Source organism: Triplophysa rosa, linkage group LG1 (genome assembly GCF_024868665.1).
Source record: "Triplophysa rosa linkage group LG1, Trosa_1v2, whole genome shotgun sequence".
Classification (NCBI taxonomy): domain Eukaryota; kingdom Metazoa; phylum Chordata; class Actinopteri; order Cypriniformes; family Nemacheilidae; genus Triplophysa; species Triplophysa rosa.
This window is the reverse complement of record NC_079890.1, coordinates 35,112,292-35,400,649: the sequence shown is the minus strand read 5'-3', so window position 1 is coordinate 35,400,649 and position 288,358 is coordinate 35,112,292. Positions and strand designations below refer to the sequence as shown.

General features: G+C 38.2%; 6 protein-coding genes across 17 annotated transcripts; 4 read left to right on the top strand and 2 right to left on the bottom strand.

Annotated features, from left to right (window-relative positions):
* Positions 1-12,821: 12,821 nt before the first annotated feature.
* LOC130555513 (cytosolic beta-glucosidase) lies at positions 12,822-17,605 on the bottom strand. Of its 2 annotated transcripts, none has more exons than XM_057335800.1 (5): positions 17,471-17,605; positions 15,878-16,102; positions 14,671-15,473; positions 14,451-14,574; positions 12,822-14,290 (listed from the first exon to the last, which is right to left on the bottom strand). In XM_057335800.1, the coding sequence occupies exons 1-5, from the start codon at positions 17,529-17,531 to the stop codon at positions 14,079-14,081; spliced, it is 1,425 nt and encodes a 474-aa protein (XP_057191783.1). In that variant the 5' UTR covers positions 17,532-17,605; the 3' UTR covers positions 12,822-14,078. The 2 variants fall into 2 exon arrangements, with proteins under 2 accessions (XP_057191783.1, XP_057191774.1); XM_057335791.1 differs by lacking the exon at positions 17,471-17,605 and adding an exon at positions 16,979-17,416.
* Positions 17,606-18,055: 450 nt separating this feature from the next.
* On the top strand, positions 18,056-58,814 carry adgra3 (adhesion G protein-coupled receptor A3). The gene is made up of 19 exons (XM_057335778.1): positions 18,056-19,766; positions 27,622-27,693; positions 32,750-32,821; positions 34,567-34,638; positions 36,542-36,613; positions 37,440-37,600; positions 39,795-40,008; positions 40,343-40,507; positions 41,486-41,687; positions 41,842-41,991; positions 44,180-44,341; positions 45,232-45,432; positions 45,659-45,866; positions 46,790-46,998; positions 48,610-48,734; positions 49,452-49,575; positions 49,752-49,897; positions 50,760-50,855; positions 52,800-58,814. Exons 1-19 carry the CDS (start codon positions 19,552-19,554, stop codon positions 54,217-54,219), a joined length of 4,086 nt encoding a protein of 1,361 aa, XP_057191761.1. The 5' UTR covers positions 18,056-19,551; the 3' UTR covers positions 54,220-58,814.
* A 1,747-nt stretch (positions 58,815-60,561) lies between these two features.
* kcnip4a (potassium voltage-gated channel interacting protein 4a) lies at positions 60,562-226,216 on the top strand. 8 transcript variants are annotated; one of them, XM_057342393.1, is made up of 9 exons: positions 60,562-60,847; positions 208,202-208,303; positions 210,927-211,051; positions 221,433-221,502; positions 221,877-221,947; positions 222,648-222,755; positions 222,842-222,946; positions 223,805-223,867; positions 224,066-226,216. In XM_057342393.1, the coding sequence occupies exons 1-9, from the start codon at positions 60,562-60,564 to the stop codon at positions 224,111-224,113; spliced, it is 978 nt and encodes a 325-aa protein (XP_057198376.1). In that variant the 3' UTR covers positions 224,114-226,216. The 8 variants fall into 8 exon arrangements, with proteins under 8 accessions (XP_057198376.1, XP_057198367.1, XP_057198392.1 ...); XM_057342384.1 differs by having other exon boundaries at positions 60,562-60,859; XM_057342424.1 differs by lacking the exons at positions 60,562-60,847; positions 208,202-208,303 and adding exons at positions 73,371-73,542; positions 73,981-74,137 and having other exon boundaries at positions 224,066-226,213.
* Positions 226,217-227,373: 1,157 nt separating this feature from the next.
* sec24d (SEC24 homolog D, COPII coat complex component) lies at positions 227,374-246,218 on the bottom strand. Of its 2 annotated transcripts, XM_057342364.1 has the most exons (24): positions 246,090-246,205; positions 245,035-245,088; positions 244,597-244,791; positions 244,123-244,216; positions 243,835-244,031; positions 243,525-243,752; positions 243,282-243,421; positions 242,234-242,345; positions 242,016-242,143; positions 240,994-241,132; positions 240,481-240,596; positions 237,883-238,007; positions 234,522-234,713; positions 234,312-234,405; positions 233,548-233,664; positions 233,105-233,275; positions 232,918-233,014; positions 232,413-232,558; positions 232,155-232,293; positions 230,072-230,190; positions 229,675-229,854; positions 229,405-229,596; positions 227,781-227,873; positions 227,374-227,594 (listed from the first exon to the last, which is right to left on the bottom strand). In XM_057342364.1, exons 3-24 carry the CDS (start codon positions 244,748-244,750, stop codon positions 227,454-227,456), a joined length of 3,114 nt encoding a protein of 1,037 aa, XP_057198347.1. In that variant the 5' UTR covers positions 244,751-244,791; positions 245,035-245,088; positions 246,090-246,205; the 3' UTR covers positions 227,374-227,453. The 2 variants fall into 2 exon arrangements, with proteins under 2 accessions (XP_057198347.1, XP_057198355.1); XM_057342372.1 differs by lacking the exon at positions 245,035-245,088 and having other exon boundaries at positions 246,090-246,218.
* A 1,971-nt stretch (positions 246,219-248,189) lies between these two features.
* LOC130558934 (synaptopodin-2) lies at positions 248,190-265,217 on the top strand. The gene is made up of 4 exons (XM_057341677.1): positions 248,190-248,330; positions 257,333-257,484; positions 258,483-259,180; positions 260,605-265,217. Exons 1-4 carry the CDS (start codon positions 248,223-248,225, stop codon positions 264,312-264,314), a joined length of 4,668 nt encoding a protein of 1,555 aa, XP_057197660.1. The 5' UTR covers positions 248,190-248,222; the 3' UTR covers positions 264,315-265,217.
* Positions 265,218-270,032: 4,815 nt separating this feature from the next.
* Positions 270,033-281,534, top strand: myoz2a (myozenin 2a). Of its 3 annotated transcripts, none has more exons than XM_057351927.1 (6): positions 270,033-270,147; positions 271,097-271,183; positions 272,495-272,661; positions 273,053-273,164; positions 280,668-280,851; positions 280,939-281,534. In XM_057351927.1, exons 2-6 carry the CDS (start codon positions 271,102-271,104, stop codon positions 281,171-281,173), a joined length of 780 nt encoding a protein of 259 aa, XP_057207910.1. In that variant the 5' UTR covers positions 270,033-270,147; positions 271,097-271,101; the 3' UTR covers positions 281,174-281,534. The 3 variants fall into 3 exon arrangements, with proteins under 3 accessions (XP_057207910.1, XP_057207146.1, XP_057206330.1); XM_057350347.1 differs by lacking the exon at positions 270,033-270,147 and adding an exon at positions 270,641-270,954; XM_057351163.1 differs by lacking the exon at positions 271,097-271,183.
* Positions 281,535-288,358: the final 6,824 nt, after the last annotated feature.

Genomic DNA, 288,358 nt, shown 5'->3' with positions numbered 1-288,358 from the left:
AGTCAGAAATTGTATATTGTACATTGTCTGGTTTGGTTTTTTTAATAGCAGCTGTTTATCACATTGTGGTACATAAACCAGTGAACTGAAGAATAACACAGAAATCCAGAATTTCATTGTAAAGTGATTTTGTTTGACGACTGGAGAGCTTGTGCTAGGATTTGATTCAAGATCTTTGTTCATGTGTAGTGACTTGTTGCAAAGCTATTTGTCGACTGTCTGCTGCTTGTGAAGAACCCTCAGTCAATTCCATTCATAGTAAAGAAATGTATGCCCAATTTAAAACCATTGAAATAAAATTGTTTCCTTTTGAAGTGACAAGAGAAGCAACAATTGAAAACCCTGCTTTTCTATTTACTGATTCAAAGAACTAAGCAACTGCTATATGTGCTATATGTTAAAGGAGAAATGGGGAGATTTTAGCACCATCCATTGGTGAGGTTGTGAATTGCAACTAACGGCTCAGTCCACCACTCACCCCTCCCTTTAGAAGCACTACGGTGGCTGACACAGGACTAAGATTTCATCACGTTTTCGCTTCTTTGCTGAAGGAGATAATGTATTTACGAAACACGCTCTGTAGAGCAGTTTGTCCGTTTAGGGCTACTGTAGAAGCAACATGGCGAATTCCATGTAAGGGGACCCACGGTGTATGTAGATAGAAATAGCTCATTCTAAGCTAATTAAAACATAATGCTTCATTTTGAAAGGTCATTATACACCTCCGAAGACAGTTATGTATATTATATTGCATTTCTGTCAATAGATCCTCCAAAAAATTACACACTGGACCTTTAAGGAACATCATTTTTATTTAGCTATATAACTCACATAAAATAAAAAGGCTTTTTGTTAAGCAGGATCTCATACCATTTTGTTCCCAGTCGACTGGTAGGATCAAAATCAGCTGAAAAAATAAATTAGACTGACATCAGGTCCCAAACAGATAAGGTGGATGTGTGTCACAAGCCTAATTATGCCACTTCTAATGGGGCTTGGGAAATTCATTTTAAATCTCTTAGCATTGTCACATCTATTTATAGAAATGTCACAATGTGATGAATGCAAAATTGCTGAACACAACATTACATTCTTTTCAGAAATATGCAAAGAGTAATGCGTTTTCGTGTCTCCATTAAACACAGATTATTTTTATTGTAGCCAAATAAAAACTAGTTTTAAAGATGCAAGTTATAATGAGTTATATTTGACCACAATACCACATAAGAAATTAAATGTTTTTACGCTTTTTTCATTTTTATGAGGATTTTATGGGCAATGCATTCTGTTAATTTTCTTGCCATTAAATAAACAATTAAGTTATACAACTCATGAAGTTTAAGTGCCTGAGATAGACCAGAGCATATTACTATAAGGATTTATTGTGAGGTCACTTACAAACTTCAATACAGAATTGTTATGGGTACTAAACCAGCTGACATTCAATTAAGGTAAGCTGCCCCAAATTTAACTCATCTCTAAATTTAAGCTAACCAAAGAAAAAGAGTGATGGCCTTTGTACATTTCAGGGGTTACCTTTTGAGGACAGGCCTGATCTAGAGAGACTTTACATTACTGTAGAACACCTTGTATGCCACACTGTATTGTATTGAAATGAATCGCAAGAAGCCAGGTTTTGAATCCAAATGCAGTTTTATTAAAGTAAAAAACCGGAATTTTCTGGCAGCTGGGCGGCAGAAGTATTCAGTAAAAATTTTCCTGTAAAGTTACACTTTCCCCTGTGTTTCTTGTAAATTTGCAGTCTTTTTCTGTAATGACCGTATTTCAAAAATACACAAAAATCTGTCAAAAACAACAAAATTTAGTAAAATTACAGTTTTTTGGACATATACTGTACGTTAAAGGGGTCATATAGCGTGTGTGACGAGGGAGGCGTGACGAGAGCCGTGGGAGGAGGAAGCGAGGCCGGGACGCGATTGATAATGAGTGTCAGCTGGGCGTCATTCCGGCCTCGTATCTCTCACGGAGGAGATCGGAAGCATAAAAGGACGAACTGCAGGAGAATACGGCGAGAGAGGACCGGGCCCGGAAGTGTTAAGTTTTGTTTATGTTCGTGTGGCCGGCTGTCGTCCGTGAGGGGCTGCCGGCCTTTTTACTTCTGTATTATTGTTTGTTTATTTTTCATTAAAGTTTGTTAAATGTTCGCCGGTTCCTGCCTCCTTCCTTCCCTTCTATTGAACTATATTACAGCGTGAAAACGTGTTTTTCTGTGTCTTTGATGTGTTAGGGTTAGGGTTAGTTGCCCATGCATGTATTAGACACGTAACATTGCAAAAATTTAAGTGTCGGAACAAAAGATGCATTCTATCTCAAAGCGAATGCTCACCCAGACCTGCCTGAAACGCCTCGTGTAACCACACCCCCACAAATCCACGTCAGTTCGTGGTATGATTTGACTAAGACCGCACCAAATGTATACGCAAGTAAGGTGGGTGCACCTGTCAGTACAACCTGATGTTCCAAATATGGTAAGAGGCGTTACATTTCCCTCAACTCAACTTTATTTATATAGCGCTTTTACAATTTTCATTGTTACAAAGCAGCTGCACATGAGACACATTGACTACAAGCAAAACAATCAAAGTTGTACCTGCAAAAACAAGAAAAGGTTGAAACACAGAAGACAGACACACCCACACACAAAACACGCACACGCACCAACACACAGAGACACACACACACACGTACGTACACAGACAAGTACGCACACACACACACGCTCAGTGAGAGCACACATTTAGGATGTGTGCTCACACGCTTGCAGTATTCGACCAATCACTACGCACTGGTTAACTGGGCAATCATAGCACACCTCGCTTTTCAGAGCGATGAGCTTTGAAAAAATCTGCACGTTTCAGCAACCCGTTCTCACTCCCGACTCGTCACATATTTACGCTCGGTCAGCGCCCCTCGGCATCACTTTTGAACGCGAAGGGTACCCCTTTGGCGACGTTTTTTGACGAACAGGGAACTGCGTTGCTGTTAGCTAAATGCTCCAGACTGAGATGTGTGCAATTCTTAGCATTTAATAATTATTTATGGTTTAAATATTTTTTATCACCTAACTCCAACCCCACCCTCACCCTAACCACTTCTCAACCATATGAAACACAACACGCGAATAAAAGTACAGTCACAGGTTTTATTGCACAAACTGACCAAAAGCATTACAAACAACTCATTTCGAAGACCTTTTTGTACCGAAGCCATACGATAACTTTACATGAAGATGCCGTGCGTGTCCGTGAATGCATGAGGTCGGCTCCCATTCAAAATATAAACCGGAACAGCTAGATACAGTCGGTCGCGGGAGCCAATACCGTTTAACGTTCAAAGCCAACGAAATGACGCGATCGGTCACGAGACACGGGAGAGCCAATGGAATCGAAGCTGATGTAACTTCCTCTGGCAACAATTTTTGAATGTCGTTGTTCACCGGATCTGAGATTTACGGCGGACGGTGATCGATTTCGCATCTGTTCCTCATAAAAATCAACTGTTTGGTGTTGGTACCCTTGGAATATCTGTAATTTTGAATGACATGGTGACTGCTTGTATCTTGTGTTTTATATTACGATAAATAAACTGTTTAAATTACTGTGTAAATTATTTGCTCAAACTGCCTGAATAGCGTCATGGAAACGTAATTATCCTGGCCATTAAACTTAAATGAAACCCCGAAACATCATTGCAAATTACATCTAATATACATTTTCACAATGATGGTAAAATTTGCGTTCCCTTCACGTCGAAAAACGACGCCAAAGGGGTACCCTGCGCGTTCAAAAGTGACGCCGAAGGGCGCTGACCGGCGTAAATATGTGACGAGTCGGGAGTGACAATGTGTTGTTTCAGAGAGGCGGGGCAAAGAGGAGATACAAACATGCACGGTATGTGGAAAATACAGCGTTTTTAAACCTTAAATCGTGTATACACATTGTATTACATCTAAAACAAACGATAATATTAGTTTAAAAATCTGTAAAAAAAAAGGTAATTGTAAAATTACGTTTTTTACAGTGAACCTAATGTGCAGGAAACAAAGAACATATTAAGTTTCACAGACAAAATAAGTCCTCACGCCAATACTGTAAGAACAAAAGCCCCAACAATTCCTAACATTTCTGGGGGGAAAGATGGGGATACAACAGCAAACAGGCACTACAAACTAAAAGTCCACATAATAAAAGTACAAAACTAACAGACATGTTTCATATAAAAACATACACATATTTATCATATATAAAAAGAACTTTGCCCCTGGACAGCTTGGCTTGAATTTGTTATCTGCGGTCATTTATTGTGACGAATTATTGGGCTATGATGGTATAAAACAGAGCTATAATCCACTGATAAAAACCTGGCAGAAGTCAGTGGAGTGTCAAGGATCTGAAGAATTTACTTGAAGCAAAAACTGACAGGATCATGCTTTGACTTTGTAGTCTTTTGCATTCTGTTTGCTGCTCGCTGATGGACAAGATAGAGATCAAACTTGGTGCCATAAGCCTGTAGCCTTTCAAATATTGTATCATTTTTACATTTGATCACGAGAAATATCCACCGATACAACACAAGATACAACAGGCATTTATGATATTAGATTTTTTAAAGGTCCAGTGTGTGACTCTTTGAAGGATCTATTGACAGAAATGCAATATAATATACATAACTATGTCTTCAGAGGTGTATAGAGACCTTACATAATAATGCGTTATGTTTTTATTATCTTAGAATGAGCTATTTCTATCTACATACACCGCGGGTCCCCTAGATGGAATTCGCCATGTAGTTTCTACAGTAGCCCTTAAAGGACAAACTGCTACAGAGCGCGTTTCATAAATGCGATATCTCCTTCGGCAAAGAAGCGAAAATGTGACGACATGTTAGTTCTGTGTCAGCCACCGTAGTGCCTCGAAAAGGAGGGGTGGAGTGAGCCGTTGGTTGCAATTCACAACCTCACCGCTAGATGCTGGTAAATTTCTGGACATATGCAATAATGCAAATATTTATAAAACAATTGATTTAGTTCATTTTAAAGCATGCCGTCATTTGCTGCATGGGAATGGGACTATATATTTTTTAAGTTATTACTCAGCGTTCTCTTTGTGCCGCTGTCTGAGCCCAAACCTTTTTTGTAAAGATTATATTTAGCCTTTGTATAGACGTTCATATTTTTTAACTCTGAAAGTCCTTTTTTGTTAAACCCCTAATCTCTGAGTTGAATCTGGGTTTATCACAGTTGCATTTAATATTTCTTGTAAAATGGTTTTTTGAATCCAGGAGACATTGAAGTGATGCCGCTGTGTCCGTGTATTCGGATTTAAAAATATATAATATATAAAAATATCGTTGATCCTCTCAAAGACAGTCTTCCTCTTCACTCAACTTCTAATAGGCATGATAAATTGAGCTTTTGCATGAATCAGGGGATTGGGTGGACCATTACATGATCCAAGTTTCTTAGTAGGGTTTATGTTGTGGTGCCGAGTGTCCTTTAAATTGCCTTCTTTCTAGTCTTGACAGAAATTAAATTAACAGTTAATATTCAGTCAGACACTTGAGTTTGAGTGGTAAAAACCTCCTAAAATGATAACTTTAGTTCAAGTTTACTCACCAGGTATGAAGGTTTTTTTTACTTACTTACATTAATCTCATACCATGCTTTTTCTGTCGCTTTTCGTGAGTCTATTTACTTTAAACATTCTAATTTGTTCCTCTGTGTTGTCTGAGTCAGCCCTTCGTGTACTTGCTAGATAAGCTTCTTCAAAAAGCAGGAACACTTTGTTAAAAATATACACGAGCAACGCACTTTGGTGAATCATAAGTGTCATGAGCACAAACAATCTCAGACACTTTCCTTTCTAATTATAATAGCAAAGAAATATCCTCAGAAATGACTTACGATTGCGTTAGATTGAAATCATTCACAATGAAATAAATGCAATATAAGCAACAGAACGTTCACAGAAGCCCGTGGCTTTAAAGAACACAGATCAGCACTTATAAACCCAAAACAAAGACTTTTTAAATTGATGTTGACAGAAAAACGAACAGATGTAGTACCGCAGGATAAATGAACTTTGAATCCTCAAGCGGTATAGCGAGCGGGGCAGCAACATATTCAAAAATAGCCTCTCAGCTGGAGGAGCGAGAGCGAGATTTTGAAGATATTGTCCTCAAAGGCGAGCATTAGCTTTGAGTGAGATAGAGAGAGAGCGCGCGGTTCACTGGTAAAATATGAAAGGCCTGCACTTTGTGACAGCCCATGGCTTTTCTCCACAGCGCGAACACCAACTGACTGGAATGATCCATGGCTGCTTTGTGGAGATAAATGCTGAGGGCGAGATGCTGAAGATCCAAGTCCCCCCGCACTCGCCAATCTCTCTTCTTTTGCCGGGCGGCGCCGTGTCGCACGGGGGAATTTGTTATGTGTTCTCTCGTCCTGCCATTTCCGGGCGGGCTGCAACGCGGCTTCCCGCTCGTCCTTGTGCCTTTTTCAGTTTGACAAGCGAGTAGCCTTGGGGACTTTGGAGTCCATTTTCAAATTGACCATTTGTAATCAGTTTTCTAAGGAGGGAAGGGGTTGAGGGAGCAGGAAAGAACGTGAGGGAGAAAAATGGAAATGAAGGTTGTTTTGGTGAAGAGAACCTATGAGAGACGGGCAACGTTGATCAAGTAAGAGTCGTGGGTGAGAGTGCGCGTACATGCGAAATGACTCGTGAGAGTAGAGCATTTATGCCAACCTCTATATGTAAAGCATTGCCTCTATATCGCCATCTCAGTTTGAAACAAAATTGCAGGTTACTTCACGCACTCATTCTTGTGTGTTCAAAACATTTTCGTGCAAAATTGACAGCTGAAAATTTAAGTCATTATTATGAGCTTACCGTTGTGAATCGTGGTACAAGGTAACTCTATTATTTTGAACACAGATTTTATATGTAATTGCTCGATAAACAATTTTTGTTTATTTTGAACCAAAAGGTATGTGGCTTTAAAAGAGCTTTATTCTATTTTTTGAAATCTTACAGAAGGACATTCATCGCTCTGCGACGCAAATGTTAGAGAGTGCATCCGTGGACACAAGGTCAGGCGGTCTGGAGCGCTCGGCGACCGCCTTTGGTCACGCTGGCTGCTCTTGGCTCTTTGACATGGCTGACATTTTCACCGGATAGCTGCCTTTATGTGCTGAGAGAGAGAGAGGGGAACTCATTTTCTGGATGTCTGCTTCACACCTGAAGCCACACTTGTTTCCATCAGCACGTTGTGCTGCTTATGCAAAATGGCACGGTGGTAATAGGGAGACAATCAATGCTGTCCGCTGCTTACTTTTCGACAGGCTGCGTCTGCAGGGCGGAACGACCCTGTGTACCCTCCAAGCTGTGTCCTTTTTTCTAAATGAATGCCAATTTAACAGAGATGAGATGTGATAACAGATATTCATGAAGTCTGAACCAGATGCAAGACCCTCACCGATACAACCGGATAAAGATGGCGCCGCAGATGGCTGCCTCGGTGTGGAGCTCTCCGGTTGTTTTAGTGTTTTTGTTAGTTTGTCCTGTTTTATGTTTTTCCCATACAATCAGTTTCATCCGTGTACTATATTCTACTGTGTTATGGTCTCTGTGTTCTGGATGCTCCTGTCACCAAAAGAAATTCCTTGTATGTGCAAACATACTTGGCAATAAAGCTCTTTCTGATTCCGATTCTAAACTGTGAGCTGACAAAAAAACACGACTGTTCATTAAGGTTATTTTTAGAACATGATTTGGTGTTTTTGTTTCACTTTGAAATCTCATGAGTTATGAAAGAGCAACCTTGGGTTTACACCATCAAACAATGCAACAGCAACCCCTCTCGTAATTCAAAAGCTCTGACATGTTTACAAGCTCCTCCCATCTCACAACGCCGGAAAACCATGATGCTTTCAAGAGGCCCGTAAAATAAAATGGGGTTGCCCTCGATTTGCAATCACTGTCCTTAAAGCGTCCCCACTGCAGGTGTCCCCCGCCCCACATCTTTCCATATCTTTAAAATGGCATCAATCATTTTCAAGCATACCTACACGTGAGGTCTTTCATTACATTAAAAGGAATGGCTGGGGTGTCCCTAGGCGGGGTGGAGGGGTTGGCCTTAAAGATTTGGAAGGAGGGAAGTTAATTAGGATAACACGGAGGGTCCGCACATATTCAGCTCTGGAGCTTTCATGTTTCAATAAAGTAAATCGATCCCCACCACATTCTACGCTGCATCCGTGGCCCCTCCCAACCTGTTTATTACAGAAGACACAACTTCCATGTGCAATGATTTTGGAGATCCTTGTTACATATATGGGTGGCGATAGGGGTGGGTGTAACCTTTCAAAATGTACACAAAAGTAAAATACACATGAATAATATAAAACACTGACAGTGTGTGGGACGTGTCACGTGGCTGGCGGGTGAGCGTTCATGGATTATAAAGTGGTAGCTGCCAGCCAAAGGCAAAAGAGGATGTGAAGGACGAGGACAGAATGATGATTACACACTGTCTCCAGGGTATCTATCTCCTTACTTTAGCACCCACCCTGCCCCCCCACCCCCCATAGAGGTGACTCAACAGAGTACGGTCATATAAGATACGTTACACATCATGCTTATTTGGCACATGCAAATAGGATGGGAGAGCTACATACTGTATCTCATATATTTATTGCATCTCCCACATTAACATTTATGCATTTGGCAAATGCTTTTATCCCAAGTAACATAGATCCGTATGTGTGTTTTATGGGGTCAAACCCATAACCAAATGCAGTTCTCTAGAAGAGCTACAGAAACCCATATAGGTTCATTTACAGCTCTTAAAGGGATAGTTCACTCCAAAACAAATCTGGTGAACTGTCCCTTTAATTGACTCCTATAAAGCCTTGTGATGTGCTTATATCTATTTAGATATTGACAGTGTCACTGTTTTTCATCCATGACCAAGAATGCCAAACGGGTACATCATGTGGCTTGCAACACCAAGGTGAAGGGTTTAATTCCTAGGGAATGCATGTCATAAAATGTTTAGACAAAACGTATAAAATGAACTGTATGTTTCTTTGAATAAGTGTGTCTGGCAAATGCCAGATGAATGGAAGAAATGGTCACTGGTTACAGCAAAAAATATATATATAGTATATATAAAATAAATAGAATGTTGGTAACCAAAAACCGTTGGTCCCAATTGCCTTCTTTTTGTATGGGCACAAAACCAATGTAAGTCAATGGGGACCCACGGTTTTCGTTTACCAACATTCTTCAAAATATCTCCTTTTGTGTTCCGCAGAAGAAAGAGTCATACAGGTTTGAAATGACAAGAGGGTGAGAAAACGATGACAGAATTAAATTTTTTGGGTCAACTATCCCTTTAATATCTACTGAGAACATAAAATGATCTTTCAAAAGTGACTTTGCATTTTGATCAAAGTGCAAAGCCAATAAAAAGGATAATTAATGATGGTGCCAGGTCTAAACTTCTTTTAAACCTTAAAAACTAAATTCGGTGCAGAGCACAGAACAAAAGATGTGTGATTGTGATGCCAAAAAAGAAACGCCAAATAATTTAAAAGGTAAATTAGCAATATCTTTAACAAAAACTCATCGACTCATCAGACACTCTGTCAGACGCCACATGTTGTCCTTGCCAACGTACCAAACAGCAGCAGCTGGCGTTCTCAACGGCTCCATCAGTGTCCCGTCCACCGATTCATCACTTTTGAAGACGAGAAGCTGTAATTCACACTCTACCCAATATCTATTTTTAAAGTTTAGCCACACAGTCTCCCATCTACCACAGAGTTCCCAAACCCGTGCGGTATCCATTTCTTATCTGCCATGGAGGGGGGCCGTAGGACAACCTCTTCCGGCATGGCATCAGTCCCGGTGTCCCACTTACTGCCATCAGTCACTGTCTGAGCTGATAGCTCCATGTGTCAGCCGTATGGATGACTGTCGCTTACCTGTACAGACCTGCATGCCAATAGAGTTAAAGCGAATAGACAAAGTGTGAGACTTCTGCCGTGATGGGACATTAGAATAAGTATCTAAGAGGGTGAATGAGAGAATTTGAGTGCTCAGAAAGAAAAAAAATAAGTAAAAAAAGTTAGAATGGGGCCAATATTAATCAAATTCCAAAGTGGGATTTGCCAAGTCCATTAATTGCGACGTATGAGGATTGTTCTATGAAAACAATTGGTTGGTGCAATAATCTTTGCGGCCTTTTGGTTTAAAGCTGATGGGGGGGTTTAGTGTTACAAAAAAACAGATCATGTACAAACAATTGAGAATATAATCCTATCATTATTTGGACCCCAGGGAGACCTTTTTCAGCCACTTAGTTGATGACAGTTCTCAGTGAGTGGCTATTATTCAGGACTAAATGGAACTGAAAATGTACACGCCACGATGAAGCGGCTGCTGAAAGTACAGTCATCTTGCCAGCAGAAGTGGCAAATCCCTTGTAATTGTGCCATTAGGGTTCCCATTCACTTCATCCCAAATAGGCCGCAGTCACTTGATTGAATGTCACGCGGCAGAAGACAAGTTACTTTCTTTGCTATCTCTTATACAGCCTTATCTTTTATTTATTCTTGAACGTATCTTTCTATGCTGTGTGCTGGCCCTCAATTTACCTCAGAATACTGAAATAATTCATACGGCAATTTCGAAGGTTTTAGCAGAGGGTTATGCTCCAGATCCACCGAGGCGCTTTTAGGGGCGATTCACATTTCGCATCTAATACCGCGCAGAAAACACAAGCCGCACTGCTTTCTCATGCGGTGCCTGTGTGGCATTCTGAAAACTATTTTCATCTCGATGTGGTGCCGGCGCGCCAAGAAAAACGGGAGCGTCGCACCGCATGCGCATTGCGACCGTGTCGCTCCCTATTTGCACGCGCCTGGCTGAAAACGCTGGTTGCTTCAAGCGGAGGCGCGTTGGTTACTACGATACGGCGAGTATGAAAAGACGCTGAGCGCCGGCGCTGAGCCTGCGGAAAAGAACATTTCGAAAAACGCAGCGTTTCTGTTGGAAACAATGTACAAATTATTTTGCAAAAAAAGGGACACAGCCCCTTAAGGCAGATGTACAAAACAGCAAAGTACACGGATAAAGAAAATGCACACAATCACTGGAAATAAATAGTAAAACTAATCTTAGTGAATGCTTACTGACCAAAGATTTAAAACGTTAGCTTCTATGTAACACAATTGTATTTATTTATATAGCACTTCTCATGATACTTATTGTTTGAATGTAGCTTTACAGGGCTGGTACACCCAAATAGAGTTAAATAGAGGCTAGAGTTCACCCAAATATCTAAATCATGTCGTCATCTATTACATTCATGCTGTTTAAAACATGTACAGTATGTGACTGTTTTTTCTGTGAACACAAAAGAAGATATTCTGAGAAATGTCTCAGTGCTTTTGTATCTATACAGTGAAAGTCAGTAAGAGCCAATGTTGTTAAGTTGTTTGGTAACCAACGTTCTTTAAAATATCTTCGTTTTGTAAATGTAGAGAAGTTTATTATAATTGTATGTCATTTTTAATGTTTACAATATTTATATTTTTTGTTAAATACTATAAATATTATTAAACCATGCAGCATATATTGGGGATCCAGCTGGTGCATGACAGATACAATGAAAATGCAAAACAGTGTTAAGAGGCAGAAATAAACAACATATGCCTGAATATTTCATTAAAATGTTCTAAATTCATATTCATCAACAGACATTTCAGAAGCAACAAAAGCTCTTTGTTCGTTTTGTATAGAAACCGGTGAATTCATGACCCTATTAACCTGTTTAATCCACCGACTGTGCACACTTGATAAGGTTTGCTAAAGGACACATGCTGCCAGAGTGCTTGTTGCGATTTAGAATCATTTATGACTATTTCATGGTCTCGACATAACTAAACATTACAGAAATTCTTTTGAACGTCTATTCAGAATTAATGTTCATTTGAAAATGTAATCCAAAAAATCGGATTATTATTTTATCAAAAGCATTTAGCCACCAATGAGCACTTTTTTGGTGAGATCAAAACCTTTTGGAGATTTGTAGACTTGCTAAGATATACAGCCGTGGAAAAAACAGACCATTTTCGTTTTTTTTTTTATTTACTATTTATAGGTATGTGTTTGGGTAAAATGAGTATTTTTGTGAAAACTGGAGAAACCGGTCAAAATAACAGAAAAGATGCTCAGCATTTTTTTCAGACCTCAAATACTGCAAAGAAAACAAGTTTATATTTACTATGATGCAATACAACAGTTATATTTCTATGTGTATTTAGGAAAAGATGAAAATTTATAAATCTTGATTTTTATCACAGTTTTCATGTCTTGTCAAGCTGTCAGTCTTTCACATTGCTGTTGGATGACTTTATGTCACTCCTGAGGTTTGATTGTGTTGAAGTTCAACAGACACTGGACTGAAATGGCCACAATACATATAGAAAAGATTAAATGAAAATTTGGAATGGTCTCTTCATTTTTTCCACGGCCGTATGTATTATTATCCGGCTATCTATTAAAATGGCACTTTAAAAGTGAATACAATAGCATTAATGTACCATAAAAGTAACGCTCAAGTCAATTTCTGAACGCCAAATTACACAATTACGTTAAGGAGAAAATCTATACATTAAGCCTTATCTCTGATATCTCTTTTCATACCCTGCTGGGCTTCTTCCCCTAATACTGGAGCCATATCAATCATCACATACTTCCACAGACAATGAGAACTGCAGGATGTTCGACTAGGACAAAGTTCTGACTTTTGAATATAATTCATTTGGAAATAGTTAATTAGCAGCTAAATTATTCAGTTAATTTATATTAGGCTAATGAGTTCCCTCGCTGCTGAATATTTCATAAGGTCTGTCAAAATGTAACAAGTGAAGTTTTTTCGAACGAAAATGTGCCTCTATTAATTTGTCATCTGTACAATTGTCCATCATTGAATGTGATGGGATGTTAATATAAATTAGACTAATTCGCAGTCAGAAGCAACTTTCTGCATAACATCATTTATTTTCAAAACTGACTGGAACATGCGGTTGGTCTTCCCGTGCTCCTTAATAAATCATGTTCTGAACAATTGAACAATTAAAACTGAAAACACCACTCATATGCCCTTTGAAAAATCCACAAGATAATAATAACTGAAACGTTAACGTTTCAATACTACAACCAGAACACTATAAACAAGATTACGAGCCCCCTTCTCCTCTAAAGTGTCTCTTTTTAAAGATTTGTGGCCTTATATTTCACTTTATGAATTTAGAGAGGCCAATAATGATTTATGTGGTATTGAACTTTAGCGGTAGAACACAAGCAGGTGAAAATGACAGTAAAACACACTCTCATATCTTCATTCATGTCCTCTCATGGCTTCCATTAGGTTCGGCTAACCTCAATCTCAAAAGAGTTTACATGTGCAAGTGACTTAAAGTGTAATTCTGCATGAATATTACATTGGCTGATGTGAGATTATAATATATTTACATCCACATTTTCATGTGCATCTAAAAATAAGTCTCAGTAATGCCTACAGACACTGTAGGAGTCATGTTTTGCATTTCTTTGCAGTTATACATTTCCAAAAAATATACAAGCCATTATAAAACTTCTGGTCCAGCTATACAGTTTTTGGCCACATAGGGGCAGTATAGACCAACAAAATACATTGAGACACTACTCTCTACCTGTGACATTCTTCTGTGATGATGGAAAAGAAGTCCATCTACAACAATTGTATTTATGTTTCCATTGTTATTGATCTACTCAAAATCTGAAGATATTTCCTTAAACATTTCTCCTTTTTACAATACAACGAAAAATCATAATGAAAGATTCTTATTAAAAAAAAATATGTAAATGACTGATCTGCATTTTTTTTTTGGCAAACTATCCCTTTAAATTTAAGAATGCAGTGATTTGCTTTTCACATCAATATGATTGCCTAACAATGACAGCATCGTCAGGTGATAAAACAATGATTTGTTTTTTAAAAAAAACCCACTAAACCGTCTTTGATTTGGTCTGGGTGCGATGTTTGGATATCACAGCAGCATACTCTCTACCAGAACGGTATATTGTCCGCTTCAGTTCAGGTGTGGAGAAATCCACGTGAAACAGACCAAAGCGCACACTGAAGCCATCTGCCCACTCAAAGTTATCCAATAGAGACCAGGCAAAATATCCCTTTACATTCACTCCATCTTGACTGACAGCTGGAAAACAGGCACAAAACTCAGACTGGAGCTCCTTGCTATTATTTGAATACCATACTATATGCACTTCTATTTGTTTATTTCTATTTATTTATGTATCAAAGCCGCAAAATCTACATGCCACGCTACCTATGAACCCTACACAAATTGTCAGTGTTACCTTTTCCTACTTCTTGCAGTGTCTTCTGATAAAAATGGCACCGGTCATCATCTTCTATTTGAACCGGCCCTATCTGCGAAAAGCCACTTTCTGTGATATAGATGGGCAGACTGGTGTAAGTGTCCTAAAGAATAAGCAAACGTGTTGGTTAGGTTGGCAACACCATGTTTTAACAAAAAATGTATTTATAGTGTCAAAACTTTGAAACGGAAGTACTTACATTTATATGTTTTAACAGCTTTCGCAATCCATCAGGCACAACAGCCAACCAATGGACCCCACTTATGGGCCACGAGGGATCTATAACCGCTTCTGCACTTTGGTCTCTAATAAAACTGAGCTCGCCGCTCTTACAAGCACCCTTCAGATCTTTCACTTTTCGAGTTGTGTAGTAGTTCAGTGCGAAGAAATCAGCTGTGCCCAGAGGGGACGGCTCATCCTTCGAGAACCGAGGTAGCCGTGGGCCGTATCCCAATTCCAAGCTCCCCGCTTCGATCTTGGCCCTCATGGATTCTGGGTAATCCCCTGTGCAAAACACAGGACAAGCAAACCATCCCAAAGAGAATGCCATGTATCTCTCCGTGGCTGCAACATCTTGAAGACAGCCAGGGTCCAACGGTTCTGCCCAATCGGTGTTTAGGTTGAGGGATACTTTCCCTCCTTGCAAATGTCTGAAATGCGAGTTATAGCAATGCCAGGCCTTGGTGTGAGCCCGCAGCATGTTATGGCCAGCCAAGTAGGCTGATGTTCCTGGCTCTTTGATCCCAGGAGCAAAGATGCCATCCTCATGGCCTAGCTTGGCACAAATATAGGGCTCATTCAAAGTGGTCCAAAGCTTCACTCTGTCACCGTAAGTCTGAAAGCAAAACCTGGCATAACTTTCAAAGATGTCTGCGATCTCCGTTGATTTCCACCCACCACAGTCCTGTAGGGCCTGAGGTAAGTCGAAGTGGTACAACGTGACCATGGGGGTAACATTACAAGCAATCAAGTCATCGATCACTTTGTTGTAATACTCCACACCTGAAAGTAAAAAAATAAAGTGAGATGCATTTTTAGAAAATATAATTTTATATTTAATTTAACAGAGGTCAGAAGAGCGTTCACTTCCACAGCACTTTCTTATTTGTAATCTTACCGTCAATATTATTTTCTGTATCACTTTTCATACCTCTGTAATTAAGTTAATAAAGCTTTACTTATTATTTACATAATTACTCGCATCATCTTTTTATTAGTCACTTATGTGGCTCATAAGTTACTAGTTCTGAGGGTTTTCCGTTAATACTGAATTTTACATCAAGTGTTTGCAAGTATATTTCCCTTATACATATACAAATACATTTCTTATGATTCTCTCATTTCTTATCTTTGCCAACGAAAGTACTGGAGACATTCCAACTACTAGACCTTTTTGAATCTCACACCTTTCAGATTCACGTGACTTGTGGTTCCGTCAGGAAGAAGCCGTGACCAGGACATGGACAGGCGATGATGGGAAAGTCCAAGCCGTTGGACACATTTCAGGTCCTCTTGCCAGAGCTGATAGCTGTTGCAGGCTACATCTCCAGTCTGGTCTTCAAACACCTTTCCTTTAGCATGACAGAACGTGTCCCATATGCTCGGCCCTTTACCTTCCATATTCCAACCACCTGCAAGATCGGTTAGGAAAGTAAATGCAGGTTTATGGAAAGTGTTGGCTTTGGGAATTTAAAGGGATACTTCACCCAAAAACGAATCTGTCATCATTTACTCACCTTCGAGTTGTTCCAAATGTGTCTACAGTATATTTCTTTCTTCTGATGAACACAGAGAAAGATATTTGGAATAATGCACCAAACAGATCTCAACCCCCATTGACTCCCATAGTAGGAAAAATTACTTAATCGTTTTTTTTTTGTTCTGTTGAACACAAAAGAAGACATTTTGAAGAATGTTGGACAGCAAACAGTTCTGGGGCAGTTTTGACTACCATTGTTTTTTCTCTACTATGGGAGTCAATGGGGGACAAGATATGTCTGGTTCTAAGCATAATTCCAGAACAAAGACATTTATACACATTTGGAACAACTCGAAGGTGATTAAATGATGACAGAATTTTCATTTTTGGTTGAATTATCCCTTTAAGTAATACTGCAACAACAGCAAATAAAATCTTTAAAAAAAACTAACAGTGGTTTTATTATAGTAAAAGTGTGGTAACCATGTTTTTTCGGCAGATTGATTGCCATTCATGGTTAAACACCGGTTATTGTGGTGGAACTAAACCATGGTACAGTGATGAAACACTATGATATGGTTCAAAGTGCAATGAATATTAATCACATATTTATGTACAAACTTGCAATATGCATTCGCCTACAATGGTGCTACAAATAAATTGTAGTAACTTGTGTCAATATCACGGTACTTGGTGTAAGTTAGCTGTTTTACTCCTATTATTTGCACTAAGCGTAAATGTGACGTCTGAAACGCTACATTAAAGCATATTTATCTTAATCTCTTGCGTAAATGTTACTGTAATTTACCTTCAATCTGATAAGCAGCTGTCGCAGCTCCCCACGCAAAGTCGCGTGGAAATGCGCTGACATCTAAAGCAGACATGTTTTAAAGCACGTAAGGAAAGCTTCGCAGCATTCACGAACTAGTAAAGCTTGCGAGTAATTTATGTTCTCTTATTCCCTGCTTTTACTTTCGAATAGCACCGCCTCAAATTCCGAATTGTACGCCTGGCACGTCCTGCGTGTGACGTCATCGCGCAAGCTTGACAGCTATGCGCAGACTCGAGTGCTACTCGCTGCAGACTCGCCACATGGGCGTAACTTAACTATTTGAGGATGATTTTTAAGCGAGTTACAGAAAATCTGATGGTTTTGCACATGGTAACAAAGTTTCGTGTTCATTGGTGACATATTTCTTTTGTTTTAATAAGAAAGATGTGTTTTAGGTAAATCAATGTTAACTCTTTTTTTTGTAAGGCTCATATTGTTAATAGAAAATAAAAACCAAGGTGAAAATACCTTTGACTTGCATCAGTCTGAGAAAGCCTGATGTTCCTTTAAAAAACAAAAACATCCCCATTAGAGTTCACAACACGTGTTGTAGCCTATTGTTCTTTGAAGGAGGCCGTCTATACCTTTTTTTACTACTGCCAACCAGTCATAACTTGTTTGTAGTGCTGTGTGAAGAGTCCCTTTTGTGAGGGCCACAAAAAACAAATCTGCACCTTACACAATGGCTTAAGGATCTATTGTGCTCCGTATTGTTCTACAATTTTGTAATTGGAGCCATGAACCTAAAGGAAACTTTTAATGTAGAAATAGAGAAATGGGCCAAATAAGAAACTTTTTAAAAAGTTCACTGTTCACGAAAAAAAGTTTCATTATTTTCCTGTTGTTTTGAACTCCCTTAAATAGTCATGCAATGCGACAAATGCATGTGTTAAAAGAACAATATATAATGTCGTTTATTTGTATGTAATAAAAACCCTGTTGAAGTCAGGATATGTGAATTAGAAAATGTTGAAGTTTTATTTCAAGATGTTTAATAAAATTAGAAAATGTTTTTAAGTGTTTTCGTGCCAAAGGGTGACTTATTAACTGCCTTTTTTATTGACTTGACATTATTATAAAGTTATTTTACACACTTAAGGTCACCTTAATGATGTCCCATAGGACTCTTTTTTAAAACGAGTCTGAAAGTTTTCATGGTGAGATCATTTCTTTGAAATCATAATACGCCTGGATTTTATAGGCATCGTTAATTTAACACTCTCAAAGTGTGGATTATATAAACACTGTTAGAGTTAATTTGGCCCTTTTTAACACTGGCGATTTTGCTGTGTATAATTATAAAGTTGTCTTTTTATACATCAGTTGATGATAATTTACCACAGTTTCTTTTAGTTCACTTTACTAACATAATTTCAACTAAGACAAGTGCAAGCAAGGATTTTCTCTTAACCTAAAAATGCTTACTGAAAAATGTAAAAGTAAAAACATCCCAAGAAAAGGCAACTGTAAGAATATGTGTACATTTAGATATATTTCCTGCATTAAAAAAAAACGCACAACAAAAGATAATTTCATTAAAAAAAAACAGGGCCTCCGGTACTAACGTTCAAGTGAAACTCAAACTCGTCGAAGACAAGAGCAGCTGCATGTATCATTTTATGGACTGGAATCCCTGGAGCGGCAGGCACTCGCGTTCAGACCAACCAGCGATGACGTCACTGGAGGAAATGGAACCTGGAGCCCCGGGCGCAGGGAACACACAACACTTCTCAATGGACTGAATATATTTGCGGATTTATCGTCTCACCGACTTCCAGGACCGCACTTTTCGCCTCTGGATTACAAACTTTCAGCCTGTATTATTCGAATAGCGCGTTCACCGTCACGATCAGTGGCTGCATTAAAGCCTATTAGGAGCAACCACAAGTTTTAAAAGCAACTTTGCCTTCAGTTTCTCAGATGTGGTTGTATCGTTCGGCATGCAGACATATCATCACGATCCGTTTTAGAGAATCGTAGGATAACTAACATATCTAAACCTTTTCGCTTTCCTCCGGAGCTCGCTGTAGCGAGTCAAACGCGCACAGAAAAGTTGTGTTGATCGGATTTCCAGGAGTTCGCTGTTATGTCGGGATGGCTGCAGCTGTCTCGAGTGGACAGGCGAGATCTACACGCCGACTGGTAACAAAGAAAATGTAACGAGTTTGTGCGACATCATATCACTGGCGCCGATTCCCGCGAAACGCTTAAAAAACTTGCCGTGCACTCGACGCGTGTTGAAAAGCTGGGGAAGAAATGGAGCTCTTGGAAAACAAAGGAGGATGTTCGACCTCGTCTGTTTAACGTGGACTGCATACAGCCAGCCATGATAAACTGCAACAGGACTCATTGTTAATGTTGGGTCGAGTCGGTATTGCGACCATGACTTAGAAGAAGCGTTGTGCCGTGTGACTTTCATGGCGAATTGTTGTCGCAAACATCGCGAGGCCGTGTTTAGATAAAAACGACGACGCGAGGCGTTCAGGGCTATTTATACGCAAATCGAATCCCCTCTTCTTGGCGTGTGCATTTCAACCCAGAAAGGCGTGATGTCGGTGGGTGCCGCCTGCGTCCTTTTCTTGGCTTTCGTGCTGCTCGGAGGCGTGAACTCTTTGGGAGCATCTGAATGTAAATCTTATGATGAGCGCTCCAAAAACGCAGGGAAAAGCTCCGGCGCCACGCTGGACAGGAAGGTGGTCTGCAGTAATATGGAGCTCCATCAGGTGCCTGCTCCTGAATCATTTCCCAACAGGACAGTCTCTCTGTAAGTCAACACCCAACTACTATGCACTGTCATTTACGATCTCTAAAATGCCCTTATAAACAAATCTATTTGAACCTCTGTTGCCACGCTTTTTAAAATCCCTGCTGAAGAACGTCATTACAAATGGTAATGGTTTCCATTGCAAACACCACCATGAACCATTAGCTTCACCATTAAAACCGTTACAAACTTCCCGGGTGTAGTATTTGGGGTATCATTCCGGTGTGTTTGGTGTTCTACTGGTTCCCATCTGCCAAATAACATACCACAAATACATTACCAGTAGAGACCCACAAAGACCCAAAGTTTCCATTTAAACCAATACAATTCCCATTATAGCAGCCTAACCATTATACCCATTAGAAGTTCTGAGGTTGTTTCCATTGCTGTTTTTCAGCAGGTATCGGTGTACGGCCTATACTCTTTCATCTAATCTGGCATAAATTGTTGGTTGTTAGTTGATGTTTATGAATGTATAGTTGAACGCTATCCAGGTATGTTTAAGTAGTACCCTGTCTGCTTAATTCGGTTTGCCTCAGATACATTTTGCCATAAAAGCATTGTTGTCAATTTGTCCTAGATAGGCATGGGCCGAATACCAGTTCCAAGGTATACCGCGGTTTGGAGAGGTCACGGTTTCAAAACCACTAAAAGTTTCTGTTATACCTTCCAAAGGAGCTATTTTTATCCAAGACGGAAAGGGCAGGAATCCATCAGGTTCTGTGCTATTTTTTGTTTATGCTTAATTAGTTGTTTGCTCATCTGCACTTAATTTATGTATGGAGGAATGCATGTAAGTTGAATTACTGGAAATGCATGCAAAAGAAGACTAGAAATGGGTGCCATGCTTTCAAAATGTTTGATTATGATGATCATTCAAGGTGTTGTTGTTTTTGTTAAATATATTTCTAATAAATGTAATGGCACCGGCACTTTCCATATACTGTATATGCACTTTGCTGTCTGTGGAGGTTTATCTTTTTTTTGTTTGCAGTGGGTTTGCTTCCCTTTGTACCTTATGTGTGGCTGTTGGTTGGCCTTATTGGGTTCTAAATGAAAAGCAGGCCACGTGATGGTGTCTTTCAGAGATGGACCTCAGGCATATCCGAATGCCTGAATGCTACTTTGGTTGTTCTTCATGTGCATGTGCAGAGTGCAGAGCACTGAAAGGGAGGAAAGGTTAAAAGCAAAGACTTTGACCTGTGGGGAAATAAACAAAGCAATAGAATACAGTGCTGACAGATTTAGTGCAGTTGTTTTAAACCGCTTTATAATGTGAACTCGATTAAACTTGAACTTTCTCAACATCATACTGCTGTGAAGCTTTGGTACCCTTGAGTCGGAAGTGTAATTAAAATTCAGCAGTGTCAAGTTATCCGACTCCGGAAGTCTTAACATTACAATACTCAGCGAAACGTGTACGTGTCTCGGTTTCACATGGATATTTAAAGATTCGGTTTGGTTGGAGTATTTATGGGCTTTGAATGGAGGGCTTGACATAAGGCAGATTGTGACTGAATGTTGCATTGCCAGGCTGTGCTTGTCCATGGCTGGAGACTTGCTGCTTTTTGTGACCTCCTTTGACCTCCGAAAACCAATCACCTCCCGCAACCTGTTACTGGAAACCCTTTTCCACACGCACATGTGGATTCTGCAGGTTCATTTTACCAGTGTTTAAAATTGACTCCCCCATTAAACACCTTGTTAAATGACTGGAAAATGAAACGGTTGTCTATTTCTTAAGAAAAGAATAGAATAAATTGTATCCCATCTCTTACGCTCAACACATCACATATGTGAGATCAGACCCCCATTGTGAGTAAATCAAAATTTCCTGTGGGGGTAGAAATGGATGGAAATTGATCTCGGTGTTACTTCTGCACATTAGTTTCTTTTTTAATATTTTAGCATTTTGTTAAAACATTCAATTTGCTATTATACTTGAAATGGGATTTGTGTCCGTCATTACTGTTATTTACTTCTGTATCCTCTAAATGTCTTTAGTAAAGTTAGTTTCTTAGTACTTGGGATCTTGTTTATCTCTTTATCTATTGTAATAGGATAGTGTGTTTGTATATAATGTGCAGCTGTCTTTTTATGTGAGCCCGGTTACAGAGCTTATGTTTCTTAGGGAACTGTTGAAAGCTACACCTGGATGAAGCTGTTCTTCCCAAAGCACACCTGGTAACTTTAGTAACTGGGCACGGGATTGGTTTCAGACAAGCTGCTAAATATTCCTAAATAGTTTCTTGATTACATTTACAGTACCTTTCATAGCTGACATAATGAAAGGCTGAAATGAAGGGAACATTGGGGAGTGAGTTTATTCATTTTCATTTGCAAGGTTTGTTATTAGTTTTCTTTATGAAAGCAAGTGTTGAGATTAGAGATGAGATTTTGAGTGATTGTAAATGCAGGTTTATGTATGTTTGCCTATTGTATTCGCATTTTATGGCTGGAATACACTACAACACTTTTAAAATCTGAACAGATTTTTTTTTAACTAGACATCACTTGCAGACTTTTTGAAAGTTTCAGATAGAAAAACACTAACTGATCAAATCTGCAGACTGGCACCTGACTGAAGTCCAGACTGAAAATCTGAGCAAAAGTCTTGTAGTGTATATTAGCCTTTATGAAACTAATAATTAAAATGGTTTATCTTCAGTATTTGATATTGGCCGTTGATGCCCTTTTTAGCATCTTGCTGAGCATTTTTTCAAAGATTTCAGTTTTAAAGCAGTATAAAGTTTTATTTACATTTGACGAAAAAAGAACTACAAACTATCGCCAGCTTGGTTTGAAATTGAATTGGTACCTATAACGTATTTATCCGTGTGTTTTAAGAACACATTTAACATGAAACTCTTTATAGTAATGAAATAATTTAAGCTTTATTTTAAATGATGAAGCTTACTATTGCGAACTGTGGTAAGTGGTTCAGTTTTACCAATGGTTCATGTACTTACTCCATTAATGATTGTTGTTCATTTATAACAGCACATTTGTTAATTAATACTATAAAAATCTAATCAAATCAAATCTGGTATACCCACAACTTCACTTCAGTTTTGGTATTATGTTCTAGCAGAATTTGAGATAAGATTGTATCTTGCATCTGTCTCCAGCAGTGGGAGACCTGCGGGTGCCAGACACTAATTTGAATGTTTGCTGTCAGACTAACGTCCTGTCCGCTGATATACGATTCGGAGTTGTTTATCACAGGTCTGAGATCAGTTAATGGCCAATCATTTGGTGTGACACTGTACTGTATATATATGTCCTGCCCAAGATATAGAGGCCTACTTCCTTTTACAGAAAACAAATAATGTACATTCAGAAGAAAATCTGGTCACACTAGGGACTTTTGCCTCAATAAACTCCTAATTACTGCTTATAAGGTAGTTTTTAGGTGTAGGTATTGGGTAGGATTAAGGCATAAGGTAATGCAGAAAAAGGCATTAATATGCGCTTTACACATACTAACCAATATGCATGTTAATAAGCAATAATGAATTTGTGTACCTTAATATAAAGTGTAACCGAAAACCTTTTAGAAGTTGTTAAACTTATGCAAAGGCTTACATTTGTAGAAGATGTGTGTCAGTTATTATCATGGGAAATATACATTCCAGTCACGAGAGAGAGAGGAAAGAGAGATCGCTGTGCTCGTGAATGTCTATCTTGACTGTTCAGAGTCACGAGGCAGTGTGTGAATGTTTTTCCTATAAACAGCATATTTGTTCTCATGGCAGGGAACCAGTGCTGAACGTCATCATTAAAGTTGCCCCGAAGGAAAATGTAAACAAATACTGTAAGTGCAATGGATTAATGTGATATGAGAGAACCGTCAGATACAATGTGACATCATTTATTTCCCAGTTAAAATGAAAGGCTTATTTAACTCATTTCGTAGTATTGCTCACCTTTTATTCAGTCGTACTGTGGTGGATGAATTTATTTAAATTCCACATAAAGGACGTGTATTGGAATCTGGAAGTATAAATACATTTTGTTGCCTTAAGATTCATCAACTTTGTTTATTTCTTTGTTACAATTTCCTTTATCACGTCACGTGTATTTAGTAAGGTTTAACCCTGTGATAACAGTGACCGATTTCTATAAGATGGATTGGTCCCTAGTAAAGTCTTACTAATATTCACCAGGGTTTTATTGTAGTCAAAGTGTAGTAACCATGTTTCTTGCCACCATTTTTAGAAAATAAAAAAGCAATGGTTGCTATATTTAAAGCGTGGTTCATTTTTTTAATTTTCCTGTGAAGTAAAATTATACTGAATGTGACTTCTGTAATGTGATACGTTTACGAGTTAAACGGGATGCTTGTGGAGACAAAATGTATGACAGGACTTGATTTTATCCATTGGTCATTCATTGTGACAAGTGGCTGTTCCTTACTGGAGGTTTCATTCGATTGTGAAGGTCTGCAGGCTGCACCTCTTCAAAAAAAACTTTGGGCACCTTTTGGATGAAACTACACTCGGTGACATCATCTGAAATGGAAAGCTGTTTCAGGGATCAAGTGACTTCTTACATTTTGATGAAAAACTACAATGACTAGCATTTTGTTTTCTTTAGAGTCATTTAGAGATGAATAATACCCAATAAGCGAAGAATGCGGTTTATGAGATGAAGAGGGTGAATTTGATTTGGCGTTGGCTCTGTAATCGTCTCCTCAGCGCTGTGACAGATCTGATATACCTCTTCCTCGATGCTCTGACCATCTGGAGTTTGAAAATCTACAATCTGTTAAAGTGAGAAAGAAAGCTTAGGAACTGTTTGTGTTCTCAAAGCCAGGAAAATATGGGGGCGGTCTCAGCAGGCCAAGCTTGTAATAAAGTCCCCCCTCAACAGCCAGTAATAATAACAATCTTCCAGAGATCCCGCATCCGGTGAAACTGTCCACAAACACTCGTGGTGTTGTGTCTGGAATGAACATGACTATTTACTTTACTATTTACCCTTATTTTTAGGCTGTAGAAAACAAAAACAAACCCTATTCGGCAGTGTGCTCCATGTCAAACGAAACATAAAACCCATTTTTTGAAGTTCATGATATGATAGCGCATAGATCGTTATATTAGTTTGATTTTCGCAGTAAGCAGGCCCTAGAAAGGAGATATGCATGAAAGCCAAGTTAAATAAATGTGATGCTTTATTGATTTGTTTCAGCTGTTTGCTCTGTTTTATATCAGTTGTAAGGTGGAAGAGGCTGTGTATAATGCCAAAACAGTTTATATCAACACAAATGATCTGGTATGTGCTCGAGCAGCCAGCAGGGTTCCGCTCCGTTGATAATCATCTCAGCCAATAAGGGCTGAGCTTTGCTGCTTGCACACAATCCTGGGCTTATTTTGTAAAATTGAAACATCAAATCTCATTGGTTCTTGCAAGTCTCGTGACAAAATATCATATGGCAATCCCTTACGAAAATTAACCACGGTTTTTCTGTGGTAAAAGTGTAGTAACCATGTTTTTTTATGTATTGATTATACTATAGTAACTATGGTGTTTTAACCATGGTTTCTGTGTTTAAAAAAGTTTGCAGTAACCATGTTTTTATTTTGATTTTAACTGTATAATTAATTTTGTAAGGGAACATGTCACGTGACATACCCGAACTAAATGAGATTAAAAGTGATCAATGTGTTGCTGTATTTGAAGTTAAATTCAAAATGTAATTCAAGGAACTTGATGTTGTTAGCAGGCTAGTCAACTGGCGGCCCGCGGGCCAAATGCGGCCCGCCAATCATCTTTACCTGGCCCGCCTTAACATTTCAAATAAGCGGAGAGACTTTAAGAACGGTGTGCTTTAAGAAATGCACATCTTTGAAAGTCCAAAACATTCAATACAAAAGTATTAACCACGGCTCAAAACGAAATACTGACGTCTTATTCAGTGATTTGATTGGTTTGTCCAAGGACTTAATGTTATTTGCAATGTTATAACTGACAATCCACAGCCTCAGGCAATCGGTTTGTGTACGCGGTAAGTTGCGTTCCAAAACGCGTCTTGTGCCCTTGAAAATAACTGCAGGAAGTGTACTCCACGTGAATGGATGTCTCAGATAAGGGAAAACTGTGTTGTTTTTTTACCACTCCATTCATTATGTATGGAAAATAGCTGTATTTACGAAAAACAGCTGTTCATCTCCTTCCTGAACTTGCACTACAAAGGATCTGCGCCCTTTTAAGTGCGTAGGGCGCATGAATGCGATTGGAATTCACCTGAAGATGCAAAAACATCGTCAGTTTCTTGCACATCAATTGATTCGCTTTTTACAAGACGCTAATTTAACGTTACAAGGGGCAGGGATTACTTTCGTGCTGAATGTATTAGCGTTTTTGACCTTTATTAATCTGACTTTCATTAATTCAACCAAATATCTTCATATCTTCTCAGGGCTCTTGACTGCGACCAAAATGCTCACAAATGCGACCGTTTTTTAATAACCTGCGAGGTGGTGCGAGTGCGTTAAACTAATTTTTAAACGATTAAAAGATTTATTTGAACATTTAATGTGATTTATGAGTAGTGAATGACGTGCTTGTGATTAGTGCAGGAAAGAGAGCTTGTGCACTCCCTCTGTCTCCAAACTTAAGTGTGTGTTTGAATTCATTCGGTGTTGCGCAGACCGAACAGCATAAAAGCACCGCAGGACAGAGTGCTCCATATGCTTTTAAAACGCTTTCGCAGAACATGGATGTCATATTCCGATCGTTCTGCGCACATTTGGTGAGACCAAATTGTAAGTTGGTGCGACCAAATGAGAAACTCTCTCCCTCACACGTTAATCAAAAGCAAGGTCGGAAGACAGAATCCATGTTTTACGTTGTGCATTCGAATAATATTTTTACCTGAATCGCAGCTGAACAGCTGTGAAAAACAAACGCGTCAAATGTCCGCTAATGTCTGATTCGCGACGTAATGACTCATTTGAACCGATTAATTTTGTTGAAACAACTCTTATATCAAACACTGAACTCTCGAGACTCACTGACTGAACCCATCAAATCAGTCACTCAAAACACACCAGAACACAAGCGTGCTTAGACCATTTAATAAGAGTGGTTAGTAGATTAAGTATTTCAAGTCTATTTAGGACAATGCGTAGTAAAGTACATGTTTAGTTCTGAGTTACTATTGAGTTTTGAGCTAGCTAATTTGATTTAATTTTATGGGGTTAAACCTGCTTCTTGAAAAAACAATGCCACCCACATTTTGGATGTACTGGGTGTGAGTAAATTAACAGCAATTTCATTTTGGGTGAACTAACACATTAAGGAATATCAAATACAACTAAAAAGACAATATCCCTTTTAAACTAAATATCATGAAAAGGCAAAAATACTGCAATATTTGTGTGCATGTTTTAATATATGACCTATAAGTAACAGCAACAAAAAAACAGCATAAAAGTAACAAAATGCAGTAAATAACAGAAATACAAAAATATATAAGGAATAAGGATGATAAAAAGAACTGACCCGCATCCTATTTATACTTTTAAAATCTGGCCCTCAAAGAAAAGTAGTTGAAGATCCCTGTAGTGAGCATGGGCGCTGTATGTTTCATGAGTTCTCAGCTGTCTGTCCTGGTATTTGTAATGCCACCGGCAGTGATGTACTTTGTGCAATGTATTTTAAGTCATCTGGTAAGAACGTGCTTGATAAAAACAAGTTCTAGTAAGCCCAGGGTTATGAGAATGACTGAATTTGAGCATGTTTGCTTTCGCGCCATATGAATGTAGTGACATACAAATGCGTAATGGAAGTGCACGGTTTTGTGTATGTGTAACCACCTCGTTTTTAATATAAGCTTCTTTTTGCTTCACAGGATTTTAAGCAACAATAAAATCCAGGAACTTCTGAATGGCTCTTTCATCGGTTTGACAACACTGGAAAGACTGTAAGTTCACATTGTGCCTTTTATTCCTCTCTCTTAATGACTTGTGCTGCTACTCTTTGTAACTTAGAAAACATAGTGTTGCCAAGTGGGAAGGAAACATTGATGTAATGGCAGTTGTGGCACCAGTGAAGGACCATCGGCTGTCAGGAGGAGGTCATAGTGAAGGGCCGGTTAAGTGTAAGTTAATTATAGCTGTTGCCTTCAGCGAACACAATTGGCTGATCTTGGCATCAGTTTACTGCTCTCTGCTTCTGTTGGGAATACAGTGTCACTTGGTGTGGACGTGCTGCTCAGGTTTTTTAAGATAGCCCTCTAGCCGTGGCCCAATTTAGACACTGTACATTGAAATGCTGTATTTGGCGTTGCTCTTTATGTGTGCGCTTTCTTTTTTACTACTGGTTTATGACTTATATCACGCAGATTGCCGAAAAGACGTTTTCTCCACATTATATAAGTTCTCAAACTGGGGGCCCCTGATATGGATCCAGGTGGGCCACAGATTTTGTGGCATTTTATGAAATATAGAAATTGATCATAGATTTTATGCAATCAAACAGCAAATGTTTCAGCATTGTATAACTGAATATGTTTTTGTTTAAATAAAAATGTTAAATTTAACATTATAAGTCTTTATTTGGGGGGTCGCAAAGCGATGCACTCTACACAAAGGGGGCCTTACAACGAAAAAGTTTGAGAACCACTGATATAGTCGGTTTCAGCGGCAACAACATAAACGAATGCAGTCAAAACTTAACATCTGGTAGACCTCCTCAAAGAATCAATAACTGTTGAGTAGTCTTAATTTAATTTACTTCAATTAATATACAATACAATATAGATTAATATTAATATAACATAACTTTGGGCCAGGCGTGTGCGTCCGATGAAACGTCTATGTTGTTTAAAGAACTTGAATGAAGAGACTGACATTTGAAAGAATAGTTCACCTAAATGTGAAAAGTTTGTTTACTTACAAATGGCTTTCTTTGTTCTTTGGTATGAAAACACAGATTTGTTTGTAAAAAGTGTTGTTTTGGGTTATTGTTTGCAGTAGTAGAGAGTTGTGACCTCTCTTGTAGAACTTTTAAAAGGCAAAAAAGCAACGTTGAACAATTCCACCTAAAAACCCAAATCAAAACTTGAACACAATCTGTTTTCTGGTTACGAAGAACAAAGAAAGCAAATGGTGGTTTGAACAACACCAGGATGAGTAAATAAAGACATGACATGAAGACATGAAAAATTCATTTTTTTTGCATGAACTGTTTACACTTGTCCTAGAAGAATTTTCTGTAAGAATTTAGTCCTTTGCGTATTGTCGGACTTGGCAATAGGTTCATATTTGGAAGCAGTCCATTTATAGTTTTCTGTTTTCCTCAGAGCTGGAAAAACACATAATGTACCAGTGTTTCTAATGGTGTATTTTCCATGACATTATTTCAGATCTCATTAAAAACATTTCATTTAATCAATATCAAAAGTTAACGTATTTTACGCCAGGGTAAACAGTCAACGGCCTGTTAATAAATGCAGTGTTTTCCAAGTAATTTAATGGGGTAATGATGGACGATCATTACTGGGCTGGGCAAATATATCGTGCGATTCTTATGCTCTCAGTTTCTCGATGACTTACGGTTAAATGCTGCCCCATCCGAAAGCCAGAGGGCGCTCTTGCGCAGAAACTCCGAATATGAGAAACAGAAGAAGAACAATTAGTTCCAGGAAATGCGAGTGGTCATATTCTATCGCTGTTCTTCAAACCTTTTCAGGTATTTTCATGATAATAAAGTATATTTATAGTGATGATGTTTGACGAGTGTTGCTTTTTCAAATGTACGTTATAAACGACTCAATCTCGTAGTGATTTTAGATCGAGCAGTACATCCTACTGATCAAAGAGCCGTAGGTCACAGAAGAGCTGTGCATAAAACATCGAATCGATTCGATTTAGACACATATAATTAGCGTGAACCATGATATATATCGCCCAGCCCTCTAAATATTTATGAGCTATTTTACATACTATTCCACACAGTTAGAGAATGGACGTTTGGCCAATTTTATACCTTGCTTATAAATGCATATATTCATACAGTTTCACAAACCCCATGGACCCTCATTTGAATATCCTGAGCCCCAGTCACCTCAGAGTAAAATCTAGAAATCACATCAGGCTTCCAAAGAAACCGATGGCCAGTTTTGATTGTGGTGAAACCCTGAATTCGGCAGGCCTTCAAAGGACGATTTAGCATTTCTACCAGGTGCAAAGCTTCATCTTGGTTCACTGTAATGAAGATGGATTTGTTCTGTTTATAATCTGGATGAATTGTCTGCTCTTTTAAAGTTGAGAAAAGGGTCTTGTTTAAGGGATGAAAAGCTATGGACGTGTCTTCATAACGCGTACAAGTGTAAACATCTTTGATCTTGTCATGCTTTGGAAGTCTGAGGAATTCATCTTTGACTTTGACAGCATGGCGGTGCGATCGGGGTCTTTGGCTGAAGCCGATGGAGCTCCCTGTGTGCCTCTCTCTTCCTTTGCTCAGAGCTATTGTCATTGTAATGAATCCAGCTGAAGCCAAACGTGTCAGCAGTCTGATTCACACTTTATTCTGCGCATTGTGACTCTTTGTCACTGTGTCTGTGTGTATGAGCGTGGTATAAACGCTCTTGATGACTGGAGTGAAGCAAAATTGTGCTTCGCCGTATGAAGGGTTTCTTTATTGTCGCAGTTTATACAGAAATATTGTTTAAGGTGACGATATTCAGGTTGAAATGTTACTTCACGTACGTTTTAAGATTGTCAAGGTCTTGGTGGATTCTGGGAAGGTGTGGACAAGAGTTTAAATTAACGTTCCTGTGCTCGCCCCCCCCCCCCCCCCCGCCCTTGTGTAAAGAGAGTTGTGAGCGGAGCTCCTGGGACTTGTGTTTGCCTTTCCACTTCAGAGAACTGCCCGTTGTGTGCTAAAGAAATTCACCGCTGCCACTATTTTGAAAAGAATATTTTCTCACAGTATGGAGAACCTTTACAATCTGTTAGTCAAAGCAAATCAATAACATTTATGCATTTGGCAGGCACTTTTATCCAAAGAGATTTACAGTGCATTCAAGATGTAGTTTTATGTCGGTGTGTAACCTGGGATGGAACCCACAACCTTTGTGCCAACGCAATACTCTATTGAGCTACAGGAATACTTCTTGAATAGTCATTTCTTTGCATGACTAAAAATTATGCCGGTGTCCATTTAAGAATAATTTCTAATGAAGACTTGTATCGACGGTTTCAGTGGCAACAACATAAACAAACCCAAACTTGTGGCCCAAACTTGAAAATTCTGTTATCATTTACTCCAAATCTATACAATTTCTGTGTTCTGCTGAACTCGAAAGATATTTGAAAGAATGTCAGTCACCAAACAGATCTCATTCCCCATTTACTGCCATAGTAGGTAAAATCAATACTATGGTCAATGGGGGATGAGATCTGTTTGGTTACTGAAAATTTTCCAAATATCTTCCTTTGTATTTAGCAGAACAAAGAAATGTATAAAGGCTTGGAACAATCTGAGGGTGAGTAAATGATGACAGAATTTTCGTTTTTGGGCGAACTATCCCTTTAACTTCCAGTAGACCTCCGCAAAGAATCAAGAAGTCGTTTTAGTGTAATTTAATACAAATAATATACAAGAAAATGCTAACATGAATTAATATATAAATTAAATTAAAAAAAAAAATGTTATTGTCAGCGCCTATAGCCATGTGGTTAGTGCTATGCGTTTTAAAACGGTTGTAAAATTAATCATTCTTAAAAATTCATTATTTTCAGAATATTAAAATGATTAATTTCCCCATGACTAAGGCTTAGTTTAAGGACTGTGCCTTAGCTCAATTATGATATTATAAACATTATGGTATATGGTATAACAAAACAATGGTATATCATATTTTAAGATGTCAGGGCAAGTTAGTTTCAGTTAAGACAGCTCAAACTAGTCTGGGATGAGCCTTAAAAGGGTTAGTTCACCCAAAATGATATAGAAAATAAAATCGTAGTGCGCCAGAACTGTTCGCTCTTCTAAATTCCTTAAAATATCTTCTTTTGTGTTCAACAGAACAAAAGGTTACAGAATAATTTTTCCTACTCGATTGTGCCCCAGAACTAATAATTGCTAACATTCTTCCAAATACCGTTCTTTGTGTTCAACTGAACATAGAAATGTGTAAAGGTTTGCAACTACTCGAGGGTGAGTAAACGATGACAGAATTTTCATTTTTGGGTGAACTGTTCCTTTAAGCCTTGTCTGTGAAACCGTGCATAAGTGTCAAATGTTGTGTAGCAGGTGAACTAGAAATACAAACAATTTAACAAATATTTCTATTGTTTTTTTGAATTGTAACATTTTAACATTTTACGTATATATATATTTTCAAGTTACGTTTCCAAACAAAATCCTATAATCAATCGTGTCAATAGTCTACTTTTTCCTGTCCCCATATTGTGTATTCTGTGCTACACTATTCCACCCTGAAACCGCAAATGGCACGACATCAAAGAAGCTTTCAGGGTTCGCCATCCTTTGACGCTGGAACTCTGTGATGAGTGTTTTGAACAGGGCCGGTCGACTAGCGCAGGTGTGGGCCCTGGGTATCACTGACAATACTCTTTTAACTCTGGAGTCCAGCCCTTATGTTGCATTCTGGGAGTATTTTTCTTTACCGCAGTTGACATTTAAAATCGTACATTACATTACATTAGGGCATTACCTGAATTGAATCGTTTAAATCACTGAAGAGTGTTTGATGTCGAATGTTACGTTACACTGCTAAACAAACGATTTATTAAGCAGTCCGTGCTTGCTTTGCTGTTAGCTACAGCTCGTCAAAGCATCAAAAGGTTTTCCTGTTGTACCCACTGGCATGTTTTCTGAGTTTTGAATAACCTGTTATTATAGGGTTGGGTTGACTGTTTAGTTCATGTCCGAATTGTGCCTTTGAAATGAACTATAAAGTTTTCATGTGCTTTTTTATGTTCGCCGTCTAAAACTGTTTCTCTTTACAGGGACATAAAGAACAACATAATCACACATATTGCACCAGGAGCGTTTTATGGACTGTTTGCCCTCAAACGATTGTAAGTATCATTCGGATTCATGTTGTGTACAGTGCATCGTTCAGCAAACGTCATTGCCTCTGGGATGTTGTCTGATTTGGGGAAGAAAAACCTCAACCGTTTTACCTCAACCGCACATGTAAGACTTCATCTTTCTGCGGTCTCTCACTCCAAATGGACGATTTCCAGACCGTACTCCACACAGCATGCCTGATGCTATCTACTTTAACACATGCCAGTGGTTTCGTGTGTGCGTGTGTGTGTGTGTGTGTATGTATATTTGTGCAAACTGTTGAAAGTGAAACACTTGGAGAGAAGAAAAAAGGGTGTAGAGTTTGTTCTGTATTTCGTGTGGTGTGAAGTATGTTGAGTATGTATGTGGCGAGTTTTTGGTTATATACGTTCTCTATGCACATTCTGGCCCAGTTGTTTATTTTGACTCGCTGCTTGCCAATATAAACTGCTTTTTGGCCAAAAAGATTGAAAAGTATGCAGCTCTCTTGGAAAAGGATTTGCTATCATGCCACCTTTGCAGACCGTGCACATGATAAATATTTCCTTTTTATTACCAAGGTTATTTTTTTCCATCATTTTGACGTGGAAGAGCAAGTGTCAAATTGTCCTGAACCTTTAGAAAATGTTATCTGCAAATGCATTCCTTGAACATTATCTAGAGCAGGGGTTTTCAAACTGGGGTCCGGGGACCCTCGGGGGCCTCCAGAAGATTCAAGGGGGTCCCCAGAAAATCTCAGAGAAACAAAAAGACAAAGCAAAAACTTTAAAAGTCCACTGAAAATTATTACTGTTTCATAAGTGTTCATATTTATTTCTAAGTGTTTGTTTATTCTTTCTTGCTACATGCATACTTTCCAGAATTGTTTATCCTTCATCTTTATAGTGAGTTTTTCTTACTACAGTTCCCTTTATTTCACTCACTGGGCTTTGTAAAGTAGTTTTTGCAAAGATGTAATGAAAAGTACAGTAGAAATACTTTTGTATTGAAAATGTTGCTGTTCAGATTTATACATCCAACGTTATTCTTATTTTAGACAATTATTAAATATGTTGTCTTTATATAAAAAAAGTCAGTGTGTTTCCTGGGAATCGAACCCACAACCTAAAATCTGTAACTGATTAGTAGTTTTAATTTAATTTAGTACAGTTACTATACAATATAAAAACACAGACCGGAAGTAAATTTTATTTGAAGAATAAAACCAGTACCAGTATCTTTTAAATGGGTTTACAGATTAATTTATATTTTTCTAGTTAATCTTGTCTGGGTTTTTCCTGACTTTTTCATCAGATAGTTTTCTGCATAAAAAAAGTTACATGTATACTTTTCTATTAAAATATAATTCATTAATGTTTTCTTATGTATGATTGATTAAAAACCATGTTTTTTTAGCAAAACATGCTATGGGATTGTCCGTTTTAAATGGTTCTGGTAATGATGATTTTTTTAGGCCTTTTTTGTAAAAATTGTTTTCAAAATTGTGTTAAACTATCAGTAAAAAATGTGAATGCTTTTAAACTCGTCACACCTTGTGATATAAAAAAATACAAATACATAATTCAAACACCTTTGAATAAAAAATGAATGTCTGTGTGCGAGTGTTTTTAAGAAAATTGTTTGACATCTTGAAACCAAGATTTTGTCAGAATCACCCATTTAAGAATAACAAACCAAGGCAACCGACTTGTATGATACCCGTATGTGAACCAGTTTAAACATAACATGTTCCCTTATCCTTCATACTTCACAGAGACCTGTCGAAAAACCTGATTGGCTGCCTGCATGTGGACGTTTTTAAAGGTCTCTCGAACCTCATTAAACTGTAAGTCTTGTTTTTATTTCTTCTGTAAATTGATGGCTTCATTATAGTTTAACGTAGTTAAAAATAAGCATTTCCAGGGTCCAAAATTAATACTCGCCAAGCATACAATGTGAGTAAAGACTGGCCTTGATGAATAATGCCAGTTGGCTGTTAACTTTAGTAATATATGATGGTTTATAAAGTATAATTCAAACTTTGATCCAAGAAGTACAAATGGTTCGGGTAAAGAAAGCATCTATAATTGCTTGTGTGTCTTTAACAGCAGAAACTATTACAGGACTTCAATGACACATGTTGAATCAAATTTGCATTAAGCCACAAACATGTGAATCACAATATGGATCTTTTGTGACAGGTGCAGTTCAACCGAGAGATAGAGATTGACTCTTAAAGCTTGTACGCAATGGGACGATAATCGCACGCTCTTATCACCAGCGTTTTTCGAGACGTTTCTTGGCATTCATACCCAAACAATTTTCACTGGTGATAAGCCAAGTGAACGTGCAAATTCACTCCCTGACATAGATGCCATGTAATGAAAAACAGAAAAACCCCCGTACACAAGGTGGCGCTGCGCAACTTTATGCTTCTGACATTCGCTTATTACGCAGAAGAAGAATCCATCTTAGTCAATGGCTGCGTCCGAAATCGCGTATTGTGACAGTACTGAATTTGAATAAGTACCTACCTATCAGCCGTTAAAACAGTACGTTCTATATAGTATGAGTGTGAGTAGTATGAATACATTTCGGACATACTGCATCCACCATGTTTTATGGTCATGTGACCCGTATGCTCTTTGACATATGACGTATTAACAACAACCTAAATAATTAAGTCACGAGAAATTCATTTATTGGCACTTAGATGAAAAACGGACGTCCGCCTTAAAGTTTTCCGCTTTATTTGATTTACTTTTGAAATTACGGTGCGTCAAAAAAAACCGAGCCTGAGGCATTTTTACGCCTGCCGTTTTGCGCGTCGGTGTGCACACGCCCTTTGTTTAGTCACGAGGCGTTAAACGCAGACGATAATCTTCCCGGTGAGGACAAGCCCTTATGTAGAGAGAGAGATTGTTCTCATACATTGAGTAAAATGCAATATAAAAAATATCCCATTGTAATAAAAATATTTTGTAAACAAAATATTTAGCCAAATAGAGTTTACGTGACTGGCAAGAAATGTTTCTGGACTGGAGATTTTTCTCAGTTTGCCATTGGCAGTTGTGGCAGAAGTTTAATTTTAGACCTGAAGTGTTGGTGTTTATGTATTGGTGTTGAATTGTGATTTTTGATGTTTTTACTCACTGTAAATAAAGAAACTGTATTTACTGCCATTATTTTCATTAGATTCCAATTAAAAGGACAGAAAGGTAATTGGCTCGGATTCATTAGCCCTAAAACCCTTCCCAGAATGCTAAAACTCATAACAGGTGTTGTTAGATGAGCATGTTATCGTTGACTTCCCATGGGTTCATGAACAGCTGCAGATTATATTAGTGAATGTCGTCCTCACCAGGTGAAGGTGGAGATTATAACTCATCCAGTCATTTCAATTATAACAACAATTAGGACAGATTTCACCCCAAATAGAAGTGATGTCAAGGGTATAAAGGGAAAATTAAAAACACAAACTATTTGTCATGGGGATTTTAGTTGCATATGGTAATAGATCCCATTTGAATAAAGGCAATCATTCACGAAGGTTCACATCAGATATAACACATCAGTGAAGAAATTTATGTTGCAGAGTATTACAGAAATGTGTTGAGTTTCACATAACAATTCTTTAACCAAAACACAATGTACAGGACATGTCTTATACAATATCTATATCATATGTATGTTAACCTCACTGTCCATTTAAAATGGTTCATCCTGATGATTCACCCCTTTTGTTACAGAAATCTTTCAGAGAACAAGTTTTCGTCACTCTCACAAGGGATCTTTGATAGCCTTGGCTCTCTGAAAATACTGTAAGTGGTATTGCAATCAAAACTTCAGAGTCCCGATGAAACGTATAGCATTCTAACGTCCAGTTCTCTACAGTTGTTCAAAAGTTTCGCAAAGTTTGCATTAAGCATCATAGGTGAGACTGGGGCTAGTTGTCACATATCTGAAGAGCTATAAGTTTTCTTAGGGGCAAGTTGTCACATGCGCTTTGTATGATTTGATTTTTTACTATTTCATTTTTTTGTCTATAACAGTAGTTTGATTTTGTAGTATTTTACATTTTTGAGTTTCATTATTGTTTTAACGAAAATACACTTTGTCTTTTAGATCAAAACATTGTGTGTATTTTAATAAACAATACTGGTAGCAGCAGTGGCAGTGTGCCGATTTTTGTTTCTAATTAGTGAAGTATTTTGACTGATCGTGCACCTGCAAGGTTTTTTCCGATGTGCACATTTTTTTTAAGTAACATAATTGTTTTGCCATATAAAGTTTTGCTGAAGCGCCTGTAATATTATATTCAATGACAGAGTACCCGGTTCAACTGTTTTGTAGTCAATATTTTAAGATATATGTCTGCACATGAAATTACTAGGATTCAATATTTTCAAAATATTCACAGCAGTAAAAAGTGTGACAGCTAGCCCTGGTCATAACATTGTCTTCAAACACGACACATTGATGTAAGAGAAGGTCTAGTGTTTACCCCCTCTCTAAATGTATTACATCCCATGACCCCACATCTCTTTACAGAAAGGAATGTTCTCCTGATCTTATCAATAAAGAACTTTAAGCTTTGATGTGGTTGCCGTTTTGCATTTATTCTGTAACATACTGTATATGTTTTAGGGAGTTTGATAGCCCTTATCTCCTGTGTGACTGTAACCTGCAATGGCTGGTGGTCTGGATCAAAGAGAAAGGGGTGGGGGTGAAGGAAACCCGCTGCTCGTTCCCTCGTTCTCTACAGGGTCAACTTATACCCACCCTCAGACCTGAAACACTCAACTGTGGTAAGAAAACACGTGTTTTTCTGTGTCTTTGGTGTGTTATAAGTTGCCCATGCATGTATTAGACACGTAAAATTGCAAAAATGTGTATAAATTTATGTATACGCAAGTAAAGTGGGCGTACCTGTCAGTACAATTGCTTTGGAAGCTGATGTTCCAAATATGGTAAGAGGCGTTACATTTCCGTCACACACTTGCAGTATTCGACCAATCACTACGCACTGGTTAACTGGCCAATCATAGCACACCTCGCTTTTCAGAGCGATGAGCTTTGTAAAAAATCTGCGCGTTTCAGAGAGGCGGGGCAAAGAGGAGATACAAACATGCACGGTATGTGGAAAATACAGCGTTTTTGAACCTTAAATCGTGTATACACGTTGCATTACATCTACAACAAACGATAATATTCGTTTCAGCAGTGTCGTTTGACCCATTTAAGTGCGCAAAAAGAAAACAAAATAACAACTTTAATCAATATATTCTTCTAGGGATGTAACGATTCACCGTGAGCCGGTTGAAAATCGATTATAATGTGTGACGATTCAAATCGGTTGAGGTTTGAACTGAATCGCAATACATTTTTTGAACAGCAGGGGCCGCCATGTTCACTGCAAACTTAAACGTGGGCATGCTGATATTTCTTAAATGCAAAATAATCCAAGAAAAGCATTGACAGTATTAGTTTGTTTATATTAAAGAGACTTTTTCTATTATTAATTTGTTATAAAATTGCAGTTTAGTTTTGTTATTTGAAATAAAACATTATTTTATTATACAAAGAAATGTGAAGCATTTAAGAAATAATGCAAGGGAAGTTGTTCATTTCTAATTTGTTTCAACTCATTTTGTAAAAATAAATCGTGAGTAAATCGTGAATAAATCGCATCGTGAGATCAGAATCGTGAATCGCATCGCATCGTGAGCTGAGTGAATCGTTACATCCCTATATTCTTCTCTTCCCTGTCAGTCTACAATGCGTGTTCATGAGAGCACCATTACGCTTGCGCATCCGGGTTGTGCGCTTAACGCTGCATGGCGCATGCGTCTGCCCTCATGCATGCGCCACGAGAGTACCACGCCGCATGCACATCTGGGTTGCGCACTCGAACGCTGCATGGCGCATATGTTGGGGCACAACCTGGATGCGCATGCGTCGTGGCGGTCATGTGAATGCGCGTCGGTGACTGGCAGGGAAGAGAAGAATATGTTGACTAAAGTTGTTTCTTTTGCGCACATAAAATATTCTCGTCGCTTCATAAAAATTCAGTTGAACCACTATGATCAGATGGCCCATTTTAACAATGTCTTCAGTACTTTTCTGGATCTTGACAGTGAGAATTACCATGATGTGTATGAGGAGGCCGGGAAAGCTCTTGGATGTTATCGAAAATATCGTTATGTTCCGAAGACGCAGGGAGGTCTTAAAACGTGTAGAATGTCACGTGGGCGAGTAAAAAAACAAACTGATTTTTGGGTGCACGATCCCTTTAAATTTATTTGTGAGTAAATTATTGGCAAGGTCAAGATGACTCGATGACCCTGTTATTGGTTTTAGTATTTTTTTTTATTGAATGAACAAATAACACAGGACAAAATTCAGTGACATAAAAAAACACCCAGCAATATTAAGACAGAACAATAAAAAAGAATACAATGTATACATGGATAGCAGATTACAATAAGAAACCTCACAAATAACAAAAACGAAATAAATTCGCTTTTGGTGACCCCGTTATCAAGTACTATTCTACACATTGATCAATCATTTTAATCATATTTATTGATGTTGTGCAATATGAAGTGTTGCTAGGTCTTAGCAGTCAGTCCATGATATAAAACATGTTGCGCGGCTTTATCTTTGTTCTGAGGTCAAACAGATAATCGTTTATCATACGATAATAACTAATTTTGCTTCGAACAAGACATCAGTGATTTTTGAGAGTCTGTTGCTCTCACATAGACTGAAAACTCAGCGATCTAAGCCATGAAAGCTCCTCAGCCTCACATTGCTGATGTTGGACCTGACTTTCTAACCAGAGAACGTGATCTCAGATCACTCGTAAATATGCTCTTCTACTCATAGCAATCATCCGTGGCTCACCGCAGTCTTTTTCCATGAACTTGATGCGATGTTCTTGTTACTTGCGCGTTTTCTTTCTCTTGTCTCACGATGCTGTTGTCTCGAACTCCTGTTCAGATGCTCCCCTCGAGCTCCCCTCGTTCCAGATGACGCCGTCCCAACACCAGATTGTCTTTCAGGGTGACAGCCTGCCGTTTCAGTGCACGGCCTCTTTCGTGGACGAGGACATGCAGGTTTTGTGGTATCAGGATGGGAAGATGGTGGAACCCGATGCCACGCAGGGCATCTACATAGAGAAAAGCATGGTGCAGAACTGCTCGCTGATAGCCAGGTAATGGATTAAACCCAATACTGTTTCTGCACACTCGAAATGCATAAATCGCTTACCTTAGACGGTGTTTGCCTTGCAGCGTGAGGTTGCGTATGCCAGAAATATGAATGAATGATTTACAACATTGTGTGGGAAACTCCCGGGTTTTAATGAGGAGTCAAAAGAATGTACACCGACCAAAAATCAACGTTTTCCAAACGCAGCTAGTGCTACTTGTATTGTTTTTTCGCTTCTGTTTGTATTCATCTCATTTGTCGCAGTCTATAAAAGTCTTCGCTCGTTGAATAAATGCACACATTAGAGTGAATAATGAATCGGATTTGTCTTGGTACAGCGCTCTGACCATCTCCAACATCCAGCCGGGATTCACTGGGAACTGGGAGTGTCGAGTGCGCACCAGTCGAGGGAACAACACTCGGACGGTCCACATTGTGGTTTTGGAGAGTTCTGCCGAGTACTGCCTGCCGGACCGGGTGTCAAACAACAAGGGCGATTACAGGTGATTCTAGGGAACACACGATCAGATTTATACACTCAGCGTGTATTTGTTTCAAATATGGTGCGGTACACAAATGACCGTTTTGTCATTTATTCACCCTCATGTCATTCAAAACCTGTATATGAGCTAAAAGGAAGATGTCTGTACAATGGAGTCAATGGGATCCAGTACTGTTTGGTTACCAAGTTTTTTTTAGATCTTCATCTCTGTTATGCAGAAGAAAGAATTTGGTTTGGAATGACTTGAGGATGTGTAAGCGATGAAAGAATTTCGTTTTTGGGTGAACTGTCACTTTAAGACTCTTAAGATCCTTTTTTAACTATTATTGGTTTTAAATTGTTTTCAATATTTGGCATATGATATTATATTGTTAGGAGAGGTTGTATCTCTCAAGCCTCCTCTGCTGGTCAAGATATCGCTGAACGCAATTTTCCTGTTTTTTGTTTACTTTGAACTTATAAAAATATAAATGAATGTGAACAGCATATACCTGTGCATTATGTATTCGTACGTGTATAAATTCAGGCAGTCTATATAAAAAATAAATATTTGCTTTGTTATTTTAGCTCTGCACTGCACTCTAGTGGTGAAAGATCAGATGTATGAAGACAATTCGTTGGGCATCATGTCTTACTAGCTTATTTTGTACAATTGCACCCTTATTTTGAATATATGAACAAACTTAACTCTATTTTATTTGATGTTCCTCGAAGAGTCATCCCTTCTCCATTTGCTTCTGGTTTGTGCATTTTAATTCACCAAAAATCTTTTGTAATGTAAATGTATGTACATTTCTCTCATCTTAAATAAAAAATATATGAATAGGCTGATGTTTTTCTAACGTATAAAATCTATTTAGGAAGATATAAACAGATGGCTCAATATATTGGTAATAAATACATTCTCTGAGAGATTTTCACGTTTTGACTGCAAATGTTACATCCATAATGCTGGACACTTAGTTTTGTTGTTTGTCAGGTGGCCTCGTACACTGGCCGGCATCACTGCGTACCTTCCCTGTAAACGTCAGGTGACCGGTGCGGGCATCTATTCGGGCAGCTCGGCGGAGGAGCGGCGGGCGTGGAGGCGTTGTGACCGGAGCGGGCAGTGGGCGGAGGAGGACTATTCACGCTGCGAATATACCAAAGATGTCACACGTGTGCTTTACATCATCAACCAGGTAGCGGGTCGCTTGTTTAGTTTATTGTCGTAACTTTGCACTGCGTTCACGCATTTGTCATTTTGCAACCAGGTTAATTAACTATGTAGTTATACCTGTATTCAGGTTTCTGTTGGTTTATAATGGGACATGTTTGGGTTTTCTCTGTGTACAGATGCCTCTGAATCTAACCAACGCGGTTCAGATTGCACAGCAGCTGTTGGTTTACACCGCAGAGGCGCCCAACTTCTCAGACAAGGTGGATGTGATCTTTGTAGCAGAGATGATTGAGAAGATCGGCAAGTTTGCAGAGAAATACAAAGAGGTAAATACTACTACTGCTACTGATGACGTTTCACAAGTCCACAAGAACACAAGAACAAGAACACATATTGAGAAACGGCCAAAAAGTGTTGCATGTTACTGTCACTATTGGTAGGCTATGCAGCAAGGATTGCTAATGTCAACAGATTTGACTAATAAACGGTTTTATCTCTTTATAAAAATAAGATAACGATGCTTATAGTGATCTTTTTAATATCATTTTCAAGTCTCGAATGAAAACAGAATAAAATTTCTGTCATGTCATTTAGTATTTTGGCTTTCTTCATCACTTAAGGATTTCTCTCTTCCGAATAAAGAATTGCATTAACAAGCCGTTTTGATAGACCACTAGAAAAAAGAAATGGTTTTTATTAAAAGGACAAAAAATTCATTTAATATTTGTTCTTTGAAGCAAAGGCTTTATTTCGGCTCTCAAAAGCAACTCTCTACCTGCGTGAAAACAACCACACTGAAATCTCAAATAAACATCTTAATGGCTCTGTGATCAGCTTCTCTTACGCAAACACGAACACAGTCACAGTGCAAAAAGAAATCACAAAAAAAACCCAGCATCCCTGTTCCCCGCTTCACTTTGTGACTTTGTGTCTGTCTGATGAACAAAGCGGCTTACGGTCAAATCTGTTAGGAAATCAGGAAAGAAAGAGGAGAAGATATCATCAGAATGGAGGGATTTGGAAACGGGGCCACAGTGGAACGTGACGTGTATTTTTCAGAGTCAGGTTTCACCTCGCTCATGGTGTTGAGGGGGAACTGTTATCATGTAACACCTGGGCATCATTCAACATCTAGAATATTGCCTGAACGTTATTAGATTTCTGTGCTCAGGCTGCAAAACAAAAAAACACTGTTTGTTCATTTATAAGAACCATACGAGGGAGATGCTCCACTTGCTGGACATCACAACTTTTATGGAAAATCACCATTATTACCCTAGTTTAACCATGTTCTGAGTGATCGCTATCTGTTTGTTGAGCTGTTTAAGATGTTGCCAGATAGTTACTTATTAAGCCAGTTGAAGAATGCCTCTCTTTGGGTGTTAGTCTGCTGTTTTCATCCTGTTTTAGGCTCCACCAGATGGAAATTCACCTTACTACAGTAAATACTATAATTTACTTCAGTATTTACTGCAGTTTATCAATTTACTAAAGCTATTACTGCAGAATACTGTAGTATACTATATTATGCTATGTTATCGTACAATATTATAGTATATTACAATATACTACAGTTTACTTTAGCATACTACAGTATTTACTACAGTTTATCCATTTACTATAGTTATTACTGCAGAATACTGTAGTATACTGTAGTATTGTGTGGTGTAGTATAATTATAGTATATTATGATATACTACAGGTTACTATAGTGTATTACATTATTTACCACAGTTTATCCATTTACTATGGTTTTTACTGCAGAATACTGTAGTATACTATAGTAATTATAGTATGCCAGGCTATAGTATAATTACTAGGTTGTACACTACTGTATTATATTACAATTTACTACAGTTTACTATTGCATACTGTAATATTTCATTCAGGAAGTTTTTGCTTTTATTTGTAATAAAACCATAGTTAACCACACAATTACTATGGTTTCACGACAGAATCCAGTTTAACAGGTGTATTTGTATTTTAACTATGGTAATCAGTAATAAAAACATGTTTGCTACATTTCTACTATTAAAAAAAACGTTTTTTTCTTAGGAATATCCGTAAGAAAAATTGACGTAAAATGTTACTTTGACTTTACATTGCATTGGTTATGTAGGAATTTAGTCATACTCGGTCATGGCAGAGGTAACAAAGAACTGCTGTTTAGAGGTCCAGAATCCTAACGGTTGTTTTTATTCCATACAGAATATATGCGCTGTGTTCCTAAAGTGTAAAAATGCAAAATCCTTTTTCCTCAATGCCCTCTTAGTTCATTTGAGATTAGGTCACAAGTTTTCTTCCATTCGATATGACTGTTTACATTCTTGTGTGTCTGTGTGTGAAACCAAGTCAAAACGTTTTCCGTCTGGGGTGGGAGTGTAACACAAATATCTGTGTGTGCATTGAATTTGTGTGTGTCCTGATTGTGGATCTAATGTGCTCCCTGAGGATTGCCAATGTTCTTCTGGTGGGTGTGCATGCATTGTCTCTAACTGCATTTTCCTCCTTCAGCTGGGAGATGTGATGGTGGATATCTCCAGTAATTTGATGCTGGCTGATGAGCGGGTGTTATGGATGGCTCAGAAGGAGGCCAGAGCTTGTTCTCGTATCGTCGATTGTCTGCAGAGAATTCCTGTTCTCAGGCTCAGTAATGGGGCTTTGGCTTATTCTACTGTGAGTACCAAAATCATATCTTCAGTCAAACATTCTGAAGGTTTTGTAAGGATTCTCTAAAGGGGACATTGATGATAAGTTTAAGGCGCTTGAACCACATTCAAACAAGTGCCATTTATTTGAAAGAAAGATAGTATATACTTTTTTTAAATGAGAAAATTGTTTTTGAAAAGTTTTAAAGTTCCCGTGAACCGGAAGTTGCGATCGTTTTTACTTCCGTATTCTGACACATTTCCGAGTGAAAAGGAATTTCAGAGGAGAAAATAAGTGGGTGTGGCTTGCGTTTTTCACTGCGAATTGATTGGATGTGTAAAAACAGCTGTTGCATTGATTTTGAAATGGAACTGGCAGCAGTCTGACAATTGAAGGGGAGGAGTTAACGGATGCTCCGCCCAAGCCGTCTAATTTACGTCATTTGAGATGGATAGTCATTTCAGGGCGGTAGTGCATTTTCAGATTTTAACTGAAGATCATGAGGGTACATGAATTTTAAAAAGAAAATGACCCACATTGATAAGCTATTTACTGTTAACTGCAATATTTCATGAAAAAATAAGAATTGTCATTTTTAATTTCACTGGGACTTTAAGTGAAACTAAAACATCTTAAAGCTGTAATACATGACTTTTTTGGGTTAAAAATACGAAACACTTAAGCATGGACATAAAATGTCTTTTTACCTTACCTCAATTGAAATGGTGAGCTTATAATGATAGTTTATAATAATTTGATAAAGTTGATCTCTCAGATACGATTTCTTTTGACTTCAACCCTTGTAAGTTGTAAGGTGGCCATTGAAAGGCATCGCTGAGAATTGCAGCTTTAATTATTTATGAGAGTGTTTCAATGTTTTTGGAAACCATTCCTCATGTTTTTGTTTCCTTCAACAGAACTCTCATAACATTGCATTGGAGGCTCATGCCATCAAAGCCAGCAGCTTCAACGGAATGACCTGCACGCTGTTCCAGAAGGTCACGCTGGACCGCGCGGTCATGGCCCACTTCGCCCCCAGAGACCCCGACATCAACCCAGACCGTCAGCTCAGCTTCAAATGCAACGTCACCAGCAACCTATCAGCACTCGCTCTCAAAGTAAGTCATTAAACGTCAGGCGGACCCCCCGGGTACTTCCTGTGCGTCAACCTCTGGTGTGATTTTCAAGTCCTGCGGTACCGCGCAGTTTTGCAGTTGATTTGTCACAGAACATGGGATGAGCGATTCCTCAAACACAGAACTCCAATAATGCGGTAATCTGGTGAAGGAGAGAATATATCCATCATGTTATGACAGCGACGTTATTGTATGTCCATATCTGCAGAACACCATCGTGGAGGCGTCGCTGCAGCTTCCTCCGTCTCTCTTCTCGTCGCTGGGAAACTCGGGTCAGGCAGAGGAGGCCGTTTATAAGCTCCACCTACTAGCCTTTCGCAATGGCAAACTGTTCCCGCCCACTGGAAACTCCACCCTCCTGATTGACGGCAGCAAGAGGAGAAGTGTCGTCACCCCCGTGATTCTCACGAAGATCGGTAAGATCTCGCAAGAGGCGCTTTTGGATTTTTTTCTCACTTACCATTGTAAATTAATTATAAAGTTTTAATAGTAGTAATCGCATGATATGCGGATAAATGAATCAATTAAATCGCTATCAACCCTACATGTTATTTTTTGAAAAGCCTAAAACCATGTTATGTTAAACCTTGTTATGGCAGACAAGAAAACTAATAAATGGACATTACAAGAAGTCTATTTTGTACTCAAAACAAAACAAAATTGCAGAGACTACTAGTTTAAGGCCTAGCTTATACATTTGTGCCTGCATGAATGAAAGTAACTCTCATATACCAGCAGGGGGCAGTAGTCTGTATATGTTGTTCTTAAAGGACCCGCGTGTAATTTTTTGGAGGATCAATGCAATATAAAACACATAACTATGTCTTCAGAGGTGTATAAAGATCTTACACAATGAAGCGTTATGTTTTTATTATCTTAGAATGAGCTATTTCTATCTACATACACCGCGGGTCCCCTTACATGGAATCCGCCATGTTGTTTCTACAGTAGCCCTAAACGGACAAACTGCTTTGTGGAGCGCGTTTCCTAAAAACATTATCTCCCTCGGTGTCGTATCTCCTTTGACATCTTAGTTCTGTGTCAGCCGCTGTAGTGCTTCGAAAGGGAGGGGTTGGAGTGAGCCGTTGGTTGCAATTCGCAACCTGACCGCTAGATGCCGCTAAATTCCACCGAGCGGTCCTTTAAGCCTACTTTATACGACACGAAATGCCAAACTTTTTTATTTCGTAGAAACTAAAGCGCCGTCATTTAATAACGAGTTAGTTGAGGGTGAAATCTTTCACATACAGTATCTGACATCCACACGTTTGTCGTGGTCATGTTGTCTTTGTGTTTTATAACATGAATTTATCGAATCGCACATTCTCATGTTCTTCAGAGGGCTTCTCACTGAGGAACCTGCTGAGTCCGGTGAACACGACCATGAGACGCTTCTTGCACGGATCAGATGCTGTTCCTGCCTGCTGGAACTTTAGTCTTTTGGGAGAACAGGGGGGCTGGCAGAGCGACGGCTGTCGAATCACCCATCAGGATGACAACTTCACCACAATGTCCTGCGATTCATTGAATAACTATGCGTTACTGATGGTAAGAGAAGTCTAGATGATGTTGTTAAATTGATTGTCCACCTAAGAAACATCAGCATCTACTTGTCCTCGTGCTATTCCAAACCTGTAGGATTTTTCAAATATGTCACGACTTCATAATAGTTACATGATAATTGTATGAACTGCTTTTTATGCATCTTTTATGATTGTATGAAATTGCATATTTTACCAGTTCTGTCCTCTCCGTCACTTTGTGAAATGGCTTAAACTCAGCAGTGCGAAACATGGCTATCATTTTGTTCATGCATGATATATTGAATAGCAAGCTGGCACTAAAAACACAGTTTTTGTCTTGCCAAAAAAAAGCAGTTTTTATCAGTTGTGAATCTGTAACATTTGTAGTCGGTTAATTGAGAAACAACTTCCCATCACTTTTTATTAAAAAAAAAAACATTTTACAGGTTTCAAGCAACTTAAGGGTGAGTTAGGATTCAATTATATATTACTTGTATCATCAGCAATCTGTTTTATAGTCAAGTTTAGTCACTCAAGTTTTTCAAGGTAGTCTAAGCCTACATTAGAAGCCAAGATTCAATTCAAGTTCATTTATATAGCGCTTATTTACAATGTTGCATTGTTTCAAAGCCGCTTAACATAAAATAAGAAATAACAAAACTAAATTATTTATAGAATACATACGGAGATGAATACAATACAATACATGGTATCATTGCAAAAAATGTACTGTAACTTTTCTTGAGACTACAATGAATTGTATGAATATGATAGATGGCAGGTATCCTTTCGTGGAAATGGCACCTAAACAGGACAGAGAAGAGAATGTGCAATACTTCCATAAAATGTATATTATAGCAGTACTTGCTGAAGAGGAATGAAATGGTTCTATCGTTGAGAATGTACTTGGGCCATCCTAATAGAACCAATGAACAGAATTTACAGAACCCAAACTAAGCTAATATCAAGAAGCCAAACTTTTCTCTTTTGTTTGAGCAAAAGCATCACAGCTGTATTTTAATATTCGTTTTTTGAAGTTTAAATCTCTGAAATCTTCCCTCCGTGCATTTGTCATGGTCACATTGCTTTTTTGTTTTTTAGAAAAGGACACGTTTTTGGTTTCAGTGCAAGTTACTTGATCATATGATAATATGATTAGTTATATATATATATATATATATATATATGCATGCATATACATTTTCTGTGAATAATATAGACAACATTTGGGTATAAAAATGCTTTCCGAGTGCAACTAGATGTATGTGTGAAAGAGAAGTACAGTGTGGGTGGAATAATGTCACTTTGCTAAGCTTACAGCCAGAAGTAACAATAAGGATGTGCCGAATTATTACCGGATTCCGATGTTCCCATCCTCTTGTCATGTAATTACTTAGGATTTCAGGGCTGCTTTTAAACTTTCATTTTTTTGCTGCGGATTGATTTGATATGTACTTTTCTTCTGATTTTCCTCCGTGTTTGACATAAACCATGAGCCGTTGGCATATTAAACCTGTTTGTAATTGGAGCTTCTCATCCGTCCTCGGCACTTTCCAGAACAAAAGGATGAACCCAAATGATGGGGTGTTGAAATGCATGTGCAGATGTAATCTTTTGATGTACTGGTGTTATGCAGGATCTTAACAGGACCGGGTACGGCGCGTACAGCTTTAACCCCCTTCACCCGGTTATCTACGCCACAGCCGTCGTGCTGGTTGTCTGCCTGCTGTCTGTCATAGTCAGTTACATCTACCATCACAAGTAAGCGCTGAAACTTTGCCTCTATATACATGCGCAAAATGAAGTGACCATTCCAAATGTTCGTTTAATCAGCATTTCTAGATGTATTGTGGTCATTCCAGCGCAGTGTCTGTTCAATTTCATTAAGAAAATCAAACCTCAGAAGTGACATGAAGTCATCCAGAGAGACTGACAGCATGACAAGACACATGAAAACTGTGATAAAAATCCAGATTATCACATCAAAAAATCATTTTTTACTTTTCCTATATACAGTACACGTATAAATATTACTGCTTAAAAGTGAATATGAACTTGTATTATTTTCAGTATTTGAGGTTTGAAAACATTCAGAGCTGATATTTGCACCTGTTTCTCCAGCTTTCATTTTCTGCAAATAAATGCAAATAGAAACAATCTTTTTATTTGAAATTTGGTAAAAATATTGCTAGTAGAAAATGATCATTTTACCTAAACACATACCTATTAATGGTAAATTCAGAAAAACTGAAAATAATTTCTCTTATTTTTTTCCCCGGCTGTACATGCACGCCGGCGGGATAATGAATGAGAGTCATTAAATTCAAGAAAATGACTATTTGTTACGAGAACCTCCGGACAAAAGTTACAAGACATTTTTGGTCGAGCCATTTGTCATATAAAATGATAAATGATAAACGAAATGACAAATGTGTCGCTTATGAGTTCATAGGTGCTCATGTTTGGACGTGTTTGCAGGTCGGCGCGGATCAGTAAAAAGTGTTGGCACATGCTGGTTAACCTGTGCTTGCATATTCTCCTCACCTGTGCTGTGTTTGTTGGCGGCATCAACCAAACGTACAACGCGAGTGTTTGCCAAGCGGTATGTGTCACCTGCTTTGTCTATCCATATACTGCTTGTATACTTTATTAGACATAAGTACATAAAGCAAGCAGAAATTCAATATGTCGAATGCGGTAACGCTAAACCGTTTTGAGAATGTTTGTATTTTGTTTGGTTTCTGGTCTGTTTTCTTAACTTCTTGTGACGTTCTAAAGGTGGGGATAGTGCTGCATTACTCCACGCTGGCTACGGCTTTGTGGTCGGGCGTAACCGCACGCAACATCTACAAGCAGGTGACGCGAAAGGCCAGACGTTACGAGGAGCTGGACGAACCTCCACCTCCACCCAGACCGATGCTGAGGTACGTGATGATGTCTTAAAGGGACAGTTCTCCCAAAAATGAAAATTCTGTCATCATTTATTCACCCCCAGGTTGTTCCAAACCTGTATACATTTCTTTGTTCTGATGACCACAAAGGAAGATATTTGGAAGAATGTCAGTAACCGAACAGATCTCATCCCCCATTAACTGCCAAAGTATACTATGGGAGTCAATGGGGGATGAGATCGGTTCGGTTACTGACATCCTTTCGAATATCTTGCCGTGTGTTTAGCAGAACAACACAATTTTTACAGGTTTGCAACAATCTGAGGGTGAGTAGATGTTGACAGAAGTCTCCTTTTTTGGTGAACTATCCCTTTAAAGACAAAGTTTAATGTGAGTAATAAATCACAAGCCAAGGCCTGATGGTTAGTGCTATAGAAGTGCTTGTAAATTATCCCGATTTTAAGTTTTGGGGTTAAACTAGACTGAGGTCAAATAAGTACATGGGATTCTTAAGACCATAAGAATGAAGTTCACCTTCTCTCCACTAGATGTCAGTAAAGATGCCACAGAAGACAAACTCATTTTTTGTGTTTATAAATCATGGATTAACAACAATTGTGCCATGTAAATATTACGTTTTCTCTGCTTAAACTTAAAGTTTTGTTATTTGTGAGCCTGTCTGTGAAATCCAGGCCTCACAATCTAAATATGAGATGCTCCATTCAGTCAATAATTTCAATTACTCAGTTATTAAGGAAATCAAGATTATATCGTAAAGGATATCAGAACGGTCTTTACATTATGTAGAAAACAACAAATAATTACTTAGGCTGTATTTTGACAGGCAGAGTCACATTTTCTCTGCTGAAAGTGTTAATTTTGTCTTTTTTTACAGATTCTACCTAATAGGTGGAGGGATACCGATTATTGTCTGTGGCATAACAGCTGCGGCTAACATTAAAAACTACGGCAGTCAAGCCAACGCACCATAGTAAGTAAAAGGTCTTTAGAAATCGTAACGAATCAAACCATATGAAAATTCTCCAAAGTTTTCATCTTGTCAGCATTTGCTGTTGATACTTTTGTTGATATGGTAAAATCCAAACTTAGCCTTAAAATAATAAATAAAAAATGAAGATAAACTTCAATCAAATAAAAATGTTGTTTATTATTTTTTATAACTAAACCTGGCTCTTGACATGAAGAGAAAAATAGAAGCTGGCATGGCCTTTAAAAATAAAGTCAAATCTTTCTTTAAAGGACACATTTACATGTGGGCATTTAGCAGATGCTTTTATCCAAAGCGACTTAAAAGTGTGAAGAAAACAAGTGATTCATTACAGGCAATCAACCAAACATAAGTATGTTGCGCCAAATATGTAGACAGTATTTTGAAATATGAAAATGACACATTCTGTGGGATTGATGAGACATTTAATGTTTGAGTTTGTAGAGAAAAAATAACAAAACTGACACGTACAAGTCGCATTCAAAGTTAAAATGCTTAAATGCTTAAATGCACTGTTAGTCGCTTTGGAAAGAAACATCTGTCGAATGTAAAATATGGCATAATATTGATTTAAAGTCACATGAGTTGAAATGTAATGGTATACCAACTGCAATTCTATTACCAGCAGTGTGCACATGTCAAGCGGCTCACAAAATGTACAGCCTGTATCAGCCTCAGGGGCACTTTCTAATCCCCCTGTGAACAGTTCTGTCATTTCATCGTCTTTCTCCACTGCGAGAAATTGCTTTTTGCTATTGACGGAGCTTAATGCCCACGCGCTGCAAAGTGCAGAATAATACTTTATGGAGGAGAAGCGTTCAGGCGCTTTGAAGTTGTGTGAACGTAATTATGATCTATTTTTGGTAGATGTCTCTCTACCTTGTGGCAGCTGTTTGGATTGTAACAGCACGGTTTAATTTAAAAAGTCCAAACCATCTGAGATCTTTGGGGTTTAATTAATCTCACGCTACCGTGACGAAACAGAAGACGCTCCGCCGAGCGCCACTGAAGCAATTCTCACATAACTGCTTTATTAGTTGCTATAATGTGAAGCCCCTTGATACCACCGGTGTAAACACTGACTGATACCTACTTCTTACTTTAAATGATATATCAGAAGGATTTACAGTGGGGGTTAAGGAGAAGTTATTTATTATGTGTGGGATCGATTAGTTCTATTGTTTCCATCTGTTCCGTGTGATTTCAACAAAGAACAGATTTTTATAAAAAGGATCAGGTCATTTAGACCCGAAGACATTAATGTAGCGATGCACCGATAATGATCAGTATAGGTCGATAAAAGCAATTTTTCACACTATCGGCCGATGATCAGGGCTGATGTATCCTGTCAATCAAAAGAGGACAAGAAAATGCAATGAATTTGTGCTCTGTATATAGAAAATGTTAAGAAACATCACCAGTTTGATGTTCAATGTTAATAGTCATTATATGAATGAATAACATTCAGAACGTAAAAAACTATAGAAATGTGTGCATCTCTAATTTTATGGTTTATTTATTTATAACTTAAACCCAGACAAATGTTTAAAGTGGAAATTCATAACTTTTGCCTCTCTAGCGCCATCTCAGTTTGAAACATGAAATTGCAGGTTACTTTATGTAAATTAAATCATTTATCATACAAGATAGAAATTTACCATTATGTTTTTATGTTCTTTGCCAATAACTGTTTTTGTTTATTTAAAAAAAAAAAAACATCGCTGAATGCAACTTCAACGAAAGTTAAATCATTTGCATTCCTTCTATGCTGAAATATAATGATCATCAAAGGTTAACATATAAAGTATAAAGTAATGAAGTTTAAATTATTGCAGATTATTGAATAATGTACAATTATTCAAAAGCATTTTGTTGGCATTAAGTTGTAAGTGACTTTTAAAAATAACACGTGTTTTGTGTTTTCAGTTGTTGGATGGCATGGGAACCCAGTCTCGGTGCTTTTTACGGACCGGCAGCTTTCATCGTTTTCGTGGACTGCATGTACTTCCTCAGCATTCTCATTCAGCTCCGTCGACACCCTGAGCGCCGCTTTGAACTCAAAGAGCAGTCCGAAGAGCATCAGCGTCTTTCTGTCACAGAAGCCACCGAAGTTACGCCCGGCCACCTGGAGTCCTCATCTGTAGCCGTCACGCAGCAAATGCTGATGTCGGCTCTGGTGAACGAACATACTTTCGCTGCTCAGCTCCTCGGCGTGGCGGGGGCTCTGTTGCTTTATGCGGTGCTGTGGTTGTTCGGCGCCCTCGCCGTGTCCCAGGAATATCCGGCCGACCTGGTGTTCGCCTGCCTGTTCGGAGCTGCCGCTCTCGGCCTTGGTGCGTTTCTAGTGGCCCACCACTGCGTGAATCGACAAGACATGCGTCAGCATTGGTCACGGGCCTGTTGCCTGGGGCGACGTAACTATGATGTAGAGGTCGACTCTCTGCTCGTGCCCATCCCGGGGTCCAGCGGATCCGCGTCGTCCGCCCGAGGAAACGGAGAGGCAGCAAAATGCGCAGCCAGCAGCGCCGAATCTTCCTGCACCAATAAGAGCGCGCCAAGTGTGCGTAACTCCACCCAGGGCTGTAAACTGACCAATCTGCAGGTAGAAGCTGCTCAGTGCAAAGTGGAGCCTTCGACAGCCAATGGCGCCGCCTTACTGGACAACAGCCTGACCGAACATTCAGCAGACAATGAGATAAAAATGCACATCGCACCTCTTGAAGTCCAGTACCGCCCAAGCTCCGTCAACAACAACCTACCGGGAACAGGCAACCTTAATGGCCACCCCGGGCGACATCATAAAAACAGGTCACGGGGACACCGCTCGAGCAGGCTCACCGTTTTGCGTGAGTACTCTTTTGACGTCCCCACCAGCGTCGAGGGCAGCGTGCAAAGCGCCCCCCACAAGCGCCACCACCATCACGACAGCATGCAGGCGCGCAACAGCCGGCGCGCGGCGTACCTGGCGTACCGTGAGCGCCAGCAGAGCCAGTTACAACAGGACAGCAGCGACGCCAGCGCCAGTTTACCCCGCCGCTCGCGGCACCTCGACAAGGGAGGGACCAAAGGTGGACGCGTGCGCCTGGAAAACGGCTTAAGTCAAAGTTTTGGCCACGGGTTCAGCGGCAGCGTGAAAGAGTCGGGGACGGGATCAGGGACTGATGTCACCGGCCAAACTAAAGACTGTCCAAAACATCCCCTCCCTATTGAACTGGAGGTCCAGCCAAAGTCTTACGGGTTGAATTTAGCGTGCCAAAACGGAGCTGCCAAAGACTCGGAGAGACTGAACGTGGAGACTTCGGCGAATGTTAAGACTGGCTTGTGGAAACATGAAACTACTGTGTAGCGAAATTCCGACTTTTATTCGTGTAACTGTGAATTTTATTGTTTTAAACGGAACAGTTTGTAAAAATAGTTTCAAGGAGAATTTTGCCTTTATATCTGAGAAAATACATATAGTTTTCCACTTGGCTGTGAATCACGATCTTCTACAAATGGTCTATTTTTGTATCATTTAAGCCCGTTTTGTATTTCATTCTCGCACTGGTGAAGATGCGTGATGTGCCGCCACCCTTGAAATATATACTGGGTTTATCTAATGTGTTTTCACGTAATAAGGACGACTGTGTTCAATCGCAGCTGTCGGCTAATAAAAAAATCCCTTTCACAGCCCACTTCATCTCGTATGTGAGCTCAAACCCTCGTGTGAGAACTTCCTCCATGCTTTGCAGTTTCAAATAATTGGGAGCACGTTGTACCTTTTCATTGAGACTTCTGGCTCTAATTGAGGTACAGGTCTTGACATCTATCTGTGGTGGAACCAGTTCGATGGGCAGTGTCAAGAAATTGTGGGCCGCTGTCTCCCGAGCGTTCACCCACGCTGTGATGGATGGCTGACTCTCAGGTCGCCCTGCCTGTCATCATTAGTAATGACGGGAATATAATTGCTCGCCTTTCCGCCCCTCTTCTTGTCTAAGTTGCCACGAGTCTGTCGAGCTGTACAGCAGGGCGATACAGGACCGTGTGTGTTTGAGAAAAGAATAGCGCTTTATTTGCACGCATGTGCAGCTAAGAATAGAGGATGCTACTTTAAGCGTGTCCTTTTAACAACCAAAACGTTGCGAGTTTATTGGTGCTAATGAAGTCCACGGGGGCTTTTCTGTGTTAAATTGGGCTTGATATCAGCTGTTTTCAACACACGAGGGAAATTGAGATTATTGCTTTAACAATGGGCTGATGGAGACGGTTTTGCACGTGCCAGTCGCATCCAGAAATGAAAGTTCATTCATCCTCTATTCACCCTCGTGTCATGACAATCCTGTATGACTTTCTTTTGCAGAACACAAAAGATAGTTTGAAGAATGCTGGTAACCAAACAACCACACATTGTGTATGGAGACGAAACCAGAGACATTTCTTAAAATCTCTTCTTTTGTGCTGTGAACGAAAGAAAGTGAATAAATGAATTTAGATTTTTTTGGGGTGAACTTTCCCTTTAAGAGCCCAAATGCACACACCAAAAACATACACAAGATACAAGTGCAACGTGAATTTTCGTACACATTCTTGTTGTTTCATTGACCTCATTCCCGTATCGAGTTGTGGACTTACAGTTGGTGTCCGCTCAGTTTGTCCAGATGGACTTTGGTTGGGTAACATGCCCATTTCATGACCCAGAAATCCACAGTAGCCGCCATCAAAGGCCAGGGTTTAATCTGTTATCTATTCTGTTTTAAAGATGAAAAATCAAGAGCGTTTTGTAATTCATTTGTGAAGGTCATGTGAATATAATTGATTTGGAGATTCTTGAAAGGCATCCTATCCATTACAATCATCTGCCGCGTGTGCTTGTGGAGGACCGAGCGATTGAACAGGAGACGAGTTGTTCTTCATTTTCACCCCGCTAATGATATATTAAAAGCATTTTCCTCGTTGACAGAGATGTATGCCGGGCCCACCTGAATGTGACAAAATGAAATAAGGCTTTGCACGGAAGACTTTGTCACAGATGACTGTTAATAATGGATATAATGACAGTCTTACAAGAGTGCTTTTCACTCGGCTAAAGGGGATTTCTTTTGTGTCGTCCCACGTGCCCTCTGAAATTCATCAGCGTTTTATTTCTTAATTGCCGTTGCTTAGTTTGATCCAGATTTAGTCTTAAAGGTCCGATGTGTCATTTTTTGATCTAATGTACATAACTATGTCTTCAGAGGTGTATAAAGACCTTACGTAATGAAGCGTTGTGTTTTTATTACCTTAGAATGAGTTATGTCTATCTACACACACCGCGGGTCCCCCAATTCATGTTGTTTCTACAGCAGCCCTTAACGGACAAACTGCTCTACTGAGCGCGTTTTGTAAATACGTTATTTCCTTCGTCAAAGAAGCAAAGACATCTTTTTCCGTGTCAGTGCTTCGAAAGTGAGAAGGGGGGGTGGAGTGAGGTGTTGGTTGCAATTCGCAACCTCACCACTAGATGCCGCTACACTTCACGCTGGACCTTAACACTAGTAGGTGTTACAAAACCTGTAATGTTTTGCCCCAAAAATAAAAAAAATCCATCGTATCACCCTCATGTCGTTCAAAATCTGAACGTGTCTCAGTGGTTTCGTGTCCATACAATGGAAGTCAATTGTTGTTGGGTTACCAGCGTTCTTCCAAATAACTTTTTACGTTTTGCAGAGGAAATAAAGTCAAACAGGTTTGGAATGACATGAAGGCAAGTAAACAATGAAAGAGTTTTTGTTTTGAGGTGAACCGTCACTTGTAGTTGGGTTCAGAAAATGCCCATGTGTAGATCTGTAATCTATAGGCAAAGTATGGCTACTTTGAAGAAGTTTTTTTTTCAAAGTTTATTTGACCTTTTTTAGGTCATTTTGTTTGTGTGTGTCTGAAAAGTTATATATAACTTGCTGGCAAAGCTACTATAGTATGAATGCATATCATAGCGAATATATTGAATCATTGCGTGTTTTGAGTTTTGGCAAGTGTGCCTTTTAAAAAGCATCTGGCAGCGTCTTTAAGACCCGCTTCGGATCTAAAGATTGAGATCTTCCGTGAAGTCACACCATCTGTGCCTAGAATTACTTTGAGGAGAAAAACAAACGTCTTACCTGCAGTTTACCAATCAGTCAAAAAAGACAAATCTATACTATATCATATACAAGCCTTGCCTTGAAGTGTGATGGAATCATATTTGCGGTGATATCGTGACACACTTTAAGATCACGGGATGAAACCGAATTACACATTTGCGCTGTCAATCTCATTGCTCCGTATTAAACCGTAATGATCTTGGGTCTGGACCATGCATTAGATATGGGAAATTAATGGATTTGAAATAAATAAATGATGAGGGTATTGATACCATGTTTTCTCACACAACTCCTCGACCAAAACACCATAAACCGCTTCATGGCGGTCCAGAGGTCAAGGACAATAATTCCAGGAACCTGAGACTATTATAGAGGTCTTGCTCCCAGAAGATATCACTTGAGCATTATGGAAAAGGATTGAGATCGCAGGTGTACAGACATATACAGTACATGCGTGTTGGAATTGATTTGGGGAACTCATTACACACGTGATCATTTGTTTTAAGACAGAGTGCTTGAGGTTAGATGCTTCTGATGGTGTGATGAGGAATATTTATGAATATATGGCAACCCAACTCCTGATGTTTCTTATCGGTAACATGACACAGCCCTCCAGCTATTGTGCTGTATAGTCTAGTTTGTTTTTTGGGGAAAGAAATGGACCGTGCTGTCATCGTGTCACCTATGACCTTTAAAGTTATTTTTATGTGCTTTGTTGTCTGATCCATTACGTACACAAGATAATATATCAGACGAGTTCAAGACGAAAAAACTACGGGAGATTCGTGTTGGTTTTGTGAGTTTTGCATCTCAAACTGCACAGATGGCTGTTTTGGCATTATTTTGGAGTGGGTGATGAGTAAGAGGAGTGCTTGAAGTTATCCTGTCAGACTGTTGTTATCATTTTTATTAGTTAATTCGCTGACTTTGGGTTTTTGCTGACAGTTGGAGTGAGCATATACGATTTAAAGGGTTGGTTCACCCAAAAATGATCATTCGTTCATTATTTACTCACCCTTATGCCATTCCAAACCTGTATGGCTTTCTTTCTTCTGCAGAACACAAAAGAGGATATTTCGAAGAACGTTGGTAACCAAACAACATTGAATTTCATTGTATGCACACAAAACCATCGAGAAAATATCTTTCCATTTTAACCTGCATCGCCCACACGAGGCTCAAAAGCTCAATGTGGTCGACGCACTCGGTCATATCCAATAAAGACCATCTATCAGGATACAAAGGTTAGTAATTCCCATTCACTGTTGGTATGGTATCTTCTGATTTAAGGGTGGTTTAATTGAGCTTAATATCAGTGTTTTCACAAAGCCTTTCTTTAAACTGCACGTGGGTATTTTGGAGTATTTATTTATCTTTTCATTCTTAATGCCATTCCAGCATCTAAGGCTTCATGTCGAGAACTAGTCAATCTATACACAAGTCTGTTCTTTACACAAGTAGGGGGGACAATTTGGAATCCTCAGTCAACGTAATCTGCATGTCTTTGGGTTGTGGGAGTAAACCTACGCTGATGCAAACTCCTCACAGAAAGGCTTCACAGAAAGGTTTCATTGGGGTTGACTGATGCACCTTTTGTTGGCCTTTATGACTTTAAATCTCTTAGATGTTCTGGCAGAGGATTGTGGGTAAAAAACCCTAACTAATCTTTGTTGGATAATTTGATGTAGCTTTCACTTCGTCAAAAAGTGAAATCATCAAAACCACAGTTGATGTTTTGAAGAATGTTGTTCTTGGGCATCATTGACTACCATAGTAGTTTTTCCTAGCGACTTTCCTACTATAATAGTCAATAGTTCTCCAAAACTGTTTGGTTAAAAACATCCCTCCAAATATTTATTTCTGTTTGTTTCGTTTTTTTATTTATATAGCGCTTTTCACAATTTTCATTGTTGCAAAGCAGCTTTACATACATCATAATAAAAATTGAATAAAAATACAAAAAGAATATATATATAATTAAGATACATGGTATTATTGCAAGTTTTTCTCTATGCGATGAACACTGATGTCAGTGGATTGTCAGAAGCTATAAATTATTCAATCGCAGTATATTTTATATAATTTAGGTATATTTTCATCTTTAAAATGTTTTAAAAAACGTGCGGAAAGAATATCATTCTTTGTGTTCAGCAGAACAATACAATTTAAACAGATTTGGAACAACTTGAGGGTGATTAAATGATGACTATTTTCATTTTTGGATGAACTGTCCCTTTAATAAAGTGTTGGTAAAAATTTGTAAAATCTTTTTTTTTGCGTTTTTTGTTTTCAGGTTTAAATATTCTATTTGGTGCCATAGATGTAGTGACATGCCCAGAGAGATGAGCAAATAGAAATAAGCTAATAATAGAAGGATGTTAATCCCTTTCACAGCATTCATATTGTCGTGTGTTTGTCTCAATGTCACTAACTCACATTCTGCTTGCGCTTCTCTTCTATAGGGGGACAAAAGTGAACCTCTAAGTTACATAAGCTCGTCACACTTCATAGCTCACACATTATCTTAGTCTCCAGGCTATACGGTGTCTCACCCACTATATTGTAGTGGCAAATGGAAGCAAATCTTTCTCTGGAAGCTTGCTAAAGTTTGCTTATGGCTGCTTAAATTTCACTTGTGAGTTTTTTCCTCCTACGTGTTCAATTTTCTTTCACCAAACTTCGGTATTTACAGCGTTTGTAATGTTCCTGTGTAGATGGTTGCATTAGAAAGCAGAGGCTGTGGGTTTGATTCCTAGGGAATAGCAAACAGATGAATGAATGTAATGCCAGTTGCTTTAGATAACAACAGCTGCCAAATGTAAATGGATGTTTGATGCTGAATGCCAGAGGGAATTTATGATCTTAATTATCGTTACAAGAATCTGCCTGAAGCTGTGATGGTGCTACGCTGTTTAAGTAAAAGCTCTTTTGTATTGACTTTGTTGTGTCCAATTTGCAATGTAAAACTATAGAAGCTGTTGCATGAATGTTGAAGCACAACATCAACACAACCGTGACATGATTAGAGTAACTGTATTCAGAGTTAATGTGAAGTCTGTCATCTGCAATCAAAAAAGCAGATAACATACAGAAAAGAAATGTCAGTTCCCATCTGTTGAATTCTCAGCAGTCTTTTTATACACATGAAATAAGATATCAAGCTCTAGTGTGGCACCATGCACATTGTCAACACTGTCAGGTCTGAGGAGAAAGTCTCAAACTGATAAGAGACGCTATACTGTACGTCAGAGTAAAGTGACTGCTCTCGCTGAATTCTGTTGCATTAGATAAATGATCAACGATTGCATCTGCAACAAGTGATGCCAGACTTTTTGTTAGAAAAAATGAAATGTAATGTATTATTATTTGCTATATTTTCTTACTGATTTACCAATTCACTACCATTACTAATACTACAGTATAATTTTGACTATAGCAAATACTAATTGTAGTCGATCACTTTAACCATGCACATGTTTGATCAAGTTTAACAATAAATATACTGTATACTAGCTTATTTATCTTTATGTTGAACAGTGCAGCCTTCTCGAAAGGAAGTCTTTCTTTTTGTTATCCAATGGCATTCATGCATGCATGCATACATGTGGCTAAAGTGTCCAAATACTTTTCCGCCGTATTGTATTGAACTACTTTTTGGTAACCTGGCGCTTGACGCCGGCATTGAGCCGCGGGAGCGCGCCGAAACGGCCACGCGCGTCCGCGCCTGCATCAGGCAGCAGCAGGTGAAGTTGAGGAGCGCAGAAGCGCAACAGTCAGAATCCGCTTTACAACAGCTGTCTTACGCAGGGAATATCACGATGGAGAAGAAACTGGACAGCATCTCTGCCCGAGTGGACACATCGAGCTCGTCGAGTGGTAGGACCAAAGGTGCATGCTATCTCGTTTGCGATGCGATTGCATTGGATTTGGTGAAGTTCAGTGCGCACCTTGACATTTTCTCATGCATGTAAATTCGTGGTGATGCCTTGCATGTAAGTTTACCTGATGTTTCTCTGAGCATCTCAATCTGACGGTCATGTCTGTACTTTTGCCGTTCTTTGAATTTGAGTTTGACCAAAAACCACGTTGTCACAGTTTCGTTTGACTTCAACTTACTTCGACCAGTGTTTGTATTTTATTCCCTTAACTTCGGAGATCTTGCAAACGGAAAGGTATTGTTAAATAAATAAGGGGTGAATATATCCCACCTTTAAAAAGAGTTCGTAAAGTCTCCGTTTGGTTTTATTGCGTAATTTGCCTCGTTTTTATTTTTTATAAAATGCACGAGTACCTGGTTGGAGAAATGCCTGAAGACATCTTGACCTTTATTCAGAAAAGGTCTGCGGTAACACTTTACCAAAAGCTTTTATAATGCAATTATTAAAGGGTATGGTGCATTTTGTAAAGCACAGTTTGGGTTTAATATGACGCAGAGAATCTCGTAGGCCGTTTTCACCTCAGTAAATGGGAAGGTTTCTAACAGCACAAATTGTCTTTTCAAAGTTTTTCTTTAAAAAAAAACCTGTTGTGGACTTTTTAACATCTTGTCAGCAAAATATCAAGTGTACCTTCATTGCATTATTGCATTTTGCAAAAACAAATCATTGTGCACTTGGACTTTTGCCTTTATCAGAAACTTACTGTGCGTCATTGTAGATACTGTCATAGCCCTTGTGGCAACATCCCTGAGTGACTAGCCCGTATAATGAAATTATGATCAAGGTTAGTCTTTGATTGTCATATTTTATCACACAGATGAGTCCTGTATAACACTATGAGAAGTAGAATGTTATTGCGCAATAGGATGGAGACTTTATCCTTATAGAAATACCTCAGACATATCAAAACACCTACGCTCAACCCCCTAGCCGAACATTGTGTTATGACATTAAACCCCTCATTTAAAGTAATAGAGGTCTACAGTGGACTCAATTACCTGCCTGCACATTTGTATATGATAGTATGAGGGTTGGATTTAATTGATGTCAGTGAATATCACAAATGAAAATTGAACTGACGGCTATCTAGGTTCGCTTCTCTCCTTAAAGGGATAGTTCACCCCAAAATGAAAGTTCTGTCATTATTTACTCACCCTCTTGTCATTTCAAACCTATATGGATTTCTTTCTTTTGCAGAACAGAAAATAATATATTTTGAAAAATGTTGGTTAAAGACAACCGTTGGTCCCCATTGACTCGCATTGGTTTTGTCTCCATTCAATAGAAGTCAATGGGGACAATGGGTTTTCTTTGACCACCATATTTCAAAATATCTTCTTTTGTGTTGTGCAGAATAAAGAAAGTCATACAGGTTCAAAACGACAAGAGGGTGAGTAAATGATGACAGAATTTGTCATTTTGGGGTGACCTATCCCTTAAAATGCTCATCATCTGGAGAAATGTTCAAGTTGTCATTATTGTAAATAGTATTGACGATAATAATCTTGCACAGATCACGGTTGCCTTTGCAGTAATAATGAACGAAACAGTTGTTGAGATGCATAGTGATGATTTTCCGTGCAATAACAGGACTTTAATGTGCACTAATGGTTTGTTTTGCATTAGTCAGTTTTTATCCCCTGCTAAGTGTCCGTGTTGATCTGTATAAATTGACGAATTACCTAAAGCTTGTTTAAATTGAAGGAAACAAACAGGGAAAGACTACATGAACATATCTAATCTGCAAATAAATGATTCATGGGACGGAATTGGTATATAGACCCTCAAATGTTACAGCCGAGGTTAATGTGAATCATTTGCATTCTCTGCAAGGCGACGATGGCAAAAGTCTTACAAGCTTGAATCTGTAATTACATAAATGCCCTGTGCTCTCGTAAATGAATCTTAACATTCACACTTCCAAATCCTGCATTCAGAAGAGTTTATCACCGTCAGAGCAATGTTTCAAGGATAATGCCATTTAAACTTCTAGAACTGAAAATCGTACGGTCAGTGCAGATTTATAATGCGAAAAGGGATGCTGATGCTAGCATTAAAGGAGTAGTTCACCTTCAAAATGAAAATTCTGAACACAAAAGAAGAAATCTTGAAAAATGTTGGTAACAGAACAGCACAGCCCCCCATTCACTTCTATTGTAACCAATGCAAGTGAATGCGGGGCTGTTCACAGCATTCTTCAAAATATCTTCTTTTGTGTTCTGCGGAAGAAAGATAGTCATACAGGTTTGAAATGACAAGAGAGTAAATGATGAAAGGTGAACTACTCCTTTAAGCAAAGGAATATGAAAATGAACATTTTTGATACCGTCAAATTGTCTAATTGTCTTCTGCATTGTGCGATTACAAGTTCAACTGTGAATATTATAGCATTTAGATAATGTCAGCGTAAAAAATGCTTGATCATGTTTCATATAATACCTATGGTCTTACAGTGATTTTAGCACCACAAAGACCTGCAAACCAGCTTAGACTCTTTTACTGTAAATTAGCATTCGACACTTTTATCCAAAGTAACTTACAGTGCATTCAAGCTACACGTTTTTATCAGTATATGTGTTCCCTGGGAATTTAGCCCGTGACTTTTCGGCTTTTTTTAACTAAAGGAATGACTCTTTAGGATCTTGAAAGATATTTTTTTACAGTTGTTCAAATTAGTCATTATTTACTGACCCTCATTTTGTTCCAAGCCTGTAAGTCTGCAAACAAAGTGTATTTATGGCTTCAGAAGACTGAATCGGACAGGCTAACATTTTGCATTTTGCATTCCACAGCTCGAATATTGTGTAACACTTTACAGTAAGGTTGCATTTGTTAACATAAGTTAACTAGTTAAACATAAACTAACAATGCAAAATACTTCTTCTACAGCATTTATCTTAGTCAATGCAAATTTCTATATTATCAATGCATTTAAAATCCAAAGCTGTATCTGTTAACATTGCATTAAGTAATGAACTAACATGAATGGACAATTGTTTTCGTATCGGCTAACATTAACAAAGACTAAATTCTGTACAAATATTTTTTGTTTGTTAGTTTATAACTAATGGATTAGACTTTGTTTAAAAATGTTACCAATTGTTGCATAGAGATTTGGCACGACAAGAAAGTACGTAAATAATGACAGTCTTTATTTTTGTGTGAATTAATCGTTTTTAAAAAATGAGATGTTCGTAAAGAACAGACCATGAGAAAGTTCTCACGTTGGTCATGAGAGGGAAACAGATTGTGACAGAAAAGCAGCGGGGAGCGTGCCAACATTATGTGGGTGACAGTTTTGCTTTGCGAGTTACTTAAATCTCAGACCCACGCTTTGGCCACTCATGAGAAAATGGATCGCTGCTGCTTTGCTGACTGCTAACCTTTTAGTACGTATTTACATATAGAAGAGTGCGATTTTTGCAGCGAGAAGAAGTGTTGAATATTTAAAATCCTCAAAGTTAGATGAAGTATAATGAGCACAATTTCCAAATGCTGTTCCTTAAAAAACTTGAGCGTGATTTTATTTCTGAAGGCCCCGTAAGCCTTTTCCACATACATGCGTGCTCCATAAATGTGTTTACTGTAGCATTACTAAAGATATTTTGAACCACCGTTAATGTGGAAGAGCCAAAGGTCTCTTAATGTCCTTGAGTCATTGCTGGTTTTATGTTCTCTTACATATCGCTGCTGTCCTTCTGAAACCTCGTATCTCCATATTTCGTGATTTCATTATTATTAGTCACCCTTTATGTTTGTCACTGGGTTTTGCAAATATCCAACCAATAAAAAGTATTAAAAAGTGTCAACTTTGACAGCACAGTATGCGATCATTGAAAAAGTTCAGTGATTCTTTCGATCTCCTGAAAAACAGCAAATTTGGATATACGAGGCTTCAGCAGGACAGCGACGATATGCATAACTGCACAAGTTGATTCCTGGCAGTTGTAGCAGGTTTCGTCTTATAAATGTGCTTTTCTCAATGTTATTTTTATCCTCTTTTTTAATCCTTCTCCTGATGTCCTACTTTTTAATGTCTTTGCAGTTTTGTGTTGTAGAAACAGTGGGTGGCACCAAGGGTTTGCCAGGTGAACTTGTAATCTTTTAAAAGTCTTGAAGAATTGTTTTTACAAGTCGTTATTTAAAAAATGCAATTGGCAACATTGAGCAGAATTGCTTATAAGTTCTCTCTATTTGTTTTGCAATGAAAACTACTCTTTGTTAAGAATAAGTGACTACTTGGGTTCATGCATATTGTAGTTTTGGACAGCTCCAAAATAATCCAATAATTCTTAAAATAATTGTTAACTTTGCTATATACAGTAATCCCATCCAGAGTGCCTAGAAATGTGTGTAATAATAAGAAATGTGTGTAATAATAATATATTATACAATAAAATGTTTATGAAAAAATCTGCTTTTCATTGTTATTTCATTATGCTTTCTAGGCATGATTTCAGATATGATTTATAATGGTTTTAAATGAGTACTTTAGTAGGTTGACTATTCACTTTCCTTCTTTTGTTGAGTTTTACAGAGGGCAATTTTTTATACTTGTTAGTGTTCAATAAACAGGCAAGTACCTCCATTCCTGCTGTTATTAGAAAAGAGCAGCACAAAGTTTTGTTCTACGGCATTTCTTGCTGGATTGAGATGATGACGACATGGGGATCATTGTACTCAGCCGGCTGGCTCTTCTCCAGTGCAGCGCAGTAATCTGTAGTGATGATGAATATACTTTGCTCTGTATCTGTCATATGCTGGAGTTCTGCTTTAGAAGTTGGCTGTGATATGTCTGAAATTCAGACCTATGTTTGGAGTTCTGCCGAGTTCACACTGCAGTACAATGATAGGTATGTACAAATCCATTACTTATTTTTATTACTCAATTTACTTAATGTGGATAATAGGTTAGAGAAAATAAGCACCTTTTGTATGCAAGTTATTATAAGACATAACATCTTAAGTGTTTCTCCTGGACAACGAGATGGAAAAGAGAGCAATTGGAAACATTTGCTCCAGTGTCTCAGGTATTTATCCTGAGAGAAAGACCCACAAATCTCACCTGTCTCCACTCGAGTTTTAAAAGAGATTTCACAAGAGGTGTCAGAAAGTGTGCACACACTGTAATTGCAAAGAAAAAACAACAACAAAACAATAGAACCCTGCCCAAAACACAATAGAATGTGATGGATCTGCTGTAATGGTTTTAATGAAAACTAATGGAAACTGTCTATAGGTATGTGATGGATTCTATTGGTGTGGTCCCTGAAAAAATCACCCTGCTGAAAAAAACAATAGAAACCCATCAGACACCATCACAGAAATTCTAATGGTTTCCATTAAAATACCATTATGAACCATTAGCTTTTTCCATTAAAACCATTACAAAATGTATTTTTGTAGTGTGTTTTGGGCATTATTCCAATAGGATTTAACATCCCACCAATAGAATCCATCACATACCAGTAGAACCATTACAGTTTCCATTCAAACCAATACAAATCCCTATAAAACCATTAAAACCATTACAACGCCCTTAATGGTTTTTTCAGCAGGGAAACCACTAAAGAAGTTGTAATGGTTTAAATGGTTATAATGGGACTTGTATTGGTTTTAATGGAAAGTATAATGGTGTCTACTGGTGTGTGATGGATCTTATTGGTGGGATGTTCCTAAAGGCATTTTGTAATGGTTTTAATGGAAAAAGCTAATGGTTGATAATGGTATTTTATTGTAAACCATTAGAATTTCTGTAATGGTTTCTGTTGGGGTTCTATTGTTTTTTTCAGCAGGGGGATCCCCCTGCTGAAAAAAACAATCCCCCCCTAGGATCCCCCTGCTGAAAAAAACAATAGAAACCCAACAGAAACCATTACAGAAATTCTAATAGTTTACAATAAAATGCTATTGTGAACCATTAGCTTTTTCCATTAAAACCATTACAAAATGCCTTTTTGTAGTGTGTGTTGTGCATTATTCCAGTAGGATTTAACATCCCACCAATAGAATCCATCACATACCAGTAGAACCATTACCGTTTCCATTAAAACCAATACAAATCCTTTTAAAACCAATAAAACCATTATAACTTTTTTCAGCAGGGCTATTGGAATAATGCCCAAAACACACTACAAAAAGGAATTTTGTAATGGTTTTAATGGAAAAAGCTAATGGTTCGTAAAGATGTTTTAATGAAAACCATTAGAATTTCTGTGATGGTTTCTATCCGGGGTTTCATTTTTTTTTAGCAGGGATTTATAAACTAATTATTTGAAAAATAGAATATTGTGGCAATGCATTCTTTGTATAGCTTTGTACTCCTAAAACGGTCTGAATTGTATCCATTTCTTTTTCACCCAAGCAACTTCAGGAGAAACATCTGAGACGACGTTGATATATGTGACCCTGGATCACAAAACCAGTCTTAAGTAGCACGGGAACATTTTTAGACAAAAATAGATTGTGTGGGTCAAAATTATCGATTTTTCTTTTATGACAAAAATCATTAGGATATTAAGTAAAGATCATGTTCCATGAAGATATTTTGTAAATTTCCTACCTTAAATATATCAAAACTTTATTTTTGTGAGTGGATGGTCTGCCACAGTGCCCCTGATTAACAACTTCAAAGGCAATTTTCTCAATATTTTGATTTTTTTGCGCTCTCAGATTCCAGAGTTTTAAACGGTTGTATCTCAGCCAGATATTGTCCTATTCTAACAACTCATATATCTATAGAGAGTTTATTTATTCAGCTTTCAGATTATGTAAAAATCTAAATTTCGAAAAATTGACCCATAAGACTGGTTTTGTTGTCCAGGGTCACATATTTGAATGAAACGCAACTGACAACTCCCGTCAAATCTCGCGAGCCTTAAAAAATCAGGAATTCCTCAAAAATCTTAAAATTCCCAACATTGTGGCTTCGAGCGTGAATATATTCATCTTCTTCACACCCTTGGAAAGTCATGGATTAATTGCCACGAGCACTTCCCGTCGGTCTCCCGAGCTTTATCCACCAGGTTTTGTTTGCCACGGAGCCAATTTGTGTTTTTCCCGTCGGGAGCTCGAGCGCTAAGCAGCTGCCAGGATGGCCGCCTGCCGTCGGATCGAGGCCAGCCGTCAGCGCGAGTCAGAAATAAACTCACTGGGAAGACCGAACAGAAGGCGTTTGTTTATGAACGCTTGGGGCCAAAAGGAAAATGGACACACTTTCATGTTTAGATTCACCCCCCAGGCTTGTTTATGCCACAGATTCACGGTCTCTTTGCTTACTCGGGTGTGTCGCGTGCTAGTGAAGCTTTGACAAGGGCACTTACTTCAGCACTCACATACTGTGATTTGAATAAATGTTGAGCTGGACTTTCCTATCGTTATTTGGCATTTCTTTAGGAATTATCCCGTACATCTCAAAAAGTCACGTGTGGTCTAACTATAAAGGCATTAAAGCAAATTAAAACGCTCCCATAAAAGTGCAAAGTTCACTTAGTCAGCTACACTTTAATGGCCTGTTGACCCCAATGCTCTTATTGATCCTTACTGATCACGGGATGTACATTTCAGCTCAACTTTTCATACCTTCGTATCTTGTCTTCACCATCACATTTGAAGATAGTTTAATTCATTGTAAGATCAAAGATATGACAGAATCTAAAGACAGGCGTCACTGTAAAAAAAATAGTCGAGTCGACTTAAAATAATAAGGCAACCTATCACAAGCACGTTTTTGAGTTTTTGAGTTTTGGGTTTTAAGTCCACCCAACTTAAAAACCTGTTTAAGTCATCAGTTGTCACAACATAGTCAAGTTTCCCTAATGAACAACAGAACAAAATATTTTTTGTTGGCTGAACATAAACAGATAAACAAATGTGTTTGTCTTTTACTACAATTGGACATGTTTTCTGCCTCAAACAGACCAAAAACTTTGATCAAATAACTGTTTAAACAGTATGTGTTGAGTGCATTTGTACCAGTTGTGCACTTACACCTCAACATTGAACACACAAACCTCAACCATGGTAACAATCAAAAACCATTCATTAAAAAAAACTCTAAACACAACATTAAAGCATATATTAAGTCAGCAAGAACCAAAACACTAATCTTTAAAAGAAAAACAAATAAGAAACTGAACATGCTGCAATGCATCTTGGGAACTTTCAAACTCTTACAAAATTGTTTGTTCAGAATACATTGTTTTGTAAGTTGGGCAAAATTTCTGACGCATTTTGGCCAAAAACTTGAGAATCTAAGTCCAGTCAACAAAATAACATTTGTTGGAAACATGTTTAGGCTAATTTTGTTTAGTATATGCGAAACAATCATTTGACTCCTTTAACTTAAAATTCTATGTTCAAGTAACTTATTTATCTTTGTTGGGAGAATATTTTGCAAAAAAATTTTTTTACAATGCACGGCAGTCGCACATCATACACGGTCTCTGAAGCAACTCTCTTATCTTCTGCACATATTAGAGCAGAGTAGATTTTTACTTTTTTTCTGTCTGGCAACAATCCACAAGATTATTGTGTATTTAAGTGGCATGAGTGATGAATGAAGTGGTTTCATTGTAGACGAGTTGAGACAGCACAGCAGACTGACAAAATATTTAAACCACCAGAAAATATGCTTTTTTAATATAATATTAACATCAGCTTCACATTTTCTGAAAGCAAATTAACAACAACAAAAGAAGATTTATTATAAACAATGTATGGTCTTTTATTTAAATGATCGTGTCTGTTTTTATACATCACATTATAAGCGCTTTTTGGCACAAAAGAGGAAATATCCCCATAAAGATTTCATTTAGAGGCTGATACTTTTATCAGAAGTATCACAATCTGAAGCAGAAGTTGATGGCTGTAAGATGCTTTGGCTGTCAGAGTGGTGTATATGCATGAAGGCTCAGATTATAGTGGTATACAATAGTGACATCTAGTGGCTGAACTGCAAAGCTACATGTCTGCCAGCGTTTGTTTGTGCCATTGAACGCCTATAAATATTGTAGTGTAAACCTATTATATTATATATATATTAGTACAATAATAATGTACCTATTATTATTAGCATCTCTTCTTTCTCCTATTTTGACCATTATTATTATTCTTTTTTTTTTAATAATTATGAAATAAATTACATTTATTGACAGCCCTAATGCCAAAGAGAAAATGGCATGTACATCGAATTGAATGCTCAAAAATTTCGCTTGGTATTAGACCACTACACAAGATGCAAACACTGGTCCAGAAGCACTTCTGGTTTCATTTTTTTGTTTATTTTTTAATCATGTATAATTAAATCTCAATGATATTTGTTTAACATTTTGATTCGGTTGTAAATGTTCTATTCTGTTCAAACCTTTGCACAGGAAGTTCTTCTGGACCAGCGTTGTTTGCGTTTTCCAACGTGGTCTATAGTCTGAACAATCATTTACCAATACAATAAACAGAAAGATTTTGTGGATATTAAATGTTCTTTATGGATACAACTCACCAAAGAACCTTTGTTTCTAAAAGCACAGGACACGCATTCCCGGTACAGGACACAGAATTGCTCTTTACCGGTTAGTACCGGCCCACTCCGTGCACTGTATCAGATCATTTACACAAAGTTAATCTCCCTCTGTCTATTCCACCATGAAAGTACAAAGCCTTGAACTTAATTACAAACAAACCAGATGAAGCTTTAGCGGCACATTAAGGCGTCTGGCTGGAACAGAATGACTTTACTGAGTAAAGTCCATAGATGATTTGACTGTATATGCCCGTGAGTCTAAGCACTATGTACTGCTGTTTTATAAGGTTAGGTTACTTTAGAAAGGTCTCTGTGGATGCCGTCAGCTGACCCTGCTGAGGTCATACAGTAGGCCTATACAGCACCTGTCAGACATTCATGTGTTCCTGTCCTGAACAATAGAGAGTGGGACCAGAGACTCATTCACACTGAGTTATGTGACGGCAGGAAATTAGGACAAATTAGGACGTATAACTTTTTTCTCAACAATACCACAGATTCAGCTAAATACTTTTTTGCAGCTTTTTTTCTCTCTTTAGTACCTTCCATCCTGTACATTTTGAGGTGGAACTCCGCAGCCCCCCCCCCTTGACAGCCCCCCACGGTCCTCCCATTTCACGCCTTTATTCTATTTATTATCTCAAGCGACTCTACACTTTTGAAAGATAGTGTTTTATATATACACTGTAAAACTTTGCTGTAGTTTTGCAGCAAGTTTGCCAGTTACTGTAGATTTAATTACTTTTCTATTAGTACTGTTTTCAATTTGAGTTAAACTTTACTTTAACCAAAATTAATACGCAAAATAAGTATTTTGGTGATACAGTATAAATAGGTATAATTAGGCCCTTCCACACCGAGGTTTTATTTCTGGAGGTTGTCTGTTGAATTTCAACAAAATCAAACCTCAGGAGTGACATAAAGTCATCCTACAGCAATGTGAAACACTGACAGCATGACAAGAAAACTGCTAAAAATCAAGTTTATCACATAAAAAATATGTTTCCTAATCCTAATAAACTTTTCCTAAATACTTACCTACAAATATTACTGTCGTATTGCTTAAAGGTGAATATGAACTGTTTTATTTGCAGTATTTGAGGTCTGAAAAAAGACAGAGCAACTTCTCTGTTATTTTGACCCGTTTCTCCAGTTTTCATTTTCTGCAAATAAATGCAAATACAAACAATCTTTTTATTTGAAATTTGGTAAAAATATTGCTAGTCGAAAATGATCATTTTACCTAAACACATACCTATAAATGGTAAATTCAGAAAAACTGAAAATAATTTTGAAAAGGTCTCTTAAGTTCTTCTGTGGCTGTACGGTATGCGCATTTCTTTTAAAACAGTAAATGCCAAAAATTACACATACTGGACGATTAACCATTACAGAAACTAAGAAAATGATTTTGTTTATCAAACATGTACATATACAGTATGTATGTATGTGTGTGTGAATGTATGTATACAGTATACACATGTTCCAACACAAACTTCAATATCGTTTTGTGCAATCGCATGCAATGACTTGAAAACTGTTGATGAGTGACCCACATCCTGATTGAAAAAACGGCAGTGTGTATCCATACTAATGCTTCCACATTCCAAGAACTTTACTTAGCCCTTATATTAACCAATAATTGTGTAAATACTTCGTTTAAACATTTGAAAAAGATTTTATGTGCTTGCTTGAACTCACTTTTAAAATGCATTTATACAAAAGGCTAGAAGTTCACTCGTCTTTCTTGGTCTGTAACCGCACATACATGTGTGCAGTTGTGTGCTCTGATTTCTCCTGAAAAGGGTTGATTTCATCTCGAGATCAATATATTTTTCTATCTAAAGAGCAGTGCTGCATCCGTTCCCTGCATTTTCATTTTTCCGTCAATCTTGAAACGTCATAAATGGTGTATTTTCCATGCGGTGTTTGAAAAATGCAGAGTTCCAGTCCGTCTGTTTTGTTCATGAAATGTGTTCTCATTATGTATTTGTTGTTAGTAATCTGTGTGATTAATCAGCATTCGCACGAGCCCGAAATAGAAACGGCACAGCGAGAAAAAGATAATGATGTTGAGATGCTCTAAAGCTCTGAATGCTTTGTCTTACCGATTTCTCTCCGTAGGCGAATAGATCAATCTTTCTAATGCACCTGTGAATGTGAGAAGCTCGCTGTGTGAGTTCGGGTCATGTTGCTCAGAGGACGAACTTTCAAGCTGGTTCGAAATGAACACAAAGTCATTTTCTCGTAAGGTGTGTACGTTTTGAGCTTGGTTTGGAGCGACAAAGCTGAAAAACAAACAAAATTGGACATTCCCATGGATGCATTTGACTTTTTTTATCCCAAGGGACGTCATGCATATTTGTGTTTCCTGGAACTCGAACCCACAACCTTACATGCGTGACACTCCACAGTTGTGCTACAGTTTTACATACAGTATACGCAAACTTTCCCTTTAAACCAAAAGGTGGACCTTAATCGGAAATTGGCGTGCTTGTAAATGCAATCGTTATTTTGTAAAAGCTGAAATTCAATCCTTCCTCTGACTGGATCAGGTGCGTACAGCGTGCGTTCTCGGTAAAGTCGGCCCTGTTGATTCGTGTAAGTGCAGCATGCTGAGTGATTTTATGGGAGGTAGTGTAGGGGGGTCTGAATGATGCCAAATATGGCAACAGAGCAGCGGAGGAATCTGCCTGCGATCCAACGCTGTCGCGTGCACACGTGTGAAGGACAAGACGGTGAGGGTATCGAGAATGTTTTTGTGTTCCTGGACAGGGAGGATGGAGAAGCACACTTCAGATGAGTACAGCCTCAGGTCCTGTGAGTGACCGAAATGTCCATCGTTGACATGAATGATCACGCTGCTCTCTGATTGGCCGCTCTCAGGTGCAGATTCAGATGATGCTTTGCTAGCCTTGTCCCTTAGTGAGAGAGGGGCGGATAAAGGGGTTGAGCCCACCAGCAGACGGTCTGATCACCGGGCGTATCTCTCATCGTCCCCTCCTTTCTTTCCTCACGCCAAATAAGAGAAAGCGTTGGGTGGCGTGAAACCCGAGCATCTTTGTGTTGCCGTGGAACGGGGGAAGGTTCAGCAGCTCTCTAAAGCTCACGAGGTAAGGATACTTGGAAGTGAGAGTTCAAAAGTCTGTCGCCTTTTTTGTTTTCTTACAAAAGGAGTTTTTGTAATATAGCATTTCGCTTGAGTTTTGTGTGTTGGAAAAATCCTTCGTCGTTGACTAGTTGCTGTTGTTGAATGTGCTATGAGGGGGTCATTCGAACCCTCAGAACTCTGTATGAAAAACAACAGCTTCTTAATTTGAGATGTTATGGAAAAGCTTAGATGGCAAATGCATTCGATCTTTGAGAAACTGATTACATGAAAAAAACTTTTGATCAGTATAAGAGTAGACGTTTCGACAGTCATATTTGATTTAGTCTTTGCCATTAAGGGAGAAGAATGTCTAAATGATTCCTGACTCAGCGTGCAGTGCTTTCTGGGAAAGTAAAAGCAGGGTAAGATCGACAGTAAAGTGACATTATTTTAACACCAGGTACGTGAATAGTTTAGCGTGACCATGTCCACCCCGGTCAAGGAGACTCAGTGGAAAGAAGATCACTTGCACAGGGACCACGGCCTTTCCAGGAAAGTGCTGCTCAACTGCTGTCTGGTCAGACGGATCATCTCCTGGGCTTCCCCTAACAGAAAAGGTAAACACGTGGGAATTCTTTTAAAGCCCCTTTTTTTGTGGTAGTCTAAGTATTAAAGTAATAGTTCATCCGGAAATGTAAAATCTGTCATTATGAACTCATACGTGTGGTTCTTAACCTGTATGACTTTCTTTCTCGTGTGAAGCACAGAGGGAGATTTTTTATTATGTTGGTCTCTCCTTTCTATGCATGAATCTCACTTGCTCCGAAAATGACCCAAATGCATTATAAAAGTCTTACTGACGGATGTTTTTATATTTGGGTGAGCAGTTTCTTGAACAGTTTGAAGATGTCTGGCAGAGTAAAAGGATGATTATGAAATGAAAATACCATTCCAAATATTCATTTAAATCATCATTTCTAGATGTGTTGTGGTCATTCCAGTTCAGTGTCTGTTGAATTTCAATCAAATCAAACCTCTGAAGTGACAAAGTCATCCAACAGCCATGTGAAACACCAATAGCATGACAAGACACATGATAAAAATCTAGATTATCACAAATAAACGTTCTTCAGATTTAATACTACCAATACTACTAAAGTTTGACTTGAGTTTTTTGGCATCAGTTTTCCTTTAATGTGGTTCATCTGTAAGGGGAAAGTGTTAAAGACAGTTTGAGATCGTCTGCTAACCTCTTTTGAACATTCTTTCATTCTCTGCTCTTTGGATTCAGGATACTTGACATTTTGAGGTGTAATATACTGGGATAGGGACCTCAGAGTGGTAATGCTGATGTGGCATTGATCATTTTACTACCCTGTGTTGGATTTATGTTGCATTCAGTGTTTCAAGTTAATCAGAGTTCATGGTGTCTTGTGGAGTGACAGCTGTAATAAATCATTGCATTATAGTGAAACGGATATTGATCAGGTTTAGAGTTGTAAATGTACTTCTAATTTCGTTAAACGATTAAAGACAGGACTTGTGGGTTTTGTTACAAGCTACTATTTGTTTTGCAGAAGAAAATGAATAGCTCGGAAGACTCTCAATTTACAGCCGTGGAAAAAGCATTCCGTAGCATTCCAAATTCTATATGTATTGTGGCCATTAAAGTGTCTGTTGAATTGAAAGAAAATCATACCTCAGGAGTGACGTAAAGTCATCTTAGCAATGTGAAAGACTGACAGCATGAAAACACACGAAAATTGTGATAAAAATCAAGTACATAAAATACATTTACAAGTATTACTGCTGCTTAAAAGTGAATATGAACTTGTGTTCTTTGCAGTATTTGAGGTCTGAAAAAATACAGAGCATCTTTTTTGTTATTTTGACCTGTTTCTCCAGTTTTCATTTTCTGCAAATAAATGCAAATAGAAACAATATTTTATTTGAAATTTTGGAGAAGTATTGTTAGTAGTTCACAGAATGAAACAAAAATGATAATTTTACCTAATCACATACCTACTGTATAAATAGTAAATTCAGAAAAACTAAAAATGGTCTCTTAATTTTTTTAATTAATTTTTTTTTTCTGCGGCCGTAAGTACACTTGGTCGCAAACATTTTTTCCTAAAATTCCTTAGGATAAATAACAATAGGATCATATAAACGTGACAGTATAAGTTAAGAGGATTAATGCGATCATGTTTAAATCTCTGACTTCTGATGGAAGACTTTAGTATCTTGGTAAATCCGAGCACAGATTTGAGATGATTAAGAGATTCTTTCTTGTGTGTTGAAATGCTGAGTTATTTTCAACCCAGTGCTGGGTCAACACTCATAAAAATTAAGGCTCTTCATGATGTCATAGCAGAACCTTTTTTGTCTAAATGGTTCCATCAAGAGCCTTTAACATCCAAATAACCATTCTGATTTACAAAAGGTTCTTTGTGGTGAAAAAAGGATCTTCAGATTATAAAAGGGAGAAAGTAAGAGATGGTTCTTTAAAGAACCTTTGACTGAATAGTGGAACCAAAAATATTTTTTCTATGGCATCACTGGAAAGAACCTTTTAAGCACCTTTATTTTTTAAGAGTGAAAAAGGAATGAACCGAAACATTGGGGTGGTAAATTAACCTTTGCTGTGTAGTCTTGAACCATCGTTGGGTCAAATAGAAACATTTTCTGAGTTAATATAACTCAACAGCTGGGTTTGTCTCTTTTCGACCCAACGCTGGGCTGAAAATAACCCAGCATTTTTAGACTGTATTTGTGTTATGTCTCATATTCCTCAATACAGACTTACAGTGTGCAAATAAATAAATAAAGCCGAACGGTTTCCAAATATAGCTCTAAACGGCTATCTGAGTGTTGCTAGCTAAAAAAAAGACATTCTGGCAAAGTCCATGGAAACTGTAATGGAAATGAACCTAATTAAAGTAAAGCAGATGCTAAGGGAATGCTGTTACAGAAGAGCCTGAGAGGTTCAAAAAGATTTCTAACCAGCCCTGTGGTGGTAATTCAGTATGCCATGACATAAAATCATATATGACAGAAATATCTGTGGATGCTGTACATGGATGTGTGCTTGAATGTTATGAACGGCGGAAGCTCGGTCAGAGTTTTTTATGCGTGTATATATTTGTGGCTCTATTCAGAAGACGTGTATTATGGGAGATGCTCTGTGCTGTAATCACATAGGCTCAGGAAACAGCTGGGCCCTTCACTGTCAGGTGTTGCTGTCTGTGTCCAGCCCCACTGAATAGAAAAGCTCAATGGGTTTATTTGGCCGGCTCAACGCTGGCCTGTCTCAGAGCAGCGTAATCTGCTTTGACTATATAATCGCATTCAAAAGCATAACCTTCCAGATGGATTAAAGTGAAACCTTGTTAATAGCAGGAAGCTGCATTACTAAACGTGGTATCAAACCTGTCTTCGGGATATTATATATCTGCAATATAGCACCAGTGCTTTTATGGCGCTACATCATTTGATGCCGAAATAAAGGCAGCTGTAGTGCAGCTGGACACTTGCTCTCTATTCATGTTAATGGACGTGTGTAATGGGTTAAGGGGAAACCATTAACCTATTATTTCATTCATGAATAGTATGTCATTAATTCAAGTAGCCGATATCAAAAGGTAATGTAGTCTGTATGTAGTCTGGTGCAGACTTAAAGAGTAAATATTTTGTCATTTTTAAGGTCCTACTTTGGTTTATGGAGTGTCCAACAACAAGTTTAGATACATACAAGGTGTAAAACACTTTCATTTTTTAATAATAGGCCGTTATTATCACCTTACTTCTTGACTGACTCTTAAATGATTCATTCGGCGATTCATCTGTCTAATCCCCTACTCTGATCTGATTGGTCAGATGGTCTAGTCTGCTGTGATTGGTCTACCGCGTGCAGTGTCGCAAATGGAACGTAGGCGGGCATTACACCGAGTGACGCAAATCTGACCCGGAACTGAAACTAGAACGACAGACGACTCGTTCGCGAGATTCAGAGTCTACTCCTTTTTTCCCAAGCCAATAACTTTGTTATTCGTTCACTTTCGGCTTTACAACTTGTCAGACTGCTTACACACTGCATGAAATGTTATTTTAAGGACATTGTAATAGTTACTCTTTAAAAGTGATGTTTGCCTGGAAATAAGCCGTCTTGGGACGCTTGTATTGTTTTTTTAAACATTTTTTTTAAATAACAAGTGGTCTCCTGTACATGTACCACTGTGACCACTAGAGGGAACTATATCCATATGTTTTATCTTGACATCCAAAGAATCCTTATGAGTAGACTGCACTGAAGATCTGAAGGTGTGTGCTTAAATCTACTAAATTATTTACGTCTAAAAAATATAATGCAAACATTAGTGTTTTTTTCATTATGAGGCTAAAATTATATTTATCGAAATGTTTTTGTAATGCATGAATTGGACTGAATAATGAAGAAAAATCAGCTAAATACGAGTCCAGAATAGGAAACTCTTTGAATATTGTTTGAAAATTGTTTTAGTCAAAACATAATTCTTAGTTACATTTATATTATTTCATACTTGTGATGACACATTGTTCTAAAATGTGGATAAATATTAACAAGTGAGAAAGTGACCCTAAAGTTTTGAAAGGTATTGTATTATATGTAGTTCATTTGTGTATAAAACAGAATTACACGAGCTTATATGTTACTCAAAAAGAAAATTCTGTTATCGTAAGCTCGCCATCATGTTGTTCCAAACTTGTAATGTAATACTTGTAATATTTTTAAAGTGTGCGAAGTGTAAAGATCTTTCATTGTTAGAGTGAAAAGTGAAATTTTAGGCCTAGGTTGCATTGTATTTGTATGCCTCTTTCATCCAGTAGGTGGCAAAACAACCATCAGCTGAACATCAGTTTGGATTCAGAGACATTTTGCTTATCATAGTTTATCATTTAAATAGGTTAACCAGTGAATAAATATAATTCACCTGATGGTGATGCATCATTTGAAGGTGCGAGATGCATTATTACACTTTTTTTATAATGGTTTTGTGTTTCCATGTACCAATAATACATCATGGTGCAGAAATACAAAATCATTGCACTTCATAAAAGTATCAAATTAAACAGAAGTAGATTACTATGTGAGGACTCATTTGTAATGTGAAACATTTGAAAACAAATGCACATTCAGTGTAAAGATCTTGCTGTAATATTGCAACATACTTAATGTTTTGAACATGATATAATCCAGCCATTGCTTGAATACAGTAAGTATTTGTTAGATGTGCTCAGAGCTGTTTATGGTGATGAATAATGGCCTCTGTGTACAGATTAAGCTCAGCAGCAAAGAATGAATAAATGATGATGCTATGAATATGGAGATACTGTATCATTGACAGCACACTGTCATTAGACCTTACAGACGAAGATGAAGTGGATCTGAAGTAGTTTCAGGTGAGGTGGTGCATTAATATAATGCAGCTCTTAGTGTCAAGTTGCGAGATGAAAAAAACAAGAAAAAATGAAATCGTTTAAATAAGCCACAGTATAAGAACAAAATGTCTTTAAAGGGATAGCTCACCCAAAAAAGAAAATTCTGTCATCATTTACTCACCCTCAGGTTGTTCCAAATCTGTCTATACATTTATTTCTTCTGATGAACACAAAGGAAGATATTTCGAAGAATGTCAGAAACCAAACAGATCTCATCCCCCATTTACTGCCACAGTATGGAAAATAAATACTATAGAAGTCAATGGGGGTTGAGATCTGTTTGGTTACTGACATTCTTCCAAATATCTTCCTTTGTGTTCAGCAGAACAAAGAAATTTATACAGGTTTGGAACAACCCGAGGGTGAGTAAATGATGACAGAATTTTCATTTTTGGGTGAACTATCCCTTTAAGACACTTGATGGCCTCATTGGTACAGTAATGCCCCCTGTGACCAAAAATGATGTCCAAAGGGGATGTTTGAACAATATTTGCTTTTTATGACCCTATAGGTTTGGGTAAAAATCGAAATATTCCGATTATGGTACACAAAAAAAATTTACTTGGTAAAAGTATTTATTTTAAACAAAAGTATTGGCAAAAGAGCAAACTACATTGCATCAAAGATGGGTTTTGTTCAAATATGCAAAAAAATCTGTGCAACATGCACACAAGATCTTTAATAATAAATATGTTTAAATCACTTTTGGCCACTACTGTATGTGCAATACTTACTGTAAAGATCAATTCAGTAACAAATACAAGTACAAGTTACTGTACATTACTTTACAAACATAAATCATCAATATAATCTGACATCAGTTAAGCTAACTTGGGTCAATTCACACACTAAAACGTTCAATAAATTGGAATGCTCTGTTAGAATTTTAAAAACACATATTGAGCCGCCAAATATTGAGCTTTGCAGTTTCATTTAGGCATGAAATGTTTTATAATGTCTCTAATACAAACATCCATCTCATCTAAAAGCATCTGCTAGCGTTGTTTGCTTCCAAAACAACAAAGGAATCTAATATGAGGAGTTCATAGCCGTCTTGTTCTTATGATCTATAAAATCGTTATTTTTGTGTAAGGCAGAGCATATCAGGGGACAGCATTAACTTTTACGTGCTCATAAATGAGAAGAAACAAAATGTTCTTTTTGCCAGCTTGAATATATTTCTACAAGCAAACAGGAGCTGGTGACCTTTCGCCTTAATGTTTTATTGACGGCAGAACACACTTAATGTGATTTATTGATAGGAAACGGTTTAACAACAGGATCTGGGATAGAACAGAGAGCTGGTTCATCTGAAAGGCTTACACACATCACCTAGCTTTTGTCAAACAGATTGTGAACAAGCATGATTGGCTACATACGAGTTTCATTTTAGAGATTTGTTGCACATTGGTTTCTGAGATCTGTTGAATTTATATGGATTTTGGCAGATTTCTCATTACATCCCATCATAGTGAAAATTGAAAGATGATTAAATGCATTGCAGGAGTGTCTTTTGTAAATCACGGGTACGCCGTTTACTGGAATGCTTCGCTCGCAGGGGGCATGTCAATTGAAGAATCATTGTATTAGATCTGGGCTAGCGCTGTACCTTTATTCTTGGGTGTTCTCCATTAAGATGTACAATATAGGGAGGATATCGGTCTTTTTTAACAAGGATGCCTTTATGGTTGGAATGAGTGATGAGATGAACGTGTCCCGTCAGGAGCAACCATTTCCAATCCAATATTGATGGAGCGATGCAATTTGTGTGAACAGAACTTGAGCTTACATTCATTTTAGCCAAAGGTGTACCCAGTTCATCTGAATCACTTTTGCATTTGTTAATATTTTGAATGTTTTGTAACGGTATTATTCTGTACATGCGTTTGAAACTGAACAGCCCACATTTTTTTAGCTACAATTTAAGTTAATGTGTATTTCACAATTGAATCTCTAGTGTGTGACAGATGCAGTCAACATGGACCCACTCTGCACATCCATCAAAACAAATCCATTCTTCTTCACTTATGCAAAACAATTTGAAGTACTGCAGGTGTTTAGAAAAGTGCTGTAGTGTAGCCATAATAACATCCAAGGGGCCTTTTACCCAAAGGGTCCTTTTGTTTCCAGTATTTACTAATTTTCTTACATCATACTTGTTCTGAAGTGAAAAAAATTACACATTCTAGCCTATTCACTGTATGAGAAAAGTGCAGTTCAAGTGGGTCCTGCATTATTTTCTATTATCTTGTAAAAAGGCACACTATTTGAATCAATTTTGATTTATGTTTTCATTTCAGTTTACAAAATGTTTAAAGGTACAGTTCACCCAAATATAAATTCCTTCATTTTACTCACCCTTATGTCATTTCAATCCTGTATGACTTTCTTTCTGTTGCAGAACACAAAAGAAGATATTTTGAAGAATGTTGGTAACCAAACATCATTGGACCCCATTGACTTTCATTGAATGGACACAAAATCACTAATACATTTCTCAAAATATCTTCTTTTGTGTTCTACATTAAAAAGGTCTCCCAACCGTTCACTTATCTATCAGTGCCCCCGCCCCCAGAGCCATTGAGAGAGAGAGTTGCGCCAACGGAAGTTCAACATTTTCACGTGTCACGTGATTCATGGAGCCTTCAGGTAGTTCCAGGAAGTTATGTTTTCTCTTTAAATGCTTTATTTCTTTCATTTTTTTATTCATTAAATAACTTTCGATGGGTTAAAACCCCAGTTGGTCTTGGCCGAACGTGTATCAATGCAGCTTTCATGATGAATATTCACTAAAAGCCTTCAGGTCTCGCGGGTTGTTTGAGATGTGCGCGCCCAGGGAGTCAAAGCACAAAATACTAAACTGAGTTCTCTTTCACTCCTTCTTACTCTGAAACGGACATTTAAACACAAAATTATGTCAAATTTTTCATATTAGCAAGAATCCTTGTAAAGGTAGTCCGTTTCGTGAACAAACGGTTGGGAAACAAAACACATGTGTGCTACAGTATAGTGCGCTAGCTCTTAAAGGGGCAGCAGCATAATAAAGATATCTGTTTATAATGTTCATCAAATACAATGATTTGTTTTCATTTCTAATGTATTTATTAATGTATTTAACACATTTGAATGAAGTTTTAGTGATTATTTTTTCTTACCTCGCCCCATGACTCTGGTGCTACCTAATTAAGTGCTGGTGCCACCATAACTTGATAGCACCAGTGCAATCTCTCTCTCAAATGTTAGTCTAGAGCCCTGGAAATACAGAGTTACGACACTCGATCTGGCTGCCGTGTGGTCACGTGGTTCTTAAAGCGCTCAATAGTTCCAAACAAATCCATACTGTCAACCTATTTGAATGGATTTTAGCGGGACAGACAAAAGCTACTGTACTTGCATCAAATTAGCTAAATATATACGCACATTGTGTACACTGATTACTACGTTGACTACATTTATAGCAGCATTTTGTCTGGGGAGTAATATGAATATAAGATCTATGACTATAAGATATGTCCGCCAACTCGTTAAAATGTAAAAACATGCAGTTACTTCACCAACTGTACAGCAAATGAGTTTGGGCATGTATAATGTACATGGCATGTAATGTTCATCTTCTTTGTTTTTATCATTTGCATCAATTACACCACAGGGCACTGCTTTCCAGGACATCTTGTTAAACATCTCTGTTGGATACTTTTCTACTTAGAAGAAAACTCTATGTCACAATTATTTCGATATAATTACAACTGAGGAAAGCACAGCAGAGATCAGCGTGTTAGCCGCGCCGTAATTAGCGTCGTCGTTTAAACTTAGCCTGGCGAACATTAGCTGCTCTTAGACTTAGCTAATGAATTTTCCATTAGCTGGAATAGCCTCATATACTGGGAGTTCATTCTCTGGAGGGGTGAAGTGGAGATGATGGATAGCGTTAGCACTTGAACGTGTATGTTAGGCCAGCGTTAGCCCTGAATTGGCAGGCTTGAAATGAGCCCGATGACACAGTAGCCCGTTGACCGACAGGCTTTTTTGTCCACGTCATCTGATATCCAAAACAACATGTCAGTCAAAAACTTTTAAGGGAGGGGTCATGTGCACGCGTGACCTGATGAACTACAACAACATGGTCACAGTCAAGAACCAATAAACTAGATGACATTCAAATTGGCCTTGACTGTTTAAATAAAGGCCTGTTATTTAAAACTTTCCAAACAAAGCACAATCAACAAGCGTGCATGTTTATTAAAACGTCTTCTGCTGCCTACAGACTTTGAGCTCTGGTTTATTTCTCATTCAGTGTTATGCCGGATAGCACCTCTGCTCTCTGCAGGTAACCTACTTTAGCCGTTTTTGTATTCCAGTGATGGCTCCACAATCTATAAATAGTAGGAATGATTGATATGGCATATGGTAAACCCTTGTTCGTTCCTTCGCCTGCAGGAAGAGATGACTTTCAGCATTAGAGGTGGCTTTTCTTTTACTCACCTGAGCCTGTCATATGGTTCAATTACTGGCCCAGCATCAGTGTCGGACAAACGCTGCATAGGGAGAAACCTGCTGCTAATGCACTGAACGCAAGAGTTGCAAACAGTGCAAAGGTTTATACAGCCTATAGCAGGGGTATTCAATTAAAGTTCCAAGAGGTCCTGTCTTTATATTTACTTCCAAACGGAGGTCCGGACAATATGTTTTTTGAAAATAAAATGTTGAATCAATTTAGCTCAGTTGGATATACTGTATAAAAGATATGATCTTTTATCAGGCCATTTATATTTTGATATCCACAGTATGTATGTATAGGCTCTGGCTCTAGGGGCACGCACTTAATCCTTTGTGTTTCGAGTCAGATCCGTGGGCGTGGCTTGTTGGTTTTGACTAAATCTTTGGTGTTTCAAGTCTTACGAAACCTTTACCCTAACCCTAACCTTACTCTAACCATCTAAACTACCTATGATTGTTAAAATTGACGAAAAAACACGTTTGGGTGATCACGTCTGACTCGAAACACCAAGGATTTAGTGAGTGCCCTGTTTAAATGGGCGTGCCGCACTGAAGACTTGGAAGTAAACGCCCACTGCTATGATTGGATAGCAGTTTGCGGAGTAAACTTAGTTGGAGCCTTCTGTGAATTTGGCTAGACACGTAACGTTAGGTTACACACATCAGGACATATCAAGCGATCTAACAAAGCAATATCAAGCGATCTCTTACAAAGCAATAGTGACGCATAGTACAAATATGTTTTACTCACATAAGATTGAGCCATTCCTGTCGGATCCAATATTGACTGCACAGCACTGCTTTTTAATTTTAGTCTCTCCGCAAATCCAGCGCCTTGTTCACAAAGGAATCCACGGTGAAATGACGTGAACAAATGCTCAATGTTTCACCCACGTGAGCAGGAACGTACTTAAAAGTAAACTTCAACCACGCATTTCTAATATCAGAATCTGAAGGAAGCGACTGTGTTCTTCCGCAACCAGGCGCTGCACAATGTCGCATGTTTGTTGCTTGGTCGCTCTAAATAAAAATAACAGTGAAACAAGTGCTCACTTTTGCACATATGACACGGGGCTAACCGCCCTCAGAGCCCTTCGCTAAAGTGACAGGGTTGCCAGATCTTCACAGAAAAAATAAGCAAAGGAAGACAAGACAAAAACAAACCTTAAAATGCAAATTGTTTATATAATTTATAAGACCAAAAATTCTTAAAATCTGCAACAGACCATTTATTAAGACCTAAATGCCGAGGCTTTTGGATCTAAGACCAAACGACAAGCATAAAAACGCTTATTAATAACAAACATGGCAACACAGCAAAACATATCAGACGTTTAGTTTAAACTGACGGACAAAACGAATCTTTAGCCGAAAAATATGTCGCTATGGTTACCAGTTTGTCGATCATCACAAATGTGGGAGTGTGTACTATGTGTGGCTAAAGTCATNTGAAGGAAGCGACTGTGTTCTTCCGCAACCAGGCGCTGCACAATGTCGCATGTTTGTTGCTTGGTCGCTCTAAATAAAAATAACAGTGAAACAAGTGCTCACTTTTGCACATATGACACGGGGCTAACCGCCCTCGAGACGAGAGCCCTTCACTAAAGTGACAGGGTTGCCAGATCTTCACAGAAAAAATAAGCAAAGGAAGACAAGACAAAAACAAACCTTAAAATGCAAATTGTTTATATAATTTATAAGACCAAAAATTCTTAAAATCTGCAACAGACCATTTATTAAGACCTAAATGCCGAGGCTTTTGGATCTAAGACCAAACGACAAGCATAAAAACGCTTATTAATAACAAACATGGCAACACAGCAAAACATATCAGACGTTTAGTTTAAACTGACGGACAAAACGAATCTTTAGCCGAAAAATATGTCGCTATGGTTACCAGTTTGTCGATCATCACAAATGTGGGAGTGTGTACTATGTGTGGCTAAAGTCATTCGCGAACCAGTGGGCGGGGCTAGATAAGTAGTCGTTGATATTTTTCTGGTGTTCAACCTATAGATAGGTGCATTCCAGGACCTGGCGTTCGCTGAGCCTGGTGTCAATAACAGTTGTAATTTCAGTAGCAAGGGCGTTTTCAGTTCTGACACTTACAGGAAGTTTGCTTGAATACGATTCCCTCTTATACAACAAAATCTCGGGTTAAAATTGTGGTTTTAATTCATGGCTCCTTTAATAGAAGTCTGATTATTAATATTTGTAAATAAATAAAAAACTACGGACAACATGCAAACAGCAAATGTAATGTAACAATTAAAATGCTCATCATAAACAGAAAACAAAGTTACTTACTAAATTAGCCTTTCCAAAGTTTCCATGCCATTTTCACTTTTTCACTTTCACTTTCATACCAGAACTAGGCTACTTCTATCTTTAAATAATTTTCCAATTAAAACGTTGTTCATTACAAAATGTGACCCTGCTTGTGAAAACCCAGCAAAATTCCTTCATTAAATCATCCTACAGAATATTCTGTGAAAATATAACAATATCTTCAATATTGACTGAATAATACCAAAATCTTAGTGAAATTAATGCTTGAAATTAATCTTTGATGCTTGTTATCTAATAATCAATTTGATTATGAGACTTTAGCCTGGGTTTTCACATGTCACAGATGTTTACATGCTGATCGATAATGCTAATGCTAAATGTAGATAGAAACGTTATGGTTAATAAAATATCACAAATCTGGTTGAAAGGTTGGAGACATATAGCAAACAGTAAACAGACTGGCAGATACTGTACATATGCTTTAATATTTGCTGCATTTTGTTTACTGTTGCGTGTCCATTTATCTGCTCTGCGTGTCTACACTTGTGTTGTCTGCTGCTCTTCATGCGTCACGTCTTTGGCGGGAGAGAAGCAGCGCGCGGGGAGCGGAAAAGGTTAAAATGAAGCGCGTTTGGCACTAGATAAAGATATTACAGGATATAGCGGCAAAAGATCAATTACATGAATGTTCTTGAGAGCGCGTGTGATGTGATTCTCCGTTGTGTAGACGCGCGGCTCAATTTAAACAACCAAAATAGTCAAACGTTTTAAATAGTTTATTAGGCTGCTGTGTCTCGCGGTCCAGATGGAACGAAGCAAAGGTCCGGATCCGGACCACGGTCCGCCAATTGAGGATGACTGGCCTATAGCCTTGAAATAAAGCATGAGATGATGACGTTTGAACATGGTAAAATCACTCCTAACATATGAACACCAATGTTTATGCACATTGAAAAGATTGATGTTAAAAAAGAATGTTTGGAAATCTATAATGATGTTTCAACTCTTATCATGTTTGTATATATATATATATATATATATATATATATATGAACACTGACATATGATTTTTAATTGAATATTCTAATTCTAGTGTAACGTGTTACACTATTGCAAAAAGCTCAAGGTCAAACTATATTTATTTCAGTACTTTGGAAAGCACCTGGATATCGCTGCACTGTTTTCTGGGCGGAAAAACTTCTGTAGACAGCCTGTGAAAGACTACCTACACCTACCTCTGTACAAAACGGACACGAACAAAGATACCACCAACCTAGACTTCCTACAGCTATCACCTATCTTGCAACAGTCAGTGCAGAACTATCCCAGCCTCCACAAAAAAAATCCTGATGTACAGAGTCCATAAATGTATAAACCTCTTGCAGATATGTTTAGCATAAAAATGTGATAATAAAAAAGCATTTCCCCAAAACATTAATAGCCAACTATGAATGTAAGTTCCATTGTTAACAATGTGGTTCAACGATTTGGATTTTCTCAAATTTGGTAATTCACGTAAGCAGAATAAGCAACCTGTAATGCTTTTAATATACAGTCACGGAAAAAATGAAGAGACCATTTCGAACGGTCATTTATTCAGCATTTCTAAATTGACTATTGTGGTCATTCCAGTCCAGTCTAATTAAACCTCAGGGCCCGTATTCACAAAACATTTTATCTTAACACTAAGAGCTCTCCTAAACTGCAGTAAGCGTTTTTAGTTAAGAGTTTCCACTTAAAACCTATTCGCAATGCTGCTGAGAGCAACTCTTACTAAGGAGCAGAAAGAAATCTTAAGCTAAGAAAAAGGGCGGGGTGGACCTCGTTGCTATGGATGATGTCAGCAAGCTTACTGACTATGACCACAGTGATTGGCTGATAGAGGATGGGTCTCTGTCAGTCATTTAATCATAGAAATATTGTAGAATGAGGTCTCATGCTGACATATTTAAATTAAGATCTTAAAATAAAAATGTAGTCATATTCAAATAAAATATTTTCATATATAATTATTGCCATATTAAAATTAAGATTATAAAATATACACTAAGTTACTTATTCAACAAGTGAAGAGTTCATTTACAAAAACAGATAACTCTTTTTTTTCAAGTTTTTATTGTGCATTCCAATTAATATCAATCATACTGTTTTTTTTTAAGTAACAATAACTTAAAAAAATACAGCTAACAAATACAATAAAACACAATAAACACATGATAACACAATAAACAACATGATTTTTTAATTATCTTTCGCAAACAAACTATATGTTTATATAAAGTATATGTTCATCTAATTGTAAGCATTTTCAGCCTGATCTCACTGTTTATACGTAGGTATTTGTACGTTAAGTTTACATACATTTTTACATACGTACATTTTTGTACGTTTTTATTGATGCTGAAGCGTTAAATTTAGACACATTACAATATATAAAACGTAAAAATTACTACGTATTTTTAGCTAAAAAACTTTAAATATTTGCAAAGCTTGTATCTCATTAAGATACTTGTATCAGTACGTTTCCATAATTGTATCGATAAGCGATTTATATTTTTAGACCCCTTCATCTACCCCCAAACCTAAACCTACCATTTAATAGCGAAAATAAAAGAGATATAAAATGTAAATAAAATATGCAGGAAAATTATGATTTTAGTAACAATTTACCATTAAAAAATATTTTATAGTTGCAAATCCTCCTCCTATCTATAAACCTAACCATAACTATTTCTTAAAAATATGTACATTATAAAGAAAACCATGACAGACAGAAAAGTGCAATCACAATATTTTTTTTATTTCAAAAATACTAAAAGTAGTCCAAATGTCAAAGCTTTGCAGTCGCGGTCCTCTCTGGTGGAATACAACAGTTCTGTGTGAGGAACAGAGCAGAATTTAATTTGTTATTTGCTGAAAATATCCAGATTATTATCCTGATCCACTCGTGAAAGCGCGCATTGTCCTACAAACACACCTCACCAGAAACACGGCATGTCGCAATCTGTGACGAAGCAGGCGAGAGCCAATGAGCGTTCGATTTTCGCGTGTTAGTGCCGGTGTCATGATGAAGAAAGAAGATCGCCAAATAAAGGCTTGGATTTGGTTCTGTTCCTAACAGTCGAGTGGATTCTGAAGATATGGATTGCATCTGACGAATAAAATTGATTCCTTTTGTAATTATTTAGCGGTTTTGGTGTATTTTATGGTTCTATTGTTAGTCACAGAGAAAACGCCTTTATATGGCAAACAAAGCAAACATTACATGATAAGTAATGGTTAAACATTTTAAGAGTTTAAAGTTTTGTTTCTTCTAAACGAGTTGGCAGCAGAAATCACACAGAACCGAAATCATTTCATAATAACTAAACCAGTAAACTTTAATGAATGCAATTGAAAACAATGCCATTGATATGAGAAATAATGCAATATAATAAAATACTTGTTAATGCCGTGATTACGATATGCATAAGGATTCATTCACAAGTCTGTAAAGTTGTTCATATGTATATAATTAACGTTTTATGTGTTGTCAATACGTCAGTATTGTGCGTTTAGTTGCTGTAAATACGTCAGTATTATATATACACATATTAGTGTTTGTGCAAACGTAAGTAAATATACTTTTTGTAGAACCACATTTTACGTAAAATAAATACGAATTCTCATGAGATCACGTTGGCATTTTGCCTGTCTCATAAACAGTTAGCAGATACAGTATTAGTAGTCTTTATGGTTAAGCTCATTGTCATGAAATCTTTCTAAAATGTTTACGTTTCAAGGCAGACTGCCAGTGTTACAGCCATTATGCCTTTTGTCTATTAAAGGCGGGGTGTCCGATTTCCGAATTACGCTTGTATAGACAAAGTCGGGCCGAGTACCAAAACAACCTTGTAGCCAATCAGAAGTAAGGTGCACAGTGCACAGGACGGACATTAGTCGAGCCGAGCGCTGACGAAAGCGAAAGATGGGTGTAGGGGTGTGTTTGTTTTGGTGATTTGAACATCAACAACGGCTAAGAGAAATCGGACACCCCGCCTTTAACTGTCGCCCATGTAAATAAGCAATTATAATCAGAAATAAAAGTATTTATTGATCTACCAGCTGAGCTACAGAAACACCTAAAATGGTTTGGATCTTTAAATTTATTTAGGTTGGATACAAACTTTTAACTTAATTGAATTTTACATTTCACTGAAATGTGAAAAAGCTTTTCGTATACCTGTAATGTTCTTTCTTTTTAATGTCTTCCAAATGTCAGAAATGCCTGTATTAAAGTCAATATGCGGCCGAGCATTAACATATTAATTCACTTTAAGTAAAGCTTTTACGTGTAGTAAGTTTAAAGTAGGATGACATGTCCTTTAAATGTCTTTGGGAAAGTATAAATAAATGAAATGAAATAATTGAATAATAAATTAAATTAAATGGTTAAATATGAGTAATATAAAAGATTTTAATGACATTTTTACTTGAATACTCAAATAAATTTTCAGGTTGTTTCAGTCTATTTTCAGGTTATTGTATGAACATACAGAGTATACTGAACGTTATGAAAGAACTGTTAAACATTAACATTGCTGTACTTGCATAAAGAGATGTAGGCTACTGTCAATTACTGCTTATTTTTACAATGTGTCTTTTCATTTTGTTTGGTTTCATGCTGTCTTTGACCAATTTTTCACCACAGAACACACATTCTGGCCGAGACTTGTCTTGTCCTTCAGTAAAACCTAAATTTACGTAGGTTTTGTCATAGAGTCTAAACTTTTTCCTTTATTTCTGACGAAGAATCACCGCATTTACGTTTCTCTGCTATTTTTCCTTTTGATTTTTATGTTAACACGAACGTTGACGCCTGACAGAGGATGTTTCTCATTTGAGTCTCATAGTGAGAACAGCCAATGACAGTGCTTCCAGCTACCGCGAAGCCCGGTGTGAATGTCTGCCGATAGAGCCGGAAAATTTTTAATAATTATTTTATACAAGATATAACTATTTTTGACTGCATTATCTTGGCATTGTAAGCACATGATTTTTTAAAACATACAAAAATATGTTTATTTAAAATGATTAGTGGAACATTTTATGCAGCTTTATTTAACCTCAAAGCATGTCAGCTCCCGCGCCCCTCATGTGAACTCTGGCGCCCCCCTAAGGGGGTCGCGGACCCCAGGTTGGGAACCACTGGTCTAATCATTATTCATAAACACTGTTTATTCCACATCCTCCTTCCATTAGTGGCAATGTGTTGATGAGACAGTATAATCACGAGTAAACAAATGATTGTGATGCTTAATTATTCAGATCTGTCTTTTCTTAAATATGACTGATAGATTGCGGTGCAATTAACCAAAAGCTGAACTCTTCAACACAGACTTACTATCTATACAGTATATGTGTGTGTGAGTAGCAAATATGTGTGTATACACACACACACACACACACATATTTGAGGGTTGGGGGGGCTCCGATTGTCATATATGTATGTGGGGGGGCCCCATGGAAAAAAGGTTGGGAACCACTGGATTAGACGGTTTTGAGGTCTTGATCAAGATGTTCATCTTAAGCTTCTACTTCTTTAATAATCAAGGCATTTTGTAAGGCATCTGGGTATTACAGGAATACTTCACCAAAACTGATGTAAAAAAAACAAGATTTTGACCTCTCTGATATTCTGACCAATTATTTCCATATAGTAAACAAAAAGTAACTATATGTGACCATGGACCACTAAACCAGTCATTTTCAAAGTTATCGATTTTTCTTTTATGCCAAAAAGAATTTGCGGATATTAAATAAAGATGATGTTCCATGAAGATATTTTGTAAGTTTGCTACAGTAAATATATCAAAACTTTATTTTTGTGAGTGGATGTAGCCAAATTGGGCACAAAAATGGCCGGAAACACGCCTACAAACTTCCCACTCAAGTTTGGTATCTATGCAAAGCTTCCGCTTTTCTCTGATGGACAACTTTAAAGGCGATTTTCTCAAAATATATATTTTTTGCACCCTCAGATTACAGAGTTTTAAATAGTTGTATTTTGGCCAAATATTGTCCTATCCTAACAAACCATACATCAAGGCTTATTTATTCAGCTTTCAGATGATATAAAAATCTCAATTTCAAAAAATTGACCCACGTTTTTGTGGTCCAGGGTCACATATATAAATATATAATACTTTGATGGTACAGTTGGATGGTAATATGTGGCATAAATGGCCCATGGCCGAGAGAAAAGAATGTCAAATAAGTTTGAAATTACAGGAGTGTATATAGTGTATATAATTAATTTTCATTGTTTTGGAAACTATTGCTTTGAAAGAACTCATAAGTTTCAATACAAAATACAGAAGGTTGCTTAAATTTTACGCTTAGGAATGAAACCAGTCAGTTTGCATCATGCTTTTGATTGATGCATTCAAGCTATGGGTGTTGCTTCTGAATAATGCATTACATTAGATGTTAGCCTGCAATCACTGAAATAAGAATATCGAGAGGCAGCTGTTCACAAAGCGAGACAGTGAGAAAGAGGAGAGACGGTGAAAGGTGTGCATCTCAGTTTGTACAGCGAGCCATGCTGAGAGACTCAAAAGAGTCCATCGTTTATCAAGCTTGACACAATCGGTAATCGAAATTTCCTCTCACTTTTTTACTTTCTGAAAAATATCTTCAGTATTTTTAAAGGTATAGAGTCAGATGCAAGGTCTGCACTTATATTTATGGCTTTACTAGAAGACTAGAAGGGTTTCATGGCGTGTATGGAATAAAGCTTTCAGCAGAAGATATCATCTGTTTTTTTGTAAAAGGCCACCTGGTTGCTTTCCATTCGAAAACAACTCTTGTTTGGGTTTTACTTAACAATAAGATCCCTACCACATCTTATCTGGTTAGTCAAAGCAAAAATATTCAAATATTGTGTTTGAATGATGTCTAAGATACCTGAAGAAAGCTATTTGATTCATAGTATTTCATTTCTTCTCAATGAAACACTCAGTGGTTTGCAAATATGTTTGTGGGTTCACACTTATGGTCGTGCAGTTAACCTCCAAAGATAAAAATATGATTTTGGTAAATTGTTCAAATTTGATGTAGGGGTGCAGATTTGCTTTTCAGCGGAATTCAGTATACATAAAAAGATTACTGATGTTTTCTTGGAAATCAGTGAGTCACTAACCATGTAAAGTAATCATGATCTCAGTATTTGAAAAAGTAGTGAGAATTTGCCAAATAGTGATTATGATTTTGTCATAATCAAGCAGCCCTGTGATCATAAACGTTTTTTGAGCCAATCACCTGAGCTCTAAATGTCATGTGACTTATAAATCTTGAACGTGCGAGAATGTGGATAGCTTATGATAGGTTAATATAATGTGTCTTATGTGATACCATTCCAGGAAACATGGGTAACCCTGAAGTCCCAGTGCACTTGGTTGTTTAGGTTGTAGAGGGATGATGGGGCTTGTGTTTAGGCTCAGGCTAGAGTCTGGTTTGAGAGAATGTAGGTCGACTGACAGCTCTAAACCTTTTTTAAAAGTTCAGCTAAACAAACCAGGCCATGGAAAAACCGTGTCAGCAGTCGACTTTTTACTATAGATAACACACAAATTTTGGTTTCGCCCGACCTTTTTATAGTTCTTTGGTGCTAATTATTATGGTAATATTTATTTTCATGTTTCAGCAATGTTTTAGTGTATATTTAGCTCAAGTATATTTTAAGCTTTTATCATTGATTGCGATATATCGGTGTATGAAAAATTTTCACATATTTTTAAAAATAATTTTCCAATTGTCACGGTCAGAAAATTCTAGAAATGTACAGGGAAGGTGGGATGAAGCGATGATGGGTGACCATGTATTAGTCATAAAAACAAGACAAAAACGATCAAATGTACACTTCTGAAGTTTTGGACGACTCGTTTTTAGTAACTGTTACGTTAAACTGTTGTTTTGAGCTCAGTTTATGCCAGTACCTTGTCATTTCTGCGTATGAGTAACAATACCGAAATGTATAAATGTGTGAAAATATTTTTTCGTTTTTTTGTGAGTAGCCAAAATTACCCAGATTTTTGTAGTCAGCATGTTAAACTTCATAAAGAAACATTAAAATGAAAGCAAAACACAACTTTTTTAAAAGATTTGTAACATTGTGTAATACATACAGTAGTATGTTTGGATGGATAGCTTCAAAGTGTTTTTCTTAGCTTGATGGAAAAGAGACGAAAGACCTCCGAAGACCTGACAGGTAACATCTGCTCACTTTTTAATACAGCATATTTGTCTAGGTTATGTAAGTTAGACCTCAGGATGAGCGGCTCCTAATCTCTCCAAGCTGTTATTTTTGCAAACCTGTTGACTTGAGCAGATGGGACCCAATTTTGGCCATAGGGTTTGACCCACATTCAGTTTTTAATATGACAGAAATGTGATACCAAACAAAATAATCATGGTAGAAGCTTTTAAACATTTAATACGCTCGGGTAATACCCGAGGCTGAAGTCAAACCAGGGTGATTAAGTTTGTTTTATCACAAACCACTTGAATGTTGTTATTAGAAATGTTCTGCGTTGATTACTCTTGTATATACTGATCACAACCAGATCCCCTTCATAGACAAATATTGCTGTGAGGGGTAATATGTGGTGCCAACGTTTAGTAGTAAACTCAGATTAGAATGCGTTTTAGGTGATTGATTTTCCTACACATTAATAAACTGAAAGGGTGCAAACTCTTTAAGATTCATCTAAGGCAGACTGACAGTTATTTTCTGTAGATTTATATCTTTCAGTGGAAAATGTTTAGTAATTCCAGTTACGTATAAAATTGACTTTGACTTTTTTGTCTGCAAGTATTTCTTTAATGGCAACTGTAATGTCACATATAACACACATCATTATGCAGTTCAGCGTGCGCTGGAAAGTCTTCTCTGCATTCATTTGGCAGACACCTTAATATACAAAATGACTTATTTACTTGAATACGTGAGCATTTACTAAAGCCCTCTGTAAAAAATAAAAGTGGCTTTTGTATTTATGATGACATTGATGTATTTTCAATATGACAAGACAGGTGAAGACATCTCTCTGAGGTACAGGTTCATATGTCAATCAACCATTAATTTCAGATGGCTAGCCAAAGATGAGAAAAATGATGCTGCCAGGCACTGAAGCATCTCTGTAAAAGCTCACACATCTTACTGTCTGAATGAAGCACTTACTGTCACACATTAAGTTATTATAGTATTGCTTATTTTTGTATGACACAATATTTAATGGATGAAAATGTTTATCTATGTCACAATTTACAGGTGTAGAAAAATACCCTGCTAATTTCCCCTCTCGTAACCTCAACTCATTGATCTTACCTGCTATAAAATATTGGCTTCATTCACTGTGTATTGGATGACAATGAGACATTATTTTTATGTCAAGGACCGTTTTTATAACCTTAGATCTTAAAAGTAGAACACTGTCATTCAATGTTTACTAACAAACGCTGGAGAAACTATTTTAGATATTTCATGCATGAACAATGCCCATGAAGGCTGACATTGTCATGTCTGTTTGTCTTGTTATTAGACTTTTGATTTGTAGTTCTGTTATGTTGCTGTTTCCCTTTCATTGTTACTGTACCTGTGTCTTGTTCATTTCTGAGGTTGTGAATTGCAACCAACGGCTCCCTCCACATTCCTCGCCCCCTACTGGACCTTTAAGGTCAAATGGATTTTGATTGGCTGTCACAAATTTTACAGTTATACATTCTGTTTTGGACTGTTATGTATTTGTTTGTTTTAGGTGTGTGTCATTGAAGCTGCATTTTGGTCCTCCCCTTGAATCCTAAGATTCTGTGCTGCAGGGGTGTCAAACAACGGGATGATTTGAAAAGTAATAAAAGTATGAAATATAAGTTTATTATTATTATTACTTTTTATGAAATAATTATATTGCTGCTATATTATGTTTGGTTTTATTCATTTTTTATTTTATCATTGATCATTTAATTGGGCTTCTGCCGGAACCCTTAACACACATGCGGATTCTAAAACGGCGCCTAAATTTCGAATACATACAGTAGGCTATGTTGTGCGGCGAGGACTCGTGATTTTAAAAATGTCCAAAAAAAAGACAAATCGATCTGGAAGGGCGGATGTTTCAGGAGAAATGGAAAGAGAAGTATTTCTTCTCTGAGGTCAACGGCAGGCCGATATGTTTAATCTGCTTACAAGCCGTGGCTGTGCAAAAAGAGTCAGTATTAAACGGCACTATGAGATGCACGCAGAGAAATATGATAAATACACTGGACAGCTCCGAACAGAAAAAGTCAATAAATTAGCTTTAGCTTTGAAATTAAAGCAATCAATGTTTACAAAAAGAACAGTGACTGATGAAGCTGTAAAGGCTAGCTATTTGATTGCCAACGAAATCGCAGCGGCATCAAAGCCATTTTCAGAGGGAGAATTCGTCAAGAAGTGTATGGTTAAGGCGGCGGAGCTTGTGTGTCTTGAGAAAAAACACACTTTTGCCAGTATTAGCTTGTCAAGAAATACCGTGGCTGAAAGAATCGAGGACCTTGCAGGAGACCTGATCCGTCAGCTGAAAGACAAAGTCAAGTCATTCGTTGCTTTTTCTATAGCACTCGATGAGATATCACCGACGTAGCTCAGCTGGGGTTATTTATTCGTGGAGTTGATGAAGAATTTGTCGAGCTGGTTTTAATGACAGACAGGACTACTTCCATTGGTGCTCTGGACAGACTGGAGGTTGACTGGTGTCGCGCTGTGACACCGTGTCTACACCGGATGCGGCGCGGCGCGATGCGACAAGAGACAATAGAACGCATTAGAACCCATTGTAATTTTAAATTTTGTCCACACCGGACGTGGCGCGACAATCCCATTAGAACAAGCCGTGTGTCGCGTTGCGCCGCGTCCGGTGTACACACGGTGTTATACTGTGTTCACAAACGCGAGCAATCGCGTTCCACGCTCTTTATTACTCGCGGGAAAAGTTCGTTATTTTCGCGTGAGTGACGCGAAAACTCTTAGCGCGAATTCATAGCTCCAGTTGAAAATTTTCAACTTGCGCGGAAGAACGCCTCAAACGCGCCGCCCGATTCGCGGCAATTGCGTCGCCTGATACGCGTAATTAGCACCGCCTGCCGCGAGTTCGCGTCTATGCGAGTCTTTGCATTGACTTTGTATGTAATTTACTCGCGCCAAACGCTTAATTCGCGTTCGGTGAGAACACAGCATAATGTTGTGTTCACACCAAACGCGAGCAATCGCGTTCCACGCTCTTTATTACTCGCAGGAAAAGTTCGTTATTTTCGCGTGAGTGACGCGGAAATCTTCGCGCGAATTCATAGCTCGAGTTGAAAATTTTAAACTTGCGCGGAAGAACGTCGCAAACGCGCCGCCCAACGCGGCCCAACGCGAGTTCGTGTCTATGCGCGTCTTTGCATTGACTTTGTATGTAATTTACTCGCGCCAAACGCTTAATTCGCGTTTGGTGAGAACACAGCATTAGTGTGGCAACGGATGGCGCTCCATCCATGGTTGGGAAAAAGGCAGGCGTGATGACAAAATTCAAAATTTTCATGGTATATTACACCAGGAAGCGTTGTGTGGCAAAACCCTAAAAACGGACAATATTATGGATGTGGTGATAAAAACTGTCAATTTCATCAGAGCAAAGGGGTTCAACCATCGGCAATTTGAGGCCTTTTTATCTGAAAAAAATATTTCTCACAGTCTACCCTACCGCGTCAAAGTCGTGACCGAATATTACGATTCGCGCATTTGAGATGAAACTAGATCTGTGGGCAACGCAGCTTTCCCCATGCAACCCAGCTCATTTTCGCACTTTAAAATCTGTGCACACTGCTCACGACAAAGACAACATTGACAAATACAACGAAAAAATTCTTGGTCTGCAGGATGAATTTCAGAATCTAAATGACATTATGAGAGTGGCAACTGCTGTGGTTGCACTGGTTGAAGAAAAGAAATGTCAGGAAGCAGGAATTAAAATCATAATGTGTCTGCTTTATGAAGTCAAAATGCATTACAGATGCGATCTATAGATTTTTCTTTGTTAAAGGAAATTTTTCATTTCTAGTAAATATTTAATGTTCATATCCAAAGTGAAGTTGTACTACTTGTACTACTACTGTACTACTGAGTTGTTAAATATGTTAAAGGCAGTTTTTGAATTATATTGTATAGCTATGGTTCATATTTAATGTAACCCGTCTGTACACCAATAGAGTCTGTAGCATTTTTTTCTTATTTTGTCATTACTAGTGTAAAAAGTATCTGACAAAAAATATTCATATTCAAAGGAAAGGGTTTTGATTACCTTTACTTTAACAAATTTATTTTGTTCAAAGAGTAATAAGAGTGTTATTGAACAGTTCTGAGGATTTATTAAATGCAGTTTTTACAGAACAGTATGTCTTTCTAGTTTTTTTGCAAATTAATTGGTAATTTGGTGCACTATGATTTAAAAAAAGGTGATTCGGCCCGCACATTGTCCCCTGCTGTGCTGTATTGTTCAAACAACAAAATATTATTTAGTTTATTAACATATTCTAAATGTATTCTGAAAATTATGCTAATATATTATATACACGCACTCCCTGATATTGAAAAATAAAATGCTATAGTCTTGAAGATTTATGACATTATTATGTTATAATAATTCTGATCACCAATGCAGCCCATGTCAATATCGAGGAGGACCTATGATATGATCAACAAAGTAAAAGAATGAAATATATCACACAGTGCCAATATACAAACTAAGATCAATGTAAATGTAAATGAATGAAGTGCCCTAGTCCATCTAACATCAACTCAAATGTCACCTTCGCCATTTCAAATGTAATTTCTTCTCTTGCCTTGTACGACCAAGAACCAAATGAAGTCATCATTTAAATGATATGCATCTGAGTTAAGCGCATTAGTAAGTAAACTGATAAAATATGAGTTCATGTTATCTGGGTATATCTTTCTTTTTGAATGTTTTCGATGGGCTCAGTCTCCCTTCCCGCTCTTACGGACCATCATTGCGAATGACTTCTTTGAAACTGATAGATTAATGAACCCACTTATCCTTTGGGGGAAGTTGTATTTAATGTCTCTCATAGCTCAGGGATAAGTAAGAGAAGTAGGATATTTGCTTCACTTTTTGCACTCCTTTTACCTTCAGGGATAAGACACTGAGTCCCCTGCTGCCACATCAAGCATGATTTATGAAGTAATCATCACTGTTGCCTTAAGTACTTCACTATCACCAAACTTCCTCTCTCTCTCTCTCTTTCTCTCGCTCTCAAACACACACTCTCAGCTCATAAAACTCTTACCAACACTAATCTGATTGTATTTTGTGCTTTTTCTTCTGGTTATATACTGTATAAGATAAACGGCAAAGTGCTAAGCTAGTGCTTTTGGGTCCCTCGTGACCTGCTTAATACGGCCAATGCAGTAAATGGTCCCTCTGGGGTGTTCTTGCTCAGCTGAGATATTCTTCAATGCGCTTTTGGAAAAAACAAACAGGCATCTGTTGAGTTTTGGCTGAGACTGTTGCCTAAAAAAATGCAAGCTATCATAAAATCATGAATAGCACCTTTAAAGAGAGTACATGAAAAATGCATCCTTGTAAAGTTCATGAAAATGAATGAGAACGGTGTTGCATGGTAGCAGTCTCCTGTATTACAGCAGTACCCCTTTTGCTTTGACTGCTGGCTTTTTAGCCTGATCATTGTTGAGGGTTATGTCTAAAATCATTTGTTGATGAAAAAAACTCTAGTTTGTGTTTTTAATACGGTGCTAAATTAAATATATTAGCCTATTTTCCCCTGAATCCCTGTTATTGCGGTGTATGAATTGTTCTGAACTATTCTTTTGCCAAATAAAGTTCCCTGAGACATGCTCATGCTGCGTTCCAGACAACTGGGATTTTGGATATTCCCCACTTCAAACCCGGAAGTAGACGTTTGGAACGCCACTCAAAGTCGGTCATGAGACCCCTAAAAAATTGGGGGCAGATCGATCTACCCGACCTCAGGGAGATGCGTCATTTGATGTGACGCTCAAGCTGATTAGCGAGGAGCTATCTATTATAAAAAGGTAAAAACAAACTTTAAAGTATAATTTCAGCAAGAAATTATATGAATAGTCTCTAATGTACGTTTCATCAACAAATTCAAATGATAAATAAAGTTTTGGCGCTTTTTGTTGTTGTGCCGTGACACGTGATTGACTGGGACGCATTGAGGTCGGAGGTAAGATGTTCCCATCTCTATATGAAATTTCAGTGAATTTGTGCTTAAAACAAGCAAAAAAATCTGCCAGTGGGGTAAGAAAAATAATCTTTAATTGAGTGACTAAGAAAAGGTAAACCTTAATTCAAGATCATTTTTCTTACCCCATTGGCAGATTTGTTTGCTTGTTTTAAGCACAAATTCACTGAAATTTCATATTTTTTTCATAAAAACAAGATTTATTTTCTTAGGTCATTTTGCTCATCAAGAAAATGCATCTTGATTCAAGAATTTGTAGACATTTTTACGGGAAAACAACAAAAAGAGACTAAGTAAGAAAGTCATTTTTTGTAGTGAAAGCGCTGTTTGCGCATTTACTGTGCATGGCTAGGACTGTAACCATGTTTTGCGTCCCAATTCGCCTACTTATACTATGCACTAAAAGTATGTATCGTTTTTGTTATGGAAAAGTATATACATTTTAGTGTGTAGCAAAACAATATGCACACACTGGGACATACTAACAGGAAACGGAAGTGGCCGTTGTTGCCTAGACAACATTATGGCCATTAACTGTCACACACATCAAAATACAGCTCTTCTTTCCATTTAAGTATTTATTAATTCATTGTTTCATATGTAATGATAACTCTTTGCTTATAGTTATTAATTTAGTGATGCATCACTTATTTAATTTTATTAATGCAGTGGAGCGTCACTTAACTCCGCCTACTCGCGGTGAGTTGTGGGTAAGATTAGCCATTAGAGTGTGCATCATTCTGCACTTCGAATTTCTATCGGAAGTAGTAGACCATCCGGGAATCTTTGGAATACTCTTTTCAACATACTACGATTTGGGACATACTAAACGCATAGTATACGAAATTGGGATGCAGCAATGGTCACTAAAGGAGAAAAGATGGCGTCCAACCCAACGTCGGTAAGTGAACAGAACCCTACATGAAAACACGCTAAACACACGCACGAGGCTCGAGTTGTATGACATGACAGGTGTATTGTTTAGGTTTGCCCAAAGCCGTTGAATATGAGAGTTACGACACTCGATCTCGCCGCCGTGTGGTCACGTGGTTTATGGAGCGCTCAATAGTTCCAAAGGCCCTATTCACATTTTGCATCTAAAACTGCGCGGAAAACGCGAGCCACGCCTCTTTGGCCCGATTCACATTTCGCGTCTTTTCCGCATGCATATTCGTTATTTTAAATGTAGACGCGCGGCAGGCGCGCGCAAATAGGGGGCGCCGCATTGAGATGGAAATAGTTCAAATTTTCGGAGTGCCGCTCACGCGCACCGTGGGTCATTTGAAGAGAGAAAGCAGCGCGGCTCGCGTTTTCCGAGCGGTTTTAGTCGCGATATGTGAATCGGGCCTTACTCTCTTCAAATGACCCGCGGTGCGCGCGCGGCACTCCGAAAGTTCAACTATTTCCATCTGGATGCGGCGGCGACGCGCCTAGAAAAGTGTGCGCATGCGCGTCGCGACCGCGTGCCCCTATTTGCGCTCGCGTGCCGCACGTCTACATTTAAAATAACGAATATGCACACGGAAGAGACGCGAAATGTGAATCGGGCCTAACAAATCCATACTGTCAACCTATTTAAATGGATTTTAGGGGGACAGACAACATCAACTGTATTTGCATTCATTTTGCTTAATATACGCACATTGTGTACACTGATTACTACGTTGACTACATTTATAGCAGCATTTTATCTTTGAAGTAATATGAATATAAGATCAGTTTTTGTGTTTAATTTTAACTTTTAATTTCAACTGCCATCTCGTTAAAATGTAAAAATATGTATTTAACCAACTGTACAGCAAATGCTTTTGGGAGACACTGAAATGAATTGGCTTTAATGCAATGTTTGGAACTATCGGACACTCCATGACGCGAGTTACTTCCGCATACATTTCTTCCTATGGAGGTCTATGTCGTAACTCTTATATTCAACGTCTCTTGGTTTGCCGAAAATGCATTTGTGAGTCTTGAAAATGTGCACGTAAAGAACGATCATTTTTAGTTATAAAAAGTTAGTTTTGTTAATAACCTAAGTGTGAGTGAACGTAACAGTATCACTCCAAAATAATACTAACAACCAGTATTTCGCCTTGTACATTTCACTGTGTTTTGTATCGAGTTTTAAATCTCATGTATGTCTCCGTGAACCTAAAGTTTGGCTAAAACTGTGAGCTTATGGTAAACATACTGTTAACTCAGTGCATGTCTATTTAACGACTCTGATTGATTTCTTGCCTCCACTGTACAGAGCCATTCTACCGTTAAACTGACGTAAAGTTTCTCATACAAGATAAAAGTCTTTAATTACAGATTTATAAGCAGGTTTAGAGTAAGCTTCTCTTATCTGTAGTTTATTCAAAACCCTCTGGTCTTCCTGAATGGACGTTCTTGGATTTGTGGAACAAGATAAAGCACAGGCATCATGTCTTGAAGTGGACAGATATGCAGATTTCCTCTAGGGAAATTATGATTAATTATATTTAACTGTCACATAAAATGAAAGGAAAAATGAGTTTAGTGAGGTCAGTGCGCAGTTACAAGTCTCTTATTAATGGACAATACAAAAAGTGTCAAAATGTTAAGAGCTGGATTAGGTAATGTGATATCTTTTATTTTAACTAACATTTGCACATCAGCTGTTTCCTCTTAAGCCACAGGACAAATCTAAATCTTAAAAATGGTTTGTCAGGTTTTTTCTATGAAGCTCTTTCTAAAAAAAGTGTCATCTGCTGATGTGAAGTTGGAGGAATTTAGTCACTGGAAGTGAACTGTCATGTTGTAAGGACTGTGATCCTTCACAGAATACTGATACATCGCAGCTCAAAGTAATAGCCGGCCTCAAACCTTTTGAATTATATACAGTTAGTGTCTATGCTTTGGTGCCTTATATGGTCCAGAATATGTGATGTATTTCTAGCCTGTAAAACTGCAACTTCAACACTTGTCTGCGCTGTGGGGAGTTTTCATGATACCTGTCCCCTTTTAATTTTACATTATTGATTGCACTCTGGATTTTTTCTCAGCTGTGAGGGTCTTAGACGTGATCCAGTCATGGGTCTTTTGGATATTATGAATTATTCATTTACTGCATAAAGGATTTACAGTGGTCAATACTGTTCTGTTATAACTATTAATGAGGCTCTAGTATTGGGGTCCTTAAAACGATGACTACTCAGTTTGTCTTCAGTTTTAGACCTTATTGCATCATATTTTCAGAAGTATTTTATCTTTTTTACATCATATATTGAATAGAATATCTGCTGTTTTCACTACATCCATTCATTATATTAGTGGTGTAATGATACATTGCATTACAAAACAATTATGTAATTCTTTTTGTTGAGCTGCTAACTCGTGAACTGCGTCGGAATATATATATATATATATAGTGCTTTTTCTGCTTTAAGAAGGCCTCTTTAAGTTTTTATTCCTTGATTTTATAAAAAAAAATTAAGGAAAGACCCATTTAATTTTTTATTACATGAGTAGGTGACAAATATACCATACCAATGGTGTGACATACTGTAGCACAAATTTTGAAAACAAACTGTTCATTATATATTACATATAATATATCATTTTTATCCAAAGCGACTTACATTGCATGATACTATACATTCGTATTTGAGTATGTGCAATCCCTGGGATTGAACCCATGACATTGGCGTTGCTAGTGCCATGCTCTAACCACTGAGCTACAGGAATATAATAATATATAACATTTTATATTAATAATATATTTATAATAAAAAAAGCGTTTTTTATCATCAATGTTAGTATTTTTCTAAATTTTCAAACGAATATTATGGTTTGTTTTAGATGTAATGCAATGTGTATACACGATTTAAGGTTCAAAAACGCTGTATTTCCACATACCGTGCATGTTTGTATCGTCTCTTTGCCCCGCCTCTCTGAAACGCGCAGATTTTTTACAAAGCTCATCGCTCTGAAAAGCGAGGTGTGCTATGATTGGCCAGTTAACCAGTGCGTAGTTATTGGTCGAATACTGCAAGCGTGTGAGGGAAATGTAACGCCTCTTACCATATTTGGAACATCAGCTTCCAAAGCAATTGTACTGACAGGTACGCCCACCTTACTTGTGTATACATTTGGGCGGTCTTAGTCAATTCATACCACGAACTGACGTGGATTTGTGGGGGTGTGGTTACACGAGGCGTTTCAGGCAGGTCTGGGTGAGCATTCGCTTTTAGATAGAACGCATCTTTTGTTCTGACACTTGAATTTTTGCAATGTTACGTGTCTAATACATGCATTGGCAACTTATAACACACCAAAGACACAGAAAAAACGTATTCGCGCCATATAACCCCTTTAAAGTGTATCACACAGTCAGGATTGTGTATTGCATTAAATCGTGAGCTGAGTGTATCATTGCATCCCTAATAATGATTTTTAGTTTAAAAAGTGAATGCTATAGGAAGTTATGAGTAAATAACAATCTAACTTTCGGTTCTTCTCACAAAATGTACAGTATGACATTGCCTGTTCTCACAAAATGTACAGTATGACATTGCCTGATTAATATTCTGTACGGAGTGCCAACAGATGCAGTGCCAAAGTTCTGGTATTTTTGAGTTGTAACTGTTGTAAATTTGAAAGCCCAAGTGACTCATGATCAATTCTGATCTAAACACAAGGTTGCAAATATTTGCTTCCATCAGAGCATATACAATAATTCTTTGTAACAGAAAACCACTGTATCGATCAGTACAGTTGACGTGTTTTGGTTGTACCGTTTACATCATTTATGTTTTGGACCTCTGAGAGAGCTTGAGTAGTCCGATCACTCTCTAATGCTCAATCGTCTGGCTAATTCCCAACGTATCAACCGCAGCTCCATCACTCTAGGAAACGAACGGCATTATTTCTGAGGTTTATGAGGCACCACAGCATTAAAAGGCTCTTCTAATGGTCCTCCTTCCGAAACCAATCTCCATCGTGCTGCCTCCATATACTTTCAAATGGACTTCATATTTTTCATCCGTCTTCATTGCAGTTGTTTTGGCTCTGCGTTCGAGATTTAATGACTTCTATAAATGCGTTGTCCCTTGCAAACTGCAAATTATCCATACAGTAAGGATGTTTCATCCGAGGGGAAGGAAGGCTGGGATAGTTTGTGAGGTTGGTTAGTTTCTGCTGTAGATTTCAGAACCACTTAAGAGACTTGGAGCGTTGTGTCTGAACAATTTTTGGTTACTGTCAGTCATATTATAGCCTTGAAGTGTTCGGTTGTGGGTTTGAAATGTGTGTGCGTATGCATGCTTAAAGAAAATAACTTGAAAAGTGCTAGAAGGCATATGTGCAATAGAAGCAGTGCAAACCAGGTCTTATTGACAAATCTAAGACAGAGCTCTCAGATCATCCAGAGAAGATCTTCTCTGAAACAACAGTGTATTGACTGACACATGCTCCATTGTACTATACATATGATTTCTCGTGGCAAGTTGGATTTTTTTGGCCTTCTTGCCTACAGTAAGTGTTCAGTCCATTACAGCATATCCATTTGAAATAATCTTGACTTGAATTGATCACATCTTGATGACAAGGAATTATTTAAATCTATTGGACATACAGATGAGTTGGTTGGTATAGCCCTTACAAAAATGATCCTTGGTTTTATTTTTGGCAGATTGATTACCATTTGTATAACCGCAGTTTTTGCATGGTTAAACTATGCTTAATGTAGCAAAACATTACTTTTTGTAAGGGAATGTCTCAGATACAGCATAACATATTATTTGAGGTTTGGCTGGTTAGGATGGCCCTGTAAGCCTTTGCTTGGAGATTGGCTCACGGAATGGTGTGGTTCCCATGAGCAAAGATGGCGGATTTGAACTTGCGTAGATCCACAAGGTGCTGCGTTGGCTGCCATTTGAGATAAATGGGAAAGGAAAGAATAGCTCTCTCTAGGTATCCTTGGTATTATTAGCATTTTTGTTAGTGTCGTTGAGGAATATTAATGTTGCAATGTTGTAAGTTAAGACTGAGACTGCTTGTGGAAATTCTTATAGCATTTTCCTAGCGAGAGTAAAAAGTGATGTAATCAAGCAAAATATACTTTCGCATATGTGATGACACATTTGCTCCTGAGTGACGATCAATAAAAGTGTCAGCACATCAATACTTGAAGCCATCTCATAAAATTTCCATTGCCGGCAGCAGCACCTGAAGTCGAGGTTTGTTGCCTTGTGTGTAACTGTTGACAGTGTGGGATATTACTCTCATACTTGGGCGACTTTAGCTTTTGGCGGTCAGTTCAATCAAATCTAGTTTTTTGAAAATGCTTTATGGGCTACTCCTGCAGTATACCAATGCTCTGTCCTCACTACAATTTGCCAAACCATGTTGACATTTATTGAAGTGCCCTAGGCAAGGCTATGTTATCAAAAACTTCGGCAGTAAAACATTCTCTTATGGATTACTGGTTCAAAGCCTCTGTCAGGTTTTCCCTGGGCTTACAATGTAGGATACGACTTTAGGAGGCTAAGGTCTCTCAAAACAATGCAGTCAATAAATTATTTAACATTTTACCAAACACGTTTTTGCTGATGAACTGATATGTGGGTAGTTGACAAATAAACCCAAATGGACCATATTTGTTTAAACCGCATGGTGTGACAGAAAAAAATGTAGAAAAAAACTAACAATGAAGATATTCTTATGCTATTTTGAATTCTAAATATAAATAGTAATAATATAAAAATATATAGTATTAATATTAACAGTTTGTTTCCTACATTTTTGCTGTCACATCATAGGACATGGTACGATGTGGTACAGTTTATTTGTCTACTACCCATTTAAAGTTACGTACTTCAGCTTTTGAAATAGGTTCTTAATGGGCCTCTTGTTTCCCTGCTGTAATTTTTTCTTGTCAATTTAAGATACATCAGATCATGTTGAAGTGTTGTAGTCTGTATCTGTTTAGCTTAAATCCATCAATGTAAGGTTTACAAAAAAACTTGATACATCTATTTAAAACTTATGGTGTGGGAAATGGACCCAAATTTGTTGATGCTTGATCATATGCGCCGGGGCAATGGTCCAGTAACATGCTATCTAGAATGATATATCACCGCCCTCCATATCACCTGCAACCAACTACATTTACATTTAGATGCATGTACGTTTATTGAAAGTAACTTATAAGAAACCACAACTCCGAGTTTTTGAAATATGTGGGAGTAGTACAGAAGTGAAATTGCAGAAAAAGGTGGATAGGGAGGGAAGATGGTTTGGGTTATTTTATGGAATAACTCACCCGCTAGGATGTTTTAAATACATTTTATTAACATGTTTTCTAGAATGTTTTAAATAGGCTTATTTAAAGTGACTTACAAATCAGGAACCACAACTAATTCAACACAAATAATTCAACGTGGATAGAAACCAGTGAAGTCAGACAGAAGGGTGTAGAGCTGTCAAACTTTTAATTAAACCTGTATTTTTACGAGAAAGCACTCCTCACATGGCGTATTTGACTCATGTCATTGGCTAAACATTTCTTATTTTCCTATTAGATGCTTTTTGCTAGAATTTTTATACTTGTAACAGTGTGTATTTTGTATTTCCCCATTGCTTGTGGGTATTACTCTCTCGGTGGGCCGGTGGCTTGTAGCGCTGATGCTACAAGCATCTTTAATATTTCAGTGAGTCAGTGATAATAAGTCAGTGAGTCTTGTTTTTTGCTGAGCCTCGCGCAGGGCCAGGCTGAAACCAGGCCACGCAACGCTCGCAAGGACACTGAAGGACAGGCAGGAGATGAGAATACCATTAACCCGTGTCTGGAGATATTGTAGCGATACACGTCACAGCAGGAAATATGAAATCTCTGTCTGCACTCCTTTTGCATTTGGCCAAGATTACAGAACACGTTTTCTTTTAAGTGATCTGGATGTTTATTTATTTATCAGCATCATTTACCAGCATCCGATACATTTAAAATAACAATAAAAAAGTAGAAATTAAAAGGATTAAAATTCGCAATGTCTATATTTTTTCTTGGCTCTCTTGTGTCCTCAGCGTCTTGTCACAGCCATCTACCTTAATGTAAAGCAGGACCTCATGACCTTTACTGTATAAAGCTCTTGAATTCCCTCATGTGGAAAATACGTTTCACCATATGTTGCATTGCAAGGCTGAAGCTTTTAAGGTGACGTATGCCTCAGGCCTTTGAGATAAACGGAAATAATAACTTTCTCCAGGTACTGGCCACCTGCTTGGCAAAAAGTCAATGAGCTGTTTGTGCAACAGGGGGGCTTTAAACCATAGACCTCTAAATCGGTTTGTATGAGATGAAAAATATTAGTGAATAATGGTTATTGGTAGCAATATTGGATTTTAGTTAGGATATGGTTCAGAGCATCGGTGCTTTCTGTCGAGCTTTTTGTGTGCAGGTGCATGTGTGGCGGGATGAATTCACAGAAGTGCGGAAGCGAGTTTTTACACACTGACGCGCTCTTCTAACACATTCAGTCTATCACTCCTGCTCTCTGCGAGGCGTGTCTGCACATCTTCGGTATCTGCATGCGTTTGGCTTCAATGCTGAATGATCGTTGCTGCGGGTTGCGTAGCAGCTGCTAATGGTAATGAGGAACATTTGTGGAGGTCTGGTCTGAATTAGACAGCTCCGCCCCTTATGCAGGCTAAAAATAAAGGTGAACTGATGAACTGAGAAATTTTTGGTAACACTCGGCTTGTGTTGTGTATGTCATTCATTTAAAAAGTATTCGTAGTACCTTTGGCAGATCATTGCTGTGTGGTTGCTCAGGTGTTTGGAGCGGCTTTTTAGCACATGTTGTGCGTTATGGTGTTTTGAGTGGTTCCTATAGCAGGATTTTTGGGGGGTCGTAGAAAATATATGAACAGAAATGTTTTGAAGTTTAATACTTAAGGTACTAATTGATGGTTGCCTCATGCTGTCATATTGGTATTTCATTGTTACTCCTTTCAAAGAGTATAACACCTAGGGCCAGATTTACTAACAGCTTTCAGCAGCGCAAACGCCTCTTTTGGCGTAAAAAAAACTACTGTCTGTATTTACTAGAGTGAAAATTTACTGCAGTGAAAATTGTCCGACTGCCCTTTTCAGATGCAAACTTTATGGGAGGAGAGTATTTAAAATAATTACGCAACACGATTTACTAAGGTTTGTGTTCGTCATTGTACTGGTGTTTGTGCTTTATTTAACGCCCAAAAGCTGTCTTGGTAGATTGTGTTGGTCATTATGGGAACGAGATATTGCGTTTTTTTAATGTGCGCCTTATTAGTAAATCACCTGCAGAAATTTCCACTCCCATTAGCGAAAGTGCACTCTCGCGCTATTTTGCTCTGTTTAGTAAATCTAGTGTCCTAACCACACAGCAAAATCGCCAGTGTTAAAAAATGTCAAATTAACTCTCACAGTGTTTATGTAATATATACATATTTATGTATATGTATATACACCGTGTTAATTTGACATTTTTTAACACTGGCGATTTTACTGTGCAGACGCGACACCGTGACACGTGATCAAGGTATTTTTTCCCATGTTAATTCAAGGTTTTGTCCTAGCCTGATAGCACCGCCCACACAGAGATCTTATTCGATGGAAGTTCTGTGCTTCATGAATATTAATGATCAAACATGTATTTACCTCAGATCTTGAAAATAAATTCTATTCTATAACATGTTCGCTTAAACTGAACAAAGATTGTGTATCAGTCACTATGTATTTTGTTAGATTAATTTATTAATTTGATTATGTACTTTTTTATGCGAGTTCCGGGCAGAAGCGTGCTTGCAGAGAGAGCTCCGCTTTTATGCTCGTCTGATTGGCTGTGATTGATTTTTGTTGCTGATGTATCTTATCGTGTCATGGTGTGATACATTATAACACATAATAATACGGGTCATTTAGAGTTGATTGTGTGGTTTAATGCTAAATAAAAAGTAAAGAGGTGTGAGCAAGTATTTCTTTTGTGTTTACAATTGTTTAAATGTTAACATAAATCCATTATAATTTTAGTACCTTTATAATCCTTTTCCAGCTTCCACCAAATTTACAAAATTTTATTCTGTAAAATTGAATCAAAACTTGTGGTTTTAAATGCACACCAGTCTACTGAAGTGTCTCCATTGCTATAACCCTTAAAAGCCTCCAATAACGCTGGACACTAAAATGCCACATGTCTGTTTTGGCAACAAGAGCAAATGAATGTTTGATGAATTATTGGTAGGCTACCCATAAGGTCATGTAAAACGTGTAGCTCTGAAACAGCTTTAGGAAACGTACACCGCACTGGCAGCGCGCACACGCTGTAGCTTAATCGCTATGGAAAATCTGTTCCCTCTGCATTCACCCGCATTTTTTTCTCATGTCAACAACCCACAGCTCCTTTCAGAACAACACGCCTCTTTGCGGAAACAGCGCTCCTTTTTGAGAGCGCCAGGGACGGCGAGGGGTCTAAATCTTCTGAGAGAGAATGTCACTCGTGGAAAAAAGCTCTTCGTTTTGAGTGCTCTTCCTAAAATAGGTCCGTCTGTTCTCAGGGATGACCAATGGGATTCAACTGTTCATTCAGATACAATGCAGGCCGTTTCATCTTTCGTTTCAATGGCTTCTCTCTACCTTATGCCGTAATGAACCTGAGATTCCACCGGAATGTTAATGAATAGATTTTAACATATAAAAGATCAACAGATGAGTTTTTTTACAGTGTCTGATCAGGGATCAGAAATGAGGGATAGGGACAGATAGCTAGTTGACGTCTTGTACTGAATAATAAATGCAGTGAGGTAATTATGACAGGGCTGTCCGTTAACTTTTTTTGCACACAGCACCGGTGCTACAGAGGCTTAAAGTTTTGTAGCACAGGCCAAATAGTTGTAGCACAAGTATAAAAAGTGCAGTTCATTACATAAATAGGCAGGTAAATGAGAAAGGACATTACTGTTACATACAGGTGGATAGATTAGGGCCATATCATTTTTTTCCCAAATTCGTTGTTCCTTTTTAATTGTTCTGAGTTCTGTATTTTCAATGTTTTGCTATACAATAGTAAAAACATTTGTCCATAAATAACTGAAGTATACATTATAATTATTTCATTATAGTGAAATTCTTGGGTACTACAGTATTATTTAACCTTACTATAATATACTTTAATATTACTATAGTGTTTACTGCAGTTTATACATTTATTACAAGTAAATAATTTTTAAATCTGATTCAAATTAAGCAGACTTTTATTTTGGCGGGTCGTCACAAAGACGCTTGAGGTTCAGTGTGTTTGACGGTGGCTTTACTGAAACAGTGAAATAAACTCAGAACAACTCTGTGGATGAAGTTCACGTGTTCATGTCCTCGTATAGTGAGATACAGACAATTCCACGAGTGTCACGCTTGTAACATTTTAAAGTGTGCAGCTCATTCACTCGTACACACGCAGAACAAGAAGATGACATATTTAAATAGTAGAATTCCGCTTACGCAATGGGCTAGTTGCACGAAGCCGCCATATTAGATTTCTGATCAGCGAGTGTGGGCAGGCTTATTTCTGGTATGGGGAAATAAGGATTTTTGGCCGGCAAATATGGGCGCTTTTTAGATAAAATGAAGAAACAGATCAGTGATATAACAGAAAAACCTCTTTACATTCATGAGTACCTCGATAAGGCAATTCAACTCAATGTAACTATATAACTCGATATAGAATTTCATTCTCTCCCCGTTTACTCTATAGTCCAAGCTCATGTGGTTAACAAAAATGTAATACGGCGGCTTCGTGCCACAGTAAAATCGCCAGTGTTAAAAAGGGTCAAATTAACACTCACAGTGTATATATAATCCACACTCTCAAAGTGTGGATTATACAGTATAAACACTGTGAGAGTTAATTTGACCTTTTTAACACTGGCGATTTTACTGTGTAGTCCATTCCTTCCACGTTTTCCCACACCGCGCAGATCAGGGCTTAAGATAAATGGACTCAATGCAGTCGGAAAACAAAATTTAATCGCAAAAGCGAAATATAAACGAAAATAAATAGTGGTGCGCCATTAGTTAACCTCACACACGAACAAGCACAATGACAAACGCACTTCACACAAACAAGCGGCTCTGTCTACTGTACGTTCAAAACTGTATCGCACGCGTGCTACACTATTCAAATTATTCTTAGCACATATATGTCGCACTGTACAGCCCTGAATTATGATGAAAGGAAAATACAGTAATAGATATTTTGCTTAAAGGAAAGGAAGCCTGTTTTTAGGATCAGTAAGCTTTTGTGTATTAAATAACTCACCCTTCCAGTTAGTTCATTAATGAAAAATATATTACAGTAAAGACAGATTTCTATGTGACGTATTGACAAACATTGTAAACAACATCTAATGCTTCTGGAAACAGTCCCATGTTGTGTGTACCATAACTGTACTGATTCTGAAAATTGCTATTTTATAATGATAATATAAGTATAGGTATAGGATAAAACTAATATGAAAGTTTCTAATTGTAATCTAAAAAGCATATGTGAATATTTTGAATGACAACTCTGATCAAAATGCAAACACTGTAATGTTCCTAAAACAGATCTTTATTCTCTTTATGAAAATATATTGTTGCTGTCCTTCCGAAACCTCCGATGTCCAAATTTAGCTGTTTTTCAGGAAATAGAAAAAAAACAGTACTTTTTCAATGATTGCATACTGTGTTGTCAAAGTTGACAAGCACATTTTAATACTTTAATTGGTTAGACATTTGTTAAACCCAGTCACAAACAATAAAGGGATACTAAATGAAAATTCTGTCATCATTTACTCACCCTTGTGTTGTTACAAATCTGTATAAATGTCTTTGTGCTGATGAACACAGAGCAAGATATTTGGAAGAATGCTTGTAACCAAACAGTTCTTGGCCACCGTTGACTACCATAGTAGGAAAATTACTTTAAAAATGTATTAGTTCTGTTGGACACAAAAGAAGATATTTTGAAGAATGTAGGAAAGCAAACAGTTCTGGGGCACTTTTGACTACCTTAGTAGTCAATGGTGGCCAATAACTCTTTGGTTACTGACATTCTTCCAAATATCTTCTTTTGTGTCCATTAAAGTTTCGGAACTAAGAAATTGATACAGATTTGGAACAACTTGAGCGTGAGTAAATGATGACAGAATTTGTGTTTTTGTGTGAACTTTCCCTTTAAGGGCGACTAATAATAATGAGTTATGACAAAAAGTAAAAATCGCAAGATTTGGAGATACAAGGTTTCAGAAGGACAGCAACGATTTGTCTTTATCTTTCTCCAATTGATCTGAAATGTGACCCTGATATGTACTCTTTCAGGTCGTGATGTCATTTGAATGAACAGTTTTTACTAGGCTTTTGTATAATAGGACCACATACCCGAAACATCACAAAGATGGACAGCATGCTCGCTATCTCCCTCTTCAAAAGTAAAAATGTGTGTATTTTAACTCTTGTCCTCAGTCTCTCTCTATCTTTCTTACTATCTCTCTCTCTCTTCCTTTCTTTCTTTATATGGCCTTAATTCGGTCCGTACCTCTTCTGTCTTTGGCTGTCGATCTCTTTTCACTTGCTTTCTTCTTTACCTTTATCTCCCTTCTCCATATCTTTGCTCTGTCCTATTCACCTTCTCTCGGGCAGTGTCTATAGTGTCTCTTATCTTTAACCCAGCCGTCCCTCGCTTTCTCCATTCCTCTCACTTTTTTGTACCTTTCACTCTCAATCGCGTGGCACTTAGAGAAGCAGTCACATAGAGTCTCAGAAGTGTTAAAGCATCGTAACTGTCAGCACGACAGCCCCATAATCGCCTGTCATCGCTGATCCGTCCGCTCTCCTTTTCTCCTCTCCTCCCGCCCCTCCTCCCTCCACCGAGCGCTCACTCTGGGGCCACGCTGGACCCGCCTCCCAAGCAGCGGCCGACCGTGGAGGGTGAAACAGCCACAGATGGTGCTAAAACACATGAGCAGCCGGTCTACTATCAGTGTGTGTGAGAGCCTGACACAAAAAGTGAGACGGAAGACAGCTTAGAGGGGAGCGCTTAGCACCTCAGGGACACAGGAGGAAATATTTATGACCCGACGGCAGTGAGTGACCCCCACGCGCAGAAAGGATCTCCGCCGGAGGAGCCTCGAGCTGCTCTGCATGTGCCGGCGCTTGCAGACTCGCAGGTTCAGGCAGGAGTCTGGGAGCGTGGAGGAAGTTTTTCTTTGCGATCGAACCCAAGGAGGATTAAAGAGCGGAAAGAATACACAAGAGGGAAACGGCAACATGAGCAGCTGTAGAAAGAGATGCAAGAGGGAGATTCTGAAGTTTGCTCAGTATCTCTTCAGACTCATCACCGGTACACTTCACGCAGGTAAAGTTTGGCGGTTAAGTTTTTTGACCTTTAGAGTCGTAGGTTTGTTCTTTGCATTTTTCCTCCGTGTCTTGCGTGCGCATGATTGCTTTGCAATGACACGTAACATATGTTGAACTTCATTTATGCAGAAGTTGAGGCTGTTGTGGTGCATCTTATCCTGATTTTGACCTTTGTCATCTATCTTCCCTTTCCTAATCCCTTTCATCAGCTCAATTAATCCCAGTCTCTACTGGTAATTAGTACGAGGCAAACCAATTTTCCCCATCATTTGCCAAATATAAACTGATGTGTCAGCTGTTTCGGCCGGAGCCGAATGTTTAGTTGTGTTATTCTGTCCTTGAGTCTGGTTTCAGTGTTGTGCCGTAGTTTTCTCAAGGCGACTACAAATGATGTAAAATCGTACGTTTGAGAATTCGTGCAGTGCACAATTTATGGGCTTTTTGTGGTAAAAGGGCAATATATCAAAACTATATATGTAGTGGTCAGGTTGACCTTGACAAATGGTTTCGTTTTTGACTGTCTTCTGTGCATTTATTGAAAAACACACACATGAGCAAGTCTTATTAGATTAAGCTAATATTTACATTATACAGTATATGTTCTACAAACTAACAGAAAAAATTGTAATTGATTGTAGGATATAGTTTATCAAACTTATTAAATGTAACTTATTAAATGTGTTAAATGCATCGCACTTATTAAAATGTATCCAGCATTTCATTTGATTTCATACAATGAGTAATTGTTGCAAAAGGTTTTTAATGTATAGCACAGATCGTGATCTACTGTCCTCTTTAAAGTCAGCACTGCAGTTTTCTGGTTCAGGATATATTTATATATATATCGTCTCGCTCTCATCATAAGTTTTGCTGTAGCCAATCGAGGCAAAAACTGATGGGTTTCACATGCGATATGACTTTGAAGCATCTCACTGTAGTTCACTCTGCTGTGCGCTGTTCAGTTCGGTTTATTTTGGGTCATTTATTGATTATATGAGGTGTATATAGCATTAACTGCTGTGTACTGTATCTCTGCAGTGTTCCTGTGTGTTTGAATGTGTGGGTGTGTTTGACAACAAAGAGCGTGAATTGGCAAAGGCTGGCATGCGTTGCTTTGCAGCTCTTATGTTTATGAATATGATGCATTAGTACAGTATGTGTTGTTGATGCCGTGTGTCACAGGGGAGAGTGTCACCTCTTTCAAAGAGAAAGAGACCGTCAGTAAAGGCTCGAGTAATGCGGGCGGGTTAGTTTGAGTATATTTGTGGAGGCGGTTTGATATGGTGTTTGATCATAATCACTGACAGAGAGAGACAGACTTTCCATCATTAAACTCATTTTCATTGGGTGGATGTGTTGCTGGAGGATATTGCATGTGATGCGAGCCCCAGTGCCTTTTACATTGTGTGTTTGTGGTATTTGGGTTATTATTGGGTAGTCAAGCAGTTTATTTACGGTAGGTGACCCTTGTCATAATGTGGTGTCTTAACTGCACTTAAAATATATAAAACATGAGTTTTTCATTTGAATTTTTCAATTCCAGGAAGAAAACGACTAGGCGTCCTTTAAACGGATGATTTATGCACCTAAATTAAATTAAGGAAAGTTGCATTAGAGTGGGTATGAAGATATGTTTGAACTCTTTCGTTTTCTCACTCATTTTAACCGTGTACAAAATTGTTTATTCAAAAACAATTTGCATAACAATCTTTGTGTAAATTGTAAGATAAGTGCATAGATTTAAGAATGGACATTCTGGGTGTGTTTCATAAATGAGAGTTTGTATAAACTCTTAATAATTTAAAATAAAGCATAATTCTTAATATTTTAACATTTAAACTTGCCAGTCATTATGAACAAGAATATAATTTCCGGGTTGTCTGGTTGCCAGATATTGTTGACTATCATTGTTTGAGTAGTTTTAGATATCTTTTAAAACTCTTTAACCCTGCCAAATAGTAATTTAATTGAATTAAGGGCCAAATCCATAAAATTATATTTATCCTGGTATTGATTTGTGCTGTTTGGTGATGATTACCAGCAGATATCAATAATAAATTAAACGCACTGGAAGAGCTCGACGGATCGCTTTTTGGAGGAAGCCCAATGTTACTTGTATTGCTGAAGGCCGAGTCACTGAAAATGTATTTTAATGTTGAGAGTCTGACAGACTGGCAGCTTTTCAGAGTCTAAGACTTACTGTCTTTGCTTGAAATCCTTGTTAAGGTTCTGTATTGATTCAGCTGACACTATAAGACCATTTGTCTGAAGCCGGTAGTAGAACAGAGATCTTGTTTCTCTTTATATACCTTTTCTTTGTTCACACTTTAAGCAGAATGAAATAGAAAACGAAATTAACTTTAATCTACTGAATGACATGTTTTACCAATAATTAATGTCAGACTTAGTCAAATTGATTTGTTTGCCAGTCCTTTAGTTTTGAGCCCAACATGATGTTTCATGGTTTAGCACATAAAAATGGAATGGGATAAAATGAGGTTAAATGATAAATACTATACTGTATGTTTTTGAATAACCAAAAGATCTGATTTGTTTGTGATAATTGTTAGCCTTGGCTCTTGCGAAGGCAACCACTATTATCTTGGCAAGCGATGCCCAGGCACTGAATGTCAATAGGCGTTACTTGAGTGATCAGTCATCGATCGCTTTAAAAATAAATCAATTCAATTCGGGATTTGATGTTGAATACGGCAGAAAATCTCTGAGAGTCCTCTGAGAAATCACGTTACGTTTGTACCTAACAGCAACTGATGTTAGGGCTACATTATGGACTGGATGAGAGAAGCCAATGTCCCGGGCCCAAGGACTGCCAGGGGCCTTTAAAGCCTCAGGCCAATGGATCTGAGACTAGAGGGGTTCCCAGGTCATTGATTCTACAATGCATACTAAATACGTACAAAGCCCGGGGCTCTTGGGCCCCTCTGTGAATATACCGTGCTTGACTATGATCCGGCCTTGAGTGATGGGTGATTTGTTAAAGAGTACATTCCTCAATATTTTTAAGGGCTTATTTTGGTTTATGGAGTGTCCGACAACAAGTTTATGTACATACATGATGTAAAAATACTATTATTTCGTAATAATAAGCAGTTTTTATTACCTTACTTCTTGACTGACTCTCAAATGATTCGTTCCGCGATTCATCTGTGTAATCTCCGCCTTTCCGCCAGCGTAGTCTGATCTGATTGGTCAGATAGTGTAGTCTGCTGTGATTGGTCAGATGGTCTAGTCTGCTGTGATTGGTCAAATGGTCTAGTCTGCTGTGATTGGTCAAACGCGTTCAGCATGTGTCGCAAATGGACCGCCTATCATTACTGCTGTATTACGGTTTGCAGGTGGTTGGATATTAACAGTGTATAGAGAGAGATGGCGTCGATTTTACCTTACCAGTTCGAGCCCGAGTCTGACGAATCATTCTTTAATCCTTATACAGATGCCAGTAAGAAAAAGGACTGTTTTAGACACTTCTCTTGTAACAGTTAGTTATCACGGCATACAGTGTACGGTGTTCGTATCTTCAGATGTTATTATAACTATAGTACACCACGCAGTTCTTGAAATAAAGACTTTGCGAGTTAATATGGTTGAACACTTACATTAGCGCAACGAGTTTATAGCTAACGTTAGGTAAACAAACAGTAACAACCCCAAAAATAACGGTAACGTTAGCTAAACACAGACATGAGATAACGTCACACAAATTTAATTTTAAGTAAAGACAAAAATAAAGAGTCACACTTACAGGTTGTGATTCGGTGGAGCTTACAGGTCCAAATAAAGTTGGTATTGCAACATCTTTTAAGGAAAGACGTTTAATGTATCCTGCAGTAAAGGCGCCAAGATTGATGAAGCAATCTTCGGTAAAATGACGCGCGCAAAGTAAAACGTTCGGTTTATACTCCTTTGGTGTCGTTTGAAAAATAAATAGTAACCATTTTTTCCTCAGAAGTTCTTCCTTTGGTAGTGAAAATAAGACTGACTTAGTTTCACTACATAGAACACAGCTTCTCTTAGACATGATGCACACGTCACGAACGAGCTAGTACAGTGTTTGGGGAGGAGAGAGTTAAGTTTTCGCAGTCAGTAGGCGGGGATTTTTCTAGTGACGTAGGTACATTGTGGTTAAAGATTCGGACAGGTCATGGCTTGTTCGCGTGATTCAGAGTCGATTACCTTTTTTATAAGCTAATAACTTTGTTATTCGTTCACCTTCGGATTTACAACTTGGCAGATTGCTTACATTCAAACGCGGCAAAATTAAACACTTCATGAAATGTATTTTTTATGATCTCGAGGAATGTACTCTTTAAATATTTGATACACAAGATACCATATTTTGAACCTTTTCTAAATTTGTAATTTGTGTAACAAATGTAGTAGCTTGTTTATATAATTAAAATGATTTACTATGCCCATGTTTGAAAGGTAGCGTAAATAGTTGAAGGGCAGAATGGACTGCTCTAGAACAAGTATTGAAAAATATTCATGAACTGGATTTATTTCGTATGTATGTATAATGTTTTTCATTAAACATCTTGTTGACCGTTCTGAATGGTTTTTATTTGGGCTGTCAAATAATTGTTTGTGTTTACATAGTAGTATACGTCTGTGTACTGTGCATATTCATTTTGTATTTATAAACACATACATAAATATTTAAGTTTAGGAAATATTTACATGTATTTATTTATATTTACCAATAACTGAAATTATATATAAATGTTTATACATTTTTATTTATCTTAATTATATGCATGTATGTGTTTATAAATACAAAATTAATATGTACTGTAAACAGACATATTATGTAAACACAAACGTATATTCTGGATGCGATTAATTCATCAATTGACAGCCCTAGTTTTTATTTATGCCCATACTGTATGTAGTATTCATTATGGATTGTAAAGAAAATTGAATTTTTGTTTTTAGCTCAGAGCATTTTTTTTTCTGTTTTCTCAATTTCAATTTTCTCATTGTCTTTTAACAGTCTATTGGATTATTGTTTGAGACCTTCTCATTCATGGCTCTGTGGAAGGCTGGTTCGTGTCTTTACTAATGTCCCGGAGAAACTACAGCGTCTTTCTGCAGACCCATAAATCATAACCTTGGACCGCGGCAGCTTTTTGTCATATCAAGATCTCGCTCTTAACACTTAAACACTTGAAATCTATCTTTGTGCTCGCCGACTGAGCTCAATGACATTTGCCTTTTTTGTTTTCCTACAGCGTATTGCTTTCTGCTGTCACACGCATCCTCCTCTGTAATATATCATCCATTTTAGGGGGACAGGTTGAAATACTTGGCACAGGATCTGGAATAATGTCTGTCTTTCGTCTTTGGGGAAAAGAGACAGAAACGGCGTTTATTTTTTCTAATCTTGCCTGTAAGCATCCTCTGAACTTTCTTCTCGGCTCATCGCGTTTTATCTCTCATGCAAACCTCTCAGGTACACATTTTTAGCAGCAGACGGCTATAGATTTCAGGTGATCTGATTTGGTTTGTCAATGCAATTTGTGGAGGTCTCTGAAGGCCAAAATCCTTCAACTCTGCGTTGACATCACGTTCTTTTCCTCCTCAACGCTCTTTGAGTGTGGATTATTGGCTGCTATTGCTGGAAATCGTATACGCCCAAACCATTTTTAGCTTCCTTTTCAGTAATATGTGAAAAACCGTGTGAATGTGTATTCATCAAGTCTGATTTTTCCTTTTTGAAATGAAGCAGTGTGAAACTGAAAGGCTTGATCTGTTGCGAGAAAAAAACCCACTCCATAAAATGTTTAATCGAGGAGGAGAAACCTTGAGAGGAACCAGACTCTAGCAAGGTACTGTACACATAAATATACAGTATATATGCCAAATATTGCCTAGTTATATAATATATGATGTATGGGAACGCTTTACAATAAGGTCTGATTCATAAACAATAGTTAATGCATTAGCTAACACGAACTTACAACCAGCAATATATTTTTACAGCATTTATTAAAAGAGTCATATGACACGGCTAAAATGAATATTATGGTTTGTTTTAGATGTAATACAATGTGTAAACACGATTTAAGGTAAAAAAACGCTGTATTTTCCACACACCGTGCATGTTTGTATCTCCTCTTTGCTCCGCCTCTCTGAAACGCGCAGATTTTTTACAAAGCTCATGGCTCTGAAAAGCGAGGTGTGCTATGATTGGCCAGTTAACCAGTGCATAGTGATTGGTCAAATACTGCAAGCGTGTGAGGGAAATGTAACGCCTCTTACCATATTTGGAACATCATGTTCCCACGCAATTGTACTGACAGGTACGCCCACCTTACTTGCGTATACATTTGGGCAGTCTTAGTCAACTCATACCACGAACTGACGTAGATTTGTGGGGGTGTGGTTACACATGCATGTGCAACTTATAACACACCAAAGACACAGAAAAACACGTATTTGCGCCATATGATCCCTTTAAAATGTTATGGGGATAATTCACCCAAAACTGAAAAATTCTGTCATCATTTATTTACATTTATGTGGTTGAAAACCAGTATATGATGGAACACAAAAGAAGATATTTTGAGAAATATCCCAGTGGTCAACACGATGGAAGTCAATGGGGTCTATTGTTGTTTGGTTACCAACTTTCTTCAAAATGTTTTTACATTTACATTTGGTCGACGCTTTTATCCAAAGCACCTTATATTGCATTGTATTATACATTTGTTACTGACTATGTGCAATCCCCTGGGATCGTACCCATGGCCTTGGCATTGCTCTAACCACTGAGCCACAGGAAAGCTTTTGTTTTCTGCAAAAGAAAGGAAGTCATACGGCAGGGGTCTTCAACTACTTTTCTTTGAGGGCCAGATTCCAAAAGTATAAATGGGGTGCTGGCCAGTTTTTTACCATATCCTCCTCATTTCTTACTGTATGTTATTTTGTATTTCTGTTATTTATTGCATTTTGTTTCTTTTATACTGTTTTTGTTGCTTTTACTTATAGGTCATTTATTAAATCATGCACACAAATATTGCATCCAGTATTTGGTTTTTATAGATGTTTTTTCAAGAAGATTTTTGTGAAGATATTTAAATCAATGAAAGTCAAATCAATAAAAGTCAAAAACGCTAATACATTCAGCACAAAAGTAATCCCTGCCCTTTGTGGCGTTAAACTGACGTCTTATAAAGCGAATGTGCAAGAAACTGAACGCTAATACGCTATTATCACATCTTCGGGTGAATTCCAATCGCATTCATGTGCCCTGCGCACTTAGATGGGCAGATCCTTTGAAGTGCAAGTTCTGGAGCGAGATGAACAGCTGTTTTCTTAAATATAGCTGTTTAAATCATACATAATGAATGCAGTAATAAACATCAACCTCGTTTTTCCCTTATCTGTACCCTTCCTGCAGTTACTTTCAAGGGCACAAGGCGCGTTTGGAACGCGACCTATTACAGTTGCAAACCGACTGCCTGTGGCTGTGGTTTGCAGAGTATAACTTTGTAAATAACGTTAAGTTTCTTGGACAGACCGATCAAATTGCTTTATTAGACGTTAATTTAGCATTATGAGTGGTGGGTTTCTTCCGTATTGAATGTTTTGGACTTTCAAAGATGTGGCGTCTCAGGACGTTTATTTCTTAAAGCACATCGTTCTTCAAGTCTCTCCTCTTATTTGAAATGTTAAGGCGGGCCAGGTAAAGATGATTGGAAATAATGATGAAGAAAACAAAAAATTATATACTTTATAAACATAAATATATGGCTTGCACCGCCTTGGAGTGCCTCCATGTTGCACGTCCACGACTTCACGTACTACTGAATCACGTTGGAAAGGTCACGCCACGCGTGAGTAAGTATTTATGTTTAAGTATGTCCTTTTTTAGTTTTCTTGGAAAATGACCGATGTATGAAATAGACAACATACCTCAAATGCTCTATACGTCTACCAATGATAAACGTGCAAAACTGATATCTGATCCGTGATTATTTATAGCAAGGCAGTGATTTAATAAAAGATTATAAATGAAACATTATCTTTACAAGTTCAGAAGACTTGGATGGGTACTGTAGGGTCATAAACGCTGAGGCTGTAGTCGTGTCCGTCTCATGTGTTTATTTGGACATTCTTTGCCACACGAGTCGTCTAGGTTTCCTCTCTTTGGTTTCCTGACAGCTATTACCAGGTCATGTTCCAGCTATCGTCTGAGATGGCATAGTGGGAGCTAATATAATCCTTGACCAAACACTGAATATTTAATCCAAGATGCCAGCTCATCGTGGTTTAAGTGTGCACTATCACATCAGTTTGATAGACAGATTTACAGCTGAGCTACAGGTGCTGTACTACTGAGCAGCCATGTGTGTCCTTAAGATGCTCTCAGCTAAGATAGTTCAGTACTTCACAGTTTGTAGTATTAGTAATGTTTAAGTAGTTTTGACAATTAAATTAGACAAAATCATTCTTCGCTTTAAGGAATAGTTTACCCAAAAATGAAAATGATGTCATCATTTGCTCACCCTCCAGTTGTTACAAACCTGTATACATTTCTTTGTTGTGCTGAACACAAATGAAGATATTTTAATGAAAGTTTGAAACTAGGCTGTTTTGGGTCACCATAGACTACTATGGGAGTCGGTGGTGACCCAAAACGGCTTAGTTAAAGGTATCCGTATCACACATTTTTTTTGTTGCTTTTTTATTTACTTTTTTATTTACTTACCCTCATTGTAACCCAGGTTGAAATGTTACTACATGGACAATTTCACCTTTGTGAGGAGTCTTTAAAGTCATAGTTCACCCAAAAATAAAAAAATCTGTCATCATTTACTCTACTTTTTGTCATTTCAAACCTGAATGACTTTCTTCCGCAGAACACAAAAGAAGATATTTCTAAAAGTGTTAACTGGACCCTATTCACTAGCATTGGTTTTGTGTCTATACAATAGAAGTGAATAGGGTCCAGTGCTGTTCGGTTACCAACTTTCTTCAAAATATCTTCTTTTGTGTTCTGCGGAAGAAAGAAAGTCATAAAGGTTTGAAATAACAAGAGGGTGAGTAAATGATGAGAGAATTTTCATTTTTGGGTGAGCTATGACTTTAAAGACTCCTCACAAAGGTGAAAGTGTCCATGTAGTAACATTTCAACCTGGGTTACAATGAGGGTAAGTAAATAAAGACAGAATCGAAACCGATTCTTTAAATAAACATCTAAAATAGCATGGGTTTGATATTTGCTTGATTCTTTTATTGTTCTTTGAAGGTTTTTATTTATTGTTTGTGGTTTCGCAGTCACTTCTCAGCAGGACTGCTGCCATCACTAAAACCACACGACACACTTAAATAAAACATTAATCATGTCTTTGTTTTTAAACTGAGCAGATGCTTCAAATGGACGTCAGGTTCTACAGCACAGCCACTGAACGTCTGTCTCCCAGACAATGCAGAGGAAGTAGGGCAGCCACTCTGTATCATATTCTCATTACACCCTCGTCCACAATATGGAAAATAATCTTCCTCGGTCAATGTCTTTCAAACATTGCTCCACAGGCCTTGGAGGAAAAAGCTGGATATTAGCCAAATGCAATTTTGTGGTTATGATTTGTTTATCATACACCCTTGTGAGTGGCCCTTGCTTTATGTTTTATGCGTACTGTATACAGAAATGCTATGCTTATACGTCTTTGTTGTTGAGAATAAATTTTTTTTTTTGAGCCGTGGTATGTCGAATTAAATTTTTTATTTTTTTATTAACTTACTATTATAATTTTTTGATCGGCAACCCATTTTGAGCAGTTTGCTGGTAATGTGCATGCTTTTGTTTCATTTTCTTTGTGTAGACCAATATACAGACCAACATGTAAGAGATAATATACAGGCAACCGGTTGTTATCACAGAAATGAGCCCCGATAGTGTGATCAGGCGAAGCGGAGGGTCTTGTATCACACTGAAGGGGCTTATTTCGCGATAACAGCCGGCTGCTTGTACATTATCCTGCTTATTACACGGCTACTTGCCACATGAGAAAAAAACTGGACATAAAATGTGAATTAGAAATATTTTATTAGCTAATTTTTACCGAATGCAGACCTTCCGCGAGGAAAAGCCGTTTACTTTCGCTTTTAAAGTAAGAAACGACGTTCAAACGTCACGAACGGGCAAATTTGTTTAATAATTTGTACATACAATGTCACATATGTTATTAAAAGACATTTTTTAATTTTTGCTTTATATTAAACTGCCCCTCTCAAAATGATTAGCAGCATCCGGGTTACAGGGTGTTATTAGTTTTGAGCGGTTGTTATTTGAAAATAACAACCCTTGGAATGTCGCGACTGGCCAATCAGAATCAAGTATTCAAATGAGCCGTGTAATAAGCATCTTTAAGTGTAGTTTGGTGAGAATATTTCTTGTGGATCGGCAAAAAAAATGAAAGCATACTAAAAGTACTTCCTGTTGAAATCGGAACGTACGTCGCACAATGTTAAAGGGATGGTTCATCCCCAAAACAATTTCAGTCATCGTTTTCTCACCCTTTTGTCATTTCAAACCTGATGACTTTCTTTTTTCTACAGAACACCGAAGAATATTTTGAAGAATGTTGATAGCCAAACAACGGCGGTACCCATTCACTTGGATTGGTTTTGTGTCTTTACAATAGAAGTGAATGGGAACCACCGTTGTTCGATAACAAAATATTCTTAAAAATATCTTTTGTGTTCTGTAGAAAAAAGAAAGTCATACATGCTTGAAATGACAAGAAGGTGAGTAAATAATGACATCATTTTCATTTTTGGGTGAACTATCACTTTAACCGGTATTTGTTTAATAATTAAACATGTTAAACTGAAATCCACGCTTTTCTTACATCATCAAAGTATGCATACCCCCACATGAACTTGCCTTTCAGTAATGATTTCAGTCACGGTTTTCCTTCTTTGGTGCAACAGGATCGTATGGCCTCCAGCTCTGATTAGTATTATACTTTAAATGGCATCAGCCGCTTGTTGACCTTTAACTGAAGACCTTGTGCCATAGTTCACTGCCCTTTGAGTCCAAAGCCATAAGAGACGAGTCTGAACATGTGCACAGACGTCTCTTACACAGTAAAATATGATTTTTTGAGCTTGTAAATAAAGCTACTTGAGTATGTTTTACAGGCAAGTAGTATTTTGTATTTCTAATTTAAAATGTCATGTGTTACTTGAGGTTCCTTTGTAATTATTTGTGCTCTAATACATAAGTAAATTTAAATGAAAATGCCAAGTAATACTTACTTTGTGTTTTGTCTTTAAATTAATTGATGTATAAAACTGACGAACGCAGTTCTCCACATAGCCATATAATAGCTGCGCATGCGCACTTCGGACATTACAACTGGTGCGCAAAGCCTGAGGAAAGCTTGCCCAATGAAACATTTTCTCAGCGCCTGAGAGGATGAAACTATGGTATATACTGTATATGGTATATATATATATATATATATATATATATATATATGTTTTCTTATTAATTCATTTAGTTATGTTTGCAGCATAGTGCAGCGTTAACAAACTTTTTTTGCTGGTTTGTTTGAGTTCGAGTTCTAGTTACTGAGTATGGTCTCGGTAATTCTTTCTTTTCTGGACAACGTTTCCAAATGGGTTTTTTTTATTATGCACATGGATAACAGAATTAACGTGTTGGTAAGTTAAGCTATTAGTATGTTGACAGCGTTGAGATTGCTAACCGTAGTGCCTTGTCGTTAAAGTCTCGTATGTCTAACATTACTTAACTTAGTCAAATAACTTAACCATGTAATGCATATTCATCAAGTTAAATCAAGTTTATTCTCCGTATATAACCAATACAATATTAATGAACTTTGCAGTACCTTACTGTATGTGAGTGTTACCCTTAGCTAACTCTGCCTTAGCTACTAATTTGTTCTAAAATTAAAAAAATGGTCTATGTTCAATGCATTAAGGTCAATAAGTTCATTTGAATTATTAATGTCAAATAATGTAATTGTGGCATTAACATCCATGACATCTGTTCCATAGGTATTGGACTCACCATTTTAACTGATGCTAGCTAGAGGAAACGTGAAGATGGTTTAATGGGTCTGAATTGTTTTGTATGTTTACCTGTGTTTAATTTTGTTTCTCAGTTTTTTAAATAAGCTGTTAAATATTTGAATTCTAACATTGATTAAAAGTATTTTTGTGAAAAGCCTGTCAGTGTTTTTGATGTGCAGATACATTTGATATATCAATACCTCATATATCATTTCAAGTAATATTTACAAAAAAAGTAAAGATTACTGAGGAAATGATAACTAGGACTCTTTTTAGGAGTATATTTAGAAGCATTACTTAAATAAAATTTACAAACAAAGGATGAGTAAAGTTTACTTGAACCCGTACTTGGGAATTTCTAGTTAAAACTACTAATACTTGTGTTTAGTCTTTACTTGGACAGTTCTGATAAATTTACTAACATTTCCTGAGTGAAAAGACTTTCCTAGCTTTTTTTCAAGTAAACTTCACTCCAAATTTTTGACATGGCATTGTTTTAGGATATAGAAAATTTTCTATAGGAATATACTGTACATTTTAAATCTGTAATCCATAACTTTGTTTGGTTAAAAATGGTCAAAAATTGATCAACAATGACAAATAAACCATAAATGTCCCCTATGGTGTGACGGCAAAAATGTAAAAAAATATTTCTTACGTTATTTTTTTAAGTAGAGTAGGAATGTCAGTTTGACGTCATGTAACTTAAACTCACTTAAAGGGATAGTTCACCCAAAAATTATAATTCTATCATCATTTAGTCATCCTCTTGTCATTTCAAACCTGTGTGACTTGCTTTCTTCTGCAGAACACAAAGGAATATTTTTTGAAGCATGCTGGTAACCGAACAACGGCGGTACTCATTCAATTCTATTGTATAGACACAAAACCAATGCAAATCAGTGGGTGCTGCCATTGTTTGGTTACCAACATTCTTCAAAATATCTACTTTTTTGGGTGAACTATCCCTTTACAGATATGCCTAAAAATGTATGTAAGATGTTGATATAGAGGCAAAAGTTACAGATCTCAACTCATAAGCAGTAAAGTTTGAGAATTTTCAATATATTATGCATATATTTTCGTTTCATGCTTAGCTTATATGTTATATGTTGTTTATTATTTATTTATTTACTGATTGATGTTGTTTTAATAAAACCCCTCTAAAAAAAGTAAGAGAGTAAAAAAGAAGATACTTTATCTTATATCTAACCTATTTACTCATTTTATTTGTGCTTGGACGTGTGAAAATGTTTTACAATATGGAATTAATCATATACATTGAGTCTTTTAAGTTATGCCTAACATGTAAATGTTTGTGCCATCTTGTAAATTCTTAAACTACACGTTTTATAACCTGTTTCTTACAGGCATACTAATAGCCATGCTAATTATGAAAATGCATTTTAGAAACCGAAATTCTTAAACAGCATGTAATAGGTTTAATCTCATTTAATATGTTAAAGAAGAAAGATAAGATTTGTTTTCTGTGCATTTGAGTTATTGGAGACAGCGTTCAGTGGTGTTTGTAGCCACCCTGAAGGTTTTTTCCAGAAAAAATAAGAACATTAAGATTGAATGGTACATGCACCTCAGGCTTCTCTCTGAAATTCTTGCAGCCTTGGCCACAATGCAATCATGTGAGCCTTTGCTCAGACCTTTGGGAGCTCACAGCTTTATTGTTTCTCATGCCATTTGATTCAGACCGCAACGTCCAGTCAGCCCATTTCTGCCGCTCCCATTCCAGACCCTTCAGCTAGTCTAATCAGTTTTCTCATTTGCACTAATGTTTGTAAATGAGAATCTCTTCAGTCCGCAAAATGGAGAGTGTATTTTTAGAAGCGCTCCTGCTTTCCGGACTTCATATAATAAACCTTAAGTCATGAATAGATCAGTCAGTTTCACCACCCGTTTGTAAAGAAATTGTGTTGTTTGCAGTCAGAAGGCCAAATTGAACAACAACTCTTAACCTTTACCCATCTCGTCTGTTTCTATAATGGCCCTGTGAAAACTCCAAGGCCGCTGGTCTGTCAGCAGTGAAGGTGCTGCGTTCGGTCGCCTCATAAATTGTGCGTTTTATATTTCATTCTCACTTTTTATTACTCCTTCGTGCCACATACACTGGAAATGGTTTGCAACGTGCACCTGTCTCTTTAAGGTCATCCATTTTTTATTGCTCCTACACTTGCATGTTCTTGTACTTGCATGTTCTCTCTGTGTTGTAGTTGCCTAGTCATTGTGTCAGGCCTCCACCTTTTGCAGGATTTACTCTTTCAGCTTTCAGCAAGTCTTTAAAGCTTTCAGGTGTCTGCTCTTTACATCCTTACATCCGCCAGTCCAAATATCCAATGCTGAATCCTGTAAATGTTATTCACAGAGACTATCGCAATGCATTCTGGGATTGCCTCTCTGGCCGAGCTTGATTAAATCTTTGTACTGTATCTCTGTTACTTAAAGGTCCAGTGTATGAAATTTAGCGGCATCTAGCGGTGAGGTTGTGAATTGCAAGCAACGACTCACTCCACCCTCTCCCTTTTGAAGCACTACGATGGCTGACACAGGACTAAGATGTCGTCACGTTTTCGCTTCTTTGCAGAAGGAGATGACATATTTAGGAAACGCGCTCTGCAGAGCAGTTTGTCCGTTTAGGGCTACTGTAGAAACAACATGGCGAATTCCATGTAAGGGGACCCGCGGTGTGTGTAGATATAAATGGCTCATTCTAAGATAATAAAAAACATAACGCTTCATTATGTAAGGTCGTTATACACCTCTGAAGACAAAGTTATGTATATTATATTGCATTTCTGTCAATAGATCCTCCAAAAAATTACGCACAGCACTTTTAATACATAATAAAGTTTCTTCAAAGATTGTGTGCAACACAGTACAATGTATTACATCTAAATTTATGCTGAAGGGTTTTTAATGTAGCTATAAAAATATACTCTACCTTAATTATGTAATTTCCAGATATTTTAAAAGAAACCTGTCCGTTTTAAATGTTAACATTCATCCTGCGTGAATGCATATTCAAGCCTTGGCACGACTCACTGAATTTCATTAGCCAATGTTGTTTAACGTTAACCCGCAATGTCAAACCAATGGCACCCAGTGTCCTCTGCGGCTGGTTGGGGGCATGTGTTGTTAAATACACATAAACCCAGAGTAAACAACTTTTCAAAGAGCTGGTATAATGCAAAACCATATCTATATCACTTTTACGCATTATTCATTGTGCTTTCCATACTTCTTACAAATTCAGATAATCCCTTAAAGGTCCAGCCAGTGAAATCTAGTGGCAAGGTTGCGAATTGTTGGTTAAAGTAGCAACTTTACAGCGGTCCAAGCAGAAAATGATGGCGGACTGTTTGACTTTGGGATTCATAATATGCAAGACATTTATTGCTGTGATTATATCTTAATTGATGGTTCATCTCAAGTTAATTCTTTTAGTTGTAGGGTCTTGACCTTTTCCCTCGGTGTGATCGCTGAACATCTGTTTTCTCTCTCTCGTAGTGTGTTCAGACGGCATGTGGTCTGTGTAACTGCCCTCATTTGCATTCTCCTATAGATTGCCCGCAGCTTCAACTGCAATACACTGATGTCATTTTTCATTCTGTAGATGTCATGAATGAGATTAGATGCAAAACCAATGAGGGAAAATGTATTTATTTATTTGATTTAAATTTTTTTTAACTATTTAGAATCTATATATTTGTCACATACTGGAGTAGTCTGGATTAAGATTTTCTAAACTTTACTGATACATAGCGCATGCAAAACTTCAAAGGTCCAGTGTATGAAATTTAGTGGCATCTAGCGGCGAGGTTGCCAATTGCAACCAACGGCTCACTTCACCGCTCACCCCTCCTATTTGAAGCACTACGGTGGCTGACACATGACAAAGATGTCGTCACGTTTTTGCTTCTTGGCCGAATGTATATTATATTGCATTTCCATCAATAGATCTTCCTTAATCTTCCACATTGCACCTTTAATTAACAGCTTTAAAGAAACCACAATTTTTTCTCAGACTGCTGGGTTGATGTTTTGGCCACTTTTTATGTCAAGTCTTTAGTATTAGAAACATCTATTTGGAAACATGAGTTCAGTGAAATGATGACTGTACGTCACCCAGGTCAGCAGTTGATGCACAATAGCATTGCAGCCCAGGAAGAATGGAACCATTAGATGATTCAGGACAAAAATGTTGTATTTTATACTTGTAGTTATAGAATTTGAATCAAATCTTTTTTTCAGGAAAGTAGTCCAGTAAGACCACGAGTACTGAAGGCATCAGGCGTCTGTAATAGTCAAGAAGAGAGTTAGTCAGACGGCCACTGGATTGAAAACTAATGCGTGTTTCAGATTCAATTTAAATGCAAAGTAATGCCGATAATGGATGTAGACAGTCTATGTGCATTAGAGACTAATGAGCTCAAGGCCTGTGGACTGGAGAGTTATCTACCTAAAGAGCGATGAAACACTAAAGCACGGCACCAGTGCGGATCCTACACAGGTCCGAATTACCTCTGAACCGCAACACTAATTTATTTCTCCGCCTGTTGTTTGTCTTTTGCAAATGCTGCTGATTTTAGGTTTACCGGATCCATAATTGATCTCCTTTTCAAGTGAATCAATTATCTTGGCTTATTTCACCTTAGCCTTTATTTCTGCATATGTCAAGTTTAGCGGCAATACAGATAACAAGTCTCTTTTAGCGCTGCTGGATTATTTAATTACACGTGACACGCCGTCATTGACAGTCAATGAATCTGGCACACGGGTGATGAGTTTTCTCGCGCATCCGTGTTCACGCTGATTTTAACAAGGATAGATACATTACAAGCAACGATGGTCGGAGATCGATGGGCGAAACCTCATTACGTGAGGACGAATTGCTGATTACATTTTTGACATTGACGTGCCGCCCTTGGTCACCGTGTTTTGTGGCCGATCTATCTCCATGGTGACTTTCGAGAGCCGCACAAGCTAGCTAGGAATCCGCAGCGGTGCTTGACTGCTAAATAATGAGATTTACATCCATAGATCTTTATGACAGATGCATTGCAGCGTAAGATTGCCGGAACCAAATCTCTCTCCTCCATCTTTCTTATGCCGTGCTCTTCGAAGAGCCGGGCAGTCGTAGTAAAACACAGGAGGACGAGGAGACTGTAAGCATCTGGTGTGCCTTTGAGGCTTGTGGTTGCTGTACTTTTAGAGTAATTTACCGTAATAGGTCCATAACTCATAATAATTAAATGACAGCTGTACACTGTGAACAGGTGCCGTATTGTGATGCACAATCACATTGTAGTGTCTGCATAACAGTCGAAACTTGTATATTAAACAGATTAACTGTAAACGTATTGCAATTTTGGAGCCAGCAGGTCCCTCAAGGCAAATAAAAACTCCCACTTGTGAATTTGGCAATGGTACAAAAGTTTGCGTATGCGAGCTGCTCCAAATATATGGTATATGGTTATAGCGATGTGAATAGAAAGTTATGACTAGATTAATGGCAACAACATGTGCTCATTTGCTGTGAATTTGCATCTGTGTACAGAAAGCTTATTAAAATGAAACAGAGATACCCAAAGGAAGGACTAATCACTGTTATGATGATTTGGAATTCACAACTAAACTATTTACAACAAAGTTACATTAACGATTCAGAACTCAAAACATAAATTTATTCTAAATAACATATGTTTGGTCCCTTAAGTTCCCACGGTTTACCCCACACATACTGTACATAAATACTTTTTTGAAAGGTTTTCTAGCCTTGCCAGGATCTGGTTGTTTTAATATTTTATAGACATTTTGTGTTATGGGAAAAAAATTGCCTGCATTGATTTAACAGTAAAATTCTAAAGCTTACCAAACATTTTCCTTTGAGGTTGTACCATCTAAACTTGCACTATAGGCTGAGCGAAAAGTTGACATGTCAGGCCACTCAAACAAATGTTGAAAAAAGAACGTCACAGTATTTACATTTATCAAAAACACCAACCTATAAATGTCTTACTGTATAGAGTAATGGCCAGAAGTGATGTCCGGATGGGATATTTGACATTTTCTTACTATATGAAGAGTTCATTTGCAAAAAATTTCAAACATCATATTTTTTTATTGCGCATTCCAAGTAATATCAATCAAACTGCAGTTGGGTTGTTTTGATTACGTGATAGTAGCTCAACATTTTAATCGGCATTTATGTGTACACCACATTCTTAATGTTTGAATAACTCCAATAGATATTATTATTTATTTGTCTTTTTAAATTGGCATGTCAAAAATCCTTATACGTCGTTGACCCTTATATATTTTAGTAGAAAAATGCATATAAGAACACAGAATTAATAAATGCATAGTACATTAACTACAATTTTATCTATTATTAAAACAAATCTGTCTTGATCTCCTCGCCACAGCAGTCATTTTCCTGTGTCTTGACAGGCTTTGTGCATGTGTTGCGTGTTATTTTTTTCCAAACCTCCATAAAATCTTCTCAAAGTTGATCTTTAGTTTACGCTCAACGCACAATAAAGGGTGAAGCATCAATTGGACATCAGTTTTGGCCACTGCAAAAGTTGTCTCCTATTAAAGTATTATAGAAGAAATAATTCCTCTGTCTAAAATTCATCTGACATATTACGTTTATATAGACAAAACTCATGCTGTGAGAGGATTATCGAGAAGGCTTTTGTCAGCCTTAATGACTTTTTACTACCCTATACATCTCAACGGGCTCGGCTGCGTCTACATTACTATTCGCACACTACCCTTGCTTCTTTTCCAATTACTGCACTTTTATTCTATCAGTGGTAATGATAAGCATGTATTTTCATGCCCCGTGAAGAAACAAAGAACAATTGTGACCTAATCAAGGTTTCCGTCAATCGTAGCCTTTTTTTTACATGTCTGACGCCCTTGTTACCAAACTTCAAAACAGCAAGTGTCTTGCTGCAAGAAACACATCTAAACAAGCTCATCCTGTGTTGATTGCTATCCAAATAATAGCAGTTTTATATCGCCTCGCCTGTGTGAGATGTCTGCATGCCAAAACAACAGTAACGCAACCAAACAGACATTGTGAGATCTTCTATTGAAGTAAATTAGCATTTTAGAAATAACACGAATCTACACTGAAGTGTGGGTTCACATTGGATTTTCCTTCAAGGATTTGTCAATGTTATGGCTAAAAATATGAAATGTTATAGCTAAAAATATGTCTCGCTTTGACCTCCGTGGATGTTCTTTCAAGTGATGGATATGATCACATTTGCACTGTAAAATGAACTTGTTTATAACCTTTCGCTTTAGTTTGCCTCAAACACTCTTTACATTTGTCCATCAAGCTGTAGCGTAAGTCTCTGCATTAATCTTTCTCATTTAACTCAGAATGTTTGTACACATATTCACGTTCACCACAATGACAGGCCGACCTCTCAGCGCATCTTTGTACGAGTCAATTTTCCCTCTACATGCTGATGAAGCTACTGACCTTGTCGAGGTGTCTTCTGTTAAAAATGCTTATCTGAGAGGTGGCTGTGAGTTTACACTCTTTTAAGCTTTGGTCCACGAGGTATCGCTCTCAAGAGACATTCATTGTAAGGTTTGTTCTTTATGGATGGAGGTAAAGCATGCCACCCTCGCTTCATGCTTAATTTAGGGAGCTATTGGAATTGAAAAATGTGATCTAGAAAAGCCAGCCAGTGTCTCGCAGCATGGCTATAAAAACACCATCAAGTGGCAAAAAATTGCATTAGGAAAAAGGATGATGGAAATAATCATGTAAGCCATTTACCCATGAGGAGCAGTATTGAGAGATCTTTCACTTGCTGCAAGTATAGAACAGCAGGAAACACATTAACAAACTGTGAAAAGTGATTCAAGTAGCATGAGATTGGTGCTTACTACATGACTATGCAGATTAATTTCTCTTATTTACGGCTGATCGCTGTGTGTGTCCCGAAAAGAAACATTTAAAGAAATGATTCCAAACTGTTATACTAACAACAAGAATTTGCCCTTGCTGTATATTTCTAATGTGGAAATTTGACTGAAAATCATTCTTGAATATTCTGTAAAATTGGTTTGATTACAAAAGTATGTATTTGCGTAATGTTTCATAAGCCAGAGGAATATACAGTATATTGTATATATTGGGGGTGTAATGGTTATCGGTAAAAAATTAAACAGTTAAAAAACTGTTTATACAAGAATGAAATGAAACATTAAATAAAGAGCAAAGTAAACCCCAGTAATATAAATAATAAATAAAAGGCACGTAACTGTAAACTCCTTTAGGTCTACTGAGATATGAATGATGGAAACTGTACATTTGCATATGTTTTATTTTCTTTCTTTTTGCTTTTTTTTGCTGCGAGACACTGGCTGGCTTTTCTAGATCACATTTTTCAATTCCAATATGTTTTATTTTCTTTCTTTTTTTTTCTTTCTAAAGAAATATTGGCATGCTATTCAAGCATGTTTAACTGAACAATCGCAACAGCAAATGTTTCATATTTTAATAATCTTGCTCAGTTCTCAGAAAACTGTAATATGTTTTGCTCGCCGGAAATGGTCTATACATTTATACAGTGTTCTCTGATCTGGCTTGTAACCAGAGCAGAGCCTCCACTTAGATTTATATCAGATCAAAAATGTCTTTCACAGTAAATGAGATTGTATTTCCATCATTTTAACCCAGAGACATCACACGTTTAAAAAGGCTTTCATCAACAGATTTGGCGATGGTTTCTTTGCTAAGAACAAGCAGTGTGGCGGCTCTCGGCATCTCTTGAGTGATCACATTTCCTTTGGGCCGCTTAAGCCTCGGGCAGAGTGACGCTGGTACAAATTGTATTTGAAGAAGCCTCTGGGCAATTTGAGAGTCTGAGTCACCAACAATTATGTGTTCTTATAACAAGTAATCAATGCGCTCGGCCAGGGACAAAGAGATGTAGCACCGTTGACAGAAGAACAGTACACACATGGACTTTGTGGACAAATGATCACACTAAGGGATCTTTTATCTAGAGAACAAGGGGAGAGCGATTCGAATCAATTGTACCTGCTGCTATAGTCTGTAACTTGTTTTAGTTGAAAACAAACGAATATCAATTATTTCCTTTTGTATGGACTAAAAGCCACACAGCCAGAGGTGTTGAGAGACCTAAATCTCTACTGGGGCACAGGCCCCCATTACTTTTTCTATCACTTTTTTCTTAAAAACCTGCTGTGCGCAAGAAGTACGCAACACAATGCACTGTACAAACTTCCCTTGCTTAAACCACTATTCCTGCAGTGCAACAATACTGGGGAAGGTAAAGTAACATAAACTTTATTAACATGTTTACATCTTTTCAAGAATTTACAATTACAATATTTCAAGACATCCAACTAATATAAAGAACATATTTTATCTAAAAAAAACAATATTTTCTGGTTTCACAGCCAAGTCTAAACAAAGTTGGTTAATTTTTTTAACCAACTGTACTGCATTAAACTGTACTGCTTATAGCAGTGGTTCTCAAACTGGGGGCCGTGGCCTCCTGGGGCCCCCCAAGATGGTTCCAGGGGGCCACAGATTTTGTGGCATTTTAGAAATATAGATATTTATCATAAATTTTGTGCAATCAAACATCAGAAAACAACGCCACCAACCAAAAGAATTTATGTTTTAGCATTGTTTAACTGAATATTTTCTTGGTTTAATTAAAATTTTAAGTTTAAGATTATACGTTTTTATTTGGGGCAATGCACTCTACACAAAGGGGGCCTTACAACAAAAAAGTTTGAGAACCTCTGGCTTATAGCACATAGTTATCTCAGCCATAGGTACTGGCAACGTTTTATGTAATGTTCTAAACTAGAGCTATAAATTAAATATACATTTCATTTCTGAAAGTACAGAACACAAATGTTTTTCTAAGCAACAATGCAGTTTTACAAACTTGACAAAGGTTTTCCTGAGACATTTTCTTATAATATCTGAGACCTGACTGGCAGTAGTTTCTCACCTCCCTCAAAATCATCATCTCTCCTTTCTGCTTCCATTTCCCTGCTTTGCACCAACAGATTCTGATGTCCATCTACACGTGCCGCAGTAAAAGGGGTCTAGCGATGCCCTTGCACACAACTATGAAGCATTTCTGTGGACATTTATAGTATTTAATCTGTAGTCGTCTTATGGGTCTGATATTAAGTCAATAAGTGTCTGTGGGTTTCTGAAGAGGGCAGAAGGATGGCTCTCTGTGGGCTCTTACCTGATGACCTGCTATCAATCCAGTTCTTATAACCGACAGTAAAGGTGCCAGTCTAGTGTTCAGGAAGTCGATTGAAACATATGATGAAAAGCAGTGAGTCATTGTGACAGTTTCCATAACAGGTGGCCAATGCACTTCACAAGCATTACAACAGCATTAAAAAGAATAGAGTGGAGGATTATGTGGACTTTCAAAACCTGAACATAGTTGTCATTATTATGGGTGTTTTTATTTATCTTTTAAGTTAATTCCATGCTATGCATAATGATTGATCAAATAATCACAATAACAAAGGTCAGTGTTTACTGTAAAACTCCTTAAATTAGTAATTGTGTCAGAGAAATCCATAAGACATTACAAAAATGTGCTTTTTGGCATTTAAAGTCGGCATGAAACGGAAGTAGCGATTGTCTTTTTTTCCGTATCGTGACCTTCCCCCAAATGAATCGACTTCTGAAATGGGAAACAAATGCAGGGCGGGACTTGATTTCATCCAATGACAACTGATTGGATCGTTAAAAGGTGAAAGATATGAACGCCAGTTTGCAATCAGTCAGTCATTGCAGCCCCACCCTCTTGCCATTCCTCGTGACCAGAGGTGAAGAGAGGTTGTTTCGAGCGGGGGAGGATGTTAACGTTGTTGTTAAGTGCAAATGAGTTAAAAAAATTATGATGTGCACGGATAAAAAATGTATAATAAATACTTCACCACTGTGTAAAACAATTAGAATGATCATTTTTAATTTCATGATGCCTTTAACTTTTTTTGGTAATTTAGTATAATAAACACATGGTGTGTCGGGACTTGAAATACTCAGAACCCTTTCTGTCAGTCTCTCGACGTTGTGTCGAAACCGACAGATGGGGTTTGATGTTGAGAACCTATTACTCTGATTGTACTTTATAAAAGGCCATTGAAATTGGCGAATGGTATGACGCGCCAGTCTCCGCCCCATACATACGGGTATAAAAGGAAGATGGCGCGTCCATTCATTCACCTTTTGTTCTTCGGAACCTGCTGAGCATCTTTATATGCAAAGCGCTTATCTCTCGGTACTACGGGACCATACGACGCAGATCAGCGGACTCGGCCTCTCGGTACGACTCACCTCGGGCGTTTCGGTGGTAAGCCATAAGTGTCTAAAAGAGCAAATTTTCCTGAAAGAGTTGAGAATTTCCTACAACGTGCACGTGTCACTGACATGTCTCGCCGCTGTAATGTTGGGTGTGGCCGCTTTGTTCTCGAACCAGACGGGCACGAATCCTGTGTCAAATGCTTGGGGCTCAAGCATGCTGAGACAGCGTTCTTGGATCTGACATGTCCGCACTGCGAGCACATGTCGATCAGGGTGTTGCGGTCACGTGTGGCTGTGTTCTGCATGGACACAGCCACAACACGTCTGCTTCCCACACCGTGGCGGCTTCCGAGCCTGCCGCAGCGGCGAGCGGCGGTGGTGATTCGGGGACTCCCATGGATGTTAATCCGCCGCCAGCGCCGCGGACCATCCATGCCCCGGCACGCTCACCTGTCCCGACTCCGATGAGCGGCAGTGAACCGTCTCATAGCGGAGATGGTGATGAGGACGAAGTGTCCGTGACTTCCGGACATCTTATGCAGAAGACTCCCTGGAGCTCCCGGCTACGGCTGGTCGAGCCCAGGACGAGGCCGATGCGGAGATGTCGGCCATGCTTGCCCGGGCCGCCGCGAGTATTGGGCTGCAGTGCACTGCACCGCCTTCCCCCCAACGCTCGCGGCTGGACTCGTGGTATCTGGATTCGGGGCGCGGTGTGAAGCCACGTCCCACTCCAATGCCATTCTTCCCGGAGGTGCATGAGGAGCTTACGAAGACGTGGCAGGCCCCATTTTCGGCGCGTGCCCGTCAGATGAGCTCAGTTGCCCTGACTTCCCTCGACTCGGGAGCTACTAAGGGATATGTCGATGTACCCCAGGCAGAGCGTGCAGTCGCGGTGCACCTGTGCCCGCAGACAGCCGCCACCTGGCGGGACCGACCAAGGCTCCCTTCAAAGGCGTGTAAGTTTTCGTCCCAACTGGTGTCGAAAGCTTACACTGCACCCAACATCGCCGTCGAGTCGTACCGGGACGGTACCTGCCTCGTTCCGCCCCGTGCCTCTCAGGGCCTGGCGCCCAAATTCTCAGTAAAAGAGCTTCCTTTCTCCCTGGGCTATCACAGCAAGACACAGCCTCTGTGCGACGTTGCGTCATGCCAATTCCGCTCCCCTCAGCACTCTCCATGCGACGGTGCGTCAGGCAGCGGAGTATTCAGGCAGGTAAATTTGCAGAACCGCTCGCCTCCCCGGGGCACTGCCCTCGGCGGGGCAGCCGTTCTGCCGGCCACAGAACCTCCCCCTACGGGGACGATGTTGCAGATCGCTCCCCTAGTTCCTCTGTCGCGGTGTCTCGGGGCCTGGTTACAACTCCCCAGCCCGTCCAGGTGGCTAGTGAGGACGATCCGCCTCGGCTACGCGATCCAGTTTGCCAGGCGCCCGCCCAGGTTTCGAGGCATTCTCTTCACCTCAGTTCGAGGTGAGAATGCTCCCGTACTTCGGGCCGAGGTTGCCACCCTTCTGGCGAAAGGTGCATTCAAGCCCGTCCCTCGGGCCGACATGTCCTCTGGATTTTACAGCCCCTACTTCATCGTCCCCAAGAAAGGTGGGGGGCTGCGCCCTATCCTAGATCTGCGCTCTCTGAATAAAGCTCTTCACAGGCTTCCGTTCAGAAAGCTGACGGGCCCCCGCTTGCAGTAGCATATCAGCTGCCTAGAGGTGCTGGCTGCTTGGCTTGCCCTGAAGAGGTTCCTACCCCTCGTTCAGGGCAAGCATGTGCTGCTCCGCATGGACAACACAGCTGCTGTGGCCTACATCAACCACCAGGGTGGCATACGGTTACGGCAGATGTCGCAACTCGCCCGACGCCTCCTCCTCTGGAGTCAGCAGAGAGTGACTTCTCTGCGAGCCATTCGTATTCCGGGGCGACCTCAACCGGACAGCCGACGAGCTCTCTCGGCAGGTTACGCTCCACGGAGAGTGGCGACTCCACCCCCACGCAACGAGACGTTGCGTCCTTTATGCCACAACACTTCGCCCGCTGCAGCGACCCGAGTATCATTCCAGATTCCTCAGCCCAAAAGGTGAATGAATGGACGCGCCATCTTCCTTTTATACCCGTATGTACGGGGCGGAGACTGGCGCGTCATACCATTCGCCAATTTCATTGGCCTTTTAAAAAGTACAATCAGAGTGATAGGTTCTCAAGATCAAACCCCATCTGTCGGTTCGACACAACGTCTCATTCCCTCCATCAGGGAACTGAGGTTACATCCATAACCAAGACGTTTGAGTTTGTCGGTCTGTGTCAAGAAGATTTTGGGGGCCATCATATAGAAATGTTGTTGTGTTTCGTCTGAAATATTGTTGATGTGTGTAGAAATAAAGAGTAAAGCCTTCGGTTTTTCAATGTCTTTCAACATAATTTTATTTGATTGAATGTAATTAATCACATCAAATTGACACATCTACAGCCCTCATTTTTTTATTCGGTGTGTTTAGATAAACACACATAACAAGCTCTTGACCTGCTGAATAGGTTTGGATACAAAGGTAATTTTTTGCTTCTTATGAATTATAAATGGGGTTTGACAGCTTGTCAATGTCACTATCAACTGCTTAACATTTAAACGACTGTTTATTCATTATTTCATTTTAGACAGAATAGTGCTATAAGCCATAATCATGTTCAGTTGGAAATGTGTTAACCTATAACCTATATAATTTAATCATGTTAATAATAAAATAATTGTATCAATATTACTAGATTTACATATCTTGGCCTTGGAATTATCTGACATTTTTGTCAAAATTGTGTTATTCCCATATTCTTATTCTGTGACTTATTAACATTATGTTATTTTTTTTGTTATGTTGCGTACATTGTGGGACTTGTTTTAGAAAACAAAAGGTTTTATCTACAGTCAAATGAAATGCAAAAAATGTGAAGTTTGTTCAAAAAACTGTTCATAATGCAGATAGAACCGTATAATTACAGTAGGTGGAGTTTTGCAATGCAGAATTTACATGTTAAAATGACTCAGACAATGATTATTTTTAAACCACTGGCTTTAAAGTTGTTTTGAGTGGTTTTCAATGTATTACTAGGCAGGGTATTCTAAGTGGTTGCTTTTCAGAATGAATTTTTTTTTTCTGGTTTTTAAATCCCGAAGCAGTAAATGGACTCTATTGATTTGAAGTTGATCTGGTCATGGGATGACAAAAAAAGAGTCTGATTAGAGTTTGATTGAGCCTTCCCTGTTTGACATCTTTTGTTAGAGGATGTACAACCTCTCACATGTACTTACACTGTAAATATATTTGTTAGTTTTTATTTATATAATTCTTTTTTACTTGTGTTCTTGGTCAAATGAGAAGCTACAAATACTGTATACTGTGAAAATTATCAATGAACTGTGCTTTACTACCAGCACCATCATTTCTGTTTTGTCTATTTTTAACAGTTGGAGCATGGCGGTGAAGTACTTTATTTAGGTCTAGTAGTTGGCAGTTTAACACCCTTTAACACCCTTTTAACACCCAACGTGTTTCCTTACCGCTTTGTTTTCACATCACTCCGGACACCCAAGGCCTCAGGCTGTATGACTTCCATTGAACAGCAACAAGATATATTACAATGCCTATCACTCGAGGTCCAGAAAGATCCAGATTCAAAGAGTTTAACCTTAAGCTGAACTACAATATAGTGGTGAATTTTTCATTCTTCAGAGGCTTTTCCTTTGGATCCACATTTTGTAGAACAGGACATTTCATTATCCCATTCCTAATCCCGAAGCAAGTCAGAAGGAGTTTTAACTTCATTTTTATTGAACCAACAAGAATTAATTATCGAATTCCCAGTGAAACACTACACTACCTACCTAGTACATAGACCGATCAGGAAAATCGCTGTTACTATGGAAACGGGAATCTTCTACATTTATGCATCTTTATGCATTTGGAAGATGCTTTGATGAAAAATAAGAAGAGTTTGGTTCCAAAATGAGAACTCCGGATTTTTATTGTGCATTCCAATTAATATCAATCAAACTGCAGTTGGTTTGTTTTGATTTAAGTCATAATAACTAAAATAAATACAGCTAGATAACACAACAAAACACAATAAAAACATGATAACATTAAAAAAACATGATTTTGGAAAAAACATTTAAAACGGAGTGATCTCATTTTGGAACCAAACTCTTAAGTTTTCTAATGTGACTGTTATGTAAAGTTACTGTTAGAAATGGGAAAAAATTCAAAGCCGTCCTGATACAGAAAAACACTGCTCTAGAAAAATAAAAAGGAACATTGTTAAAGCAAGAAAAATGATAAACCCTACCTGACAAGCATTGAGATAAAACCAGGAAACACTTTTGTTTTTTGAAACCGTTAACACCACAGATCTGACTCAACAGATTTGTATACAGTATATCGATTTATATGCGATGAACGTATAGACCTCTTGGCTTTGATGTCATATGCGTACTACCCTGACTCTCACATTGGCATCTCATTTCCCCCCCAAAATATTCACGGTTCAACACATGTAACGTTGAGTGAACTCACCCTCTCTGGGTGCTAAAATATAACATGGCGCTGGTTGATATCAATATTAATGAGCTTGATGCATAATTCAGGTTTACATTTCTGCCAGCCAGGTTAAGCTCATGAATAATTCACACGTGGCTTTAGATACATACACATCCTCCTTTTAAAAAATCCCACAACTTTGCTGTCTGTCATAGGCACGGACACTGCATACGTTCCCTGGGTTTGGGTTTTGTGTTGAACAGATACCACGCTGTACTTTCTTCACCTCTCAGATCTGTTTGCGCCATTAATCATCAAAACGTGTCAACACGTCCATCACAGGCGCTCGTAAATAAATGAAGGTGGTGTCCTGCCGGAGCATATTGTTGGGGCCGTCAGGGCTGAAAACACTTTGTTGTCCCTGTCATCTTTTGAATGTGTCTTACGAAAGAAAAAGCACAGAACACGACTTGCATCAACGATCTGTGCTGGATGATTAATTTAGCGTTCATGGACCAAGGTTTGCCCACGGGAGTGCAGTAGATGTTTGTTTATAATTAGGGAACAGAATATATTAATAATATGAATAGAATGGGGAATAATAAAAGGGTATATCAGAGGACATTGGGGTTATAAATGTGCCTGAAGATGTTTTGATATAGGCAGATAGAGAGAGTTAAGAACAAGAAAAAATGTTGATAGTTAAGGAAATCAGAACACACTTGCTGCCATAAGTTTTTGTTATATTGTAATGTTCATGTTTTCATTTTTTTCATATTTTCCATGTTTGATAGGACAGGGACAGTATAGACAGACAGGAAGTGATGGGGAGGAGAGAGGGCAGGATCGGGAAAGGAACACGAGCCTGGACTTGAACTAGGGTGACCCCAAGTGCAGTTACATGTCTGGAGCAGTGTCTACACGGCCACAGACTCCGACACTGTAATGTTAATTTTATATTTTTAACAAACAGAATGGAGATGGACTTTGTGAAAATGTTACAATATAACAAATAACTTCAGATTCATGAGTTTAAATATGTGTTTCTGTAGCTGAACCCCAGGGTACACAAATACTCCCGCTCACAAAAATAGAATAGAAACCATCATAAAATACCATTATGAACCATTGGCTTTTCCCATTAAAACCATTTCAGAATTCCTTTTTGTAACAACCCACCAATAGAATCCATCAAATACCAGCAGACACCATAATAGTTTCCATTAAAACCAATACAACTCCAATTATAACCATTAAATCCATTACATTTGGGCAGGGTACTGTTTTTCAGCAGGGACTGACAAAAAAATACAAAAATGTATAGATTGAATGCACAGAAAGTGTCAGCCAAATGCATAATTGTAATGCAAATTGCCTCCAAACAAGTGTCTAGTAATATATCACACCTAAACATTTTGCTTATTTAACCTTGTGATGTCTAGACGAAATATTCTCAAGAGATCTCATCCGTGTCTTTTCTTTCTTACAACATATAGCTCCACCAATGCAACTGCTTGTGCAAACAAGTGTCTAAATCTTAACCATTTTAAAATAACACTCTTGAAAATGTTGCTTAATAAACTTTGTGACAGAGTTAAAATAATGCTTTCTGGAGAAAAATGGTGCACAAAAGAGCTGTTTTGGGTAAAAAGAGTGAAAATGTAACACTGACCGTATCTTTTAACTTCAGACAATTTTAGCACCGGTGTACAGCGCTGACTTGTGTTAAGTCTTACATAGAGAGTGTTAAAACTGCTTTGAATTTTAACACTTAGAAGTATTCGAGAAATTAACATTCATGGTTTTGCTGTATGCTGAACCCAGACCTAACACAAAGCACTTTCAGTCCAAGATTTGACACTTGGCCAAGCTCCACCCCCTTGGTTACTGTTGCTAGGTCTGAACAGCATTTCTACATCATATTTTACATTTATGTATTTGGCTGATGCTTTTGCAACTTCCAGTGAATTTCGTCTATACACTTTATCAGTATTTGCATCTGTGCTTTTATACAGTAATTTTATACAGTCTATGTTCATGCAATTGACATTTACATTTTTCACAGAATCACACAAATACGCATCAGTCCGAGCAATACATTTGCATGACAGAACATAAATCATTGGGCGCGGCGGTGGCATTACTTTGGTGTGGTGGTGATGTGGAAAAGGAGCGTGGCGGGAGGTGTCAAGCGCGCTCACCTAAGTGCTGCGTTACAGGGTTGAGCTACATGCCGGGATATCGGTTTCAGCCGGTAAGTCGTCATGAAAGGAAAGGATTTCCCAAGTGTGCTTGAATTGCACACGAGCTATAAATAGGTAAAACGGTTACTGTACCCGTCCCTGTGTGGTCTAAATGAACCTGTGAAATTTGTGCTGAAATGACTAAGAATGGCTCACCTTTCTGCCTTATGGCTTTTTCACCGTCTGTCTGGCTTATGTGATAAATGCCTCTAATGACCTTAAATAATGTGACCGGATCTTGAGTATCCAAAAGATATACTGTAACACACACAAAGGGAATGAATTGTATCCGCTGATAGCATGGTTTCTTTTCGCACACTGTCTGCGATGTTTACCACCCGAGTCATTTAAAGAATTATGCAAATCGACTCAGATGCGACTCAAACGCAATTTGCTCAATGAGGTTTGTGCGACGCAATTCCCTATCCTCAGATTTTTAGACTGCTGAATGGTGGAGGATGCAAGATTTACCAGGAGAAATGAGAAATATAACATCTGACCCATTAGTACAGTCTTCTACTTCTTTTCTACTTTCCTACCCCCCCCCAAAAAAGTATATCTTAGCTTCGTATACTGAGACCAGTTTTACTGCACCTCTGCATTGTTGTTCTTTTGTTGCACAAATTGCTTCTATTGTTTTCCCCTACTTTGGATAAAAGCGTCTGCTAAATGACTAAATGTAAATGATTGAGTTAATTGTCGGAGCTTCAATAATATTGACTTTTGATCGCAGACTTGGCAAATCTGAGCTCAGTTTGTGACCTTGTTGAGATCTCTTCTGAAACTCGAATGGAGACATTTGCGAGGGTCTTTTTCTTAGAAGAAATATCTGAGACACTGGAGACTTAAGCAAGCTTCCACATACTCTCCATTTAATCTCACTGATGTCTAGGAGCAATATTTGAGATATAAAAGCAATTTCATGTGTCATTTTTCTTCCTCGTGTTTAGCTCAACAATGCATCTGCCGGTCAAACTGTATTGCGCTCGGTTAGTGAAAACAAAGCTTTGGAATATCAAGCTCAAGAGTGGCTCAACTGTTTACGAATTCACTCCAGAATCTCTGGAGCGCACAGACGCTCTCACTGCAGACGCTATGTATCATCACAGCTCTGCTTTGTGACAGCTCACAATCTTTAAGGGCTACAGCCACTTACCGTCATGCTCGGTGAATTACACACACGCAGGATCTGTCAACAGCGTCACCGGGACACGTAAACCAGGAGCCGTCGCTGATGTATTATTAAAATAACGCGACGTACATCATCGCATCTGCAGATGATGTCACATGATGGATGGGGGTGTTGCGCGACGTCGTACTTTAATTGTGAACAAAATGAAACTGTACATTGTGGCCTTGATCCTAGAGTACAGTAGCTTGGTTCTGTTGATGTTTTGATTGTCAAATTAGATCAAATGTGATGAAATTTTTTTTTCAGGTTCGCTGTTTTTCGAAGAAAACGTCTGATTCCACAGTTTTATTAGAAAGGAAAAGGGGAATGCGAAATGTGCAGGATGATGTCATAGAATTGGACAGAAAAGTGTTTTGTGAGGAGCAATAACACAAAATGTACTCTTGGACTATTATTGCCGTGGATCATTTAGTTGCTATTGCCTTAGAGAGCGACATAATTATAAACACCCATTCGGTGTTCGCTGTGGACCCTCAGGCTTTCAGCAGTTATTGCTGTAACATAGCAGAACCTTCATTGTTAAACTTGTTGTCATACTCCATGTACTCTCTGTGGTGTGGTTTTAGGAGCTTGACGGGGTCATATCATGACAAATTGAGTTCAATGTACTATGAAAACATAAACTCAAACACAACTCAAAGCGTCCTCTCCAGCCCAGAAAGTAAGGAACCAAAATAGCATGCAACTTGATGATATCAGACAGATTAATACGTAATGCATTATCGCTCATTTATATATTTATGTTTAGTAACTTGCTCACTGTTCCAGATACAGAAGATGGTGTTATTTCAGATGGCATCTAATAAATTATACGGTATAAACGTTTCTTAGCCCCAGTCTTAAAATAAAAACATTTTTGACCATATCCCTCAGTTTCATTCACTTTTCATGAATTTAAAGGATTGTTTTGTGAAACAAAGTGTAACAAATTTTAATGATGCATGAAGCTTCACTAGGCATTGTGTCAATTGAAAAGGGTCAGAAAGGAAGTAAAATTGTAATGTAAGAGTAATTTATGACCGTATATAGTGCAGGAAACATTCAGTGGATATCTTGGGAAATAAAAAAAAAAGATCAAAAATGCATGTTATGACCCCTTTAGGAAGCAGTCGTTTACAGAAGTATATTTCGTAATCGAATGAAAGCGTATTTGAATGTAAATTATTTACAGTACATGAAATCTGGTGTGCAGAGGCTATTCATGTTCTAGTATAGCGGGACAGATGTCTGAATGCGTGTTGTGAAGAGCTTCCTGTGCACCTGCATCACGAGACCTCCAGCGGTCCTGCGTCAGATGCAGGGGGCTGTCGGTGATTTTCGTGGGCAGCAGGCAGGTCTTAATACAAACAGAATAACAATTTTAATTGGTTTTATTTGTTAGGTAACTAGGAACATGGAATTTTATTCTTACACATTTTAGGGAAATATACTGGCGTGGAATTCACTAAGTGATGCTGTGTTTGCTGTCTGTTTTTGCACCCGCTTACTAGAGGAATCTTTAAAATATTTAAAGGATCTTTAAAATTCTTCCACACCATCTGGTCATCATTTGAAAGCGTTAAAACTGCTGCCCTAAGCAATAGACAAAAGTGCAAATGTATGATGCGATGTGAGACTGAGCACTGAAATGATGCAGAGTTCTCTGAATTGTATCGAAACCAGGGATGTCGCGATATCAGATTTTCACTACAAAGTTACTGTATAAACTGTTGTGAATCTGTTTAATATCGCAATGCTACGTTAAACTTTCATGTTTCCAATTGAGTCAAACACGGTACATTCATTGCACTGTAAGCCAATTTGGATGCAGTAAATGTAGTCTTATACAGAACTACGTGCAATGTAATTATGAGCAGTTTTGAACCTCGACAAAAGATGCTACGTAAAGCACCTGTAAGGTCTGTCGTTGTGTCCTGTGAAGGCCAGTGTCTTAATTTGGCTGTAATTAGAAACAGCAGGTCATTATTGTCATTAACAGAAGAGGCATGTGTGCTCAGGGCACCTGCTGCCACCACCGCTGCTGCTGAGAACAGTTGGCAGCTAACACAAACAGCGCCGACTCGAAGTGCCAATGTTAGTGGGGTCTTTTCTAGGCTTGAGCCTGCCACGCACTAGCATCTTCTGTAAGGCAGACCTGCCTTTGCCAAGTCTGTTTTGTTGAAACCTCGTATGCTATTTGCTAATGTGCGTCAGCATGGGAGTTGAGTATCACGAAGTCAAAACTTTAAACAACCTTAAGATTCACAGAGTGAAGTTAGATGCTTAGTGTTGTGAAAAGATCATGAATCATCTCATTTTTGGTTTACAGTTTTCCGCATCAGAAAATAATATGTGGTTACTGTTATATTCTGTTCGATCTTTATCGTTGTAAGTTTAGATAACGCATTAGATTACCTCTACAGGCAAAACATGTATTTAGCCCGTCATGTGTGTGACGCGTCGTGTCAAAATACGTGCTTGCTGCAGATGCGTCGAAAGGGTTCTCGCTTAGATACTCGCTTAGTCTCATGTGTAATCAGAGTTAAGTGTTAACGCAGTGTCTTCTGAACGCGAGCGTCTCTTTTATCATAAACCCTTTCGACGTGTCTGCAGCAGGCACGTATTTTGACATGATGCGTGATGCACATAGGTTCACGTGAAGCGCTGAACACGTGTTTTGAATTCTTGCTTCCCCTGAAGAGGAGGCACCGATCGCCACTGATTTGTAGGTAAAGGAGAACGATATACAAAGTTTGGGGTATAAAGAAATCAGGAAATTCAAAAAAATATTTAGGCTATACTGTAAGAAGCCTATTTTAAAACTAAGGGGTAACTATTTTAATACAGTATAACGTGGTATGCATGACCTGCAGTTTGCTATACACCAATCTTAGCGTGAACATACACTACATTTTTGTAATCACAATGTACCCATAAATAAGCTATTGTGGATATTAATTAAGTACGGGGTTCTTATTTTATTATCATAGCAAACATGAAATAAGGGGAAATTATGTGTTCAGTTTTTGCGCAAGCAAAATAACAAGACAGACTGTCTGTCAACTGTAAATTTGACAGAGTTTTGACTTTAGGATTAATTTTTATTTGATTGATTTTATGATTGTTGGTCAATATGAGTTATTTTGATGAGTTTTAATATGTAAAATGTGCAAAATCAATGTTGATCTTTTGAGACTATAATCAAGTAGTTCAAGAGCGGATTGATTTGGATGTTTATATGGCATTCAGTTCCCTCATGAATATTTTTTTTGAATTTTCCTTACTCTTACCACTTTATTCCCCAAACTTTACATATTGTTCCCCTTTATCTACAGATACAGTATCTCACAGAAGTGAGTACACCCCTCACATTTTTGTAAATATTTTATTATGTCGTTTCATGTGACAACACTGAAGAAATGACACTTTGCTACAATGTAAAGTAGTGATTGTACAGCTTGTGTAACAGTGTAAATTTGCTGTCCCCTCAAAATAACTCAACACACAGCCATTAATGTCTAAACCGCTGGCAACAAAAGTGAGTACACCCCTAAGTGAAAATGTCCAAATTGGGCCCAATTAACCATTTTCCCTCCCCGGTGTCATGTGATTCTTTAGTGTTACAAGGTCTCAGGTGTGAATGGGGAGCAGGTGTGTTAAATTTGGTGTTATCGCTCTCACTCTCTCTTACTGGTCACTGGAAGTTCAACATGGCACCTCATGGCAAAGAACTCTCTGAGGATCTGAAAAAAAGAATTGTTGCTCTACATAAAGATGGCCTAGGCTATAAGAAGATTGCCAAGACCCTGAAACTGAGCTGCAGCACGGTGGCCAAGACCATACAGCGGTTTAACAGGGCAGGTTCCACTCAGAACAGGCCTTGCCATGGTCGACCAAAGAAGTTGAGTGCACGTGCTCAGGTCATATCCAGAGTTTGTCTTTGGGAAATAGACGTATGTGTGCTGCCAGCATTGCTGCAGAGGTTGACGGGGTGGGGGGTCAGCCTGTCAGTACTCAGACCATACGCCGCACATTGCATCAAATTGGTCTGCATGGCTGTCGTCCCAGAAGGAAGCGTCTTCGAAAGTTGGTGCACAAGAAAGCCCGCAAACAGTTTGCTGAAGACAAGCAGACTAAGGACATGGATTACTGGAACCATGTCCTGTGGTCTGATGTGACCAAGATAAACTTATTTGGTTCAGATGGTGTCAAGCGTGTGTGGTGGCAACCAGGTGAGGAGTACAAAGACAAGTGCGTCTTGCCTACAGTCAAGCATGGTGGTGGGAGTGTCATGGTCTGGGGCTGCATGAGTGCTGCCGGCACTGGGGAGCTACAGTTCATTGAGGGAACCATGAATGCCAACATGTACTGTGACATACTGAAGCAGAGCATGATCCCCTCCCTTCGGAGAATGGGCTGCAGGGCAGTATTCCAACATGATAACGACCCATAAAGAAGTTGAGGGAAAAGGTAATGGTCTGGCCAAGCATGTCTCCAGACCTAAACCCTATTGAGCATGAGTAATGGCTGTGTGTTGAGTTATTTTGAGGGGACAGCAAATTTACGCTGTTACACAAGCTGTACACTCACTACTTTACATTGTAGCAAAGTGTAATTTCTTTAGTGTTGTCACATGAAAAGATATAATAAAATATTTACAAAAATGTGAGAGGTGTACTCACTTCTGTGAGATACTGTATGTACTGTAGAGGTACATTATTGTTACAAGTAGTTACGCTGTAAACCCTGTTTAATTATGCAGTACATTGCGGGCCGTAATCTAAAGCGTTACCTAAGTTTATTAATACTAGCGTATGTTCATGTGGGCCATATAAATATTTATATATCAAAACATCTGTTATATTTGTAGTAGCCTAAGTGAAAGAAAATATATTTATAAAAGCCTTCTTTACTGTACTTTGATTTATTTAAAGGAAATGAAAATTCTGTCTTCGTTTACTCTTGCATGCCCTAAAAGGCAGCAAGATTTCTGACTTCAAGATGGCACCAGTGTGAGCAGCCGGCCGTCTGTTGCTCCCAGTTGCATGGATGTTTGTTTCGTTTTTATTTACTGTTTTAAATACTGCAGACTCTCTACGGGTGTATGATCGCCAAACACTTCATGATCTGCTATGGAAAATACTGCGATCTATAATGTTAATCGCCCCCTCCTCCGCTCCTGCATGAATTACCTGTCTATCCCTGCCGGACTCTGCTCTTTCCTGGGAGGAAGAAGCGATCCAGGCGCCGTGGTAAACGAGGTGGTCTGTTGGTGAAAGTGAAGACTCAAATGGCTTTGTTCCCAAATGCTTATCCTCAGTGGATTTTATCGGGCCTTGACATTGATTGTCGCCGGTACGTGCCTCGGCGCTCTTGGGATCCCGTGTATAAGTGGCTGGTACCTGTACCTGAAATTGCCATGGATATGAGCCTCCGGTCGATATTCATCGGTCTGCCCATCTCAGACGAGGTGGTGTGGATGCTTCTCTTCTTCGGCTTTTTGAATGTGAATCTCCGTCGTTGAAAGACTCAACCCCAGTGAGGATAGCCTTGGTGAATCAATGACTTTTTTACTTCCGAGGACCTGGACGTGTTGTACGTGACAGAGACCTGGATCGGTGTTGGTGAGTCGAGTATCTTCTCAGAAGTTTTACCATTGAACTGCACCTGTTTTAACTCTCCACGGCTTACGGGTCGAGGAAGTGGAGTGGCAACTATTTTTAAAGGGGTCAAATGACACTGCTAAAATGAATATTATCGTATGTTGTAGATGTAATGCAATGTGTATACACGATTTAAGGTTAAAAAACGCTGTATTTTCCACACACCGTGCATGTTTGTATCTCCTCTTTGCCCCGCCTCTCTGAAACGCGCAGATTTTTGACAAAGCTCATGGCTCTGAAAAGCGAGGTGTGCTATGATTGGCCAGTTAACCAGTGCGTAGTGATTGGTCGAATACTGCAAGCGTTTCACGGAAATGTACCATATTCGGAACATCATGTTCCCACGCAATTCTCCTGACAGGTGATCAAATGTCATTGGTACTTCCTTATATCAATTCGAGCCCGAATCTGATACGGAAAATGAAGATGATCAAGCCGATACATCAACTTTGCCAGCGCGACTTGAGCAGGATGTAAAGGATTGGTAAGGTTTTATTAAAAAAATATGATGTTAAATAGTTAAAAACTATAGCTAACTGTTTTACCTTTTATATACGATGTTATAAAGACTATAAACAAACAACCATATACATCATACAGAGTTTGTGTGAGATAGAAACAAGCTTGCATTACAGCAGGGAATGGTATAAATAATAAATAACGCGAGCGCTTTGGCCCTTCTTGATCAACCAGTTTTACGCCACGTCTCGTCGCGACTCAACAAAGACAATAAACCCAAAATAAATACTAAATATGAAAAGACATTATAAACACGACATTTGTTGCCTCTAGTTGGAACATTATTACTGATTATTAGGCCTTATGTTGTCTTTTTTCACGTTGCGCATGGTGTCTGCATTTGCAGATCACAAACACACGACAAACTCAACTCGCATTAGTCCGTAACAAAGTCTTTTATAATGAAAATATAGGCTACTTACAGGCTGTGAATCTGAAGCGCCAGCGAAGTTTTAATGGTTGGAATGGCCCCACTTTTTAACCAAAGCTTTGCAAAGCAATCTTCGGTGAAATGCGCTGCACAAACTTGAACATTCGGATTGTACTTTTCTGGAAAGTGTTGTAAATAAAATGTAACCATTCGTTTTTAGTTGTCTCATCTTTTGGCATGACAAACAAAGAGTCTTTCTTTTCGCAATGAAACTCACAGCGTCTCCGCGACATGGCTGCGGCGGTTTTTAGATAGAATGCATCTTTTGTTCCGACACTTTAATTTTAGCAATTTTATGTGTCTAATACATGCATGGGTAACCTATAACACACCAAAGACACAGAAAAACACGTATTTCTGCCATATGACCCCTTTAAAGAACATTTAAACTGTCGGCGTTTGCCATCTTACTTTTATTCCAGCTTCGAACTCAGTACCTTTGAACTAAGTCTGGGTTATCCGCTGTTGTGCGTTGTTGTTTATCGCCGACCCAAATATAACAAGGACTTTATTGATGACTTTTCTGATTTTTTTGGCTGGAATCATGCCTAATTATGATCTGGTCTTAATTGTTGGTGATTTTAATATCCATGTGTGCTGTCCTAAGCTTTATAAATCTTGTGGACTCATTTAATTTAACTCAGTTTGTGGCAAGTCACTCACATAAGTGCGGACACATACTAGATTTGATTCTATCATATGGCCTACCTATTGGTAATATTGAAGTTTGTGATGCCACTTTTTCTGCTCATCTGCCTGTTATATTTGAGATATGTTCTTCTTGTGATTTTACAATGACTGCTCTAACCCGTTGCCGTCGGACGATTAACCTTTAACTGCTCAGTTGTTTTCTGATGCCTTTAATGGTACTGATGATGAATACTCAATGTCCTCATATGGTCTTAACACTGATGATTTAACGGCATTGTTCTTTTCAACCTGCCAAAGTATTCTGGATACCGTGGCCCCTCTTAGGACGGTTCGAGAAAAACCTAGGGCTCAGCCGTGGCTGAATGCTACCACCACTTGAGCTGTCAGGCTTGAGTGCAGAAGAAGCTGGAAGAAGGATAAATTACAGATTTCTTTCAACATTCTAAAGGAGAATTTGTCTAAATATCAAAAAACTGTTAGATCAGAAAAATCAAAGTATCTTTCTAATGTTATCATTAACAACTCTCATAGGCCAGCAGTGCTGTTCAATACTACCAATGCTGTGTTGAATCCTCCCCAAGCTACTTGCATAGAGCCCTTTGTTGACGTGTGACTTTTTATTGATAAGATTGAGGCTGTTAGAGCTAATATTACTGTTTCCATTTGAACCATTTCCACTGAGTGCTTGACTGTTTTTAATCAGTTTGAGCTGATGTCTCTGGCCTCATTGAGAGGGATTATGATTGAAATGAGATCATCCTCAGGTGGCATGGATTTTGTTCCTCCTTGTTTCTTTAAAGAATATTTTGAAACTATTGGGCCAAAAATTCTTGAAATCATTCACAGTAGCCAGGGCTCTGGAGTTGTACCTAATGGCCGGAATACACTACAAGACTTTTAAAATCTGATCAGATTTTTTTTAAACTAGACATCATACACTTGCAGACTTTTTGAAAGTTTCAGATAGAAACACACTAACTGATCAAATCTGCAGACTGGCACAGACTTTCTGCAAAAAAAAGTCTTAAAAAATTTAGCTCTGTACACTGTAGTAGGCTTTGTGAGACATGTTTTATTGCACTTATGCTTTTTGTTGTCCTAATGCTGACCCAATTGCTTCCATTGTTTACCCAACTTGTAAGTCGCTTTGGATAAAAGCGTCTGCTAAATGAATAAATGTAAATGTAAATGTAAGTCCAGACTGAAAATCTGGGCAAAATCTGAGCAAAAGTCTTGTAGTGTATTTTAGCCTCAAGTCTTTTATAACTCAACCAGTAATCAAAAAATCTAATCTGGATGCATCAGTTCTTGCCGATTTCAGGCCCATCTCGAAACTCCCATTTCTTTTCAAACTACTGGAGAAGGTTATGGTTGGACAATTGCAGTCATTTTTAGATCTACATGGTATTCATGAAATGTTTCAGTCCGGGTTTAAATAATTTCATAGTTGAGAAACTGCATTGTTAAAGGTTTTTAATGACTTGTTATTTGCTACTGATTCAGAGGACTATGAGGTTTTAATCTTATTAGCAAAACAGTTCTGGGGCACTTTTGACTACATTGTAATTTCTCCTACAATGGTGGCCAAGAACTGTTTGGTTACAAGCATTCTTCCAAATATCTTTCTGTGTGTTCATCAGAACAAAGACATTTATACAGATTTGGAATTATTCGAGGGTGAGTAAATGACAGATTTTTTTATTTTTGGGTGAACTGTTTCTTTTAGAGTGATCATAGGCTTTTAAAAATGAGAATTTGGGTTAAGTTTTACAAACAGTTATACATGTAGAAATCCCGTTTTAAAATCTTTATACGTTACAATGTTGCCCTCTGTTGTCTGAATTAAAGTTTGCATCTGTAGTCCGTGTGATGAGAGCCATTTATGTACTAAAGAGCAATACAGAGTGTTGAACAATATCTGTGCATGTTGTTGCTGTATTTCTGTATTTGTTTTCGAGATGCTTGTATCAAAAAATATGTTTTTGGCACATCTGATCCCACTTATGTTTTATTTGAGGAATATCAGTTTTACCATCAAATAGTAGACTTACATTTGTGTGTGCTAGATTAAAGTGAGTACAGATGTTTTTGTTCATCAGTCTGGTAAAATTGATCAAATTTGACAAATTGATCCAACCAGTTATGAATTATTATTGTTATCATCACTGTTGTTGTTTATATTTATTGTTTGTTTTGTATTTGCGTGAGATGTAAATGTGATAAGTGTAAATGCGAGAGAGTGTATGTTGTGAGATTCAAGACAATTTTTTGAAGACATTCTGACAATACGAAAGAAACTAACAATATAAATGAAAAATGAATAAGAAGATGTTATCATGCAGAAATGGCACACACCAGAAGTGCTTTAAATCTTGTTTTAATTGAATATGTTATGTTTATGTGTGTATGTATTTGTATTCCGTTCATTGTCTGCAGAAGTGTGTTTTGTAATGTGAGCAAACATGCTTTTTATGTTTCCCTGCCTTTAAAAGCAGAACACTTTCCACCCGGACTGTCTGAAAGCAGCACGTTTGTCACAAACTCTGATTAAATGTAGATAACTTTATTTCAGTTTACACTACACTCACTTGTGAAATTGTGAATCTGTACTGACATCTTGGCTTTTCCCAGGATTTTGTCATATTATTTAAGTCCTAAAGACAAATACTAGGTAGCTCAATCTATGAAAACATGTCACTAATGATATATAAGCCTGACTTTTATAATTGATCAAGAATGTGGTGGTCTTTATTTTTCTGTAGTAGATATTAAATTAATTTAAAATATTCTTAGAGTTACTGGTTAAGCTATTGTCAGACTTCAAAATCTGGTCTCATACTGCCCCTGTGTGGTTTTGCTGGGATAGTTTTTTCATTTGATGACTGAATGTAACTGTGTTAGAAGGCACTATTAGCACTGACAAATGACACACTCCAGCTTTAACAGCTTTTATATTTAATACTATTCACAGATCCTGAGATAATGCTTCTTTTCTCTGTTTGTTTAGTTGTTAGATATGGCTCATGTCATGGTACCTATAAGAATTAGCAAATAGGATAATCTGTCCTATTGCTTTTTAAAGGGGTCAATTGACAGGGCTAAAATGAATATTATCGTTTGTTTTAGATGTAATGCAATGTGTGTACACGATTTAAGGTTCAAAAACGCTGTATTTTCCACATACCGTGCATGTTTGTATCTCTTCTTTGAAACGCGTGGAATTTTTACAAAGCTCATGGCTCTGAAAAGTGAGGTGTGCTATGATTGGCCAGTTAACCAGTGCGTAGTGTTGAATACTGCAAGTGTGTGACGGAAATGTAACGCCTCTTACCATATTTGGAACATCAGGTTCCAAAGCAATTGTACTGACAGGTACGCCCACCTTACTTGTAGGGCTGTCACGATTATGAAATTTGATTGACGATTAATTGTCTAATAAATCATTGCGATTATGGCGATTAATTGTCTGTTTTAGGGCTTTGACATTTAATTCTCATTCATTTTTGATTCAGCGATTGAAACGACCATATTGTTCTGAATACAAGACTATGTTTTTTTCTTGGAAATACATCAGAAAAAATTGGGTCATCATATATTTAAGGTTTAGGCTTTTACCTGTCAATAATACAACAAACCAAATACTTGTAAATGAAGTAAATTGATCAGGTGTGAATTGAAGCCACCATTAAAATTTGATTTAAAAAATTTTCTCACTTGCAAGACTACAGTAAAATTTTACTTGTGTGTTAATGAAATTTTGGTAGACTGGTTTTCACACTGAGATTTGCTTAAATAATATTAAATTGTACTGCAGGTAATTTGTATATGTTTTAGTTTTTTTTTTAAGTCATTGTGTTGTAGTGGTACATTTTACAAGTATTACCATGCTTTAGTAACAACACATACACTAAAATATGCAATATGCAGATGCAGATGCACTACAGCTCCCCCTAGTGTCTTCTATAGAGATGTGCGATAATTGCGATGATCTGAAATCATCACGATGAGGTCAAACAATCGCGATGAGACGATTATTTAATAATCGTGACAGCCCTACTTACTTTCGTATACATTTGGGCGGTCTTAGTCAAATCATACCACGAACTGACGTGGATTTGTGGGGGTGTGGTTGGATGTTTCAGGCAGGTCTGGGTGAGCATTCGCTTTTAGATAGAATGCATCTTTTGTTCCGACACTTTCATTTGTGCAATTTTACGTGTCTAATACATGCATGAGCAACTTATAACACACCAAAGACACAGAAAAACACGTATTCGCGCTATTTGACCCCTTTAATGCATCTTTAAAGGTCCAGTGTGTAATTTTTCAGAGGCTCTATTAACAGAAATGCAGTTTATAATGACTATGTCCATAACTATGTGGTGTATAAAGACCTTACACAATGAAGCGTTATGTTTTATTACATTAGAATGAGCTATTTCTATCTACACACACCGCGGGTCCCCTTACATGGAATTCACCATGTTGTTTCTACAGTAGCCCTGAACGGACAAACTGCTCCACAGAGCGCGTTTCGTAAATATGTTATCTCCTTCTGCAAAGAAGTGAAAACGTGATGATATCTTCGAGGTGGAGTGAGCCGTTGGGTCCAATTCGCAACCTCACTGCTAGATGCTGCTAAAATCTCCACATTGCTCCTTTAAAGCTTTTTTTATTTGAAAATACTAGTTTTATTAAATATTGGTTTAAAGCGGATCATAGATTTTGTGGTGCCATGTTCTATTTTATCCAAACAACTTACAGTACATTCAAGTTATTTGCAACGTGGCGTTGTTGGCGCAACACACCACCATGGCAGCATTGGCATTTCTGGTGTATGTACAGTATGATACTGTACACTGGGACTGATTTTATCTCTGTTCTCTGGATTGAACATGTTGATTGTTGGTTTTTCACCTCAAGCGGTCTGTTTGTTTGCTGCTGTCCGTGGTGCTGAATCTCTAAGAACAGCCCAGCTGCACAGACGCGGTTTTCAAACATTCAGCTGTTGGAGAAAATCTGCAAAATGAGGATTTACTACTGTATCACATGTTGGTAGACTCAGCTGGGAGTAAAGTAGTGACATCATTTCAAAAGAAAGATATATAAAAAAACTGTATTTAACACATTTTATTCCGTATTTCAATTTTTGATCTTTGAGATTGCTTTCTGCGTTTTCAGGCTACAGAAAAATATCGCAGAAGACACCTGGGTGTTTATACTGTTGTGACAGTGGTGTGAGAAGAATGTCAACGGCAGCAGATTGATCTATTCTGTGTATACTGCGGCATGTAAATAAGTGGGCACGGCTAACTCCTGCACATTAGATCGATAGATAAATAGACAGATCAAGCCCACAACCAAATCCCAAACCGAAGGATGAACTTATTATTAAAAGAGGTGAGACATCTGTGGTGTTGACATGGTTTGGGTTTCTCTTTATACAGATATAACTATATTGTGGGATATTTTGTGGGATATAAATTTACTTGGAACTTGAAACAACTTGGTTTTAGGTCATACTGCCCACCCCTATGCAGAAGGTTTTGAAATGCATACCAACCTTAAAACATTTTGAAGATGAGTTATTTTTTAAATTCTATTATTACTATTTTTACTTGTTATTTTTAAAGACCCTTTATCAGAAAGATAATTTCAGTATCACCGTAGACACTTTACAACAATTCTTTCTTAAATCTATTTCTATTCACTATTTTCAAACACGTGTATGTAGGACGATCAAAGAAAACAGAAGGTTAAAGATGAGTCTCTGTTGGAGGTACTCCGGTGGCTCTCTTCCTCTGTATGTGCCTTCATTGTGTTTTTGTTGAGGACCTTAAGATCATTTCCACAAGCTTACATGCTGTGGAAACTGGCCTTTGATGATAGTGTTTTTTAAGGTGATTGGCACAGGGTCACAGGGATCGTAGATGTACCGTGGTGTGGGTGGAAGGGAAAGAAAATGTGAGCACACTGTGCACACGTGTGTGACTAACAGCGTTCGGAGGCTTTACGGAGGCTTTACAGAGGCTTTGTTGACCTCTCTAGATGCTGCAGGTGAAGCTTTTGTGCTTGCGCTCTATGTGTGGGAGTAGCAGCATCACAGCCTTACAATCTCTGTGTGCGTTAGATGAAGTTTGTCAGGCTTTATGAGGAGTTGTATTGCACTTTTATGACCTTTGATGGCCACCTGACGTCTTACCTCACAATGCAAGGGGAGGTCAACTGGTGAGTGTAGACACAGATGGATTTGACATGCAAACAAGTTGAAATCAGCCATATTTTGCAAGCTATATTTTAAACCAGCTATATTTTAAACCACCTGGAGTCCGCTCTCCTTTTTTTTTTATCTGTTCACTCTCTCACTGTGCTTGTCAATGTGACAGCAAAATTTTATAGAAAAATGTCGAAGAAACACAAAAGCAGTAATTGTTCATCAGAGACTTTAAAAAGTTAAAAAATTATTAAAATATATGTAAATGTTGTTTTTATTGAAGATCAATCTCAATTATCAATAGCTTGAAACTAATGCATTTAGAAAGAATATATTGTCATGAGGGGTTGTGGGAAAAGGACAGAGGACCCAAGTGCAGACAGCGGGTAAGGGGTTAACAAAGAATATAAAAGAATATAAAACAAGAAACAAAAACCCACGAGGGGGTAAAACAACAGAACAGGAAGGGTAGGAACAGGGAGGAAACACAGGAACATAAACTGACTAAACTGAACTAGACAAGACCAATTACCACACTAGACATGACTACAAATAACTAAACTAGACTTACATGGTGATACAGGACAAGGCAAGTGAACAGGGCAACAACAAAAATGATCCAGCACAAGCCAGAAGACACAAGGGCATTAAGTAAGGGAACAAATCAAGAAGGACAGCTGCGGGGCATGAAATTACTAATGAGTAATAATGAGGAGACGAGAGGGCGGGAACAGAGATGAGACCGTAGAGAGTGTATGGAAGGCCATACGGACAAAAATGCCTCTCTCCACATAAAACATGAGGTTCTGTCATGATCATGCCACTAGACCACGAGAAACATGACATGATGCGGCAGAATAATTACATATATAATACATTAAAATAATTATTAATAATAATAATAGTAATAATAATTATTATTATTATTAAACAATTATAAGCAATATACAGTATATATATATATATATATATATATATATATATTATATGTTGTATTATAGTTGTATTTGGGGGCAGTCGTGGCCTAATGGTTAGAGAGTCGGACTCGTGACCAGAAGGTTGCCGGTTCGATCCCAGGGCCGGCGGGTAACGACTGAGGTGCCCTTGAGCAAGGCACCTTACCCCTACTTGCTCCCCGGGCGCTGCAGTGATAGCTGCCCACTGCTCCGGGTGTACGTGTGTTCACCACTTGCTGTGCGTGTGTTCACTACTCTCTGGATGGGTTAAATGCAGAGGTACATTTCGGTATGGGTCACCATACTTGACAAATATTGAATTAAAATAATTAATAATAATTAAATAATGCAGTAATTCAGGCAAAAGGAGCCCCAACTAAGTATTGAGTGCTGTACATGCTCATACTTTTCATGTTCATACTTTTCAGTTGGCCAAGATTTCTAAAAATCCTTTCTTTGTATTGGTCTTAAGTAATATTCTAATTTTCTGAGATACTGAATTTGGGATTTTCATTAGTTGTCAGTTATAATCATCAAATTAAAAGAAATAAACATTTGAAATATATCAGTCTGTGTGTAATGAATGAATATAATATACAAGTTTCACTTTTTGAATGGAATTAGTGAAATAAATCAACTTTTTGATGATATTCTAATTATATGACCAGCACCTGTATATGAAATCTGGACCCGAACCCGGCTGGACCCGACTCGACCCGGTCGGCACTAGGGCTGGGCTGATACCACGTTTTCACGTCTGATACCGATACCATAACATTGAGTATCTGTCGATACCGATACCGATCCAATACCATCTCCATCGACCTTTTTATCAATTAAGCTGTTTATAACACATTTGTCAGCCATACAAAAAGCATCATGCTTAAACTATGCAACAAATGTTCTAAAGAGCTCAAATGTTCTACTGTGCAAAAAACTGAAATATGTAACCCACAACATGACTTAAGACTTAAGTTTAGATTTTTATTGAAAATGAGCTTAAACATACTAAATGAAATTTAAAGTGCAACTGTGTGCAAATTCCAACAAAGTACTGGATGTAACGCAACACTCAACGTAAACCATAAATTAAGTATAATAAATTAACATAAAACATATAAATGACCTCCATCACAAAATGTACAGTAGAACACAGTACAGTAAGGCACTCACAAAATTTTTCAAATGTAACCTCTTTGGTTGAACTATAAAAGACATAAACACATAAAAATAACCATTTAAAATGGATTTAGTTCTAGAACAAAAAGATACTTGCAATGTAAACTAAAATATTTGGTTAAACTTCAAGTTTCCCATAAGACGTTAAGAGATAGCAGTAGGTTCCCTACCTTTAAAACTGCCACAAAAACCACTGACTCACGTTTTAAGAGTCCTTCCGTCACTTTCTCCGTTATCAGCTTTGCTTTGTTGCTTTCGAGGGGGAGTTTCTCACGCTTCTGAATGACTTCCTGTAGTGTTTGTTGTTGCGGAACACTTTTCTTCTTGGCACTGGTTGTCTGCATAAATTCCTCATACTGCTTTAGATTATGTTTATGCAAGTGTTTCCCGCTTTGCCACCTCTCAAAACGCTTACGTTGCACACATTGCATTCGGCTTGGCTTTTTTCTCCTTTAACTGTAAAGTATTTCCAAACAGCTGACATTTTAACGATGGCCTATCACCCACGTTTTCTAATCGCCGCGCTTTACGGCATGTCGCTCAGAGCATGTCACGCTTTACGGCATGTCGCTCAGAGCATGTTGCGCTGATGGTATTGGATCGGATTGTGCCCCCCGACTTCTACAATGTCCGATCCACTAATTTTCGCCCAGTATCGGACTAATATCGATACTGAGTATTGGATCGGCCCACTCCTAGTCGGCACATATTCCACAGCAAATTCAGTCCGTAAACAAATTGTGAAAATCAAACCTTTTGTCTTACCTACTGTACATTTACATTTACATTTAGTCATTTAGCAGATGCTTTTATCCAAAGCTACTTACAAAGAGTTCAGGGAGCAATAAAGCGATATGTCATACAGGAGCAATAATACAATAGGTGCTAATACCAAGTTACTAGTTTCCACAAAAGCCAGAACAATACCTGTTGAGAGAAAGGGAGAGGGTTAGTTTTTTTTCTTCTTTTTTTTCATTTGCCTGTCAAGTATTCACAGAGGAGATAAGTTTTAAGTTGTTTTTTTAATGTTTAGGAAGAATGTTCCACCAGGAAGGAGTTGTGAAGGAGAATGAGCGGGAAAGCGATTTACTGCCCTTATGAGAAGGCAATACAAAACACCGCTGGTTTGCTGAACGCAGGGTTCTTGATGGGGTGTAGGAGTGTAGGAGGGTGTGAAAGTATGCCGGTGCAGATCCAGTGATAGTCCTGTAGGCAAGCATTAGTGACTTGAATCTGATACGGGCTTCAACCGGTAGCTAGTGGTGAGAGATGAAAAGGGGTGTCACATGAGCAATTTTGGGCTCTTGGAAGACGAGGCGTGCCGCTGCATTCTGAACCAGAGGTTCAGAGGTTCCTGGTTGTTTTGGAAGGAGTGATTGTGGTATTGCCAAGTTGGATGGAGAAAAGGAGTGGTCCAAGCACCGATCCCTGAGGGACCCCAGTGATCATGTGGTGAGCAGTGGACAGCGGGCCCCTCCATGACACCCTGAAGGTTCTGCCGGAGAGGTAGGATTTGAACGCAGAATCAGAACAGAGGATTTAGATTCTGCCTTGACTAGCCGCAGTGCTTCTGCGACCGATTGCAGTGCAGTCTCTCTCGCCAATTGAACGAACATGTTTCATAATGTTCATAATTCCAGGTGTCGAATGACAGCGACTTTGCACGTTTGCGTTGTTTTTCTCTCTCGAGTCAAGTAAAATAAAACTTTGACTGTTTGCCCTGTTGAACTACAATAATGATTGCTTGTTTAATGCCATCCATGACCACTGACATTAGCACTACTTGTTTGCTATCATCTCTGTGCTCTCTGAGCTGAGTCTGACCCAAATGTTTTGATATAACAAGACAGTTCATTCATATTATTATAAACATAAGGGAAAAGTGGAATACACGGTTTTCCCCACATCACTCATGAAGGCATCCATGATCACATACTGCATGCAGTAATTCTGCAGCGGAGTTTTTGCTAATGGCTGAGGATGCTCGTGTTTTTCCCTTTTTCCCAGACTCACACTTTTCTCGTCCTAATTTTACGAGATGCACGTTACTAAACACACGCACAATGCTGACGGACGCCGGACACGGGTCCTCCCTGAAGACCTCTCTAGTATATATATATATATATATATATATATATATATATATATTATATAATACTGTATAATATACACTCACCTAAAGGATTATTAGGAACACCATACTAATACGGTGTTTGACCCCCTTTCGCCTTCAGAACTGCCTTAATTCTACGTGGCATTGATTCAACAAGGTGCTGAAAGCATTCTTTAGAAATGTTGGCCCATATTGATAGGATAGCATCTTGCAGTTGATGGAGATTTGTGGGATGCACATCCAGGGCACGAAGCTCCCGTTCCACCACATCCCAAAGATGTTCTATCGGGTTGAGATCTGGTGACTGTGGGGGCCATTCTAGTACAGTGAACTCATTGTCATGTTCAAGAAACCAATTTGAAATGATTCGAGCTTTGTGACATGGTGCATTATCCTGCTGGAAGTAGCCATTAGAGGATGGGTACATGGTGGTCATAAAGGGATGGACATGGTCAGAAACAATGCTCAGGTAGGCCGTGGCATTTAAACGATGCCCAATTGGCACTAAGGGGCCTAAAGTGTGCCAAGAAAACATCCCCCACACCATTACACCACCACCACCAGCCTGCACAGTGGTAACAAGGCATGATGGATCCATGTTCTCATTCTGTTTACGCCAAATTCTGACTCTACCATTTGAATGTCTCAACAGAAATCGAGACTCATCAGACCAGGCAACATTTTTCCAGTCTTCAACTGTCCAATTTTGGTGAGCTCGTGCAAATTGTAGCCTCTTTTTCCTATTTGTAGTGGAGATGAGTGGTACCCGGTGGGGTCTTCTGCTGTTGTAGCCCATCTGCCTCAAGGTTGTGCGTGTTGTGGCTTCACAAATGCTTTGCTGCATACCTCGGTTGTAACGAGTGGTTATTTCAGTCAAAGTTGCTCTTCTATCAGCTTGAATCAGTCGGCCCATTCTCCTCTGACCTCTAGCATCAACAAGGCATTTTCGCCCACAGGACTGCCGCATACTGGATGTTTTTCCCTTTTCACACCATTCTTTGTAAACCCTAGAAATGGTTGTGCGTGAAAATCCCAGTAACTGAGCAGATTGTGAAATACTCAGACCGGCCCGTCTGGCACCAACAACCATGCCACGCTCAAAATTGCTTAAATCACCTTTCTTTCCCATTCTGACATTCAGTTTGGAGTTCAGGAGATTGTCTTGACCAGGACCACACCCCTAAATGCATTGAAGCAACTGCCATGTGATTGGTTGATTAGATAATTGCATTAATGAGAAATTGAACAGGTGTTCCTAATAATCCTTTAGGTGAGTGTATATATACTGATATATACTTAATTTGTCTATTAAAATATATATTGTTGTACATCAGGGAATGGCTTACGTAGGGGGTCTCCGAATTAAAAAGGTTGGAAACCACTTTTCTCAAATGTTTCTGTAACAAAAACGCAGTTCAAACGCAGAGACGTCCTTTTTGTCATAAATGAAATCAGCTGTCAGATGCGAGACTGACTGCAAAACAGTTTGATTCGTGGCTCATAATGAAAGCTCTTTACTTGGGCAATTTGCACACCCACACGTTCATTTCTGCCTGCTTTTGATCATCAGTAGCTTTAAGAGGAGAGACTTGCAAGTAGCACAGTGGAGACATTATTTTGCGCAACGTAATGTACCAGATGCATTTTCATGGCAGCCTGTTTCTCCCACCCCCTCTCGAGTTTCCATGAAACTCTTAACTTCACACAGCGGTAAATTCAGAGAAACCTCCACGCCACGGCTTTGCATATTCATGGTAGCGTGGACGCTCTGATGCACACCACTCTTAAATGACTGCTCTCGCGATTGCAAGATAACAAATACCACTCCAACCCGCCTTTTAGAATTCAAATCAAATTGTTTACAGACCGCAATGTTTAGAAAACGTCTTAATAAATATGCTGGTCCTTTGATGAAGAGTGTTTGAAATTTCTCCCAGGAGAAGAATTTCAAATGAAGGATGCCAAATGATGGTTTCGTGTATATGTATTATTATGCGCTCGACTCTCCGTCATTTTAATGAGCACCGGCTCGCCACCTCCACAGATTTGAATTAAAATCCCCCGGCATGGCTGCTAGTGACTGGTAACTCAGAGTCAGCCGCAACTAGTTTTGCGTCGACTCACTCACGGGCAGCAACAGCGCTCAAATCCCCCCCGCACTCTCCCACCTCTCTCACTCATTTCCTGTTGAAAGAGTGGAGGCACAGCGGCGGCTTGCGCAACACTGAGCGCACAGCGAGCTCAATTAAACTGCTGTCCAACTGCGCCAAAGTAGAGCAGCTCTGAAGCAACGTTTGAAAGAGATCTCCGAGAGAGCAGCTTTGAAGGTCTCCATCGAGCGCGTGTCCCTGCAAGTGAATAAAAAGGGACTTGAAGCCACAGTTGCTCCAGGAAAACTGTGGAGGTGCGCACCTGAAGAGAAGCTACACGTCGGGATTTCTGAGGGCGAGAGGGGGCAACATGGGCGCTTTGATGGTCATATTTTCTTTGCAGACAAAACAGAGGAGGAGAAGAACGGGTAGGTGATATTTTTATAATATGACAGCCAGTCAGAATTGCTGTAGAGTCTGTATAGAAAGTCTGTGAAAGATTATATTTGGATATGTAACAAAAACACATCATCTTCCCGTTTAAAACAAGTAGGTTGTTTATGTTTTTGGTGTTTTCTTGTCTGGAAATAGAGTGCACATGGGCAGACCGCTGCTGATTCATGATATTCTGCTGTTTTCTTGTGTGGTTGAGGAACTCCTAAGGGAGCATTTCTCAGAAAAGGTCTACATGAAGAAGCACACAAGATTTCTTTTGATCAAAAGAGCTTGTTTTAATAATAAAATAATATATGACTCATATATATATATATATATATATTCAAAGACCATTTTCAGTTTTTCTGGATTCACTGGTAAAATTATCATTTTTGTTTCCCTCTGTGAACTACTAACCATATTTCTCCTACATTTCAAATAAAATTTATTTCCAGAAAATGACAGAAAAAAAAGATAATATGCTCTGTATTTTTTCAGATCTCAAATACCGCAAAGAAACAAGTTCATATTCACTTTTAAACGATACAACAGTAATATTTGTACATGTATTTAGAAAAAGTTTTAAATTATTTTTTTATTTGATAACCTCATATCTTGTCATGCATTCAGCCTTTTACATTGCTGTTGGATGACTTTAAGTCACCTGAGCTTTGATTTTGTTGAGTTTAACAAACACTGGACTGGAATGGCCACAATACATGTAGAAATTATGATTAAATTGAAATTTGGAATGGTCTCTTCATTTTTTCTGTGTCTGTAGAGAGAGAGAGAGAGCGAGAGAGAGAGGGGGGGGGGGAGAGAGAGAGAGAGAGAGAGAGAGAGTGAGAGAGAAAAAGTGAGAGAGAGAGAGAGAGAGTGAGAGCGAAAAAGTGAGCGAGAGAGAGAGAGAGAGAGAGCGAGAGAGAGAGAGGGGGGAGAGAGTGAGAGAGAGAGTGAGAGCAAAAAAGTGAGAGAGAGCGAGAGAGAGAGAGAGAGAGAGAGAAAAAAGAAAGAAAGAAAGAAAGAAAGAGAAAGAAAGAAAGAAAGAAAGAAAAAGGAAGGAAAGAAAGAAAGAGAGAGAGAGAGAGAGAGAGAGGGGGGGAGAGGGAGAGCGAGAGAGTGAGTGAGTGAGAGAGAGAGAGAGTGAGAGAGAGAGAATAGCAGATTACAGTGATCAAAATATAATCAATTATTGATTCTCGATTGTTTTCTGAAAAGCTTAATGTGTGGCTTGTCCAGACTTCTTTATATCTACGGGTTCTTCAAACCTTTTTTTATATTTCTTTTTACGTGTATGAAGGCACTGTCAAAATTCAATATCTAATACGATAAGGCCAAACGCTTTCCAGTAATAACTCTGTGAATGGACCATTAGTGATGTGGTGCTGGTTTTTATTGGAACCCTTTATGGAATATCTGCCAGGCCATCAGCCTGTGAAATTAAATCTCATTCACCTTTCACACGATCCACATAAATCTGATGTCGCACACTGGAAAAAAACATTGTGTTTTCACTTGTGCTGTGAAGTTTGGGATTTTCTTACTGTGGTCCAGAAGACCCTGTTTTGGATCGGTACCCCACCTAAACAGTTTATTTTCTTTTTTTAATTGCTTCTATTTTTATTACACATTTAAGGCAATACTCTGAAATTCGTATTCCTCAAACAGATGTAATTAGGAGGATGGGCGAATATTGTGAATAAACTGCTGCTGTCTTTGCTCATGTACCTGAAACATATACTGACCTGATCACTTAATTTACTGTCATTTTATGGACTGGTATTAAAGGTTCTCGTAGCAGTTAGAAAGTAAAAGTTTATGGTTTAATATGTAAAATGCTAGATTTGCTGCTACAGACTTGCCACAATTTAGACATGGAGTTTACTGTAACTACAGTAAGTGTAATACATTCACATAAAATAGCATGGTCAGTATTCAGGAGTTGGGTAAACAAAAATCGAGGTAATAAATGTAAATATCATGAAAATCATGCCAAACCCAACATCTCATTCTTTACATGCTGCTGACTATGTAAAATAGTTTTTGCTGTTTTTCGCTCCAGTTCAACTGCTCATTTGGACACATGGGTTACATTTTTTTGGATCGCTGTTCTGATTATTGCGGGATGTCCGACAAAACAGGAACTGTAATTATATACCCCACAGTGAAAAGCAGCATGGCTTCTGCATAGCTTGAGTTTTGCTCGGAAAGGTCTACCGGCTATTTAAAGACTTAAAGACTCACCCAAAAATAAAAGTAGACTTATGTCTAATACTTTTCTACCTTCTTTCTTCTGTGGAACACAACAGAAATTATTTAGCAAAATGCTGCACCTTGTTTTACAATAGAATGAAAGTGAATAGAGACTAAAACTGTCCATTTAATAACATTGTGTTCTACTGAAGGAAGAAAACCAAATGTGTTTAGGATAACATAGGGGTGAGTAAATACGACAGTTTCATTTTTGGGTCTTTTAAAGTTTGCTGGTCTGTCCAGTTATTCCAGTCACTAGGACAATGTAGTGTTTATTATAATGGTGGTGATACAAAACAACAGAATTGACATCATAATTTACGTTTTTATATAATGTATGAACAGCATTCATTCGACTCGCAGGCTTTTACTGTATGTCTCCATCAGTGACCACTTCTGTAAAGACTCGGTTACCTCTCTCCTAAAGCTTCAGGACGTGAGGGTTGAAGCATAGTGAGTGTGCTTTGTAACGGCTATATCTTTAGAGTTATATTTAGTGTTTCATTCCCAACCTATATTTTATGGATGGTTTGTGGAACAGGTTTGGAATAAAATAAATGGGCAGCCTTGGTCCTTCTCCCAGGCAATAGATCATAAAGAAGACACTTTTGTGCATTGTAAGCAGAAATGAGAGGAACCCAGATTTTCTACACTGAGAGCTGTTCAGTACGTTTGGATTGGTCTATTTAACCCAGATGTAGGTTTTTATGGGCGTATTAGTATTGTTTTAACTAACATAAAATACGAAAATCTTACAAATATATATATATATATATATATATATATATTTGTATTGTACTATGATAATACCGTGGTATTTTTTAAAGTACTAACCAATTTGTAGCATCGTACATTATTCACAGTAGGGTTATGAAATTCTGTGAGCATTTTTCTATTTGAATACAACTATTTTAATTGCCAATTTGAATGATCACCATTATGATTTATGTACAAATAATTGGATCATGAATCATAAGGTTGTACTACATATTGAAAACAAATGTGCGTATTTTGTATTTTATTCTTTTTCCTCATTCCTTCCTTCTCTTCCTGAGATTTAACTATAAACTTTATTATATAGGTGGTTTCAAAGCAACAACATAAACAGCGCATGCGAGCGTTCCTGGACTGCCCTTAACTTCCGGTACACATTCACAAACAATAGAGTGCCTGTAGATTATTTCTGATAACATGCAAAAGAAACCGAGAAGAACCGTTACTTGGCTAAACTTGCGTCTCCGATATTTTGAATTTAGACTGCGATACCAGGCTTAACCTCTAGATGTCATTGTCCCATACGTTTTTTTTTAATGCGACAAGGATCGACCCATTCAACAAATTGTTTATTTCATAAAATTAACAGATACCAAAATTCAACAAATCATTTATTTAAACACAGAGCGGAAGTTATGTCTGTACACTCTTAGAAATAAAGATGCTTAACGGATTCTTCACAGCATTGCCATAGAAAAAACATTTTTTGTTCCACGAATCATGAAGTCAAAGGTTCTTGCGCACTGTGCAGCGAGTCTGTCTCGCCTCTCTTCACTCATCGACGTCTGAACGTAGCAAGTTAGCAACAGTGCGCAAATGTTAACTGTCCGTGGCGCCGTAGGACCCAAACTGCTACTGAGCGGACCTTGATGTGCCTGGTATAAATTTGATTGCATTAGAAAATAATGTTAGGCGTTAATTTATTTATTATGTCAAAAGGCTTTGAGGTCCAGACAAACGCATCTCGCGGTCCGCATTCGGACTGGAGTCCGCTAGTTGGTGACCCCTGTTCTATGGCATCGTGAAGCATATATATATTTAAAATGTATATACACACACACATCTAAAAGCATACACATTTTACACAGTGTAATCATCGGATTTGTGTTATATTCTCTCTGTGACCTTTATTGTATTTTCTTGTCCAGCACGTCACTGTCTTGATAGTCCCGGACAGTCCAGTTTCTGTTTTCCTTTAGAAATTATACGGCAGTGGCCTCCTGTGACATTTTCCAGAGCCAAGTTTTAATATACCAGGCCATTGTTATGTCCATAGTGCATTTCAAGTGTTTTGTGTGTACATGGTAGCACTTCTATCAGAGTGACTCATGCAAATGAACAGAGGAGCGTCCCATGAGTGTGTAGTTGTGCGTCCACTTACGCCAGGACAAGAGAGTATGTCGGATACTCGATGTCCCTCAATAAGAGTGAATCCAGGGGGCTTTGATGATAGAGCTTGCCTGCTTTCAGAAACACTGAACAGAACCACTCTACACCCACTCTAATGCTTGCCATTCATTTACCGGCCTGCCTGTCCAACATCTCAAGTGCTTCTGTTTAACCAGCGCCGCGTCGACAAGAGCATGACGCACCATGCCAGTACATTATGAAAAATATGCTTAGATGTTTGAAGTGCACTAAGGGGACACACTCATGCCCTGTAGTCGCCAAGTCATTGAGCAATTATTTTATAAGTACAAAGTTGGTCTCCAGTCCAATTTGTGCTTCATTTGTGACCGGGGGACTGTTTGTGTTTTTGTGTCGCAGACGGATCGTATCTCAGCGCTGACGGGGGACGCTTGCTGTCATCTCAGTGTGTTTGTTAATTGATTTTGTTTCTGTGGTTGTCTGCAGGGAAGTGAATGTACTTCTGGACTCACTTCAGTTCTGGCCCTTCTGGTGTTTACACTTATAAACAGGGCAAACAGAACAAGGACGACTCTAGACCCCTGCATAGGGAGCAGCTGTCACGAGGAGCAGGCGGTGGCTCTATACGTGACTCTTCATAGACACGACAAACATTTTAGGGAGGCTTGAATTAACATGTTTTGGACCTTTATGGTAAACAGTCTTAAAGCCCTGAATATAAACATCCAGAATTTATTATTCACTACAATACTGTTTTTTGTCAGTTAGCATGTTAATGGACATTTAAGATATTATATTATTGCTAATTATTATATTATGTATATTAATTCACCTTTTTGGCCCATCTCCATGTAAGCTGGAATGGCATATCTGATTTAATATGATCATGCTAATTGACTAAATGTCTCATAGTCTCAGAAAAAGTACAAACTGTTTTAGTACATTGCATTGAGGTATTTCAGACACACATAAATGTTTTGAAATGATTAAAATGTGTTGTAGTTGTCATCAATTCAGTCATTTTTCTATGAAGAAACCATTTGCAGGAGTTAGTATTGCTAATAAACATCTTAGAAAATATTTGATATACAGTACATTGTACTTGCTTAGTAGCGGCTGTGCACTAGGGCTTTCTAAAATGACAAAAAACTACAGAAAAATGGTAGACATATGATATGGAGATTAGTCAATAAAATTTAAATTGCACTTGTGCATCAGACAAATCCCAAAATAACTATGATTTTGTTTCCTTCAAACCCTTCTCTTATTCAAGTTTGTGTTTCTCCCGAAATCCTGTTTTCCAAATGCAAATGATTTTGGTGAACTTAATAGTACGTTTTGTATGTGCCTAACAAATTTATAAGACCACCTGTCATGTCATGAAAATGTCTCAGTTACGGATGTAACCTCCGTTCCCTGATGGAGGGAACGAGACGTTGTGTCGAGACAGAATGGGGTTTGAACTCGAGAACCTATCATCTCTGATTGTACTTTTAAAAGGCCAATGAACTTGGCGAATGGCATGGCATGCCAGTCTCCGCCCCGTGCATACGGGTATAAAAGGAAGATGGCGTGCCCATTCATTCACCTTTTGGGCTGAGGAACCTGAGAGGCATTCTCGGTCGCTGCAGCGAATGGCAAAGCGTTTTGGCATGAAGGACACAACGTCTCGTTCCCTCCATCAGGGAACTGAGGTTACATACGTAACCAAGACGTTCCCTTTCTGTCTGTCTCTCAACGTTGTGTCGAGACAGAATGGGGTCCCTAAACGAAACGCCACGCTGAGCTGCGTCACGACTTCCAGTGGAGCGACACTGACTGGCCTGGGCGAGTCACAAGTGAGCATTACAGCGAATTGTAACCTTCCAGTGGTGTAGTAAGGCATCAGTTCGAGTGAGTCAATGACAAGAGGCTCTTACCAACGGCCGTACAGGCAGTGGCCTTCCTACTCTAGAGATGAGATAGCCGCCCGGCACCGTAAGGAACACTGGGAAGCGCTACCCCCTCACCTGAGGGGGGGTCGCTACGGAGACCACATCTGCCGTAGGGAGATAATACGTGGAATACCTACACGGTATGACCAGTGGGGAGAGTGGCGTATCACCAGAGAGGCGCCCTAAGCCAGTGCCCACGAGGAGGGTGGAGTGAGCTCTCACTGCCAGTGGGCACGGGAGATCTTGGGACCGGTACGCCAACCTCTGTTTGGAGACAGCTCTCCCCTTCTGCTGTCCTCCAAAACAGACAAAGAGCTGCTCAGAACCTCTGAAGCTCTGCTGCGGTCCAAGTAGAGGCGCAGGGAGCGTACTGGACACAACACGGCAGGGGTTGGGTCTTACTCCCCCGGGGAAGCGCCTGCAAGTTCACCACCTGGTCCCTGAAGGGAATGGTGGGAACTTTGGGCACGTAGCCGGGCCAGGGTCTCAGAACCATGTGGGAGTAACCCGGCACGAACTATAGGCACTCATTGGAAACAGAGAGTACATGCAGATCCCCTACCCTCTTGATGGAGGCGAGCGCCACTAGGAGAACCGTCTTCATCGTGAGATGAGGTAGAGCGGCTTCTGCTAGGGGCTCAAATGGGCCCCTTCCCAGGCCCACGAGAACCACATTAAGGTCCCAAGAGGGTACGGGGCATGGACAGGGAGGATTCATTCTCCTCGCGCCCCTCATGAATCTGATGACCAGGTCATGCTGTCCGATAGACTTACCAGCTAAGCGTGTGATGTGCGGCGATGGCGGCGACATACACCTTGAGCGTAAAGGGGGAGAGGTTGCTCTCTAACCATTCCTTGAGGAAGGACATCACAACACCGATTGCACAACTCTGCGAATCTTCCTGGCGGGAAGAACACCAGGACGAGAAGAGGCGCCACTTGTAGGCATACAGTCACCTAGTGGCTGGAGCACTGGCCTGAGTGATCATGCTCATATGCCCCAGCAGCCTCTGAAAAAGTTTCAGTGGGACCGCTGATTGCTGCCTGAAAAGTGTGCAGCATTGACTGGGCGCGCTCATTGGTAGGGCGCGCTCATTGGTAAGGCGCGCCAACATGGTGACAGAGTCTAGTTCCATACCGAGACAAGAGATGCTCTGCGCCGGGGACAATGTTAATTTCATTGATGAAGACTACGACAAAAAGTATTCGTTAACGACATGTTTTCACTGACAAAAGCGAGACGATAACTAAATAAAAATGAATGCATGATAACGAAAATATTCTTGTCCCACCTGGCGGACATCAGTTTGCGCGCATGTGCTGCTTATCTCATATAAACGGCAGAGAGAAGTCTCTGGGAGAAGGGTAAGCACAGACATATATTCTGTGTCTCCACGCGGTTTACGAAGCGTATTATTTTCCTTCACGATCGCCGGTAAAACGCCGCAAAATTGAAGCGCGACTGCAGGCTAGTCACCCCGAAACACATTACAAAGGCAAGCTCAAGTGTTTTTATATGCCTAGTTAACTTATCCGCTAACACGAGTTGCTGCATAACGTGAAATGCAAAATGAAGTCAGCCAAAAGAAAACCAGCGCTGTCCTCTACTGATTATAGAAGTGATGAAGTGAGTCAAACTGTACATTCGAACCAAATATGTAACATGTTTGCATGACTAAAGAAATGTAATACAATTGATATAATATGTCTTTTTGAAAGCTATTTCTCATTCATTGCTGTCTCAAGCAAAGACAGTGCGCTCTTTCTTCAAAGAGGCATGCCATGAGCCAATAGCCTTTGAGTGTGAGCCCTGTCAGAGCGTTTCATTGGTTGAATGAACTGAATGAATACGCCCTACTTAACGAGTCATTTGAGTCAAATGGGATTGAATGAACATGTCGTTCATGGTCTAATATTCTGTGTTCCAACAATGCAAATCTAGTTACTGAACTTTTCTGAAAAATAAAGGTAATGACCTGGTTTAATTTCATTCTAATGTATATTTATTCGACTAACATGTTTTTCATATTTCGTTGACTAAAACTAGACTAAAACTAAAATAATGGGGTTGACTAAAACGTGACTAAAATTAAATTGCATTTTCGTCAAAAGACTATGACTAAAACTAAATCAAAATTTGCTGTCAAAATTAACACTGGCCGGGGAGAGCTTGCTCTGAGCAGGCCCAGTCGGTCGAAGTGCCGGAGCACGAGGTCCCTGTGCGTACACAACAGATCTCGCGAGTGCGCCAAGATGAGCCAGTCGGAGGGGCGGGGCTGCTGGGGAGCAGACGCCGTCTGGGACGAAGGTGGCCAGGTCACGGCGGGGCAAGATGTGCTTGATGGCCTCCGTCTGCTTTACCGCCGAGAACTGCTGTGAGAAATCCTCGACGGTGTTGCCGAACAGCCCACCCTGCGCGATGGGCGAAGAGAACTTACACGCCTTGGAAGGGAGCCTTGGTCGGTCCCTCCAGGTGGCGGCCGTCTGCAGGTACAGGTGTACTCTGTGACAGCACGCTCGACCTGGGGTACATCGACGTAGCCCTTAGCTGCCCCGGTGTCGAGGGAAGTCAAGGTGACGGAGCTCGTTTGCCGTTAATGCGCCGAGAAGGGGGCGTTCCAGGTCGTAGTGAGCTCCTCATGCACCTCCGTGAAATAAGGTACTGGGGCGGAACAAATATTAGGAATCTGTCAAAAAAAATTGCGGCGGCCCAGCAAGCAAGGCAGACATCGCTGCGTCAGCCTCGTCCTGGGCTCGACCGGCCGAAACCGAGATAACAGCAACAATTATATTTTAGCGTTAGAAATACTACTGAGACTAAAGAGCTGGTGGGTTAATCATTACAGAAACATAATGTTTTAGGTCAACTGTTAGTTTAGGGCAGCTGTTGCACAAACCATTTTGTGGTGGTCTAATAAATTTGTTAAGCACTGGATGTTGATAACGTTTTCTGTGAATGTTGTGGTTAAGAGAAGCAAAGTCAGATTAGCATTTAAATTGCAACGTGCTCATAGATGAGAGTCCATCGAGTGCTTTAGTGGAAAGCTTGTTTTAATTCAATCCTTCTCTGTGTGATTTTCAATTGTTGTATTAATCACGGGGCTTTATATGGTTCAGTGAGAGGTCTTTAAATGACATGTTTGGCCTTGGATTAACAGTTGTTATCCCCACTAAGGTGTTCCATCACGTAAATATAGACAGGGTCTTAACTGTGCTTGTGTAGTCATGCATGTTAAGATGTTGTAGCTTTAGTGCAGATAGGAACCTCTCATTGCCCACAGCACCCATAGCCGAATGTTATTAATGATGCATGCGCTCTGTTGTCTGACTTTAGTGGGCAATTTCTCATCTACAAAGTGCTTTTGTTTATTAAGAACATTTTTTTCATCCATTCTGACTTTAATTGGGTCTCATTTCATAATACAACAAGACAGTTAGTTGATTTGGCTTATTTTAATGCTTGTTTTGACTTAATAAATGTTAAAGGGATAGTTCACTCGAAACCATTTTTTTCATCATTTACTTAACCCATGTTGTTCCAAACCTGTATGACTTTTTTGTGCAGTACACAAAAGAAGATGTTAACCAAACAACATGGGTTAACTTGCATTGTATGGACACAAAACCACATTTCTCAAATTATCTTCTTTTGTGATGTACAGGTTTTGAATAACATGAGGTTGAATACATTTTATTTTTGTATGAACTATCCCTTTAAAAGTTATGCCTTTTTGGAGGTTTTGTTGAGGTCCTGTGTGAGAAATGGAATGTCTGTCAATCATCTTCTCTAGATGAACACAGGCTTTCTGACACTAAAGGTACAGCCAAAATCAGATAATCGTGGGGAAAAAATTGAGTTCTCTAAATTACACACCATTACTATAGCTTAAAATAATTCAAATTTAAAAAAACTTTTTATATATATATATTTTATTTTATACTTCTTTATTATCTGTTGCGAAATTATTTAGATTTGTGCAGCTGACACAAAACACTGTTCTTGCAATCACCTGTATTGGCCACTAGAGGGAAACAAAGTTCTTTTGTTACACCAAGTAAACTTTAGTATTTTGATTGATTTACTGCAAATGACTTCCAAAATCGAATAAATAATAATAAATTGCAAAAAAAAAAACAATAAAGATGTATTAAGTTGCGGGAAGCCTCGAGCATAACGGAAGATATTCATTACTTTCAACACAAGACTTTCTGGTTACAGGCACATATATCAGATGATAACAGTCCAACATTAAACCGATTAGGGACCGTGGAGAAAGAATGAATTAATTTGGTCTCACATATCTCAATGTTTTCCTGTTTTTAAATCTGTCTGTGGTGTGGGATGCTTGACTCGGTTTTGTAGTTTTGCTATTGACAAATGAATGTTGACAACACCAGGAATCCATGAAGACGGTATATCAATCAAATCATGAAGTTAAATTAAGTGTTAAACTTCAAAAATTCCTAACTAATGATCTGTTAAGCATTGCATAATGTAGTAATATTAGTAATATTATATGTTCTGAATTTATCGTTATATTGTTGTGGTCTCTGGATTGGCAATCCCTTCTCAATGGATAATATTGTGTGCCGCTCTTTATTTTTTCTCTTTTTGATTTGACTTCAAAACCTCACATTATGGGAAAACATTTATGTTGTTATTTCATATTGAGGTTAAAGCAGAAATACACCTACATTATTATTAATAATAATAAGTGGAATTATTAATGTTGAATTGAGGTTTTATATGGATCCTCAAAGCCATCCAAATTCAACATTTTATTCACTTTAGCATGCTTCAGTCTGCGACCTTGTTTTTTGCAGGAAACTCATGAAAATGTAATCATGGTGTGATCACAGCGATGACCTCTATGTAGTGTGCACACTGCGGCTGTCATTAGGGCGCTATCTGTTACCATTTTATTTGTAGCAGCTGAGATCTCTCTAAATATAGCTCAGACCGCTGATGGCTCCCTTTGTGTGGCTCGCTAACAGAAATCACTCACACAAGTGTGTGTGTGTGTGCGTGTGTTTGAGACACAGGTTTCGTTCTCGCTTGTGTGAAGTGAAAGGGGAGTGTGAATGGAAGATTCACACTTGGGCATATTGTGTGTTTCTATCTTTGTATTTACGTTTAGATGCTTTAGTTCCCTGCGTTTCTATGGAGAAGATGCTTTAAATTTGTAGATTGGTGTTTTGTGACCTCAGAATGTCCTCTAAATACGTTTGAATAACACAGCATGCACATACAGTACCTGTGTAACATACCTGAGCACGATGGGAGAAATAATGAAATGCATCGGGTGCTCATTGTGCAATCAGAATCTAGTCGTGTTAATCTTCAGTCTCAGCTTGGGCTCTAAACTGAACATGATTGGCTGTGCTAGAAATTACTATGAGTCATAGCAAGTGTAATAGAAACTTTTTATAGCCTTTTCATGTAGTTTTAGTTCCTAAAATTAAGACCGCCAACAAATAAAAATCTCCAGTTAAAGCCACAATATGGAAGAATTTTGTTATGAAATATCCAAAAATCACTTGCACGGTGTGATATATTTCATGCAGTTGTGTACTTACATTATCCCAAATGTTCCCAAGAATGTGCAAATCCACATTTAGAAATTCCTATTTAAAATAATGGCCCGTCCCTTGTCTCCCTTGTATTTGTGGCATATCAGTGACTTAATATCCGGTGCTCCGCACTACCCTCAGTTTCCGCTTGTAGAAACTACGGCAACACGCAAATGCGGAAGTGGTTATACAGCATCTGGGACGCAGCATCTGTTGTTCTTTTATTATGGATCACGATTACGCTTTGGCGAGTAAAGGAAACCCAAAAAAGTGTAAACGTAGGCCAAACGAGGCAAGCAGGCTTATGGACAAACGAAGAAATAAAACAAGGATAAATATCAACGTGGCGTTTTCTAAATGGAGAGAGCTTCGCGACCAACTTGGACTCGACAGAGACTCTGCTCTCGCATGTGTTTTAATAGACAGGTAAGCAATTTTTTTTATTGTACTCGAAATACTCGTGCACAGATTATTTGAATAGTTATGGATGCAGTTACCCTATGAAATACAGTATATGTCGCACAAAAATATGTAGCCAATAACGTTACTTGTAAATGCTGTGGGTTCGTTCAAATTTACTTTAAAATTTACACAGTAAACGACGACTGTATGACTGTTTTAAACAGGTAAAACTGTGTAGCATTACGCTACCAAATCAATTGACAAAGTCCAATATCAGTCGCGGGCTAACGTAGCATTACATTCCACGTTTCTTGCAAGCTAATTCATTACGAGGACATAAAATAAAATTCATTCATTACCTCGTCCGCGAACATGATGGGCGATCTCCTTACGCCTGTGGATGGTAAAAACGACATGTCCCATGATTCCATTCTCCTACATAACGTCATTTAGCTTCGCCTTTTGTTGTTGTTTCGAAAGTGCGCCATCTAGCGGTTCAAATATTCCATATTGTTGCTTTAATTACTTGATATACTGAATATTTAGTGTATCATATTGTTATATTATTTTGAAAGATATATATGTTAAATATGAAAGCTAGTATGCAAGAAATTGTCATGTGGAGATGTTATGGTTACATTCTAATATTAAGTTTATGTTCTCTGGTTGGGTTCGTGTTTTTTCATACCCTTTCATAAAAAAATTTAAAAAGTGAACCATAAGTTTAAATGACTTTAAAATGATCGTGAGGGGTTGTGTCTTAAGTTCAGGGACACCAGATACAAATAATTGTAGTTAACTCTGTAAAGAAAAAAACGCAATAGCATTTACGTAGTTGCAAAGCAGATGTAGCCTACATACATTCAGGCAATAGTTACTATAGTAAAGAAATATAATTATGAATAAAAAGAAGGCACAGAGAGTACATGGTATTATAATACATAGTATTGTTGCAGTATTTCTCAATGTATTGTACATTGATGAAACTTAACTGAAGTTTCATAAGTTTGTAATCCTACATTTCTATTCAAAGTACTAGTAAGCGTTTTTTTAATATTCTATGTTGGGTTGTCAACCAGAAGCTGTCGAATTGTTTATTTGCAGTATTACAATGTGCGTTGTATTAATACAATATTTTCCCAATTTTACAATCTATCCGCATTAAATGAGCAAATCCATAACTTTTGTTTCCGTAATCCTGGTTTGAAACATAAAATTGTAGGTTATTTTACATGCTTTTTTAAAACCTATGTTTACATACAGTACATATTTTACATGTCTTTATGTGTGAAGTAAAATGATGTCAAACTGACATTTCTTAAGTAATTGCTCAAATTATAAATCATTTTATGCTTTAGGTTAGATGATTTATGTACTTGCTTAATTGCTGTTTTTGTTTTATTTATTTGAACAAAAACAAGTTACGGATTGCAGCTTTAACATCACCAAAAACCACCAGGCACTTCTTGTCCAAAAATAGCTGAATAAATCACAATTTGCTGTCACCGTGACCTTGCCGTTTCTGGCAATTTTGCGCAAGAGGCGGCAAGCCTACTTGTAATTCAATAGAAACAATACACCTTCATTAGCAGACAAATCAAAAGGCCTATTGTTCTAATCCAATCAGCCACCGTAATGTGATAAAAGCCATTGTAAAAGGAAAATAACCCTTTTACAACAATCACTTAGCCTCCGGAAGCGCTGCTTCGTGCGGATGAGGGGATACCTCTACAACTCCTCGTCTGGAAAACAGAAATATTGTGATACTGGGCATGTGATCATCTCACTCTTGTCATCTCCTCAATACTCATCTTGCTGAATGATAATGCCAAGAAAACAAAACAAAACAAAGCCTTGCACACAATATCACGCTTTTTCCGGAAATACAGTCATTGTCGGGTCCTTACTGGAGTTGAAAACCGGTTTCCTTGACAACACGTGGTCCGTGTGATGCTGCCTGGAGGTGTTTCAAGCCTCTGATGGACACATGCGGCTTTTGTGCGAAGATGAGTTTAATGGGCCTTCGACGTCAGGTGCCACGTTATCTACAGCAGAACATCTGTCTGTGAGAGTGAGATAACTCACATTTCAAACAGATCAGCTCACATCTGGAGCTTTGGAAAAGGCTTTCCTTCTCGCCCCAATGTTTGTTTTCCACTTCATATTTTGTCCCCAGTTTTAAAAAAATTCCCTTTATGTTTTGATTTTCGTTCCGGTCCCTCCTTCTCCCCTGATTTTTTTCTTCTTTAATTTCGCTCTCCGCCCCCTCGTCTCTCGTCTCATCTGTTGTGTGTAAGAAGATCCAGACACTTTGAATGATGTTAGAGGCAGAGCTCTCTGTCCGGTGCAGCGGTCAGAACATGACCTGACCCAGGCAGCATGATGAACCTGGAGGGGCTGGAGATGATCGCCGTCCTGGTTGTGGTTGTCGCGTTTGTTAAGGTTCTGGAACAGTTTGGACTTTTAGAGGCGAGCTATGATGGTAAGGAGACTGAAGATTTCTTCATACCTTTGTTCTTGAAGATTTTTTAAATGTAGGGAGAATGCATGCTTTGTGCGTAAATACTGAGCCTTATGCTTGTTCATGTTGATTTTTTTGCATCTTTTTTATCAGTTATATTTATATCAAACTATATAAAGTGGAGGAATATAGATCTTTAGAAATAAACAAAGAATGTAACGTCAAAACTTGTGTATACTTTGCATGCCGTTACTGTAATATGTCGTTGATATGTTTTTAAGAATAATTTGCAACAATCTAAATGGTTCAGTAATCTGTTTGGTGCTTGTAACGTCTCTTTATGTTAGTCAGTAAATTGATTCTTATTTACTCTAAGGACACTAAACTCACCTCTGTTGTGTTCTTTCGGTTGTGCAAGGTATTTGTGAAAAATATTATATATATATATATATATATATTATATATATAAGTGATACAGCTCAGCAGTCGACAGAGATGACTAATTCTAACTAATTGAACTGTCATTAAATATCCATAATGTAGAAAGCAGACAACAATGAAGTGTGGAGACCTAAAACTTGATTATATCATTATGTAAATAGAATTGTTTCAATAAATAGTTTAAATCACTCTGGTCACTAAATTTATTTATATTAAAATAAATAAATAAATGTGAATATAAGTGTGAATTCACTTAAAAGTGCATGTACACAGTTTCAGAGGAGGCGCAGAAATAGAAACTACAGAAAGTTGTGGGATTAATACACAAACTGGGGCCGGTTGCAGTTAGTCTTACAAGTTAGTCACCTCATTTTTTTCTTCAAGACTGGTCATAACTTCTTCAAGTCAGGTAAATTAAAAGGTCGATTGGTCTTATTGAAATATGAAAAGTAAGACTGATTAGTCCTAACTAATTGCTAGTCTGTGAGAATAGCTGTTATGACACAGTCTTAATTCAGCGGCTATGTTTGCACACATATAACACACATAGCAGTGTATTATAATATGCTTCTGAATCGCATACTTCTGTTAGGTTTTAGTAATATTTGCAACAAGGTTATTTTAGTTTTTTTAGTTTTATTTTATTTTAGTAAACAACAAAATTAACTAAATGAAAAAATTAAATGTTGGCTCAGAAATCAAACTGAAATAAGTTTAAAGCATATAACAAAATATATAAAATAACTCAAATGAACATAAAAATAAAAGCTAATTTAAAATATTAGTAAAAAATAAATTAAACTAAAAACAAAACTATAACAAGTCTTGATTTGCAAGTACTTTATTTTAATAAACATTATTTTACTAAACTCCATATTCCTGACATTAAAACTGCAAATAAGTAGAACCGAAGTTAAGTTTTAAGATGATAATAAAATATATTTATTGGATTATGTTCCAGAATTGCATACCAAAGTGCATTTTAGTTGCTTTACGTCTGACATTACGGTGCCCCAAAGTATATCAGATGGGCCTGTCAGTACATCCAGCGTTATACTTTAAATATATTTTAAATACGTTAGAAGCTGTGTTACAAAATTACATGCTTGGCTTTACTTAAGTGCTCTTAAAGTGGGTAGAAAAAAGAACTGCAGTTGAGATTGTTGCATTTGAGAGATATTTGACCAGTAATTATATATCACCTAAATCAATAAAGATTTAAGGTTGTTACAAAATAATACAAGACATACGCACTAAGGTATGTAGTAGGATTATTTTAATACTACAAACTCTTAAATTCTTCTCTGGCGTCTACACTGTATGCATCTACACTTTGTTTTGATGATCTTGCTGTTGCTAGTTTCAAAGCAAACATTACTGTTTGTGGCCCAAACTTAACTTCCAGTACACATCCGCAAAGAGTCCCTGTAGATTATTTCTGATAACAAGCAAAATAAATAACAAGTAAATTACATTAGCTAGCAAGTTAAAAGTATGTCTAGCCAAGATTATTTTGTGTTACCTCGAACTGTTACTTGGCTAAACTTAAATGCAACAAAGTTACAAATTATTTATTTATTAAAATTAATACACAATACAATTGAATAAATTGTTAATTATAAAATAGAAATATAAAATAATAATATTATAAATTAAATTAAATATAAATAGTTATATTATTAGCCACTTGCCAGACCGATTGTGCAGTTTAGGACCTTTTTTTACCTTAAAAGCATTTTATTTTGATATATGACATGTACTATAATAATTGGTGATTGGAATCAAATCGTTATTTAATTGATGCTTGGTTTACAGCTTGAGAGTGTTGTAATTATTTTAGTTTAGTTTCGGAATTAAAGTGATAGTTCACCCAAAAATGAAAATTCTGTCATTTACTCGTCCTTTTTGTCATTTCAAACCTGTATGATTTTCTTTTGCAGAACACAAAAGAAGATATTCTGAAGAATGTTGGTAACCGAACAACAGCCGTACCCATTCACTTCTATTGTATGAACACAAAACCAATGCAAGTCAATGAGTACCGCCGCTGTTCGGTTACCAACATTCTTCAAAATATCTTCTTTTGTGTTTTGCAGAAGAAAGTCACACAGGTTTGAAATGAAGTGATGACAGAATTTTCATTTTTGGGTGAACTATCCCTTTAAAATCTGAGGTATACAATATTAGGATCTTGTAGGTCTTTCAAAAAGATTTCCCTATAAACACTATAAACGTTCCTCCCAAACGTACCCCACAGGTCGAGCTTATGTTGTTCTGTCAGACTTTGAAAATGACACTGGTCAAACAAACAGAGCCACATGCTTTATTATATTTGTTTAGAGAACAGCGTACTGTATCTCTGCCTGTTAAGCTGGTATAGGAGAATGCATTTTAACATTGAGAAACGACACACTTCATCTTTAAGACAGACTCTCTTGAGATTTTATGAAAATCCTAATGTTTTTAACACCTTTGATTTATCCGAATCTAGTGTTGTATTTCCTGTGCCCTCACTGACATGCAGTTAAAAATAGATGCTTTTCACAGTCGGATGCAAAATAGCTCCTTTCACCCGAGTCACCTCCTCTTTGTTTGACTGACAGTGAGTGACAGCAGCGTGCCACCGAATGACACACGTGTGATATCAGAGGAGATGAGAGCAGAGATGACACTTCTGACAGGCTCTTAAGTAGAGGAAGCAGACGCCCGGGTGGGTTTTGCAATTGTATACATTCATATAAGAATGTACAGTAAAGATACAGTGATGTGACTGTTCAATCTGATTTATCTGAAAAATCTGAAAAATGCAAATCTGTACTGTAAACAAAGACAAATCCTTTTTAATACCTCAAATAAGATTAAATGAGAGCAAATGGAAAATGTTGCTTAAGTCTTCTGTTTCTCAGGTATTTCTTTTGCAAAAAAAAGAGCGAGAAATCTCACAAATGTCTATTGGAGTTTCAGAAGAGATCTCAACAATGTCATAAAATGAACTCAGAATTGTCAAGTCTGCCATCAAAATTCGAAATTATTGAACATTTTAATATGAACTCAAACATTTCTCATCAGATTTGTCCAAATCCAGATAGTTTTATCTGTACAATCTATATTCAGTTTACACCACTTTACACAATTGTCTCATTTGTTCCTATTTTTATTTCTCCGGAGCCATATCTCAGATTAAGTTAGACGTATTTCATACTTTATTATCCATCAAACTTCACTGTTAGTTGTAAAGTTAAATATAACGCAATGAGAGACTTTAAGGATATCAATAGGAGAGTACTTCAGGACAACGTCTTGTACTTACCTGATGGAACCACTAGGTGGCAACGCAGCTTTACGTTATGTAAGTTGTGTGCCAATTGCTGAAAAACCAATTTAATGCATCATAAGGCTCATTTAAACCCACTCCTCCTCTTCTGCTCTTCATTCGCTGCAGTAGTTCACTTTGCCCCCAATGACTTTCCATAGTCATTTTTATTCCTACTATGGAAAGTCAACGGGGGCAAATTTTGAAGTGAACTACTCCTTTAAATTGTATTTTAGGATTGTTGTTTTAACGTTCGAACTAGGATTTTAGGTACGTTATATGCTGTTGTATCCTGTTTTATTTGTATCATGCAGCTCAGACAGATTTTATCACAATAATAGACCATAGGTGTGAGTGTGTTAGAAAGTTTTTGTGTGCGTGTGTGTGTGTGTGTGTGTGTGTGTGTGTGTGTGTGTGTGTGTGTGTGTGTGTGTGTGTGTGTGTGTGTGTGTGTGTGTGTGTGNGTGTGTGTGTGTGTGTGTGTGTGTGTGTGTGTGTGTGTGTGTGTGTGTGTGTGTGTGTGTGTGTGTGTGTGTGTGTGTGTGTGTGTGTGTGTTAGAGAGAAAGGATTTTGTGTGTGTGTGTGGGCGCAGGTGTGTATTTTTGCAGCCCAGGTTGGTTTGGGTGCTGTGACTGAAGCGAGAACTAAAATCTAATTTGTTTACAACAGAAAGTTTAGATTGCACATGTTGAGCAGAATTCCACTTTTTAGATCATTAAAGGAGTAAAAGCATCAAGTCTGAATATACCGTATGGGGAAATGTTTCCATAGCAGCACAAGGGAGCAAGGCATGTTTTGCCATTTGTCATTTTGACCAATATAAATTATAATAGATCAACTGGACATTATTGAAAGGGATAGTAAACCCAAAAATGAAAATTCTGTAATCATTTACTCACCCTCAGGTTGTTCCAAACCTGTATAATTTTCTTTTTTCTGCTGAACTCAAAGGAAGATATTTGGAAGAATGACGGTAACCAAACAGATCTCATCAACTGCTATAGCATTAATAAATACTATGGGAGTCAATAGGAGACATTCTTGCAAATATCTTCCTTTGTGTTTAGCAGAACCAAAAAATGTATAAAGGTTTGGAACAATCTGAGGGTGAGTAAAGGATGATTTTAATTTTGGGTTGTTTTTTTTAGTTCATACCTTTTCTTTTCTGTCTATTTAGCCTCTGTCTCTTTAGTTTCCATTATAGTAATTTTATGTCTCATTTACCTTCAATCTGCAAACTATTTTTAGCAACTTCTTACAGGTGATAGCAAAAAAAAATGTTCTTGACATTTCAAAGCTGCCATATACCAGTGGGGACACAATGAAATGATATGTCATTTTCTTCAAATGCATCTTAGAAATGCCACAAACATCACTTATAAAAGAACTTATGAGCAAAATACTAAATCGGGATTATTCTCGTTGGTTTAAATTAAATTTTCAAATTACATTACAGACATTTGACTTCACTGCTTTTCAAATATTGGAAAGTTGCATTGAATTGCATGGTATAGCAGATCGTGCTGTAAAGCCTGAAATTATTCCCGATTCAACTGTTTCAAGCACATTGATCACCAAATAGTATTATTGCAAATATTTATGAGAAGTTGTGGCCTTACCCTTTAACAGAGGCTTTTTAGTCGTTTATGTTAATGTTGCCTAGCAGATGGTTTCAAAAATGTTCAAAAGTAAAACAAAGTTCCGTGATATTAAGAAAACCGAATATTTAAAAATGTTTAAAAAGGTGTCAATTTGTATATGCTATAAGCTTAAGCAAGACGTTTCCTCTCACAGGCCTCTGTTAGACAGGCCAGACTTGATAAGACTCTTCACAGGACAGGGAGGCTTTGCCTGTAAAATGTTGCGTAATCTCTCATCAAAATCGATTTCATAACCAGCAGAAATCGAAGAACAAAGACCATTGACATCTGAGACACATCCTTCCACAGAGATAAGAAATCGACCACACATTAGGTTCCCCATCAACACTGTCTGACATTTTACACACCTTCAAGATGCTACAGGAAGACAACAGAGAGCAGAAGGTGAGAGACATCATGACACTCTGCAGCTGTCATACATTTTACTCTAGTAAATATTTGGTCGGTTTATTTACTGGTTTATTAAGTCAGTTTGAGTAGATGCACATACTGAAAAAGGCTGTTGAACGTTTAATTGCCCAAGAAAACAATTTTTTTACCTTTCATATGACATATTGACCATCCAGTGGGGCATGTTGTCACACTGTAGTATATGAGGTAAAAATAGGAACTTTCCATTGGATAAATATTTTTTGGGGCAAAATGAAAAGAGTACAGTTGTAAGAAACAACACAAAAGTTTTATGCATCGTGATTTATTGTTTATACATAAAATCATCGTACGTAATGTAAAGAACATTCTGTGAAAATATAATCGTCTTAAATATTTAATATCGACTGAGTAAGACCACGTCAAAGATTAAAATCATAGTGAAATTAATAATTGAAATCATAGTTCAATGCAATATAATCTCATTATGAGACTTTGGCCTGGATTTTACAGACAGGGTCACAATTACTGCACAAAACAAGTAACAATTCATAAAAAAGCTTTCTTTTATTGTGCTTGTCAACAGGTACTTTGACTATAGCACAATAAAAATTTTTGTTCATACAAAACCAATGCTAGAGAAAACAGGCATTTAAAATGATATATTATATATTTAATTTGCGATTTTTTGTGATGTAGCCCTTGTGACATCTTTGCCCTGTTTTATGCAAATAGTCCTTATACTATTCATTTTCCTATTGGCAGAGTAGCTAAATATTCCTGATAATTCCCAAAGGCTAATGTCAGAGTTTTATTAAAACCAAGCTATAATAGGCAGATGAAACTAAAAACGCAATGAACAGACTTTAAAAATGGCTCAAGGCGTAATTGGAATAATTACATGAACGACGGTAATAACTCAAGACTAAATTATTTTATAGAAAAAGAAGAGTTAATTTTTTGGGGGCAAAACCTTTAGGCGGTAAGAGTTATGCCAATTTTTTCCGTAATGGAAACTTATTAACTACTGTATGATATATGTTATGTCTGCTCAGGCATATTCATTTTAAACTCATGTATTACCACTTGCTTAATTTCTATTACCGTAATTACCAAGAGGCTTAGAAATTCATTCAGGAGCTAAAAATCTCATTACTGCTGGGTATGTAAATGCTTGAAAGCAATTGCAACTTTTTAAAATTGTGTATGAAACAGATTTCTTTGCTTGTTAATGTTGGGTCTTTGAAACCTTTCATTGAATAGCAATGCATTGGTTTCATGGGCCAGCAGGTGGCAGTGGTCATGTATTTTCAGGAAAGGTGATGTTTTTACACAGTATGAGATCTGGTTATATTTATGAGATTTTGCATTAATAGGATTGTCTTTTCATGTCATTTAGTGTATAATGTGCTGATGTATTAAAGGTCCAATGTGTAATTTTTTGGAGGATCTATTGATGGAAATGCAATATAATAACGATGTCTTCAGAAAGACCTTACATAGTGAAGCGTTATTTTTTTATTACCTTATAATGAGCTATTTCTCTCTATATACACCGCGGGTACCCTTGCATGGAATTCACCATGTTGTTTCTACAGAGCGTGTTTCATAAATAGCCTATAATTTGCAACCACACCACAAGATGTCGCTAAATTTCATCCACTGGACCTTTAAAGTTGTAGTAAATCCACATCTATCACTTTCATTCAGTAAACCTCAAACATAGTCATTCCAAACTTTAAACTACGGCTTTAAATGTACTTCTCTGCTCTTTTGCCTTCAAACATCTTTTCTGTATTTTACTTTTTATTTTTTGCAGGGTTAATGTTATTGAGTGAGTGTACTTGATTGAGCGTGAACTATTGAGTTGTCCTCCAGCATCTATGTTTGGCTGTCCCTCGGTCGATATTGTGTAAATAAATGCAAATCATTTAAAGCATGACTTCATTACACATAGATTTTTGCTCTTGTGTATACAGCTCTTTGTGCTACAGAAAATTATAGGTCAGATGGATCGGTACATCTGTGAATAATGACACTCAGTACAATCTACAGAGACAGTTTAGTGAATTAAGTGAGATTTTTTTAAGGAAGGACAGGAAGAATGACATTCTTATACTTAATCCTCATCTCTCTCTCTCTCTCTCTCTCTCTCTCTCTCTCTCTCTCTCGGCCCTCCCCCCACACCAAAATTGAGTCTCGAATCTCGACACGTTCTCAATCCAGTACGCATTTCAAAACGTCAGAGCTCTTCGGTCGTAACTCTGGGACTCTCACTAACTTTGTCGTTTTGGGAGACCCAGATCCCAAGCGCCGGTCCTCAGCCTCCCAGTCTGGATTTAGTGCAGGAGTGGAGAGGAGCACCACGTGGGTGCCTGGGGCTGCCCGGCCGGTGCAAGCCGGAGGTGGCAGGGAGCTGGGCTGAAGGGAACTGGAGCGCGGAGGCTGGCGCGGGGTCGGGGGACTCGGGCAGGTGGCATGAGTCGGAGCAGGGCACAACGTTAACCGTCATGTGGGAAACGGAGGGTTTACAGACGCTCGGCATTGTGGTGCTTGTGTGCGCTTCGCTCAAACTCCTTCACCTGCTGGGGCTTATCAGCTTCTCGGAGGGTAAGAAAACGGTTGAGAGAGTTTTTGCTCAAAGTAAAGGCTATTTAAGGACAGTATGAGTATTGGTAATAAGTGAAATTGTAAGGTCTTTGCCGGCTGTGACTTCGACCTAAAAGCTTTCATGCATGTGTTATAATTGTTCAGTGTTGTGTGTGAGTTTGGATGTTATAAGTTAACGTGTGTGCGTGTAAAGAGAGGCGAGAAGAGCACAACCTTTATGACTGCCACAAGGTTACTTTCTGAAAGCAGTAGAAATATAGCTTTGGAGAAAAAGCTTCAAGTGTTTGCACGTAAATGTGAGTATGTCTGGGGCTTTGTGCTTTTTCAAATCAGTTCGGCGTTAAACTTCTCTTTTAAAAATAGTAGATAGAGATGTGGGCTGCTTTTTAACTTTTAGTGAATTCATTGAAGAACCAAGAAATGTTTGTCAGGAGATTTGAACTATGAGTTCTCAGTTGTGTTTTATGTAAATATCACTTTTGTGTCAGATACTTGTCCTCAAATTGCCTTGTACAATTGAGACAATTGTTAAATACATGAAGAGTACGGAGGTGTAAAATGAATGTATTGTGTGGATAAAATAATTGCATTTGTCTCTGATGAGAAGTGTTTGAGTTCATATCGAAATGATAATATTGACTTTGAGCAGATTTCAGTTCTCCTCTCATTTTAATCTCATTTATGTCTAAAAGAACAAATTGAGATAAAAAGGGATATTTTTGTTCTTTATGGTAATTTGCCATCCACGAGTTACAGAAGATCGTTTTATTTTGTGTATGGTTCAAAATCAAAATCGACTGATGCGCACTCGCACAGAGATCCCTTCCACAGCACAATCTCTGGCTGTTCTATAACTAGTGGTGTCTTGAGACATCCGAAGGGTGGGTGGAGATCTTTTCTCTCCCTCGGTGAAATACACCGCTGTACGCTCCACTCCATCCACCGCACTCCAAACCCAGTTTACTTCCAAAACGCTTCATTTTCCAGGTGATATTTTTTAACGACTCTTTGATTTCTTTCAAACGGTTCATTTACTGTCACTATTCGAGCTAATAGGATGTATTATGAACAGTGGATTTCATTACCGGTGTGTGTCTTTTTGTTTGTAAAACTAGTGGCTTGTAAATTGCGTTATACGGTTATATCACACAAGAACTTTGTCAGTCTTTGACGTAAGATGATGTACCACTAACCCGATTCGCAGGCGGCTCAGTTATGAGCTCACCAGTCTCAACGCTGGATCAGAGGTCTTTTGATCATTAAGTTTGAGCTTAGCACTATGGATCTCAATAAGAACGACTACACAAGGTTGCACACCTAATAATTGTGTCAGTGAAGATAAATATTACCCAGTTGACCTGTATACACACACACACACACACGCGCGCACGCGCGAAAGTGTGACTTGGGGACACATAAAGTGCTCATGTCATATTAACAGCGGCGCCAACCGTTAGCAGTGAGAACATTGCGGCCATAACAGCCACTTGTGGCCTTTGTCTTTGACATGTCTTTGTAAGACGTTTAAAGGGATAGTTCACCCAAAAATGAAAATTCTGTCATGAATTACTCATGCTCAAGTTGTTGCAAACCTGTATAAATTTCTTTGTTTGGTTGAACACAAAGAAAGATATTTGGAAGAATGTTAGCTACTGACAGGTCTGGGACATCGTTGACTACCATAAATATTGTCTTTTTTTTGTTCTGTTAAATGCAAAATCTTATATTTTGAAGAATTTAGGAAAACAAACAGTTCTGGGGCACCTTTGACTACCATTTCAATGTTTCTAGTCAATGGTGCCCCCGAACTGTCAGTTGCTGACATTTTTCTAAATATCTTTCTTTGTGTTTAACAGAACAAAGCAATTTATACAGGTTTGGAACAACTTGAGCATGAGTAATTCATGACTTGTGACAGGGATGATGATCTACGGTAAGCAGCTGTTAGGGTTTTTTTTAATTGATGATGAAACACAGGAGTGCTTACAGGCACATTAATCGAATGCCAGCCAAACACCTACACTTGCTCGGACACACACCTCAGCTAAAACATGACAGGCCTCCACTGAAATTAGTATTTTTTACAAATACAACAAAAGTCAAATAAAATGTGCAGTGGTTTTAAGTACGTATCTCTGCATTTACACATTTGTGAGATGTTTTACAGTGCACCCTAGCTATACAGTTTTTCATCATTATTTGTACTGCCAATGCAATGATCTTCCAATTGAGCTTTTACTCTCTTTTTTATTACTTTATTTGAGATTTGGATCAAAACAACCAAAACCAAGATTGCCAATCGTTTAAAGTGCAGTCTTTAAAAGTAAGGACTTTGATTTTGGTGTTGTGCAGTTTTCTCTTTGTAGTGTAACTGTGAATGTGTATCACAAACGCAGGTAACAAAGATCGACACTGTTGCTCAGTGATGCTTTCAAACATTGCTTTGTTTGCTTGTTGTTTGTCCTGCATGTCAACATCTGGCTTTACCAATAGTTCTTCACACAAAGCTTTTTTTGAAACGAGGGCTGTCAAATGATTAATCGTGATTTATTGCATTCAGAATACAAGTTTGTGTTTACATAATAAATATCTGTATACTGTGCATATTTACTTTGTATTTATAAACACATGCACATAGCCTTCATGTATATATTTAGCACCATGTCTACACTGGACGTGGCGCGATGTGACAATCCTGTTAGAACAAGCCGTGTCGCATCCGGTTTAGACATGGTTTAAGAAAAATATTACAATTAATAAACGTTTATACACTGTATATAATTTCAATTATTGGTAAATATGAATAAATACATCTAAATATTTCCTAAATATTGTTGTTTACATGTTCTGCACATGTGTATGTGTTTATAAATACAAAATTAATATGCACAGTACACAGACATATATTATGTAAACACAAACTTTTATACTGAATATTCTTAATCATGATTAATCGTTTGACAGACCTATTTATAACTAAATGAAACTAAGGCCCAATCCTATTTCTACCCCTTACCCCTCACTTTGTCTCGATTCTCTTTTGGTTGGAGGGGTAGGTGTCATGACTCTGCTTCATCATGTCATGTCTATTCTTGGTCTTGTAGCAGAGTCATGGCAAAGCCATGGGTTTTATGTGGAGAGGGAGATTGTTGACCTTTCGGCCTTCCATACTCTCTCTCTCCGGTCCACGTCTCTGTTCCCGCCATCTCGTTTCCTCGTTAACTTTCCCTGAGTGTTTCATTACCCTCACCTGCCCTGTGTAATTATCCCTCGTTTGTCTTTCCTATTTAATGCCCTCATGTTTCATTGTCCTGTGTTCGGTCATTGTGTTTGGTGTGTCTTGCTGCGCTCTATGTTTTGACGTATCCTGTGGTTACCTGTTTCTCCCATGCTCGTGTTCCTGTTTTGATTGTCCCGTCAGAGTCTAGTAAGTGTCAAGTTTAGTTTAAGTCAAGTGTGGTTTATTTTCAGTTTAGTGTCAGTTAGTCTTCGTCCCGTTTATCCTGTTTTCCTGTTTATCTGTTATCCCCATCGTGGGTTTTTGTTTTGTTTGTTCAAATAAATCTGTGTTAACTCCTTCAACCCCTCGTTGCCTGCAATTGGGTTCTTCCATGCAATTTCTTGACAGGTAGGGGTAAGGGGAAGGGCAATATATAATAATTACATATAATGTAAGCCTTTATTTTGGCTTTAATAAGGATTTAAACAACAAATAATCATCTTGTTTATGTTAAATTAATGTTGTGTTCAGTTTCTTGTCTTGAATACTTGAAACGTTTATAAAAAGTAATAACGTAACGCATTACTGATTGCACGATAGAACCGCAACATATACAACTGCAATTAAGTTATTGTAACCAGGGCCGTCTCTGGAATGCAATCACGAACCGGGGGAGGCAGAACGCGCTCCGAGCGTCCGACCAATGTGGCGAACAAACCGGGTTGTCTGTTTGTGATCGCCCTCCGATTCCCAGCCCGGACAGAGGGAGAGATCCACAGTATGCAATCACAAACACCGGGTTAATCAAAACGTGCTCCGCCTTCCCCGGCACTCCGGAGACAGCGAACGGAGGGGTACGTGAGCTGCTTTTGACGAAAAAGTTCAGGGTCACTTTTTAAGCTGTATTCCACGAAACTGATATGACTACTGCTGACAGCAGCATCTTGGAAGTTTGTGATAAACATTGCAGCATCTCTGTAAGATCAGTGACGTATTCTAATGAAATATGACAGTGTAGTGGTGTCCCATTTCTTAGGGGAATGTTTTTAGCCTTTCCCCTTGCCACTCCGTTTCAACGGGCTAGGGGTGAAGGGGTATAAAATAGAATTGGGCCTTAGTAGAAAACTAAAAGAAATTATGAAATACTTTTCAAAACAATTACAACAATGCTAGTAGGTTCCATAGCTTGCCCACAGTTTGATCATAAGTTGGTTCATGTGATATTTTTCACGAAGAGGTAGTAAACATAGACAAAGCTGTTCATTATGTCATCATTTTACTACAGTAAGGTTATAAATGTCCTTGTGGGAGGTTTAAAGCAGGGCTTTATGAGAAGTAATTTTAATTCATTTAATTTAATTTAATTCAATTGTTTGTCAAGTATGGTGACCCATACCCGAAATTTGACTCTGCATTTAACCCATCCAGAGAGTAGTGAACACACGCACAGCAAGTGGTGAACACACGTACCCGGAGCAGTGGGCAGCTATCACTGCAGCGCCCGGGGAGCAAGTAGGGCTAAGGTGCCTTGCTCAAGGGCACCTCAGTCGTTACCCGCTGGCCCTGGGGATCGAACCGGCAACCTTCTGGTCACGAGTCTGACTCTCTAACCATTAGACCACGACTGACCCTAAAAAATTATGGAGCGCTTCACGGATTTGCGTGTCATCCTTCACGGATTTGCGTGTCATCCTACTAGAATGACTAGTAAACAAGATTATTAAGGATGAATTTTTCCCATGCACAAAACACTTTGTTGGTATTTATTTTACAGACACGCACGCACACTGTCTTGATCCCTTCTGATATAAGGAGCTTTGCTGAAAAACTTTGTAATTAACTGTTTCCCAAACATTTTTTCCTTCCTCCAAAATCCCATTTTCATTCCACTGCTTTGTAGATAACGCTGGTGCATGAGGATGATTACAGCCACATGCTCTTTTCCATTGCTTTTCTTTTGTAATTTTTCATCAAAACAATGCCCGGCAAGTATCCTCAGTCAGCGTTTTCATGAGTTTAATTAAAGAACTAACTGTGGAAAAATGATGCCAACTAATCCTGTATGATTATTCATAGCGGGCATGCAGTATTCATATTCAGTTTTGTAGTCGGAGGATATCTTCCATGACGTGATTCTTGTTGTTAACCTTGTTTATCTGTTTGGTATGGCTGTAACAAAATTTCCATTTAAATTTGCTTAGAAAAGCCAAGTCTAATTTAAGCCTTGCTTATCGTCATTGGTAAATTCCAGGTTCCTGAGCGTCTTGAAAACGCTGACCTTTGCTTGTTTGTTGCTGCTTCATTAACAGGGACGTCACCAACCCCGCACTTTCCTTCGTGAATGATAGATGAGGTACAAGGAGTCTATCAGAGGCACAAAGACGTGTTGATGATCTATCTGCTCGCAGATAAAGAGATCACTGATGCTCAAGTGCACCTCATTCATCTCGCTATAGACTCTCTTCTTCACAAGCCATTGTATTCCCCCAGAATTTACACAGAATAACCTTTTCCTTCATAATTGCTTATCAGGTTTTTACAGTAAGAGCACATAAATCATATTGTCACATTTGAAGAGGTGCCATGAGAACAAACTCTTTAATTATAGCATTTTCACAGCCGTGTAGAACTGGATGGGGAAAACATGGTGTCAGCGAGAGATACCAGGGGACCGAATGTTACCGCGGCCAATTGTGAGGCTAATTATTCACTCCAGTAAATCAATACTCTTTCATTCAGGGTCACAAGACATTACGTTGACTTTATATTTGTTATTTAATTGCACCAGAGAAGTTTAAAATGTGATGTCATCAATATTATAGAGCGATGAAACTGAAACCGAGCTGCATCCCATCAAATGTGGTTTATATTTGGCGGTTACTGTACTGTACTGTACTGTAAAAACATTACAGTTAATGTCTATAAATCATAAATACCTACAGTATTTATGATTTATAGACATTAACTGTAATGTTTTTTTCTTAATGGACCATGCTGATAACAAAATGTATAGAGCAGGGTGTGTAGTCAATCAGAAATATAATGCCAATATGATATTTAAAGCAGCGATCTGTAACTTTTGCCTCTTTATCGCCACCTCTGTTTGAAACATAAAAATGCAGGTTACCTTGAGTACAGTCTAAAAATGCTGAGTTATATTTAAAAGGAACAAACCCAGCCGTTAGGTTAATTGTATATGTATGTATATATTGTCGCTGTCGGGCGGAAACCTCCTATGTCCAAATTTGGTCAATTTCACATTTTTTCACAAATCGATGCTATTGGTCAGTCCCCATGTGGGTCTGTTATTTTTTACAAATTATTAACCAATCTAAAGTGTTGAAAATAGCTTGAGAGCAAATCTCTTAACTCCATTGGACACTTCAACTGTCTGAGAAGTCTCGTAACTCCACCTCTTCGTCACTCCGCGGGAGCTTCTCGGCATTATGTCTCCTGATTGAGAGTTTTTTAGACAATAACGAGTGAAAATAGTTAGGTTAGATACATTTGAGTAGGCCTGTTTTGTTAAAAATTGATAGCTGTAATGCTTCGGTGCAGAAGGAAGCCCGTGAGCCACGAAGGTAATTTTGCGAGCAGATTCGGCTAATTTTCGCCTATTAGACAGCCTAGTCAGCTCATCGTTTTTTGTATTACATCACTTATAGTTCTTAAACCTTTAAAATAGAGTTTAGGAAGATGTATGTAACCACAGTCGTTAGCTTTGGTTAACTATTGAAGCCTTTTCTCTTGTCAAGAGGCTCAACGCGACCGCCGACTTTATTTGCGTGCAGATTAATTTCCGCCTATATTAGACAGCCTGTTTAACGTTTTATTTTGGTATTGCATCACTCATAGCTCTAACGTTTAAAATAGAGTTTAGGAAGATGTATGTAACCACAATCATTAGCTTTCATTAGCTCTTAAAGCCTCGTCTCTTGTCAAAAGGCTCAACGCGACCGCAGATTTTGATGAACACTGCTGGCAGCAGCGACGTCTGTGTCCGTACCATTCTTATCAATGACAGCGTAATCTCGTATCTCCCTGCTCCCAAGTCATAAACCTTGTATCTCCGATTAAACATGGTTTTGGGGAAATGTTGTGTTAATGTTGGTACACAACAGTATATGATAGCAATATAAGGTATAATACCAACTTTAACGATACAATGTTTAATAACTAAAAAAATATGCAGTTTTTTTAATTTCCTGAAAACTAATGGTTTTGGAGATGCGAGGATTCCGCCCGACAGGGACGATATATATTTGACCCAACAATGGTTTAAAACAACCCAGCATAGGTTCATTTATAATGCAATGGTTGGGTTTGTCTTATGGGGGTCTCCACCATTTTGGGGTACATGACAGTTTGCCTAAAAATAGATGTGAAAGACTTAATTATTATAAATAATTCATTTAGAATATTTACAGTATCTTGTCTGCACAAAACTGAGATTTGTCATTATTAATATTTTTAAAGAAATATTTCTGAAGGACCGCCTAAGTCTATTTTTACCTCTTATTGGGGTCCCTAATGCCTTATGGAGGATCCTGCATCCCCCCAGCCCCCCCTGTATTCGAGCACTGGTTTTTGTCCCTTTTTGACCCATGACAGCACAAATTGAAAATTATTATTATAATCTCGGGTTAAGGTAAGAATTGACCATTTTTATGCAGCTTCATATGGACACCATATTTAATCAGACTTCACTGTAAACTTTGTAAAATGTGAGCCATTTTGGCACAGTTATTCATTTATATCAACAGAATAATATTCTGTTTCAATAGCGTGTCACATTTTATGGAGTAATTAAATCTTACATCACTGGCTTTTATCCACACAGCAAATTGTCATGTGTTGTAAAATATGCCTCCTTCATAAACTGAGTCTGTGACCTCTCGGCCTGACTCTCTCCCTAAAGACAATCAGTCTTAGGTTCGAGACAGCCTCACAGACGGCTGTCAGGGAAAAACAGACTGAATAATGGCAAAAAGAGACCTTGTTAGGCTGTTCTTCTGCACTTTCAGTTGGACTTTCCAATGGTTCTGTATTACAGCATTTTAGCATAGCTTTGAACATGAGCCTTTAAAGCTCACTGAAGCAAAATAGCCTATTAGAATACAGTTTCTCGAGCACATGATCACAAAGAATTGCTTTGGACTTATCCCTGACCAAACTCTTCAAACAGAATGGCTTCAAATGACAGTAGCTTTGTCTGAAATCTTGTCTCCGTAGGCTGATCGCTGAACAAAGTCTTAGCTGCATGTATTTATTTTGGCTTTTTATACAAACCTTGGGGCTTAATACACAAAATGGCTGTCTATCAGGTTGTTTTTACCTTTTTGAGCAAATGATAATTCAAGTCATTCAAGGAGGATTTATGTGATGCCAGTGTTGAATGCTGAAAATTGTTGAAGATAGACCCGTCCGTTATGTATTGGCCATCTGTATTTCACTAGTGTTTGGTTTCTGAGTGCTTATGTAACCTGCTTTTAATCTAAAAAGTCTATATGTATAATGTTGATCTGATGCTGCCATTGTGGTAAATATCACACCGGTTGACCAGCTACAGACAAACAAACAAAGAGTGTGAAAGAGCATTATTTAGGTCACCAGTTGTCTTGGACACATTCATCCCAAAGCAAAGAAAGCAATGTGGGTTGTAAAAGAGAATTGTGATGTCAAGTTCAATTTGGGTTGTAGAGGAGTTGATGAATCTAGCTGAAAAACGCCTCATTTTATCAGCATCTAAACACACGGTTCACAGCAGTGACCTGTAACAGAGACAGAACGCCTCTGATATAGATGTTGACAGTAATAGGTGCCATTACAGATGAAACGGGACAGCTATTTACACACAATATCACTACGTGTTTCAGTGAAATAAAGGCTCAAGATTCATCTGACAAAAGTATAAATGGGTTTGGAAAAAGGAGCAAAACAATTCTTCTCATCTATAACAGACATGTTTAATGCCATTAGTCAGCAGCGGATTGAAATATCTTAGCTGTTCTGTATGTACTGTACTTCTTCAAGTCAACATTGACCTCATAATGCAAACATGTTGTGTAAGAGTGGAGTCATGAATTTGGGTAAATCTGGGTTACGGCTAAATCTGTCATTTGGAATTTTAGTTTCTCTGTTTTCGGATTATTTAAGCATAATTTTGAGATTATTTTTACTCAAAGTTACTGAGTGCAGCTGTAACATGTCGGAGGAGACCTGGCCTTCCCGGCTGAGCCTGGTTTCTCCCGAGGTTTTTTCTCCATTTCACCATTGGAGTTTGGGTTCGTCGCCACTGGGCCGTGTTGGCTTGCTCACCAGGAGACTTCTGGTATTAGATTAGTTTAAGATTCTGTAAACTCCATTGTCATTGCTTACTAGAATGGTCTTACATCGGGTCTATGACATGTACTGTATTGTATTTTTACCTTTCTCTGATTTTCTTTTTGTTTTGTTTTTCTTCCTGTAAAGCTGCTTCGAAACAATGCAACATTGCAAAAAGCGAAAGAAACATATTTTAAGATTGACGTTTAGTTTATGCATCACCAGATATTAGAGTTAGAGGTTTTTTGTTCACTCCCCCTTTTTCCATTGGTCAGACAAACAGATATCCCCCCCAAAACCCACAGCAACACAATGTTTATATATATGAGGCAAATCAACCTTAGAATACGCTGAAAAAAAAACTGTAAAATAATGAGTTTTCTCTGTAAAATTACAATTTTCCCCCTGTTTTTCTTGTAAATTTGCAATCTTCCCTGTAATTTGGGGGTTTTTGACCGTATTTCAAAAAATATATACAAAATCTGTAAAAAACCAGTACGTTGACATTTTACGTGGAAAATCTGTTCCAATTACAGTTTTTTTTACATTATAGATGAGCCAAACATCTGATTGTCTCTATACATTAAACTGAGATAGCACAACATATTTTAATGGCTAAAATTCACCTTCAAATATAGTATTCCATAAAAATGGATTTTTACCTTTAAACATATTTCTGAAAAATAAAATGCATCTGGTTACGGCTGCAGTGGAGTGAACTGAAATTTAAAAGCCGATTCACAATGTTGTTGACCATCTATCACTGGCATTCCTGTCTTTTTCTGCCTCATTACCTGCTAAGGTGCCTGATGTCACGTGTTGGTAAAACGTACAGAAACACATTCAAGTCTATCGTGGAACAGGAACAGATGCGTTTCTGAGTGGTTCATTACAACACATCTGCACAGGCTGTCAATTACCGGTCACCGTTTATCCCGTTTCCCAGTAAAGATGAGCAGGTGGAGGTGGTTGGAGGGGAAGTCACATATGAGCTTTTAAAAGCAGATGTGCTGCTTTAGCATTTCATTGCCATGCAGAAGCCTTTTTTAGAAGTCTTTTAAACTTTCTAGTTCTCTATCATTAAAGGTATTTCGTTAACCTAAACATGAAAATTCTCCCATTATTTACTCACATGCATTCCATATATTATATACAGTATAAACCCCTTGAATGTACATACTTGATTTAGAAAGCATGTTGTACAGTAGATGCCTGTTCCTCTGTGCTTTACAAACCTTATAATAAGAAATACTTGTTCCAGACATAACTGTGTAATGTCTCCCGTATATGTAAAAGCATGCATTGCCTTTACCCCGTTGACCTTGTCAATGTCCATTATAAAACGGCTCTACACAGAGACAGAAAGATGTCTGTCAGACAGAAAGATAATTGTATTTATGTCTCCTCCTGTACTGTACACAATATCTATGAGCATGCATTGCTTTTACCACATTAACCTTGTCGATGTCCAAAATAACATCTAAATATTGTCTAATAGATCCCTTGTGTCATCGCTCTGCTTCATTTAGTCATGTTTTTCTTGGTCCTGTAGCAGAGCCATGACAAAGTCTTTGGTTATGTGTGGAGAGAAACATATTATTGTCCTTTTGACAATAATATACGTTCTCTCCAGTGTCTCGTCTCTGTTCCCGCCATCTCGTTTCCTCGTTATCTTTCCCTGAGTGTTTTATTACCCACACCTGCCCCGTGTCGTTATCCTTTGTCTGTCTTCCCTATATATACCCTCTTGTTTCTTTGTCCTGTGATTGTGGATTGTACCGTGTATTGTATTCATGCCTGTTCGTCTTGATTCCGTGCCTAGTGCTTTGTGTTCCTGTTCCGTGAGTTTAGTGTCTGTTAGTTTATTGTAGTTTTTCCAGTGTGGTCCTTAGTCTTTGTATTTTTGGTTAGTGAGTTTATGTGCCTGTTTAGTTCCTCCATTTATTATCGTGTTTTGTTCCCCACTGTGGGTTTTTGTTTTGCGTGTTTTGTGTAAAAATAAATATTTCTTGTTAACCCCTTACTGCCTGCCTGCATTTGGGTTCTTCACACCACAATTCGTGACAGAATCCACGAGCCATCACTGAACCCAGCAGGCAGCATGAGCACCGGGCGGTCCCACCTAGCTCGCCTCCTCTGCGGACTTCGCCAGGGGAACGAGAGCATGGATGAGTACGTGGACAGGTTCCTGGACGTCGTCGAGAATGGCGTCTTCGGGGAGGAGGAGCTCGCGGTGCTATTTAACTCCGGTCTCAGGGACCCACTTTTGCGGGCGGAGATGAGGGCGTTGAGACCGTTGGACTTCGACGCTGTGTGGCTGTCCGCCGCGGAACGATCGGAGTCCACGGCCTCAGCAATTACCAGCTACCCATCTCCGCTGGTCACGATTCCTGAGCGTGGTTCCCTGCAGATCGGGGTTGTGGGCACCGCCACTCCATCCTTCCCACTCTCGGCAGCCTCTCCACCATCCACCTCGTTGGCAAGCGGGGGAGGCGAGCATCCTGGGAGTCCACCTCCGAGGAGTCCCAGCCGGAACCAGCCATGCCTTCTACATCCTTCCTTCAGCCGACCTCCAGGCGGGTGGCTCGGCTGAAGAAGAAGAGGCAGCGGCGGGCAGCGCAGGCTCCTTCCAGTCCGGTGTCCAGTCTGGTGTCCAGCCCGATGTCCAGTCGTGTCAGTCCGGCCGTCCAGTCCGGTGATCCAGCCGGCGTCCAGTCCGGTGATCCAGCCGGCGTCCAGTCCGGTGTCCAGCCGGCGTCCAGTCCGGTGCCAGCCGGCGTCCAGTCCGGGATCCAGCCGCGTCCAGTCCGGTCCAGCCGGCTCCAGCCGGCGTCCAGCCGTCCAGCCGGCCTTCCAGCGGCGTCAAGCCCTGTCCAGCCGGCCTTCCAGCCGGCGTCAAGCCCTGTCCAGCCGGCCTTCCAGCCGGCGTCAAGCCCTGTCCAGCCGGCCTTCCAGCCGGCGTCAAGCCCTGTCCAGCCGGCCTTCCAGCCGGCGTCAAGCCCTGTCCAGCCGGCCTTCCAGCCGGGTCAAGCCCTGTCCAGCCGGCCTTCCAGCCGGCGTCAAGCCCTGTCCAGCCGGCCTTCCAGCCGGCGTCAAGCCCTGTCCAGCCGGCCTTCCAGCCGGGCACCAGCCCTTTCCAGCCGGCCTTCCAGCCGGTCCCTGGGAGACTCCCAGGGCAAAGACTGTTCCCCCCAGGACTCCTCCTAATCCCCAGGACTCGCGCCCTCGAGCGCAGCCGGGGACTGGGACTTCTTCCCACCCCCATGGACTGCCCCCTATGGGCCCTTGTTTGGCCCCCCCCCCTCCCATGTTTGTTATTTTTATGTCCACCCAGTCCTGTTGTTTTTGTCTGTGTTGCCCTTGATTTTGTTTTCTTTGTTTTGCCTTGTCCTGTCTGTCCCCAGTCTGTCTTGTCTCGTCCGTCTACCCCTTGGTGAGCACCTGGAGGTGCTCATTAAAGGGGGGGCTTCTGTCATGGCTCTGCTTCATTTAGTCATGTTTTTCTTGGTCCTGTAGCAGAGCCATGACAAAGTCTTTGGTTATGTGTGGAGAGAAACATATTATTGTCCTTTTGACAATAATATACGTTCTCTCCAGTGTCTCGTCTCTGTTCCCGCCATCTCGTTTCCTCGTTATCTTTCCCTGAGTGTTTTATTACCCACACCTGCCCCGTGTCGTTATCCTTTGTCTGTCTTCCCTATATATACCCTCTTGTTTCTTTGTCCTGTGATTGTGGATTGTACCGTGTATTGTATTCATGCCTGTTCGTCTTGATTCCGTGCCTAGTGCTGTGTGTTCCTGTTCCGTGAGTTTAGTGTCTGTTAGTTTATTGTAGTTTTTCCAGTGTGGTCCTTAGTCTTTGTATTTTTGGTTAGTGAGTTTATGTGCCTGTTTAGTTCCTCCATTTATTATCGTGTTTTGTTCCCCACTGTGGGTTTTTGTTTTGCGTGTTTTGTGTAAAAATAAATATTTCTTGTTAACCCCTTACTGCCTGCCTGCATTTGGGTTCTTCACACCACAATTCGTGACACCTTGGGTGTGTTATTTTATTGTAGCTCTGGTTTCTGTTGTCATATTTAACTTGTAGTCTCTTTGGGCAACAAATCTCCTGTTTTCAAGACTGCTTTTTTGTTTCCACAAGCAGGTAGGTGGTCATGCCGGAGAGCAGCTTTTGAAATAGTACGGGTTTTGAGGTATTGGGATTCGAAGAAGAGCAGTCAGATGTGAACAGAAATCTGTGGACAGGCTCATATAATTTCACTTCTAGTCCGTGTTGAGGTGCACACATACGTTCTAGATGTGAAGAAACACTGAGAAATGTGACGGACGCCAGCAGGAAACAGGAAGACATAAAATGAGCTGTAAAAGCAAGGCTGGACTTTGAGGAAAGAGAATGAAATTATCCAGACGTCATAATATAGCCTATAATATATTTTAACAAACTGATACAATTCAAGAGTTCTTTCTATCGAATGCTATATATTTTGTAGTGTATGGCTGATATATGGTAGATATGGTATATGGTATATGATATATGGTGATATATGGTAGCTATAGTTTCAGTTTTTGATAGACTCTTAACCAAGTAGATTAAAAAAAGTGGAGTGTTGTGGCTAGCCTGGTAATGGTTGTTTCCGAAATGCATGGAGTGGTTGAAGTGTATTGTCGAATGGTTTCCAGGGTGTCGATGGGGCTTTCTAGAGCATTGCTAGGTGGTTGCCCACTGACCCAAAAATCACACCTCTATGATATTCCCTACATTACTTTAAGTCAATATGATTTTTTTAACTCGTCACATTTGTAATTCATCGTTCATTTATCACATTGTAATCTAATTGCTTAGAAAACCACTTAGTAGTAGTGGCAATGCTGCCCCTTGGAAACATTATTAGAAAACATGGAATTAGCAGGTAAAGCTAATGTGTTTAAAATACATCTCCACGACGCATTTCTTAAACACGTTCTAAATTGGTGTAGGGTTTTAGCTCCATGAGGTTAACGTAATCAATACATTGGTCTTTTCTGATGTGAAAACCAAAAGGAGGTCAAAAATGTTGTTTGGCATAGTGAAAAATTATTTTGTGGCACCACAACCTTCCAATAATCAATTTTCAGAATGCTTAATTGTACCATATGGCAAGCAGAAGTTCGCAATATTTAAAACAAGTGGTTTCATCCGATAACAAATCATATGCACTCAGAATCATGTGTACTGTGTAGTACATGTGTGTTTTGATCTAAAACAGCAATTATCTATAAGAGTTTTGATATTTTTTAATTATAATGGTTTTATTTTTGTATTTAAAGGTGCTGTGTGTAATTTTTTTGCGCCATCTAGCGGTGAGGTTGCGAATTGCTACCACTCCCTTTCGAAGCACTACGGAGGCCGAGAGAGGATTAAGATGTCGTCACTTTTTCGCTTCTTTCTTGAATTAAATAACGTGTTTACGAAACACATTCTGTAGAGCAGTTCGTCTGTTTAGGGCTACTGTGGAAACAACATGGCGACATGTCAACAACATTCCATGCAAGCAGACCCGCGGTGTATGTAGATATAAAAAGCTCATTCTAAGGTAAAAAAAACATAGCGCTTTATTATTTAAGGTCCTTATACACCTCTCAACGCATAGTTATGTATATTAAAAAAATATATACAATAAGTATATGGTTTGGTAGCTGGTTGGTTGGAACTGCACCCAAGTTTTTCACCTACTGTTGCACCTGTGTATATGGTTGAGTGACAATAAAGGGATTTGATTTTGATTTTGATTTGATTATATTGCATTTCTGTCAATAGATCCACCAAAAAACTACACAATGGTCCTTTAAATCAGGGGTTCCCAAAGTAGGGGTCACGACTTTATTATTAGAAATAGCGTGTGTAATCAATAAGTGTAACAAAATATAAAAATAAATGACTTTAAAATAAAATAAATTTAAATGACTTTAAAAAAACATTGTGTGAAGTCTCTTCTGAAATGAACTGAGGTCATGATACACCTGACAGATATAAATCTCATGTTTGATGACCTTATCAAGAATTTTGCGAGAATGGCAAAGGTGCAGCATGACCGTTTCGACCCTGCTTGTGTATTGATGGAATGATTTCAGGCATGAGATATTCATATTCATAAATACAAACGTTTAATTCTTTTTACATCGTTCCTGTCAGATTCTTTCTAACCGAAGATGTATTGTAGTGCGTGCTAGTCCGTTTCAGGGTGTGGAATATGTTTTTGCATTTTTATGCATGGCATGTTTACGTGATAGTTTCAACTTTACACTATGTGATCCTACAGTTTACAAAACCCAAGGCTTTATGAATAAGGAGGACTTTCCCTGAATTGCTTATTACATCTTCCTCAAAACACTTTTAACTTAGAATGTCTATCTGCTGAAACTAAGCTGCAAAAAAATAGCTTGTTCTGAAATTCATAAACCCACAACATTGTCATATTTCAGCCCACGTTCAAGTCAATGATGCCTACCAGTGTTCAGAACCTTCACAATCAGAGAGAGATTGTTTAATAGATATTATTGTTTGTATAACACCCTCATCATTATAAAGCCATCGCAAATGTTTACACAGCACATTTCAGAACAAATTCTTTTTGTGTCTGGTAGCTGGTTTGTGCTGGTTAAGGCTGGTCATGTGTTGGTTTAAACTGGCCCTGAGCTGATTTAAGATGGTCCTAAACCAGCTCAGGACCAGCTTAAACCAGCACATGACCAGTTTAGGACCAGCTTGTGACCAGTTTAAACCAGCGCAAACCAGCTACCATGCTTCAAAACCTACCTGACCAGCATATGCTGTTTTTTTCAACGGGGAAGGTTTAGAGAGAGAGATGATCATTGTTTAAACGCCAGCCTAACAATATAAGGGACTCTAAGGTACAGTTCACCCAATAATGTACATTCTGTCATTTAATGAAGTCATGAAGCTCAAGTCGCTTTGCATATAAGCCTTTTTTGTCAATTCAGCGTAGATTTAATCTCTATTAGACACTATTAGACTAATCTCAATTTAATCTCTATTGCAGAAGTGATAAACTGTGTGGTCTTCTGGCAGACATGGTATGTACTGTAGCAAGTGAGTGAATAGGTCAGATAGATGCTTTTGTTTTGTTGTATGTTTCTTCGGTTTACAGAACAATGTAGCGTGCCAGGCCGGGCAGACTCTCAAGGTGATATACTGTTGATATACTGTTACCTCTCTGAAAAATGATAGTGAATCATTGTCCTGCAGTGTTGCCAGATACAGATTCATGCAATCTCAAATAATTTCCTTGTCAAGCGGGTGCCGCTATCTGCCAGAAGCAAGAGCAGAAGCTCAATGTAAGACATATATTCCATCACTGTGTCTTTTCCTGAGTTCAAAGTAGTTGGTGAGTTTGTGATGGATGGCCAGATTTTCTCCACCTACACCATCTTTATGGCTCAGTAATAAGAGCTTTAGCGGCTGGATCAGCCTCGCTGACGATTCTCAGAGATTTTGAGGTCAACATTCTTCAAAATATCTTATCGGTAACGGTCACCAAAAAGTTTGAGGTTAAGGCCTTGAGGCACAACACTCAAATACATTATATCTGTAGCGTTAATAAAAATCAACACTCAAATCCTGAATGCCGTTTCTGATCAACGAGTGCTTGAGATGAATACACATCACTGTTTACCTTCTAAATAAAGGTTTGCGGCCTTAAAGAGAGTACATCCTAAAATCAAATAAAATAAATGTACTCACCCTCATGTCATTCCAAACCTGTGTGACTTTGTTTTTTCTACAGAACACAAAAGAAGATATTTTGAAGAATGCTGGTAACCAAACACCATTGACCCCTGTTGACTTCCATTATATGAACGCTGAGACATTTCTCAAAATATCTTCTTTTGTGTTCCACAGAGGAAAGAGTCATATACAGGTTTTGAACAACGTGGGAGTGAATAAATAATGACCACATTTGTATTATTGGGTGAACTATCCCATTGAATGTTATCCTGTGGTTTTCATAAAGGATTGTTAAACTGCAGTCTACTATACTGTATACATTTTAAAATAGCTCAATCATGAATGTAAACACAAATTTGTAGCCAAGTTTACAGGCTTGTATCCCTCAAAAAAGGTGGGACATGTGAAGTACTTTGTATGTTAACTGTGTCACTATTTATATATGCAGTAGTTTAAATTCATGGTTATAGAAATGCTTCTGTTGCATCTTGTTAAATGGCCCCCAATGGAGAACTCCACCCGACTAGATTAAACTGAGACTCCTTCCTTCAAGGCCTCTATAAAAATTGAAATTCACGTTCAAGGGTGGGCATTAAGAATTCATACATTTCAAAGAGTGCAACTAAGATGAAAGGTACAGGATAGCCATGAAGTGTAATTTCGTGTAACTTTATTTCATCACTGCTGTTTAGACCAAAAAGGTCACCATCACAAACAATGAAAACAGACACACAAACTGGCTGGCACATTGTAGTCAAGCAGAATATTTTGCATTTACAATTTCTAGTGTAAGGGTTTGGTGAGGGAAAGGCCTAACTTATTATCTGTAGTTAAACAGTGTGCATTGTCCATGATGGGTCTTAAAGGGACAGTTCGCCCAAAAATAAAAATTCTGTCATCATTAACTCACCGTCTTTGTTATATATATTTGGAAGAATGCTTGTAACCAAACAGTTCTTGGCCACCATTGACTACCATAGTAGGAAAAATTACAACGGTAGTCAAAAGTGCCTCGGAACTGTTGCTTTCCTACATTCTTCAAAATATCTTCTTTTGTGTTAACACATTTATAAAGCAATTTTTCCTACTGTGGTAGTCAATGGGGTCCAAGAATTTAAATTTTTGGGCGAATGTTCCCTTAAAGGGTTCATATGACACGGCTGAAACGAATATTATGGTTTGTTTTAGATGTAATGCAATGTGTATACACGATTTAAGGTTTAAAACGCTGTATTTTCCACATACCGTGCATGTTTGTATCTCCTCTTTGCCCCACCTCTCTGAAACGCGCTGATTTTTGACAAATCACGAGGCGTTTCAGGCAGGTCTGGGTGAGCATTCGCTTTTAGATAGAATGCATCTTTTGTTCCGACACTTTATTGTTTGCAATGTTACGTGTCTAATACATGCACGGGCAACTTATAACACACCAAAGACACAGAAAAACACGTATTCGCACCATATGACCCCTTTAAGACTCATATGTAGGTCTCTGTGTACTGTTGTAGGATCAGATTCTTTATCATTCTTATAGAACTCACCATGAGTAAAACAAACTGATCCTGGATCTGCACATATCCAAATCTCTTGCATGAAACTACACATCCCTACCTCCTCATGACAGCATGCCAGCCACCTGATGCTCTGGTCCAGCCTGGTTACCGTGGTCACACTCACGCTGTATCTCCTAGGTAACGCTTGCCTTCAGAACGGCAGTAGGCGTGGCATTACGGCACGGCTCAAGAAGTTCTTCCCGTGCACTTCTGCAAAAAAGCCGTCCAGCATTACTCAAAGCAAGTCTTCTTTCAAAGCACTCCAATCTTTTTTTTTTTTTTTTCCATACTAAGCCCTCTGTGTCCATCCCGTCATTTCGTTCTCATTTACTTCTCTTAACAATATCACGTTTTGCCTCTCCAAATCTTATTCTTTTTCTTATCTCTTATTCGTTTCATCTTCTACAATGTAACCATTTGTTCTGAAGCCTACAAGCTGCCGAAGATGTTATTAACTCCAGCTACCAGTGCCCACGGCTCCGTTCTCTGTGGTGTATGTTCTTTGAACAGCTTGGAAAAGCATGAATTGCTCAGATAGCCCCCAAAATGGTATATTTTATATTAAGAGAGGTTTTGCAGAACATCAAATATTTAAGTAATATCACATGGGCAATAGTGCCACACAATGTATGTATTTATACAACAGAATTTATACAGATTATAACATAACAGAGTTTCATATTTTTTTAGATTTTTAGATTTTTTTTTAGATTTAGATTCAATTTATTGTCATTGCACATGTACAAGGCAACGAAATGTGACCTCTGCATTTAACCCATCCAGAGAGTAGTGAACACACGTACCCCCGGAGCAGTGGGCAGCTATCACTGCAGCGCCCGGGGAGCAAGTAGGGGTAAGGTGCCTTGCTCAAGGGCACCTCAGTTGTTACCCGCCGGCCCTGGGAATCGAACTGGCAACCTTCTGGTCACGAGTCCGACTCTCTAACCATTAGGCCACAACTGCCCCTATTTGGCTATTTTGTTAGTTTTTTTCTGCCAGTGAAAGTCTACTTTGAAAAGAAGCCAAAGTGTTAAGCTTTTGTGTTGCCAAGAAATACACAGCAATTGTTTTGCTAAATGTTGTGCTTTCTTTATTTCTAATGAACATTTGTTAATAATGTTAAATAGATGCTCCTGTAGAACATTGCATTGCATCAGTATGCAAATGTATTCCTTAAAGGGATACTTCACCCAAAAGTGAAAATTCTGCCAAATCTGTATAAATGTCTTTGTTCTGATGAACACAGAGAAAGATATTTGGAAGAATGCTTATAACCAGACACATCCCATCCACCACACCACGCACCCCCCCGCCCCCATTGGGAGTCAATGGGGGACAAGATCTGTTTGGTTATAAGCATTCTTCCAAATATCTTTCTCAGTGTTCATCGGAACAAAGACATTTATACAGATTTGGAACATCTCGAATGTCAGTAAATGATGACAGAATTTTCATTTTTGGGTGAATTATCCCTTTAAAACTTCACAAAAAAATGAAACTCACCCTCATGAGTGATCCCCACCCCCATTGACTCATTGAATGAACAAGACCACTGAGACATTTCCCAAATTATTTTCTTTTGTGTTTCACCGAGTAAAGAACGTCAAACCCATTTTGAACGATATGTGGATGAATAAATGATGAAGGACTTTTTCTTTTTGTGTGATCTATCTCTTTAAATGTACTTGGATAAAAGCGTCTCCCAAATGCATTCATGTAAAAGATCAAGAATGCTATTGATGCAAACCTGCCGTTTTTGTTTGACATAAAGTACAGCTGTTAAAGGGATACTCCACCCAAAAATGAAAATTCATTTTTACAAGTTGTTCCAAACCGGTATGGATTTCTTTGTTCTGTTGATCACAAAGAAAGATATTTGGAGGACTGTTAGCAACTGAGATTTCTGGGGTAGTCAAAAAATGGTAGTGAAAGGTGTCACACAACTGTTTGTTTTCTGTGTTTAACAGAACAAAAAAAATATACAATCATTTTTTTCTACTACGGTAGTCAACGGTGCCCCAGAAAACTGGTGCCTCAGTTGCTTACATTTATCCAAATATCTTTCTTTGTTTTCAACAGAACAAAGTAATTTATACAGGTTTGGAACAACTTGAGGATGAGTAATTCATGACAGAATTTTTTGTGTGGAGGATCCCTTTCAAAACGTGGTAATGACGCTACGATTACTCTGTTGGATTCGAACACTGAATGTCTAATAAATTGAGAGAAAAGGCAAACTTTGGATGTCGGTGTGTATGTCAGATGTGTCTGGCGACTGGCTGATGAGACGTCTGTGGATCACAGGGTCATGTGTCAGCCATTAGTCTTCCACGCTTCAGGTGTCGCGGTAATCGCTTTGCCTCACAATAGCACACGTCACCTTCCGTTGACTAATGCTAAGAGACTGTCCCTGCCATCATTTTATTGGCTGTGAGGATTAGTCATTATTGTGAAAGATTAGCCTTTAGGGTTGTAAATAATGTGTACATTTTGGGCGTGCTGGATGAACGAAGCTAGTGTATTTCAGTAGGAATCATCCAGAAATATAGTCTTCGTGGTGTTTATGTTTGAGCTGTAAGCTTTTGTAGATTTAAAACGAATGAGAAACAGAGAGGTGCCAGAAGTCTGTGAAGATCAGATTTATTCAACCGGGCAGTTTTAGAACAGAGTGGGTTTGTCCAAAGTGCTTTCAATTTAGTTACTCTGGATGTTTTAAATTGTGGGGGGAAAAAACTGTATGTATAACTGAATGTAACGTCATTGTCATGTCCAGTATTTGATCAAGAAAAGAAAGGAGGCTGTTTATACTGACGTCGCTGATATTCGGGATTTATGAGGTTGATGTTGTGCTGTTTCTCTACAGATAGTGTCGAGGATGAGCTGGAGCTGTCTGCTGTACGGCATCGGCCAGAAGGTCTGGAGCAGCTGGAGGCTCAGACACGCTTCTCTCGCAAAGAGCTTCAAATCCTCTACCGGGGCTTCAAGAACGTAAGCTGATGTTCAAACTGAGTGTTTTTTAGTTTTACTTTCTATTTCTTTGACAGTTATGGATTGAATTTGCGTTTGAATGTTAATATTTTGTTTTAAGCGGCTTGCATGAAGGTTTGCTGTAGACCACGGCAAGCTCAGCAGTAAAGCTGATATCACGCTTACTGCAATAATCAGGTCACCAAAAGGTCTCTAGAGTGGCCCTTCGGCACACTTGTCTTCTGTCACCTCTGCTGCAAAACGTAATGAGACAACACCAAATTAACTCGACCCAAATTGTCAGGTGACAAAGCATGAGAGTGGGACATGAGTCTTCATTATCAGACCCTCGGAGGAAGAATTCAAACCACACACACACACACACACACACACACACACACAAAACACACGTGTTGTGCTGTGTTTGCATGTTTTATGGGGACTTTTATTAACTCGATGACTTTTATCCTGTGCAAACGTTATATTTCTCCATAACTCCATAAACATCATGATTTTTATATTGCACTGTATATTCTATCCCCAGACCTCTCTTAAAGCGATACTTTGTAACATTGGCTTACGGTTCCCCCATGTGGTTGATAAGCGCAATTGTCTGTTACCAGTGTCGTAAATACTGTCGCTGTATAAGCTTCCCTCTGGGCACAGCGCAATACACGTGAATTTGTTGACTAAGCTAATGGAGCCGGCAAATGTTGGCACATAGCATGCTAGCTACATAGCACATTTGCATTTACCCAAAACACAACACATATATTTTCGCGACCAGGCGTTTTGTTTTGTGTTATAGCGTGGTAGCTTACCTAGCATGGTAACTAGCCTACTCGACGACTGAACTGCTCAACCATTATGTGGATGACGTGCATGAACTAAGGAATCTGCAACTTTTGACCATAAATCATTTATTGGGTTTGGAAGTCATCGTTTACAAGCATTACACACATTTATGACGAGGCACGACATGTTAGCTATCCAAACCGGTCAACATTACCTTATCTCTCGGCTACCTTACGGTTATAAATTGTTAGCCAGTAGTGCACCAATACAGAAGCTGTATTTTTATATCTCTTCTCATGTCCGCAGGTCATGAACATCACATCAACTGCATGATTCGAGAGCGGACTTTTATGCATTATTTTACTATTATTACTTCCGTTTGAGACTTTTACTATTACTCTGTCAGAGATGCGCACATAAACAAAACTGAGAGAAAACCGATCAAGGTGTTTACATGCAACGCGAAATCTGAGTAATGGGCAAAAAACTACCTCTGCCGAGCGGGTTTTGCTTATGCCGTTTATGACCTTTTCCCGATAAACGTTTTACGCGTTTACATGCACTTACTTGTTAGCAGTTTATTAGGCATAATCGGAGTAAGACTGTGTATGTAAACGCACTCAATGATACCGTGAAAACCTAATTACTTGATTACTTACTCAAAACTGGTTAACTGGTTAATTGTTCTAGTCTCCTCCCACTCCCTCTGAACCAGTGAAACATCAGACAGCTGATTGTCTACAGGTGGACTGGTGTGGCAGATGAAGGTTTTTTTTTTGCATTTTTGCCTTTATTTGACAGACAGTGATTTGTAGAGAGGACAGGAAGCGAAGTGGATGAGAGAGGGGGTAGGGTCGGGGAAAGGACCACGAGGCGGGATTCGAACTCGGGTCGCCCGGGACGCACCGGCGCCATATGTCAGAGCACGAACCACTCGACCATTATTATGCTGTACAAATGTTGCATGTGATTAGGATTTTTCCCTTCAGTTGGTCGCTAAAATTACTGGTGAACTCAAACCCAAACATGGCAAATAACCTTTCCCTGGTTCTCTGCATGCGAGACATTGAATACCATGCTCGAGTAAGCTGAAAATTTTTTTCAATGACAGACTGTGTGTCTAAACACTGATAATGAAGCTCCCAGAGTCTTGATAATGTTAAGGAGACTTTGGCAGTTGAAGTAAGCGATGGCGTTTTGATGAGCGCTGTGTCTTTAAGACGGTAATTACACAGGGTCTCTCTCACGCTGTGTGCACAAGAGACGACGGATGACAGCAACGCAAAACAATCCCTTTTAATTAACCCGAGTTCACTGTAACAACACAACTCCTGGCGACAGCTGTTTGATGTGAAATGTTACATTAGACTAAACAACTTGCTGTAGGGCCATTCTTAGGTACAGTAATTGGAGTAACTGTTTCGGTGGGATGCTTTTTGGACTATTTTTTTTTTGTAATTTTCGAGTCGCTTAAAAATCAGGGATAAAGAATGCTGGATAATTGCTGTTTAGCCAGGCAGATCATGGAAGCGTACGCTTTTTAAAATATTGTTTTATACCTGGGGGGGAATATGAAGAAGTGGCTAAAAGTGATGTCCAAAATTGTGTTCACTCTTTATTCAAATATTTTATTAAAAATTCGATGAAGTATTAAAACTGTTGTCTTCAGAGGTGTATAACGACTTGCATAATGAATGTTTTTATTATCTTAGAATGAGCTATTTTTATACACCGCGGGTCCCCTTAAATGGAATTCTCCATGTTGTTTTTACGCTTTAAAAAATGATTTGTTCACTCAACTTAAAATTTAAGTTGTCTTTTTGCTTTGACTCAGTTAAGTTGCATTTACTTAATTTTCTAAGTATTTTCAACTCAAAACGTTTAGTTGACACAATTAAAATAATTGACCAAACAACTTATTTCAAGTCACCTGGACTTAAAAACCATCTAGCAAAAGTCACCATGATGATGATCAGTGATTCCTTGAGTTGGTCTCTTCAGCAAGATGTGCTTTAAGTCGTGCTTTAACTGTGTGCTTTTAAAGTACATTTATTATGGTTATGCAAATTCACTGAGCTTATCTGGATTGTGTGCTGTGCTGAAAAGAACATTGTAAGACCAGGGAGTTTATTTTGATTTTATTGCAAAAAAAAATGAAAATAGGATGCAAATAAACTTAAACTACAGCAGAGCCTAGACACACACATGCATCAAGATTCAGTGTACAAGTCTCAACAATGGTGACAATCAACAGAAGAAAACTTCATGCTGCAATGCATGCTGGGTAAAATCATAGTACAAAACCCATTCATGATTCCCAGCATGCATTGCAGTTGATCCGTTTATCTGAATTAGTCTGTTGATTGTCACCGTTATTGAGATTCATACAATGATTGTTGATGTAGATGTAGTTGTGTCAACTAAACTTTGAGTTTACTTAATTTTCTAAGTAAATACAACTTAACTGAATCAAAGCAAAAAGACAACCCCAAAGTTTAAGTTGAGTAAATAAATTTAGATACTCCAAGTTATGTCAACTTAAAAAAATATTTTGAAACAACTAAATGGGTAAAATAACTTTTTACAGTGTACAGTAGCCCTAAACGGACAAACTGCTCTACAAAGCGCCTTTCGTGAATATGTTATCTACTTCCGCAAAGAAGCAAAAACATGACAACATCCTTGTAGGCCACTGTAGTGCTTCGAAAAGAAGGGGAGAGTGGTGGAGTGAGCCGTCGGTTGCAATTTGCAACCTCACCGCTAGATGCTGCTAAAATCTCCACATTGCTCCTTTAAAACAATTTAAGGAGGCTTGGCAAAAAAAGTTTGTTTTTAATGTTACTACTAAACAGGATCTACTGTACAAATATTACTAACTGATCAAATTTTTGTCAATGTATACTTTCCCGTCACGGTACGGGGAAAGCAGAACCCAAACGCAGGCAGTAGGTGGTGGGAAAACAATGACTTTAATAAATAAACACAAAGCAAAAAACCCCCGAGGCAGTGCAAAGACAAGGAACAGGAGAAAATGATAACGGACTAGACGAGAAACAATAAACTAACTAGACTTGACTATAAATAATACTTTACATAGACTTTACAAACTCGACTCGCCTTGATGGGTATAATCCACAGAACGACATTCACACTGGAATAAAGCAAACAAAACAAATCAGCACAGGACAGCAAACACAGGGGCATTAAATAGGGGACCAAATCAAGAGGGGAACAGGTGAAATAATTAACAATCAATAATGAGGAAACGAGAGGGCGGGGACAGAGACGAGACCGGAGAGAGCGCATGGCAAGCCAAAACAAACAATGCCATGTCTCTCTCACACTAAACACGTGGGTCTGTCATGATCCTGCCACAAGGCTAAGAAAAACATGACCACGAGGGGCAGAATCATGACACTTTCCTATGCATTTTTTGTTGTTCTTGTTTTTTCCCCAATTATATTAATAAAACTAATATTTCCTGATACACAGTAATTTTCCTTTTGCCATCAAAAATTGTCCAGTAAAAACTAAAAGTTTACACTTTATTCATATTTTGTCTGAGGGGGCATAAAACGATTTTTTTTACAAATTTGGCCACTAGTATTTTGTATCCATCAAGTTTTTATTAAGGTTCTCTTCCACACGGCCGTTTCTATTTTTTGAATGGATTGATCTGAAAATTGACCAGTTAGATATTTTGAGGCACTGATAAGCAATACAGCACATTGGTTGCTAAAGCGTTTTGCCGACAGTGTTGAAGAAACACAAGTTTTTAAGCAAATACTGCCGTGAAATATTGCAATTCATCAGCCTATTATGTAATGATAGGCTATTTTTACATTTGTAATCAATTGTCAGCCGTATATAAAACACATTACAGAAGTTGGGTCGCCATTCCCTTTTATGTCCTATAGTGTATGTACAGTAGGGATGTAACGATTCACCGTGAGCCGGTTGAAAATCGGTTATAATGAGCAACGATTCAAATCGGTTGAGGGTTGAACTGAATCGCAATACATTTTTTGAACAGCAGGGGCCGCTATTTTCACTGCAAATCTAAACGTGGACATGCTGATATTTCTTAAATGCAAAAAAATCCAAGAAAAGCACAGACAGTATTAGTTTGTTTATATTAAAGAGACTTTTTCTATTATTAATTTGTTATAAAATTGCAGTTTAGTTTTGTTATTTGAAATAAAACATTATTTTATTATACAAAGAAACGTGAGGCATTTAAGAAATAATGCAAGGGAAGTTGTTCATTTCTAATTTGTTTCAACTCATTTTTTCAAAATAAATCGTGAGTAAATCGTGAATAAATCGCATCGTGAGATCAGAATCGTGAATCGCATCGCATCGTGAGCTGAGTGAATCGTTACATCCCTAATGTACAGTACTGTATATCTCATGGGAAAACCGGAATGAACTGAAAATGTTAAAAGGCATCCATTGAGTTAAACACACACATACCTTACTGTTTTCCAGACAACTAGATACATGTAGCAAAATAATAAAATACCCTCACTTGTATAGATTTTTGTAGGTCCTAAACACACGCCCAGTTATTTTAAGTCATCTCGACATAGTTCTTCATGAGGTGTAATTCCCACAGGGACAATTGGAAGTTCATTATGAGGCCTTCATAATACGCTTCATATATCAGAGATCTGATTCACTGACGCTTTTGGATCCTTTTGGTATGCCAGCAAACTTTATTTAATCTTTTTTTGGAAGAATATTTAAAAGTGTGATCTAAGAACAAACCCCCTCAGCGCTGTGCTGTTCTTGTCAAATTCTGCTTCTAGGCTCGACTTTTTCCCAGCTCAGCAAACCACCTCTCAGTACACCAGTCCTACACAGCCAAGGGAAAAGTGTAATGAGTTTTTTTTATCTGCCTCTGAATGCCAGAAGTTTTTTTTAGTTTGATAATTTCATGTCATTCTGTTCCTCAGAGCTTTGCTATGAATTGTTACAAATGCCCGCTTCATAAAAATTAATTTCAGATGGACAATGGGTTAGATTTATGTGTTAAAATTTACATTTATTCAAAGTGAATAATAAAACATAAGAGACCATTTCAAAAATTATTTACCTATAAATAGTTTACTATTTATAGGTATGTATTTAGGTCAAATGATCATTTTTTTGTTTTATTCTGCGAACTACTAACAATATCTCTCCCAAATTTAAAATAAAACCATTGTTTCTATTAGCATTGATTTGCAGAAAACGAAAACTGGAGAAACGATGCTATGAATTTTTTCAGACTTCAAATAGTGCAAGTTCAGATTCACTTTTAAGCAATACAACAGTAATATTTGTACATGTATTTAGGAAAAGTCCAATAAAAAAATGTGATAACCTTGTTTTTATCACAGTTTTCATGCTGTCAGTCTTTCACATTGCTGTTGGGTGACTTTATGTCACTCCTGAGATTTGATTTGATTGAAATTCAACAGACACTGGACTGGAACGGCCACAATACATCTAGAAATGCTGATAACATGAAAATTTGGAATGGTCTCTTGATATTTTCTGTGGCTATGAGGAACCAAACAATCTCCTAAAACCACTCAATTAAAATGGGGTGACACGTCAATGATGTCATGTTGTTTCATCTCGAGACACGCAAGTACGCTGGAAAGCAAAAAATTGTGTTTTAAATAAATAAATAAAATCAGCTTTTTGTAAGCTACAGACCTCGCGCTATTCCTGAAACTACACACCTAAAAAAAGTGGATAATGGAGTTTTCTCAGAATAGTCACTTCTGGTAGAATATAACTGAAATCTCTCCTCTGTGGATTAAAGGTGTCTATAAGCAATTGTAAGTCATTAACTCGCCTGAAATAGTTTCACTTTAAAAGCACATTTTATAATTGCAGCGATTGGCAGAGCATCAGCAGTACAGCAATAGAAATCACCTTCAGTAACTAACAATCCTCTGTACCAGTGCCTCACATATAATCTCACATTACAGTCTAAATGACACGCTTCCATCAGATTGCTTTTAAAAATTCTTCTAAGCAGTGAATTATAGGATGTTCCTTTGCATCATTATTTTTTAAAGATCCTTCTTATGACATTTACAATCTTAGCCTATCTATACTGCAGGTGGTCACCATTGCAGGAATGCAAAGATGCATAAGGCCCGATTCACATTTCGCATCTAAAACCGCGCGGAAAACGCGAGCCGCGCCGCTTTCTCTCTTCAAATATAAAGGTGCTTCACAATGCCATAGAAGCAGGGCCGGATTATCCAATGGGCATTATGGGCACAGGCCCAGGGGCCCATGCGTGCTTGGGGCCCAAGAAAGGGGGAGAAAATGTTTTCGCTATATTCATTCTGCCGTGTGCCTCTCTGGCCGCACACACGCAAGTGCGCACACAAAACCATGTTTCTAACGTACGCAAGTCTGTCTCTTGATTTAGTAACTTTTACAAGACCTTTAGCAGCTTTTGTTCAGAAGCACAATGCGATAAATCAAGCGACTTTCCGATAAACTTTAGCTTTCAGTGGTAAAATGTCCCCCGCGAGCGCAAGGTCTCTCTTTCCCCGCGCAGGGATCGTCTCATTGAGCGGCAGGAAAAAGCAGCACATTCCACAGGTGACTCCTGAATGAAATGAGTACAAAACAGCGTTTCCAACAACCTGTCACTGTTATCCACTGTTTGAATGTGTAAACATGAACCCATTTCGTGTCAAGAATGGTGGGTGGTGAGAGACACGAAGACAGAGGACCCAGGTGCAGACAGCGGGTAAGGGGTTAACACAAACTTTAATAAATAATAAGCAACAAAACAAAGACCCACGTGGGGGTAAAGTAACAAACATGAAAACAGGAACAAGACTAACTAAACTAACAGGACTAGACTAAAACACATCACAACTACAAAATAAACTAAACTAACTCAAAGACAGGAACTCATCACATTACACAAACACGACACAGTACAATGAACCAGCACGAGACAGAAGACACAAGGGCATTATAAAGGGGATAAATCAAGAGGGAACAGGTGTGAGACATGAACTAATCAACAAACAATAACGAGGAGACGAAAGGGCGGGAACAGAGACGCCACACCGGAGAGTGGAAGACCAACAGGGACAAAACGTCACTCTCCACATAAAACAAGAGGTTCTATCATGGTTCTGCCACTAGGTCAAGAGAAGCAAGACAAGGTGGGGCAGAACCATGACATTTCGTCTGTAAATATGCACATGGTTACCATGACAGAAGCTGTGTGAAAGAATATACAGTAGTCAAAATCGCCGCTTTTTATAGAAACTGAAAAGATGTAAATGAGAACGGCTTTATTGTTGTGAATATAAGATATAGGTTAAGTTAGAATACCCTCACGGTTGTCTTTAAAATCTTAAAAAGGTAAGAGGTTTTTTTTACATGTATTTGGTGTGTATATAATGCCAATAATGAATTTTATATTGATGTTGATCAGGTCTATCTGCCTTAATTTACCGATTTTTAGCCTAAGTTATTAGAAAATCCAGAGTGCTTTTACATACATTGCAAAATGTTTACTTACACAGACTCGTAACAGTATTAATATTCGTTAATGCCGTTTACCATTACACGCTTACATAAGAACGTGAGTCGCGAAGTGCTTGTTACACAAATAAAGTTGAACAAATGGACAAATTACTCTTATAGTATAATCATTGACAAAGTCTGCCCTTTTATTCTTAGAAAAATGAATATGTTTATGTATGTGGGGGGGGGGTCTACAAGACACTTGTGCCCAGGGACCCCTGAATTCTTAATCCGGGCCTGCATAGAAGAACCTTTTTGTCTAAATGGTTCCATAAAGAACCTTTAACATCCGAGTAACCTTTCCGTTTCACAAAAGGTTCTTTGTGGTGAGAAAAGGTTCTTCAGATTATAAAAAAGTAAGAAAGAGGTGGTTCTTTAAAGAACCTTTGACTGAATGGGTCTTTGTGGAACCAAAAAAGGTTTTCTATGGTATCGCTGTGAAGAACCTTTTGAGCATCTTGTTTCTTAAGAGTATAGAGTATTGCATTAGCAACGCAGTTGTTGTGTGTTTAAACATAAATACTGATAAAAAAAGTGCACTGTACAGCAGAGTTATTATAGTTTTGTTTTTAGTTTTATTCATATTTTAAATTATACGTATATTTATATATTTTAATGTCTTAAATATTTAAAAATTCTAGCTTTTAAGTTAATTTTAGTTACATTTTTAGCAATTTTGTTAAACGCTTTTGTCATTTTATTATTTAGGCCTATTTGTTTGTTTTTTATGTTGCTTATTTAAGATTTAGTTAGTTTAATTTTAGTTTTTGTTTATTATTTTAATTTTTCTTAGGCAACATTTTTGGTTTAGTTACATTTTATCCAATAATTTTAGGCCAATATTTTATTTGATTTCAACGAACAGAAACATTTTCAAAGTTTTAGTTTTAGTAAACTAAAACAACCTTGCTATACAGGAAGTCACTTTGGATAAAAGCATCTGGCAAAATGCATAAAGGTCATTTTCATGTCCATATTCACTAGTAGTGAAAGTGAAAGTGACCAATTTGTCAGGTGTGGTGACCCATACCCGAAATGTGACCTCTGCATTTAACCCATCATGAGTGTACCTCGGGACATAATATGATTTTTTACAAATGAGCAATCTTCTTTTCAAACTGAATATGACAAGTACTCTTTATAAATCTAAACATAATTTAGATTGCAGAGTGTTTCCACAATATAGTTATAAAAGCATTAAAGCTCTCAGTTATTTTGCAGAAGGAAATGAATTAAAACGATACTTCTTATTTGGTACATATAACATTTCAAATTAGAGATATGTTGGCATCTTCCTGGAGACAAAGAGATTGGGTTTTTATGCTTTTATTTGTTGTCAAGGGAGATGTAATGTGAACAATGTGATTTTATTTTTTCAATGGTTGTCTTACGCTGATAATGGCTTTTGAATCTAAGCCATATGACGTTCTGTTTGTTATAGCTTCAACCACCATCCTGTTATATGTTGACAAATCTGAGAATGATAAAATAACAAACTAGACATTTCGTAACAAATCCGACATTTTGGCTTCGCTTTAAAAAATGTACATTTCGATTGATTTCATCAAAATGTTTTGGTTGGCTCAGTTAAAACTATGTATATTCCACAAACGCCTGTTGAAAAGACTATTGCTAGAAACCTCAACTGAGCTGAAAAAGTTGAGCTCTGAATTCTTTCCTGTTTGACACTGACAGTCAAAACCTCTTATGATATGTGCGTGGTTCTCAGGTCTAGAAAGCATCACCTCTGAAGAGCCGTCTTTAGTAAACCACGTCAAGCAGTCAAGCATTGACAAGCATGACAGCTTCCTGGTTCCTCACAATCTCTCCAAGAACATTTATTGAGAGTGAAAGACCACTTTGCAGATGACATGGAGCTCGTAATATGATTTCATGTTCAATACAACCATTGCACAATTTCAGATTGGGGACATTTGAGTCTAGAATGGACAGTGTGTGCTGTGTGCTTTATGAAGTTACATGAACACAAATGTTGTTAAAATGACCCAACAGTATCATCTATATCACAAAACGCCTTTATCTGTGTTTTCAGGAATGTCCCAGCGGTGTGGTCAACGAAGAGACATTTAAGGATATATACTCTCAGTTCTTCCCACAGGGGGGTATGTGTATTTGTACTTGCGTGTATTGTATTCTGTACATTTGCACATTTACATAGTGATGATATCTGAACGTAATGCTTTTCACATCACACTTAGGAAGATGGTTGGTGTATATGCACCATGCAGTTTAACCACATTTAGAAAGTAAACAGGTTTATACATATTATTTTGTCAGGTTAATGACTAATGACAAATCTCTCTCACACAGCTTTATTTACTTTCAGCACATTTACATATGCACACAAACATACCGGTTTATTCTGTATAATATTATGAATGCACGCTTATGCAAACCCTGTGTTGTGTTATGGCGGTAATGACATTTGCTGTGATTGATAATGAGTGATAAGGCTGCTTTCTGTTTTCTTTCTCAGATGCATCAACATACGCACATTTTCTGTTCAATGCATTCGACACGGACCACAACGGCTCTGTCAGTTTTGAGGTAATAATTCCAATGCAAGGTGTTTAAACATGGTAACATCTATATTATTGTGTTTCGTTGTGCAGTTTCATTTTTTTATTTGTTGTTAATATACAACTTTTACCCTGAAATCTAATTGAGTCTATTAACCAAAAGCTCATCGATATGTCAACTACCTATTTAAAGATCATATCCAAATAGAGACAAACAAGGATTTAATTCAGAGCTATAAACAAACATTGCTTGTCTCCAGCAATACAGTAATTGAAGCAAATTAGAAAATCCTCATCTTGTTTTTAATAAAACTTAAAAGTTTGACCTGAAGCAGTTTAGCTCCAGCTTAGCTTTATTTTGTCATATCATATTAATTAAAATCTTAAGCACTCATGCTGGATCTACAGCTTGAAAAAATGAGGTTATTAAAAACATTTATTCCATTTACATAAGAGAAATGTGCAATGCACACACTAAATTAGTGATATCCATAATAGCACCATTAAAATACCATGAGGTGTCGTATCATCTGAAAAAATAAAGCAGTTTGCTTGGCAGAGGAATCATGAATCACGGCTTAGCTGTAAAATTCATATACTGTACCATCAAAGCTTTTCTCTAGATCATTTTGCAAATTTGTCTCATTGCTTTTATGTTACGTATTGTTATGAACCAACAATATTCTCCAGCTAATATTATCGTGTTCTGGTCTTGTGTTGAATAACAGGATTTTGTAATGGGTCTTTCCATTCTATTACGAGGAACGATCCAGGAGAAACTTAACTGGGCATTTAACCTGTATGATATTAATAAAGATGGATATATTACAAAAGAGGTAATACGTTAATAATTTAATGTCGTTTAAATTATTACAAAGAATCACTAATGAAAACATCTGTGTCTTTTTGGGGGGTTGCACAGGAAATGTTAGACATCATTAAGTCCATCTATGACATGATGGGAAAGTGCACATATCCCATTCTTAAAGAGGACACTCCACGGCAGCATGTGGAGATATTTTTTCAGGTGAGATTTTTGTCATTTAAAAAGATTCACATTTTATTTTGTTTTATTTATTTTGATGTATTATTTATTCATTTCAATTTATTATTATTTATTTATATTCAACAATTTCGTATTTTTATAAAATATTCACACTCACAAAAAGTTTATTCACGTGGAGTATTAGTATACTTATTTTAAACTAAAAATTCCTAAATATTTGAAGTAATGTAGTATTTATTTCAGTTTATTATTATTTATTTAAATTCAACAATTGAATATTTTTACAAAATATTCACCCTTAAAAAAGTTTATTCACGTGCAGTATTTGTACACTTATTTAAAACTAAAAATGTCCAAATATTTTATTTTATAATTATTAATTTCAAGTATTTATTTCAATTGATTATTATTTAATTATATTCAAAAAAGTTATATTTTTATAAAATATTCACCCTTACAAAAGATTATTCAAGTGCAGTACTATAAGAATGAGAAATATACTTGTAGTACTAGTGTACTCAAAGTTTAATACTGTTACGCTTAAAGTAAAGTATACTTAAAAGTTCAGTTTGGTCAACTAAAAAGTGGGCCAATGTTGCCCCAAGTAGTAAGTAGAAAGAGTACACTACAAGTATACTTTAAAATATACTTGAACTTTGCTTAAATGTGCTTAAAAAATGAACCTGAAGTATACTAAGGGCATTACTAATGTAGATTTTCACATTGAAAATGGAGTGACATGTTTTAAGTGTTCTAGTTATTAGAATATAGTGAAGCATTATTTGGTTCTTATATAGGTGTGATTTTAAGCAAGAATTAATAACCTCAATGACAATTCGCTTTAATGACATTACCGTTTGACCCTTGATGTTTTGACAGAAAATGGACAGAAACAGAGATGGAGTGGTCACTATAGATGAATTTATAGATTGCTGCCAAAACGTAAGACTCTCATTTCTTTGATCGTATAAACACTCCTTCCACGAGCAGAGCATTTACAGTATAAAGAGAGAAAACATCCTCGTATAATGTAACTTCAATGGCACTGCCGCATAATGTGTTGTCCCGCTGTGTTTCAAACTACACTCCATTAGTCTCCACAGGTGAGATGTCTTACCTGCGCTTGTTTGTTCCCTACAGGATGAGAACATCATGAGATCAATGCAGCTGTTTGAGAATGTCATTTAACATCTGAATATACAGTAGACTCTGTCTGGCCAGCTCATATTATCACCTTTATACTCCACAAAATCCTGACGACATCGATGGAGTTCAAATCCATACCACGATCCAACATTCACACCATTTTTAAAATCAAAGAAAGAATTATTTTTACATTTTTTTGTCATATCCTTTACTTGTAAAAAGAATGTAAGACTTTATTTAGCACAGAAATGTGCACAATTCCTGCAACATTTCTGGAAATGTATCTTTTAAACTGGTTTCTATTCTGAAGTCATGTTACATGTAAGTAAGAGGAATAGACAGTATTTCACACATTGTTTGAAAGATGAATTTCCCCAATGTTTTTAACATATGGCACAAGACAGATGCATCACGCATATATAACATACAGTAGATTCCCTTGAGCATTATGAACCATTTACATGCCTTTGTGTTTGTAAAGCACAATGAGAAATAGTTCAATCTTCTTTCTGTTAAAAAGTACAAACGTGTGCAACCTTTACATGTCTACAGAACCATTCCAGAATGTTCTTACTGAGCGAGTGGGTCCCGCCAAACGAATCAAAAGTAAAATGAAGATAACGAAGAGCAAAAAATAGGTCTAAAAATATTTACATTTTTTTTATTTGCCAACTAGAGTATAGATTGAAAGCTACAGGTAGCACTTCAAAGCACACATTGTATTTGTCTTAGGGATTAAAACACGCAAACAACAATGCTGCTTTTATGTATTTCCAAGTCCTCACAAGAATTGTCACATATCCTGCTATTATGTTTACATTTTTTGGCACTGTATCTCTGTTCTCAGAGCAACATTATGAATATGTATTTATTAGGATATCAAGCACTCATACAGTATACGGTTTTATTTATTTTTCTGCTGTGACCCTCAGTATTTGTGTGTCGGCAAAGAACCTATATTAATGTCAGTCCCTCTCGTCTTACAGTGTCCATGATTGATATGTGTTACCCCATCGTTATGTACTTGCTCTTAATTTATTACGTATCGCTGTTACAAAAAAAATGTAACTAAATTGAAATCAGTGATATTTGCTCAAACACATCTAGCATACATTCTGCTCTACATGTGTCTATCGTCACCATCTAGTGGTAAATCTGCTCGCTCACAGTAGATAAATGTATACTTTATTGAATATTAGAAATTGAATTCATACAAGAACACAGCAAACATAAACTCAGTATTTACATTTTCCAGCCCGTTTTAATATCTTTCAATCTAAGCACTTAGATTCTTCCGCTTCGGAAATATTTCTCACTTACTGTAATCTGAAATGCAAAAATCTTTTTCAAAGCTTGGAAAGGGAATTTTTGAAGAAGATAGCAAAACTAAAGATAATGTGTCAGACAGTGCATATTATTGATTTATAACAGAAACGGTATAAATATGCAAGTCGGTCATCAGATTGAATTGAAATGAATATGGATTTGTATTTGAAGCGTCTCCTGAACATTTCTGATCGATTTTTCCATGCTTTATTCGCACATAACTTTTATTTTCCATATGCTGCTCATTTAAACTGAGATTATGGGGTTCGTGTTTATATGTTAGTGCATCTACACGCTCCCATAAACACTTGAATGTCTATCAAATCACTTTATTCGTTTTGCAACCTGCATGTTTGACTCATATTAGCTTATAAACAGAAAAAGAGTGCATGAGTCTTTTCCTCTTTTTAGAAATCGAGTGCCTTGATTTGTCAACGCTCATCCCAAATATATCTTAAAGAGTCAATCGTGGCTTATCTCAAACACTGGATGTCCTGTAGTTTTCACGTTTCTGTCTTTTCAATGCAGTTGCAATATTGTTGGTCCGTTTCTGAAAACCAAGCCATGTTTGTTGCACTCGAGCCTTGCTGTTGCATTTGAGTGTCATGAATCCTCTTTATGATGTAGACATTTCCCATTTAAATGATGCGGCACTTTTGTAAGAGACTGGGAAGCCGACAGCTGCATGTTTAGTGAGTGAAGGCATCACGGATGGCTAGAGATGACTGGAGCAGTGAGCAAATCTCATGCTTATATGTGAAACTATAGATGATTGAGTTTTGTAAAATAGAATCAATAAAGCGATCAGAATGTATATTGTATGATTGTATTCTTTATGTCTCACCGTTTCAGGTTGATTTAGGTTGAATTGATTTAAAGGACGCAAACAAAAATGCAATGTTATGTAAGGTCAACAGGGCTGCATCTTTATTCAAAAACAGCTGTATAAAGGTTTTGAATTGAATTGCACACGACAGGCTGTTCTTGACTTCCAAAACTATTAATTTCTGTTCGGATTCAAAGCAACTGATGAGCAGGTACAAAGACTAAGTTACCTGAGATATATTTGAAGGCTGAAGTCTTTACAATTCAAAAAATACACAGTATTTGTCCAGAGATGCAGTTAAAAGTCAGGAGAAAAAAAACAAGGCAAACTTTCAATGCCACGTCGGATTTGCTTCAAAGAGCAAATTCGTATGAATGACTACCAAAAAACAACAACAAAAAAAAACAGAGAAGGCCGTTCCAGCTTTAGTCAACATCAGTTATTCAGTAAAGGACACTTAACGCCTTTTTATAAGTGATGCAAAAAGAATTCGATTATAAGATCATTATTATAGGAATGATGACTGCCATCGTAAGACTGACGGAATGATGTTGAGAAGTTGTGGAGTGTCCCTTTAAATATCCTGCTGTATCCGAAACATATACCACAAACCATATGTAAAAACGAGTGATGCGCATAATCACATCCAGTAAAACATTTAAACAAAGACTTTATATAGCAAACATAGATGTTGATGTATAGATTTGAACTACTGTATGAATATATGAATGGACGGTTGTAGTCACTCCTGACTAAATACCAATACGCTTTATTTTTATCCATGACTAGATTTAGATTTTTGTGTGATGTCCATCCCTGAAGTTATACAAATAAAAGCATTGTACTGTCTTGTTCACAAAGACGTTATGTAATAATTTAATAGACGCAGCACAAATTTTCATCCGAAAAAATAGACACGTACTGTTTTCCCCAAATCCACACAGTACAAGCCAGATTTAGTCATTATGCTGTAGGTCGACTGTGTCAAATGTTTCTCTTTGATAGACCTTGAATTCGGGGACTTCGGTTTTCCTTTGAGAAGCGCTCGCTCATATTTTTTGAATACCTCCTGGAGCATTTTAAGGTGTAAAACTGTGACACCACTGTGAAATGCAAGTATAAAGTACATATACACACTCAACTACAGAAATGATTTTGGTCATATATTATAGGCAGCTTTACATGATAGAAATGAAGGAGGCTGTCTGTTACAACATTATTTTACTCTGGTTAAGTAAGAAGCTGTCTGATCTCGCGGTGGACGAAACACAAGAAGTCCATGTAAGATGCCCCTCCGTGAAGACCCTTGTCCTCCACCAGGTGCTGACGGAACGACGTCTCTCCTCTGTCTTTCTGTTTCACTATCAGCAGCTGCGCACAGAGAAATGCATCCATTACATGCACAATAGTAAGATAAATATCAGGTGAGGATATAAGATCCTATTGGTGCATCCCTACCAGAAACATCACACAAAGGATTAAAACCGTGTAGAAATACGTAGCAGACCCCTTTTTAAAACACAACAGAGGAGATGGATAAGTACGCATGAACGGTACCTTCGTGGATTTGGCCCTCTGCTGGGAAATGCTGGAGATGATTGAATGAAGTTTCCTGGAATGAGGATTATCCAGCGCAGGTAATGATGTCTGCTGTAAGACAATCGCACATCAGGAGTTATCACCACAGCTCTCGTGTTCATTCCCATTATGAAAACAACTGAAGAAACAGGCTTGCTTGATTAAAACAACGTGAGGAATGAGATCAATGGTGTGAGGGGAAAAGACTTGTTGTTTACTGCCAAACCTGGAGTAGAGTCATGCAAAAGGAATGACTGCACTTTATACGTATACACTGATCTCCAAAGGTGAATTTTACATTTTCTTTTTTAATGTAATGCGTCCGATTTTATTCCAGCGTGATTTTAAAATGAAAAGCCTCCTATTTGCCTTATTGGATATAAAACAACAAAGAGTTAATATGGGCAATGCAACAATTTTTCATTAAAACGTACATTTAGTCATTTATCAGATGCTTTAGAAGCAATGGACAAAGCTGAGGAAAACAATAAAGAAATCCTCAGAAAAAGTGGTGAAGAATCTTAAAGGGACAGTTTATCCAAAAATAAAAAAAATTCTGTCATCATTTACTCGCCCTCAGATTGTTCCAAATCTGTATACATTTCTTTGTTCTGATGAACACAGAGAAAGATATTTGGAAGAATGCTAGTAACCAAACAGTTCTTGGCCACCATTGACTACCATAGTAGGAAAAATGACAATAGTAGTCAAAAGTGCTTCAGAACTGTTTGCTTTCCTACATTACAGATACAAATATCTTCTTTTGTGTTCACCAGAACAAAGCAATTTTTATGGTAGTCAAGATCTGTTTGGTTACAAGCATTCTTCCGAATATCTTTCTCTGCGTTCATCAGCACCAAGAAATGTATACAGGTTTGGAACAAATTGAGGGTGAGTAAATGAAGACAGAATTTTCATTTTTGGGTGAACTGTCCCTTTAAGGCCAATAGGCCACACACTAAGCGGGTTTCCATCACTTCTGGTTTTGGAAGTTTCGCATCAGAAACGAGTGATGGAAACGCCAAATTTCTAATTAAAAACCCTTCATTCGCAAAAACGTTTTCACGCTCGCTTGAAGTGGTTTTTCATTTTTGCGAAAATGCGAATAATGGGAGACGGAAACGCATTTGCCGAAGAAATTCCTCCAAAAAGTCACGTAACTGACGTAAAAGAGACGGCGTAACCTGACTAACCAGAGTACTGATCTTGCGACACAGCATCATTGTTACGGTCATTCTTAAATGCCTGAGCAAAGTCGTCAAGTATTTCTGTAATCGCCTCTTAGAACGGTCACGACTGTGTTTCCCGAACAGCAGGCATCCACAAAAGCGCCACATTTATTGTGTTTTGCAATCGTCTGCTTGCGCAAGCATGAATCTATATGAAAATCATTATATTCAGTGACTTCTCTTACTTTTCTTACTGATATTTAGTGGCAGTTTATTAGGAAGTGACGGTTGACTAGTTGGATGGAAATGGTGCTTATTCGCAAATCTTTTATGCGATGTTCCAAATTTGCGCATGCGATAAGTTCGCAACTTTGTATGGAAACCCGGCTAGTGACATAAATCCATAAAAGTGATATTTAACAAAAGCCTCGTACTCCTTCTGTCGCCAGATGGCCCACAGATGGCACATTGAAGAGATTTTGGATCAGGTCGGGCGGGCATGCCTGTCCCAACCAGAGGAACATAAAGAGGCCGTTCTCCAGCAGGAAGACGCCCGTCTCACTGAGTCGCTCCTCAGAACAGCGCACCGCTTGTGGTATAGACTCGCTGCTCACATCCATATTGTGCTGAAAGTGCCAGAGATTATGTGTAAACTGCAGCGTTCAGTGCTTGACAGAAGTATTTGTTTTATGCGAGTAACTCACCAGTGGGATGAGCCGTGGGTACAGCAGGACCTGCGTCTCCTCCACTCCCATAGCCATAACCATGAGTCTGTAGAAGGCCCTGTCGTCTGTGGAGAGCTCACCGCTGCCTACTAGAGATGGAGTCTTCAACAGACTGTTCATGTAGACAGGGAACACCTTCATCGCATCCGGCAGGATTAGCTACAGGGGGGAAATGAATGACATTGCACAAATGCACAACGGGAACAATGGCAATGGGCCCTATGATACACTCGGCGCAATGCGGCGCGACGCAACTCTTTTTTGCTAGTTTCAACTCGACGCAGTCATTTCCGCGGCCTGCGCCACATTGTTTAAATAGCAAATGCAATTGGGCAAATTTGTGCATCCATGGGCATGCTGGTCTGAAAAACGTTACCTGGCTGGCAGCTGAGGGACTGGCACAGTTCTTTCTGTAGCAGGCCAGCATGTGAGCGGTCTGGTTGACCAGGATTTCCCTCACCGTCTTCAGTGGCTGGCTGAGCATGGCCTGATAGGCTGGAGGAGAAAATCAACCAACACGATCAACTAAAAGGTGCATATATAAAAGGAAAGAAAGTTTAAAATGACTGCACTGCATCGCTGATAGTTTTGCAGTAAGTGCGTGTGCCATCTGCATAGTTTTTGCACCTTGATTTAATATATCAAAGGTGCGAGCCGGATCTTTGTTCTCTACATCAGTGGTTCTCAAACTGGGGGCCGTGGCCTCCTGGGGGGCCCCAAGATGGTTCCAGGGGGCCACAGATTTTGTGGCATTTTAGAAATATAGATATTTATCATAAGTTTTGTGCAATCAAACATCAGAATAACAACGCCACCAACCAAAAGAAGTGATGTTTTAGCATTGTTTAACTGAATATTTTCTTGGTTTAAATAAAATTTTAAGTTTAAGATTATAAGTCTTTATTTGGGGGGCCGCAAAGCAATGCACTCTACACAAAGGGGGACTTACAACAAAAAAGTTTGAGAACCACTGCTCTACATCACCATCTTTATTAGAAGCATATGTGCGTTCAAGGAAAACTGACATATCCCATGAAATCAGGAATAGTTCACCTTTAAAATGAAATTCCTGTCATTATTTAAACACCCTCTTGTCATTTCGAACCTGTATGACTTTCTCCTGCAGAACACAAAAGAAGATATTGTGAAAAAAAAATTTGTTAACAGAAAACCTTTGGTCCTCAATGACTTCCATTGGTTTTGTGTAAATACGATAGAAGTCAATGGGGACCAACGGTTTTTGGTTCCCGACATTTCTCTAAATATCTTCTTTTGTGTTTTGCAGAAGAAAGAAAATCACACAGATTTAAAATGACAAAAGGGTGAGTAAATGATGACAGATATTTATTTTGAAGGCCAACTATTCCTTTAAATCATTACATCAAAATGAATCACGACTATAAACTTACCGTTGTTAACCAGAGTAAAGTAGGGAGACAGTTTTGAACACTTGCTCAATACCTGATTGAAGTTTATTTTTAACCCAAAAAAGATATGGATTGCACCTTTGACTATGCAAATCAGGTGACGGCACAATCGTAACAAATAATAAATGCTAAATGCTGAATATAATGTGCACAGTGAAATTACCCATCGTGCAGCTGGATTTTGAGTGCTTACAGAGACCTACTTCTGCAACTGCTCCATTACTGCAGTCCATTAGCTCATCATTATTTAAGTAGGCTGTGAACTGTGTAAAATGTAAACTCTAATGCGTGTTTAGACTAAGAAACACCTGCGCTGTGTGAGCTATATTCAGCTGAAAATCGATTTCTATTTAAATGTATCCAAATTTATCCAAAGCGACTCTCTGTAAGTCGCTTTGGAGAAAAGCGTCTGCTAAATGACTCAAATGTAAGTGCCAGCTGACAGAAATAAATTGTATTATATTATACCATCAGATATTTTGATTAGTACTTCATCTGTTCTATCCGTGTCATTTTCAGAACCTCTGATGTGCCTTCAAGTTCAGTTCAATAGCTTTAAATAAAAGATTTGCATTAAATTAGGTTTTCAGTATAATGACCGTCTAGGCTAGTGGTTCTCAAACTTTTTCGTTGTAAGGCCCCCTTTGTGTTAAGTGCATCGCTTTGCGCCCCCCCATGTAAAAACGTATAATCTTAAACTTAGAATTTTAATTAAACCAAAAACATTCAGTTATACAATGCTGGAACCTCAATTCGTTTGGTTGGTGGCGTCATTTTTCTGATGTTTGATTGCATAAAATCTATGATAAATTTCTATATTTCATAAAATGCCACAAAATCTGTGGCCCCCCTGGATCCATCTTGGGGCCCCCAGTTTGAGAACCACTGGTCTACGGTAGTTACATCTGGGAAAATTCTTTCACTTTTTTGACATTCTCATTCATTTCTGAATTTTTTTTTTTCAATTTGGCATTATGATTCTTATTTTAAAGGTCGAACCGCCAAAGTTACAAAAAGTCAGAAGGCAGTTACCTGACTTGGCAAAGAAATTGATGAGGGCGTCTGTCTCGCAGCTTTTGTAAAGTTCAGACAGCTGGGAGGTGCAGTTCAGACTGAGGTTGTGGATTCGCAGGCGTCTCTCTCCGCTCACGGTGGTATACAGCAGTGCACACTGGGAAACGGTGGGAAAAAGACACAGGGAGGTGTAAACACACACATTTGTGTTCCTCGGCGAACCGGCCTTCTTATTCTTAGACCTATCGAAGCTCATTAGCATATACGCAAACAAACCTGTAAAACAGCCCCGGACTCCTCGCTGAGCGTGTCGTCGTGCTTAAACTCGACAGTCACCGCGTTGTCACAATCCACCGCGGCCATTTCCACATCGGTGGTGTTGTTCATGTAGACCGTGCCAAAGAAATCTGTGGCCCTGAAGCCTTAAATGAGAATAGCAGACGCATGCGTTTTCTGGCAGAGTTTCACTTTATTTTGTGTTTAGGTGCTTTTAGCTAAGCCGATGGGGTCTGAGAACACCTGGGGGACCATCAAGGTACTGAAAGAGGTCCATAAACAATATGTTAAAAGTGATTTAAAAAATGCAGCTATATATTTGCATGCCTATTATATCTATAAATATATTTTAGTAGTTTGTTAAATTTATATTAAATATATTTTACTGTTATGTTTTATACATTTTTAAATGTGATTTAAATGTATTTTGATATAGCTTGACAGATCAGTTGTTGAATGTGAATGCAAATTAGTAGATGTCAGGTAAAGGTAACGAATAAATGACCTGTGCCAGTCCGGACACGCATGATGGCATCAAATCCTATGGACTTCTCCACATCTCTCCTGAGATCATTAAGAAAATACCGACCATCAACATCCACCTGATAAAGAAAAACAATGCTTGACCACAAGAGGGCAGTAATTCTTTAATTCTTTAAGTAACTCTTCTAATTCTTTGCACACATGTGTACCTGGAAGTTGCTGTACTTGTAGACCGAGCCCCCAGTATGCGTGGGCACGTCACCCATGGTGGCCATATCCACATACTGATTGGGAAACAGGAAGAGGTCGACACAACAACCCTGTGCTACACAATCTTTAACCAGCTGTTCATACACACCCCGCTGAGACTGGAACAGAGTCTGACAACAAACCATAAAGATTATGATTTATTACAGCTATTTATTATTGACTTTTTATTACAGACAGCATGTATTAATATTGGCACATGTTCGTTTATACAGTAAAATTTGTATGTGTTGAAGATGTTCACAAAACCAAATACATTTACTAATTGAAACTTATTTTAATATGCTGTATCAGTATCACCAAAACAATCATTATGAGTTTAGTGCAAGCTAAATTTTTATGTGTAAATGCATGAGATTTTATAAAGGAAAGGATAGATCCACACCTTCTCTTTTTCCGTGCCAACTAGTTTTCTGTCATCTCTGTTCTTGAGTTTTCCCGGAGCCTCTGCTGTTGGGATGGAGGAGTGGAAGATGAAGAGTTTCCCACTGCATTCAGCAGCCTGAGCAAAAAAACCCCATAAATAACATGAGGGGATTCAAATTCCATAAAATACATGCTAAAAATATACACTTTGTCTTAATATTTGAAGACTTCAAGGGATAGTTCACCCAAAACATTATTTTTTAATTTATTCTACCTCATGTCATTTTCTTCTTCAGATCACAAAAGCTGGTATTTTAAAGAATGTTGGTAACCAAACAACATTAACCCCCATTGACTTGCATTTTACAAACACAAAATCACCGAGACATTTCTCAAAATATCTTCTTTTGTGCTCCACGGACAAAAGAGTTTTTTTTATTTTTAGGTCAACTAAACCTTTAATATAACACAGACCTAATATGGTCATTCAGATTTGGGACGATATGAGATTGCTTTAGTAAATGTTTACAAAAATGTTTTGCGTGGACTGTGCCTTTAAGGTTTGCTCATTAAAACTTGAAAAGATGTAAAACAGTATGAAATAACCACATGTTTATCAAACAAAGCCTGCTGGTGACATGCAGTATTGAAATGCACTTTTTTTCAACTATGTACAAAGCAAATAAATTGGAAAAGTGACTGAGCAGATGGACTGACGCAAATGCCACGCAGATGAAGACATTGTTTAGTAAATAAATCAGCCTTTGAGATGTTTTTATTTACCTTCAGTGCCTCGACACCAGCTTGAATGACGGGTGCAAAAACAGTCTCGCTCTCATTGGTCTCAGCGAACATGTCAGGGATTTGATCCAGCAGACTGTTGGAAACAATAAAGGACTTAATTTAATACATTGTCAACAACCTTAATAAAAAGTAAATAGAAATAATTGAATATACTGTAAAGACAAGTGAGGATTGAAGTAATGAAGCTACTTGTTGATAACAGCCCGGGACTCCTGGAAGTTGACTAGGAATCCGTCGAGCAGTGGTACAAACATCTCGGCCACATCAGAGACCACCATCATCTGTGGTTGTGCCAGAGCGCTCTTCACATTGTAGAAGTGCAAAATCTTGTTATATGTGACGAAGCCCACTTTGATGACTGAGCTATCTGCTCCCTCCTCTCTTTAGAAAACACAGAAGAAACGTTTAAGTATGAATTGCATTTATATTTTTTTCAAAAGCAACCTAACCAAAACAGGATAAACCTATTTTGTGTGTGCAATTTCTTGAACACTAAGGAAGATATTTGGAAGAATGTCAGTCACCAAACAGATCTGCTTGGTTACAAACATTCTTCCAAATATCTTCCTTTGTGTTCAGCAGAACAAATACATTTATACAGGTTAGGAACAACTTGGGGGTGAGTAAATAATTACAGAATTTTCATTCTTGGGTGAACTATGCCTTTAAATGACATGACATTATTTTATAGTGATATACCTGTTCCGCATTTATTTGACTAACCAATAACTGTTTGTCTTGTGTCTAAAAAAAATAATATATACAGTATATATATATATATATATCTTGTTGTTCTGTTTAGCGTGTTGACAAAATGTTTATATGCTCTCCTACTTGTAAGTCGCTTTGGATAAAAGCGTCTGCCAAATGAATAAATATAATCTACAATGTTTTAGGGTTTAGGGGTCATATGCTTCATCCTTACATATACCTTATATTTTCCACATTTCAGAATAACATGAAATTAATTAAAACTACAGTATAGAATAACACAAATGTAACTAAGAATTATGTTAAAAAAAGAAGAAATACATTTCTGGGCTCTTATTGGCTGATTTTTCTACTTTATTCAAAGTTATCCATTTTAACTAATATATTTGCACAAAACTATATATTAAAAAAAACTATAGATTTGCAGAGTGCAAGTATACACATTCAGATCAAAAAATTTGAAAGATCAAGAGAAGAATTTCATTCCTCGCTTTGAATAAAAGCGGCTGCTAAACAAAATGTCAATTTCACTCGAGTGACCCAAAACTGACTCTTTCCCTTGCAAATGGATGGACCAATTGCAAGGGGTCTACAGAAAATTTCAAAGTAAAAAGACAAAGCAAAAATTGTAAATGTCTACGAAACATGATTATTTTTCATTTCTAAGTGTTTATCACTTCTTTTTTGCTACATGCATAGTTTCCAGAATTGTTTATATTTGTTTCTTTCTAGTGAGTTTTTCTCACTACCATGTCTTCTTTCGCAGTCTTAGTGAAAGTTGCTACAGTACAAATACATTTGAATTAAAAATATTTACCTTCATGGTTATACACATCCAACCAAGTGTAGCCAACTATTTAATTGCGTAAATAATATGTTGTCTTTATGTAAGGGATAATGTACAAGCAGCCGGTTGTTATCGCAGAAATAAGCCCTGACAGTGTGATCAGGACCCGACGCGAAGCGGAGGGTCTTGTACCACACAGAAGGGGCTCATTTCGCGATAACAACCAGCTGCTTGTACATTATCCCACTTATTACACGGCTACTTGCCACATGAGAAAAAAAACGGACAAAAAATATGAATTTGAAACATGTTATTAGCTTATTAATGTTTTATTTTGAAAGCATAAACCTTCCGCGAAAAGATATAGTCCCAAGCAGCTATTAACGTTCCTAACAAACAAGATGGCGCCAGACGGTAACCTTTGTTGGAGCGGAGGGATATTAAACATACAAGTAGTACCGGTCACGTGTTATTAGTTTGAGCGGTTGTTATCTGGGAATATCAAACCTTGGAATGTCGCGACTGGCCAATCAGAATCAAGTATTCCAACGAGCCGTGTAATAAACAGTTATATCACATTCACAATTTTCTAACACAGTTATAGATAGATCCCTCACGAAAGGTCCATCTTAATTGGGGGTCCTTGGCATTATAAAAATGTGAAAACGCATGTACTAGAGCACCATGTACAGTAGTAGCCGACAGCTGGCCAATAAATAAAAGCATTCCAAATGGACGCCTGTATCTGAAGTTTGTAGCTTTCTATGTCTACATTCACAAGACTGGAAAACACGGTGATAGCGTGAATCATTCTCAGTCCATTTATGCCAACCTTGTCATTAAAACCATGCCAAACCGCTTCTCTACCCACAGAACAAACCCTATCAGGCCCTAACAAGTCTGCACCAATGTGGTTTGCATTAACTGTGAGCGATCTTGCAAGCAAAGCCAGGGACACAAGAGAGAAATCAGATATAATACCGCAGGCTTATTTGGAGCTGTTTGGAGAGTGATGTCAGCTCTCAAACAAATAAGGACATACCCTTAGGAGCTAATGGAGGGCGGTTAGGAAGGTAAAAAATATACATTTTCCCCAGCGGTGAATCAAATGCTCACCTTTCAGCTGGCAGTCATCCACACAAACAGAATAATGGGAGCCATGTGCACACAGAAATCTTTAAATTCTTGGACATGTTGCAGGACTAGAGCCGGTGAACCCTTTCACTCTCAGCCTTCACAAAAATCCTTCCGACTTCCTTCAGGCAGGCATTTTCTAATGATGAGATACTGGAATTCTTTTGTTTCTCCATATTTTATTCTCTCGTGCTCCTGTTACCATATTTGGCAGGGAAATGTGGATTCTTTTACATTCCAAGCTGATAGTAGCCGAGATGAACACGTGTTGAACTTGAACGGAGGGGCTTCAACTTGACTCTACAGACCCTCTGAGCCAAACACCTGGAGCGTGGTGTCAGCGTATGAAGTGAGGGGTCAAAACCATCATACAGTCCTATAAATATACCTTCAGTCAAAACTATCAGTCTTTAAGTCAGAAGTTACGTCTTAAAGGTCCAGCGTATGAAATTTAGCGACATCTAGCGGTGAGGTTGTGAATTGCAAGCAACGACTCACTCCACCCCCTCCCTTTTGAAGCACTACGATGGCTGACACAGAACTAAGATGTCGTCAAGTTTTCGCTTCTTCGCCGTAGAAGATAGCGTATTTAGGAAACTGTAGACTGTAGAAACAACATGCCGAATTCCATGCAAGGGGACTCGCGGTGTATGTTTACATTTACATTTACATTCATTCATTTGGCAGACGCTTTTATCCAAAGCGACTTACAAGTAGGAGAGCATATAAACATTTTGTCAACACGCTAAACAGTACCGTTAGTTTGTAGATATAAATGGCTCATTCTAAGGTAATAAAAACATAGTGCTTCATTATGTTAGGTCTTTATTCACCTCTGAAAACATAGTTATGTATATTATATTGCATTTCTGTCAATAGATCCTCCAAAAAATTACACACACAGCTCCATTAACTTACTTGGGAAGTCGGTCAAGCAACGTCTTCAACTCTTGGCATATTAGTCGGACAAGTCCACTCTTGATGTTGGTGTAGGAGACGTCGATCATGAAGATGTAGGCAGGAGGGTTTGGAGGCTTATTGTTCTTAAAGACAGAAAAGACCATCAAATAATTATACATAAACTTCAAAGTGATGTTTTTTTTCTCCGTTCAGTTGCTCACTATTTTATAGTATCAGTCATAATAATGAAACCAAAGGAAGTCAACTGCAGATTTGTCAAAGACGTTGGTCTTGTGTCAACCACTGTGTCATAGCAGGTGTATTTTACTTCCTGGTGTGAATGTTCAACTGGCATGTTGTCAAACTTAAAAAAACTTTTAACACCATCTTTTTGTTAAAAAAAACTCACTCTGTATGCATGAGAAAGTGTACAGTGATTTTCATATAGACGGTTTCATTGGATGCACGCGCCTGGCCCGAAGTTAACTTCCGGTCTGTGTTTGGTTATAACATTTAATTTAAATTATTATTCATGTATTTTAATATTTTATTGTATGTTAATTGTATTAAATTAAATTAAAACTACTCAACAGTTAATGATTCTTTGCGGAGGTCAGATATGAGATTACAGATATGAACACGTTGACCTGTACTTTTCAATACAACTTATTTCACATTGTAAAATGTCAAAATTTCAACATGTATGAATGTCAATACAACGTTTTTACTGTCATCATACCGTGTGTTATTCCCAAGGTTTATTGTCTAGTCCTGAATAAATAAAATGCGACGTGACTGCCAAGAAAGAAACGTTTTTCAGATGTTTCATCGGGCATGCTGACCCCATTAGGACAACCCACAGTCTATTACATTCCTTGAGGAAACGCTACGATTTAGATACGGACATCCGATATTAATAGTAAACCTAGCTGGTGTAATATAATCAGATTGTGGACAATATATATCATAATTAAAATGTCAAAAAAGTAAATGTGTGTAATATGAAGAGTTCTTTTGCCAAAACAAATAACTCCCTTTTTAAACAATTTTCAAAAATCATGTTTATTACTGCGTTAACGTGTTTTTAATATGTTTTATTGTGTTCGATTTTTTGTTATTATTACTAAAATCAAAACAACCCAACTGCAGTTTGACTGATTTCACTTGGAATGCACAATAACATATACTGTATATATGAAGAGTTTGGTACCAAAATGAGATAACTCAGTTTTAAAAAATTGTCAAAAATCATGTTTTTATTATGTTATCGCAGTGGTTCTCAACCTTTTCATGGTCGCGCCCCCCCCCATACTGTACATTGAAGATAGATAAGATAATGTGTAAAATATCTGAGATATAGTTTATAAATATATATAGATAGATAGATAGATAGATAGATAGATAGATAGATAGATAGATAGATAGATAGATAGATAGATAGATAGATAGATAGATAGATAGATAGATAGATAGATAGATAGATAGATAGATGATAGATAGATAGATAGATAGATAGATAGATAGATAGATAGATAGATAGATAGATAGATAGATAGATAGATAGATAGATAGATAGATAGATAGATATAGATATATATATAAAGAAGCAAAAAATACCTGTATATGACAGATTGATCAGATTATACAGTAAATGTAACATACCCTGCTGATAAAAAGAAAAGAAACCATCACAGAAATGTATGGTTTCCATTAAAATACCATTGTGAACCATTAGCTTTTTGCATTAAAACCATTACAAAATTGTAGTGTTTTGGACATTATTCCAAAAGGATTAACCTGCCAGATCACGAGAGCGGTGCGCGTTTCACTGATTTTAACATCGCAATTTATATTACAGATGCGGTGTGGTGTCATTTGCCTGTCGAAAATAGCGCTTTACATCTTTAATAACTGTCAACAGCTTTAAACAGCCGTCCAAGTTCAGAAATACATGAAAAGGCACTTTATTAACACTCCACTACCTTCACGCGCACTCTGAACTCATCGGGAGAGAGAGAGACTTGCGCTTATTCTAAAATTACAGTCTGAAAGAAAAACATACTTGTATGATCTACCTGTTTCTTAAGATGGTGTAGAGGTAATGTTGCTGCTTCCTGTGTGGACGTTTGCCTACTTTGTAGATATTATGCTTTTGTGCGCAACCTAAAATTGCACTGCGCAGGACCTACAAAGAGTCTGCGCAGCCACGCATGCACGCAGCTTCAGACGGAACATTGCCGTCCATCAATTTGCAATCGCGTTCCTTAGTTCATTCGTGATCGAGGGGTTTCGGGGAACCGTCGCGCCCAACCTGTAGTACCTCTGTGCCCCCCTGATTGAGAACTAATGTGTTGTCATGTTTTTATTGTGTCTTATTGTGTTAGTTAGCTTTATTTTTTGAGTTATTATGGCTTAAATCAAAACAAACCAACTGCAGTTTGATTGATATTAATTGGAATGCACAATAAAAAAACATGATTTTTGAAAGATTTTAAAAACGGAGTCATCTCATTTTGTAACCAAACTCTTCATATATATACATATATATTTACCCAAATCCACAAAACTTTATGTCTAGATCTTGTGTATAACTGTCTTAAATGTATTTTTAGTTACCCTGCAGTAATCCAGTGTGGCAACGAACTCATAAGAGCCCAACGACAGTTCTGGTCTCTCATACAGATCCATTCTTCTCCCCATATGGTCCAGATGTTGAAAATACTGCACTGGAACTGATGATGATAAAAAAGTTTAGTTTTTATTGCTCTGTCAAATAATTATCATATGTGTATCATCATGCAGGTTTTGGTCACATTTGAAATATTCATATGTTTTTCCAGATTATTCTTTTTTAAAACATTGTAAGTGTGTCGTTTATATTATATAACACATCATATTTTCCTCATATTCACATTAATTCTTTTTACAGTTATGTATTCGGCTGACGCTTTTATCCAGAAAAAGGTAGTGCAATAATGAATTAATTGAGCTACACGAACACTATATTTGGTCAACGGTGAGTTTAAATTACGTCTTAATTGAATTAGGTTCAATACAAATGTAATTGTGTTAATGTGTGTGTTGCAATATTAAGTTCCCAGCGGTATCAAATGAAGCTAAAGTGCCAACCTTCATTGACACAGCTGCAGAAGGCACACTGGTACCGTCGTCCTCCATCAATAAACTGCATGTAAGGGCACATATAGGCCTTACAGCGATTGCAGCGGATTGGTCCGACCTCACCATGATTTACAATGTACAGAGGCGTCTATAGAGTACAAGCAGATTACAGTGAGAATGAAAAATATTTGAGACCAGGACACAGCCTGAAAATACAGTAAATAATACTGTATTAAATACTGAAGATAAAAAAAAAACACATTAAAAAAATCTGTAATTCTGTAAATTGTTATTTAACAATGTACAAAATATTCATGAATTGGGAATGGATTGACTCATTTCTGATGATCTAGGATTTTGTCTTATAGATTCTGTAATATCAAGTCATGCAGTTTAAAGAACAAAACTTTAAACTCAGATTTTCCTCCTTCAATTGAAAGTGCAAAACATTTATTTCTATGACATCTTCCTTGAAGACAGAACTTACAGTAATTAGTCTCTCACAAGAATACTAGCACTAACATTTCCTAATAAGGTCCTGAACCATAAAGATGTGTGTAAAACAATGAAAGATTCCAGAGTTAAACACGTCTTGAAGGCATCAAAGCCACCATTAAACTAACAAACAAAAACTGAGAGGACATAAAGGGCTCATGAATTAAACTTTGAACATTTTCCAAAAACAGTATTTTCCAGTAGAAACAACGGACGACTGTGGAATCCCGTTCACTCTTAAAGGAACAGTTCACCCAAATATGAATTTCTTTCATAATTCACTCACCCTCCAGCCACCTCAGATGTATACGACTTACTTTCTTCAGTTGAACACACTGAAATGTTTATAAAAATAACCACAACTACACTTCAGAATACATTTATTAACCCACTGGAGTCAAACTTTGTGTTCAGCTCAAGAAAAGAAAAGCCATGTATACATCTACGATGGCATGAGGTGGGTGAGTAAATGAAAACTTTCATTTTTGGGTGACCTATTCCTTTAAAGGGATACTACTTCAATAAATGTCACATACCTCATTTTTGGGCAAAGTGGCAAATGGTTTAATAACCGCAGCCAGAGGAACTTTGCACTGCTTTGCGAGATCAGCCGTGCATGGGAAGGAATATGTTGTGCATCGCATGAACCTTGGGCTGGCATTTCCTAAACATGGCAGACAGTTTCCTCTATTAAACAAAATCTCACATATCTCATAATAACAAGTGTTAGATGCAAAGCCAGTTTTTGTGTTACCTTGATCCTGTACGGTAAAATTTGTGGTGACCAGTGGAGGCACCTGACCTCTGATGTTTGTAGCATACACCTGACCTCCTCTTCTAGCCTGGTCATCTTCACTCACTTGCGTCTGCAAAGAAGTCAATGCACTTTATAATCAGTGGCGCCCCCAAGGGGGGACCAGGGGGACCGCGGCCCCCCAAAAAAGTCACTGGCACCCCATTGGACCCCCCAACCAGAATGAGATTTTTTAAATATATATATATATATTTTATATTAGAATAATAGTATTAATATTTATTAATTAAAATGTACATTATCGAAGCACTATGTAAAAAAAATAACTTGTATAATGTGTTATGTAGAATACGATTTCAACCCCTCCTCTCTCGTTTAACCTGCGAAACCGCGACTAATATGCGCACGGCAGCTGCAGTACCACGCACGTGACATCATGTTTGCTCCTGTTCAGTCAGCACGCATGAAAGGGGTAGAGGGTTGGAGACGAAACTCACAAACTAGTAAGTAAAACGTGGTTTATTGTATGATAAAACTTATTGTATCAAACTCTAATACGGGTTGGCTAACTGAGATTAAGCTAGTCGCTAAGGCATTGGATTTTAATTTTTCTGCTGCTCATACTCGCATTTTGATCGATCACTATGCATGTCTGGTTAATACATTACTCCACCAGCTGATCTTTAAATTGTTGGATTTGCAGTTTTTGGCATCTATTACTATCATATATTTTTATAGTCAAAAATATATGTAGAACAATTAGCAAATTAGCATGTATCGATCAAACACTGAAAATATTAGTAAATTAAAATAGAAATTAAATCGTAAGACTAGTAATAACTTTATATGATCCCAGTAGTATTAATGGCAATGCCAAAACTCTTAACCATTAGATTCAGGCATAATACATTTTTTTTAAATGTGACACCCTAAGATTTGTACTGGCCCCTTTGTGCCACCCCATAAAAAAAATCCTGGGGGCGCCACTGTTTATAATGTTTATAAATAAAAATGCTTACATTGCAATACAACTTTTTTCTGCTCTTACCGTGCTTGGAATAGAATCAGGGTCTAGCTTCTTTTGAGGCGGGCCTGCCATTTGGGCTGGACCTCCAGGGAAGCCTCCTGGGAAAGCACCTGTTTGTGGGCCTGCCATCTGCGGTCCTGCCATTTGTCCACCAAATGGGCCTGCGTGCATACAATGTCTATTTGAGTTTGACAACTAAAAACTCAATTGAAGGTGAATTGTGCCATTTTCGCACCAAACTGAATTGAAAACCCTTCATTTTACCTGGTTGCTGTGGATAGCTTTGGGGTCCAAGTGCTTGGTGGTGGACGCTTCCCCCCAGAGTAACACCTGGTCCAGGTGGGCCAGCCATTCCCATTGATCCCATTGAGGGTGGCTGTTGTCCTAGGGGAGACAGTGAAGGATGTCCCATTGCTGGTGGTGGGGGTGTTTGAAATGGTTGGGGTGCCGCTGCGCTGGAGGGGGACTGGGGGGCGTGCATGGGCCTTGGGCCTAAAGGGCATGGGTCACCATATGGGTCAGCAGAAGCTAGAAGCAATCTTTTTTTAAATTCAATGATGAAAGGGCATCTTACCATAACCTGCAATGTTCATGGCACTCATTTGATTGGTCAGCTGTTGAGCTGGAGGAGGAGCTTGTGTCATAGCACTCATTTGATTGGTCATATGTTGAGTTGGGGGTGGAGCTTGTGCCATGCTTTGATAAGCGGTTTGAGGAGGCTGCCCGTAAGGAGACATGGAGGGAGCGGAGGCAACAGGAGGATGTCGAAAACTGACGGGGGAAAAATGTTTTTAAAATATTAGCAGGTATGTATTATGTAAGAAAATGTAATAATGTTTCATAAAGTAGAGCTAAGATTTACCTGTGGGCACCATTCTGCTGAATGTGCGCTCCGTACTGGCTGGATGTTGGTGGTGGGGGCATTCCAGAAGGAGAAGCAGGTGGTTTCAGCACACCTAGAAAAAACACATTCATTTAAAAAGAATGAAAACTGAACAGTGGCAAATAAACTAGAAAATAAATAAAAGTGGGATCTGTTTCTCAGAAGAAAATCTGAATGGTTGACTCCTACTTACTTAAAAAGAGCAAAGGTTTTTATTAGCTCTTCATTCTCTCATTTCTGTCTAGCAGAAACAACTAAGAAATTGAAGATTAGAAGATTTTTGTTTTTATTCATTAAATCTGGGTCTGAGTTTTATATAGAAGAATGAAACTGACAAGAATGTAAATATGAATAACCCTGGCTTCTCGAGGGTCCTTCTATAACATAAAGACATGATAAGACTTATTTTTTCTTATTAAAACATCAGAAAAAAGTCAAACAGAAGCATATTACCTGTAGGAGCGGTAGAATAAGCTTGTGGTGGAGATCCATAGACCCCATAATGGGACTGAGGTGGGGGGTTTCCAAAGCCAGTAGTGTATCCCCCCATTCCAGCCTGGGCCTGGGAGTATGGAGGGGTAGCAACATAACCCTGCTGACTCATCATGCCGTTATTCTTTCATTCCAATCAGGAACAAAAACGGTGACCTGGAAAAAATTACAACCAACCAAAAATGAAAAATTACACATGAAGTTTGCATACATGCTTGCTTAAAACAGAAAGAGACTTTTAGTTTTGAAACCATAAAATAGTAACCTGATAATATAGCTATTTTAAAAGTACCTGTTGCATTTACCACAGGAGTAACATATACCCTTGCACGAGAGAATAAAAGCCAGAGAAAAAATGTAAAATGCTTGGGGTAATGAAATGTTTTCTGTAAAGTTTACCTGATATCATTTGCTCAGCCCTACACACGTGTGATCAGGAACTTTGACACTAAACTGTTTAGAGATAAGAGACGTTTATGATAACACAATCTGCCACGAATAAAAGTTAGAATAAAACAATTCTGGTCTCACTATTAGATTTAACCTTCAAAGAAGAAGAAGAAGAAGAAGAAGAAGAAGAAGAATTAATCCAAAACATTTAGGCCTCTTTGTCTGCAAATGTTCTTGGTCACTGAAATAATTATATACAGTATGTATTCATACATTTAGTTTTATGGTATTTATTATACCTAAATAATTAAATTTCAACACAACACTAATTATTTCTCCTCCGCCTTATCCCAAATTCCATATGTTACACAAAGATTCATATCTGTAGATTTTAGACAAACTCAGAGACACCAAGCAATGTCCCTTGTTTTAATACATTATTGATAATTGTATTTTAGTTGTTTTTCAACTAAAACATTCATTTTTTTCTGATAACATAGTCACTGGACTGGTCCTCATCTATGATGTTTATGAAGAGTGGCCTGAAAAGTTTTGAAGCATCATGACTTTTTGCTCTAGGAATGGCCTTTGATATAATACATTGCAACGTGTCAATATGTTTAAACAACGTTTAGATCAATTAAAACAGAGATGCTTGAGTGATACAGAAATGTTTTCAGTGTGGATGTACATTGCACAGTATATACAGTATCAGGCGGCCACTGCCCTGAACTGCCACGTCAAATAACGGTATGACGGAGACCTTTAATGTCTGAATACACAACAGCTGACTTTACAGAATAAAGTCCATTCAGAAACACTCCACCGTATGCAAATACACAAGATCGATACAAAGATAAGCGACGCGCGTGTGGTGTCAATCGATTGATACAAAGTAACGTTTTCTGCTACAGATGGAAACTGTCACATTAAGCAAACTTTCCATTTCTCAAAAAAGACGTAATAAAAACGCCTCCAGAGTAAAGTCGGCATTAGGTTATATAGTTCTGCAAACCTGTCGTTTGTTTTCTTATTAATACATGACAATAATAATAAAGGCGTACCTTAAAGAAAATGATGATACGGGCGTCCCTTCCACCGCTGCTGTTGAATTGCGTGCCGAGAGTGCCACGTCAAACTCCAGCACAGCCCCGGTGTCTGTGTGCGTACCCGCGTCACAAAGCAGCTGCCTCTGCGCATGCGCGTGGCGCTGGCTTTTGGCTAGAAAGGATACAGCTACCTCCACTGGGCATGCGCACTTCAATACCGCATAATTTTCGTCACGCTGACAACAGTTGATTACTATTTTTTATCATTGTAAGGTTAGGTTTAGGGTTGGGGTAGGTGTAGGCATTAGCTAATGTAATTTATTGTAATTTTATGGCGAGATTTTGCCTTCCGGCCGTAGCTGTATCCCTTCTAGCCACAACCCTCACAACCGGTCTCCTTTCAAGTAAAGTCTCACCACTCGGCGGCCACATTTGCACCGCCTCCGGCCAGCTATTTCATCTACACGAGAGCAAGTCATAGCTACTTGAAGACAGATATCTCAAAAATCTCTGACTAAGATCACAATAAACATATATCCGACTAACAATTGAATCGGGCGTCAAGTGTACCCTAAATTCAGCTTCTTGACTTCAGATTGCATTAAAAACACCTTTTGCAGGCTGCGTGCGCAGGCAAGCGCCTCACAACACCGAAGAACCTACGTCACTCAGTACATAGCCCCTCCCCCAGAGAACCGTTAGTCTTAATGATTGGCTCTTTTTACTTGAAGGCGGGACTTCCTTCGCTAAAGCGTCAGTACTGAGGGTTGCACTTGTCCTCTCTGATAGTAAAACAACTGCACCGTCTTGTGAAAATCTAAAGTCTTTACAACAACACGTCAGCAAGGATGCAGATGTGCGTAGCAAATGCAATTCCGTTCATTCTGGCAAACTATAATGATGTGGCAGTATACTTATCGGGATTAGATCTTTTTATATGTAGGCTATTAATATATATTTCACCCAGAGGTTTGTGATGTATTTGCCCTTAATATTTCTGTTTTGTATGTTCCTGGTTATTTACTTTTGAAGAGGAACCCGTGGAATACAGACTCCATAAAGTCCAACAAACATGTTCTAATATTTTGGCTGTGTGGTGCCTTAATCATTCTCAAATTAATAAATATTCTGTAATTTTTATAAAGCAGTTCTCTTTACCTGGTGGTCCTGGAGGCTTTCTTCACTTTAGTCCTTTATGATCTGCCAGATTACCGGCTCTGAGCAAATGAATACTTCACCTATTTTACTCCAAACAGATATGAACAGTGGCAGTTGGCATGGTAAATATTCTGGCTTCAAATTAGATTTAATCTGATTTTGCTAATGGCCATTTTGATCACAGTGGTGAGAGATTAGACATAATGAATACTAAATCTTGAATTCTTATAGCATTACGTAAAATAATTTTAAGATATTAAGAAATTCTTGGCACAAAGCCTGCAAGTCTTACTGCATGCCAGAAATAATACCACTTTGTGTCTGGAACTATCATCATAGTTTTACATAACATCTTGCCCTGTTATCAACTGACTTTCATGATATATTTTTTCTTGTTGACGTGATCTTGGTGTGGCTTTACTCTGTTTTCTTTCGTTTCTTTCTTTGCTATTTTTTGTTTGTTTGGAGGACAGATTAACAACAATTCTCATTTAAAACAGTTCTTACCGATTTTTTCATATTTTTTCAATCACTGACACACCGAGTACAAAATAAACAAAACACCTGTATTATTTAGCCTACCTACCTGTTGAAAAATGTCAGCAATGGGCACCTAAAATATGAATAGGCTAATGTGTTGCTCATCATCATGTTCAAACTTTTCCGCAACTCACGTGTGCTTTTAAAACTAGGTTTATCATTTTAAGAATCGAGTAAGTGTATGTCTCACCATTTAATCTACCTCTATGTGTGGTCGTTTTTATTCTGAACATAAATTCTTACGATTTCTAATAAAAACGCATTAGAGACTCATTACTTTTAAACCCTTGAGAGCGCAGCAGTTAACGCTCTCGGGAAGGTCTCTGAAAAATGACGCCAAAAGAGGGCCGGACTCCAACTATTGTGGTTTTACACCCACCGAAGTCAGTTTCAGATATCGAGAGGGAGAAAGTTCATCTCTCGCAGTCTAGAGGAGAGCTGCGCAGGAGGATGGGCACTGGAGATTATGTGTGCGTAACGCTGCGCGGTGGCGCGCCATGGGGCTTCAGACTGCGCCAGAGCGCACAAGAACAGCAACATCCTCTTCAGGTGTTCGAGGTGAGACTTCAATATATCTCTGACGATCACTGTCCATAATGTAATAATGACTTAAACTTGATACGACATCGTTGGCCGACATTGTTTTTTCCTTTTCCATGACTTTATTTTTTAGTGTTTGGTTTTTTAATTAAAGCATCCATTATATTTTTACCAGTTTAAAAATCTAAAAAGTTTCTTGGTGTTAGTCATGTGATACGTTTAGTTTAAGATGATAATAAAGTTTTGTTCCTGGATGATGTTTGATTGGTTTAGGATACATCTGAGTATATATGGTATCCAGTTAGTTGCCTATGGTTAGACTAAATAGTATCCAGCTAATGATGAAGTTATATAAGACCACAGAACAATGACCACAAACTGTTTTTTTTCTGGGTTTATGTGCAATGTTGTAAGCGGTTGTTACTGTTAGTTGATTATGATGATAACCTCAAGTGGCCACCAGCCGAGTTTAGGTTTCCCAGTTTTATTTCATAAATGTTTATTGTCCAAGTTGTTTTTCTTTAGGTGGATTTTATAGGGGGATCTGGGCTGCGCAGGCTCTGCCTGTCTCTCAGACTTGAGCAAGGGTCCTTATATGGTCACAGCAAAGCTAACAAAGTTTGCTGGCCAAGTTCAGACTTTCTGTTATTACTTAGTTATCAAGAATCTAAACTGTTAGTGTTGAGGGGCTTTAACTATTGATGTGTCACATAATGTGTACATTACAGAGGTGATGATAAGAGTTTATCAGTTTTACTTTTTTAGACATAAATAAAATTTGTGACAGAATATATCCAGCTTATATGCGAGTCGTATTTGTGAATAGTAAATTCTGCAGAAGACAAAAAACATATTTTAAGAATGTTGCTAACCAAACAACATTGAATGGACACAAAACCACCGAGGCATTTCTCAAAATATCTTCTTTTGTGTTCCACAGAAGAAAGAGTCATAATTGAACAACATGAGGGTGAATAAATGATGACAGAATTGTTATTATTTTGATCTCTTTACCGCAGTTAAGAAAGTGTCTTTCTCAGACGAAAAGCTGGATAAAATGTTTGCACCAAATATAGTCATATTTTACAATTCAATAAAACAATAATAGCCATTTATATGATTTTCCCAATTTAATGATTACAGGTTTTTGTAGACTCCATACTTTAGCTTTGGCATGAATTTAAGAATGACATTAACCCAGAGTTAAACCCTCTTAAAGGTATAACTACACTATGCTGTTTAAATAAAAAGTCCAACTTTACTGGATGTATGCAATTTTCAAGAATGTTCCCACAGAGCGCTCAATTCATTGGGTTAGCAGAACCAGTGTCCCAGCCTCTCAGACCCTCCAATGTTTCAAGGCCACCAAGCCAAAGGATTTTAAAAGCTAAGGCCCTGCTGGCAGCCAACAACTAGTGTCCCAATAACCATTACATATGTTGTATACAGTGACAGCTATCCAATAGCGCCCCCTGTAAGATAAGTCAGTGCTGGTTTTCAGTAAACCTTATTGCTCTGTCAAAATAATTCCTTTGAAATAAAGGCCACTAAAGACACCATTACAGTAATCTGGAGTGGATTTATGCAGTCTGCTCAAACAAATACTTCTGATATTAGCTTATTCATGGATTTGAATCAAAGCAGCATGTCAGGGTTTAGTTCTGATTGATACTGTAAACAAGTTACAATGTTGTTAGAAAACACTTGACATTTTTATACTCCTTTGTGTTTTAAATTATTTTAATACAACGGCAGAATTACTAACAAAGAGACTCACAAGAGACTTTATAGATTCCACATTCAAATTCTGATCCTTTCAAAGCATAAAACTGGCAAAGTTTTGGAAATTTGATGTGCGGAAATATATTTTTGGATGGGCTAGAATGGGAACATTTAAGAGTTTAGCCAACAATACAAATTTATATACTGTCATCATTTGTTTGCCCTCATGTCAATCAAAACATGTACTGCATACGACTCTTTCTTCTATGGAACACAAAAGAAGATATTTTGAGACATGTCTGTTGTGTCCATACAATGGAAGTCAATAGGGTCAATGTTGGTTGGTTACCAACATTCTTTAAAATATCTTCTTCTGTGTTCTGCACAAGAAAGAACGTCAGGTTTGGTATGACATGAGGGTGAGAAAATGATGAAAGAATTTTTATGTTGTGGTAAAGTTTCCTTTTTAGAGATAAATTCATTTTAAAGTTAAATGTCTGAAGTTTGAAGTCCCATAAGGCAAGATATGTTTTTGATATCTGCTGGAATTTATCTTAGATTTCTATTTGTCCTGATTTTTACTGTTCTTTTAGCCGAGTGGTCAAATGTTTGCCTGCACTGCTATGAGAGAACCTGAGTTGATGGTATCACAGATACTTGCCTTCTCAGTACCTCTCTCTGCTCGTCTGCGTCATCTGGAAGACATAACTTTTACCTGACTCAAGATATTTTTAAAGAGCTGAAAGGCAAACTGACCACAGAAACGTGTCTAAAATTGTATGTAACAAGAAGCTGTGAAATACTGTTGCTGATGGACATTTGTTCATTGTGATCCCAATGCTTTCACATACTGAATGGTGTTTGTTTCTATCAGGATCATGAGGATTAAAAGATCTGTATTTGTGTGTGTATACCTTATGCAGTGTGATCAAGTTTTTCTTTTTTCCTAATTAGCCACTCTTTTGCTTTTCGGCACATATACACATAACATTTATTACAGAAATTGCCTAAATATATTTTGCAGGCTTAACACATGGCAAAAACTTTTAGTTCACTAAACGTCCGCTTCTTTATTCTATCAAGTCATGATTTATGACATAGACAAGAGGGCTTAATGTGGGCCAAGCAGGCCCACTGTGAGTTCATTTTCAGTACTAATTTATACCGTCCCTGTTTGAAAGTGCACCTACAAAAATATTTGTACAACAACCAGTTAGATCTATGGAAAGTTTCCAGCAATCAGCAGTGATGAATTGTGCTTGACCTTAAGCCATTTAGCCTGTGATTCTCATTTTTTTCTATCATGCACCTCTTCGAAATAAGAAAAATGTTTAGTGCACCCTTACACCATACAAATATTAAATGTGCAGAAATTTCATTGGCTCTCATGTATATCATCTACTAAATTACTGCTGGATTTACACACACACACACACACACACAAACTCCATCTTACCGTTACAGCACAAGTATATGTATACATATGCACACGCAGTTAATGTGGATTTAACAACGGGAACCTGACAATCAGTGGACCACCATGGTTCATTTTACCTGAAATGTCTGTTGGAGTTTCAGAATGATAATTGCTGTAAGCTGTGGAAGAAAGAGCCAAGAGGTACGTGAGAACTTTCCAGTAGGGAGGTTTCCAGCACATTGTATTTAATCAGTGTGGGAATGAGAACAAAATTATTGTGGTTTCTTTTTGACAGATGTATACTAAAATGTAAGTTTGTTTGACAGATAATATTTGATTATACTGTCAATTTAACAAATATCTCCAGAGTCACATTTAAACCAAAGAAAGATTATTTATGAATTTCTTGGTGTATTTGTGAAAGCGTATCTTTCATGTGAGATTGATAAATGAAATAAAAATTGATACAATGTATCCAGCTCTTTGTTACCCTTTCAAACTGCATGAACTACTGTAACATTTTTACTGTAATATAAAAGGTTGTTGGCTCTTCATCTAAGCACATATTTTATACTCTTGGTATGGTATCTGGCATTAGAACTGTACTGGTGCTATGTTTGCAATTTTATTAACAGTTGAAGATTTTTATTCAGTTCTTGATTATCTTGAGTTCTTGAATATTGTTAAATTTCCTGTTTGTTGCAGCCCATTTAAATCAAATTGCATTTACCTTCCTGGTCACATTACACATGTCAGACTCCAAAGGTTTTTCCCTCCTTTTTTGGATAGGAAGTATTGTTCTAATCTGACGGAGGATCCAGTCCCTCTCTTTTATTTGAGCAGTGTCAGGCACTGTACACTTCTGTACTGCCCTTATACGGAGACCAGAGCAGTAACTCCAATACCACTGGCTTTAAAAGGCTTTCTATTTTTAAAGACTGAACAAAATACAGCATTATTGCTGAGTAGTTGCTATTATTAATACATTTTAATGGGTATATACATTGGTAATGTTTTACAAACGTTAAACTTGTACTTTTGTTATTATGGCTGTGCAAGTCCCACTGGACTGTATTTAAATATTTTGATCTGAGAACAGATCTGATGCACAGCAGTTGCACAATGTTGGCTGGACACTGACCTCTAGTGACGATTTATATGAAATGCATGGCAGTAACTCAACTCTCAACTCAACTCAACTTTATTTATATAGCGCTTTTACAATTTTCATTGTTACAAAGCAGCTGTACATGAGACACATTGACTACAAGCAAAACAATCAAAGTTGTACCTGCAAAAACAAGAAAAGGTTGAAAACACAGAAGACAGACACACCCACACACAAAACACTCCACACACACAACACGCACACACACCAACACACACAGACACAGAGACACACACACACACACACACACACACACACACACGTACGTACACAGACAAGTACGCACACACACACACGCTCAGTGAGAGCACACATTTAGGATAAAGGAGAGAGAAGCACAGGTCAAATATAACAGATAATAAATTCCTATATGCAATATTAATTAAGTAAAACTTTAAGATTCTAAAGCAGCCCCCCCGGTCAGGCAGATAGTGCAAAAACAGTATGCAAACGGTGGCGAGGAACCCAAAACTCTAATCGAGAAAAAAAACCTCAGGAGAACCCAGGCCCAACCAGGGGATTCCAGTTCCCCTCTGGCAAAAGCTGCTGCCTCTGCACAAGCTCCAGAGAACTTGCACAACAAGGCTAAATAAAATAAATAAACTTAATAATAAAATAAATTATAGTTTAAGATTATCATTAATAATCTAATAGCATTTGAAGTTTTGTGGTGAAGACATGTCAAGAGACCGCGTCCTTCTTTATCCAGCTCTATCATCTCAGCTCTTGTCAGGTCCCCACTTCCCATTCTCCGCTCTACCATCAGGTCAGGCCATGAACTGCATCCTGCTCGCTGTGGTAACCTTGGAACAATGAGACAAGACTGGCTGAGAGTAGAGTACTGTTCTGTACTCTTTGATGCAACAAGTACATCAGTTGTGTTTTTGGTTCCGGTTGATCTAACTAATGCAGCCTAAACCCTCTGAAGATTTATATTATGGAAGAGTAGTGTATGCAAGATTAAAAAGATGCGTCTTTAGTCTAGATTTAAACTGACAGAGTGTGTCTGCCTCCCGGACAGTGCAGGGAAGACTATTCCAAAGTTTAGGCGCTAGATAGGAAAAGGATCTACCACCTGCACTTGATTTTGAAATTCTAGGTATTACCAACTGACAGGACGCCTGAGAGCGTAATGCACGTGAAGGACTGTAATACAAAAGGAGTTCATTCAAGTACTGAGGAGCTAAACCATGTAAGGCTTTATAGGTAATAAGCAAGATTTTAAAGTTAACGCGATGCTTTATAGGTAACCAGTGCAAGGTTGACAGAACCGGGCTAATATGTTCATACTTTTTTGTACGTGTAAGAACTCGAGCTGCCGCGTTTTGGACCAATTGGAGTTTTTGTAATAAGCCTGCAGGGCAACCACCTAACAGTGCATTACAGTAATCTAGTCTTGATGTCATGAATGCATGAATTAACTTCTCTGCATCTGACATTGACAGCATATGACGTAGTTTAGATATATTCTTAAGATGGAAAAACGCAATTTTACAGGTGTTGGCGACGTGGCTCTCAAATGACAGATTACTATCGAATAGAACGCCAAGATTCTTTGCTGACGACGAGGGTTTTATGGAACATCCGTCAATAGTTAAACAGTATTCTTGGTTGTTACTTATAGCAGTTTTCGGTCCAATAAGTAACACTTCCGTTTTGTCCGAGTTCAGTAATAAAAAGTTGTTACTCATCCAGTTTTTTATATCGACTATGCATTCCATTATTCAATGGAACTGCTGTGTTTCATGAGGCTTCGAGGAAATATAAAGTTGAGTATCATCAGCATAACAGTGAAAGCTAACTCCGTGTCGCTTTATTATATCTCCTAGAGGTAGCATGTATAATGCGAAGAGCAGAGGCCCTAAGACTGAGCCCTGTGGTACACCGTACTGGACTTGCGATTTGCGTGACACCTCATTGTTTATTGCTACAAATTGAAAACGGTCGGATAAATAAGATTTAAACCATTTCAAAGCTATTCCCTTAATGCCGACATAATTTTCGAGTCTATGTAGGAGTGTGCTGTGGTCAATGGTATCGAATGCAGCACTAAGGTCTAGCAGCACCAATAACGAGATACAACCTCGGTCAGACGCCAATAGCAGATCATTTGTAACTCTGATCAAAGCAGTCTCTGTACTGTGACATGCTCTAAATCCAGACTGGAATTCTTCATTGATGTCATTCCTTTGGAGGAAGGAGCATAATTGAGTTGAAACTACTTTTTCCAGAATTTTAGATATGAAAGGTAGATTCGATATAGGCCTGTAGTTCCTTAGTTCTCTAGGGTAACAATTAAAGTAACAATTACTGTAACATTTCTGACTAAAATTTAGACACAATGCCAAAACCAAATGATATGAGCAGACAAGTGATTTTTAAATACTTTTTTTTTTCAATTTACGCTAGCCTTGTAGACTAACTCATTATCGAATTATTCCTCTCCATTTGACAACCGTCTTTATTTGAACAGTATTTGACGTATTGAGTATATTGATTATCACGTGACATATGCAACACGTCTTGGCGGTGCACCGAGTTTGCATCAAATAAAGTAGCTTAATGTCCCGTTTTTAAAATAAAACAACTGAAAAACACAGCTTTACAATACAAGCATTCGGGATGAAATCTTTTATCCTATCCAATTGCTGCAGACTATATTGTGGATGTAATTTCAGGTAACAGCACGTTTGTGTCTCACGCTCACCTGTATTTAACGCGTTGCTGACGTCTGTATCTGAAAGCAATTTACTGTAAATAAGTATTCAGTTTGTGGGACAGGATATTTTGTCATACTTGACACAAGTTACTTGATTTCATGTTGTTGTCGACCTCGGTCTGTCTGTACGGCGTATGACCACAGAAATGTGTGTGGGCTTGCGGTTTCATTCATCAACATAGTTTAGCAGCGAACATTATTAGTAGAAACAAATCTGTATTCCATGTTGATAAACAGTCAAAATACAGATTAACATGGCTCTTCTTCAATTGATTTTTAATGGCGGTTGGCAAACCAAATTTAAAAGGTGCATTGCCGCCAGATTAACATGGTTTTTGGTGCATAGGCCATAAAAAGATACTTGCCCTGCGTTCCAATCAGCATACTATCCGTCCTCATAGTATTCGAAAGAAGAATAAGTATGTCACAAATCGTAGTACAGTATGTTGAAAATAGTATTCCAAAGATTCCCGGATGGCCTACTACTTCCGGTAGAAATTCGAAGTGCACTGCAGAATGATGGGCTGCGTCCGAAATCGCATACTGTGACAGCACGTACTGAATTTGAATAAGTACCTACCTATCGGCCGTTAAAACAGTACGTTCTATATAGTATGAGTGGGAGTAGTATGAATACATACTGCGTCCGCCATGTTTTATGGTCATGTGACCCGTATGCTCTTTGACCTATGACGTATTAACAACATCCTACACTTGAGCGTTGATGAAAACACAATTTAGTCACGAGAAATTAATTTGTTGGCACTTACATTAGAAACGGAAGTCCGCCTTGAAGTTTTCCGCCATATTTATTTGATTTACTTTTGAAATTTGACCGTTGCTCAGCTCCCGTGGCATCATGGGATAGATAAGTGTCCATCGGATCCACACTCACGAATCTTGGCGGAAGTAGTAGACCATCCGGGTATTTCTCGCCTACTGTCTTCTTTCGCATACTGAGATTTCGGACATACAACTATTCATGATTCATACTCATTTTCGCCTACTATATAGTATGGAAATAGCACAACTCACCGCGAGTAGGCGGAGTTACGGACGCGCACTGCATTAATAAATTTTGTTTAAAAAACTGATGCGTCACTAAATTAACAAATTTAAGTATACAGTAAACATTACATACGATGAATAATAATGAATGAATAAATACCTTAAAAGAAGAGCTGTATTTCGATGTGTGTGATGTGCGGGTATTCATTGTTATGCATTTTTTACTGATTTAAAACATGTTCACAAAAACCTTTACCAATATTAATTCACTATGAGCATTTATGTTGCTTGCTATCTTGCTATCATGTGCTGTGTTTTATTGTACCCTGCACTCATTAAAGGTGACAATTTTAGAGGGACAATTGCTCTGCGGAGGATTTGACCTTTTAGCAGAGTTGATTTATGATAGACTTAAAGTTACAAAGGACTGATATTAAATCGTATGTCGAAATGCTTATGCCAGGCTAATGGGACATACACCACTGTAGTCATTGGACATGCAGCTGTTGTGATTTGTGAAGTAGAGACACTTGGTCTAAATTAAGATACACAGTCTCTAAGGAAAATAATGGAATTACATTTATGCATTTGGCAGACGCTTTTTATCCAAAGCGACTTAAAGTGCATTGTATTATACATTTGTTTTTGACTATATGCAATCCCCTGGGATCGAACCCATGGCCTTGGCATTGCTAGTGCCGTGCTCGAACCACTAAGCCACAGGAAAGCTGAGATTATTTTATAATTGTTTAATTTTAAATTATTAATTTAAATAATGTATATATATAATTTTAATTGTATTTTATAATAAAATAATAGAAGAAAATAATTTATTTAACTTTTGCCTGATTCTCCTGCATCTCAGATTTCTATTTGTTTAATTGAGAAAAGAGCCAAAAATCTCACAAATTTCTCTGTTAGTGTTTCAGTTAATTGCAGCTGGACTGTTACTGTAAATCAATCTGTGTTTGTTATCTTTCCTATAGATAGAGGATGACAGCCGTGCGGCTCTGGTGGGATTGTGTGAGAATGATGAGTTGCTGTCAGTAAATGGCAAGTCTTGCTCTAACCTCAGTCTGTCAGAGGCTATTGATCTCATTGAGGCCTCAGCTGACTGTCTACAGCTGCTTGTCAAAAGGTACTCTATTGCTTGGACAAATGTGCCTTAGATAAATACTGAGCACTGGTTACTGCTTTAACTTGAAACTTTTCAATGTAATGTCTTCTTTGAACTGCGCTTATGATAAAAAATGCATGGGAATATACTTTTATTATGAAATCGAAAGCAGCAATTTCTTATCAATATTCAATATAGTGTTATATTGTAATATATTTAAAAGGGACAGTTCACCCGGAGATAAAAATTCTGTCATTTATTCACCCTCGAGTTGTTCCAAATCTGTATAAATTTCTTTGTTCTGTTGAACACAAAAGATGATATTTGGAAGAATGTAGTGTACGAAAGCAGTTCTGGGGCACTTTTGACTACCATTGTAATTTTTCCTACTGAAGTAGTCAATGGTGGCCAAGAACTGGTTACAAGCATTCTTCCGAATATCTTAATATCAGTGTTTATAAACAATTTATACAGATTTGGAACAACTTGGGTGAGTAAACGAAGACAGAATTTTCATTTTTGAGTGAATTGTTCCTTTAACAATGTATTATTCTATATATTTTTTAAATAAAGTGTTTAATATATTGACAATTAATATGTAGGGTTTTTTGCGTAAGGATGTGAACTAAGACTAGTTAGTGTTAGTGTTTTTAGAGAAGATGCAGTTTTCCTCTAGAATAACATAATATTTAAGCATCATCTCTCAATGGATATGTCTGCACTCCATGTATTACTTTTTTGAATTTTAAAGCATCGTTTATGGATTATCTTGTTTTATTGGCTGTCCTGACCTTCTAAATAGACAGATACTCATTGTGTATTCATTGAATTCAAATCAACTAACTGTATCAGAGACACATGCAGTATTGTTGTGTCTACATTTTAATATTCATGTCCTCTCAGTCTTAACTAAAACTGTTTTTAGGTTATTTTGTTTGTGTGCGTGTGATGAGGACTAAATGCAAATTGTTTTTAGATCAAAACATCATCATGTTTTAACTGTAATCTCTTTCCTGTAGATGCTGTAGTCAACCTTCAAAGAGTCTTAAATCAGTTAGTACCACTTTACGCATCCCATCCCCATCCAGGCCTCATGACCCACAGGAACTGTACATCTTTGAATCCCAGGACGAAGCATATTATGGGGAAACAGACAGTGATGCAGAGTGTCCGGGGGGGACTCAGCTGGTCCGGACTCAAGTTCAAATACCTACTTCTAGGAGTAAAGGTAGAAACAGCTATGCCCAGAGAGGAGGAAACACCAGGATAGAGGTGACCCCAGGATCTGTGGTCGAATTGCAACTGTCCCTCTCCAAGACCACCCTCGAAGAGCCACCGTGTACTTCACTGGGCAGTGCTAGTGGATTTGTGGGAGGCGTACATCATAAAACTACAAATGAGAACTTTACTACTTTTACTCCAGGATTCCCCCTTTATATACCCCGACAAGACCGGCAGCCTCTCGGGCAACGGGGCGTGTTGGTTAGCAAAACCCCAACTTTTCAGAAACAATTGGAGGTGACAGTACAACAGTTGTGTGGTTCTGAAAAGGAGGGGGCAGATGCCAGTGACCGGTTGGATTCTCCTGGAGAAGAAGGAGGGCACACTGAAGAAGTTCCCACCTCCTCTGTGTCCTTTGGACTTCCCTCAGAGGAGTGGGACTCCGAATCGGAGAGGGAGGTCAACCAGCCCAACAAGCACCGGGCAAGGCACGCCAGTAAGTAACATCTAATTTTCATGATGATGCTTCTTATAGCGTTGTAGGGTATCTGTTTGCAGCAATAGTCATGATTTCTTATTTTAAATATTTGGGTTAAAGATATTACGGCAGTAAACTTCTGGTGTTTGTTCAATGGTCTAGAATTATAGTTTAAAAAGGACTGACCACACAATTTATGCTATGACTAAGTTTCTTTATAATCCACTTTAATGTCACTTTTTTGCTTTGTTGTGAATATTTATTCCATTTTTGCCATTCTGTTGTGAAACTTTAAAAGAAAATATATGCGTTAATTAAGTTTTGTTATTAGTTATATATGCGTGTGTGTTATATATGGTTAGGGTTTATATATATTATATGACGTAAATATACGTCATTATATATACAGTATGTACATATAATATTGTATATTTTTTGTTTAAGATTTATAAAATAGAATTGATTCCCTGAGTAGCTGTAATCGGGCGGGGGGCTTACAGGGTGACATGACTGGTGAAGTTAAGAATAAAACACGGGCATGCTAATGATGCTTGCAGAAGTGCCATTTGACAGACACCAGCATGTGCGACACCGACCTGTTACCCGATCCTTAAAAATTGGCCATCTTAGCAGCACTGAAAAGGGGAAGCACTCGTCTATCACTATTTCCACCCTGAGGCTGAAAAAATGAGAATCAGAAACTTAAGATGGTTAGTTTTCAGGTGTGCGTAGTCGAGGCTATATTGAAAAAAATTAACAAAGACATCTATAAGGAACATTGTGTACCCAGTGTGTTGCCTTTGACATGAAAGGGTGTTTTAACAGTGTTTAACACTGCACATATGGGCTTATATTACCACCCTGGCACTAGCAAACCTAGGCTATTTTTACTTTTTTTATCACCAGGTCTGCTATTGGCTTAGTGTAATGTGTTGTAGAAACACATTCGCAGCTGCAAGAGACTTATGGTAATGTCAGGATGTTATACATGGATCAGAGATTTGGTTAATTGGTGACCGTGCTTGGGGAATTGACTTATTAGGTCATAGTGAATTATGTGTGCCAGGAGACCCACAAATTCAATTTAATTATTAAAACAGCAACATAATAAAGTAAAAAGTGAATTTAAATATAAATTACTATTTTATTAAATGAAATCCAAAAGCATGCACAAAATTTCATTACAGAACAATTTTACATACTCATTTTATAGTGAAAATACTTTGCAAATTTTTTTTAACGAACAATTATGTATCTGGTATCACGTTAGTTAAGACTAAGATAGCATGACGTCTCAAATGAAATGATTTGTTGGCTGCTCACATAACCATGCTATTTTTACGCATCATATACAGTCAACTAGGCCACCAGGAGCAAGCATGTGCAGTGTCCTTCCTTTTTGACCTATACCCTAAACCCCCTCCCTTTTTTGTCAATTTTAGGGCTCCGGCGTAGCGAAAGCCTTTCAGAGAAGCAGGTGAAGGAGGCCAAGTCTAAATGCAAACGTATCGCTCTCCTTCTAACTGCTCCTGCCCCCAACCTCAACAATAAAGGGGTGTTGATGTTCAAGAAGCATAGACAAAGGGCCAAGAAGTATACACTTGTAAGCTACGGTACTGGTGAGGACGAACCAGATTTTGAGGACGACAGTGAAGACGACGACAAGGAGGCGCACGCTGTTGAAATCACTATTCTAGCCACTGGTGAAACTGAAGTTGATGAGGATTTCTTCACCAATGCCTCGGGCCAGAAAAGGATTGTGAATTTTGACTGGGACACGGGATTACTTGAGATAGAGCGCAATCTTGACAGCCAGCAGGATATGGAAGCGCTACCTGAGACCAAGGGTAAAGGAGCCCTCATGTTTGCTCAGCGTAAACAACGCATGGATGAGATAGTAGCTGAGCATGAAGAATTAAGACGTAAAGGGATCCCCGTCGATGGGCTGCAGGTTCCAGACCCCCATCAAATGTATCAGCACACCGATGAGCCCACATACATGCAAGCACAAGAGACCCAGAATTACATGGATGTAAATCTGCATCACAGCATGTCAACTCAAAAGCAGCAGGAGCAGCAATACCAACAATATCAAGAACAATATTATCAACAGCAGCCGCAGCAGTATCAAGACTATCAACAGCAGCTGCAGTACCAGCAACAGTATCAGCAACAGCAAGATTACCAGCAACAAAAAATGTATCAGCAGTTGCAATCATATAATCAACAACAACACTTACAGCAGCAGCAAGTGCAACAGTATTCCCATCATATGAACGGCATGTTTGATCAGCAAATGAACGAAATGCAGGTATCAGTGGCAAACAGGAGTGCCAAGCCATTTTCAGTTCAAAATAGAGTGGCGGCTCCGTTTTCCCCCTCCACAAGTGCAGATAATCAAGAACAATCTGGGTATACATTGGGACAAGGGGAACAGATTGCTTCCCGTGATGAGCGTATATCTGTGCCTGCCATCAAGACTGGTATCTTGCAAGATACAAGGAGGAGAACTGCCAATAAGCCTATGTTCACTTTCAAAGAGTCTCCCAAGGTTTCACCCAATCCCGAGCTGTTGCATCTCCTTAACAAGGGTAACAGAAAAGCAGGTTTTGAAACTTGCCCAGAAGAAGATTATTTAAGTTTAGGAGCGGAAGCTTGCAACTTTCTTCAGTCTCCAAAGGTAAAACAAAAAACTCCACCACCGGTTGCTCCTAAACCTCACATAAACCCATCGTGTCCTCCATGGTCTGCTCAGCCAGAAAGTACTGATCAACCAATTCAACAGCATACTGAAAATATTGTCTCTGCACCTGCCGAAGCACCGGCGACTGATGCTGATGTTACTCCTGCCCCTGTTCCTGAAATGGCTGCCCCGACAATGTCTGAGGATCCTAAACTGGCACCTGAGTCCCAGGAGGATTCACATGGCATGAAACAACTTACGTCAGGTAATGCATGGAAGCAACCCGAATCTCCAATGGAACCAACCCAGCAAACAGAGACTTGGAGTGAGAAACAACGCCAGCAGCAAGTTAGTTCTTCTCATCATGTCCCACCACCCCCTGGGCAGTCAGATATGTCTGTGAGGTCATGGGATCCAGCTCTCACCCAGGGTCATCAACAGCCTCCTGCGAGTGCCTGGGGTCCAAATGAGGTCCAACTGCAAGTCCAATCTCAAAAGCAGTCTCATGCACACTCACAATGGATGACACAGTCTCAACGCTCTTCAGATGTTCAATTGCAAGCACCTGCTGCAACACAATCTCAGCCCTCTTGGGTAACACAGACTCAAACTCCACCCCAAACCAAACATCAGCCACCACCGCAAACGCAGCCACAGTCTCAAATTAATTCTTGGGCTCCAGGTCCAAATCAGTCAACACCACAACCCCCATGGTCCCAGGCACATGAGTCAGCACATCCTTCTCTCAGTGTCTGGCAACAAAATCAAGATCATGTACAGCCATCTTGGGCCCAACAACAGCAAATCCAAGAGTCTCAGCCATCTTGGGCGTCAGCCCCTCAGCAACAACAACAACATTCTTGGGTCTCTCAAGCCAAACCGCAATTGCCAACACAGCCACCTGCAAACGCATGGACCCAACCACAAAGTCCAGTTCAAGCACCATGGTCTCAACAGACTCAAGCACCAACCCAGCCCACAGCACTAATGCAGCCATCCACAAATCACTGGGATCCAATGGCATCCCAGTCCCAAGCACAGCCACAGTGGGCACAAGAACCAGCTTCTAAACAGCATCCGCAACAGATAATGAGCACTTGGACACCGGGGCAGAGTCAAATTCAGCCACCCTGGGGTCAGACATCACCTCAGCCTCAGGTGCAACCTCCATGGGCACAGAAACCTCAGCAGCAGGCATCACAGCCACATGTGAGCCAGTGGACCCCACCCCAATCTCAGTCTCAACCTGCTGTAAATGCTTGGACATCCCAACATCAGCAAAGTTCAATAAGCATGGCCCAAACTGAAACCCAGAAGTTGCCTTCCCAACCAATCAAGCCATGGAGTCCACCTCAGAACACCCAGCCCACTCCTCCACGCCGAATGAACTCATACACAAGTGGGGCGAAAGTATCATCTCCTACTCCACAAAGTAGTATCATGTCACTCTCTGGTTTTGGTTCGGCTTTCGAGATGCCAGCCTTGCGAGGGAAAGGAGCTGAACTTTTCGCCAAGAGGCAATCTAGAATGGAGAAGTACGTTGTGGATTCCACCACCGTACAGTCCAATAAGGCAAGACCATCTTCACCATCCCCTTCTTTGTCAAACTCGTGGAAATATTCACCCAATTGCCGGGCTCCCCCTCCGTTGGCATACAATCCGATTCATTCACCATCATATCCTCCCGGTGCTATCAAGCAGCCTCCTTCCTCCAGCCCTTCGATAAAAAACAAGAACAAAAGCAAAGAGAAAGATAAACCTGCCACAAAACCTCTACATGCCATTGATGTCATGAAGCATCAACCCTATCAGCTGATTTCCTCTCTTTTTACTTACGGTCCAGCAGCAGAGAAGCTCGCTGCAGAAAAGGGGGCAGCTGAAAAGCTCGCTGCTCAAAATGCAGCTGAGGCTCAGGCCCAGGCCCAAATTCAAACCCAAGCATTAGGTCCTCCAAATCAGAACCAGCAAATTACATATAATCAAGGTCCTCCCCCTTATGGCTTCATGCCACAACATGCCCAGCAACCTTATGGGATAGCTGATCAGTCACCCCCTATGCATGATGGCCCTTACCACCAAGTGCCTCCTAGTACATATCAGCCTGTCCTTAATAATTATCAACAGCAACAGCATCAAGTTCCATATCAACAAGAATACAACCCCCAACAAGCATACCAACAGCTTCATTTAAGTCCTTACCAACAAGCTCCAAGTCCTCCCTACCAACAGCCTTCTCCACCCTCTTATCAGACAGGCCCTAATCCAGTATATCCAGCTGGTCCTGCACTGTCTTGCCAACCAGCCCTTAGTTCCTATACTGTACCTACTGTACCAACCTTCCCAGTAGCAGCAAGGGCTGATTCTGTCACAGGGGGCAGTATTGCGGTTGCTCCGAAGCCCAAATTTTCAGCCAAAAAGAGTGCTGCCCAGGTGTGGAAGCCAAGCACTGCTGAAAATGCTGAAAAATAGTCATGATATTGTTTTTCCAGTGTTGTTACCTTAAACTAACAAAGCAAGGATAAGGTATGGTACAGTATGTAGATACATAAAGCTTCAAAACACTACCACAAGATCTGTTTGATAAGTAGTACCGAAGAAGGCAGAGAGGTTTCCACCTTGGCCTGATATGTGTTTATAGCAGAATGCTCTGCTGAATGTATTTATTTCCTTAGACCTGTGCTACTACAGGTAAGATGCTCTTGTTCTAAATCAGCTAAAAAGAACTACAGTGTTATATGTAGTTAAGTGTTTTAGACACGGTCAAAGGGAATCAGTGTTGATTGAGTTGGTGATGGAAGAAAACATGAATGCTTAAACAGTCGAAAAGAAAGAGATGGGATTAATGGTCAGCTATGAGGGCCACTGAGTAAATATATAATATTATATAATCAAAATTACTTGTAAAATAATTTACAGTTTCTGTAATATTGACTAAATAATTTTACTCAGTGGACAGACAGAAATGAATATTGATGAGTATGAATAGTTAAAATGTGCAGGTAACTATTGGATAGCAGCTTCTGACTGTGCCAAGGAGAGCAAGTGGATATAAAACAGATTGAGGCGAACATGAAGTGAAGTTCAAATCAACATTTGGTAATGTTTTAGACTTTCTTCCAAAAAGAAGAAATGAATGTACTCAGTATGAGAGTTGTTCAGTTACTAGATTAAATATAGATGCAAAAGCTGGGACAGAGCTCTTAATTTGTATTTTTATGAAGTTAAATAGACTTTGTTGATTAATATTATTTTTTGTTTGTTTTATTTTGGGGGGACTTACCTTTAGATTGTTTCTGTTTGTTTTACATTTGTTTGTTTTGCAGAATATTAAGATCATCAACGAAAACTGATATAAAGTCAAAAATCTTTTTTTTAAAACAAATACAAATATTCAACAAATTGTTAATTTTGATTTTAACTGCTGTCTCCTGATTATTTTTTTATTTCTTTTTATTTTTTGTGTGATTTTATTCTCCAAAGTGCACTATTTGTAAGATATACCACAGTGCCATTAAAATGACTGTCCTTCAAGTTTTGTTTGCTTTTCTTTACTTTTGCATGTTCCTCTGTCACTTCCATCTTTCCTTGCATTACTTTTGCACCTTCACCATTCTCTGCTTCCACAGTTCATCTTAGACAGTCTGTAGTAGGTGTCAGTTTAAAACAGCACTTAAATATATTAGCAGTTTTGCCATCTGAGAGCAGATACAACAGTCTTTTGTCCCAAAGGTAAGATTCTTAAGTTTAGCATATACATATTTTAACATGATTGTGTTCTATAACGATAATGAAAGTAAAAATCCTGTTCACTTCTATTTCTTGACATAAGACTTGCTGTCTGAATCAAATAATCCCACAGACATGCCAGCAGGATGAGTATTGATCTAAATATGTGCCTGTGTTGCATCATACTTTTGAGGATCTTAGTAATACACGTTTATAACAGGAGAAAAGTGGCAATGATTTAGATGAATGCCCTGCAAGGCCTGGTCCAGCAACTATATTTAGAGAAATGTGATCTCCGGTCCCATGATCCGTAAGTGACGAGAGGTTTGTGGCACCTGTCCCTTGATATCAGTTTAGACGTGTTCATTTATGTTTTAATAAAACGTGGAGGTTATTGAAACCATTTAAATTATCCATCTGTTTATTTACACCTTCATTTCTTTCCATCACCTTTTACCTTTTGTCCAAATACATATTTTATTGTATTTTAGTTTTAGCTGCATTTTTCAAATCACATAAAAACGCATAAATCAATTGTTCTATATTATCATTACATTTGTTTTTCTAAAACGTAAATTTGACTGAAATTGCTGTAAAACGTCTAATTTATCAAATCAAATGTAGTAATTGAAGAGCACTGCAATGTCACATCTTAACCGGCTGATGGCAGCACAGTCTCTTGTTCAGCTTTGTTCGGTGCCATCCTGATTTTTTTCTTTTGGACTCTTTTTGGGTCTCTTTTATCAAATTATGAGCTGGTAATAAAAGGTAAAGATGGAATTTTGATTTAGATATTCAGCCATTAAGAAGAAGCTCAGAATCATCCCATTAAAGACAGATAAATGTAGTTTTTGAGTAATCTCTGACCAAACCAGTTCATTAAGGAAATGTAACAATTCCCAACCAATTTTAAGAGGCTTACACACACATTTACATATGTGGTCAACCTTGTATTTCATCTTTTTCAACTAATTAGAATTAATCTCATTCAATTTTAACTTAAATTATTTGATTGTTTCAGGGACTTCGGAGCTCATCCTTGTCACCACCTGTTAGACTTCCAGCAGTGTGCCTGAGCCCAAGGTCAGTTTCATCTTCTCCCTCCCCAAGACATGCACCTCCAATGGGGCAGACCACCCGGCTGGACAGAAGTCACAAATCTCCCACCCCTTGGGAAGCTGCATCGCGCCACCCACTGGGCCTGGTGGACGAAGCCTTTGCGTTCCTGGACATTCAGCAGTCGATAGCCTCCAGCCTGCACTATGCGGCACAGAGTAAGAATTTACCCGAGCCCCCCGCCGAGTGGAAGGCGAAGGTTGCGTATAAGCCTCTGCCAAAGTACCAGAAAGATAGTTTGAGTCAATCACCATTGTCTTTTCTATCCCCAACTAAGAGCACAGCATCAGCACCGGCTGGTCCCATCCCATATGGGTCACCGTTTAGACCGTGTCCAGGGCAGAGATCGATGACAGAGGAAAATCTCGGGCCCTCACAGGGCGATCAAAAGGAAATGGGGCCTTATGGATCGACACTGTATAAAGACAAAGATAGCAGCACATGGAGGCATTAAAGGGACAGTTCGCCCAGAAATTAAAACTCTGATCATTTATTCATCCTCATGTTATTCAAAACCTGTATTAATATGTCCATACAGTGGAAGTCAATTGGCGCCAGTGTTGTTCGGTAACAGACGTTCTTCAAAATATCCTCTAGGTTTGTAATGACAAGAAGGTGAGCAAATAATTGGGTTAACTGTCCCTTTAAGTTAGGGAACCTTTTTGCAGGCAATGAAAGTGAAATGAAAAGAGAATGGATCTTGTAGTCTACATAAAAACGAGTAAACCTACGGCGAACATGAAAGCAAAATAGAAAGTTGTTGAAAGAAGTTGATTGGGCTATATGGTCACAAAATGTCAGAAGCGTAATGTTAAAGTACCACTGAAGTAAAAAATTACAATGCCTATTTTTCATGAAATATAGCAGCGTTTATTGTAAAAAGTTTATCAATGTGCTCTCTTTATAAAATTCGTGTTCCCCTTATAATCTTTAGTTAAAATCTGAAAATGCACTTCCTTCCTGTATTAATGACTGTCCATCATAATTGACGTATGTTAGACGGCTTGGGCGGAGCATCCGTTAACTCCTCCCCTTCAACTGTTAAGTCACCTGCCAATTCCGTTTCAAAATGCAACGGCTGTTTTTATACATCCAATCAAATCGCAGAGAAAGACAAAAGCCACGCCCACTGTTTTTCTCATTAGAAATTCAATTTCACTCGGAAATGATCGCAACTTTAAAGGACTTTAAAGATGTGTTGGACTTTATGTGCTGAGTGTTTATTGTGAATGGGGCAACATTTTGGGGCATGATTGTAAATACTGTACATGCTAAACAAATAACAACATAGATGCAAAAATGGATGCAAGCTTATTTTGAAGTTGAACAACTGCGCATTTAATTAATTTAACTGTGTTTGTGCGCTACAAAGCTCTAAATCAGAAATTGTTGAATCACTAAACAGCAAACAGTGCTTATTACATAAGCTTCACTTTAAAGGATTAAAATCACTCTCTTGTGATCCAATGTGAGCCTTTATTTAGGACATGCTGTGCTGCTCAAGACTTCACACATGAATGCACTCTTAAAATAAATATTTGCCATTGTCAGAATGTGTCAAGTAATGAAAATTCCTTAGATTGTTTTGCTGTGATTGTAGTTACTAATCAAATGTTTGATTTTTGTTTGAGATTTTGATTGTAAACTGTTTGTGCTGCAGGGTTCATTTATGTGACAATGCTTCATGAAGATGCATGCTCTTAATTCACAGTTTGCTCATCATAGGAACAGTAGTCTGTGATATGTGAGTGCTCAACATTTGTATTTCCTTTTTCTGTGACAGAATGTTTCCACACGAAAGTTTCAATTTGTTGATTTGTAAATGTTGATCTGGGCACTATAGATAAAGATAGTTGAGCTGTCAAGTGCATCTGAAAGAAAGAAAAGCAAACCATTTAAGTGACTTTGACATTTTCTGTCTATAGCTCCACTTGTATATGTATATGAATGACACAAGATTTTGTGATTAACTTCTATTAAAGTAAAAAGTTAAAATATCTCAGCATATAGTGGTTTTGATATCTATTATCAAATATGTTTTTGGGAGGAAAAATATGCTGCACAGCTTGCAAGAAATCAGGACTACACTTTCAGCCCTAAAGGGAAAATCTATAACAAGTTCCCGTCTTGTTATATAACAACATTTGGGAGGTTTGGCCTACACAGCTTGTAGTTGTCATACAACTGAGCTTGCTAACATATTTGAAGGCAGAATCACAATATGGTTATGAAATTAATCTTGACATTCATTACATACAGCAAACATGTAAATAAGAGTGTGCAATTCCGTTGCACTTAACCATAAGCATTTACGTACAAGCACCACAAATGAAAAGTGTAAATGAACTTTTTGCATATAGTGACTCCAAAAATTACCTGTTACAATAGGCTACATTTATAAGGTATCCATGAATTAAATAACAAAATTACAGAAAAGTGGCAAAATTAATAACGATATTATTCATTTTGCAAATTCTTCCAACAAACTATTTTTTTATTAAAAGAAAATTGTACTATTAAAATAATTGATTTTATGTGTAAAAAGTATTTAATTACTCAATTAAAAAAATGGTAAATATTAAAATAAGATTTTGAAATTTACATAAAATTGCAAAAGTTTAATGTATAAAAATGAAGAAAATGTTTTTAGTAAAGTTTATGGTCGCATAAGACAATCCATAGTTAATGTGAACTACACCATTGTGAATTTAATTAGTGCAAAAATGGCTAGGAAATGTGAAGTTAGTTTTGAGTAAAGAATCATTTGCTTGCCACTTGAAATAAAAAATGTATCAAATGCAGTGACATTTTCCTTTAAATATAAAATCCTTTTTTTTGTGAGTGAAAACAGTTTATAAATGTAATATATAATCACACAAAGTGTGTGATATCTGTCATTCATGAAGAGTTTTTAATTGAATTGAATTTTTGCAAATGAACTCTTCATATGAATATGAAGGCTATATGATGAATATGTATATATGCTAGCGGTAATGCAAGGGTAAGGGTTACATTCCTATTTCTATTTCAATTTTTACATTTTCTTCAACCCCCCAACCCACTTTTAAAAATTCCTAAGAACCAGACCCCACAGTCCAGATCCCATGCAGAATTCTCATCGGAAACCTCCTGCCACTTGTTGCCCAAAAAACCCTTGCCGATTTGGACCCCAAGTACGACGCTCTAATGAATGAACTGTACAAACACAGTGAAGTCATCTCCAGAACAGATACCTACTATCTCTGTTACACTCAAAAGTGTTAACGTATGTGTTTGTGTGCTTTCAGCACTATTTATAACTGTATGCTGGTCAAAACGGAAAGACTAGCTGCTGGCCCTCCCTCTAACACCGCCCCGCTTGGCTAGAGACCCTCAGTCCTGGTTAGGGAGAGAACAAGCACAGGTAGCATTATCCAGACTGACCCCAGAAAGGATACCGACACAACCTGACACATCGCAGGTAAGGACACACTGTCTCAAGTGCTTCTGTAGCAAGGATGTGTGGGTTGTGTGAACAGTTGAATTTGTTAAATGATTTTAGTAATGTATAATCCCAATAATAATGACAGCAATTCTGTATAAAATATGTTTTTATTTTATATTATTTGAATTTGAATTAGTTTTATATTCTAAGTGTTTTGCATGAAATTGGTTTAACATAGTATTAAAATGAATACAAATGGAACTATTAATGTAAAGAAATATACATTTCACATGTTTTTATCATGTAAAAAATATGGTATTGTAAGAAAAAATCTAAATGCATTCCTGGCTTAATTTTTTTGTGGAATATGAGGTAAAACATTAAGAAAAGTGCAAGTTTTTTATCCTCACTAACAATAAAATACCATAGTTTTGAATACTGTATTTATGATATGTGTGTATTCATTGTCATACATTTGAGTGCAAATACAAAGCTACATAATGATAGTACCAAGGAAACACCACCATTTTTTGTATGGGAAAAATGTGCCGTCCCATTATAAAAGCCTTCCATCTGACATTTTTGTCATTACTTGGACAATATAATAAACAACAGAAATATATGTGAACACAAACTGCCACCTTTCCCTTTTCACCGGTTAAGATTTGCATGGTGTGACATCACTCCCTCTGGCTGTGGTGTCTTGTCCGTTCGGGTCTATATCAGGCATATTGATTCACAGGACCCTGTGGAATAGCACGAGCGGTGCTGCCTTCGCTCGGACGTCACATTTAATAGCCAGAGGTTATTTAAAGGCATGTGCTAGCGTCAGCTTTTCAGCAGGTATAATAAATGTCACCCGCCGGACTGCGAATGTGATTATGCGGTTGTATAAATGTCTTGTCGAATCTGTGCCGTTTGGTATGTGAACAGGTGTGAAAGCGTGAGGAGCAAAATGTGCATTCTCTAACTTTGTTTTTCACAGACAGCATGTCTCAACATTCTCTGATGTCAACGCAGGAGCGGAAAATGCAGGCGGCTGCCATTTGTAGAGAGATCCATGCCACTGATGGTACAAGCGATGATTTATTGTTGTCCTTAAATTCTGTTCATCACAAAACAAGAGCGAATAATCTGTGAATTCCATCTATTCGGTCTAATAAGAGGGCATCGTTTTACTTTGCAAAAGTGGTGAAAGGCCAATCTTGGAGACACATTTAAACCTACAGTTTCAACAGGCTGTCATTTATAAAACTCTATTATAATTCATGTTAATTTTATTTAAAATTAAAAAATCTATAAATAACTTCAGTAGAATTCAGATTTACATTCATAAATTAACCACACTGGCTGTACAGCTAAAAATACAACTCCATAGTATGCACTACCGACTAATCCTTTTGTAGTTGCCTGTTTGAAGTTCTATTTCAGGAAGCAGAAAACTCATTGGTTGGTGTCTGAGTGCAAGTCGGTCCTCGACAGCTGTAAGAAAATACCAGCGGGATACATTTTCATGCTTTGATATGTCTGTAAGATCTTTCTGAGTGGCTTGCATTGGGGTCTCTAGTATAGTAACTCATTTTATGTCGTTGCCGAGAACAGCTGGCTACTACTGTATATTTACTGCTCTTCCTGTAATCCAGAACATTTAGTGGCATCTAGTGGTGAGTTTGCGAATTGCAACCAACGGCTCACTCCACCCCTCTCTTTTGAAACACTTCGGTGGCTGACACAGGACAAAGATGTCGTCACGTTTTCACTTCCTTGCCAAAGGAGATACCATATTTACGAAATGCGCCCTGTAGAACAGTTTGTCCATTTAGGGCTACTGTAGAAACAACATGGCGAATTCCATGCAAGGGGACCCACAGTGTATGTAGATAGAAATAGCTCATTCTAAGGTAATAAAAACATAACGCTTCATTATGTAAGGTCTTTAAACACCTCTGAAGACATAGTTATGTATATTATATTGCATTTCTGTCAATAGATCTTGCAAAAAAATGACACACAGCACCTTTAAGAAATAATAAAAAGGTCATATTCATGTTTTGCACAGGTCATTTCGATATAAACGAGTAAAATTCAATGATTAGTGTTTTCGTACCATATAGTAAATATTTAAGTGTACTACAGTAGTCACTACAGATTATCAATTTATCCTAGGTCTAGTAAATATTACAAAATGCTAATTACTATACTATACTACAGTGTCCTGCAATTTATTGCAGTTTCCTATAGTAAATGCGGACAGGCGTTTTTCTTTATGTAAACATAGTAAAATGTGTTATTTTAAAGTATACGAAGTTGCAATTAAACATTGGTGTACCTCTTTTTTCACATGTAGTGCACTAACCAACTCAGACTTTATTCTCGTTCACAGAGCCAGAGATGGATCTGGGGAAGAAGGTTAGCGCACCAAGAGAAATCATGTTGGAGGAACTCTCCCTGGCATCAAACAGGGGTTCCCGTCTCTTTAAGATGCGGCAGAAACGCTCGGAGAAATATACCTTTGAAAGCATTCAGAATGAGGCCAACACACAACACAGTGTAAGTGTTTGTCGATTATTAGGTTCTGTGTATGATAATAACTATAGCTCTGTTTACACCTGGGCTAAGATTGATTTCTGATTAAAGAATACGTCAGAAGTTATAAAAATGTATACAAATAATTCTCAAAAACATTACATTGGCACAGTGATTCAACAACAATTTTGTAAACACACATGAGCACTCTGATGCAGTCATGTATGTTGTCAAGAAATCAGAGACCCTCTTCTTTGAAATCTGATCATGATTGGTCATAGGAGACGTAGTTGTAAAATCATCTGACCACTTGGTATCAGGTCACCCATGAAGGATCGATGTGTAAACAGGGCAAATGATCTATTAATGTAAAATGTATTCCTTTTGTGCAATTACCACCCAAATCTGTTCCCAGAACAATGCCATTTATCCCGGACAAGACATTTTAAGCAATGTAAATGATCTCGGAAATGACCAGGCACCAAAAACAGTCAACTCCGCTCCTAACCCTGAGAATATTGCCCCAGGTTAGTGTGTGTGTGCACAGATGTACTGTTACAGATACACTGCCACAGAATTACACAGCCTCACATGTCTCAGTTAATGCATGTGTTAGGATCTGTGGAACGTATTTACATTTCAATAATTATGTAGTGTAAATTAAGGTTTGTAATGTTGTAGGGCTGTCAAACGATTAATTGCGATTAATCGCATCCAGAATAAAAGTTTGTGTTTACATAATATATGTCTATGTACTGTGCATATTAATTTTGTATTTATAAATACAAACACATACACATGAATACATATTTAGGAAATATTTACATGTATTTATTTATATTTACTAATAATTGAAATTATATATAAATGTTTATTCATTTTTAGATTTTCCTTAAATATATGCATGTATGTGTATGTGTTAATAACTACAAAATGATTATGCACAGTACACAGATATATATTATGTTAACAAACTTTTATTCTGGATGCGATTAATCGCGATTAATTGATTGACAGCCCTAATATATACTGTATCTATGTTATGTAATATGCATTAAGACAAACCATGTGCATAAAATTCTATTTTTTAAGTTATCGACTACAGATTTTAAAACTACAAAATGACACATTTATGGAGATAAATAGCTTACATAAAAGTGAGGCCGAACACATTTCATTTTAAATAAATAGTATAGTAATATACTGTATACAGCTGTTTACATGCAGTTTGCACCAATTTGCATCTCTTGGCCAGTAAATCCCTCTGTGATCAGTGGCTGTGCCCGAAATAGCCCCCTATACCCTAATATAGTGCACTATTTGAGGGGACATCCACTTTTAGTGATGTCCGAATTCAATCCGATGATGCATTGTAATAATGAGTGTACAACCGATGTACTGTACACTCATCCGTTTCTCAATATGCGTTCTTCAGCGGTCCTCGTGTTCTCGATCTACGTCATCAATAACCGCCAAAGTCTGTTCCAATACTCAGGAACACAAGAACAGAGAACGCATGAAAGTACCCGGATGTGTTCTCGATATCAAGGATGCATCGAATGCAGCCTTGCGCGCCTACGGAATCTGCTTGAAGTCCCAGACGCCATTGCGGCGCGTTCATCCAAGTTCGTTCTTCCGGGGCTGCCTCGCAAGACCGGTCTCCACAAGAACACAAGTGCATTCTTTGCATTCTCGGAATTGAGAAATGGCCACGGGTAGCTGCAAGACATCTATCGTGAGGCATGCGCTGAACGAATTTCTGCGTCTCGGCAGAAGATGGCGCCCGCAGCGCTTCCTGTGCACGCTGAGTGTCCGAATATACTCACTCGATTTCATTCGCTTCTTCAAGTGAACTATATTAGTGAACTAATGTAGGGAATAGTGAATGAGGGTATAGGGGGCTATTTCGGACAAAGCCAGTGACTGTAGTGTCCCCACAGGAAGCTTTATAATTATTTCCTGTATCTTTGTAAGCAGCGGCGCTGCCGGCGCAGTCCACGATAGCATCTTAAACGAATCTTATCCTCCTAACTCCCATGACCTGATCTAACCCTTCTAGATTGAAAGATGAGCACACATATACAGTGTGTCATGCTATTTTCGTGGCTTTGAGGGAGGATTCATTTGCAGGTTGTGTAAACTAGATATGATATGAAGACAAGAAGTTGCGTCCGAAACCTCAGTATGCACAAAACAGTAGTCGAGAAATACTTGGATGGTCTACTGCTTCCACCGAGATTTGTGAGAGTGCATCAGACGGACACTTCTCTATCCCATGATGCCACGGAAGCTGAGCAACGGTCAATTTTAAAAAGTTAATCAAATAAAAATAGCAGAAAACGTCAAAGCGGCTGTCCGTTTTTTAAATGTAAGTACAGGTTAATGAATTTCTCATGAATAAATGATGTTTGTACAGACGCCTAGGTAGAGGTTGATGTTAATATGTCATAGGTCAAAGAGCCTAGGGGTCACATGACAATAAAACATGGCAGATGCAGTACGAAATCAATTACCACCCCCACACATACTATATAGAAAGTACTGTTTTAACGGTCGATAGGTAGGTACTTCATTTAAATCAGTGCGTACTGTCATAGTATGAGATTTCGGACGCAGCTAATGATTTTTATTTCTTTTACCAGCCCATAAAAGTCTTAAATGAATATTTCTTAAAAAAATTATGATATTACTTGTTTTTTATTTTGAATTATTTTTATACACTCTCTCTTGTGTTCATGTGTGGTATGTTACACAGCAAAATCGCCAGTGTTAAAAAAGGTCAAATTAACTCTCACAGTGTATATATAATCCACACTTCGATAGTGTGGATTATATATACACTGTGAGTGTTAATTTGACCTTTTTTAACACTGGCGATTTCGCTGTGATATGGAAGTATTCAGAGCTCCTGAAACCAGGACAAATTTCCTGTGTGCGTGTCAATGAGACTAAATGAGTGAAAATGGAAACTTTTGTTCAAGTCTCATTCGTCTCAGGCATTTCTCCTGAGAAAAAGACAGAAATCTCTCATTAGAGTTTCGGAAGAGCTCCTAACAATGTCACAAACTGATCTCAGATTTGCTAAGTCTGCAATCAAAAGTAAATATTATTAAAGTTTTTATATTTATGAATTTAACAATTTCATATCAAATTGATCCAACTGGTTTTAAAATTGGTCTAATTTTATTATTTTTATTTGTCCAATGCAATTTTAGGAGATACAGTACATCTGAGACGAAATTGATACTTAAATGAAACACAGAAGGGCAGCTGTATTAGTAATAGTTTAATGTTCAGCTAAAACAGAATTGGTCTGTTGTTCACTTTAATCCACTTTAGTTTATACACAGACTATAAATCACCCTACTTACAGTGAGGGAAATAAGTATTTGATCCCCTGCTGATTTTGTAAGTTTGCCTACTTACAAACAAATGAAGGGTCTATAATTTTTATGGTGGGTTTATTTTAACTGATAGACACAGAATATTAAAAAAAATCAGGGGAAAAAAATGTTATATAAAGGTTATAAATTGATTTGCATTTCAGTCAGTGAAATAAGTATTTGATCCCCTACCAACTAGCAAGAATTCTGGCTCCACAGATTGGTTATGTGCCTATATGGACCACAGATTAGTCCTGTCACTTTAAGAAAGTACTCCTAAATCAGCTTGTTATGTATATAAAAGATGCCTGCCAACAGAATCTGTATCTTCCAGTTCAACCTCTCCAACACCATGGTCCAGACCAAATAGGTTTTAAAGGATGTCAGCGACAAGATTGGAGACCTGCACAAACCTTGAATAGGCTACAGACAGAAGCTTGGTGAGAAGGAGACAACTGTTGGTGTGATTATTTGGAAATAGAAGATATACAAAATAACTATCAAATGCCCTTGTTCTGGAGCTCCCTGCAATATTTCCCCAATGGGGTAAAGATGATCATGAGAAATGTTAAAGATCAGCCCAGAACTACACGGAAGAAGCCTGTTAATGATTTCAAGACAGTTGGGAACACAGTTAGCAAGCAAAACATTGGTAACACATTGGTAACACGCTATGCCACAGTAGACTGAAATCCTGAAGCACCCGCAAGGTCCTCCTGCCCAAGAAGGCCCGCCTGGCTCGTCTTAAGTTTGACAATGAACATAAAAATGATTCAGAAAAGGCTTTGGCGAAAGTGCTGGCACTGCTGTGAGACCAAAATGGACTCCTGTGTTTGGAGGGAGAGAAATGCTGACTATGAGCCCAAGAACATCATGTCTACAGAGAAGCACAGTGTTGGAAACATTCTGCTTTAGGGCTTTTTCTCTGCTACAGGTATACAGGATGACTTCACCGCATTGAGGGGCTGAGGGACGGGCCCATGTACCGTAAAATCTTGGACGAGAACCTCCTCCCCTTAACTAGGTCACTGAAGATGGGTCATGGATGAGCCTTTAACATGACAAAGACGCAAAACATATTGCCAAGACAACCAAATAGTGGCTTAAGGAGAAGCACATTAAATGTCCTAGCCAGTCTCTAGACCCTAGTCCTATAGAACCTCTGTGAAGGAGGCTAAAACTCCAATTTGCTGAGCGACAGCCAAGAAACCTTAAAGATTGACAGAGGAGTGGACTAAATGTATCCGGACACATGTGCAAACCTGCTGACCAACTATCAGAAATGTCTGACCTCTGTGCTTGCCAACAAGGGTTTCTCCACAAAGTACAAAGTTATGTTTTGCTTGGGGATCAAATACTTATTTCACTGACTGAAATGCAAATCAATTTATAACCTTTATATAACATTTTTTTCCCCTGATTTTTTTTAATATTCTGTGTCTATCAGTTAAAATAAACCCACCATAAAAATTATAGACCCCTCATTTGTTTGTAAGTAGGCAAACTTACAAAATCAGCAGGGGATCAAATACTTATTTCCCTCACTGTATATAAGAATATGTATATCACATGGTATACTGTAATAATTCAGTTTGAGTCCATGACAAGTGTAAACATTCTTCTGCTTGTGTAGCAGCCGGCCAATCAGCTTTCAGCTTGCTAGATCGAAGAAGCACTTTGAAGTTTATGGACCATACATCAGATAGTCCATAAACCCGCGGGCCCTCCTCCGGCAACCACTCTCACTCAGTGAGCATAAGACGTCTCAAGGGGCCACCCAGCGAAAACATTTCCCAAGCTGTTAATGATTCTCTCAGACTCGTCCAACTGGTCTGACCCTTAAGCTTTAAACACATGCATTTTGTGTCTCTTTCTTCAGGAAGGAGACTGCATGAGGGTGATATGTGACAAAAACGGCCGCATTACGTATTACGTAACTGTTGTTTTGGGCTTGTTGGCCCTCGCAGCGAGGAGTGTTTGAGGGAGACTCATTATGAAGGATCGCCTGCCTCCATCCGCAGCATTTTGTAGCACTTTGGTAAGACCGGTGTTTAAAATAGTAAGGGGCCTATTTTAACGATCTAAGCGCATGGTCTAAAGCGCACGGCGCAGGTGCACTCAGGGCGTGTCCGAATCCACTTTTGCTAGTTTAATGACGGGAAAACGGTCGGCATACCCGGGCGCATGGTCTAAACGGGTTGTTCCGATTCTCTTAATGATTAATGGATGTTTTTTGGGCAAAACATGCAGTAAACCAATCAGAGTCTCATCTCCCATTCCTTTTAAGAGCCAGTTGCGCTTGCGCCGTGGCGGATTTGCTATTTAAATGGCGAAATTTGGAAGAGCAGACACTTCTCCAGATAGTCACCTGCAAATATGACTTGACCCCAAAAAAATTCTAACAAACAGTTTCTCAGTGGTTTACAGTAGTATCAGATGTACTAAAAAACATACTAAAAGTGTACCAAAGTTTGACTCCAAGAAAGGCCCCATTTTCAAAATGGTGGCCGTCAGGTCCTTAAAATTACCATTACTCCTTTGTATTCCTCCTAGACCAGGAATACTGGTGCCTGATACATGTTTTGGCCATGTAATATTCTCATTGGCATGTTTTCATGATAGATAAATGATTACAAGTACAACTATATATTAAAGAAATTGGTTACAAGCATATTTATGCGAAAAATAAGTACAATTTCCCTTAAGTAATTGCATATTTCTCCTTTCTCATATCGTTTTGCCTAGTGTTGGTGATTTCTGTGGTTCATAACCATTCTTTTGATTCCAATAAAGAATAAATTCATTAGAACTGTGTGGTACTGTAAAATTTGTCAAAAGCTGCCACGTGAAGGCTCAGTTCCGCTAACCCCTTTTATTTTTTTGTGTTTTATTTTTTCATATATTTTTATAATGCTTTTTTTTGCCTTTTGTTTTTTATATTTTTTTTAATACTATTCTTATTTATACATAACTTTTTCTATTTTCTTCAGTTGTTTCCTCTTATTCTGGTTTATTTTTTATACTTTTTTGAACTGTGACCTTCACTAGATTTACCATTAGTCGTCACACTCTTCCTCCCATAGAGGTTGATTATAGTGATTCTCACAATTCCCAACTTGACATATGGTCCACAAGCAGGCATGCATGGTAGTCCATATGCCCTGCAACTGCACCGTTGTGTTCGGCAGGCAGTTGTGCATCTGTCCACCAGCAAATGGTGCCTAATGATGCCTTCCATCAGTGTGCCTATTGCACCAAGTAGGTTCATAAATGTATGAAAACCTCCAAGCATTAAGACTATGCTTTTAAAGGGACTACTCTGTGGTGCATCCATGATCATCTCTGCTGCTTTCCAATGATTGACCTGTACTCTGGAGACAAAACGTGTATTTTGTCCACCATTGTTTTGTGACCTGGCTATCAAACACAATGCTCCACCCGTTATTACGTTTGATCAGCCACTGTACTGGAAAGCAGCAGAGATGATCATGGATGCACCACAGAGTAGTCCCCTTAAAAGCATAGTCTTAATGCTTGGAGGTTTTCATACATTTATGAACCTACTTGGTGCAATAGGCACACTGATGGAAGGAACAGGACTCAGGAACATTATGGAAGTTGTCTGTAGATCAAATGCTGTCCAGCACATGATGACTGGAAAGTCAGTGCAAAGAGCTTTTCGTGGACATTTGCTGGTGGACAGATGTCTCAATCACCTGGTTGTGTATGTCATCGCCTCTTTGTACACTTGCATTGTTTATTCCATCAGCTCCCTTCTGATGAACCTCAACCACATCAGAGCCATCTCTTAAGTTTTTACAGCAAATAGGGCAAGTTTCTTGGTTTACAACAACATGACTCATGGTCAAAATTGCATTTGGAGTGTACTTTTTTCCTCAAGCTAATTCAACAGTGTCATCCTCTCTTAACACACTTACATTGTTGGCCTTTTTCATGTGTTAGAAATCTGGGTGGGGGGGTGGGAGGTTTAAGTAGTCAAGGATGAATTTTGTTTGAGCAAAATGATATACACTGTGCTGCCAACAACATTTCAATGAGGCAAGCAATATCAAATGTCAGTATTCTCTTCCACCAGGTTTGAGTTGGTCTATGGCGCAGTCTATTTTCAGTTCTTCAAAATAGCAACGCACCAACAATGCGCCTGAACAAACCTTTTTTCTAGATAAGCACGCCAATGGGCGCACAAATGGCCGCAAATGCATTTGCTATTTAAACAATGCGGCGCAGGACGGGAAAATGAGAACTGCGTCTGGCTGAAACTAGCAAAAACACTTGCGCCGCATTGCACCGGGTGTACAATAGGGCCCAAAAACATTACTGCGGTAGCTTACAAAAGAAGATATTTTGTGGAATGTCTCAGTAGTTTTGTGTCTATACAATTGACGTCAATGGGGTCCAATGTTGTTTGGTTACCAACGTTCTTCAAAATATCTTTGTGTTCTGCAATAGAAAGAAAGTCATGCAGGATTAGAATGAGGATGGTACGTAATGAAATTGTTCATTTTTGGTGAACTATTGGACTTTGAGTGTGTAATAAAGCTTTGATTGATATCCCTTTCGGTCTACAAAATTGAATTGTGGTTGATGGACTATGGATTCAACGCCTTGTTTTTTTTCCTCCACTAGGTTATGGTGGTCCTTTGAAGGACGTTCCAGCAGAAAAATTCAACAGCACAGCCATGCCCAGATCTTACCAGTCTCCCTGGGAGCAGGCTCTCATTAACGACCCCTCCCTGGCTGATACACTGGTCGCCCAAGTGCCCAAACCCGAGCCCAGACATGAGATACCTCAATTCAAGAGCTTCAACAGGTTTGTAAAACTGCTACAAAATGTCAAATGTCAATAAGTACAATACTGTTTTCATTGTTTAGTCACTTTCATTTCTGTAAATTCAAGGGTTGCTATTCCATTCGGTGGCTTTGGCAAGGCACCCAAAGTCGCTGTTAAACCTCTTGATGTGGATCTGGGCATTCCAAAACCCATAACACCTGTAGCTGACCCCGTGATCAAACGGCCCACCTTCAACAGAACAGCATCAGGCTGGGTTAATGACAGCGTACCCTTGAGGCTTCACCTGGAACCCATATCCTCCATGTCTTCCACATTTGCCCCAGAGTCTGATGACCTCTGAGTATTATCCTTTGTTTTTGTGAGCTTCATTGTCACTGGAATACAGGTTGCACTTTTCTCCGAATGTTTACTATCAGGGAAAGTTGCATTATTGGTATTGATATATAGAAAAGCAAAAATGACTCAAGCATAGGTAAATACTTTTTTATTTCCAAAAGGAAATTCTTTTAAAAAAGTATGTTTTTCCCAAATACTTTTCAGGGCTCTGTAGGACTCTAGAGTAAAGCATGCGTTGCAAATATTTTAACAGATTTGAAGTATCTGATTTTTTATTGAATTCACCCCAAGGCCGTGATCCATTTGCCAAAATAAGATTATTAAAATGTAGTGTACATATACATGTATAAATTGCTGGTGACATAAACACATTTATTTAAATTATTGAATAAACTTAAAGTTTAATGAACTTACGTTTCTCCTTTCAAATCTTTCAAATGGCTTTTTTGGCATTAAAACAAGTATTTGAGGTATGCATGAGCTACAGTAAAATCAAATAATACATGTAATATGACTGTGTGTATGTAGTCCATCTTATTAGCATGGAAGAATTCAATAGACTGCAGAACTATCATCACAGGTAATGAAATTTATTCATGGTAATGATTTTTCTGTCAAATTTGTATTCAATGTATAGTTTTAAAAAGCTTATTAAGCTCTTTTTATTAAGCTTATAAGTAAGCTACTTACTTATTAAGCCCAAAGAGTGAATGTTTTTTTCTCCTCGCTTCTCGATTTATAAATCATAAACATTAACATTTTAACACTTGTATAATGTTGATTTTGGACTTTATAGCTGATGCAAAACAATATTTGTTAGCAAAGTCTAGTCACACCATGTCATGGTCAGTTTAAATACATTACCTTAATACTTTATATTAAATTTACATGTTTAGGCAGGCTTTTATGTCATTTTGATTTCTGTTTGTCGCTTAGACTGTACTGGCCTTTATTGTTTAATGTTTTATTGACTTTGCAAGGTGGCATGAAAGGTCTTAAAAAACATTTACATTTACGAATTATAGTGTAGAATGGTTTGTGCATCAGTGCATTGTTGTGTTATGTTATGTTGCGAGCTGGGTTTTGTGGGCCGCTCCTGCTGAAGAAGTCCAGGGCCACTTTTTACTCCCAGTCCGCCCCTGATGAAATGCGTGCGCTGCATACTTGTGTCGCTGTGTTTGCTCATATCCTCAAGGTTAAAATTTCCAGGCCTGACAAATTGAATCTTTTTCCCTGACAGCTGAGATGAGTGATGAGTCCTTTGACTTTTGGTAGCTGCGTGTCTTTTGCATCAGTCACTGATGGACACAGCACATGTTGCTCACACTTCAGTGTGCCATGTAATTCAGGCAGTCCAGAAACCCATGTTGAGACATGCTAATTATAAAAAAGATGCAATCGCAAAAAAATGAGATGGCTTTGAATTAGTAGAATTTTCTATGTCTACAGTAAATGATTTTTAAATCCTTAAACAAGGGTTTTCAAGGTCGGTGTGGTACAATTGGTAGTATAAGTCACTTTTGAACTGTTTGCTAAGAACAGGTCAGCAAATTGTTTTCTAACTGTTTACACATTTATTTATTATGCAACTTCTTGTCTCGCAGCCATTGACTGATGCATACAGTACTAGATTTCAAATTACCCACTCAGCGCTAGTGTTTAGAAATAAGGCTGTTCACATGTCAAAAGTTCATAAACTTTCTTTTAATTGAAATCATAAATCTGAACAGTTGAAGCACTATATACCTTCAGTATAGTTCTTATGGCTAACTCAGTCTATAAGCAGCAGCTCCTGGAGAAAAGCCAGTCAATTAGCTCGAGTCTGCTAAGTCAGAAAAAAAGATGCTGATCTTCAGTCACATGCCTTTGGGATTTGTTGTGCAGATTGCGGATTCAGATTATACAACTGGATGGCAAATAAAGCACTCTGGGGCTGAATGGTCAACACATGCACTTCAGCACAGATTTGAAGGTTGAACATGAACAAATGTTGCTGTTCATTGCTGCAGAATATTATCTAAATTATTTCTTATAGTTTTGATAATTAGGGTCCAACATTTTTCCCACCGCATCTTAAATATGTGATGATTATATTAAAATCAGGCCTATTTTTATGACCATTACATTTTTTGCATTGATTTAAATGTAAAACGAAAATAACAACACAATAACTTTTTGCCCTATATCACAAGTCAGAACACACACACGCACATATATTAAGAAGGCTACTTCACAATTATTTTGTGACCGTTTTTGTTATATTCAAAATATTAAGTTACTGCACTCAAGTTATTAAAGAAAGCCTTTTCAAGCAAGTCTTTTGTTATTTTAAACACGCCTATGCTTTTGACTATGTGCCTTCTACATTTAATATTTTTCAATAAAGTATTTGTTATATTCCCTTTTATAAAGAAAATATAATGAAGATCATAATTGACATGCATTAGGTTAATACGAACAGCAATTTTTTGAGCATGTCTAATAACATTTCATATAGTAATTTTATATTTAATATAAATTGAAAATTTGGGTTTTAGTGTTGTCATTAAATTATGCACTTTTGATCAAATAAATGTCAAAAACAGGAAATACCCAGTGCTGATGAGTGTCCCAAGACTGTCCTGTTGACACGGGACACATTCCTAACCAGAGATTGTTTGATTGCTGTCAGACTGCCTGAGATGTTGAAGACGACCGTCTCAGATTTTCTACACTGGCCCTCCAGGAGCTTCAAGTTTCTTTGAAGCTGTTTATCAAAGGTTGGGCTGAAATGTCTTTTAACTTTTGCAGCCCAACAGAGTGTGAAAAGAACTTTTGAACGCACCTGTTTTCCCTATGGGTGTGTTTTTTGGCGAAAATAAATCAATAATAATCATTGATGTTGGTATGGTGTCATGGACAGATGGGCTGATATCTGACTAGATGCAGAAAAAAACCTTCTGTAATTTGCAGATTTAGAAAATAAAATGACTATTTCGTTTACTTTTCGTTAAAATGACTATTTTCTACAGTCGTTTTGGTACATCTCTCTACGGATAGCAAACAATTTGTATGTGTTTAAACATAAACATGTCTTTCTATAGTACACATTTAGATACATGTTACAGGTAATTTGGATAGTTCATGCATATAAAAACTTTGCATACTATGCAGATTATAAAACAAGTATATACTGCAGAAATAGTAGTATGATAGGATTGATTTTATTACACAGAAAAGGAAACGTGACACTCGGCATAGAGGAATAACATCCTGTTTAATAGTTGACATAATTCACATGAACAAACTATCGTCACATGCTGCCAGTTGCTGTTTTTTGCAATTAACACACAATTAACCTCATAAACTAATGGCTGCTAACAATTAGCCTGCAGTCTGAACTCTGAATGGTCACAGCAGGTGGTCAAACAATGCAAGAAGTTGGCCGAAGACAGCAGAGAGAGAGCACCGGTGCATTGTCGTTCCAAAATTGGATTGGGATACGACAAAAAATATCTAAAGGTCAAGAGCGGGTCGCTGAGAACGTGGTAGAAAGGTGTAAAGGTTCTTGCTGAGCATTAATGGAATCCATGCGTGCGGGCGCACATGCGACCACTGTTTATGTCATCGTTGTGACATTGTGAGTCAGCATTGATCTCTGGCATGCTGATGATATATAAATAGACACAATCTGAAGACCAACAAGCATGATGCAAAAGGCACACAACATTGAAAACACTTCAGATGTCGTCATCTGATGGGGCTAAAGGATTTTCCACAGAATTCTATTGGATTCTTTTTCATTTTTGTACTTACCGTCGCTGTCCATCCGAAACCTTGGAAATTTGCTGTTTTTCAGGAAATGGAAAACACTGTACTTTTTAAATAATCAAAAAGTGTTGTCAAAGTTGACAAGCACTTTTTAATACTTATGGGTTAGATATTTGCTAAATCCATGACTAATAATAATGATTTATGGCAAAAAATCACAAAATATGGAGATACAAGGTTTCAGAAGGACTGCAGCGTTATAATATTTATTTTTGTAAACTGTAGCAAAATTCCTAGATAATATGTTGTTGTTTTTTGAAACATTTAATTATTAAATAATAAATATTGTGGTATACTATGATACTGTATTTACTACAGTTTATCAATTTACTATAGTTAATACTACTGTAATACTACAGCTGGTATCCTGAAACATACTACAGTTTACTATAGTAAATATTAAAGTATACTACAGTATTTTTACACACTCTTCTAAACATGACGCTGAACAAAATGTTTCAGTCAGACGATCTCTTGGGCAGTCCTTGGCCAATGAAAGCTCCTAGCCCATGTAGTCTAGACCTTCTGTTGTGAGTCTAAAAGTCTGACTATGCGAGCCTAACAAACCCCTAACCTCACGTATTGAATCATTATGGTACATTTTATTTAGTTATAAATAAAACCTCACATAGCCTATAGCCTATAGCTATCAAAACCTATAGCCTAAACCTCATTGTCTTGCAGGCTGTGGATGCTATATAAAAACTGTGCAGCAGTTCTTTAAATTGTTTTTATGAAACTGGTATCCTCAAGGGTCCAATTAACCATAAGTAAGTCTAATCTATACACTTGGGGTTGCTGTGGTCGATACAAGGATGTGAAGACGTGTCACTATAAATCTACACATTATACTGGAGAACAATGGAACCTTCACATATACATGTACTGCACTTCCTCGAAGTATCACATTGCCCTCGATTCGGGAACTTTCATGAAAGAGAGAAGCAAAATGTTTGAGCGAGGCTTGCTGGCGTAGCTGATGATGTTTCTCCACTAATGTGTTGAAAATGTGTCCCCAGCTAAGTGTCAATGGAAGAAATTGTTTCTTGTCCTAATTTAGAGCCAGTTTGTCCGCCCTAACTGCCAATATATCAAGACAAGCATGTGATCCCTTCAGCAAAGGCTAATGCTACCATGGCTACAGTTAACACCAGAAAAATACATAACAACAGTCACCACCTAGTAAACAGTCACAGTTCATGAAGTAAATCCACAAAATTTGTTAATGCTGCTAAAGAGAAGAGCTGCGGTAAGTTTGTGGGAAATTGTGACATCCAGAACAAAGACTGTTTTATTGTGTACTTGCTTTAAACTTTGGTGTTTTTAACCCTCACTGAGTGTTTATTAAAATGATTTTAAGAGAAAAGATCAAATATGAATCGTTATCTAAGCCAGGTAAATACTACATTTGCTTTCTTGTAACACTTTTTTTTATCTTAGGCTCTGTTCACCCTGCACAAAAATCTGATTTAGGTTTCAAACTAGATCTTTAGGACTGGCTGCCTTGAACAGTTCTTGTTTTTTGGCTGATGTCACTAAGACCTCACACTTTTCAATTCCCCCCCCCCCCACCCCCATCTTATAAACACCCATTTGATAAAATCAGGTCACACCACGTTTCTTTGTTAATAAACACCACGCAAGCTTTAGAGGAGCATTTGGCAATTGCACTGCAACCAAGGTCATAAATCAAAGATCACATTCCTTGTTTCAACACAAGCAGGGTGAATGAGGTCACAGATCCACCAGCCCAATATTTTGTGACATTTTGTTTTTAAACGCTCAGATTTTAAATACATTATGGCATTACATTCATGCATTTGGCAGATGCTTTTATCCAAAGTGACTTACATTGCATTACTATACAATTGTTTCTGAGTATGTGCAATCCCTGGGATTGAACCCATGACCTTGCTGTTGCTAGCACGTTGCTTATAACATACCTTAATGAGTTTTTCCCCCTGTCAATGTTTTTTTCTGTAATACAGTAGGGGGTGCTGTTATACATCTGAAAGAATATTGAATTTACAGATCCGAAAACAAGCGCCTGCTTTAGTTATGTTTTGAATGTTGTTTTAAATTTGGATAAAGTCAGAAACAGAAAACTACCACGTTCAAGAAGAGTCAAAAGCACTGTTCCCTCATTTAATATATTTCATGTACTCATTGAATAAAAGATTCAGAGGGCCATAATAGTTTTGTGAAAATGATCAGTAATGCTTGCGCTGGCTGTCCACTTGGCAGGGAAAGAGTTAATTGAAAGCACTGAAATTAATGCTGACATCACTTGAGACATGCTAATTTACACTTTAATGTACGGTAATACAGTAAATACTAAAAGTATTTATGATCAGCAGCCATGTTTTTAATCAACCAGTTCAATCAAAAGTGCAAGGTCCATTTAGTAAGTAATGAACTTCTGTAGTCCTTGTCCTTATTATCATCATTATACACTTGGGTCTATATACTGTAAGTATATGTGCTACTAATGAAGGACGATTTGGTTCACTGCTGGTGAAACTCTTTTCAAGGTCAGCGTTTCTTGTATTGTCTGCTAAATTCAGAAAGTTCTTTGCATCTTTGCAATTCAAGCTTTTTTGATACCCCACTACTGATTTTAAGATATACATTTAAAGAAAGAATAGACAAAAAGTAGTAATTAGAATAGAAATGAATGAATCGACTATATGTTTTAAACCTATTTATAATTTTAATATAACTGAATATACTGTAACATTTATGTGGCTTCATGTTTGCTACAGTCCATGTAGTATTACTGATTATTGTAAGTCATTTCAAGACCTTGAATTGAGAGGAGGAAGCATTATGTGTTCCTCAAGGAAATGATTTGCAGATGGAAAATGCATTGTCTTTTGAATGGGTTTTTCAAGTACTTCCTAGGGAAAGGAGTGTCCCATTCCGATACACGGTGACCCCTCATAGCACTCTCAAATAATGTTTTCCTTTTTGATTTCCTTTCACACTCTGTCCCATTGACCAATTTGAGTACAGTACAATGAGGAATATGTCAGAATAGACTTGTCAAATCACAATACCTTCATGTTATGCTTTGCACAAAATCCTCCTCCTTTTAAAATGGTATTTTACAGCAATAATGAAGATGCGCCTACAATGAGAATGAACTAAGCTAAATGGTTCAAATGGAGTTAAATTATTTCCCCTTCTTTTTATGTAACAGGATTGGACAGATGGTGTCGAGATAACAGTGGTCTTACATCACACTGCACCAGACTACAGCTTTCACAACATCACCAGTCCATGAAACGTCTAAAGCTGACAATACATAAATATACATCAAACTACAGTACATGTGAAAGAGGGGGAAAGTGTGATCAGAATACTGCCTGCTATTTCAAAA

What these genes read in the sequence shown, in the direction of transcription:
- LOC130555513 (XM_057335791.1), bottom strand. Translation starts at nt 17,054, where the DNA reads ATGTCTGCTTTAGATGTCAGCGCATTTCCACGCGACTTTGCGTGGGGA. An exon ending in AAGTCACGTGAATCTGAAAG is followed by an intron (nt 15,474 to 15,877) that starts GTGTGAGATTCA and finishes TTTTACTTTCAG; the next exon opens with GTGTGGAGTATTACAACAAA. An exon ending in AGCTGTTAAAACATATAAAT is followed by an intron (nt 14,575 to 14,670) that starts GTAAGTACTTCC and finishes CTTATTCTTTAG; the next exon opens with GACACTTACACCAGTCTGCC.
- adgra3 (XM_057335778.1), top strand. Translation starts at nt 19,552, where the DNA reads ATGTCGGTGGGTGCCGCCTGCGTCCTTTTCTTGGCTTTCGTGCTGCTC. An exon ending in CTGTTTGCCCTCAAACGATT is followed by an intron (nt 32,822 to 34,566) that starts GTAAGTATCATT and finishes CATACTTCACAG; the next exon opens with AGACCTGTCGAAAAACCTGA. An exon ending in TATCAGCACTCGCTCTCAAA is followed by an intron (nt 45,433 to 45,658) that starts GTAAGTCATTAA and finishes CCATATCTGCAG; the next exon opens with AACACCATCGTGGAGGCGTC.
- kcnip4a (XM_057342384.1), top strand. Translation starts at nt 60,562, where the DNA reads ATGCATGCATACATGTGGCTAAAGTGTCCAAATACTTTTCCGCCGTAT. An exon ending in GCCGTCCAGCATTACTCAAA is followed by an intron (nt 208,304 to 210,926) that starts GCAAGTCTTCTT and finishes GTTTCTCTACAG; the next exon opens with ATAGTGTCGAGGATGAGCTG. An exon ending in ACGGCTCTGTCAGTTTTGAG is followed by an intron (nt 221,948 to 222,647) that starts GTAATAATTCCA and finishes GTTGAATAACAG; the next exon opens with GATTTTGTAATGGGTCTTTC.
- sec24d (XM_057342372.1), bottom strand. Translation starts at nt 244,750, where the DNA reads ATGATGAGTCAGCAGGGTTATGTTGCTACCCCTCCATACTCCCAGGCC. An exon ending in TTTTACCGTACAGGATCAAG is followed by an intron (nt 242,144 to 242,233) that starts GTAACACAAAAA and finishes TGCCATGTTTAG; the next exon opens with GAAATGCCAGCCCAAGGTTC. An exon ending in TTGGCACGGAAAAAGAGAAG is followed by an intron (nt 233,276 to 233,547) that starts GTGTGGATCTAT and finishes GTTTGTTGTCAG; the next exon opens with ACTCTGTTCCAGTCTCAGCG.
- LOC130558934 (XM_057341677.1), top strand. Translation starts at nt 248,223, where the DNA reads ATGGGCACTGGAGATTATGTGTGCGTAACGCTGCGCGGTGGCGCGCCA. An exon ending in ATCCTCTTCAGGTGTTCGAG is followed by an intron (nt 248,331 to 257,332) that starts GTGAGACTTCAA and finishes TCTTTCCTATAG; the next exon opens with ATAGAGGATGACAGCCGTGC. An exon ending in GCACCGGGCAAGGCACGCCA is followed by an intron (nt 259,181 to 260,604) that starts GTAAGTAACATC and finishes TGTCAATTTTAG; the next exon opens with GGCTCCGGCGTAGCGAAAGC.
- myoz2a (XM_057351927.1), top strand. Translation starts at nt 271,102, where the DNA reads ATGTCTCAACATTCTCTGATGTCAACGCAGGAGCGGAAAATGCAGGCG. An exon ending in AGAGATCCATGCCACTGATG is followed by an intron (nt 271,184 to 272,494) that starts GTACAAGCGATG and finishes TCTCGTTCACAG; the next exon opens with AGCCAGAGATGGATCTGGGG. An exon ending in CAATTCAAGAGCTTCAACAG is followed by an intron (nt 280,852 to 280,938) that starts GTTTGTAAAACT and finishes TGTAAATTCAAG; the next exon opens with GGTTGCTATTCCATTCGGTG.